The sequence below is a fragment of the Ochotona curzoniae genome, unplaced genomic scaffold (assembly GCF_017591425.1).
Source record: "Ochotona curzoniae isolate NIBS_2020 unplaced genomic scaffold, NIBS_Ocur_1.0 contig_4105, whole genome shotgun sequence".
Lineage (NCBI taxonomy): Eukaryota > Metazoa > Chordata > Mammalia > Lagomorpha > Ochotonidae > Ochotona > Ochotona curzoniae.
This window is the reverse complement of record NW_024466129.1, coordinates 6,803,508-7,091,865: the sequence shown is the minus strand read 5'-3', so window position 1 is coordinate 7,091,865 and position 288,358 is coordinate 6,803,508. Positions and strand designations below refer to the sequence as shown.

Below are 288,358 nucleotides of genomic sequence, written 5' to 3'. Positions count from 1 at the left end.
GCATGGGAACCAGGGCAGGGGCGGGCCGGTGGAGGTTATTGTGGGTCACCCCAGCTAGGCTGCAGCTGCCACTGGTTTGTGTGAAGAGCAAGGGTGTGTGGGCAGGACTGGGCTGTGCTGCAACACCCATTGGTTTGCATAGAAGACAGAGCTAGAGACAGTACTAACCCAGCAATTGTAACCACCAGCATGTGCATAAGCTGATTTGGAAGATGAACTGTGCCAGACCTTGTATTGGCAAACACACACAAGAACCAGGTCTGGGATCACCTCAGATGAGGTTTCTATGGGGATCCCCCTACCTGAATTGCTGGACTCAGAGCCCCAACCATGGAGAGAATTGCAGGTTGCATGGTCTGACCGTGGAGTCCATGTGTCAAAGCAGGGCCTCTTCAGTGGCTTAAATGGAGCAGTGGACAGCATATTCAGGTGCACATGGAGGATATGGATCTTCCTCCAGATAAACTCCCTTCCCCCCTTTGCACTCTAATCAACTATGTAAAAATCATCAAATTTTAAATAAAATTTAAAAATAAAAAACCATAATGATTCCTGCTTGTATTTGTGAACTCCTAGTTTCAAGAAGCAAATAATAGTAGGATGAGCTTTGGTGAAGCATGCAGGAAACCCCAGGATTAGCAAGATGGGTGAGATGGATGGTGCTATGAACAGCTTTGCTTTTACTTGCCAAAAGCACTCTATGAAAAGAAAGCCTGGAAAGCATTAATGAGCAGAAGGAGCCCAACAAATCCATACAAACAGAAGCAATTCCCCACCGCTTCAGCAGGAAGACTATCTGCCCGGGGGAGCGGGGGGACGTCCACCTCGGGTCTTCTGTGTGTGCACAGAGCCACCTGGGGCAGGCCCTTGGAGAATGTCAGCTGTACCTTACTGCACACACAGCCCTGTAGCGCACGCCACGCCTGGGGTCTTGGTGGGAATGTGCCAGGAGACTGTCTGTGAGTGACTGTGACTGCAAGGGGGTTGTCCCCACGCAGACTGAGCCTGCTCACCCAGGGGACTGTTGTTGCTTCCCAGGGTGTGAGGGTTCAGCTTTAACTAGTGAAATGGCTCTACCTTGTATTACTTTGCCTGATCCCCTTTCTATGTGCAAGAGGCATGTAAAATAAAAATGAAATAGACTGATGAATATAATCTTCAACCTGCCCCTCTGGGGGTCCCCTTTATGAGACTAAACCCTATAAAATCTCAGTCTGGGGAAGGAAAACCAACTGCACAGAGGCTGAGCTGTGCCCATGGAGAGGCTCAGGCAGGCTCCCATGGAAAATAAGGGCTTTCACCTTACTGTCCCATCATTTTTGTTGCATACTTCAGTAAGCATATGCATTCATGGGGCTGCCATGTTGATTCAACAGGCTAGTTCACCATCTGTGGCATCTGCATCTCATGTGAGTACAGATTCTAGTCCCTGCTGCCCTACTTCTGGTCCAGCTCCCTGTTTGAGGCCTGGGAAAGCAGCAGAGGATGGCCCAAGTCCTTGGGCTCCTGTACCCATCATGTAAGAGAGCCAGAAGAAGCCTCTGACTCCTGGCTTTGGATAAGCTCAGTTCTGGCTGTTGCAGCTGTTTGGAGAGTGAATCAGCAGATGGAAGCTCTCTCACCACCTCTCCTTTTCTCTGAAGATCCACCTTTCACATAAGAATGAGTAAAATTATATAAATAAGTAAAGAAATTATGTGTTCATTTAATTGACAGGCATCCAGAGGGAAACAGAGACAGTGAGCTTCCCCATTCCTGCAAGATCCCCAGGATGAGGGTCAGACCAGGCAGCCAAGCCGTCAACCCAGATTTCCCATGTAGATAGCAGAAACCCTGTCACTTGAGCCAGCACTTTCGCCTCTTGGAGTTGCGTTAGCACAAAGTGGGAGTCATGGAGTCAGATACCAAACTCAGGCACTCCAGTCTGGCACATGGATGTCTTACATACTAGGCCAACACTGGCTAGTGGGCTACCAGCATTGAGCTGTTTCTCAGCTAAGCCCCGTCTTTCCTTCCCTTAACTACATTTAACCGTTAGGTGAGGATGGCATAAACACTTCCTACCTTGTCTTCCTGTCTCCAGTCTGGCTCATTTCTGCTTCCCCTTAACATTTGCAATTAAATACACTCTCTTTAGTGGCTATTTCTGCTGGTTCCTGTTACAGCACCCTGAGGAACAAGCACTCCACAATTCAGTGACGTAGTGCAGTGGCCGTTTGTTTCTGGGGCTGGGGAATTCAGCCTGGACAGAGTGGGACCGATCATCCCCCGTTCTGTCATCTCCAGGACTGGCAGACTCGGGTGGCTGGGCACTGCGGGGGCGAGAGCTGGGATGGGTTGCCCGTCTTGTCCACTGGTCTGCAAGGTTGAATGAAGGGAGAGCTGCGCTCCAGCAGGGTGATTGAGGCAAATCGGGCTCCTTTCTGGCGGTTCAGTATTTTGAGTGCAATGTTTTCAGGAAAGGGGAGCAAGTTTTATGGCTTTTTATGACCCTGCCTCAGAAGTCACAAGGTTCGTTTCCAGGGTCAGAGCAATCATGAGCCTGCCTTGATTCCAGGGAACAAGACATAAATTCCATCTCTGAGTGTGAAATGTGTCACAGTGTTGCAGCTCTGCTTTAGGACCCTTCTCTCTTATCTACCTACCTATCTACATAGCAATCCATCAACTACCCTATCAGCTATCCATCTACCTACCTGTCTACTTACCTAACTATCAGCCTCATTTCTGTCTTTCTATCTGATACGTTTTTGTTTTTTATTTTAAAATTTTAACATTGATCACATAGTTGAAAGAGATCAATAACCTTAGAGTGCATGTGTTGGGACTGCATACCCCTGTGGGGCTCTGATTAGGGTGGAGAGGGTTGAGGTGCGGAGAAAGGTGGGTGAGAGATCAATGCTTTAGTTCCTTGTTTGATCATTCTCCTGTGTCTGCAAAGGCGGGAGAGGAGGTCACTCCTTGCTGTCAAACTGCATCAGCACCCAAGGATGAGAGACGGTTATCTGATGATGCCTTAGAGACCCCAATGTGGGGAAGACTCTTTCAATGGTGCTACTTGAATGGTTTTGATAATTTTGAAACATTGTCAGCTTCATTGCACCGCAGTTGAGAAATCTTCCTAAGGTCTGTTGGCTAAGTCCACCTTGGTGCCTCCACAGTCGCAAAGCTTGGCTAGGAGAGTGATCCGATCTATTCTACTTTCAATCAGCTCAGCTCTGACCATTGTGAACACTTGAGGAGTGAATCATTGGTCAGAAAGTCTTTCTCTCAGTCTCTCCTTCTCTCTGTAAATCTGACTTTCCAATAAGAACAAATAAAATCTTGAACAAAAAAGAAGAAAGAAAGAGACTTTGGAAATTCCAAGAGTGGAGCAAGATCTTTTAAAGCGTGATCCTGGTGCGCTCTTGCCAGCCTGCCCAACCCTCCCCACCAAGGGAACCTTCCGTCCACCTTAAACCAGGCCAGGAAGCTACATATGAGGCCCTTTGGCAAACCTGCCCTGTGTCCCCCGGGGTTCGAGGAAAGCAGAAGAAACCAAAAGGTAAAAGGGTGGCAGAATGAAAAAACGACTCTGGTGCAGAGCTACACTTCCGCTGATGACGAGGACCCGTTCGTGGGCCCTTTCCAGAGGGACACGGCCCAGGAGCAGCTGAGGGGCCTGGCTGAAGGGTTCTGGAGCCTGTGTCCCCAAAGGACCTCTGAGGTCACATCACCACACCATATGGCAACGACTTTAGTCACGTAAGCCTGGGCTGGGTATCCCTAGTCCTAGGCAAGGAAAGGACAGCCAATGGGTTAAAAGGAAGGAAAAAGTTGAGCCCACCCACTTCCTCCCAGAAATTTTAGGCTCTCAGGGCTGCAGCAAGCCGGGCCAGAGGGACAGGAGCCGCTTTACAAGGAACATATCACTGAGGCTGTCCAAGACTTTCTTTCTTTCTTTTTAAAGATTTATTTATTTTTATTGGAAAGTCAGATATACAGAGAGGAGGAGAGACAGAGAGGAAGATCTTCCGTCCGATGATTCACTCCCCAAGCAGCCACAATGGTCAGAGCTGAGCCAATCTGAAGCCAGGAGCCTCCTCTGGGTCTCCCACGCGGGTGCAGGGTCCCATCCCCAACTGCTTTCCCAGGCCACAAGCAGGGAGCTGGATGGGAAGTGGAGCTTCTGGGACTAGAACTGGTGCCCATATGGAATCCTGGGCATGCAAGGCAAGAACCCTAACCATTACACTATCACACCAGGCCCTGTACAAGATTTTCTTGTGACTGAACGAGACCAGAGAAGCTAAACATTCCTGCCTAGAATGGGTTTTCTAGAACAGCAGATAAAAGAATAATTTAGAAAAAAAAAAGTCCCTTCTTCCTAGAGTTGTAGTGTGTCTGCTACATTCAACAAATCTGTTAAAGCTTGCTGTGTTTTCTAGTTTTCCAAATTTTATTTGGAACACATAGCGTTTGTTAGTGTTCAAGTGCCTTCCTACCCACATCACATTAAAACGCTCCCATGCATTGTCCTCCTGGTCCACCTGAAAACGTGACTCTCCAGGTTCTTCTTGATCTAGCCCTCACCTGCCTCTCCAGCCTTCTATCCTAGCCTTCCCTACCATGCTCATCCTGCCGCCAGCATGAAGGTTCCAGCCTTGTGGTCTCCTGTGACCCTTTTCAGCCTAGCTTACTATTTTTTGACTTGGACTGCCCAATAGTCCTCGTCTGCTGGATTGGCTCTGACGTACCCTTCAACTCTGCAGGCAAGCCTCAGAGGACTACTCTGCAGGCCATCTTGGCCTGCCCTCAGCCCTGGCTCTCATGTAAACCAGCACATGAGGTAGCCTAGCCCAGAATGGCTGGCACTCCATCTGGCTCCTGTGCATACCTTTTGTGCTACAGCTTGGCCCAGCCTTGCCCGGTCTGCCCCCTGAGCTAGCCCACATGACTGCCAACAAGAGGAGGAGCAGCCTTTCCCAGCCTGGTCACATGCCTACCACCCAGTCTTGACTCTTGTGTTCACTAACGGAAACTGTAGCCCAGTAGCGGGGTTCCCCAAGTTCCCTCATCAGGCCCGGTTCCCTTGCATACCAGTTAGTGTCATGGCCCAGCCTAAAGTGGCCAATCCCCTGCCCTGACACTCACGGGCAGGTATGTGACTTAGCCCTGCCAGGCAGGCCCCCTAGCCCTAGCTTTCTCATGTGCACTACAGTAAGCAATGGTTGATGCCAAGTAGCCCTACTCAGTTCTCCCACGTAGATAGGTGAATTGGTCTGACCCAGACAGGTCCTCCAGTTTCCCTCCTCCATACCACCCAATTTCAGCCCCCTCATTTACCTGCAAGTGCAGTGGCCTGTTGGTAAATGTCCCCAGAAGTCATTCCTCACCTGTAATGTACTCTACTCGCTCAGTGGTCCTCAATCATACACATTCCCATATCCCCTTCTCCTGGACAATCCACAGCCCCATGCCCATGAACATGCACGTATTTCTGGACCTGATCTTCCATCGGGCAGTGTGCCAGCCTGGGGACCTCATGCACATGGGCACTGCCAACCAACATTATCTTTGGTCATCTGACTGTAGAGGTTCCATGGTGGTCAGCTCTTTGTCATGTTGGGAGCAACGGAGAGAGTACCGGGAAAGGCTTTGGAAGGAAGATGGCTCCCCCATTCAGCCAGGGTGCGTCTTCTGCCCAGCTGCAGGCCTGCCTGATGACTTCCCACTCTGATTTAAACTTGACATTGCTTTCCGAAGTGTTCCGGGCTTGGTGTGGGTTGTTTTTCTGGTCCTATTTGTTCTTGGCTAACATCCTGGAGGTGCCCGACTCCCCTCACTTTCTCCCACTGGAGAAGCTTTGATCACATCTGATATGGTAGATGGGGACACTTAGAAGCCCATGGAATCTCATGAATGAGAGCATGAGACCCAGAAGTCATGCATGTTGAGACAGTTGGCTCACACAGAGCTTTGGTAACTGAGCATTTTGCTTGCAAGTTAATGCCACTTACAGCACACTTGTTTTTTCCCGCTTCAATCTAATGAAACACACTGAAGCTCCTTTAGCTTGTTTTTGCAGCATGCTACTCTTTTTCTTAGAAAATAAGAGATCATTACCTGGCCCTGAACTAGCTGCTGCAGTTACAAACTGTAATGCTAATTTGATTTAGAGCTGTCTCTAGGCTCACTCCACTGTTAATATGAATAGGTAACCATGGAGTTCTCAGATTCTTACTTAGATTGGGAGAATAGCGAGATTTCACATTTGTGAAGTGCTTACGCATATTTTGGGTTCTGAAGATACACTGGGGTAAGTGTTCGATTCAGCAGTTAAGACAGCACCTGAGGGATCAGCGTTGTGGTACAGCAAGTTAAGCCACCACCTGCGGCACTGGCACCTCAAATGGGCTCCGGTTCATGCCCCTCTGCTCCACTTCTGATCCAACTCCTTGTTAATAGCTCTGGTAAAGAGGTGGCTCTTGGTGGCTAAAGTGCTTGGGGCCCTGTCACCAACATAAAGGACCTGGAGGAAGTCGCAGGCTCCTGAATTTGCTGTCTTCCTGTTTATTGTGTCCATTTGGGAACTGACCCAGCAGATGGACAACCTCTCTCTCTCTCGCTCCCCCCACCTGCCTCTCAAAAATAAATATATCTTTTATTTTAAAAGACACCTTTGGAGCACCCTTAGCCCATCTCCAAGTGCTTTGGCTGAAGTTTCAGCTCCAATTCTGATTCTAGCTTCATGCTGATGAACCCTGGGAGGCAACAGGTGATGGCTCAGTTAGCTTCCTGATAGTCGGTTGAGTTTCTGGTCCCTGGCTCATCCCTGGATGCTGCAGGTATTTTGAGAATGAACCAGCTCATGGGAGTTCTGTCTCTTTCTATGTCTTTCCATGTGTGTTTCTGTGCTTCTTTCTCCAAACTCTCACGCACTCTATTTCAAATAAATGAAGTAAGTAAAATACACTGTATCATCTCAGTTTTGCAAAAACTGTACGTTCAGCATTACCATCATTTGGATATTTGGTGGAGGAAGAATACAGGAACAAAGAGGCTGGATGCTTTGCCTGAGGTCACGGTGTGTACCAGGACGAGCTCCAGCACTCTGCTGCCACTGCAGCCTCTGTATCTCGGTTAGTACATTTACATTTGATAAGCTCATTAATAACAGACTTGAAAGTCTGCATGGTTGAGAGTTCAGAGCAAAATCAACAGTGACCAAATCTCCTGAACTACTGGTGTAAAGCCGTTCCGGGAGGCAGCTAGGCCTGTGTGAAACGTTTGCGAAAGTAAAAGCCGCATCAGGTCTGGTGCTGTGACATGACAGGTTAAGCCTACATAGGGGAACTGGTTCAAGCCCTGGCTGCTCCATTTCCCATCCAGCTCCCTGCTAACGTGCTTGGGAAAAGCAGTGACAGATGGTCCCAGTGCTTGGGGGAGATCCAGAGGGTAAGCAGGTACTCCTGGCTCCTGGCTTCAGCCAGGCCCATCCATGACCCTTGCAGCCTTTTGGGGAGTGAAGCAGCAGATGGAAGAGCTTTCTGCTTCTGCCTCTCCTTCTGTCTCCTCTCTCTCTTTCTCTCTCTCTCCTTCTTTCTCTCTCTCTGTATCTCTGCCTTTCAGATAAATACAATAAAACTTAAAAAAAAAAAAAAAGGTAAAAGCCACATCACTCACTCACGTGGCTTTTCTTGAAGCCTGCGAAGTTATTGGTCAGACCACCTGCCGACGAAGTTGAAGGTGTGCCCCGTATCTTTTGTAAGGAGTGAAACTCCTTTCCTTTCTGTGGCAGAGAAGGCATATTGCAAAGCGAATTTTGCTTCCTTAGACAACTTCTTGTAACCTGTCTCCTGGGATAAATTCACAGGACAAGCTGGGGAGAATTTACACAACGGGTAATTTGATGGCAATTCCTTTATTCTAGTTACGCATTCCTATTCTCATTTATTTAACGAAGCATTTTCCTCTGAGTCAGGACAGCAACCAGTATGGCATGCTAAATTCAGTTGGCAAGATTCAAGTCCCTGTCTGGCCAGTTAGTCACAATGACCTTGAACAAGTTACTTTAAATCCCCAAGCTTCAGTTTCCACTCTTCTAAACCAGAACACACACACACGCAAACACACACACACACACACAGAGGCTATGAAAATGTGTTGTTGCCATCTAGAATCTATGCCCACAATTTCTATTTGGGGAAGCCTCCAGCTCTACTCTCTCTCTGGCCTGGATTTGTACCTTCGTAAACGATTAAGCATTGCTTTGGGTCCAGAAATGCAGAATGTGACTCGGGACAGACTCTAAATCCACTGGCCAAGAGGCCAGTTCAGAGGTGAGCAGCCCCAGCCTAATTAACATGCATCCAAGCATTCAGGAGGCAGCCAGGCCATGCTGCTCTGACTTCCTGCTGAAAACGGAGCCCCTGGAAACCGTCCGCCTGGAGTAGCTCCAGCCACCTGCCCCACAGGGAACCCAAGAACAAAGCCAACGCACAAAGGAAGGTGGAGCTGAGCCAGGAGATGGGGAGAGACAAGGTCCTGATCGTACTGTCATGTTCCTGCCTTGTCTGAGCCAGCCCCGGGCCTGGACTGCCCAGCTTGATGGCTCAACGGATGCCTTTTGCATGGAGGCTGACTTGGTTCGGGTCCATCATTGAGATGCTGAAGAACAGTCTACCTAAATGTGAGAAGGAAGGAAAATGAGGGATCCAAGTGCTCAGCAAGATCCCATGGATGTAGCACATACTCAAAACCAGTAGCTTGATTGTGCTTCTTAAGCAGTTTCGTTCACAAAAAGAGGGAATTTCCATGCTTATTTTGAACGTTAAGAAAATATTCTAGGGTAAAGGGCAAGCCTTCTTGATAAGCTGCCCCTTATGAGGTAGAATATCAGGACTTTGCAAGGTTTTCCTGGCATTTCTCTCTGGCTTTCACTTGCAACCCTACTTAGATGTCAGAACCAGTTGTTGATTCCTTGGTTTCGGTCCTTTAAAGAGAAGCTTCTTATTTGCCTGAATCACCTGGGTGAGCGAGTTCATTCTTGCATTCCTGTGGACAGATTCTGATAGTGGCCTGTGCAGATAGGAGAGTCCACCAGGCCATTGGGTGTTCTCAGGACTGCAGAGGGACCCAGCCACCCCCAGAGGGCCCAGACAACTGAAAATCTAGCAAGCTCCCCATGCAGTTTTACTCTAAATGTTCTTGCTGGGCACATAACTTTTGAAAGGCCCATTTGCCTATAATGTCCCTACAAACCTTGGTTACACAAGCACAACAGATCACCCAGCCCTCCTCTGCTGTCTGCAGATGCTGCCCTTGGCTGTAAGAGGCCCAAGGAAACTGAGGGATCCCAAGACAGTAGCAGCCCAAACATGGTGGGCGACAGCCCAAGGTGAAGCCAAACAAAAGCTACAAGGACGAGAACATCGAAGTTTCGCTCTGATGTAGCCAGTGAGGTTGCCGCCTATGAGGCTGGCAATCCATCTAGGCTCTGGTTCATGTCCCAGAGGCTCCTTTTCCAATCCAGCTCCCAGCTCATGGCCTGGGAAAACAGTGAAGGATGGCCCAAGTGCTTGGCCACTTGGGAGACCCAGAAGAAGCTCCTGGATCTTGGTTCCTGGTTTCAGGAAGGTCCAACTCTGGCCCTTGTCACCATTGGGGTGATCAATAGAAGATCTCTGTCTCTCTGTCTCTGTCTCTCTCTTTCATCCTCCATCACTCTGCCTTCCAAATAATACAAATAAAAAAATCTTTAAAAAAAAAAAAAAAGAAGAAGACTTCTCTGATTAGGTACACGTGAGCAGTGCCTCGGTCATCTGTAACTCCCTGCTTGTAAGGAGAGAAAGACTGGGGAAACTGCCTGGATGCAGCACGGCTCTGTACTTTAAAACACTGGCAGAATAAAGCCACACTTGCCCTGGGGAAGGACCTGAGTCACATTTCAAAGAAATGAGGCGGAGCTTCTTGGAAACAGCATCTAAACATGTTCAGAGGCCCTGCTTAACTCTGCAGGTCTCAGCTTCTTTCTTCCTGCCACACCCTTTCATTCCCCAAGAGCTCTCCTTTTCTTCCTCCTTGGCCTACCTCCCACACCCCCACTGCCACTGCCAAAAGCTCACCACGCTGATTAGAGCAGTTCCCACCTCCAGGCCCTGCTCCGGGGCTGTTCAGACACTCCCTGCTTGCTTTCACTTGTAATCTTACCTGTGCGGCTGCAGAACGCGAAGCCCTTGCTTGGCTGCGATGGCCTGAAGCCACTGCCAGCTGGATCAGACACAGAGCTTCAGAGGAGGGGTAGGCCATGTGCTGAGCCTGGTGACCTATGGAGATGCACTATTTGCAAGAACAGAGGGCAAAGTGAACAGGGCATAAGCCCTTTGGACATGAGTGTCACTTAAGGCTAGCCTGAAATCATCTTGCCTTTGCTTTCCATGCTCTGGGCTAAATTGCATCCCAGCATTTTATCATTTTCTTTTTCATGGTCTCTCATCTTTTCCTCCTCTCTTTTACTGCTTGCATTTGAATAAATTTTCTGTAGACATTCTCCAACTAGTATTAATCCCAATACAAATTAGCATTTCTAAGTGCTCTTATCTCTATATAGCATGCATAAGATGATTTGACAGCAAGAAAATGTATGAGAGCACATGGAAATGAAAAACTATTTTTTTTATCATACATACACTAGGTAGAATGTTATGAGATTAAATATCCTATTGGGATATTTCACATTCCACATAATGTTTGTATTATAGAGCTTAAGTTCATAAGCAATCCGATTCTACTGTAGTATTTTTATATGTCAAGGAATATGTTTACTAGCTGTATGATGAAAGTAGTGATTTCAGTTGAAGTGTAAGCAGTGGCAATTATCTGACGGCTCAAAATAGCAACACACCTGAATGATTACAAGATCCATTCAACAAACATTTGTTGAGCAACTGCCATGGTCCTGGCATTGTGTGAACCAGAAAAGGTCAACATGAATGACCCTGCTTCGGATTTTATAGAATCGGTCACACTCCAGCCAAGTTCTCCGAGAAGAATGTGAGTTTACAAGATCAAGGGGAAAGAGACACTCCAGGCCAGGAGAATAACAAAGTTTGGCAGGATTGTCCCAGGCAATGGGTGTGGTTCCACATGGATGGAGTCAAGTGGCAGGTCAGAAAGGTGGGGGCGGGCAGGACCCAGCTCCTGCTAGCTTTACAGCCTGGGGCACACACTGCAGTGGCTGTTTCACCAGCCCTTTCTCCTTCTTACCAACTGAACTTTGATTTTGTTGCGGTGGCAGAGTGCCTAGCGCCAGAGTACTAATTATAATCAGCCTAGGTCGGTTGTCTTATCTGTTTTGTGTCACAAGAACAGAACACCAGAGACTAGGCCATGTGTAAACAAAAGAAATGAATTTCTGAGCCATCTGGAGGGTGAGAAGTCCAAGATCAAAGGCCGACACCTGTAAGGAGCTTCTTGCAGCATCATCCCATGTCCTACGGCTGAAGGTGTGAAAGGAGGAGAGAGCGTGCACGCTAACTCCTTCTTCTACCAGTAACCAATTCCCATGACAACGGTGCTATCCGTTCGTGAGGGCAGTGCCCCACAATCCAAATACCTCCTGTTAGGCACCACCACCCAACGTGATGGCAACGAGGAACAAGTTCCCAGCACGTGAATTTTGAGGAACAGATTCAAACCGTTAGCACCAATCATAGTGCTATTTGGGATTTGGATGCTGTCCTAGAGGAATGTGACATCTAGAGTTGTGACCATGGCAAGGAGATTGAGGACGAAAGTCCCACACCAAGGGTCTTTGACAACATCACAGAGCCAGCAAACCAGCTGTGTAACTGCCCACCCTGGGAATGTTATATCAGAAAACCATGCACGCCCTCATGGCTAAAGCCACTGTTGGCTGTGTCTGCAGTCAGATCGGCCATATTGATGTCACCCTATTGTGCCATCTGTATGTGTGGCTCTGCAGTGAAGGGCACTGAAAGCTATGGCAAAGGCTTAGATAGGACAGTAATTATCTTGTTTACACTCAGAAGTTATTAGGCTGCTGGTGGCCTTGTGGCACAGCAGGCTAAGCCACCACTGTAACAGTGCTGTTCCAAGTCCTGGATGCTCCACTTCAGATCGCATTCCCTCTTAACGCACTTGCGAAGACAGCAGAAGATTGCCTAAATGCCTAGACCCATGCCACCTACATGGGAAACCTGGATGGAGTTCCTGGCTTCTGACTTCTGGCATCAATCTGGGCATGACCCTGGCCCTGGCCCAGGATGCCTGTGCTTGGAGGTGAAGAGCCATCCCATATCTCCAGATTTATTTTCTTAAAAACAGTCTTTGTTTGCTTGACAAGCAGAGAGACAGAAGCAGAGAAAAAGCATGAAAAATAGATTCCTAGGGTCAGACGGGGTAGCCTAGTGGCTAAAGTCCTCGCCTTGCATTCACCACGATCCCATTTGGGAGCAGGTTCATATTCCTGCTGCTCCACTTCCCCTCTAGTGCTCTGCTTTGGCCTGGCAGAGCAGTAGAGGACAGTCCAAAGTCTTGGGACCCTGCACCCGTGTGGGAGACCTGGAAGAAGTTCCTGGCTCCTGGCTTTGAATCAGCTCAGCTCCAGCCATCGCAGCCAATTGGGGAGTGAATCAGCAGATGCAAGATCTTTCTCTCTGTCTTTCCTTCTCTCTGTACAATATGACTTTTCAATAAAAATAAATATATATTCTAACAAAAAAAAAAAGAAAGAAAAAGAGATTCTTCCCCATCTTCCTGTTCACTTCTGAAATGCTCACACACACGGCCTCCAGCCAGGGCCAAATCTGAAGTTAGGAACTCACACTAGGTCCCCAGATGGACAGCAGGGACCCACCTCCTGGAGCCGCCTCTCAGCATGTGCATTGGGTGAAGCTGGAATGCGAAGTGGAGCCAGGTCCAAGCCCAGGCACGCCTACACGGTCATGGGCTTCTTACCTGACGCCTGCACTTGTGGACCTTTCGTCCCAACTCCAGGAAGGCCTTTAGGCTTGGGGACGGAAGGACAGAAGGGTCATTCCTGCAAATAGAAGTTCCTCCTCTTTTGGAGCCTTGGGATTTGCCTGTGCTGAGCAGTGTGATGGACAGCTTTGAATTTTTCTGTCTTTCTGGTATTGACTGGCAACAGTTTTGGAAGTGGGCAAAGGACCTCATGATGCATGGCTGATGACTGTGTATAGGAATCAAAGGGAGAAAAACCTCATTCTCACACAGCTCCCAGAGTTACGTTTTATTCAGGGTGGCATACAAAGCCTTGTCCACATCCCTTGGTATTCACAAGTGGGCACAGGGGTCTAACACTCCCAGCAGTTTCTTTATTACTCAGGTTTGCCATCTTCTCAGTAGTGGCTGCTTTATCCACGAGGATAATAAACAATAGAACAGGTTTTCTCGCCCTGGGGGGAATGATGCAAACCAGGCATCCAGCCTGGAGACGGTTGCCAGGATACAGGCTGCTGGGTAGCAGAGGTCATAGACCACAGAAAGGGTTTCACAAATGACTAATTAGTTTTGTTTTCTTTGTCCTTACAGAATCATTTCCCTGGATTCACCAAGACTTACTGCAGTCCATTCCTCCATTGCTCCCATTCTTGCCACATTGTATATTAGTTTCACACATGATCTCATTGAATAGAGGGAGGTGTGGATGAATGCAAAGATCCAGACCTTTCTTTCTGGTCAGGCAACTCCCAACTCCACAGAGCCTTCTCAGCCTCAGGACCGCCCAGAGGACCAAGGGAAGCCTCTGGGGTAAAGACAGCACAACTCAGCGCCTCGCTCTACCCAGCCCAGGAGCTCCTGCCCTTTAGGAGATGTCGGGGAGTTCACAGCCATCAGTTCCTCCAAGGAGGAAGAAAAGCCAGAGCTGGGCCACAGTGGTGATGGGAAAACCAGTGTCATTCAGGAACCATTGCAATGGTGGAAAAGAGACCTCTGTGGAGGCCTGGGCTTTGCTCCAACCAGAAAGAAGACAAATGGGGTTTATGCCAAGGAGGAAGATGGGGAGAAGGGGGCAGGGAGTGAATCAAAAATTACTAAGATTCCTGCTGAAAGTAAACCAAGGTGATCAGAGGATGGAGGAATTCCATTAGATAACCAAGATAAACAGTGCAACAGAGGATGAGGAAACCATTCCTTCTCTAGGAACTGGCTCAGCTGACCTCTTAGGCCCGATATGCAAGGACTCTGAACTCCCAGGTAAAGTTCACTTGAAAAGAGGCTTGGAGGAGTCAGAACAGAGAGTGTTAATTCAAGGAAAAGGTCTTTGTCACATGAACATTTCTGTCTGTTTCATGAGGACCTGACCCAGGACACCAAGATAGATTCATTAGCCAAATCTTAATTTATTAGGTGCACATGTCTTCATTTTGGTGGGATTTTTTGGGGAAGATTTATTTGAAAGGCAGAGAAACAGAGAGAGGGAGAGAGAGAGATAGGTCTTCCATCCACTGATTCACTTTCCTAGATGGCTGCAACAATTTCAGAGCTGGGCCAGGATCTTGGAATCTCATCTGGGTCTCTCACGTGGGTGCCAGCCCCCAAGGACGTGAGCCATTCTCTGCTTCTTTCCCAAGGGCATGATCCTGGAGCTGTATTGAAGCAGAGCAGCTCAGACCCAAGCCAGTATCTCAGATGGAATGCTGGCATTGCCGGCAACGGACCAAAGCGCCACCCTTCAGTTGTTATTTTAAAAAGATACTTTAGGGGGCCCGGCGCGGTGGCGCAAGTGGTTAAAGGTCCTCGCCCTGCACGCCCGGGATCCCATATGGGCGCCGGTTCTAATCCCGGCAGCCCCGCTTCCCTTCCAGCTCCCTGCCTGTGGCCTGGGAAAGCGGTCGAGGACAGCCCAAAGCTTTGGGAACCTGCACCCGCGTGGGAGACCCGGAAGAGGCTCCTGGCTTCGGATCGGCATAGTATCGGCCCGTTGCGCTCACTTGGGGAGTGAATCATCGGACGGAAGATCTTCCTCTCTGTCTCTCCTCTCTGTATATCCGCCTTTCCAATGAAAAAATAATAAAAATAAATCTTTAAAAAAAAAAAGATACTTTACTTTAATTCTAAAAGTGAAGGAATTGTAATCTTAGGATAAATTTAAGAGGTTTTGAATTAAATAATTTAGTTCAGTAAGAAAACAAGATAGTCAAGGACCCCCTAGAAGGGCACAAAATGCACGGACCATTAAATAAACTTTTGATAAACTGGACTTCATCAATATTTAAAACTCTACTCTGAAAAATGTAAAAACCAAGCCATGAACTAGAAAAACCTTTTTTGTCCAAAATATTTCTGATACAGGACTTGCATCCATAATATGTAAAGTAAGACTATTCAAACGGGCGCCTGTGTAAACTCAAAATGGGTTAAAGATAACTTCATCAGAGACCTCATACAAAGATGTTCAACATCATTAGTTGCTAAGGAAATGAAACTTAAATAAAATTAAAACAGCAATGAAGTATTATTACACCTTTATTAGAATGATAAAATAATAAACAAGACCCAATAATAATAAATAATAATAAACAAGAATGTGAAGTAACTTGAGCTCTCACACATTGCTGATAAAAATACAAAATGAAACAGTAACACTGGAAAAGGCCTTTATTAAAAAAAGGTTTGCTTAGTTCGTAGAAAGGCAAGGGAGAGAACGAGGAGAGAGGGAGTGAGATCTTCCATCTTCTGGCTCAGTCCTGAAATGGCTACAACATCCCTCCACTATAAAGCCAGAACCCTGGAACCCTGTTTCTTGGAGTCTCCCATGTGAGTGGCAGGGACCCAAGAACTTGGACCATTATCTGCTGCTTTCCAAGGAGCATTAGCAGGACCTTGGATTGGGAGTGGAGCAGCTGGACACTAACAGACTTCTGGCACAGAATGTTGATGTCACAACAGTGCGCCTCGGTGCCAAACCAGTTGGACAATGATTTATAAATTTAACCATGCATTTGGGCCTGGCATGACAGCTCAGTGACTAAATTCTCACCTTGTCAAGTGCCAGGATCCTATGAGAGCACCAGTCCATGTTCCAACTGCTCTACTTCCCATCCAATTCCCTGTTTGTCACCTGGAAATGCAGTCGAGGACAGCACAAAGCCTTGGTACCCTGCACCCAGTTTGGAGACCCTAAAGAAGCTTGTGGCTCCTGGCTTCAGATTGGCTCAGTTCTGGCCATTGTAGGCATTTGGGGAGTGAACTAGCAAAAGATCTTCTCTCTTGTCTTACCTGTGCTGCTCTGCTACTTCAGATAAATAAAATAATCTTTTTAAAACATACGGTCCATTAAATTGTGACCTATTGGAAGATGTCACAAAGCTCCCCCCATTTTGTGGCATTCGCAGTCGCTCTTGAGTCTTCTCGGTGCTGAGCAGCCAGCTAGCTCCCATGACTGGATTTCTGGGTCTGAGACTAACTGCTCTAATTGTGAGTCCAGGTATTAATTACCCAAGATTCTTGAGTTTTGGAGAGAAAATTGATAACAAGCTTGATTGCTGAGGATAAAGGGGTGTATGGACTTACGTGCACTCCTGCACTGCTGTCTCACACACACAGTGTGTAGCACACTCAGTGGAAAGGCAGGTCCCTGGCCAACCACTCTTAGCGCTTCCACGGGCCTCATGTGGGTGTCTGGCAGGTACTCAGTAACTACTGAATGAATAAAAGAATTTCCAGCATTGCTTCCCCCACCTTTATTCTTTTCAGTACTTTAAGATGAAACCAAAAAGAATAACTCTTGTGCTTGGGACTGCTTACCCCCGCAATCACGTCCTCCTGCTGCATCAGCTGTTTCTGCCTCTCCAATCTGAGCGAACCTGTGTCAGTTTCAGGAGATGGATCGTGTCTAAAGTTCTGGCCTCAGCTCCAGCGGACATTGCGAGGGTATATAAAAGTGGCTTTGTTCTCCACCTGGATGAATTCACTTAGGCGAACGCAGTTTCGATTTCTTATTACCTTTTGGAAGGGCAGAGCATCAGAAGTTTAAAGGCATCATTATTGTACGAAAACTGCTGAATAAGAAATACCTGAGCGGTAACCAGCTCCCCGGAGCGGTAACCGCCTCCGTGCATCAGAGCTAAGGGAGTGGATTGTTTACTGTACCTGAAACCCGGCTCCAATACTAAGATTATATAAGCCGTGCCTTAGAAGGAACAATAATGACAGCTAACCTTGAACGGATCACCACCCTGCTGCTTGTCTGTCGTTTGTAACTGTATCTTCAGACAAGCTGGAATCTCTGACTCCAACATAAAAATTCTGCTAATGACTGAAGTGTCTTTGTTGCTGTGCTGATGTGTAGATTAGCCTGACATTAACGCAGTGTGGGTGGTTAGCAAACGTTCGAGGAAGGAGTGATAAACAAAGAAACACAGACTCCATTGGAAGGGATTAACACAAATGTTTTCCCAGGAGGAGACAAGGAAACAGTGTCCCCTAGACTGTTTTTCTCAAGTACGCTAGAACCGTGTTCAAAGACTCTGGGATTCGGAGAAAGAGAAGAAACGCACAGCACTATACGTGACCTTTGGAAGTTAACTAAAAGTGTGCATCCACTTCTCAATTCCAAACAGCCGTAAATGTTATCCATCGAACTAGAAACACACAGAAAGCAAGAACATGAGATTCTGCTTCCACTTATAATATTACTTAAAGCTGTTGTCTTGTACACATTTTGCAGTTCTCCTAAGCCTGCCTCTCCATTTCCAGAATGAATGTGCATTATAAAGACTTGGTAAGAATTAAATACTACATATAAATACATACAGGAGTGACTTTAGCATGTTGATTCCCTAAACCAATATTTATGTGCCAGGCAGTAGGGATGCAAAAAATTCAAAAGGCAAGCTCCCAGCTCTTGAAGAGCTTACAGTGGAGAGAGGAAAGCACACAGGCCTGAGATGATTATAGGTGATGAATTAAGGGATTAGGAGGGAGCACATTTGGCTCAAACCAGGGAGCCCAGGAAAACTGCCTTGGGGAAGAAATTTTTGAGATGGAACTTGAAGAAGCAGGAGAGATGGGAAAGGTCTATGCAGACCAAGTAGTTCAGAGCAGAATAACGCAGCTGACTGCTTAGGGGAACACAGCGTGTGCAGGATGGGTGGAACAAAGGTGAGGGAGGGGTGGTAACAGCGATGGGACAGCAGGTGCAGGGAGAGGTCAGACCATGGGTGCTAGGTGTAGGCTTAGAGAACATGAACTTTACCATTACAGGTACCAGAAAACCGCTGGTGCTTTAAGGGGAGACAGGCTCAATTTAGATCTCTGTTTGCAAAGAGTACACTGGGTACATAGGAGGAGAGAACTGAGGGTGTAACCTGAGAGCAGAAGGTGCAGTTTGAGGCCCTTCTAATAGTCCAGACCAGAAAAGCAAAACAAAACCAAAACATGAGAGTCAGAGCTAAAGCAGGGTCATGGAGAGGGGGGATGGGTCTGACAGACTAGCAGGGCAAGGCTGTGCAGGAAGTGCTGGAGCCCAGAAGGTCCCCGGCCCCACCGGAAGGTAACAGTGCTGTTTTTTGAGGGGGGATTTCAGGGGCAGGTGTGGAGGGAGGCAAGTGGGGCATGCAGAGGCAGCCCTCTCTACCTGGGGCAGGTCCTGCGATTCCACCTGTGCCATCTGTGCAGAGATGCGCAGGACGGCAGATCAGTGGGTGTGTGGAAACGGACTGGAAGAAAGAATGGGAAGAGCGAAGAGCAACTGCCACTGCTAGTACATACTGCCCTTTCTTCTCTGGTGTGAGAATTCCTCTCCCTGCTTCCATCAGCTTTAGGGGCAAGGGTAGCGTGGTGCAGGCTGGATACACTTGGCCACCCGGAATGAGAACTACATGTCCAGCTTCAAGTGCAACTGGGAAGGCTCTTCCGACTCACATGTGATCCAGACCCTGAAACACAAGGACCACATCCTGAGAGAAGTTCATCCTTACAACTCAGCCCCTGCCTGCACTTCTCTAACCGGGCCCTCTTCGAGCTGGTCTTCCTCCCATCTTCCTGCTTGACAGACAGACTGTTTCTGGGACCATTTACTCAGAATTTTACGAGGGAAAAAAAAAAAAACTCAGAACTTCGCTTTTGTGTTTTTAAACCTCTCATAGTTTAGTTTTTCTCTTACCGGCAGGAAAATCTAATCTTAGGGATTAGGGAGTCACTACCCATCTGTGAGTTGGAAAGAGGGCTGAAGGGACCTTGATCAGAGAGGAAGGACAGGGCATGGTGATGGAAGCTGGAGGACAGGCACCTGCTCATGCCTCCAGCAGTTCTGGAAGGTTCCTTTGCCATTTGCTTTGTGTGTGTGTGTTTGTTTTAGTTTTCCCCACCCTGCCTCTGGTGTGAGGCTGTTTATTTATCCCAGCTGTTAGACAAACCATCACCATTCTGTGATATGAGGTGAGGAAAGGAACATGACGGTAGTAATAGCTTTATTGAAATATAACCCACAGACCATAAAATCCACCCACTACACAACACAATTCTGCATTTTGTGGTATGGTCACGCAGTCATTCAGTCATTGCCACAGTCCAGTGCTAGGACTACAGTTCTCTACAGGAAGGAAAGGAATTTGATGTTCATACACAGTCACTTTCCATTCCGCAGCAATGATGTTTAACTGTGCTATTGTGGGTCTTTATTTTTTTAACTGATGAACATATATTTGAAAGACAGAGAAAGCTCCCATGCACACCTCATTGCCTCATTGCTCAGAATTCCTGCTGTTGCCTGCTGACCAGGCTGCAGTTGGGAGACAAGAGCCCAGGGAAGGTTCTCCCACATGGGTGGCAGGGACCCAGCAACCTGAGCCATTACTGCCGCCTCCTAGGGTGCAGAAAGGCACACATTAGCTGGCCAAGATGGCGCAGAGAATGGCAGGACCAAGTATCCCGGCCTTGCCTCCCATCTCTGTCACTCCCTTGACTAATGCTGCAGGCACGGGATGCGCAGTGATCGGTGCCAGGGTGAGAAAATGACCTTTTATTCTTTTGAAACTTTTATTTCAAAAGAATGTCACTCTTACCAAAACATTACAAGAATGTTACAAAGAACTTCCAAATGTCCTTCACATCAGTTGCTAACAATTTGAACCACATGTGTCTCATTCTCTCTGTGTATTTATACAGTATCTTTTTGAACAGTTTGAGAGGGTGTTGCAGACATAATGTTCCATTCTCTCTGAATACATTAATACGCATTTCCTGAAAGCAAGGACCTTCCCCTAGGTAACTGCGATGTAAACATGGATACAGTCTCGCCGTCCACATCACAACAACATTCCCACTTAACCCACAAACCTCTGCATGGCTCCAGAACCCGGCTCAGGAGTGTCTCTTGCTCCCTCTAATTTGGAGCAGTTCTGCAACCTCTCCTTGTTCGTCATGTCTTTGACATTTTGAAGCGTGCAGCCAGTTACTCTGTAGAATGGTCCTCAGCTGGGCTTGTCTGATGTTTCCTCATGATTAGGTTTAGGTCATGCATTTTTGGCAGGAATACCTCCGAGGAATGCTTTGTTCTCAGAATATCATATCGGGGGTACATGATGTCAGTTTAGCCCATTACTGGTGCTGCTAAATTTGGCCACTTAGTTAATCTGGTATCTGCCAAGTCTCTTAACAGTAATTAGTAAGCATTTTATACTTGCTAATAAGGAACTAATAAGTGTTTTCTTGGGAGAGACTGTGAGATAATGTAAATATCCAGTTTCTCAACAAATTTATATCCATTCATGGTTCTAGCCACAGAGGATAGATTCATTTTCATTATGGCGGGTGTGAAGGGTGCTTTGTAACCCTGTCACTCTTTCCCTTTAGTTGCTTGGCATCACGCCAAGAAGTAGAGTTTTCTCTTTTTCTTTGGACTCCGTGATGCTAACTTACAGACTTTTGGTTCTTTTTCTGTTTGTTTTTGTTTTTGTAACATTTATTTTATTCTCATTTGAAAGACAGAGTTACAGAGAGAAGAGTCAGAGAGAGAGAGATCTGCCATCTGCTGCTTCACTCCCCAAGTGGCCGCAGTGGCCAGGACTGAGCCAATCTGAAGCCAGGAGCAAGGCGCTTCCTTTGGATCTCCCAGGAAGGTGCAGGATCCCAAGGCTTTAGGCCGTCCTTCACCACTTTCTAGGCCATGAGCAGGGAGCTGGAGGGGAAGTAAAGCAGCTGGGACATGAACCAGCACCCACAGTGGATGCCAGCACTCGGAGGTGGAGGATTAGGCTGTTGAGCCCTGGAGCTGGCCTCTTCTGGCTCATTTTATTTTATAGTCTGTGCTCCAGGCCTGGGTGTGTCCTGTGGCTGCTGGGACAAATTCCAGTGCCATGGAAATATATTCCCCCACTATACTAGCTAGGAGGCCCAGGGTATGAAGTCAGCCTCACTGGGCTCAAAGTTAGGATTGAGTTGGACCAAAGTCTTGCTGGGAGTTTCAGCGGGAACCTATCTCGTGCTCATTCCAGCGAGGTTAACTGCTGGTGGCTGATTCACTCCACCCTCTGTCACTATGGACGCACTGCCCACTCCCCTTCTATCTGTAATCTCTCTTTGTTTTTTAAAATAAAAGATCAATTGATTTATTTGGAAGAAGAGTGACACAGAAAGAGGGAGAAAGGCAAAGAGAAGGAGATCCTGAGCTACAATTCAGTCCCCAGGTGGCTCAGGTTGCACCAGTCAGGACCGGGAACTCCACTGGGAGTCATCAGCCAGTTCCCCCGGGCATTGACAGGGAGCTGGCTGGGAAGCACAGGGTCTGGAATTCAACGCCAGGCACCCCAGTGGTGGGTGGGAATCCAAAGATGTGGCTTAGGCTGGTGACACCGCCAGGCTTCTCCCGTCCCTCTGTGTTTTATAAGAACGCTTGCAATGGCATTTAGAATCCTCCAGGTAACCCAAGATTGTCTTGTCATCTTGAAACCCTGCATTTAGTCACATCTGTAAAGACTTTTTAAGTGGGGTGCCATATGCAAGAATCAGGATGTGCATATTTGGGGCCAGCACCACGACCTCTGCCTACAAGTGCCAAGATCCCATATGAGTGCCAGTTCATGAAGCCAGCGGGAAGTGACTCGTGGGCTTGGACCTCTGCACCCAAATGGGAGATCTGGAAGAATCTTTCTCTCTGTCTCTCCCTCTCTCTGTGTATGTGCCTTTCCAGTTAAACAAACAAACAAATAAAGAGAAGCAAAAGAGGAGCAGCCAAGACTTGAAGCCGTACTCTCTCTAGTCTAGGATGCCAGTGTCTTGGGCTGTGACTTAACTACAAGGCTGGCCTGTTCTTTTAATGAAGATGCTAAGATGTGAATGATAGATTCGCTCATTACTACTTGAGCGTCTGCATTTCCAGATACTCTATGTCGATATAACTAGGAAATTAGATAAGCAGATATATGGATGATTCACATGCAATGTGTATGTATATGTGATACACACGGAAATTTATCTATTTACACTAAAAATCAGGCATCCGTGTTAATATCTTCAGTTCTAACCCATCTCCTTAGACTTCCTCCTTTCTATATTTATATCTCCAACATAGACCTTCCCAACAGTGAGAGACCTAGGTACTATTGTTCCCAACACGTGACTGATTACTCAATCCTTGCAATCAGTCTGCAGAGTGCATCAGCCACAGACACGCAGCTCCGGGGCTGCCAACTGCACTGACTCCAGGGCATGCACGGCACTGGGGAGCGGGAAGGGCAGGGCAGACAGGCCCTCTGAGGAAGAGCACTGCAGTAGGATTTGCCCGCAAAGCAGAACCCGCTGTGCTCAGAGCGCCCTAAGCTCTGATCTCCCCTGTGCTGGGCTCTGAGGGAACCTCACATCCCTGACACAGGAGGAGGATGCTTTGAATCCAGCCTGCTCCAGACTTCCCATCCTGAGGCCTTCAGAAACTCCCCTTGGCAGCATACCTATTCACATCTCAAGCTGCATTTCTTCATCTGGAAGGAAAAAATGTGAACTGCCAGACCTGTGCAATCTTCCATCATTTATAGATATAACATGTTTCAGCTGGATGAATACCTTGATACTTAAAACCCTAGAAGACTCCGGGGAGAGCCATTTTAATAATCCACTTGGACAGGAACGGATGGCTTTGCCCCCCTCACTAACCCACGTTCTGATGTTGTGCATGGGAGGAAGGGTGGAGTCCAGCAGCGCCATGGCAGTGATCTTAGACAAACACTGGATTTGTGTTTCTATTGTGCGATGTCATTGTCTAAGTCGAAGAGCAGTTTTCCCTGTGGGAAACAGACACTCAGCTGAGGGCAAATTGGGGTGGGGGAAGGCCTCAAGGGGCAGGAGGCAGAATGCACGGTGGCAAGCCCAGGGAAATGAGTTTGGAAAAACTGTTCCAGACCAAGCTCTCTTTGGGTTAAAAAGTTGTTCTTTATTGTGTGGTTTGGAAAAAAAACATTTTAAAAGGTGGGGGGTGGGGAGTCCTGTATTCGCTGTTGCAATCTGTGGGCTGCTTAAGCATTAATAACATTCCAGAAACGCAACAGACTTTGTTTTTGCTGCTACCACATATGCCAGGCATCTGGGGTGAGATTAGGAAAATGGAGACCTACAGTGGAGCGATTGTGGCAAGCTCTGGGGAGCTGGGGCTCTGTCTGGTTTTCCCGAGTCACTTACAAAGATCTGGAAATCAAAGGGGGGAAACTTCGAAAGGAAAACATTTCCAACCAGGATACATCTAAAATGGAACATACATCCCAGTGTCAGGGCTCAGGAGAAGCCACAATCCAGACGTGCAGTAATTAAGCCTTTGTGTAGGGCCCATCTACGCGGTAAGCTCACGAAGGGAATTCCTCAAACACACAGCGCTCACTTCCACGTTCAAAGGGCCCAATCCACTTCAAAGCGGCCACCCAGGGCGCCCACGCTCTGCAGCCAGGACAAAGCCGGTTGCCCAGAACATTCTGCGAACATCTTTTGGAGTTAACTTCAGTCACTTAATGAACTGCATGTAATTGGAGGCTCGCGACGACAGCAACTGTTCCATTCAGTCTAGAGTTGCCAGCTAGTTAATGTCCAGTTTTGTCCTCCTGGTTGATTTTAAGAAACTTGAGATTAAAAAAAAAAATCACTGTCAGATGTTTCAACACAATAGCAAAAGACACATCGTTACTGACAGCAAACAAAATTGAACATGTTAGCAAAGACTGGTCGGCCTGGGATGGGTACTTTGTTCTTTTCTCTCTTTCTTTCTTCTTCTCATTCTAGTAATAAGGAGGCTGAGGCCTCAGGAAGAGGTTACCCAAGTAGGTCAAGGTGACCAGAGCTGGAAAGTGACAGGACTTGATGGAGAGCCTAGCCACCTGCCTCAGAAGCTCACACATTCTTCTCTGTGCAACACTCAATGAGTACTCCACATTTTTCCACCCCTGAACACACCTTGGCCCGCCCAAACCGGAAGTGGCCAAGTTTCAAAGGCACACTTTTTTTTCCTTGGGCCATAAATTCTTTGGTCCTAGTGGGCTTCAATCATCTCATTGGTCACATCCCAGCGTTTATTTCGCATGGAAAAATATTTACAAGTGAAAACGCTAATGGAAAGTTCCCCGTGAGTGAGCACGGCGAATGTTCATATTAACATTTAGAACAATGATTTTTTCAGGAGCTGCAGGGGCGGGAGGCGGGCGGGGCCCGTGCTCCTGACTGGGGAAGGGGGGTTGGGGGGCAGGCGCTGGTTTGGAAACAAAGCCGGCTTTCTTCTCTGGCCTTCTGTGCTCCCTGATATTTCATTTATTTTTAATTTCATACAATACAAGGAGGACACGAGACGGTCTGAGGTTTTATCAAAGGGCACAGGGGCCTGGGACGTTGGGAAAATATTCCATGTATTTTTAGTATAATCCGTTTCCTTGGGATGCCTTGTTCCAAGAAAACACTGCCCGGTAGAGGTGCGGGGGCACAACAAAGGTCTCCTTCTGCGCCCTTTGTTGAATAATTCAATGCAAACCCTCCAGGTTGTGTCTTGGAAAAATCATTATCCTGCAGAGAGGAGAGGCGCGACGCGGGAGCAGCTGCCTGGGGCGGGCGCGGAGCGGAGGCTCAGCAGGTTAGCATGCGGGCTTGCCGGCCAGCCCTGAGCTCCCGGCCCCGCCTGCAGCCCCGCGTATCTACTCCGTCGATGTGGGGAAATGGAGGGGACTCTGAACAGATTTGTATCAACAGCCGGGGTTAAGAAGGAGCTCCTTCTTTGCACGGGCCTATTATTTGCTTCGGGAATTCCAGCGCGTGGCCTTGAGCTTCCAGCTTGACGTCCCTGAAATGCGGTGTTTGAAAAGGGCTGGCACTTGCTCTCACCTCGCTCCCGCTCCAGCACTCCCCTCCCTGCTAGGCTGTGCTTTCTCTTTCCGCCAGGATTTACCGCTAAGCCAGGCGCTGTGGGGTGCAGGGGGGACTCCGAGGACCGCGTCCGTTTTATTCATCGCTGATCACGCAGCATGCACGAGGGCGCCTCGAACATGTGTGGAAGACGGAATTGAGAGAGAAGTTTATTTTTGGTGCAGGAGATTTTTTGAAAGCCATGTTTCATTTTCTGCTAACATGCATTTTCCATGAGCTGTTGGAAACACCCGGGTCGCCTAGTGTTTGGCTCTGGTTAGATAGTCAGGGAATGAATAACCCAAAAGCTCTCGCTGTACCCCACTCCGGCTCTGGGTGGTCACTGCCCAAAGCTCCCCTCCAGCAGCAAGCAGTGGGAGAGCCCAGTTGCAGTGACAGATGGGCGCTGTGCCACTGCTGGGTCCTTCTTCCTACCATTTGGAGGACGATCCACTGCCAAGCCCTCCCTAGCTTGTCAGTGGGGAACTTGGCATTGAACATCATGCTTAAGTAGACCACCAATCTCTGCTCTGGAACCTTCTATCTGGCAAAATGGCTCAGCCTCAGCAGCCCTGAGGTGCAAGCCAGGGCGGGGTGGAGCCCTGGATAGCAGCCAGTGAGACTGTGTGGTGGCTGTGTGGCCTGCAGCCTCCTCAACCCCCTCCTCTCTCTGCCTTCTCCATAGGAGGGTGGGGCGGGGGGTCTTCCAGCCAAGCCAGAGGCCAGAAGCAGGCTGGGAGCAAAGGGCTGGGAGGCGGAGGGCTGCCAAAGCCCGGAGTGGCTGGCAGGCAGGAGACTGGGCTGGAGTCCAGAGGCCAGCACCCCCAGGGCCAGGCCCTGCTATGCCATGCTGACCTGGGATATGTGCCTGCCCTGGTCATGTTTTCTGAACTGCAAAACAGCCCATGCCACATGGATGAAGGAGAGAAATCAAACCAGCAGAACTGAGGCAGCTGGCATCAGAAGGAGGCCACAGGGCATGGTTCTCATGAAAGCATCAAGTTTCTTAGGGAGCCTTTGCAGCCAGCGGACCCTGAGGCCACCCCAGACTTAACTGGTCTGGAGAGGGCTCCACACGACAGCAGCCCCCCAGGGGGGTTAATGTGCAGCCTGGAGGTGAGAGCCACCGGCCTGGGGCCATCAAGTCGAGCAGAACACCAAGCAGGGGAAAGACCCACCTGGCTGCTGGTTGCACAGCCGCTCCAGGACTCCCAGCCCAGGCCCTGGGTGCTAGTGCCCTGGCTAGTTGCAGTAGGAGCAGTGCCAGGGAGCCGATCTCAGGAGCTCAGGTTCACGCAGTCCCTCCCTGCGAGCTCTGCTTTTGGTAACCAGATTGTGCCCCACCCCAGCCTCAGAGCGTCAGCAGGCTGACTGAATGAGGACACGAGTGCAGTGGGAGGCAGTATGTGTGTTGCAATTTTATTTTGGAATAAATAACCACTGATTTTTAACAACAACAACAACAACAAAAAGCCTCAAGTTCAGACTTCACAAGGCTTGTATCTTCAGTCCTACTTTACTTTTTTAAAGGTTTATTTTTATTTGATAGGCAGAGTGGGAGAAACACACAAACACACATACACATACTTCCATCTGTGATTTCACGCCCCAAATGGCCAAAAGCCAGGTTAAGGCCAGATTCCATCCTTGCCTCCCAGGTAAGAGCTCCAGCCATCTTCCACTGCCTTCCCAGGCCGGCAGCAGGGAGCTAGGTCAGAAGCCAGGACTGGAACTGAAGTTGTAAGTGGTGGCTAAAGCTGCCGCCTCAGCAGCAGCCTCCATAGCCCTATCTTAAGACCCAAGCATCGTGTTTAAGAACTTGGCCATTTTTGTAAATAAAAATAAAAGGACTAGCTTACTGCGCAGGCTGGCTACCAGTCTTCATTGTCCCGAGGCATCCGTGTTTGTCCCTGCTTTGCTTGATATGCTCTCTAAAGCATCTCCTGTGAATGACAAATGGCAGGATCATCTGTGCACGCGAGCCAGGCTGCAAAGGCTGGGTGTGCTCTGTAAAACGGGCAGTTCTGGGTTTCCACCGTGGAAGCCCGAGGCTGCAGACTGTGTGTTCCCTCCGAGCTGTTCTGACCTGATGTACTGCAGCCTGCTGACCGCTGTTGCCCTTCTCTGGCTGAGGGAGATGGGCCCAGAGCATCCAGGAGCTTATAGGAGGCTGGGCTGGCAAATCCTCACTCTGCCCCGCGCCCTGATAGGAGTAACAGGAGCTGCAAACCTTTCTTGTTATCCACCAGATTTGGAGATAGAAGGAGGCAGCGGTCAAGATGCTTGTGTATTTACTTACAACTCACGAGTTTGATGTGCCTACAGAGCACCACTCAGCTAGGAGAGAAAGAAAAGCTCTCCATTCCCTCCGCGGACCCAGAAAGAGAATCTTCAACCAGAGAAGAGAAGGCTCACCCCTGACCCGGCTCTGCCGTTGGCTCCGAGCTCTCATTCTGCATTCTTCTAGCGGTAGTGGCCTGACCACACATCATACCGTAAGCGGCTCCGGAAGCTCTGCCCTGGGCCATGGCTCATGGTCAGGTGTTTGTCCTGCCTGCCCACCTGTGTGCACACTCCTCCCTACGGGAGGATCCCCGATTCTCTGGCGCCTCCACTTCATGCCCAGCACCTGCTGGCAGCCTCGGGCTGGCTTCCTCGCTGTGCTCCTCTGGACTCTTTCCTGCTGCTCCTGTTCCTTTGCTGTAACCAGCTTCATGGAGACCCCCATGTGACCTCATTCTTAAAGGGAGCAAGATGTCTGAGATCCCCCTAACAGCAGACTACTTCTCTCTGATTTTTAAAATGTATTTATTTTTTATTAGGAAGTCAGATTTATAGAGAGAAAAGAGAGACAGAGAAAGATCTTCTGTCCACTGGTTTAGTTCCCAAGTGGCCACAGTGGGCCTGAAGCCAGGAGCTTCTTCCAGGTCTCCCACACAGGTGCAGGGTCCCAAAGCTTTGAGCCATCCTCTACTGCTTTCCCAGGCCACAAGCAGGGAGGAGGATGAGATGTGGAGTAGTCAGGAAACAAACCGGTGCCCCATATGGGATCCTGGTGCTTACAGGTGGAGGATTAGCTAGTTGAGCCATGATGCCAGCCCCTTTTCTCTGCCTTTTCTACCTCTCCCTAAAGCTGCTTGGGCTGCTTTCCTGGTCAGTGTGTGGCCTTAGAGCTCACTCCTGGAAAAAAAAAAATGAGCAACTCCCATGAGTCCTTGGTTTACTCCCCAAATGCTTCCAACAGCCAGGGCCAGGCCGGGCCAAAGCCAGGAGCCAAGAGCCAGAAACTCCACCGCATTCTCCCACATGAGCGGCACTAGCACAAGTATGTGGGCCATCTTCTGCTGCTTTCCCCAGCACCTTAGCAGGCAGCTGGATGGGAAGTGGAGCAGCAGCACTGGACAGGCATCCTGCTGTGCCACCACACCAGCCCCCTCCCCAAAAGCCTTAACATCTATGACTGTACCTACTGGCAGATCTTTGATGTGCTGGTCCTGCAGAGCTGGTGAGAACATAAACAGCTTCTTGTAGATTGGGATGGGCAGTGGCTGGGACAGTTCTCCCAGACGCACCTCAGCTAGTCTGAGCACCCATGCATTCCCCACAGCCCATGCAAAGGGCCCACCTTGAGCTGTCACACAGCCCAGGGCCCAGAGCTGCCTGCAGGCCTGGCCCGTGTTGGGCCTCCTGTTCCCCAAGTCCCCACTGAGTACTCTACCCATCTCCCACAATACCACCTGTTACCCTGGCTGGATTGTCGTGATGGGAGTGCCAGGTTCTCAGTGCCCACTCCATCCTCTGTGCACATGAAGATCCCCCTGGCTGGCCGCACTCCCTTCCCATCTGCAGCTGGGATCCCCATCAAGCACCTAGTCCACGCTGAGGCTTCGGTTTGGCCTATCCAAATAACCTTGAGACACATGCTTTCTGAGCTCTCGTTCCAACAGCCTGCTGAAAAAAAGAAAAACAGGACAGATGGGAAAGAGGGGGAGCTGAGCACTGCCTCAGAGCAGAACAAATATCCCAGATAACCTCATTGCTGATAACCTCTCCGTGTCCTTTCTTCTTATCACCCGTTCACTGAGGCTGGAACGTGCTGAGTCACGCCGCACCGTGCAACCGCAAACACAAAGTTTCTTCTTTACTCTCAGGTAACTTACAGTAAGCAAACTTGGAAAACATTGAAGCACTGTTCTTTAATATTCTTTAAAAAAAAAAAAACCTAATGATCAAATTAAGCAGATGCTTAAAACATAATTTAATAGATCAAAAACATGAGAGTATGGATTTTTTGAAAAAGAACTCAGCCTCTGTGTGAGCCAGACACCAAGCTGGCTTGTTAGAGAGGAACGTTACGGCATGCTGTATAGTAAGTGAAGGTTGCCAAGATGTTGGTAAGCCAAACGCTCTCGCTGTTACCTGAGTCAGTAAAGGCATAGGTTATACAAAGTCACTTCTGCAAGCTGACTGTGTGGGACTGTTCAGCAAAATCAGCTCAGTCGTCATTGGCATTGGCAAGCAGCATATCTTTATTTCCTTGGGATACTCCAAACCCCAGGCATCTCCAAATCTAACTGCCAGAGTTGCTTTTTTAATGGAGACATCAGCGTTACACGTGCTGTGTGCACCCTGGTCTCTTGGTCATGCTGGCTCTATGAGCTCCAGTCACACTAGAGTCTCTCCTGCCTGGCACAGGGCCTCCGGGGAGCTGGCCCTGGGTCAGCGCTGGCTTGGGCCTGTTCTGCACACTGGAGGGCTTCAAGGCCCGACCCACCTGACCTCCCCTTTGTCCCACAGGCTCACCCTCTCTTCTCATCTTTTATCTCTCTATCCAGCCTGGCTGCCCCAACATGGTTTGGCTCCTTTAGGTCAAGGGCAGACGAGGCGGCACTGTGGGTCCAGTTCTGTCATTTACTAGTTCTTGGCAATTTATACAATTTGTCCGGACTTCACTTTCTCAACTTAAGCAATGATAGTGTGTCTTCTGGTATGTAAGGGCTTCATGGATATTAGCCATTATTAATAGGATTTAGCTATTCTGAGATTATCATAGTCTCAGCCATACTTTAGGTCTCTGTTTGGCTGTGGTAGAATCCTTTTCATGGCAAACAAGCCATGCCATCTCCTTCCCGCCACCTTCCACAGCTTGTGGCCTGTGGCTCTGCGGTGAAGGCCAGGTGGGAGTTCCTTCTAGTAGCAGGAATAGCCAGTAGCATGTTCTTGTAATTTCTCTACATATAGAAGGAATCTATAGAAGTAAACCTTTTTTTTTTTTAAGATGTATTTATTTTTCTTGGAAAATCAGATTTACAGAGAGAGGGAGAGACAGAAAGATCTTCCATGTGCTGGTACACTCTCCAAGTGGCCGCAACAGAGCTGAGCCAATCTAAAGCCAGGAGCTTCTTTTGGGTCTCCCATGCAGGTGCAGGGTCCCAAGACTTTGAGCCATCTTGTACTGTTTTCCCAGGCCACAAGCAGGGAGCTGGATGGGAAGTGGAGCAGCTGGGACACGAACCAGCGACCCTATGGGACTCTAGTCTTATGAGGTGAGTATGTAGCCATTGAATCATCGTGCTGGGCCCTTCGAGGTAAATTTTAACACTATCACATAATTTTCCCAAGTGCCAAATTTTGTTTAAGAAGCCTATTTTATCAAAAGTGTCAGGTTTAAGATGACCGAATGTTGCTGCTTTGAAGGACATCATCTCGGATGGGCCTTGGGCCTGGCAGGTAAGATGCTAACTGCACTCCTGCCTCTGCTCTATTCTCCTAGCTTCCCACTCACATCTGGGCATGCAGTGGCTGTGACGGCTACCTGGGAATCCTGGATTGAGTTCCTGGCTCCCTGCTCTGGCCTGGCCCAGCCTCACCATCACAGGCATTAGGGAACAGAACCAGCTGGCTGGCTACTCTCTTGCTCTCCTTCCTTTCTCTATTTGAGGGAAATCGAGTTTAAAATTTAAAAAATGAATACATCTAATAAGTTTCCCAATTGGGTCCACTGAGATATTTTCAGCCAGCAATGCTTGCAATGGGTTGTTGGTTCCCTTTATGGAAGCTAAGTCTGTAAGCATACTACGATGCTGTTTTGCTCTGCGGTTCAGTGTTATTTAAACTGGGTTTGGGCCACCATGAAATTCCCTGTGGAGATTAGTACACTTTCATTTGCCTTCTTTATATAGAATGGAAACCTCTCCCAGCTATAGACAAGGACCTACCTTTCCTCTCCCCACCCCCTCCACCCCCAAACATGGCCCGGGTGAGTCTGTGAGCTCCTCACCTATTGTTTAAAAAGGAGATAGAGAGAGAGAGAGGATATGAATGGCAGCTCCTTAGGGGAAGTTTAGCCTACTGTGCCACAGCCATGACCCTGTCACCAGTTAAGTAAACATAAAATTAAAAAAAAAAAAAAAGAATAGAAGTCCCTCTGGTTGTCATTGTCATGCAAATTGTTAACATTGACAATCAAACATTCTTACATGCAATCCACATAAGTGAATTAAATGGGCATGTGGTAGTAACTCTAATGTGTGGTGTAGGAAATGAGCCAACATGCATTAAGGAAGGCTTGTAGGAAGTGTACCTTTTGCTTGCAGAATGGTAATGCTCTTCAGAACGGCCCCTCTCCCTCTTTCCCAAGGGGCTGTGGACCTCTGAATGGCCTTAGATGTGGAAACCACCTGAAGGAGTCAGCAAAATTCATTCTGGAAATATTAAAAACTAACTTACAGTAGTGTTCATCTAAAAGACTTTAAACAGAATTAAAAAAAAAAAAAAACCTAACATTATATGAAAATTTCCAGCAAGCTAAACAGTGGCCACGTAACTCAATGCTTTGGTACATAGGCACAATCACAGAGAAATAGAGAATAATAATAACACAGTTGAACAATCAAAAATGTAATTCCAGTCACACGCCTTTCAAACAAAATAGCAACCTTGCATAGAAAGTTTAAAGTATTCCTCCTCTACTACGTAAATCTTGAGCAAACACCTAGAGGTAAAGTATTGGCCTTCCTGATCTGTCTGGGTCTAGTCCTGCCAGCTGTCCTTGTCGTCCCCATGGCTCTCTGTGCCTCTCCCAGCTGCTATCCAAAGTCCACTGGGTGGCTGTCTTGAACACTTGATGTCCTGGTAAGTATTTGTGAGCTATTTGCAACAGCAAGTGTAAGTGTGGAACTGGCTGAGTTGAGTTGACTTCTCCTGAGGGGGAAGATGGCAGCCTGTTGAGACAGTAATAAAACAGCCAGCTAAATGATTTCCTGTTGGCCCCTGGCACTCAGGCTGGAAGCCCACTACAGCTGGAGGCTCCAAAAAGGCAGACAGGTGGGCTTGGCTCACATGTGTGAGCACCGGCTGCTTTTTGAAGCTTTCAATAACATTTTGAAAGAAGCTTCTGTTTTAGCTGGCTCACCTGAGAACCAGAAGGAAAAATAACTTCAGTAAAGAGATGGCCTTCCTGCTTCACCAAACAAGCGTGTTGCCCAGTTGCCAAAGCTGAGTCTTCTGGTCCAATCTGAAGTTAGTATGGGGGATGGTACGGTACCTGCCCTGTGGCTAAGACACGCTGCTGATCAGAGCACCTGCGTACAACCCTCAATCTGCTGCTCGGTCCAGCTTGCTGCTAACATGCACTCTGGAGGCAGCCCGTGATGGTTCACACAGCTAGGTCCCTGCCTGTCACATGAGAGACTGGCTCCTGGCTCCCAGTTTGGGCCTGGCTCAGCTTATCTCTGGCTGTTGCAGGTATTTCAGAAATGAACCAGAAGATGGAAGTTCTCTCTCTCTCTCTCTCTCCCAAATAGACACATAAATATTTTTAAATAGCTAAAAATAAAATAAAATTGAAGTCCGTGTGAATAAAGCTAAGGATTTTGGACGCAAAGGAGTCATAAAGTGAAGGTCTGGGAGGACCAGAACAATAGAAAAGCTGTGGTCCTCGTGCCATTCACTGCTAGGCATGCGCAGCAGTGCCCAGCCACTGCTCGCACGTGTCGAGCAGAGCCATGCCAGCGTCCGGAGTGATGGGAGCAGATCTCTCCGGGTGCACACAGTGAAGGGGTAGCGCAGAGCAATGCCAGCGTCCGGAGTGACGGGAGCAGATCTCTCCGGGTGCGCACAGTGAGGGGTGGAGGATTTGAAAACACTATCAAAAGTCTGCAAGTTTCATCTTTATCCTTTTGGAACCACCTGTTCTCGCCTTTGAAAGGCAGATTTGAAAGCAACGAGGAGAGTACAGCAGATGTGAAAATCAAAGAGAACTGAGATGAATTCTGTCATCCTGGGTGATATTTTGGTGACATTTGTGCTTAAAATGAAAAGATAATGAAACAATGAACTGTAAGATATAGCATCACTGCTAATAAGTGTAATTTTTAGTTCACACTAAATTAGTTCATATTGATTCTGAACTCTTTAAAATTTCTTTTTCTGTCTTGATTATTTATTACATCAAAACTGAAGAAGGAACCAACACAATCAAATGTCAGGTTTCTAGTTGCCTTAAGTGAGTCTTTTATAAGTATTTCAGATTCTGGCCATTGTGTTCATTAGTCAGACTGCAACCAAAGGACCAAAGTTCAGATAGCTGAGTAGACACACACACCAGTGAATAGCTATTTTGTCTTTTGTAGCACTACACTATTGATTTTGTTTTCCTGCTGGCATGATTGCATAGGTGAAGTTAAAAAAGGAGAGTGGTCACTGTCTGCATTTCTGTTCTGACCACTATCCTTTGTGTACTTCCACTAAATATTATCAACAACTGTATAGGCAAGGGGGATGCGTAGAATGATCTGCTCCGGGTATTACATACAGATGGGCATCAGAGAAGTTAATCACGTGGAAGCTCTGGGACAGGCACACAAGGCTTATCCTACTGTCTGCTCTACTTTCATGCACTGTTTTGTGAGATTTATTTATTTTACATGAAAGCCAACGATACAGAGAGAAAAACAAAGATTTTCTATCTGTTGGCTCATTCCCCAAGCTACTGCAATGGCTAAAGCAAAGCCAGTCCCAAGCTAGAAGCCAGGAGCTTTTTCCAAGTCTCCTATGTGCCTGCACAGGTCCAAAGCCTTGCACCATCATCCTCCACTGTTTTCCCAGGTCATTACATGGAGCTGGATCAGAAGTGGAGCAGGCAGGACTAGAACTGGTGCCCCAAAATGAGATGCTAGCTCGACAGGTAGAGGATTGGTTTGCTACACCACTGCGCCACCCTGACACACATTCTCCATAATGAAAATTTCTTTAAAAATTAGAGACCAAGTGCAAGCTGTAAAGTGGCAGTGTCCGGAGGACAGAGGGGCTGTACAGTCAGCCAGGAGTAAGGTGAAGCCATAGGGGCTGGACCTGAGCACATTACTGGACGTACGGCGTTTCATGTGGCCGCTTAAGTGTTGGTAGGTGATGGCGGCCACACACAGACACTCCAGGGCAAAATCATCATTGTTAGCATGAGTATTCAGAAGGTGGAAGTTGCTTTCAGATCTTTATTACTGTTTTCGTGCCAACTCCTGGAAAGCCCAGGGTGAAAGGATCCAGACTCGGTGGCACTTTGTTATTTTCCGTTGCAGAGTCTACCCAACAAGGTAACGCAGGTCAAGGGAAGGGCAGTAATTGAGCTCCTCTACCCCACACAGTGACGCAGGGAAAGCAGGAGCCACAGAACCCTCTGGAGCAGGAGTCATCACAGCTCAGGGAAGTAGAGTTCCAAGGGCCGGGGACCGCTGAGGTCAGAGTAAAGGTCAGTGCAGGTGACAGGGATGCACCTCCTCCAGGTGTGGCCGTGCCAGGGGAGGAGTTCCAAGATTCTATGTTTGCAGACTATTCGCTACATTCAATTTCCAAGATGTGTAAAAATTCAGTAGTTTCGGGTTTTTCTAAGTGGGTTTTCATTTAGTAGTACGCTTCCTTAGAAACTTTGTATTATTACTTTTTTTTTCTAAACTTTGTGGTAATCCTCCACTCCACCTCCAACAGAGCTGTTGGAGGCCAGCACCGTGGCGCCAAGGGTTAAACTACCATCTGCTATGCTGCCATCCCATATGGATGCTGGTTCAAGTCTCAGCTGCTCCACTTTCCATCCAGCTCCCATCTGTTGGTTCATTCCACAAATAGCCATAACAACCAGAATTGAGCTGAACTGAGTTGAGCTGAAGCCAAGATCAGAAGCCTTTTCTGGGACTCCCACGTAGGCGCAGGGTCCCAAGGTTTTGGACCATCCTCCACCTCTTTCTCAGGCCACAAACAGGTGGCTGGATGGGAAGTGGAGCAGCCAGAACTTGAACCAGCGCCCATTTGGGACACCTGTACCACAGACACTTAACCCACTGTCACAATGCCAGCTCCTCTGTCCACATCAAAAGCCCCCAGTGTGCCTCATCCCAGCCCAGGGACCCCAGCAGGCAGACGGCAGCAGTTCACTTACCGCCCCCTCTCGTGCAGATTGAACATTAGGGAATAGGGAGACTATGCTGGCGCACTGGTATAGTTAACTCAGAGTTGGCACGAACCGGGTCCAGGATGCCCGCCAGATATTGGCTGCTTTTTTTTTCCCAGCAGAGTAACACTTGCCGAGGTACGAGGCAACCTCTGCAGCTACCTATAGCTGGGACTGGGTCATTCTTTTACTGCCAGCTTAGGCTGATGGAGGAGGAGTGAGCAAAAAACCACACCCAAGCTGTGTGAATCCCTTAGTGTAGGGCAGCACGCGTGCTATTCTAAAAGCTCAGTCCACTGCTCCTTTATGGGGGATCCAGGCCTGACCCCGTGTCCTCCTGAGGGTCCTGCTCCCATCTTCCCATCCAGCCCTTCCTCTGCATCTCTTATTGTTTCTCTCTTTCCCATTTCTCCCAACCATGGGTTCTCTTATGTCGAATCAGAACTTCCGGAGCTAAGGGGCTTTACAGCTAACTGAATCCAACCCCCTCATTTCATAGATGAAGAAGCAGAAGGTCTGGGTGGTTGGGCAAAGTGCCCAAGGTATCTCAGCTAGGCCACTGCAGAACAGGGTCCAAAAATGGGGTTGTGCCTCTTCCGCGAGGACCCTTGCACTGAGCCACGCTGTTGTCATGGTTCTGAGGCCAGCTAAGTCAGAGCAATCAGAGGGACTCACAGCCTCAAACAATAGCTCTCTGCATGCAAAGACCTGGCTGGTAATCGAGGCCTCTGAAGCGCAACAGTGAAGGAGGTTAAAAGGCAGGCTTGGTAGGCTGCTGCCCTGAGCAGGCAGGGGGCAGGAGGAGTTGCGAGTGGGTGGACAGAGACCTGGGTGAGGCTCCGGCTCCACTGTGTCCCAGATGGATCATGTGGGCTGCGTGACATTGTTGTAAGCGCCCTGCGGATTTTACATCATCCACAGCTATAAATGGATTTGCAGGAGGGGAAAAAAAAGAAAGAATTACAGGTCTTTCACAACCCACAAAAATATGCTCCACCTAAAAAGAAGCCCGTAATTTGGCCGCATTCAGCTGGAGCCAACGAACTTGGAGCCAAGGTTGCCCTGCGCGGTCCTGAGAGGTGGCCTAGCATGAGCAGCAATGAAAAAGATGCAAAATTGCTCGCCGTGGGCTAGATTCTCTTCACAGGGAAAGCTCTTTCAGTCACACAGCACGCCCCTGGCATCAGTCACGTTAGGACTACTAGCTCCATTAAAATCACTTCCAAGCTATTATTTGTAATTTTATAGCTTCTCGCATTTGCAAATTGCCTAGCAATGAATGGAAACAGTTTCTTACAACCATTCTGAGTGGGAGGTTGAAGATTTTTTAACCCTTCTGTTACTAAAGAATACATACCAGCCAGGAAGAAATGACGGGATAGCCTATCATTTTGGCTATGGCCTGAGATCTGTGACTTGGCCCGCTTTCATGTGACAAATGTTCCAATTTGCCTGGGACTGAGGGAGTCCCTGGGATGTGGGACTTGAAGTGCCAAACCAGGACGCTCCAAGGCAAGCTGAGATGGCTGACCGTGCCACATCCTGTCCGCAATGCTAGTTCTTGGTCTCTCTTCAATGGAGACGACTCTATTTAGTTTTGATTATTTCAGAGAAAGAGAGAAAGGGGGATGGACAGATAGAGAGAGCGAGCCTGTCCTCTGGGTCACTTCTGCAATGCACTCAGTGGCTGGCGCTGGCTGGGCCTGGGCCAGAGCGAGGAGTCAGACCCTCAATCCACGGGGTGGCAAGAACCGTAACCGCCTGAGCAGTCCCCAGCTTTCCTGCCGTGGTCTGCAGTCCTAGGCAGCTGGCAGAAGCCCAAACCTGGACTCGAACCTGGGCTGTGATACAACGTGGGCATCCCAACTGGCTTCTTAACTGCCAAGCTAAATGCCCATCCCTGGCGCTATATTTTGATTCTGATTTGTCTTATTCTTGCTGTATTTCAGGAGACAGAGGCTAACGCTGAGTCTTGTTCATTTTTATTCTGTTTTTGTTGGTTGGTTGGTTGGTAGCCTTTTCACATAACAGTCTCCTAAAAATAATATCCACTAGTTGATTATTCTTTGTTTTTGTGTCAGAGAACTCAAACACCTACCCCGACCCCTGAAATGCCTTTAAAGCAAACGGGTAACCTAAAGCACAATGCAAGCAAGAGAGGGTGTTTATTATTATTATTATTTATTTTAGGTAATCCAACTCAGATACAATCCTCTGTCCCCTTAGCACACCTTATCTGGGCTAGTTGCCTTGGCAGAAGGGCATGGAAACATACAATTCAAAAGGGCACTGGGATAATATGAAGAAACAATTAAGCTCGGGCTAAGACGCTGCTGGAGTCAGAACCATTTCCAACTGGAATCACAGACTGTTTGTCACCAGCCAAGAGGATAAGGAAGGGCCAGGCATGCCAGGATTCTCGTTAATGGGATGGCATCTACGGATGGAGACTTTCATCGGCACTGCAAGGTCAAGGTCCAGGAGGGTCAAAGTGAGGTGGTGCAGCTGGCAGGCAATGTGAGGCCTTGGAAGACGGGCCGTGGGCAGGCAGGCTCCGGCCCACTGTGCAGGGAGCAATGACATTTGCACATTGATCTTCAGGATCCCATTGTTCACACATTCCATTGCCCGCTGGTGGGAGATAGTGACCTATTTAAGGTGCAGAGACGGAACCTCATAGACAGAGAAGCTGGATGGAGGGCAGGGCAGACACCCACCTCCAGGCCGACCTCACAGCACTTTCCGGAACGAAGCAGGCTGAGCCGGCACCATGGCACAGTGGGCGTCAAGAGTGCTGAAAATTTCTGGCAGCTTATCCAAAGTCTGGAGGGGAGAGTGGGCCCTTTTCTTCCTCACCTGCTCCCTGCCTCTGTCGTACAAGCATCCATTATTCTGGCAAGAGTCTGTGGGTATTTTTTTTTAAATGTATTTATTTTATGATACAATTCTATAGGCTCTGGGATTTCCCCTCCCCTTAGTTCCAGTTCCCCTTCCCCCACTGATTTCCCCCGTATTATTACAATAGTATAGTCCTTCAAAAACAGTCATAAGTTCATCATTCTGTTATTTAAGTGTATCCTGACATTGTAGGCATGAGCAATGAGAGATAATCCAGCAGCCTTTTGTCAGATGCATGGAACAGTTTCGTTGCAAGTCCTATGGGTCTTTTTGTGCTCTGCCTGACACACAGTCGATGTTACCGACACCGAGGACCTTTAGGTCCCCACCCAGAGCCAAGGCCACCAGCAGCGGTCTCCTGCTGTCTGGATGAGTTTCCCCTGTGGGACTCTACAGGAAACAAACTGTTCATGTCTCGCACAGAACACATCCAAAGGTGCATGTGACTCTCCGCCAACCTGGCCGCCCCCACTCTCAGCCGCATGTCCTCCAGGGTAACTCAGCTCTGACCTCATCTACCCAAGGGTAGCACTTGCTCTCAGGAGTGCAAGGCCACGTCCCATAGTGCTGGCTGCTGCTTGGGACGTCCATTGCAAGGGGTATGTCCCCAGGTCACCCACGATTGATGTCTAATGTGGCTGTAAAACATCTCCTCAGGCTTGGTCATTGGTGACAGCAGCTCACAGCACTCAAGAAAACAGCTGACTTACTGGTTTCAGGTTTTTTGTTTGGTTGGTCTTTAGTTTTTACAAAGGGTATATTAAAAACACAAAGGAGGCCTTTTGTGCCTGCTCAGCAGCCACCATCTTTTGCACCTGTACACCGGGGCTGGAAGACTCTTGGGGGCCTGGAGGGGCGTGGGCTTCCAGCAAACCTGGGAGATGGCACCAGCAGGGGGGCAGGTGTGAGGGGACCTGGGGGCTCACGTCCGGGCAGGCAGAGTCTGCTTGGGCATTTCTCCACGTGGTTGGTCGCGGGTGGGATGGAGGGAGGGGAGGGTTTGGGTACACTTCAAATGGGCCTGGGTTTGGGTACACAGAGGGGTAAATTCCAAGGCAAACACGCGTGCCAGGAGCTTGGGGCCCTAGAGGGCTGGCAGAGCTCTAGACCAGCACCCCACCCCACTGGAAGGGTGGGCTTTGGGAGGCTGGGCTGGGGAACCCATGTGCTCCAGGGACTGTGGATTGATCAGGGAAAGAGGTAATGGGGTGTGTGGGACAGCAGTAGAGGAGAAAGTATGTTGCGGGTGAGGAATTGACCTCTGAGGGATTTCCATCGACAAGGCCACTGTACTTGAAGGTAAGTGAGGGGGCTGAGACAGAGCAGTTTGGAGGGGGGGAACTGGAGGACCTTTATGGGTCAGACTGATGCACCAGCCCACGTGGGAGACCTGAGCTGAGCCAGTAAGCATGGAACACGACTGACCACCATGCACCAGTGCATACTAAAGCTATGGCTGAGGGCCTGCCTAGCAGGACTAGATCACAGTACCCGCCAGTGAGAGCTGGAACAGGGATGGGTAATGTTAGGATGGGCCATGACACTAACCAGCAAGTGAGAGAACCAGGTATGGGGGCAGATACTGTAGGGGATATATGGGCTCACCCCTGTGGAACTGTAATTTATACTGATTTGCTTAAGAGCTGGGGGTAGTGACAGGCTGAGCTAGACATGAAGATAGAACCCTCTGACATTCATGGGGACTAGGGTTAGGAATAGACCAGGCTGGTCCAGGTAGCAGCCATAGGTGCACCCATGAATAGGGTGTGGGGCAGGCCAGGCCGCAACATCTACCAGCTCAGACATAGGCCGAGAGAGAAGAGGTAGACCTTGCCAGATAAGAAGGGCCTTTCACTCATTGGCACACGTGAGATCTGGGTCTGGGAATCAACCTGGTGGGGGAACTTGGGGTACTTCCCTGGTGGGCCATAGCTCCCACTGGTGAGCATGTGATACAGGCCTGGGTGTTGGTCAGGACAGGCAAGGTAGCTCACACATCAGCAAATGTGTGGGTTGATTCTGGAGAGGGAGGACTGGGCAGAGCCAAGCCAAATCTTAGCACACTGTCATGTGCAGGATCCAGGTTGGAGTGTGGGTCATGCCTGGCTAGTCTGTTAAACCTATGGGTTTGCATGAGCCAGGGATGGGAGCAGACTGGACAGGGCTAGGCTGCAGCACCCACCAGTGACAGCTGGAACAAGGGGTGGGTCAGGACAGGCCAGGCTGCAGCATCCAATGGCAAAGGCCAAGATGGGGGATGAACTATGCTGAGCTGGTCAGAGTAAATACTGGGCTGTGCAAGATCAGTGGCTTGGAACAGGCCTGGTTGGAGAGCCAAGGGGACACAGAAACTGGTTTGTGGTTCCTACTGGTAAGCACAAGAGCCAGAATGGGGGTGCACTCTGGCCTGGACATGACTGCAGTGTCAATCGGCATGAGTGTGGACTGGGGCTGGGGTATGCCAGACTGGGCTAGGCTCCAGCACCTGCTGGTGCTTGTGAGAGCCAGGATGGGTGTAGGATAGGCTGGCTAGGTCTCAGCTCCTGCTGAGCCACATATGAGAGCTGGGTTCTGGCATGGACCAGGTGTGGCTGTGTTGTAATACCCAGAGTAAGAACTGGAATGGGTGTGGGCCAGCCAGGCAAAGACAGGAAAGGAAATAGATTGAATCTGGACCAAGGACTTACTGGTATGTGTAAGATTTGCTAAGAGGAGACCTGATATAGGAGTTTGGGGAACTCCTTTCTCATGATGCAGTTCCTGCAGGTGAGTGCAAAAACCAAGGCTGAGAGCAGCCCAGACAAGACCAGGTATGGCTCCGAGCAGCATACATGTGAATCAGGTCTGCAGACAGGCCAGGCTAGGCCAGTTTGTAACACCCACCAGCAAATGTGAGAACCATGACAGGGAGCAGGACAGGCTGGATTAGGCCACAACACCAGCCAGTTCACATTAGGGACAGGACTGGAGGCTGGCTGGTCTGGGCTAGTCTGCAGCACTCACCAGTTATAGCATGGAACTGGAACTAGGGGCAGGCCAGGCCACAGCATCCACTGGCAAATGCCAAGGTGAGGTGGGCTATGCCAGACTGGACTGCATCACCACCAGCACATGTGAAACCGGCGGGGAGGGGAGGGTGAGTGTGGTTTGAGAGCATGGCAGTGGAGGCGGCAGGGACTCCCCTGCTGGGCCACTGCTCCTGCACATGAGAGTGAGACCTGGGACCGAGGACAGACCAACTTGAGCAGAGTTACAACACCTGTTGGCTTGCATGTGAACTGGCTTAGGGGGAGAGTCAGGCTGGGCTAATCAACTGTATCCACTGGTAAATACATGAGTCAGAGTAGGAGCAGGCTGGTTGGGCTCTGCCACAGCATCAGCTTGCAAGTGCTGGGACTGGGGGCAAGTCCTGTCAAGCTAGACTGCTGAACCAACTGGAGAGTGCAAGATCTGGGAGTGGGATTGGGACCAGAAGGGAAACTGAGCACCTCCCTGATGGAGGTGCCATTGTGGCCATTTGGGTAATGAACCAGGGAATGGAAGATTTCTGCTTCCCCAGCACTCTTTGTAACTCTAATTTCAAATAAGTAAATCTTTTTAAATAATAATACAAAGAAACAGCCATGTGGACTACATCTGGAAGGGTCCCAGCCAGCGCACAGCCTGTGTCTTTGTAGGGTTTGGTCACCAAGCCCAGCCCTCGGCAGCCCCCACAGCAGCTTCCTCATGTCAAACAGGCTTGCCTGCTCATCAGCTCAACCTCTCCCGCCTCTCCCCTTCTTATTCCTGGAAAATGGGGGACTGAACGGGTAGGGTTGAGGCTGGATGTCGCAAGCATCTAATGGCAGGGGGTGGGGAGCAGAAAGCCAGAGCATGCATTTCCTATTAGTCACAGGAACATTCTGTCCATTGGTAGGCTGGCTTACCTTTGCCTCAGAGGTGCAGAAGCATAGGCTGGGGCCAGGCTTACACAGCCTCAGGAGGCCCCCCTCTCCTGGAGCCTGTGCGTGCAGGGAGCCCCACAGAGGGACACTGCTACTGACAGACAGGCTCTGCAGGCTGTGCAGTACTGGCTCTGCTGGCCCGACTGGCCTGCTGGGGACACTGACCTGCAGCAAAGGCAGGAAGGTGATGGTCACGGATCGGTCAGCTTAGGTCTACGCATTCCAATGGAATAAGGAGGAATAAGACCCACTTCAGCCCCAAAAGGGGAGCATATATGGAAATCAAAGAGGGAACTGCTGGGGTGGTATTATGGCACAGTGGATTAAGCCATTCACTGCCTGTGAAGCTGGATCTCACATCGGAGCACTGGACTCAGTCCTGGCTCCCCTGCTCTGACCCAGCTCCCTGCTGGTGCACCTGGGCAGGCAGAGGAAAACGACTCAAGCACTTGAGTCCCTGCACCCACACAGGAGACCTGGATGGAGCTCCAGGCTCCTGGCTTTGATTTTGCCCAGTCCCAGCTAATTGCAGACATCTGCAGAGTGAATCAGCAGATGCAAGCTCACTCTTTCTTTCCATGTGTGTCATTCTGCATTTCAAATAAACAACAACAACAGATTTTAAACAAAGGAGGACTGCCCTTTCTAAGCGAACTTCTATTCTTTCAAAACCCCTCTCACCACCTACATGAATCCAGTATTTTGCAAGAGGCTCACTTCTCACATCGAAGGGCAGACTGACAAAGGAATGAGGTATTCCCCCACCCTGTTTCACATAAAAGATTAACCTCGTTTTACTACAACCCACTTAGAACATTGCTCTATTGAACTGCATTTGGGAATACAACCCAGCTTTCCAGAGTCAAAAAATAACATAGCAGACTAAAATAGAAAGGAACCGGCATTGCTTTATGCTTCTTAAAAGCAGGTGATTAATGGAAAAGACGCCCGAGCAGCATAAAGAAGATGACATCATTCTCACTACACATTAAGGTGTCTTTCTCCCGAGGGTCAGGCACTGTCTCTATTTTATTAATTCCATAGTGTAAAGAGGCCCATATGGTACTCTGAGTCCCTCCCCCATCCCCTCTCTCCCTTCAATACATTTCAGAAACTCAAGGACCAAGGCCAAGGGGGCACCTAAGGAGTGTTCTTGGTTGCCATGGAAATGTTAAGCACCTGACATATTTTCTGTGTGGGAGTGGGACATAGAAATCTCTGATGCCTGAGCACCAAATGAAATACTATGGGGTCTCACGTAACTCCTAGACTTAATTTTTTTTAATTATTAATTATTTTAAAAGGCAGAAAGAGAGAGATATCTAATTTTCTGGTTTACTCCCCCAGTCAATATTAGCAACAGCCAGGGCCTGGCCAAGCCGATATCAGGAACCCAGAACTCAGTCTGGGTTTTCCATGCGGGTAGCTGGAACCCAAGCAGTTGAGACACTGCCCACTGTCTCTCGAGCAGCTGGACCAGCGGGTGTAGCTGGGCCTGGAGGCCAAGGCCTTTACCCCACACAGGCAGCCCAGCTGCTGCACGCAAGGCGGCTGCTCCCACGGTGTGAGAGCAGTGTGGCGCCTTCTCCATCCACTCCAGGCTCCTCATCAGATTCAAGGAAACAGCACGCAGTCATGTCATGAAGTCTGCTGTTTCAGCTTGCCTTGTTCCTCCCGGTGCAGAGCGCACCCTGGTTTCCAGCCACGAGGGAGGGGAGAAGTACGGGATCTTGATGTTCTCCACATTAGGGGGAATGAGATGCCACCACAGCCTGGGACTTAACTTTGTCTGCTTAGTGCTAAGAATGAAAAGGAGCCCAGGGGTGTGTGACAGGCGGGCAGGGGGAATCCAGGAGCAGTGGCGGCCTTCTCAGGCCTTCCACATCCCCTCACATTTGCTTTTTGTTTTGTTTTTTAATAACATTTATTTGAAAGTCAGAGTTACAGTGAGTGAGAGAGACAGAGAGAGATAAAACTCCCATTCACTGGTTCACTCCCCACATGGCCAAAACAGCGGGGCCAGGTTAAAACCACAAACCAGGAGCTTCACCTGAGTCTCCCGCTTGGGATCAGGGGCCCAAGCACATGAGCCATCTGCTGCTGCATTGCACAGGTGCATGAGCAGGGAGCTGGATGGGAAGTGGAGCAGCTGGAGGGGTCATCTTCTGCTGCATTCTGCAGGTGCATGAGCAGGGAGCTGGATGGGAAGTGGGGCAGTTGGAATGCCAGTATCACAGGTAGACTTTTACCCAGTGCTGCAACATTGCCACCCACACCCCCCCCCCCATTCTTGTTCTTAAAAACCACCAAGAAGAGTCTTGTTATCTCGCAGCACTTTCAGGGAACGGCTCATCCTACTTTCACTCCCTGCAGTTCATGCCTGGCCCAGGCCCAGGCCCAAGCTATTGGAAGGAGACTGGGAGGCTGGGAAGCTTCCCTTGGGCGAACAAGTGCCAAGATGGGTCTCAGCTAACGTAGCCTATGTGAAGGGCAGCGGGAGCAAGGTGTCAGTGCATGTCTAGGGACTCAAGACCCCCGCCCCCTTGGTTTTGGCGCAAGCCTTTGACCCTTCTCCTGTCTCAACAGCACCTCGAACCCCCTGTGGACCCATGCAGTTGGCAAGAAGCCCAAAGCCCTGGGGGTATTTCCCTCCCCCTCAACTTCTTCTGGTAATCTGGGTACTTTCCAATAACTTGTTCATGTCCTCCCCCTGCCTACTCCTGCCCATACCCATCTTGTGGTGATCTTGTGCCAGTCTTGTAATAAACAACTCCAGGATGCAGGTGAGTTACGTAAGTTATGGTGGGCTCCACAGTGCCACCTGGCAAAGTACGTGACAGTTGTACTGATTGGCTAGGCTCATTGATATTTATAGCCAGTAGCGATGTTGTTACTACCCTCAGGCTTCTTTCCCTGGACCTGCCATGTGTAAGTTTGTGCTTGATTGTTAACAGTCTCCAGTACTTCTCTATTGAGAATGCCATCACCGCACCACGCTCCACATTACCAGGCGGGTGGTCTACGGCCATGCCCCCAGCATTCCCCCAGTCCTCCTCACAGTGCCCGCCTACCTGCTGCTCTCCCCAGCCCGCAGGGACTGGAATTCAGCCTCAACGAACCTTTCCTCCATCAGCTCTGGTCCAGGTTTCAGGTGCCCACAGCACACCTCCTCACTCTAACCTGTTTCCTGCCTCAGCTCAGCGTAACCTCACAGTGTTGAGTTTCAGCTTTTGAAAACTTGGAGTTGGCAAGCGTTTCCTACACGGGGTTCAGTTCACTACAGTAAAAAATAACAATGCAAGCAACTGCCGGGGTCCCATGATGCACACACACTCATCATCAAGCTTCTGCCACGTTTTCAGAGTGTACCTCCTTTTCTGTATTTTCTTTGTTTTTTTATATACTGATTCTTGGCAGCAAATCCAAGAGAGAGTCATTCGCCTCTGAATGCCTCCAAACACCAGCTTTCTAAAAACATCACCGCAGTGCCATGATCCTACCTTGCAACATGAACAGCCCTGCGCTGGCATCACTGAATACCGGGTCTGTAATTACGTCTCCTCCATCGTCTCCAAAGAGTCCTTTCATAGTTGGCATATTTGAAATAGGATCCAAACAAGGTCCCCACATGACACTGGGTTCTATCATTTATGCGTCTAAAATGAGTTTCCCTGTCTCTGACTCGTTTCATAGTACTTTTTTAAAAAACAGTCCAAATAGCACATTGTGGCCATCTTGGATGAGCATGCGTGGAATAGGGTTTGCCTGTGGCTGTTGTTGGTTTGATTCTCCTTGAGCTGGAATGCAGTGAGATGTGGGCAGGAGGGACAGAAGGAAGTGTGAAGAACGGGAAGATAATGGGAAGATAATGGCATCGGATGCCCCTTGGATCACAGACAAAACTCCAGCTAGTGCCATTCAGGGCTCGACACATGCCACACATAATTCTCAGAGCTCTGTGTGGACTGGTCTTACTGCTGAAAGACAGTGGGGGTTGGAGGGTCGGCACCATAACATGGTGGGCAGGTCTCCACTTGTGGCCCCTGTTATCCCATGGACGCTGGTTCAAGTCCTGGCTGCTCTACTTCCAATTCAGCTTCCTGCTTGTGAAAGCAGGTGAAAATGACCCAAGTCCTTGGACCTTTGCGCTCATGTGGGAGATCCAAAGGAGAGTCCTGGTTCCTGGCTTCCAATCCATTCAACTCCAGCCATTGTGGCCATTTGGGGAAGGGAGCCAGAAGATAAAAGATTTCTCTGTCCTTCCTTCCCTCTCCCTGCCTTTCCAATTAAAGCAAAACAAAAACACTTCTAAAATATCAATAAACAAACAAATAAATAAATGCAAGCTAACCGGGCGGCTCTCAGGTTCTGGGGGAACAGAAGGAAGGTGTTGTCTGCCTAGGTTGGGGAGAGGGGCATTTGAACGGGCAGCAGGGCTTGTGTGCTTGTCAGCCAGCTGGCTGAAGGGTCTCCTTCCCTCCCATTCACGAGAGGGCTTGCCATCATGAGGTCCAGACAGACGTGCAGTGCCAGGAACCCTTTTCAACCTTCATCCTTCCAAGCCTCATGTCTTTCTCTCCCCCATCCCTTTCTGGGGCTGAAGCCACAAGTGCACAGCCCCCCAGATGCCACGTCCATGGTGGCGGCTCTGTGATTCATCACTGGTGGTGGCACTGGCGGCAGGAGGCTGCCTAGGCTTACGTAGCTGGGCCAGTCTTTCTTGGGATGCCTGTGAGTAACTGGGACTATTATTCATTGCCTAATTGTGGCTTATGATCCTTGAAACGGAATCACGAGGCATATTGCAAAGCTGGAAGGGCCACGTGTTGTTAAATACCGCCTTCTCCATGTCGGGCAGGAAGGTCTGCTCCAAGACCTGCGTGACCTTGAAAAGTCAGCGGTGGCCACTGCCCCAAAGTCACTGTTTACAGATCCCATGCCAAAACACCATGACACATGGCCCTAGCATAGAGAGACCTTCAGGCATAGGGGTACCAGGGGACCCTGACCACTGAGGATGCTGTGAAAAACATGGGGTCAAACCAAGCGGGGGCTGGACACTGGAATTTAGTTTGTGAAACCAAAGCTGAGTTGAGCCAGTCTAAGGTCTCATAGTTGATTAAATTAGAATCCCAGGGTATATGTGAGAACCAAGCTGGCAGAAGATCCCAAGAAGATAAGGTGTAAAACTAGACTGGCACCAATCAGCACAGACCAATGAGCAGTGTTCTTTCTTCTCCGGCCAGTGTTTTGATACAGTGGGTTAGGCAGCTGTTTGGGGTGCCATGTCCCATATCCGAGTGCCTGAGTCCAGACGGCTCTGCTCTAACATGGCTGGGAAGGAACAGAAGATAGCCCAAGAGCTTGGGCCCCTGCCACCTATGTGTGAGACCAGGAGGGAATTCCTGGTTCCTGGCTGCAGCCTGGCCCGGCCCTGCCTAGGATCATGGTGAATTAGTGAGTGGAACAGTTCTTTGTCTCCCTGTCTCCATCTGTCTCTATACCTCTGTCTTTCAAATAAACCCATAAAAACTTCTCTTCTGTCTAGCTTCAGGGGAAGACCCAAAGACTTGATGCCCTGGCAGACGGGATACTGTGGGAAAGCCTTGACCTGCGAGCCCCGTCTCTCTCCCGTAGTTCTGCCCTGGCGGGGCCTTGCCCCCTCATCTCTTGCTGGGGATATCCACACAGAACTGACTGCTGCTGCATGACAGGTGAGGGACCTGAGAGAAGAACAGCTTCTCTCAGAATATCCTTGGTCATCTTCACTAACCAAGGAGCAAGACAAGGAGTTTAGACAAAATATTTGAGTGTAAGCTAGCATCCCTTTTTGCTACTCTTATTACTCCATCCATTTCAATCTTTGAGAAGAAAGAAAAAACTATATGTTAGAGATTTACAAATGTCATCTTTCTTTCCACCGTCAGGACACAAATCTATCGAGAAAGCCACAATCACAATAAATAGAAATTTAAACCCAATGGGCTTGCACACCTAATGACCCCCTTCGGTGATGGCAATGTTTAATGATAGTTTATGGAAACCCCAGCAACCAGGTTCCAAACAGTCTCAGCTGGGAAATCCAGGTCCTTTTCTTCTGGAGATTCTCAATGATAGCTTTTCAGAGCACTGATAAAACAGTTAATTACAGTGAGGTGTTTGGCTCTTCTGTAACAAGCACTTTCTCCTAGTCTGTGATTGGAGCTTCCCGCCATGTGCCCCGGGGAGAGCTGGTTGATGCTACCACACCTTCACCCCCTGGGGGAAAACCTCTTTTAAAAGAAAAGAATAGGAATAATCATTTAAGTGAAACTCAGAGAGAAAGCAGAGAGAAAGAATCTTTTGTCTTCTGGTTCACAGCCCTAATGGCTGTACCAGCCAGGTGTAGGCCAGGTCCCAGCCAGGAACTCCATCCGGGACTCCCGGGTGGGTGGCGGAGGGTCAAGTACTTGACCAGCAGCTGCTGTTTCCCAAGTGTATTAACAGGGATCTGAATTGGAAGTCGAGCAGCCAGGACTTAGACCTGTGCTCAATGGGATGCTGTCGCCTGGGCAGCAGTTTAACCCACTGCACCACAACATTGGACCCAGGGAAGGCTCTTTAAATGACGGCATATGTAGAATTTCAGATTAAAATGCAAAATATAGCAGAAGAGACCACTCCATTGAGCCACTCCAGGCCTCCCTTCCCATTTCTCTCCCTCTAGCTCTCTTTACCCCAGCCTTGTTGGCCTTGAACAAACCTAACATACGTTTGGCACAAAACAACCAGAGCTTAACTCTAGCTCAGCAGCTCTTAAATCTATGGAACATCAGACTCTCTTGGCGGGGCCCCATCACAGTTACAAATGGGTCAACCAGTGCCCAGATGGAGCCGACGCTGTGCATAGAGGTAAGGACCACACTTCAAGAACCACCACTCAAGCTGTTCCTTCTGCCTCAAGCTCTCTCTCCACCATCGGCTTGGCTCTCTCCTTCCCCTCCAAGCCTCTGCCTAGATGTAGCCTTCTCAAGGAGGCGGGGCCTGCTGGCCCTATTTGATGCTGCCACCTGCTTCCTCACTATTACTCTCAGTTCCCTACACCGCACTACTAGTAATTTTTTTTTTCATACCACTTACCATCTTCCAACATTCTGTATGGTTCACTCCCCCACATGGCTGCAAAAGCCAGGGCTGAACCAGGACAAAGCCAGGAGCCTGGAACTTCATGCATAGCTTCCACATGTGTGGCAGGGGCACCCTGGGCTATCATCTGCTGTGGGCCCAATAGCAGGAAACTGGATTGCTGAGATATGGGACGTAGGCATTGCAAGTGCTGCTGGCCTCTGTACAACTTATCAAGTTGCTGTATTGGTTGGCAGTTCCACCCACCAGATTACATGTCCCACACCTTTTGAACTTGCTCGCTGAGGTCTCCAGGACCAAGAAAGGAGCATAATGTTCAAGGAATATTTGCAGCAGGAAGCAGTCAGAGCATCCCATTCCCGTAAGTTACCAGCGCAGGAATCCCAACCTTCAAAAGAAACACTCTTCTGCCTTTGTTTCTATTTTCATGCTATATCCTTTGTATGAGACACCTCACCTCTTATAATCCCATCAAAGGAAATCCATTCATCTCTTAATCAGAGAGTTCTCTTGTCACTTCTTACTACCTCAGAGACAGCTCAGTGGCTCCTAACTATTGGCACGTTTCCTGGGTAGCATTTTGGCCCTTGGTAATAAAGCCTGGGAGATTGAGCCGTGTTCCTAGTGAGAAGCCGAATGGTGGGATCTGAATCAATGCATCCCGGGGTGGCTGTGCCTCCCTTTCACAGTCCTAGAAAGCTGCTTCATAAAACAATAGCCGTTACATGCTATTCACATTTGCATGGCAAAGCACAGATTGCAAAGTCCTTTCACATTAAGTTCTTTTAACCTTCATAAGAACGCTTATGAACTCTCGGTAGGAAATGTAGCATTGTGTTCATGGTACAGCTGGGCAAAGTGAACTTGGGCTTAAGGAACGCAGCCACTTCATCAGGATTAAACGCTGAGTTCATGGAAGTTTCCGGGGCAAAAGTGGAACTCATGATATGTTCGTTCCCCCTCTCTAGAAGATCTTAGAAAAGCCACTTAAATGAATATTCATTGGGTTCTTACTATGTGCAAGATCCTAACAAATCTTAAACTCAATGTTGCTTAATTTTTTTTCTTAATCCTTAGACATTTATTTGAAAGAGTTCCAGAGATAGAGAGATAGAGAGAAAGGAAGAAGAGAGAGAAAGAAGAGTGGGAAGGTGCGAGTTCTTCCACTCTCTGGTTCACTCCCCAAATGGCTACAACAGCCAGAGCCGGACCAGGCTAAAGCCAGGAGCCACGAACATCTTCTATGTCTCCCACACAGGTGCAGAGTCCCAGGCATTTGGGTTATCTTCTGCTGCCTTCCTAGGCATATTAGCAGGGACTGGGTCAGAACCAGAGCTTATTGGACTTGAATCAACACCCAATATGTCTACACTGCAGATGGTGGCTTTACATGCTAAACCACAGCACTGGCCCCTCCTTCTAAATCTTAAGCCACAAAACTCAAAAAAGTTAGGTAACTTGAACAATTTCACATGACTAGCAAGTGATGGAGTCAGGATTTGAACTTAGCTTTCCAATCATGATTTTTCTCCTTCTATAGAGCTCAATGTGTCTTTGGTAACTAGGAACTCATCTTTGACTCAATGTGATGGGCTTTTCCATATTGGTCGACCTCTAATTTTTATGCTACCCTGTGCTAATTGCCTGGAATATACTAATACGAAGTCTCTTAGCTCAACTACACAGCAGTGACTCTTAACAGCTCCTGCTTCAGAGTTTCCTCTTTGGTTCTTACCTACAAGAAACCATCAAGCATTAGAGCTGAAAAGGGCATTGGGGGTCATCAGTTCTATTCTTTCATTGCACAAGTAAGAAAAAGAATAGGGCCCAGTGTGATGGCTTAATTGGTTAATCGTCCCCCATGCAAGCAGCAGGATCCCATATGGGTGCTGGTTCGCGTCCCAGCTGCTCCACTTCCCATCCAGCTTCCTGCCTGTGGCCTGGGAAAGCAGCGGAAGGTGACTCAAAGCCTCGGGATCCTGCACCCGCGTGGGAGATTTGCCGGAGGCTTAGCTCTGACTGTTGCACCATTTGGGAAGTGAACAGAGGAAAGAGCTCCATCTCATTTTCTCATTGTGTGTGTGTGTGTGTGTGTTAACTCTGCCTTTCAAATGAATAAAATAAATCTTTTGGAAGGAAGGAAGAAAGGAATAGAGGGAGGAAGGGAGGAAAGAAAAGAGGAAGGAAGGAAGGGAGGGGGGAAGAGAAGGCCCAGCAGTGGCTGTTGCTGCTGCAGCGCAGTGGATTCAGCTGGCACTTGGGGCTCCTGCATCCCGTGTCAGAGCGTCTGGGATCAAGCCCACCACGTCTAATCCAGCACTGTGCCTTTGTTCATTCCAGAAGGCAGCAGATGACAGCTCAAGGGCTCGGGTCCCTGTCGCCCGGGTGGAGTTCTCTGTTTCAGCCTGGGCCAGCCCAGGAAGTGAACCATCGCCCGGAATCTCTTCCTCACCCTCTCCTGTGTGTGTGTGTGTGGTGTTTCTCTCATTCGCTCTCTGTCTTTCAAACAAACAAAAGTAAACTTTTTAAACAAAGTTGAAAATGAACGCCCTCAGAGGGACAAGTGAAATGCAGATGTGCTTTGTTCTTCGTGAAGTGGCATCCCTGGTGTGGCTGCTGGGTGAGGTTGATGGGCACCCATTGAGGTCACGGCTGGGAGTTTTGCCCTGGCTAGGACAGTCTCCTATTGTCCTCATTAAATGACAGCAGGTGGCTTGGTGGTGTGTCACGGACAGAGTTCCTGCTGGGGGAGGCGATGGGTGGAGGCAGCACACCCCAGAGCAGCCCCCGGGGTAGCAGGATCAGCGGGTGAGATGGACAAAGGGAACACTGGCTGAGAGCCTGGCCAGCCTCCCGGCGGCCACAGGCTGGTGCACTGTTGCTGTGGATGGGATGGAAGATTCCACACACCTGTCTTTCACCTGCTGAATCCCACACATCTGTCTTCCTCACTGACCATCTCAAATAAGGAAGAACTGTCAAGACCGCTCAGCGTCTGCAGGAGTGGACAGGGCCCCGGAGGCCACGGTGCCAGGGTGGAGGATGTGTCCGTTCAGCACAGCACTGATCATGCTTGAGGCTCGCTTTTGGCCTGTGCCCTCAGAGTAAGCGTTGGCTCTGGGGACTGCGACTCATGCTGAACGGGCCACAAGTCTGAAGTATGGGGACCTGCCATTATTCCCACCGCTCCCACTGCTTTGAAAAAAGTCCTATACAGGCTTCTGGAAAATTACCTGGGTTTTTGGTTTTGGGTTTTTTTTTTTTCCTTTTTCAGATTTAAAAAAATTAGCTTTTCTTCTTTTCCTTCAAGATCTATTTATTTTTATTGGAAACTCAAGATTTACAGCTAGAAGGAGAGAAAGATCTTCTGTCCACTGATTCACTCAATCCTCAAGCGGCCACAGTGGCCAGAGCTGAGCCGAACCGAAGCCAGGAGCCAGGAGATTCTGGGTGTCCCATGCAGATGCAGGGTCTCAAGGCTTTGGGTAGACCACTACTGCTTTCCCAGGCCACAGGCGGGGAGCTGGATGGGAAGTGGGGCAGCGGGAATGGAAACTAGCACCTGAAGAACCTCAGCATCAAAATCCCAACCATTTGTTCATGGCTTATTGCTACTAAGAAACTGTGAGCTTACAGGCTAAACGGCCTATGTGACCTTTAGCAGCCAATGTGACCTTTAGCACTGATGGGTCCCAATTCTTTTGACTCTAGGCCCATCTAAGTCTGGTTATCTCACAGGTGGCTCCAAGTAATTAAGTGGGTGTTTCCCTAGTTGCTGGAGCCATGGGCTGTCCAGCCGAGATAGGTAGGGAATGTGTGCTATTTCCCCTCACCTTGCAGACTATTGTGAATTTCCCCTTTTCAAGCTATTATGGACTGCGCCTATAAAAACCCCATGAATGTTCTGTTCGGGGCCATACTCCTGGTAAGGGGTGTCGGTCAGCCAGCTGGCTGCTTTCAACCAAGAGCCCAGGCTCAGATGTGCTGAGCTCAAATAAACCTTCCTTGTGCACTTGGATTGAGTTCAAACTCCTAGTGACTGGGGATCTCAAAATCTGGGCACAACAGGACCCATTTGGGATCCCAGCACATGCAAGGCCTGGATTTAGCCACTAGACTATCACTCTGGGCCCTGACAAATATTTTGAAACATCCTCTGGTGGTCTCAAACCTTAAAGTTTATTTTGCTTGCTTGTTGTTTTTAAGATTTTTAAATTTTATTTTTATTGGAAAGTCAGATATATAGAGAGAACAAAAGAGAGGAAGATCTTCCATGCGATGATTCACTCCCCAAGTAGCCGTAACAGCTGGAAGTGAGCCAATCTGAAGCCAGGAGCCAGAAGTTTCTTCCGGGTCATCCATACAGGTGCAGGATCCCAGGGCTTTGGGCTGTCCTCCACTACTTTCCCAGGCCACAAGCAGGGAGCTGGATGGAAAGCTTGGCCAGCAGAGTTAGAAACAGTGGCCATATGGGATCTTGGCAAGTACTAAGTGAGGATTTTAGCCACTAGACTACCACGCTGGGCCCTAAACCTTAATGTTGATCATAATCTCCAGTAATGCTAAAAAAAGAGCCTACCCCCCATCTCCTGCTATCTTCCTTGCCCTGTGTAACCTTGACCATGTCAAGGAAATAGAGTCTGAAAGCCATGAAGCACAGCAAACGTTTGCTAAAGCAAAGTAACAAAAGAAAAGATTTCCTATTTCGAAATGGAAGCTTAACAAGGGCATGATGCTTTTTCAAAACAAATCCTTGAGAATCTCTCTCTCTCTCCTCTGTCCATCTCGCTTGCTCTCGCTCTTTCACACAGTACACAGTCAGTGTCCAATTGAGGGCGATATGAATGAATTCTGGGAGTACACGAAACAGACATCATTTCCACAACCTTGCTCTGTGGGTCCCTTCTCCCAGGCTGCCACCTCCCTCCCCACCCCAAGGAGCTCACACACACACACACACACACACACACACACACACAGCCTGTGCCATCGGCCATGCGCCTTGGCACAGTCCAAGGCCACCTGAGTGCCTGTTCTATGCGGACTCACTGGAGGATCGAGCCCTGCCAAGTAATGACTTTCCAGGAACCATATGACTCTGCTCCGTTTCTGTAATGCAGCCAGCGGGATGTGCCAACAAGCTATGTGCAAAGATGGCTGCTACTCGTGTATGCCACTGTATCAGAAAAAAATCCACCACCGGGCTGGTTGCCCGTTAATTAAATCGCCTAGCAAGGATGGAGAGGTGGGGAAAGGGTTGGGACAAGCTGTTTACTCCCATACAGAAATGAATATCTTACTAGACTTTCGGAACGGATTACGAGTCTTTCTTCCCTCGAATGGAAAGAAGCAAAGAAATGTGATTCTGTGATTTCCTTTTTCGATTGAACTATTTTTATCATATTTATTATTATTATGTCTACATGGAGATCTTAGTTCAGGATAATTAGGGGGTCAAAGAACTGGCCAAAACACCAGAGAACTTGCTGACTCAGAAACTTCTGAGACTCGAACATTGAGCTGATCTTCCTAAGCCAAGGTGTGTGTTCTTAAAAAGTGACCCAGGTGGGTCTTTGGCACAGTGGGTTAAGCTGCTACTTGAGGCGCCCACATCCCATACCAGACTGTCTGGGTTCCAGACCTGCTCCTCTTCCAGCCTGTCTTCCCATCAATCCACAAACACCAGAGGAGACAGCAAGCAACGGCTCCAACACTTGGGTCCCTGCCACCCAAAGGGGAGACCTGGAGTGCCAGGCTCCCGCCTTGGGCCTGGCTGTCTCAGCTGCTGCAGACATTTGGAGAATGAATCAGTGGTTGAAACAGTCTCTCTTTTCCTCTCTCTTGCTCTGCCTTTCAAATAAATAATTTTTTTTAAAGATTTATTTATTATTTTTTTATTGGAAAGGCGGATATACAGAGAGGAGAGACAGAGAGGAAGATCTTCCGTCCGATGATTCACTCCCCAAGTGAGCGCAACGGGCCGATACTATGCCGATCTGAAGCCAGGAGCCTCTTCCGGGTCTCCCACGTGGGTGCAGGGTCCCAAAGCTTTGGGCCGTCCTCGACTGCCTTCCCAGGCCACAGGCAGGGAGCTGGAAGGGAAGCGGGGCTGCCGGGATTAGAACCGGCGCCCATATGGGATCCCGGGCGTGCAAGGCGAGGACCTTTAACCACTTGCGCCACCGCGCCGGGCCCTCAAATAAATAATTTTTTGAGTGATCATCTTCTCTGCTTTTCCTACCTTCTGGGGGATATGATCGCAACGCTTTTCCGTATGTTGAGGGCGTGGCCTTCCTTTTGTTTTTCAGAAACTGTTGAGATTGGTAACGGCCATTCTCTTCCCAGAGGGACCAGAAACCAGGTCAACAACCTAAGACACCTGGCTGGAGAAGGCGGGCGGGAAGGCGGCGATGGGACGGGAAGGAGGCACTATACTGCCCCCAAGCGGCAGCTCGGGCATGGCGCCTGGCAGGGGGCAGACTGGCAGCGAGAGGAAACAATCCGAGAAGAGGTCAGGCTCGGTCTCTCCTAAGCATTAAATACCATTTCAAAACCCAGAAAATAATAACATATTTCATGCAAATTATGCTCCAACTCACTGGCTCCTCTTTTAAGGCCTGCCATTTTATATTCAATTCGCTGCTCCAGTGAACACAATGAAGTGTGTGAAAGCCATTAGGAAATCTCAAAGAAAACAAAGCTTGGGCCGCTGCAGTTAGCAGGAACTCTCCCTTAAAAGCTCCCAAGCTATCATTTGTGCCTTCGGAAAGCCATTAGGACTCCCTCCTTTGCAAATGCGTTGTCATTTTTTTTTAGCGCCTAAGTGAAATGTGAGTGTTTTCTTGAAGTGACCCTTGCCCTGGAGAACAAACGCCTCCCGCGTCCCTGGGTGCTGTTGGCAGTGGCTTCCGAGACGCTGGGGTGCAGCCTGGACCGGGACCCATAAAGGGGCAGATCTGGGGGTGGGAGAGCTGCGGTCGGGAGCGAGGATGGATTCTGGGTATTGAGGAATGCAGCCGGGCAGGGAGGGCTGGGGACAGCTGGGCAGCCGGGAGCTTGCCAGCTGGGTGATAAAAAAATGTTCTGAGGACCTGAGCACATCACCTCTTCTGTGGCTCCCTGAGAAATGGGACTGGGGCAGACACTTGAGGAGGCCCACACAGTGACCGACCTCCAAGCCCTGGGGCAAGCTGGGGCTCGGTCACTGGCCCCACCTCTGGCTTCGGGGATGTGGCAAGGCAGTGATGGCCTCCGAGGCCCCTGCAATGCGTGTCCAATGCCACAAGCTTCTTTTTGACTAGGGTAGTAAAAAAATCCCCTTCTTGACCCGACAAACCTGAATCTACTAAGATCCTAGATAGAATGTGTCCTCTACCGTTCTCCTTATAAAAGTGAAAGTAGCAGGTGCAGAGGGTCTTCAGAAAGTTCGTGGAAAATACATACACACACTATTAAAGAGCTATGCACAAATTTTTAAACATTTTGCCCCAAACTAAACTTAGCATACGATTTGATTTTCCATAAACTTTCTGAAATCCTACATATGTAGCTGTGAAGTGGGGCCAGCACTGCAGCATAGCAGGTTGAGCTGGCATTGTGTTGGGATCCAGCGCCTCCCGGTGAGTGTGGGGAAAGCAGTGGAGGATGGCCTAAGGACTTGGGACCCTGCCCCTCCTGTGGGAGACCTCATGAAGCTTCGACTGCGGGCTCTGGCCTTGCCCAGCCCCTGCTGCTGTGGCCATGGACCAGCTCTCACTCGCTCCGTAAGTTCTGTCCCTCTGTAACTCTGCCTTGCAAGCAGAGAAATAAATCTGTAAAAAAAAAAAAAAAAAAAAAGTGTGTGGGAAAAGAGAAGGTTATAAAAAAGGAAAGAGAATAAAAGAAAAGAAAGAAAGAGAGAGATAGAGAAAATAAAGAAAGAGAGAGAGAGAAAGAGGAAAAAAGAAAAAAGGGTGTGGTTAGTGGTGCAATGGCTCAACTGGCTAATCTTTTGCCACAAGCACCAGGATCCCATATAGGTGCAGGTTTGTGTCCTGGCTGCTCCACTTCCCACCCAGCTCTCTGTTTGTGGTCTGGGAAAGCAGTAGAGGATGGAACAAGGTCTTGGGACCCTGCACCTGCATGGGAGACCTGGAGAAGGCTCTTGGCTCCTGGCTTCGGATTGGCTCAGCTCCGACTGTTGTGGTTGTTTGGGGAGAAAGCCAAAGGATGTAATATTTTTCTGTCTCTCCTTCTTTCTGTAAATCTGCCTTTTGAATAAAAATAAATAAGTCCTAGGGGGAAAAAAAAAAGGAAGAAAAGGTTGTGGAAGGGAGCCAGAGTGCCAGCTCAGATGCCGTCCCCACCATCTGTTGGCGAGGTGACCGCTCCCTGTCTCTCTGAGTCTTTGTCTGAAAACTGAGAATGAGCAATCATTTCTAATCCAGGAAGTTGTTGTGAAGATTAGATGCAAAGACACGCGTCTACATTCCTTAGCACACGACCTAGTACAGAGCATTGCATGGCAGCTCCTGTGATAATGCTTTGCTTGATATGAGACATGATATTGTGATGTTCGGCTAGACTGAGGACAGCTAGGATATCAAACACATCCCTAGCATAAGGATTTAAATTAAAAATTCTTCACAGCATTTGAGCTCTTGTTTAAAAAACAGATGTTTTTATTTGTGATCACAACGTGATTATGTGGTTATTTCTAATTCACAAAAGTGATATGTGAACACACTATAAAATTTAAATATTTAGGGGAAAAAATTGCCATTGCTAATTATCTGACACATAACAATCCTTAAATGTACCTATACATGCATATATTTAAATAAGACTGAGTTCAGACTGTGAAGTTTTGTATCCAGCTTTTTTTTTTCACTAAATAATACGGCGTGAACATGACAATATTTATTCTTTGAAAATGTGACATTTAATTTCTGCATCCATCTTATTGACGAATATGCAATCATTTAGTCAGTGCAATATCATTGAACATTTTGATTGTTTCCAGTTTTGACCTGTTAGAAATCACGGCACTTACTTCTAACACATACAAATCCTGGGAGGGAAAGACGGGAACCTTTTAAGGCTTCTGCTTGCTGCTGCCGGATTTCGCACACAGAAGTGGCGTCCACACACATCCCTCTTGTGGCACTAAGAAATGCCTGCTTCCTTGATTAGTGTAAAGATGGGTGCCTATTCGATACATGAAAATGAGATCTTACTCAACATTTTGAGTTTCTTGAGTTTCCAGTGAATTTCAAGTGTTGGTCACTCGGATTTCTTCTGGGGGACTTCACTGGTCATGTTTTCTTTGCCCATTTTTACTGAGATGTTCCGTTTCATTTTAAACTAGAAAAAGCCCTTCTCTTAGAACAGTACATCTCTGTGTTACATATAGTTTGTAAAGTTCAAAAGGACAGTTAAGCCTCCCTTTCCCAATTCTCACATTAATTAAAATTAAGTGAAGAAGCAAACTATGAAACTGTACTTAGGTGTAGAAATATACCAATTTTATTTTAACAAAATCATAATAAACATGAAGAAAGCTCCTATGAGGAATCTTATGGAAAAGCTGATAATTTTCTTTTATGTCTATTTTTTTTTTCCATTTCTCCAGCTTTCTATACTGAACACATTTAAATGCAATCCTTGAGGCTGCTGCTGTGACACTGTGAGCTGAACGGCTACTTGCAATGCTGGCATCCCCTATCAGGGTGCCAGTCATTTCTGATCCAGCTTCTTGCTGATGCCCCTGGGAAGCAACGGATGATGACCGAGGCGCTCGGGTGCCTCTCCTCCCAAGAGACCCAGATTTGGAGTGCCTAGCTCACGGTCTGCTCCTGACCCAGACTTGGCTGTCGCTGCAGCACATGTTTGACCATTCAGAGTCCCCAAGTTCAAGGCCTAGCCCTGTTCCCACTTCCAGCTTTCTGCTGAAGTGGCTCCAGAAGTTGGGGCCCCAATAGCCACGTGAAATACTTAGACAGGGTTCCAGCTACTGGTCAAGACCAGTCTTAGTCCTGACTATTTTTTTTTCCAATTTGTTTTTAAGCATTAGTTTATTTTTATTGGAAAGTCAGATTTACAGAGAGGAGGAACAAAGAAAAAGATCTTTCTTCTGTTGAGTCACTCCCCAAATGGACACAACAGGCAGAGCTGAGCTGCTCTAAAGTCAAGAGCCAGGAGCTTTCTCCAGGTCTCCCATATGGGTGCAGCATCCCAAGATTTTGGGCCATCCTTGACTGCTTTCCCAGGTCACAAGCAGGGAGCTGGATTGGAAGTGGCGCAGCCAGGACATGAATTTATTTATTTTCATTTGAAAAGCAGATCACATTTATGGAGAGGAGAGACACACAGAGAGATCTTTCATCTGCCGATTCATTCCCTGAATGGCAGCAACAACTAGAGCTGAGCCAATTCAAAGCCAGGAGTTTCTTCCAGATCTCCCACATGGGTACAAGCTCCCAAGGCCTTGACCTATCCCTCGCTGCTTTCCCAGGCCCCAGGAGGGAAGTGGAGCAGCCAGGACATGAGCCAGAACCCATATTGGATCCCAGCGAATGAAAGGTGAGGATTTAACCATTGACCCATCGCACGATGGGCTTGGTACTGCCTGTTTGAGGCATGAACCAGCAGATGCAGACTCTCTCTGCCTCCCAAGCAATAATATTTAATCAGAGAACTAATATCTTTATGTGACCATAAAGTTTTATTATAAGAAACTTCTTTGGAGCCTTGGTTAGCTGACCCAGGAGAGGGAAAATTTAGTTGAAGAAGCTTGTGTGAAAGCAACACACATGGGCCCCAGCGTGGTAGCTTAGCGGCTAAAGTCCTCACCTTGCATGCACCAGGATCCCATATGGGTGCTGGTTCTAATCCCAATGACCCCACTTCCCATCCAGCTCCCTTCTTGTGGCCTGGGAAAGCAGTCAAGGATGGCCCAAAGCCTTGGGACCCTGCACCTGTGTGGGAGACCCCAAAGAGGCTCCTGGCTCCTGGCTTTGGATCAGCACAGCTCTGGCTGTTGCGGCACTTGAGGAGTGAATCAACAGAGATATTCTTTTCTGTCTCTCCTCGTCTCTGTATATCTGACTTTCCAATAAAAATAAAATTTAAAAAGAAGAAGAAAGAAGAAGCCAGGGTCCAGTGTGATAGCCCAGTGACTAAATCCTCTTCTTGTACCTTCTGGAATCCCATATAAACACCAGTTCATGTCCCAGCTGTTCTACTTGCCATCCAGCTCCCTGTCTGTAGCCTGGGAAAGCAGTCAAGGATGGTCAAAGTCTTGGGATACTGCACCTGCGTGGGAGACCCTGAAGAGGCTCCCAGCTCCTGGCTTTGGATCAGTTCAGCTCCAGCCATTGTGGCCACTTGAGGAGTGAACCAGTTCACAGATCTTTCTCTCTGTATCTCCTTTTTTCTGTATATCTGTTTTTCCAATTAAAAAAAAATCTTTCAAGTGAATCTTCAAAAAAAAAAAAAAAAGAAGAAAGAAAGAAAGAAGCAACCAGCGGGGCTCAGGAAGCAATCAGCATCATCAACCTAGACATTTTAATGAAACGTCACCAATGAACTCTCTCCTCCCCCTGGAGCTCATCCCGGGCTTGTGTATGAGATTTAAATCTGCAACCACCAGCATGATGCAAGAATCTGACTTCATCTTACCCATACACTATGATTAGGGAGGGGGAAAAAAAAACTCACTAAGTAAAAACCTCCATCTCTGTTCATAGAAAAGTTCATCTCACTGCTGTGACGCTGATGGTCAGCGGTCAGGACCATGGACTTTCAGGCAGCTGAGAGACCCCAGTAGCTAGAAAAGAGAGGCTCCCTTGGATGGAGAACAGGGCTAGGTGGCAACATGCTGCCTTCCAAGTTCCTCATGCCACATGGCATTTCCTTCCCAACCAAGGGAGTTTCCAGAATGACTTCGCTTGTTCGGAGTGCAGTCAGTGGGATCCCAAACTGGGAGAGGAGGCTCAGAGAGCTACTGCAGGGAGTGGTCAACGCCAGATTCACTGAGCTTCCTGAAAATGGGCAAAGGCAGCTGCCAAGAAAAATTAAAAAGAAGGAGCTGGCATTGTGGTACAGCGGGTAAAGTCACTGCCAGGAAAGCCAGCATCCCATATGGGAACCAGTTTGGGTCCCAGCTGCTCCACTTCAGATCCAGCTCCCTGCTAAAGGCCTGGGAGAAGGAGAGAAAGATGGGGTCTGAGAGCTTGCAGCCGCTGCAACCCTTGTGGGACCCTCGGATGAAGCTCTGGCACCTGGCTTTAGGCTATCCCAACCCCGCCCATTAGAGAGTGAACTAGCAGGTGGATAATCTTTCTCTCTTTTGATCTGTCTTTTGTTCTCTCTGTAACTCTGACTTTCAAATAAATCCTTTTTAAAAATTTGAAAGGTAGCCAGAGAAATAGTATTTCCTTTAGCAGAATTATGGTCATAGCTACCCACGTATGAGGATCAAATATTTGAATGATTTTTCTTCAGATAGAGAGGGCTAGAAATCTACCTTTTGAGGATAAGCTGTATTGGAAGCAACAAGCTATTGAGTGCTTAGCGTGCACCTGCTTTTGGCAGCTAAGACAGGCACTGGGAGACTGGAGTATCAGCTTTGCCTTGCAGGGCTCTCCCTTTCCTGATGAACAGACCACAGCCTGCTTAGGAAAGTGCAACACGGTGTTCTCGCTGATCAGCCAGCCAGACAGAGCAGAGCGGCAGGGAGGAGGGGCCGGGCACAGAGGGCACAGGGCTCCCTCTGTGCTGTGAGCCAAGCTCAAGTCTGTACACTTCCTCGGTGGATGGAGACTGGCCAAAGTGCACCATTCACCTGCGGGGGCCTGGGCTCAGGGACTGTGGTTCTGGAGCTTTCCAGTGTAATTTTCCAAAGACTTCTCTCAGCCCCTCACCTCCTCTTCCCATCCCACCCTCCGTAGAAGGGTGAGCACCAGCTGAGCACCTGCTGTTTTGTTACCTTGCCCGAGAAGTTGTGCTGTATTGTCAGATAAATCACCAGGTTCCCCTGGCATCCTACGGGTACAGCAGCAAGGCCCTTTATCTCTGGCCAAAAGACACTTGGAAAAAGCTCACACCATCCTCTCCCAGGTAATCTGTCTTTTAAACCACTTTCTTTCTAGGAGAGAATTCCAGCTGACAGTGAAGAGAGGAATGGTTCATTTGGAAGACAGAAATAGTATAACAATTTGTGAGGGTATTAATTAATGAGTCTCTAATGGCTGAATTTAAATCACATAAAATGCTAGGTTTTACTTTGCTTTTTGAAAAGAACTTTGCACATATCTCATTTTCCCCCCAATCATCACGGGTATGGTTTTTAATTTAATGCTGTAGAGGAGTAGCTTTTGAATATGATTGCTCACTTGGCCTTTATGCTCTAAGGCCCAGGGGCTGTTGCCCTCTCATCTTCCATGTGAAGGTGCCCAGGGAGGAGAGGCGACTTGCCCAAGATCACCGAGTTCCCTGCAGCTCAGGTCTGCTCTCTGCCAGTCCTGAGCATGTTCACAACTGCTTAATGTAAAAATGGAAAACAGCGTTATCAGCCTGGGCACTGTTTCGTGGCTAGGTTATACTTGGCTTAGCTTCGCACCTGGGCACCCTTTGAAATGTGATTCAGAGCTAGGAAAAAAGCTATTTTAATACACCCAAGTGTGGCTTAGTTGAATTTTTCCTAGTCTGTGTGTATGAGTAAGAGAACATAGCGTCTCAAGTAGTTGCTCCTTCAGTACCCTGACAATGTTTGTTTGGCTCAATCCGTAAGGAAGAATTCATTTCCTCTAGAAAAAACACTGGAAATCACATACTAACCATTGAGGCAAGGTAGTGTGATTCACAATATTTTTCAGGTATGGTAATTAAAGGAGAACTGCCATCATGGTTTGATTTGAAGCAGCTCGAAAGAAAATATTCCAAGGAAATGCACAATAGCAACTACTAAGAGAAAGAGACAAGAGAACAGTAAAACCTTCCACCAAATGTGCCAGAAAAACCAACAAAGCTGCTTGCTCCTGCAGGGGAGGTGGGACTACCTGCCGCTCCCCTGGGAATGTAGCACTCCAGGGCAGGCAACCTCATCACCAACAGGGCCCTAATCCTTAGGAAGCCTGCCTTCTTCACACACAAACTAAAGAAACCCGCTCGTGTGAAACCCTGAGCCATTTGGGAAGCAATATCGCCCAGATTTGTTCCTTCGTAGAGATGTTCCCTGGCTCCAAATCGCTCAAAGTATTTTAACACAGTGGAAAACTTTGTGATCAATTATGACAAAGTCAAAATCACTGCTGACGCTGTTCTTAGTAATGGAGGTAAGACCTGACTAGGTTATTTTTAGGCTTCTCAAAGAACATCTTCCTGAATCACAGCATTCAGTAGATGGAATTTCCTACAGCAAAGGAAAGAATTTGGTCAGGGTTCAAGCTCACCTTGGATTTAGGGATCTTCACCTTCTCAAGGTCATTGAGCACTGACACCACAGGTATGCTTTCCAAATTAAGAATGTGGCTCTCTGCCTTTAGTTTTGAACCTAAAAAAGAAAGAAAGAACAAAATAATAACCTGTTATGTACCCACTATTATGTGGCAGCTGTAAAGCAAAGAAAGCCAAGTGAATGACTCACTGTCCTTTGAACACGTCATCCACATTCCAGCCCCCGCACCTTAGCCTGGCATTCTCCACACTGCATTGCACCCGGCGTGCCCTTCCCCTCTCCTGGCCTCCCGAGGGAAGCTGGCCACATACACTCCTCTTGTTGGCTGAAAAACAGACATAGCTGCCTTTCCCAGGTCAGTGCTCGCTCCCCCTTTCCAACTCCAGGCGCCTTCCCTGTGTGTCCCGCACATTCATAACAGGGCATGGAAAACGTGAGGTTGGTGTCCCATGACCCCAAGAAGTGGGGCCAAGGTGAAGCTACACCCAATACTCTCCTCTACTTGTGCTAAGCTCCATTTCTTTAGTACTGTGGCTCAGGATTCTGTTCTTTGGCGAACATAAACACATATTCACAACTCTGGAATGGAGCGTTATCATTTATACCCATTCTTGCAATGCAGGCCGTAAGTTCCAACAGTGCAAGCGTTTCTTCTCTCCTTCCACCCTCCCTCTCTTCTTTCTTCTTCCTCCTTCTTTCCAATGTCTCTCTTTCTCAGGAGCCTCATGCCAAACATTTTTTTTTGTTGTTGTTGTTAATAACATTGTATGCCAAACACTTAAAAGTGAAGGAATGTGCTGATTAGATCATGACTGGTGATGCCCACGGATCGGCCAGGGAGGCAGGTTGGCTGTTTCTCCCTGTCACCCAGGTGAGGGTCTCTCGGCCTGTTGGCTGGTGCTGTTACTGCGCCCAGGAGTGAGGGCATAGCAGGCAACCACAGTGTCTGCTTTAATCACACCCTTGAAAGTCAGCTCCTTCCGTGGCTGTGAGCCCACCCAGGGAAGGGGAGCTCCTTCAGAAAACTGAGAATTCAGTGGGGTTGATGAGTTCATGGTCTAACGGAGGACCAAGATCAACTCCAAGCAGAAAACAGAGCTGTACGTTGACTTGCTGGCTAGCTGATCCAGCACCCACCAAGGAGTTAATCCCCAATCTGCCCACCCCACACCCCTCTGGAGAAAACATTTGAGAAATTCAGTATGGAGTCAAATGTCCCATTGTCGCCTTTCCAATGGGGCTGGAGCCACCTGCCTGAGGAGGGGAGTGGGGCACATGGATCCTGGCTGCCAGCGTGATCAGAGGCTCTCATAAGAGCTGACAAAGCAGGACGCAGGGGAGTGCTGGAAGCAGGGGCAGTGGAAAGCCATCCAGGGGAGTCAGTGAGGAGACAGCAGCCAGGCGGCAGGAGACCTGAGAGGGTAGGACTTATCTCGGGGAGGGAAAGCCGAGAGCTCTTGGAAAAAGGATTCAATTGCAGGAGAGGAACTGTCGGAGGCATTTTCTCCTTGATCCTACAGAAAGCTTTGCTGAGTGAAGGGCTAAGTGACAGTGAGGAATTCTGATGACCTAAGGCGTATTGGCAGACTGGCTACACGGGGAGACAGCAAGCACAGCAGGGAGGAGCCTGGGCTTGGACAAAGAGCTGGCTTCCAATCTCAGCTGAGTGTCCCTGGCCAAGTTCCTCCATGTCTGCCACACAGCACTGCAGAGGTGGCCGAGAAGGGGCTGTCCCCAGCACTCAGTAAGCAAGACACCCACCAGACACAGAAGTCTGGTTGATTTCTTGATCTGCTTTTAAGTGGTTCTGGCTTTGGGCTACCCTGGGGGTGCCAAGGAGGGACCCTGACAGAGAAAAGGTCCTTGTGGAGGGACGGGACTGGCAGTGCACTTCTAGGAAGAGCTGTGTGTGACACTGTACTTGAAATTGTTTCCTGCCGCAGGCTGTAATGGCCCTGTCCGTTCTCATTAGGCACAACATCTTCATAGAGGTCGGTGACGTGCGACTGCTTCGTGTTAGCGGTGCCGAGCAGCTTGCAGCAGCTTGGAGCAGCTTGGAGCAGACAGGTGGCATCTGTGCTGGGGCCAGGAAGTGGGGAGGAAGAGCAGCCTTGGAGTTGAGGCAATGGATGCCTTAAAGCCAGCAAGCACGTGTCCACAGGGAATTGCAAAAGCAGGAGGCCTCAGAAGGGACACGCAGGCTGCATCTACAGGGCGGGGAATGGCCCGTGAATGATATTATAAATGTCCTGGTGGCCTTTGGTAGAAAAAAAAAATTCTCCATTTTCCCAGTAGACTCACAGCTGGGAGAAACTGAGAGACACTGAAGTATTGATCTAATCAGGTCAGAGCTGAGAATTGACAAGTCAGCTTTCTTGGGCCCTTTGCCCAGTGGTAGTTTATCAGACTTACTGATTACATTTGGTGACTCACCTAGAGTGGCTCTAGCACATTCTAATTGGTGTTTCCATCCGTTAGGTTTACCAAACCAGCCTCCCTGTGTCAGCTATGACCTTTCACACTCATCCTTCTCCTCTGGGTGACAGGTAACCTTTCCCCAGGCCACCGATCACAAGTCCGCGCAGGCAGCACAGGAAAACCACCACTGCCATGCTTTGCTCAAGATGGGAAGGGATTTCTGGGATGGCTGCAATGACTCTCCTCAGGTGGCTGTTACCGCATCTGCCAATGCCATCATTCCCCAGATCCCCTGGAGGATGCTTGAGGCCTGTGGCTGCTGCGCTCACCATGGATGGGCGCCCCAGGCAGCACCCCCAGCACACAGGCTCCTCCTGCCCAGGACCTCACAGCAAGCAGCAGCAGAGCATCTAACTCAGACAGGTATCCCCCAACTGTGCCTAAGATGTCTTCGACAAGGACAAGAGCTCAGCTGCTGTTCTTCCGTTAACCCCATTCGGCTTCTGCAGTGGCTTGGACATGCCACAGGCACCAACCTAAGTGTCAGAGGCCTCCCACGTGCTCTCCTTGTTGTCCTGGGATTTCACATCAATGACCTTTATTTCCAACCCACACCCACACCCTTGTCATTGGATCTGATTGCTGTGGCCTCGTTAGACTGAGTACTAATTTCCTTCAACTTTAAACAATCAGGACTGCACTAAAACTTTGAGAACTCCAAGCAATGGGAAATATGGCAATGATGCATTTTAGATGGTATTAGAGATTTCAAAGAGTTCATGGAAGACAAAACCAAAAGTTGTTTGTTTGAATGCACAAATTTGAAATCGACACCTAGTGTGTCTGTAATATACATTTTCTATGTACATTTTGAAGAGCTCTTACGTAGCTTGAGTTCAGAATTTTTTGTGGTACAGCAGGTTAAACCGCCCACTGTAATGCTGCCATCCCATATGAGTGCTGATTTAAGTTCTATCTGCAGAGGACACCTGGTATCATGGCAGAAGATGGAGGACAGAACAAATTCATCATCTACCCCAGCCAAGTGTTGGTAGTAAGTCTCCTGGGCAAACGGAGACTCTAAGGTGGACTATGTCAACCAGTGGATCCTGGAGAGATTTCATCATGCTTGGAGTGGCAAGATGAGCAGTAATTCAGAACTGTTGAACTACCAAAATCACTTGAGCAAGACCCTCGAAGCATGCCCCTCACAGGGGAGCCTGGAGTGGTGCCAGGTAGCTGCCCTTCATCCTGGGGTGCAGAGGCATTTATAGGGGCTGGGTGGGGCTTCTCTCCTTATCTTTGTCCTTCACTGGATACAGAAAGGAAAAAAAGAGAATGTGGAAAAGGTGATCTTACCCATCTTCCCGTAGCCCTTGACCCTAATCACACTAATCAACTATGTAAAAATCACCAAAAATAAAAATAAAAAACAATTCTTGGAAAAAAGTTCCATCTGTTCTATGTCCAATCCACCTACTTGTTAATGTGCCTGGGAAATGCATGAAAGAAAGCCCAAGAATTTGGCACCTGCCACCTGCAGGGGAGTCCTGGATGGAGTTTTAGGCTCCAGGCTTTTGCCCGACCCAGCCTTGACTGCTGTGGTCCTTTGGGATGAGAACCAGCAGATGGAAGATTCTCTCCCTCTTTCTCTCCCTCAGCAAATCTACATTTCAACTAAGTGAGTAAATCTTCCTTAAAAATCAAACTTTTTTTTTTTGCAGCCAAAATAAACTTACTTTTGAATTCTATTTTCCATAAACGTTTTGAACTCCACCCATACAAACTCCAACAAACCAAATGATGACCACCTAAACACTTTATCCTTTTTCGCCAAAACAATCAAATGCTCCTCCTGCCCACGTATTTTGGCAGCCTGCATTTCTGGTGCCGAAGCCTGTCCTTAGTCTGCAGGGTGATGAGGACCCCTGTTCCTCCCCACCCCACGCTCCACTGAGCTGCAGGACCTTCCAGGACGAGCCTGCTGCGCCTGCCTTGTCCACCTTCCAGGACGAGCCTGCTGCGCCTGCCTTGTCCAGCCCTCCTTGTGGAATCGGGGTGGAGGTCTGCGCGGCATTCCTTGCTGCTAGCTCCTTTCCCCACCCCCTGCCACTACTGCTTTGCCTTCCCATCCCCCCGTAGTGTGTCTCTGTTTTGTCTCTTCTCATTGAATTGATGGCTACTGATTGCTAAAACGCCAGGATGAGGGCTGCACTAGAGTTACTACTGCCCGTCAGTCACTGCCTCCTCCAGCAAGGCACAACCCTCCTGGGGGTACTAAGGACCACCAGGGCAATTTAAGCAACAGGCTGAGACAATTGTTCTGGATGTGAGCAAAGATACACAGGTCACTGGGCCATCCATCCATCATTTCTCACTGCAAATGTTTGGATGCCAGTCGAAATAGCTATGTATAATTTATTACCTAATTGACTAGCCCAAAGGACATGAGAGAAATAACGGAAAAGCCCAGAGGACCTTCCTCTCTGTCTTCCCCTTCTCAATTTTTCTCTCTTTTCATCAAAGTGCATAAACCATGAGCTTCCTTGTTATTCGTATCCCCTGATCATTATCTAACGACCCCTTTCTTTGGCACGCAACCCTCCCTGAACTCCTTCCCAGATCCACCTTTTAATCAAATGGAACGTTAGGGCCATTTGTGACCGTATTTGGAATGATCAGTTATTCCCATGGCAAGCAGTTCAGTCTTGGGAGTCGGGCAAGTTCGTGGAGGAAGGCTGCCAGCAAGGTGGGTGCTTCCCCGGGCACTGCAGCCCTTCCCGCTGCCTTCCAGCTGCCTGTCCAGGTAGCTCTGCATCCTTGCCTTTGTCTCCCAGTTCCTTACAGGTCTCCATGGCTCAGATGCCTTTAATTTCCTCTTTTCATTTACTCACTCACGCTATCTCCTCTCAATTGATGGTCATCCTTTATAGCAATCTCCTCTGAATGTCCTGCTTGTTCATTGCTGTCCATCCTACAGTAGACACAAGTATTATGAGATGCAGGCAGAACGGATCAGCCTGACACACTGGAGAGGATTTAGAGATTTTACACAAGAAGAGGTATTTCTGCTGTATCGTCATAGGGAGGTTCTTGCTTGGATGGACAAAGGATGTGTACCAGGAGGACACAGGCAGGAGATGTGAAGCGGAGCACACAGGCAGGGTGAGGGAATTCATTGCCTCCAGCAGCTTTTACAAAGCACGCAAGCCGCATGCCTTAAGTAACAGAAACATCTTTTTATGCTTCAGGAGGCTGGAAGTTCAAAGCCATGCTCTGTCTGTAGCCTGCAGGAGGGACTCCCTCTTTGCCCGTCCTGGCTACTGTGAAGTCTGTAGCCTTCCTCGGCTTGGAGTGCCATCACTTCAACCTTGGCCTGCATTGGCACCCATGCTCTCTGCTATCTCCCTTTACATGGTTGTCTTCCCACACGAACACTGGTCATACTGGATTTGGGGCCCACCTCACTCCAGGCTGACCTGACAGCAGGTAGTGATGTCAACACCGATCCTATTTCCATATCAGCTCACGTTCCGAAGTCCTGACCATCAGGGTGTCAACAAATACTTCTCTGCAGGGGGAAATGCTGACACAATTTAACCTGTCACCAGGAGCACGCCCTTTCTGAGCACAGCCAGGCCTTCAGCTTGGCTAGGAGGTTGGATATGACGAGAGAATGGTGGAGAGGAATACAGGCTAGCTACTGAAATAACTGAAGAACAAAACGATGGGTGAAGGTCTCTGTATCTCTCATTCCAGTCTAGTAACTTACAGAGAACCATGCAAGGAAGCCACTCATTTCTTCATCATTCATTCACTTACTGATTCAGAAATATTTATTGCATACCATGTGCCAAAAAAACAGCCCAAGAAATTCAGCGGCAATCAAGCCAGGAATGTCCTCACCCTCCTGCTGTAAGGATCCATGCTGTGGTAGTATTAGTCTTCAGTCATGACCTTTTCCATCAACATCCACAATGTTCAGAAGGAACTGCAAGGTCAGTATTAAACACCAACGGGTGAGAAACTGCAAAGCGGGAAAGAAGTGAGCACAGCCCTAGGTAGGTGGCAATCCTGTGCTAAGCTCTTCCGATGTCAAGGCCAGGGCCCTTTATGGGATCAGACGGCTAACTCTTCCAGATGAATAGCACAAGCTCCACATTCCCATAAGGAAAACAGTAAGCCCTCAAGTGACCCCGCCGGAAGGTGACGGCAGAGCATGTGGCCCCATATTCAGCCAGTAGCTGAAGTTCAAGAGGCACAGAGGACAATACTCACCCACTTCTCCCACTCATTGGGAATAACGGGGCTGCACCTGGGCCAGCAAACAGAGCTGGCAGCAAGCTTTCAACTATACTTTTGCCATCGACAAATTGCAAAATGCCTCATGTCTCCAGGGAAAAGTGGATTCTCTTGATACGTGATTCCATCCAATCACAGTCCCTGAAGTTAATACTTTCTATAAACTACATTTAGTCTCTGAATTGGATCATACTTGTAGAAATTGTGTTCTAGCCCTACAAAATACCACACAGAATTTCCTTTCCAAGAACTAATGTGCATCAAGCAGCTCTTACTTCTTATAATTTTACCAGTGAGTCTGTCCTGGCAGGGAATTTTCCATTAAAACATACATGATTTCACAAAAAAGCAAGGAAGAAGGAAGGAGAAGAGAATGAATAATTACGGTAACATCCTGAGGGATATGCACACGTCATCCGGCAGCCCTCTCGTCCCAGGGACCTTTGGTCTTAGGGATTCGGTATGAGGACACACGTGCTGTGCAAGAGCAACCCCTGGCACTCCCGACACGCTCTAAGTGGCAGGGCACAACTGGTTACACTCCTTCACTCCTGGCTTTCAGATTGTGCACGCAGGGATCAAGACTGGCCTGCCACAGGGGACCCCGAGTGACTTTGAGGAGTAGGGCAACAGAAAATCAAAGATGTGCAGGCTAAGCCATTGACATTTCTTCTGAAAACCATATAGTGCATTCTGTGCTCATCTCAGCAGTGAATTCTTCATCCTGACTCCCTACTAACCAACTAACCAACACCTGAAGTTATTTATTGAGGTATTTATGTGAAAGGCAGAGTTATAGAGAGAGGGAAAGAAACAGAGAGAGAGAGAGAGAGAGAAAAAGAAAGAAAGAAAGAAAGAAAGAAAGAAAGAAAGAAAGAAAGAAAGAAAGAAAGAAAGAAAGAAAGGAAGGAAGGAAGGAAGGAAGGAAGGAAGGAAGGAAGGAAGGAAGGAAGGAAGGAAGGAAGGAAGAAGGAAGGAAGGAAGGAAGGAAGGAAGGAAGGAAGGAAGGAAGGAAGGAAGGAAGGAAGGAAGGGAGGGAAGGAGGGAAGGAGGGATATATCATCAGTCTTTCATGCCCTAGCCTGAGCCAGGCCAAAACCAAGAACTTGAGATTCCATGTCAGCCTTCCACATGAGAGACAGGGGCCCAAACACTCCAGCTGTCCTCCACTGCACTCCCAGGAATATTAGCAAGGAACTGGATCAGAAGTGGGGCAGCTGTGACTCCACACGGGATGCTGGCGTTACAGTTGGTGACTTAATTCAATGTGTCATCATGCCGTCCAACACTCTTCAATGTTAAAGGCTCAGAGTTCTCAATGGACGGTGCTCCCTAGAAGATTCTCCTGGGTGTGCACCTGCCAGAATGTGTGTGTCATGGAAGTCAAGGTTAAAAGATTTCAATAAGAAATTACTAGAGTATATTTTAAATTTTATTATTTTGCTTAAAGATTTATTTCTTTTTATTGGGAAAGCATATTTACAGGGAGAAGGAAATACAGAGAGAAAGATCTTGTTTGCTGGTTCACTCCCCAAGTGGCAGCAATAGCCAGAGCTGAGCCGACCAGAAGCCAGGAGCCAGGAGCTTCTTCTGGATCTCCCATCGGAGTACAGGGTCCCAAGGCTCCTCTACTGCTCTCCCAGGTCACAAGCTACTCCCAGTGGAGCAGCTGGGATACAAACTGGCACCCATATAGGATTCTGGGGCATTTAAGGCAAGGATTTAGCCACTGAGCCATCTTACTATCCCAAATTTTATTATTTTTTGAAAATGTATTGAAAGCCAGAGCAAGAGAGAGATCATCTATATGCTGATTTGCTCCTCAAATCATTGCAGCAGCCAGCTCTAGGCCAGGCTCCATCCAGGAGCCAAGAATTATGTCCTGGTCTCCTATATGAGTTGTAGTAGTCCACATAATTTGGTCATATTTCATTGCCTTTCCAAGTTCGTCAACCGGGAGCTGGGTCAGAGTAGAGAAGCTTAAAGTGGCACGGCAACGCGGGATATTCACATTGCAAGTGGCAGCTTAACCCATTTCACCACAAGGCTGCTAACGTACATTTTTTGTTCTAGCTCCTTAGTTCTAATACTTGTCATAGAGAGCTATGAAACATATCAATATGATAAAGAAATATAGAATTTTGTTTTAGCCAACGTTCAGCAATGAGGTCCCAAATGTGTCTACACAGAGCAAATGGATAAAAGAAACAGGAGGAAGGAAGGGAGTGGAGTTGTTCAGCCTAGTGGCTAAAATCTCAGTACGACAGGAGGCGTCACGGGGAGTGGTCTAACTCCATGCACCAAAATGCCACCCCTGAACCCCACTGTTCAAAGCAGCAGAGCCTGACAACTTAATGGGCGCAGACTAACTCAAATACTCTTCCGACATAAGCTACAGTGCACTCTTTCATAAAATGACTAAAATACGAAAACTATTTCACTACTTAAAAGTTTAAAAAGGACACACGACATAGGACAAAATATCACCATTACATATAATTTTGTCTTCTGGGTATTTATATGTTTTAGCGTGTTGGCTGAAAAGCAATGGAGAGGGCATGTTCAGGGCGACTTTGGGGCACCGTTATCCTCCATTGCAGTGCCTAATTCGAGTCCCCACTTTTCTAATTCTCCCTCCTACTAATCCACAATTTGGAAAAGGGCAGGCAATGGCTCAGGCACATTGGTCCCTGCCGACCACATAAGAGACCAGCCTCCTGGAGCTAGTTTCATCCAGTTCCATGAAGTCACTTGGGGAGTTAATCAGTTCTTAGAAGATATTTCTGTTTCGTTTTGTTTTTTCCTCTCTGCCCTTCAAATAAAATTGATCGTTAAAAGGAAACAAAGAGGGCCTGGTGCAGTGGCCTAGCTGCTAAAGTCCTCACCTTGAACGCACCAGAATCTCATATGGGTGCTGGTTCTGATCCCAGCAGCCCCACTTCCCATCCAGCTCCCTGCTTGTGGCCTGGGAAAGCAATTGAGGACGGCCTAAAGCCTTGGGACCCTGCACCTGTGTGGGAGACCTGGAAGAAGCTCCTGACTCCTGGTCCTGGCTCCTGGCTTCTGGCTGGTCCAGCTCCGGCCATTGGAGCCATTTAGGGAGTGAACCAGCAGATGGAAGATTTTTCTGTCTCTCCTTCTTTCTGTAAACTTGCCTTTCCAATTAAAAAAAAAAATACATCTTTATTATAAGTAAGTTCTGAGTATTCACTTTCCCTACAAAGTGATCTGGTTTTTCTCGTTTGACCAAGGCCCTGTGAACTTGAGCTATAGATTCTATATGCTAACTTTCTCTTATAGCTGTATGTATAATCCATGAATCTAGTCTTACATAATTTGTGTGTGTGTACTTAAAATTTTTTTTTTTTGAAAAATAGGAACTTTCAATAGAGAGGGTTATACAGTAAGCGGTGAATGCTCCGTGATAATGGCACTGTGGTTTTCAGTAGAATTGCTTATTTTCAGAAGATACACAATGAAGTACATGTTCAGGATGGAAAGATTTTGATATCTGCAGCCTAACTGCAAACGGCTCAATCAAAAGTGTAGCTCGGAACAGGTGTTCAGCATACACTTGCGACACAAGCATTGTGTGTCGGAGCACCTGAGTTCCCATGCCAGCTCCCACAGCAGGCACCCTGATGGGTGGCAGGGGACCGCCCCAGAGCTGGGACCCTGCCACACAGGTGAGAGACCATGGCTTCAGCTTGGTCCAGCTCTGCCTGTTGCAGGGTGAACCAACACATGGGAGGTCTCTCTCTCTCCTCTCTCTCTCTCCTCTCTCTCTCTCTCTCTCTTTCCTCTGCCCCTCAAATATATACAATAGATTAGGGAAAAAATACTCTTAAGAAAAGATTAACTAACAGAGTGAAAATGGCAAGAGGTTACTAATTTTTTAATCCAAGAAGTAGATACTTGAGTGATTATTCACTTTGATATATATTCAAAACTGTTTATAGTACACATTTGATTTTCTTTTTTAAAGGAAGTTAATAGGCCCAGTGTGATAGCACAGCGGCTAAAGTCCTCGCTTTGAACTTGCCAGGATCCCATATGGATGCTGGTTCTAATCCCGGCTGCCCTGCTTCCCATCCAGCTCCCCGCCTGTGGCCTGGGAAAGCAGTCGAGGACATCCTAAAGCCTTGAGACCCTGCACCCACGTGGGAGATCCAGAAGAATCTCCTGGCTCCTGGCTTCAGACCGGCTCATCACCGGCCGTTGTGGCTACATGCGGAGTGAAATCATCAGATGGAGGATCTTCCTGTCTGTCTGTCCTCTCTGTATATCTGCCTTTCCAATAGAAATAAATAAATCTTTTAAAAGGAAGTTACTTTTAAACGCACATACACACATACACACACACAAACCAGAAGCAGGAACATGAATATTCAGGCCAATCAAAACAGCCCATGTTTTGTGCGTGTGTGTTTATGAGTGTGAGCATATCTCTGCTTTGTGTTATTTCAGGGACGTGTCCGATGCACTCAGATCGATGCTACCGTGTTCTCGACTCCCTGGGAGGCAAGAGGCGGGCAGGCTTAAGACCACAGCCAAGTTCACAGCCTGAAGGCATTCATGATGAGTTGACATTCGACTTTATAATCCAATTCCAGCCAGAAAAATAAATGGATAATCTAATTTTTGATCTAAGTATATTTTTGAGAAAAATTACTACACGTGCAATGACTTGAATGCTATTTCCTTGTTTGAGGGTAATCTAAATGAAACTGTCGACATTTGCTTGTACCTTCCTGATCGGATTTGCGTGATGACAGAAACCATTTCCTGGCTTTTGATTACTAATGTCTGATCAACTCTTCCAAGGATCTGAAATGCCACAACAATCTTCCAAGGCATGAATTCTTCCAGAATAATGTTCGGCTGCAGATATTAACCTCTACAAAGGAGGACTGTCTGGATAGGTGCAAATGTAAAGAAACCATAGCCTATGAAAACTCCAATTTTGGTACATTTTCATTTGCTAAATCTTTTCAACTTTAACAAGCATCTGTCAAGATATACATGCGAAACACTCTATCTTTTATTGTGTTCTTCAGAATGTCAATTTTAAATTTAAATTACCCCAAAATATTTTGGAGGCGAGGGTAAGACACAGGATCTTGAAAATGACAGAAATGTTAATTTATGAATAAGAAAATCCAATCCAACCCAGAGCAAAAACAACACAATCCGAAGGGACTGATGACGCAGATTCGGAGCTAAATTTATCTCAGTCCACACTGGGTGACCTCTCTTTCTTCTTGTGACATTCGTAAGTGGAGTTGTCAGGATATATTTTTTTAAATTATGCACATTTTGACCAAGCCTGCTGTCCTCTTCACTCTCAATTCTAGGATTCTAAGTCTAAAGAAGTAACAAAATTAGGATTCGGCTGCTGTTTAGGATAAAGATATAATTACACAGTTGCTCATTCACTATGCCCGCCAGGGTCCAAAGGACAAAGATAACCCAACCTTCACCTCCACGGAGCGCAAACCTAGCTCTCTGTCGCCATCACCTGGCGCACATGCATACTGCAGCCTCACAGCATCCCTAACCGATCGCTCCCTGTGATCAAGTTAAGGGTGAAGGTGAGTTACTAAGCACAGAAGGGGTCCTTTGTGGAAAATAATGGGACTCAGCTTAGGACCCAAATCACCTCTAAAAATATCCTACTACTTGATTTCAGTGTGTGCCACAAGGTCAAACATTTAATTCTGTTTTATTTTTTAGTATTTTCATAAGTATTACTCCTGTTTCTCCAATGAAAATTGAGGTTCCTTCATGGCAAGGAGCGTAACAGACTCTGCACTTTTCACTGTGTTCCATGCATTATATCACCTGGCAGATTAGGCTGGAAGGCTGGCAATGTGACACACCCACATCCTAATAAACAAGCGATGGTTCAAATCCCAGCTGATCCTCCCTGACCCAGGTCCCTGCTACTATGCCTGGGAAAGCAGCTGAAGATGACCAAGTGCTTGGACCCCTGCACCCGCACGGGTAAGTACAGACGGAGCTCTAGGCTCCAGGATTTGACCTGGTCCGACTTTGGCTGTTGCAACCATCCCGAGACTGAAAATGCAGACACAAGAACTTTCTATCTGCCCCTTTCTCTCAGGAACTCCAGAAATAAACACATCCAGTTTAAGAAGAGAGATTAACTTGTCATTTAGTATCTTGCTTCATTTTTAGCAAGCCAAAACAACAATATAAAAAAAAATTGAAAGTGTTTCGTACTGATGAATAAACAATATTAAGCACCATTAATATACTGGCTATCGTTATTAACAATAATAAATAAAAGTGCTACACATGTGGACAGAGGTCAGCTAGCACTAGGAGCTTAACCGAGTTCACTAATTTTTCTGACTTGTTCTACAGTATCAAGTTCAGGGGAGCCTTTTCAGGACTGGTGTCTAAAAGTGCGCTAGGTTTCTCCGGCCGTGGGCAGCTGTCTGGGTTGCCTTGCACCTAGACAAATGTCACACTGCTGAGAGAAAAGTAGCCACTGGCTTGTAGGCATGGCATTCTGGACCTGGTTAATGCCAACTCTGTGTTAACTATACAAGTGTGCCAGCACAGATCCCTATTCTAGTTTTTTTTTTTTTTAATTAATATACAGAGGGAACTCTGCATCCTGCCAAGCATCACAGTGTGACAGAAGGTGGGGGACAGGGACACCAGATCAGGACACACCATCCTGGCCCCCACGCATGCAGCATGCCACTTCTGGGCAGGGAGGCAGCAGACTGCTCTGGGAAGGAGGGGTCTGGGGTTATGTTGGAATGGGGACTCATGAGGCCATGTTTGACAAATAGGGAGTGACTTTGGGAGCTTCCATGGACCAGGCAACTGCATTTGCAGATAGGGAATGGAGCTGAGACGAGATGGCTTAGAGGGAGGGAATCTGTAGGACATGTCTGGGTCAGGCTAAGGCACCAACCCACCTGAGCTAGGCTAAGTAACATCACCTGCCATCTGCCAGAACATACAACGGCATGCTTGGCTGGGGTAGGCTGCAGTATTTGCTTGCAAGTATTGGAGCCAGGGGTGGACCATGTCAGGCTGGGCTACAGCACCCACAATCCTACAAGGGAACTGGATCTGAGGGCAGATGGTGTGGAGGACTTGTGGGCTCGCTTCTGTGGACTGCTGTGGACTCCCCAGTTTGCACAAGAGTTGGGGTGATGACAGGCCAAGTCAGCTGGACCATGGAGCTCTTGACACTCATGGAAGCTAGGGCTAGGAGAAGGCTGGACTGGGCTGGGCTGCAGCATCTGCTGGCATATGGGAAGGCAGGGATTGAAGGCAGACTATACCAGGGAGGGCTGTGGCACTTGCCAACACGTGGGAGATCTGAAGCTGGGAGCAGGACTGGGCCTGTTGGAGGAACTTGGGGAACTCCCCTGCTAGGCCGCAGCTCCTGCTGGTGAATGTGAGAACTGGGTTTGGGGGTAGGCTAGGCTAAGCTGCGCCACCAGTCAGTATATGTGTGGGCTGGGTCTGAGGGAGGGCCAGGCTGAGCCAGTTCACAGCACGTGCTGGCATGTGTGTGAGTAAGGACGGGAACAGGCCAGGCTGGTTTGGGCCACACAACCTGTCATTTCACATGAGGGCTGAGTCTAGGGCAGACCAGGCTGGGCTAGGTTGAGGCACCCACAAGCATGAGCTGGGACTAGAGTCAGGCTTGGCTGAACCAGGCACCTGCTGGTGAATACCAAGACTGGGGGTAGGTCATGTCAGACTGGGCTTTAGTATCTGTCAGTAGGCACAAGACCCAGGTCTGGGTCTGGTAGGGGAACTCTAGGGACTTTTCTACTAGGCAGCTACTTCTGCTAGTGAATGTGAGAGCTGGGACTGAGGGTGGATCTGTCTAGGCATGACTATGTAGCACTCATGAGCCAGCTTGTGGGCTAGATCTGGAGGCGAGATAAACTACACAACAGCCAGAATATGTGTGGGCCAGCCAAGCTAGGCCGCAGCAGCCTCTGGCATATGCTGGGACTGGATACGGGTCATGTCAAGCTGGACTGTACCACCTTCTGGTAAGCGCAAGATCCAAGGCTTGGAGCGGCCTTGGTAGGGCAATTGTGGGCACTCCCTTCCTAGGCTGCAGCTTCCACTGTGGAGCATGAGAGCCAGGGATGGGGGTGAGCTGGGTTGGACAAGGTGGCAGCACCCATCAGCATACATGTGGGCCGGGTCTGGGGACTGACAGACTGAGCTAAGCTGCAGCAGATGCTGGCAAGCACAAAATCCAGGGTTGGAGTGGGCCTGGTGGAAGTTACTGGGGGGTCACCCCAGCTAGGCCACACCACCCACTGCTGCATGTGAGATCTGAGCCTGTTGCAGGCTGGGCTGGGCTAGGACACAGCCCCTGTAGATTTATGTGAGAGATGGGGCTAGGAATGGAACTGACCAGGCAGCTGTATCCACTGGTATGTGCATTGGCTGGTGCAGGTGATGGACTGAACCTAAACCTGAACTAGCTAGTGTACACAAGAGTCAAGCATGAGGTCAAGCCAGATGAGGTTACTTGGGAGGACTAATCAACTAGATCAACTAGATCACTGGTCTCAAACCCCAGCCACAGGGAATATCACAGAATATGTGGTCTGACCTTGAAGTGCATGGACTAGTGCTGGCCTCCTCAGGAGCTGATTGTGTGGTGGACAGCATACCCAGATGCATACAGAGAACATGTCAGCCAGTTCATTAGGCCAGCAGGGGATGTCAACTGCCTTGTCAGAGGATGGAAAGTAGAACAGGTTGGACAAGTCTCCAAGCTTTGCCTCTTTGAGCCTGTGAATGCATTAGAATGGACTTGGTCAGCCAACAGACCTTGGAAAGATTTTCTCAATCCTGGTACAATGAAGCTGGTATTGTGTCAGAGCTATCAAAACCACTCAAAGTCACATCCCTGGAACATTCTTCCCCACATCGGGGTCTCTGTCTAAGGCAACCATCAAATGACCATCTCTGTCCCCAGAGCTGATGTAGTTTGGCAACAAGGAGAAATGCCCCTAAGCCTTCCCCACAGAGGATACAGGAGAAAAAAAAAAAAGAACCAAAACATTTATCCTGGCCATCACGCTCCATGCCTTGAGCCTCCACACCTTAATCGGATGCCCACATAACTGTACATCCTTCTCAGATATAAACAATATTAAACATAAAAGTTTTAAAATCTAAAATAAAAAGTATATTAGGCTTTCATGATTTGTTCTTTCAATCGTATTCATGTAATGTTAAGTAACACTACACAAAATTCTACAGTGAAGTAAGCCTCGGTACCCAAAAAGCCATCCGCTAGAAGGCTATCCCGTTTGTGTTGGATTCGGTTGTCCATTAATGTCAAGCAACGTCTGCTCCTGTGGCCCCAGAACTGACTTCTTTCTCCTTATTTTTCAATAGGAAGTGTCTAAGTATTCCCGAGAACTCATGGATGTGCTGCTTTCCATCCTCCCCCACTTCACACACAAAGTTTTATTTCATTATGCAGACTTCATAGACTCCAAAGTAAGGACCCGAGTTTTTCTAGGCGATTCCTTTTCATTTTGTTGGCATGTAATACGATTCTGCTATTTTATTTGCAGATGATCAGCTGAGCTTCAGAATTATGCCAGTTAGATAACAGCATCTGATACCTCTTCCTACTTATCTGTCTATATGTTAAGAGTCCTGCTAATGTGCTTAAAGGGTTGGATTAGAGGCCGTGGATTCCCTAGATTATGTCCCAAGTAAACATTGCCAATTTGGTTTAACCGTGCAAAAAAATCAGCCGCTGATCTAAAATAACTCTATTCTTTTAAATATCTGCAAAAAGAGTGCAGTCTTTCTCAGCCAGGCATTTCCTGTTAGAAGGAGGTTAACATATGTTCCGATTCTTCGATTAATGCTGGGTGAGACAGGAAGACCAAGTTAACTCACTACATTTCTGCTGTTTGTTTACTCAGTCTTCATTCAACGGAAACAAGCAACACTGCTTGCTGCTCTTGCTCTTTCTGTCTGGTGTATCCTTCCTGGCATCATTTCCTATCTGTCGTGTCTTTAAGAACGCTGACTACTCAATACCAAACGAGTTCTGTGGCAACTCCGGAAAGTACAGTCATAATAAAAAAGGACACAAATGTCTCCCCTCGTGGAACTCTTACCTGGTTAGGTATGAATAAACTATATTGAATGGGAAATGACTATCCATGCTAAAGACGTGGAATAATGAATGTGGCGGAGGTAGGATCGTAATTTTTAGTGAAGGTTGTCAAAGGAGTTTGGACTTGTGTGATATTTGAGAAAAATCTGTACAAGATGAAGACAAAACATGCAGGTTTCTGCTCAGACCTTTCTAGAAAGAGGGCGTAGCAAGAGCACATGACTGCAAAGAGATTATGTTTTATGCTCAGTTTGCAGAAGAGATGGACGAAGGCCCGCATAACAGAACTAGAGCAAGACGAGGTAAGCTTTTGTCTTGTCTTGCTCTCCTCACAAGTTGCCACTGTGCCTGCCGTTGATTACGGCATCACTGATGAATCAGTTAATGGTTTGGGTGGTAATGTAAAACATGTTGTCAATATTAAAAAAGAAGAAAAAAAAATCCTGAATTGCCCTAAAACCAGCCTAATAATTTTAGTGGTAATTAAGAAATTTCGTCTGGTAGCCCCGATTTTGATGTGCCATTGAACCAGAAATGACTTTTGCTCACTTAGATTTTTAGATGAGTTTGGGATGTCAGGTTGGAAGCATATCACAACGCTCATATTTTTTTCTTTTCTTTTTTCATTTTCATGTTAAAGCATGTAGGAGGAATTGGTGCTTTTATAAATGCTGGAAAATGCCAGCAAACGTCATGGGGTAAAACTCAGCTCTCTCAGCAAGCTTAACTGCCCTACTCAGACTCAGAGAAATTGCCATTTCAGAACTTATGTTTTGCTTCCCAACTTGTTTCTAAAAATGCCATTTGTAGAATTATACTTTAAAGTGCACTGCTTGGCCCATCATCTTATCAGAACTTACTGCGCCTGTAAGAACGGCTCTCAGATGGCAGGCGGTGGGCCTATTAAACACACGTGGCATGCTCACAAGCCAAACTGATCAAATCTGAGCCACGGTTGCACCCGCTCCTGCATCTGACCCACGTTAGACCCTGTGTTAGCATTTCCTGCAGTTGCTTTTTGAGTTGTCATGGGACTCATTTGAATCTGTAGCCTTTCCACGTTAAGTTTTAATTCTAGCAGGAGATTTCTATGTATTTCTGGCTGATTTTTTATGATTTCTTGGCTGATTTTTCTTGAAATTCAGGAAAACATGTATGTTTCCCCCAACATAAATGGAAACACTAATTGTAAAAGATCTACCCCCACCATGACACCACATCCTGAAAGCTTCTGGGTTTTATTTGGATCTTCAAGAATTAAGATGTTCTCATGTATTAGTGTCTCTAGGACATGCAGCTTACCAGGTTGGAATGATTATTTGTTGCAGTGAGCAGGAACACACACCATGGGGACCAATGGACCTTCTTGGCAAAACGGTATTAAGAGGGCTGGTGTGGCACACAAGCATCCCACAAGGGTGATGATTCGTGTCCCAGCTGCTCTATTTCCTATCCAGCAACCTGTTAAGTGGCCTGGGGAAAGCAGCAGAAAATGGCTGACATGTTTGGGCTCCTGCCACTCACGTGGGAGATGTGGGTGAAGATGTTGGCTCCTGGTTTGGCCCAGTCCAGGGCTGCCTATTGTGGCCATCTGTGGAATGAACCAACAGAGGAAAGATCTCTCTTCCCATCTCACCTCTTTCTGTAACCCAACTTCAAAATAAGTAAAAAATCCTGGGCAACCTGTTGGCTCAATTGGTTGATCTTCTCTCTGAAAGTACCAGCGTCCCATTCGAGTGCCAGTTCATGTCTCAGCTGTTCCACAACCAGCCAGCTCCCTGCCTGTTGCCCAGGAAAGCAGTAGAGGATGGCCCAAAGCGTTGGGACCTTGCACCTGTGTGGGAGATCCCGAAGATGTTCCTGACTCCTGGCTTTGGGTCAGCTGAGCTCTAGCTGTTGCTGCCATGTGGGGAGTGAGTAAGTGAATGGAATATCTTTGTGTGTCTCCTTCACCATAAGTCTGTCTTTCCAATTAAAACAAACCAAAAAGAGAGAGAGAGAAGAAAAGAAAGGCCAAACTGTTATGTGAGGGGCTCTGGTTGGTGTTACGGTATGTATAACAGTTTGATCGTCTCCATGTGCCCATGCGGGGGTGGGGAGGCTTTGCCCTATTGTCTTGTTCACGGGTAATGGATTAAGGGCAGAAACTTGATCTGATTATACCCCTTAGGAAATGGGCCCTGTGGAACATCATGAGATCAATTCTTAGGAAAGGGCTGATCACGCAGGCAGACTGCGCTTCCACCATTCTGTGCCTAACTCAGTGAGGCTCCCTGCTCATGGACAGCATTTTAATTAAAGTAACAAAACTCTAACTTTTCTCTCTCTTTTAAAAGATTTACTTTCCAGAGTTACAGAAAGAATCTTCTGTCTGCCAGTTCACTCCCCGATTGGCCACAGTAGCCAGGGCTAAGGAGTCTAGAGCTTCTTGCAGGCAGCCAAGTAATTGGGCCATCTTCGGCTGCTTTCATGGCACATTATCAGGAGCTGGATCTGAAGTGGAGCAGCTGAACCACAAAACAGTGCTCCCATGGGATGCCAGAGCTGCAAGGAGAGGCTTATTCTGCTATATCATAACACTAGGCAGACTAATTTCATTGGTATTTGAGGAAGGGTCTAAAGAACAGGGTATTTGCTCCTGTTTGGGTGTTAGAAAGTGGAGTCAATTCTGTGATCTCAGTGAACAAGAAGAGAGGAGACTGAGAAAAAAAGCTGTAATTTGAAAGGATTAGTGGATATCTGTTTAAAAAAATTGTTGGTACTTTTATGTTTATTATTTTCTTTTTTTACTTCCATTATTACTATTATTATCATTCTATGATACAGTTCCATAGGCCCTGGGATTCCTTACCCCCTCCTCAAATCCCCTCCCCCCACCCACTGAGTTCTCTTATATTATTATTACAGTATAGTTCTTCATAAACTGTCACGTGTCCATCATTGCAGGCATGGACAATGGCAGAGAGTCCAGCATCCTAATGTCAAGATACAGTAAACAGTTTCATTGGGAAGCCATCTTTGTCTAGAAGTAGAGATGCATACTGCATTGTATCCTCATATCTGAATATAATAGTCTCCATTATACAGTTACTATACTTCCCCTTAAATAAAAAGCTACAATACAAAAATAACAACAGGAAGAAAAATAGAAATTTACAATGCAATGAAGTGAAATAACATACTATTGGATATGACAGGTCTCTATTACACCATTACTATACATCTCCTCAGATGAAAAGCCACAAAACAAAATGAACAAGAAGAAAAAATAAATCAAAAACACCATAAAGTTAAATAATATGCTTCTGAATGGCTAATGTGTCACTGATGAAATGAAAAAGAAAAGTCAAGAATCTTCTTGGGGAAAATGAGGCTACTGTATAATCTATGAGTCACTGAAGCATTTAACGAGGAAGAAAGTGTCTTAGAGAGATAAAACTAAAAAGAAATCAAAATCCATGAGCTATACTTTCCATTGATCTTTGTTGGTAAGATATGTCTTCTGTAGGCAACAAATAGATGAGTTTTGTTTTTTAATCCAGTCTACTAACCTATGACATTTGATGAGTTTAATCCATTTACATTCAGGATTAATATGAGTGGGTGTAATTAGGTCCTGTCATTTTAACAATGGATTATTCACTGATTCAGTCTTCTGATGTTATTTTACTGGGATGTTCTTCACATATGCCTTTGTTTTGGTGGATGCTATTCTCTGTCAAGAGGTCATCTTTAAGTATCATTTGTAGGGCAGGTTTGAAAGAGCTATACTCTTTTAAATTTTCTTTACTGTGGAAGAATTTTATTTCATTTTCAAAGACAAAAGAAAGCTTTGCTAGGTATGTTATCCTAGGCCAACAATATTTTGCTTTTAGAATCTGGAATATGTTGCTCCATTCTCTCTGGCCTGTAGAGTTTCCTGTGAGAGATATCCTGTGAATTTAACTGGCATTCTTTCATATGTCAATTGACTTTTTTCACGTGCACATTTAAGGATCTTTTCCTTATGTTCAATTGAGGAGAGCTTGATTATCATGTATCGCTTTTGATCAAGCCTGTTGGGAGTTCTGTATACCTCCTGGATGTTGTTTTCCACTTCTTTCTCTCGGTTAGGGAAATTTTCATTAACTACAAGTTGTAAACCCAGCTTCTCTTTTTGCACCTTCTGGGACTCCCACAACTCTTATATTTGACCTTTTAATAGTGTCTTTCAGTTCTTGAAGACTTTTTTAGCTTGTCCCAGCTCTGCTTCCAGCTTTTTGTTTGTTCCCCCTGGTGACGGGAAATATCTTCCAATTCTGAGATTCTTTCTTCTGCTTCATTCATTCTATTTTGGAAATTCTCCATTGTACTTTTACTTTGCTCCACTGTATTCTTGATTTGTAACAGATCAGCTTTCATTTCATTCATTTCCAGTATGACATATTCCTTGAATTTCTTGAACACCTGCTTTACGTGCTTCTCATTGTTGATAAGAAGTTTTATAATAAGTATTTTGAATTCTGTTTTCCCCATTTTCTCGATGTCTTTCTCAGTTAACTCTGAAGTTGGCAAAGTTTTTGCTCTTTTGCAGGGGAGTCTTTAGTAATATTCATTGTGCCTCTGTCTCTTTTGCTCTTGGTCATTGTACTTCTGATTATCATTCTTCTCCTTGGAGCAGGTTTCTAAGCTGTGTCACCCATAGGTCTACAATTCGATTTTTTTTAGAGTAATTTTTTTTTTTTTTTACAATCTTTACATAGTTAATTTGGGTAAAAAGGTTTAAGGGCTACAGGAAAGTGGGTAAGATTATTATTTCCATATTGTTTCCTTCATGTATCTGAGGTAAAGGGGGATATTGAGGGAAAGGCCCCACCTGATTTCCCACCCACCCCAAGTCCCGCATGTGGGGCATGCTCCGAGATACTCGCTCAAGTGGTTTCGATAGTTCACCAGTTATGAATCACTGCCAGTCTCGCCTCTCCAAACACGATGAGGTCATTGAAGAATCCACTGATTGGCACTGTCCATCATAGCATCTCTATTTGCCTGGTATTTTGCTGCCAACCTGTAGCTGAGGTGGTTGATTAACTTGTTCCATCTTCTGTCCCTTCATGGTTAGGGTTCTGAGTCCGGCAGTTCGACTGGGGAGATCCCCAAAGAAACTTCGTCTGAGGTGTTCCCAGACCAGATTCTTGTATGCACAAGCAAGTACAAGGCCTGGCACAGTCCATCACCCCGATCAGCTGATGGTTGTGATCGCTGGGTTGATTCTGTTTTCAGCCCCGACTTCCACTGGAATCAATGGATGTTGCAGTCCAGCCTGGTGCTGCCCAGCACATTCTCGGCCCTCGCATAACCAAGTGGGAGCTGCAGCCTAGTTGGAGTGACCCACAATAACCCCCACCAGGACCGCCCCCTACCCTGTTTGCCAGTATGTGTAGACTAGTCCAGTCTGTCCCACATCACCTTTGGCTCTCATACATGTCAATGGTAATTGAAGCCTAGTTCAGCCTAACCAGCTCAACTTTTCAGCCCACACAGATGTTGTTGGGTGCCTCTCTGTCTAGCCACCCCAGCCCCTGTCCTAGTTTTTGTGTCCTCCAGTGGGAGTGGTAACCCAAGAGGGAAGAGCCCACTATTTCCCTCCCAAGCCACTCCTACTGCTGGATAATGCACTCTCCCAGTGGTTCTGGCATTTGACTTGACAGAATTAGCCCCCAGTGCCAGCTGATGCTGCAGCTAAGCCAAAACAACCCTCACCCACTCTAATTTTGTTTGCACCAGTAGGAACAATCGGCCCAGCCTGACTTTTCCCTGATCTAGTCCACATGAGGCACACAGGTGCTGTAGCCCTGCTTAGTCTGGTCTGCACTCAGCCCAGCTCACGCTCTCCAGTGGGAGTAGCTGTCCAGCAAGGGAACACTCCTTTAATGCCCCTGCTGGCTCTGCCCCCTCCCTTCCTGGTTCTCATGCGTGCTGGTTGGGCACTGCGGTCATATCCAGCACAGGTAACCTCACCTTGACATTCCGTATTGTGCACTGGTTTTTGTCGTGACTGAACCTGGCTCAACCCATACTCTGTTCCAGTGCTCAGATTCGCTAGTGGATGGCATGGACTGATTCAGCTTGGTCTGCCCCCGACCCATGCCAAATGTATGCCAGTGGGAAACTTCCCATGGCCTATTCTGGGCTGTTTCCTTTTATGCTTCTTGCGCTTACCTGCCGGGTCTGTGTCCTGCCAGAGGAGTTGCCCAGCCTCCTCCATCAGAACCTCTCCCAATGCCAGATTTCGTGTATACCAGGGGGTCCATGAGCCAGCCCTACTCAGTTCACCTCCTGTCCTAGCAGGAACAGTGGCTTTTCCTGACTGGCCTTCAACCCAATCTGGTTCTTACTGTTGGATGTTTCAGCCCAGCCACAGTTCATCCATACACACATACAGCTCACATACGGCTCAGAAGGGGCTGGGACCTAGCCTAGTCCATCCCACAGCTACCCAGTCCTCCAGACCACCAGACGGTGTTGGAGTCTGGCCTGGCCTGGTGCATCCAGTCCCAGTCCATACTTGTGCCAAGGGAGACTACAACCATATCCTGATCAGAACGCAGCCCCCATTCCAGCCCATGAGCTCCTTGGTGGGAACCTCAACCCAGTTAGGGTGTCCCCTTAACTCCCCAACCGGGCCTGCTCCCAGCCATAGATCACATGCATGCTAGTGGTTGCTCTGACTCCATTGGCTAAGCCCCCCACCTGTCCTGACCCCTGTCTTAGATACTGTGGCTTAGCATCCCTGTCTCACGCAGACCAGTAGGTGCAAGAGCCTAGCTTGGCATGACCTGTGCTCCATCCTGGTTTCTAATTATATTTGTGGACTAAGGTTTGCTCAGTCCTGCCCGGCACATCCCGTTCCATTACCAATTCACACATTAGCCAGCCATTGGAGCTCCCTTGCCCAGCTTGTCCGACCCCCAGGTCTGGACCACATGTTCACCAGTGGGAGCAATGAACTGCTGGGTGAGTTTGCCAAGTTCCTCCACTTGATCCACTCTCCGACCCAGTTCTCATACATGCCATTGGTTTTTAGGTTAGCGCCCAGCAAAGTCTGACCTTCCATTTGGCCTTGTATGAGCTGGTGAACATTGCAGCCTGGCCCACCCCACACCCTATTCAGGATGCACATTCGGGTGCTGCTGCTTTGACCAGTCCAGACTGTTGTCAGTTCCTTTACCTGTGACTGATGGCAGGCTCCTTGGTCACACCTAGCTTAGTTCATCAACACCCCAACTCTTGAGCTAACCAGTGGAGCTAGAATTTTCACAGGGTTTGGCCCACACATCCCCCACAGAATCTACCCCCGGATATAGTTCTCGAATGATAGTTACTGTCATGGCTCTGCCTAATGTGACCCATCTCCTGATCCATCATCATGTCAGGTAATAGGATATGATCTTGCAAGACATACCCCAACTCTTAGGATTTGAATGGACTGGTGTTTGGTGGTCAGCATTGTTCAGTGATAAGTTCTTCAAAGGAAAACTTACTCTGTCATTGGGAATCTTTAGGATTGATTCACCTTCCAGAAGCACAGTGGGTTCAAGGTGGAGCTACCTAAGCAGTGATTCAAAGAACCAAAACTCCAGAGCTTGTGGCCTGGCGGCCAGCAGGTGGAGGCTGCCGTCAAATGGCGCGCTGGCCACCTGTGGACAGCTCACCACCTGCACGAGATGGCTGGAGTCAGGGATCCGAGCATGGAGACACCCTGGCCTGGCACCCCCCAGCAGCCAGCAGCGAGGGTGCTTATTAAATTTCTTGAGAATGAAGTTAATATATGGTGCCTTTTCCTCCCTCCCTCAATGATGTTAGGACATGGTAAACACGCAGGAAATGTTAACTACTCCAATAACGTATATGCAGGGTTTCCTACATGCTTTGAGAACAGAATTTGGCTTCAGTATTTCACGTGAGAGGGCGCAAGCTGAGCTCAGGTTGTGGAAGATGATTTCGTAGGGGTGGAAAGCAAGACCCAGAGAGGATTCATTTGGTCCACCCATCACACAGTACGGTTCTTAAAGTCCCTCTCCCAGTTTTCTCACTTGGTATTCAAAAATGGCGCCTCCCGTTCCAGTCAGGGGGCGGCTCCTGGGGCAGGCGGGAGCCGGCGGAACTTTCCTCCAGGGCTCCTGTTTCCTGCGACTCTGCTCAGAGCGCTGCACCCCTGGGTAGACGGCCCCATCTCCCGCACCCACGCCGGCCTCGCCCCGGCGGGACGGGTTCTGGAGCGTGTGGCCACTCACCTTCCTGAAATCACGAACGCACAAGGCCGGCGACGGAGGCTCCTGCACCCAAACACCTCGCCCGCACCCGCGCCGCCCACGCTTCCCCTAGTCGCCCTCGCTTCCCCTGCCGGCCCCGCCCCGTCGCAGGCCCCGCCCCGTCGCGGGCCCCGCCCCGTCGCAGGCCCCGCCCCGTCCCGCTCCACCGCAGGCCCTGCCCCGCCGCAGGCCCCGCCCCGTCGCAGGCCCCGCCCCACCGCAGGCCCCGCCCCGTCGGAGCGACGCCGGGCGCTCGGCTGCGCGCGCCGCCTGTGGCCTCCATCCTCCCCGCCGCCCCACCTCAGGCACCCCGAGCCGTTGGAGGGAGCCGGGGCCAGCCGGAGAGCTCCCCCCGCCGCCCGCCAGCCAAAGGGGGTGCGTGAGGAGGCCGGCGGAGATCCTGCCTTGCACGCCCCGGGGAGCTGCAAGTGGGAAGGCGGCAGAGTTAGGGCGAGGGGCGCCGAGCGATCGGGCTAGGGTCCGGCTGGAGCCAGAGCGCAGGACTCGGACCTCTGCTGCCCAGCTGGGGCCGGCACAGCCAGGGCCAGACCGCGCGAGGGAAGACATGGCCTCCCCGTTCCTGCCCTCCGGAGCCACCACGGGCGACAGCGGGGGAGAGCTGAGCTCCGGGGACGACTCCTGCGGGGCCGAGTCCCCCCACAGCCCCGAGAGCGAGGCGTCCCGCAACCTGGCGGAGCTCTTCGAGAAGGCGGCGGCGCATCTCCAAAACCTGGTGCAGGTGGCCAGCCGGGAGCAGCTCTTGTACCTGTACGCTAGGTACAAGCAGGTAAGCGAGCAGAGGCGGGGATGGAGGTGGGAGAGCCGGGGGGCCTCCAGACACCAAGTTGTGATCGCTGGGGTTGTCACCTTGTGGGGATGGAAAAGATGGGTCCGCGATCGTGGCTGCTTCGCCCTGTTCTTTTTTTTACTCGGTGACTTTGTGCTTCATTAACGTCTCTGAATTACTGCAAAGTGAAGATGATGAAAATAAAACTGATCAGTCATTCACTCTTGCCGGAGGACCATAGCGAAATAGAAATACTAATGTTTATACAAGTTTTGAGATCCCGGAGAATAATGTACTAAATAAGCTGATCCAATACAAAATAAAGTGTTGCTGTTTCTATTAGTATGATTTGATTAAATCCTAAATATCTCCAACTCACATATTTTGGCTGAAAGAGTTTGTTACATAATCATAAAAATTTTAGAGCTAGTAAAGACGGATGAGATGATCTCTTTTTCCCAAAAAGGCAACCTATGCGCAAAGAAGGTAGGCACATTGCCACAGGTCTGACAGGCCATCCGTCAGAGCTGGGCATACCTTCCGGTGCCAAGGCTGGGAACCTCACCTGGACAGAGCGGAGTTGTGGGAGTTACTGCTACAAGACCTGTGTGTCCTTGAGTCATGGGGTCGGTACTGCAGGGAACACAGTTCCTTCATCAGAACCTCCAAAATAATTGTTCCATATAAGCAGATGCAGAAATTGCCCTGGGAGATTAGCCGACACGTGTTCCTGGGAGCCTTGAGGAGTCTTAGATTGCCACAGGTGAAACCCTGCTGACGAGATAGGTGCTAATGTTGTGCCGGATTTTGATATCCCCAGCAAATCATCAAGTCTGAAGTCGGTGCTAAGGCATAAAGGTGGTTTATTCAGGTTAGTCTAGGACTCCCAGCCCCCTCCCCCGGCCCAGCAGGGCTGGAGGGGGACGGGCAGCCGCAGCCAAGGTTGCTGCAAGGATCAGCAGGGAGGGCAAAAGAGGAGAGAGCCCCAAGGTTGAACAGCACAGGGTTCTTACACATTTTAGGATATTAATTATACAGTCGTGATTTAGCAGGCTTCTATTGGAGGGTAAGCAACTTTCAAAAAGTACAAATTGATGAGCTGTCGGGCCACCAGGGACCATCTTGACCATCTTGTCAAACACCAGGGACCTCCTTCCTTAGGTCTGCTAGGTGTGGTGGCACGTAGACTATCAGCCCCCAGCCAAGCAATTAAGGCAGAATCACAAAAGCAGAAAACATGTAGGTTCTTCAAACTAACATGAACGAAACGGAACCCAGAATCCCTAAAGCGGTTCAGGAAGTGGAGGCGGGGAGGAGGCAGCCACCTGATTTTAAGCCGTCAGTTTGATTTTTAGCGAACTTCCAGTGTGGAAGAGCTTTGGGAGGGAGTGGGAAGGCCATGGACAAGTGGACAGGTGCCGGGTTCCGGACAGCGTTTTAGACAGTCTTCTAACGGAAGGACGAGGCCTTCCACGGGAGGTTGTGTCGTAGAGTAGAAAAGATGACAAGTGTCCTAAGAGAAACACAGGGTAGGGGCTTCCGAGTTCCTAGGGGCGCTCACTTCTGGCAGTGGGAATTTGAGACTGGATAGCGAATTCTGCACTTTTGTCAATTTTGCTTATGCATATTCACAATTAAAATGATGATTTAACTACAAATATTACTTGAGGATTAAAAGTAAGTACTAACCAGAGAAAGAGGAGATTATTGTGGCATGGGTAGAATTAATGTTATTGTTAAAAGCCCCTGAGACTTTTGTCGTGGCTTTAGACATTTCAATTTGTATTGATGAGTTTCAGAGTATGACATTTTCAAAAATGGTGCTTTTTTTTTTTTCCTGGAATTTGAGATAAAATTCTAATAATGTATAATAATCAGTGTTAAAAAAAAACCTTATGAATCCCGATATGCTGAACTTTGACACTTGCTCATTTCATGGCTTAAAAATCTTGTTACAAATGATAATAAAGATTGTATAAGTGATATCTGTAATTTGTCTCCTGTGCATTTAGTCTGATTTAGGACTGCAGTTACTTGTTACTCATTTTTATGCATACTAGTGTTAGATAACACTTATGTGTTTAACTAGAGCAGCTTGTATTTAATGGTCAATCTGAATGTTTGCTTTTGCAGTGAATATTAATGTTTTGTTAATTTTGTGTAAATGACAGTATTTTAAACTATTTCTAACCTGTTATTAAATATACTCAATACACTTGGAATAGTTTCGCAGACATTTCTTTGGGAAGTAAGTTCTTGATTTTTTTTCTCCTTCATTTAGGTCAAAGTTGGAAATTGCAATACTCCTAAACCAGGCTTCTTTGATTTTGAAGGAAAACAAAAATGGTAAGAGATTCTCAGAATCTTTAAGGAGGTTTTTGGAGATGACTTAGATGTGTATTTTCTGATTGCTTTTTAAAAAGAGTTATTTACTTACTGGAAAGGCAGAGTGTCCGCGATAGAGACGGCAGGGCAGAGGGAGAGACCCTCATGTGTAGTTTGCTTGCTAAAAGCCTGCGAAGCCGGGGCTTAGCCAGGCAGAGGCAGGAGAGGGCAGGGCGCCAAGTACTTGGGTCGGCTTCACCATCCTCCCAGCATTTGTAGGAAGCTCATTCGGAAGCGGAGGGAGCTGAAATGAAAAAACATCAGTGGCTTAACACGCTGTGCAGCGAAGTCCGGCATGAGCTAGGTTTTTAGGAATTAGAAAGTACTGAGCAGATTAAAGAATTATTTCTATGTTAATCTCTCTGCAGAAGATTGCTATCAACAGGCAGTTGGGAGAGGGGATTAAAGTAATCTGATTTTGGTTGTCTTCAAAGGAGGCTTGCACCTTGATGTTGGTATATAAACAGTTCATACAGACACCCATTCCTTCCCTTGGGTGTGTTAAGAGGTATAACCCTGAAAGCTGTGGCTTGAGGGTCTCCTCTCCTGCCACGTGCTTGGTCACCACCTTCCCCTTGGGATAAAGCAGGCAGGTAGTAAGGGAGGGACGCAGGATAAACCCCAGGTTCTGTTTTCTTCCCCTGTCTTTGTCTCATAGCACTCTCCTGTTGTTTGTGCCCGTCGCAAAGCACTTAGGAAGTGTTCCTGCTAAACTAACCTCTTGGAAAGAAAGCGAGCAAAACCCAAAACCAGGTCCAAAGTCCACCCCTCCGAATTCATAGGAAAAATTGTACTCTCCCAATTTTTAAGAAGTTATTCCGAAGTCCTCACTTATAATTTGTAAGACCTTATTTCCTCTTACCTCATCTGAATGAAAGAAATCGCATACACTAAGGAACCTTAATTATAAAAGAGAAGGAATGTCAGACCTGGAATTGAAAGAAATATGTATGGGCAGGTATTTGGTGCAGCAAAGATGTGCTTGGGATGTCTACATTTTGTACTGAAGTGGTGACCCAGTACCTGCAGGGAGGCCCAGGCTAAGGTTGCTGGCTTCCGCCCGGCCCAGCCCTGGCTAGTTTGAACATTTGAGGATTGAATCAGTGGATGGATGATTTCTCTTTCTGTCTCTCTACTTTTATAAAAACAAAATAGGGAGCAACGCACCTCATATGGGAAGGGAGAAAAGGAGAAACCAACAGATACCCTACCAAGTCAGTCTTTCTGGTGATGGGACAGACTGGCATAATATGGCCTCAGTGTCATTCATTTAGATAATGTTTATTTGGAAATCAGAGTTAAAGGGAGAGAGAATGCTTTTATCTACTGATTCACTTTTCACATGACTGCAAAGGACAGGGCTGTGTCTGCTGGAGCCAGGAGCCAACAGCTGTTTGCAGGTCTTCCGTGTGGGTGCAGGGGCCCAAATACTTGGACCCTTCCCTGCTGCTTTTTCCTAAGCCATTAGCAGGGAGCTGGGACAGAAACAAAGCAACAGATTCACAAACTGGCACCAATATGGAATGCCAGTGCCCTGCCACACATTCTGTACAATGCCAGACACATTCTGTATTGATTGTACTGAAATACTTACTATTCTAACCATGATTAAATGGTTTTGGTGGGAATATATGTAGGTGAGGAAACAGAGAAATCCAAATTCATGGATATTTGTAAAGCAATTGATTTGGACTAAAAAAGTCAACATGGAAGGCAGAAGGCCAGAGACGCACGACAGTCAGCGCTGTGCATGAATCTCGTTTAGCTCCTGGTCTGGAAGAAAGTCACAAAAGGGATATTGGGATGATAGGACAATTCTGAATATCTAGCCCGTATGTTATAGTGTGGGTGGTAAGTCTGAGCTTTCAGTAGCCCGTGTGTGTAGGGGTAGGGTGTAAGGATTTACACAAGCAACACAAGAGATTCCCTAGGAATCCATTTACAAGACCTCAGAAATACATTATATGCATTACAGGAGGAGAAATTTAGTGGAAAAAACTGTGTTGTTAAGTTCTCTTTTACAGTGGGTCAGGGAAATAGAGAAACCCTGGTTGGAAATAGGATTGCAAGGAAGACCAAAGGGGCCAGTCCTTGCGTCCTGGCAGTCCTGGTAGCCTGGCAGTTCTGGGCTCAGGATGGCCCCACGATGCTTGGTGTCTTTCTATCTGTCCTGTAATTTCTGTTCATGACATTCCTCACTAAGGCCTCCTGATGGATATAGTTCTTATCCAAGAGATAACAGCCAGAGGGGAGGTGGATTTCTGAAGTTGGAAGGTCTTCCAAGGACAGTTGTTTTTTATGTGATGATTCATTTCTATACTACCCAATTGCCCCAAATGTAGTGAACTTATAACTTTGGAACTATCTTTATTAGTAGACTGTACCTTCTGTCAGCAAGGGTGAAAATGGGGTTTTGAGGAATGATAAGGTTTACAATCTTATTGATAAAGTCTTCCAAAACTCAGCTAGCGGTACATTTGGGTTATTAACGTCTCACAGGGGAAGGTGATGTGGAAGAGAACTCTTGGGAAGGCCCTTGGGTAGGGTAGGAGAGTCTGTGCTGGTGCAGACCGAAGGTCAGTGCAAAAAGAGAGCCTTCTCCGCTCTGCATTGCGTGTCGTCACAACATCCCAGACCTTGAAATGTGTATGCATTTTTTAATAATAAAAAATATTTCGTTGGTATTATTTGCAGTTAATGACAGGTCGTTTTGGATATTCTGTACTGTAGGGAAGCATGGAAAGCACTTGGTGATTCAAGCCCCAGTCAAGCCATGCAGGAATATATTGCTGTAGTTAAAAAATTAGATCCAGGTTGGAATCCTCAGGTAAGATCTGATCATTGTTAATAACACTTCCCCCAAACCTACCATCTTTCTCTCAAATATGTGTTGAAAAGACAACCAAGGCTTAAGTAACAGGCTCCAAGTTGTAGTGTCTCAAAAGATGATGAAGTTATTTCAATAGCTAAGAACACTATTGTTTAAATAGTAACATAAAAGTGTACTATATTATCAATATTTTTAATTGCTTTCAGTATTTTCAGTTTTTAAGAATTGAGTTATTTCTGGAATTGTGAAGAGTTTGTTTTGAGATCATTGTAATCTTGGGAAGAAAAAGGTTTTGCGTTTTTTATAAGTACCTTCAATGCAAGTACAAGCTGTTGCTATGCAGGGGTAAAAGGTAAATAAGGCATGATTTCTGCTACTATAAACATGACTTGTGATTGAGAGGGTAAAACGTATCAAAATACGGTGTAACTGTTCACAATAGTGATGTGGCTGCAAGGAGTTACAGTGTAACACTGTGACAGTAGTGATGCAGGTGCAGGGAGTTACGATGTAACACTGACAGTAGTGATGCAGGTATAGGGAGTTACGGTGTAACACTGTGACAGTAGTGATGCGGGATCAGGGAGTTACGGTGTAAAACTGACAGTGGTGATGCAGGTGTAGGGAGTTACGGTGTACTGTGACAGTAGTGATGAGGGGGTAGGGAGTTACGGTGTAACACTGTGGCAGTAGTGATGCAGGTGTAGGAGTTACAGTGTAACACTGACAGTAGTGATGCAGGTGTAGGAGTTACGGTGTAACACTGTGGCAGTAGTGATGCAGGTGTAGGGAGTTACGGTGTAACACTGTGGCAGTAGTGATGCAGGTGTAGGGAGTTACGGTGTAACACTGACAGTAGTGATGCAGGTGTAGGAGTTATGGTGTAACACTGTGGCAGTAGTGATGCAGGTATAGGGAGTTACGGTGTAACACTGACAGTAGTGATGCAGGTGTAGGGAGTTACGGTGTAACACTGGCAGTAGTGATGCAGATGTAGGGAGTTACGGTGTAACACTGTGACAGTAGTGATGCAGGTGTAGGGAGTTACGGTGTAACACTGTGGCAGTAGTGATGCAGGTGTAGGAGTTACGGTGTAACACTGTGGCAGTAGTGATGCAGGTGTAGGGAGTTACGGTGTAACACTGTGGCAGTAGTGATGCAGGTGTAGGGAGTTACGGTGTAACACTGTGACAGTAGTGATGCAGGTGTAGGAGTTACGGTGTAACACTGGCAGTAGTGATGCAGGTGTAGGGAGTTACGGTGTACTCTGACAGTAGTGATGAGGGGGTAGGGAGTTACGGTGTAACACTGTGGCAGTAGTGATGCAGGTGTAGGAGTTACAGTGTAACACTGACAGCAGTGATGCAGGTGTAGGAGTTACGGTGTAACACTGTGGCAGTAGTGATGCAGGTGTAGGGAGTTACGGTGTAACACTGTGGCAGTAGTGATGCAGGTGTAGGAGTTACGGTGTAACACTGGCAGTAGTGATGCATGGTGTCTAGGGGAGAAGTTTTTGGGATTTGGGAGTGTTGGGTCTTGCTCATTTAAATATAACCTGTTCTATTAAACTTTTTGGGAAACATCTAAGAAGAACTAACAAAGGGGGTGCTATTTTATTTAAAAATCTTCTTTAAAATATGCCTAGCCGGTGTGTCAATGCAATAGAGCCTCCATGACACTATGTTGAAAATGCAAATCAGATTTTTTCCATCAAAGTGTTAGGCCATTTTCATTTATTACTTTCATCTGAGATGCTGGTTGATAAAATATATTCAGTATAAAGTCTTGATGAATTGAGGATTTCTTGACTGAATACCTCAGTGTCAAACTTCAGCACTAAATATATTCTCAGTTAATGACTAATTTACTGCCCCATGTTATATGTTTTGTTAAATTCACTAAACTTCATATATATATATATATTTTTTTTTTATATGCTCTCATTTGTTTTACCAACGTCCTGGCTTTAACATTGTGTGAGCCTTACACATTTGACTCTAAAATGGCAAAATAAAAAATAATTAATTAATTAATTAAAATAAATAAATAAAATGGCAAAATAATGGTAGGTGTAGAAGGCCAGATTTCACTTATAATGTATGTGGTACAGCAGGTCAACATTTTGAAGTAAAATATTTTTTACACAATAGCTCTCTTTTTTCAAACCAAGTTTTAAAATCAGAACTTTTCTCACAGGAAAAGTATACTTCCGGGCTCACCTTTCATGCCAGTTTAAGCTGTAAATTATTCATTCATATTTGGCTGTTTCTAAGGCTTTGCCTATGAAGATATTCGGGTTTATAAATTCTGATAAATGATGTGTGATTTCTTGTGTTAAATAATATCCTAATTAACTCTGATTTCCACAAATGCTTGTAGTTTCCATGTGGTTAGGTGCTTCTTCTTTATGGCAGTTCAAACCATCCATTTTAGACATATCTAAATCTCACCTGTTGCACACACACTGGGGTAAAGAACTAAAGGCACTTTGAATTTTTAATGAGTTATTTAAAAATAATGCATTGTTTAATACATAAATATTATACATTCTGAAACAGTTTTAGAAGGCGGGCTTTAATGTTTCACTTCATTTTGATGTTTAAGGTACTCTGAGTCCATCCACTTGGACTTGCAGCTTTGTTTTTGCTTTGCCTTTGAACTGGCAAAGGGCAACTCATGCTCCACTCCTTAAAGAGCTGTAAAGCATTCTGTTTATCAGCTTTCAAGTTGAAGATAACTTTCTTTTGATAATTGTTTCTAAAAACGTGGAATATTCTGAACCATACCCATTCGAACTATGTTCACTAATGTGTGTTGTCTTTTAAAATATTCACAAAAACCTTAGTTAGAAATTAATATTGTTTGCGTTTTTAAATGTGGAATTTCAAGCACTGAGAGGTTTAGTAGCTTGTGTAAAATTATCTAATATTGGAAAGTATATAGTGTAAACTTACAGATGTGTATGAATATTAGAAGTTCAAAGAAAACGAGTTACTATTTTTGTCATAATTACGTGGTACGTTAGAGTATAAAATGAGGAATACCACCTTTTAATTCTGTTTTCTGTTCTGTTTTGTCTTATCCCAAGAATGTATTGTCTCATGAGAATTGCCTAACTCATTTTCTGAGTATATTTCAAGAAGTTCGTAGATGTGTGAAAAAAAGCAAGCATGAATTTCCAATTTTTTTTTGCACCAGAAAAACTCATCTATTAACTCAATTTTCTATAAGATTTTTACTTTACAGACGTAATCAAAGCAGTTGTTCTATTTATTTCCTATTTTGCATAGGAAGGTAAATTTTTATCTTACTAGGATTTTTCACAAGATTCAAGAATAAGAGTGAATATTTGGTGTAGTGGGTTAGGTCATTACTTGCGTGCCTGGGGTGGGGTCCTGGACCTGCTGCTCTCCTACTCTGATCACCCCAGGAGGCGGCAGGTCGACTCAGACGGGAGTCCCTGAGGCCCATGTGGTAGACCTGGGTTGGGTTCCTGGCACTCAGTTCTAGCCTGGCCATGTCCCAGCAGCCGTGAACATTGGGATATCTTTGTCTCTCCCTCCTTTCCATCCTTCTAGCTTGCAACTAAAAGCAAAAAAAAAGTTTCAAGAGCTTTACAGAAAATTTCATATAGCCTTTATCCATATTTACCAATTGTTATGTTTTACTTTATTACTCTGCACACATGTACAATTTTTTTTCTGAGCCTGTTTGAGGTAACTTGTGTATATCGTATCCCTTTTCCATAAAATTCATTAGTGTTTTATTTCCTAGAATAAGAACTTTCTATTGTATAACTGTACTATGTTATCAAAATCAGGAATTTTAACACATTTCATATGTTAAATCCGTAGCTCATATATCAAATTTATTATTTGTCTTAATAATGTCCTTCTTAGTTATTTCCTAAAATCCTGATCCATGATCATACATTAAATTTTGTTGGAATGTTTTTAGTTTCACAGTCTTTTTTTCTTTGATATTTTTGAAGCAGGCCAGTTATTTTGAGGAATGTACCTCATTAAATTTGTTGTCTCTTTGATTCAAATTATACATTTTTTATTTGGAATACCGCAGAATTGCGTATTTGTTAATGCCTTGTCGCAGAAAGTGTGTTACCCCAGTGTTGATGTTGAGGTGATGGCTACCAGATAGCTCCTCTGTGGGGTTCCCACTTCGTCCTTGTGATTAAGGGGTAATTTGTGGGGAGACACTCTGTGACTCTGTAAATGCCCTGTTGTCCAGCTTCATCGGTTCTTGTATGTTTATCATTCAGCATTCCGCTCCAAGAATGGGCTATTTGATTTATTTGCCCATTGTGAAGACTTCTGAAAGAGAGTTCTACCCTAGCTGCAAGGTAATCAATGAGCTTTGTGTTGATTCTAGATGTGCAGAAGGCACAGGCTCCTGAGTCAGAACCGAAGGACTTTATGATTGGTGGTGTAGCCGGCTGTGTGCACTCTTATGCGGTTTGCATCAGCTTGCCCACGGTCTCATGGGGATGGCACACTGGGCTTGGATTCCTGCATGGAGTGAGTTGGGTTGTAGGGATGGAAGAGCTGAGCTATCTTACAGCATATGGAGGCAGGCCTGCTGTTCAGCGGAGGTTAGAGAGATGTTCCCTTATTCATGAAGAGCATTTGCTGTGTACACACAATTCTAAGAAATAGCCCAAGTAAAGAGTGAAATCATTAACATTATTTACTTGGCTACTGAGGGTGCCCAGCATAGTACCTGTGTCCTTTGGCTGAGTCCCATCATTCTTTAAGCAGTTGCTTATGTTCTGGCATAAGATGTTCCAAGCACTATTAGTTTCTTTAGGTTCCTAGCGCTTTGTGGCTTAAGCAAACAGAAGTTATTCTCTTACACCTCTGGAGGCTGGAAGTCTGAAAACAGTTGTTAGAGAACCATGCCCCCTTTGAAGCTCGTAGGAAAGCTGCCTTGCTTTTCCAGTGTTGGCTCTTCCCAGGTTGTGGGAACCTGCCTCTAGTCTAGCTCCACGTGTCTCCTTTCCTGTGGCTCTGTATCTCCTTCTTTCTTTTTTGAAGACACCAGTCCTTGGATTTTAGAGCCTACCCCACTCTGCTATGACCTCCTCTTAGTTCATCGCGGCTGAGGTCTTACTCACAGGTGTCTGAGGTTAGGACATGGATGTGTCTTTTTTGTAGGGTCACAATTCAGGACAACTTACAGGCCCATGGGTGCTTTCCTTTCCCCAGCCCTGGAGTCAGCCTTTTCCCTTGGGTTCCTTTCAGGGGAGAATAGTATTTAGGAACCAAGGACTGATGCCGGGTGTGCTCATTGCTGTAGGGAGTCATTGCTTGCAGGCTCTCAGCAGACACCAGGTGTACATATATAAGTGTGGATAGTAGACACTGCCTAAGTAACATATTTGCCATGTGTACATACACATATTTATATAGCTTTCACACATCTATCCTATATCAACATGTTTATCTCACATATTAAAACTCATAGTGTAGCAGGAGGTGATTTTATGCTGTGAAGCGAAAGCAGTGGAGAACTTCATCCAGAAGGGAAGTTACAGTCTTAAATAGGATGCACAAGGTAGACTCATTGCAAAGGTTACATTCATTAGGGATTCGAAGGAAGTGAAAGAATGAACCATTTAAGGGGGAAGACATTCTATGTCATGTAGAGCAGAAATGGGGAACTCGCAGCCTACAAGCCATTGAAGGTCCAGGAACCATTTGGTCTGCCTCTGCCAGGCAACCATAGGCAGGCCTGAACATTCAGCACACTATAGCAGGTTAATTTTTAAGTTGATGATTTTGGATGGTCAGTCAATGATGTCAAAAATATTCAGATGCCTCTGCAGAAGAATGGTTCCCCACATCTGCCGTGGAGCAAACAGCTAGTGCAGGGCTCTCCAGGGCAGGGTCCTGCCTGATGTGCTCTCGAAACTGCAGGGAAAACTGAATTATACATGGGGATGGGGCAGAAAAATGAAGTGTAGGATTAGGTGTTTATTTTCTAGGGATCATAGCTTTTACTCTGAATAAGAAAGGAAGTATTTTTTTAGAAAGATTTATTTATTTTTATTGCAAAGTCAGAGGTAGAAAGAAAGAAAGAAAGAAAGAAAGAAAGAAAGAAAGAAAGAAAGAAAGAAAGAAAGAAAGAAAGGAAGAAATAAAGGAAGAAAGAAAAAGGAAGAAAAAGAAAGAAGAGGAGAGACAGAGAGAAATATCTTCAGTGCAATGATTCACTGCCCAAGTGACCACAAAGGTCAGAGCTGCGCTGATCCAAAGCCAGGAGCCAGGAGCTTCCTCCGTGTATCCCACACGGGTACAGGGTCCCAAGGCTTTGGGCCCATCCTCGACTGCTTTCCCGGGCCACAAACAGGGAGCTGGATGGGAAGCGGGGCTGCTGAAATTAGAACCGGTGCCCAAATGGGATCCCAGCGCGTTCAAGGTGAGGACTTTAGCTTCTAGGCTATCGTACTGGGCCCAGGAAATGTTTTCTGACTTGAAACTTCTAACAAGGTAAAAGTCTTGAGTGACAGAGGAAGAGTGAGAGTGTGCTTCTATCAGCTGGTAAACTCCTCCAGTGTCTGCAGCAATCAAGACTAGGCCAAGGCAAAGCCAGGAGCCCAGAGCTCCGTCTTGGTCTCCCCACCTCCCCCCTCCACAGGGGTGACAGGCACCATCGCCCACTGCTTTCCAGAGTATATTAGCAGGGAACTGGATTGGGAGCCAAGAAGAGACTCCATGCACAGCGTCCCTAAATTTTTTTTAAGATTTATTTTATTTTTATTGGAAAAGCAGATTTACAGAGAGAAGCAGATGCAGAGAGAAAGATCTTCCATCCACTGGTTCACTCCCCAGGTGGCCACTGTGGCTGATCCAAAGCCAGGAGCCAGGACTCTCTTCAGGGTCTCCCACATGGGTACGGGATCCCAAGGCTTTGGGCCATCCTCGGCTGCTTTCCCAGGGTACAGGCAGGGAGCTGGATGGGAAGTGGCCAGGACATGAACCAGCAGCCATGTGGGATCCCGGCGCATTCAAGACAAGGATTTAGCCACTGAGCAGCCACGCCAGGCCTTACTAAATTTTTTAAAAATAACTTTTCTCTATGTGGCATTTGATTACTTTACATAAGGCTTATCCTGAACAGTTTCTACAATTTCATTTTGATCACTGCCTCCATCCCTGCTTAAACCTGTAAAATCTCTTGCGACCAGCAGAGGGAGCAAAAGCTCCTGCTAGATAAAATAAGATTTTATTCTCAGGTAATTTTTAGGACTTTCTGTGCATGTCAGCAGTTTTTTTTTTTTAACATTTAAAAATTTTGTTTTATTTATTTTACATGAAAATTAGAGTTAAGGCAAAAGAGGAGATTCATAGAGAGATCTTCCATCCACTGATTCACTCACCAAATGGTAAGTGAGTGATCCAAAGCCAGGAGAAAGGAGCTTCTTTCTGGTCTCAAGCAGGGCTACAGAGTGCCAAGGCTTTGGACCATCCTCTGCTGCTTTCCCAGGCCATAAGCAGAGAGCTGGGCCGGAAGTGGATCAGCCAGGACTCAAATCAGTGTCCATGTAGGATGCCAGCGCAATAGGCAAGGTTAACTTGCTGGGCTACCACACTGCCCCCAGCAATTTTTTTTTAATTTATTTCTTTTTATTGAAAATCAGATTTACAGAGAGAAGAAGAAACAGAAAGATCTTCTGTCTGCTGATTCACCCCCCTCAAGTGGCCTCAACGAACAGAGCTGAGCTGAGCCCATCAAAGTCAGGAGCCAGGAGCTTCCTTTGTGTCTCCCACATGAGTGCAGAATCCCAAGGCTTTGGTCATCCTCCACTGATTTCCCAGGCCACAAACAGGGAATTGGATTTGTTTATTTGAAAGGCATAGGCATGTGTGTGTGTGTGTGTGTGTGTGTGTGTGTGTCTGTCTGTCTGTCTGTCTGTCTGTCTGTTTATGGAGAGGGAAAGACATCTGTTCACACCCCCAATGGCTTCAATAGCCAAGGCTGGCCCAGGCAGGCTGAAGCCAAGAGCCAGGAGCTCCATCTTGGTCACCCACATGGGTGGCATGGGTGGCATGGGTGGCAGGGCCCCACGTACACACCATCTTCTGCTGCCTTCTGGTGTGTTAATGGTCTGGCACAGCACCAGTCGCTCAGCACTGTTACGGCTTGATTCTCGTTGACCATCTTTTCCTTTATGCTTTATTCTCATTGGGTAGTCCAGGTTTCCTTGCGACCCTATTAGTACCTTTGTTCTTTTCAGTGGTCTGCTGACTCTTTGATGATCCATTGGATACTTGTGCATTGTCCATGAAAGTGGATGTGGGGCGGAGGGGAGCACTGACACTGGTCCTGTTTGTTTCAGTGGCTGCATCGTTGGTTATGTCCAGTAGTCCTCTCACCTTTTGCAAGGCTTTTAGTTATTCATTCATGCTGTGTGTATCATGGTCTGCCTACTTTGGTCTATAAAAAGTCGTGGAAAGAATAGGTAAGTTTGAGCATGTAGCATTCATATATTTACCCACAATGATAGATATACCTTTTAGAATTTATACTTAAGACATTGTCAGATTCATTTGCTTTTGCCAAAAATTTACTTTCGTTTTTTTTTTCCCTTGTCATTCACATTTGATTTTTGTTGATTGTCAGGTGTTAGTATTAAATTGAATTTTTTGTTCTGATTGCCTTATGGTAGAGAATCATTCTTTAAATTGTGTTTTCTCATGATGGAAACTGTCACCGTGAAAGGAATCTCATGAGTTGTGCGTCTAGCCCAGAGGACCGCCTGGGATTCAGCCTTGTATTCTGAGCACGCCACCTCACGATTTACCAGAGACAGCACCTAGTAGGAAGTCTTAGGTCATCCTGAATTCTTCCTCATTCTAGTTTCCAGGATGAGTAACACACCCCCTCTGCATGTTTCCCTTAGGATGTATTTCTGCCCCCCTCTTGGCTTTTCCACTTCCTCAAGTTTTGGGGCATGATCTATGCTCAAGATTGTATATAAGGGCCAGCATGCTAACTCAGCTGGCTAATCTACCCTGCAGAGCCAGCATACCACGTGAGTGCTGGTTCTAATCCCGGCAGCCCCACTTCTCATCCACCTCCCTGCCTGTAGCCTGAGAAAGCAGTGGAGGATGGAGAAAGCAGTGTGGGAGACTTGGAAGAAGCTCCTGGCTCCTGGCTTTGGATCATCTCAGCTCTGGCTGTTGCAGCCGTTTGGGAAGTGAGCTAGTGGATGGAAAATCTTTGTGTCTCCTCTCTAAAAATCTGCCTTTCTAATAAAAAAAAAATTTTAAAGGCTGTATTTAATTCCACACACTTATAGGACATGTAGATGTGCAGGGTTTTATTTTAATAATTCCACTTAAAATCTGAAAATAAATAGCCAAATTAGCACTTAGATACCTACAATGTTGCTTAAGAGCTTAAAATATCCACATGAGGAAAGTGTGTGTTTTGCATTAATATGTAAATGGTAAAGGTCATGTTTAGAATGATAGGAATATTACCGAGTGTGATGTCAGTAAGACTTTCGCTATGCCTCAGGATTTCTTCTGTATTGAAGATTCTCAGAGCTGTGTTTCTATCTGCTGTTTTGGAGCTGTAAATCACAGCCTGTGTTTACTCTGAGCTTAAAGACCTGATCATGTTGGTGTCCTTAGAATTGTTAAGATAAGAGTCATGAAAAAAGAGTTTTTCAAAGAGTCCAATGACTTCATGGGCCAGGTCGTTAACATGAGTGAAGTGGAAGTCGGTAATTATGTGGGAGGGTCACGGGTCGTGCTTCATAGAGAAGTGCATTCCTTATCAGAGGAGGGCAAGTGGACCTTAGCTCCGAGCAGTTACTGCTCCAAGTGCCTGCAGGCTAGATGTGATAGTAATCTCGGGTTTTCCCGTGAGATCTGGTGAGTTTTAGGTTTTGTGCTAAGTGTATGGTTGGCTGTGCCGGGTCCCGCTGCCGCCACCTGCAAAGCTCTACCTGTCTCACTTCCTGTGCTGATGCCCACCGAGAAACACGGCTGCTTTAGTGTCATAGGGACACTTCAAACTCAGCATGTTCAAAGGAGACACTTCCATCTCCTTGCTTCACCTTGCGTTGTTTTCTTCTTTGTCCCTTATTTGATGGTCCTTGCCACGCCGAGTTTACTTGCGGGAGAAAGCTAGCAGTAGTTCCAGAAGCTTTCCTTCCTGTTTCATGCTGGCTCATTTAATTATTTAACAGATGTCGCTGATTTTACCTTCTGCACATTCTACATCTGCTCATTTCTTTCCCTCCATCCCTGCTCTTTCTTAGTGCATCACTGTCTCTTATCTGAACTGTTGGAACTTTCTCCTAGATGTTCCTGTTGTGAGTCTGGTCCCTGTAAAGGCCCTTCACACTGCACCTACAGTAGCTTATGGAAATGTGCACGTGACCAGAATTCGTATGGCATGCCAAGTCCTCTGTGGTCTGTTTTGCATCCATACTTGGTCTCATCCCTTCCCTCTCCTCATCTTTTGTTTCAGATTCCTCTACTGTCACACTGCTTGGACTTGCTTCCTTTCAGCATTGTTTCGTCATTGTGGCTGCGTGTCAGGATCTCTGTGTTGGTAGCTTGGAAACTGCAGGTGCTTCAGACAGGCCTTTGGCCTAGCGGTTGAGACGCAGCTTGGGACGGGAGTGGGCTGCATTGATGCCCTTAGCGTTGTGTTAACATGCGCCTTGGAGGCAGCGTGTGATGGCTCCAGTATGTGGGTTCCTGCCACCCACAGGAGGACTCACATTGAGTTCCTGGACTTCAGCTTCAGCCCTTGCTGTCCTGGGCATTTGGGGAGTGAATCAGCACATGAAAGATTTTCTCTCTCTCTCAGTCAGTCTTTGTTTCTGTGCCAATTCTGTGTGTTCCAAATCCTAAATAAATAAAAATACAGACACACTTAACTTCAGTCTTACCATGTACTGCAGCAAAGCCCTGGCATCTGGTTTTTTGTTGATTTTTATGGGCTTAAAGATTACTTCGAAGCACTCGCTAGAGCTGTCGGTAACCACTGTGAAACCACACCTCACAGTCTTCTGGTCTTGATTCAGTTGTTTGCTCTGGAAAACACTGCTTACCTACTAGGTTAATTTATACTCATCTTGTAATATTCAGCTCAGGATATTTTTGTTTTTTTTCCTCTCTCTTTTCTGTTCAAGATACTCAACCCACCAGCTACTGCTATTACTTTGTTTTAAATATATTTTTAAAAATCTTTATTTATTTGAGAGACAGCATGAAAGAGACTTAGAAAGAGTGAGGGATTTTCCATCCATTTGGTTTATTCTCCGAATGACCTGCAAATGAGGGAGACTGGCACAGGCCAAAACCAGGATCTTGGGACTCCATCCATAGCTCCCTTATGGTTGGCAGGGGCCCAAACAGGCCAGCTTTTGTCGCTTTCCCAGGTACACGAGTAAGGAGCTGGATGGGAAATGGAGCAGCCGGGATTCCAGCTGGCACTCCCCGTTGGGCTGCTGGCATTGCAGAAGCCATCTCGGGGTGTTTTCAACCACAGAATCTTGTCTTCACCCCTTGACTGTACTGAAGTAGGAAAACTTCCTGTTCCCTGTAGTCAGTGCTTTGTATTGAACCATTTTGAATGGAAATGACCTTTCCCCTTTGTACTGAAGACATTTCTGGAATTAGAATTACTGTACCTCGTTCTTGTGAGTAATCCCTCTACCAGCATAACGCTGGAAACATGGAAGATTGTCAGAAGATGTTGAACTGAGTTGAACTTAGCCGACTGTTGTGTTGTGTGGTGCAGGGGGAAGTTGAGGAAACGTTTGAGTGCGGATAGCCAGAAATAGTTTGGCCAAATTGCCTTCTTAACTTGGTTTGCTAGACTTCTGCTTGGTTTTGCTTTATGTGGTTTCCCTAGTTATAGGAGAGCGTCTATGGAAGTCACAGGAAGAATCTGAATGCACTGAATCTGAATTGGGTTTTTCCTTTTTTAAACTTGGATTCTGCGCCTATTTTCTAGCACATTTCCTCTGAAGCAGTTTGAGTTAGAGGAATTGTGTTAAACACTGTAACCTTTATGCAGGAACGTGAAATGCTATATTTAACTGAAAATAAAGTGTTAGGTGTACCTGACCAGAAGAGGACTTTCAATGAAATTGAAGGATATTTTTAAGTAACTTGTTCTCTAGTGTAAGCCTATTTTGGGGAGGGGATTAGGACAGAGGTTTTTAAAGCTTTATTTAAGAAAAGAATTCTGTTTCAGGAACAAAATAACTCCAAGTTTCTTGGAGATTATATAATTGACATGTCTTCTATTCAGTGGACTGTAGAGGGCAGTGTTTCATCACTTAAAGTCACTAATTTTCTAGGAAATAAACTTATGTTTGTTTTTGTTTCCTAAATAATTATAAGGCTAGAAACTGCAAGCTTAAAATTTATACTAAACATTTTAATGATCAGTTGATGTAATTTCAAAAAATAATATCTTACTGTCTTTACATCTGAAAATGTTATAGCCTGATATGGGTATGTGTAACATTTTGAAGCTCTGTCAGTCTCAGGTGGTCCTTTAGCAGGCCAGTGTGGTAGGCATTGTGGTGCTCCTCTTACGGATGAGGGAAACAGGAGCCCAGAGATGAGAAAAGTTATCCACGAGCTGGGGTGACCAGCCAGTAGCTGGAAAGTGTAAAGGCAAGACTTCAGGGCTGGACTTGCCTGCCTTTGATACCTGTAATATTTTCCTTGTAGCACATTGCTGAAGACATTTTAGAATATGCTTTCAGATAATAGCTCCTTAACTATTGTCAGATGCTTGACCCTGTTTTTGGAATTTGGTATTCTTTTCTAAGACTACCTATCTTGTTAAACGCAACTGCTTTATTCTGTACACTTGCTGTTTTAGAATGGTTACAGGAGCAGTATACGCCGGGTCTGTTTCAGGATGGTTTTACAGCTTTGTATTCTGCCTTCACAACGTAATGTTATCTCTTGAATTGCTCAATACACTAAACATAAGCAAATACCAGTGGACTCATTAGTGAGTTAGAAATTGTAAAAAAAAAAAATGTTTATTTTTTAAGACCAAAGTGGTATGTTTTCTGTAAGGATTTGTAGTCTTTGGGGCAGTGGGGGGAGATGCTAATATGGACATGAGTTAGTTTTTCACAAAAGGAAAAGCCAAGCTGTAATTCGATCAGCCGAATCCAGTACTGTTTTGGTGGTGATAGTGTTTATGTGTGCGTTAATTTCTTGTTATCGAGCCAGAGTGCCTGAGACATTTACAGGTTTGGAGGCTCAGAGTCCACGTGGTACGAGGCGTGCTCGGGTGAGGGCCCCGTGGCAGCCGGTGGGGTGTATGCCGGAGTGATTAGTCTCCATCCGGAGCAGAGACTGACTGGGCCAAACTCACGCTGCCCTAACAGTCATCCTGGGGGAACTGTCTTCATCCGGAGCAGAGACTGACTGGGCCAAACTCACGCTGCCCTAACAGTCATCCTGGGGGAACTGTCTTCTGAAGGGTGTGCTCCCAGGAACTAAAGAACCTTCTGCCACGCCTCACCTCTTCAAGAGTCCACTGTCTCCAGGAGTGCCACCCTGGGGACAAGGCCGTTACTGTATAGACTTTGGGGATGTTAAATATCCAAACCACACACTTGCGTGTGTGTGTGTGTGTGTGTGTGTATTTAATCTCCTTCATACTGTTGTTTCCATGTAGCATTTAATGTCAATAACCATTACAAAAAAGGATTTGGTGTTATTATAAGAATTTAGGCATATTAAAACCCTTAGGTTAGTAACATTGTATCACAAATAGCCTTGCCTCTATCTGTGAGGGTTTCTTTTTATTTGAAAGACAGGGTTACAGAGAGAAAGAGCTTCCATGCACTGATTCATTCCCTATATGGCTGCAGTGGCTGCAGCTGAGCCATTCTGAACCCAGGAGCCAGGAACTCCTGGGTCTCCCATGTGGGTGCAGGGGCCCAGCAGAGTCATCAGAGGGAAGCGGGTGACCCTGGGGGGATGTGAGAGGAGGGAGCGATGGCTGTACTGGCTAATCCTCCACCTCCAAGTGCCAGTTTATGTCCCAGCCCCTCAGCTTCCCACCCACATCCCTGCTTATAACCTGGGAAAGTAATAGCGGATGACCCAAAGCCTTGGGACCCTGCACCCCATATGTAAGAACCCAGAAGAGGCTCCTGGCTCCTGGCTTCAGATGGGCTTGGATCTGGCTGTGCAGCCAACTGGGGAGTGAACCAGCAGATGGAAGATCTTTCTGTCTGTCTCTCCTTTTGTGTAAATCTGCCTTTCCAATGAAAATAAATAATTCTTTAAAAAAAAGGAAGAAGACGTAGAACAGCTGGGACATGAACCGGCGCCCGTGTGGAATTCTGGCGCCATAGGTGGAAACTAACCTGAACTGGCCTTTATTGCTTGAATTTTTTTTTAAATGCTTAAACAATTCAGTGTATCTTGCTTTTTGTTATTGATGTTGCTAATACCTAACACTGGAGATATTAAAGTTTTGTTACAACCCTAGCTGAATAAATTTTGAGCTTGGTTTCCCTTCTTGGAGCTCTGTTCTCTGCCAAATTTTGTTCATGTGCAGAAGTCTGATGTATTGAGAGACTGGTTGTTTAAAATGTCTAATATTTGTACAACAACAAGTTATTTTAATCACTGCCTTATTTTTGTACTCTTTCAGTATATTTTTATGACCTAAAAATCATTTACTTTGTATGTGTTTTATTCTGTTAACTGAATCTGTGTTCTTTTGTATTACTCCAGTACTCTGCTAGATTTCTGCACTTTCAGATACTCTGTAGTTGTTGATTTCATGTCTGTTTGTATTGTGAAATTGAAGGTGGCTGTTAATTTGTCCTTTGAGATTCAGTTCAGCTAATGTTTATTGAACCTCTTCACAGGCCACACTACTTAGCATAAACTAATCCTACTGAAGGTGCGTAGTAATGATTAATTGTGTATCATCTTTTGAAATTTTTAAGGAATTAATGTACTTTGGAATGTGTTTTCCCCCAACAAGCTCAAAATATCGGATTACTCAGCTTTTCGCTCCCTCTTGTAGCATTTCTGTTGGTCAGTGTAAAAATCACAAAATCATCCAGTTACTGTCATTGACCTACAAATCTGAAAAATTGAATGAGCAGATCTTAGGATTTTTGGTTTTTTTAGTTATCGATGAGTACACACACACACACATCTCATACCTTTTGGATTTGTAATGTCGTTCATAGAATTTGGATCGGGGAAGTGTTTCTTTAGCTCGGAACTGCGTGCCTTTGCCTGTCAGCCGGAGTCTTCAGGAACGCCCGAGAGGATGTTCCAGCTGAGTCTGCCGTCAGCCTTGACGTTGTCTTCTGATACTGAATCATTCTTGTCTGTCAGTGATATATGCATCCTATTTTATAGTCCAGCTTTTTACCACATGTCTCCTAGCCAGATAAATCAATTCTCTGCATAATGCAGTTATAGAAGAGTTAAAATATAACAGTACTTTGGGGCCAGCATTGTGGCATAATGGGTAAAGTGGCTGGCATCCCATATGGGCACCTTTTGAGTCCAGCTGCTCCACTTCTGACCCACCTGCCTGTTTATATGCCTAGGAAAGCAGCGGAAGATCGCTCAAGTGCTTGACCCTTGCATACACACATAGGAGACCTGAGAGAAGCTCCTGGCTTTTAGATTCAGACTAGCCCAGCACTGGTTGTTGTGGCCATTTTGGGGTGAACCAGTTGACAGAAGAGCAATTCTATAACTCTCCCTCTCTCTTGGTCTCTCTAACTCTCTAAAACTTAAAAAAATAAATAAAGGTACTTGGGGCCATCATGAGGCTCAGCTGACCAATCCTCAGCCTGCAGTGCTAGATTCCATGTGGATCCTGGTTCATGTCCTGGCTGCTCCGTTTCCCATCCAGCTCCCTGCTTGTGGCCTGAGAAAGCAGTAGACGGCGGCCCAAAGCCTTGGGACCCTGCACCTGTGTGGGAGAGCCGGAGGAAGTTCCTGGCTCCTGGCTTAGAATCACCTCAGCTCTGAAAGTTGCAGCCACTTGGCGGGGTGAACCAACAGATGGAAGATCTTTCTCTCTCTCTCTCCTTCTCTTTTTAAATCTCCTTTTCTAGTACAAATAAGTTAAACTTAGAGGAGAGAGAGGAGAGAATGGTAGCAATGGCCTGGCAGGGCCAGGATGAAGCCAGGAGTCATGAATTAGAGAGACAAGGAGAGACAGAGATCTTCTACTTCTGGTTCACTCCCCAGAGCTGGTGTGGTCTGAAGCAAGGAGCCAGGGGCCTTTTTGGGACTCCCACATGGGTGTAGGGGTCCAAACATTTGGGCCATCTTCTACTTTGCCAAACTCATTAACACGGAATTGAATGGGAAGTGAAGCAATCAGGTCTCGAACTGTCACTCATCTAGGCTGCTGGTGTTTCAGTTGGTAGCCACAATGCTAGCCCCAAGAACAATACATTTTTAAGTCACAAATTTCTATGTCATTTATATTCACTGGTTACTGCAAAACACTGTGAAAGTCTGGACAACTAAATGTATTTTTATTCAAATAGTACTTTTTAAAATATTTAGTATAATTTTACTCATCGGCACACATTGGCTTTTGGCTTTAAATCTCATTTTGATCATGTACCTTAAAAATCTATTCGATTTCTTTTTCTATGTTTTTTAGAATAATTTCTTGTGAGCACAGGCAAAATGACCTCTTAGTGCCTACGATGTTGGTTTACCACGTGCCATACATGTAAAAGCAGTACAGCTGTTAAAGGTTCTTCACACTGGGGTTCCACGTGTGCTGGGAGTAGAGTCCCCGCAGGCTTGTGCGCCTCTGGGGGTCTGAAAGGTAATATGCCCCCTAGGTTCGCTGAGTGCCCTCTTACAGGTAGCCCGCACCTCATGCCAAGCAGAGGCCTGTACTTAGGACTCACATGCTTGCTTGTTCAGTCTGGGATCAAAGGTGATCGACTTTCCCCCTGCACCTCCATAATTTATGAGAAAACCAAATGGAAAAGACTAGACCAAGTGGTTTTCGTACATGGTCATATTCTTACCATCAGTGTCAAGAACAAAGATTGAATCTATTTGGAATAGACAACTAGCTAACCAACTGGAATTTTATATAACTTCTTTTCATTGTTTAGTGTATGAGGTTTTTTTTTTTTTTTTTTTTCGTTTTAATTTGTAGATGTTGGATGTCTTGGATTTTATGGTCTTTGACAAATTTATGATCATGTACGTTATTTATGACATGGTATCTCAGCTTAAGCAATTGATTGAAATACAACGTAGGGAAATTTAGTATGCATTTTTTAAAACGTTTGATTTGGGAAAATGAACTAATATAATGTGAGCTGTTTTGGAGCAAGGTAAAAAGCGATGTGGTTTAGTCTCTTTATATTTCTAATGATTTTTATTGTTGGAATCTTATGATATTTGACATGATTTGCTTTTTGAGATTTGTAGGTATTGTCATATTTTAAAGTTGTGAAGCAGCATTGTGATTCATTGAAATTATGCATGTGAAAGATGTAAATTGTAGAGTGAAATGCAAATACAACTTTATTAGTATGTCAAATATCCTTAAGAGAGGCAAGAATCTTGTTATTCTGCCAGAATTAAGTGGGGAGCAAGCAGTGTTGTATTGCAGAGGACACTGATGAGAGCTGAGTTGATGTGTGGGGAGGACTGTTGAATAAGTGGCCAGGCTGAAATTGTAGAGAAATTACTAAGAAGGAAAAATGAATACATTTTCCTTGTGGCTGTACTATAGGGAACCTGGATTCATATAGGACTGATTTGGTTTGTTCTAATTCACATTCCTTTAATTCAATTAAGAAGTAGTTTTTCTCCATTAATGCTGAATCTGTCAGCAGTGTGTGTGTGTGTGTGTGTGTGTGTGTGTGTGTGTGTGTGTGTGTGTTCAGCTTTCTTAATCAAGTTAAAAATCAATGCATTTACTTTTTTTGAAAATCTTGTCAAGAGACTTAGCTAGAAAGCACGGTGTCAGAAGAATATGTTGCTTTCGCGGGGCTCGTGGTTAGGCTGCACCCCATGTCGGAGCGCCTCCAGGTTCGGGTTGGCTTCCACTCTCCATTGGGGTTTCTTGCCAGTGTTCACCCCGGGAGGCAGTTCATGTGCTTGGGTTTCTACCATCATGTGGGATGTGTGGATTGAAATCCTTGCTCCCATCTTTGGGCTGGCCCAGCCCTAGCTCTCTTCTTCTTTCTCTCTGCCTTTTGAATTAAGTGAAAATTGTTTTCAAAGAGTACTCTGTTGTTTTTGTGGGGTTGGTTTGGCCTAGCGGTTAGACTGCTGGTTGGAAAGCCCATGTGGTAGTGCCTGATTGGGGTATGAGTCCTGCCTCTACTCTAAGCTAGCTTTCTGCCACTGTTCTGCCTGAGAGGGAGCCCCGATGGCTTGAGTAGTTGGGGCCCTGCCGCCCTCGTGGGAGGCATGGATTGATTTTGCACCCAGCACAGCCTGCTGTTTTGGGCATTTGAGGGGTGGGCCAGTGAGTAGGGACTCTGCCTGTCTATATTACTTCTTTTCACATGAATTTCTTAAGAAACTTTAAAAAAAGCATACTGCATCTTTTCTGGCTCACCTTAAAGCATTCTATTCTGGCAGCAGCGCAATTTTATTTACATAATAATACATGGGAAGCAAGATGAGCGGTTATTTGACACTGCTTCTATTTTGAGGCCAAATATAGTGCTAGTTTTACAGCTTTACAGTCAAGGTTGTCATGTTTGTTAGACTTTTAATTTTTAGAATATAGCATAGATGAAAAAGGAGAGTGGAATGATGTGTTTAAATTTTAGGTACACTGTAGTAATCAGACCTGAAAAGCAAGCGGGGTGATTCTTAAAAAGAACACAGGAGTAGGAAGATCACAGATTGGGCACTGCATTTCTCAGTGCCTATCCTGTTTAAGGAACAAGGCTCTACATTGTTAGGGAAAGATGTTGGCAGTCAGAACCCTAGAATGCTAAAAAAAAAAAAAAAAGACAGGGTTTGAGTTGCCAACTGGCAGTACGGTTTAGTTGGCTAACAGACAAAGTTGATGACAGGCAGGTGTCATTGTTTCCACCCAGAAGTCAAGAGCATGTGGTTCCTGAATGGAAATGCACGTTTTCCTGATATGCCGGTGTCTCTGACCCTGCATGTGTGACCTGGGAACTGGAGGTGAAACATCTGTCATGCTGTGCTGTTACATCTGTGAGCAGAACAGCCGTCCGAGCTTTAATGGGACTGTGTTGAGGTTAGCTGATGATCTTAGATGTTCATTTACAGATAACCTGAAGTGATTTTAGGAAGTAGAACAGACTTGAGGATAACAGAATCTTACAGTTGACTTGCAATGCAATGGTGAGGAAATGTACCAGAAATTCATATGAACAAACCCTCCCAGAAGCAACAGCAGATGCGGTTAAACAGGGAAGGATGTTCAACCTCACTAACAAGCAAGAAATGTGACATAAAACAGTGTTTACTACTTCTGTTCTGACTCATTGAATTGGAAAGCTTGTGGACACCACTATATACTTTTAGTAGAGTGTAAATTCTTGCAGGTCTTCTAGAGTGTGGTTTCTTCTCCTTAAGCCACCGCCCCCTCATCTGCTCTGATGTGGATGGAGCTTCAGCCAGACGGGACCATTTGCCCAACCAGACTCATGGAAGTGCTGACTGCTTCAAGTGGCTGGGGTGGTTGAGACTCTGACCCCAGTGACTGAAGAGATTAAATGGAAAACTTGGACCATGGAGGAGGAAGAGGTAGTTAACAATTGGCCTAGAGTTGTTTTTCTTCCTTTCTGCGGTCCATGGTCTGACTGGACAAACATCCTTTGCTGTTCCTCCTCTTGTGCTCGCCTCCCTCTGCCTCTCATTCTTCATGTCCTGAAGTTTTGCTTTCTAAATATTCCTTAGCTTTGCCTCAGATTCTGTTCTATAGCGAATCCAGAGTGAGAAGCTAGCAATCTTCCTTTTAAGACTATTCTGTAACAATCTCTGCAGGTGCTGGGAGATACCAGCTTATGGCAGCTGCGTTACTGAAAACTCAGGAACATCTGAATGATCCCCTGGGGAGATGGTTAATGATGCATCCTATAATTCAGCAGTAAAAGTATGAACGGTCATTCATGATACAGTGTGTGAGCTCAACAGAGTCAGCCAGCGTGTTACAGTGTCATCGCGCCGTAGGACAGCAAACCTCTAAACGGATCAGGCCAGTTTGTGTGTGAACATAGGCACAGTATTGAAAGAAAAAATGTGGAGCTGGGAGGAAAGTAAAGAGAAGGACTTTTACTTTTTACTTTATATGCTGTGAACTTAATTTAGGCAGTATTTTGTGTTGGGAAGTTTACTTGTTTGTGTTTTTCTCCTCTGACCAGTTAGGCTGCAAGAATCACCTTTCCACTTACATTTTCACTTATTTATCTGTGTCCTTAGGATGAATTCCTAGCAATCAATGAACAGATTTTATAGTTTCAGTTATTGATGGTCTGGACTCATCAAGCAGTGCATTACTTGTCTGGGAAGAAATACAGTCTCATGTTTTGTATTTATCACTCGTGACTTTCGTTAATGATCGATAATTATTGAACACCCACTATGAACATTGTACCATATTGCTAAATCAGAACTTTCCTCAGGGTAAATCTGTGACTGCAAACTGAACCAATTTGTTTCATAGTAAAGGAAGGAAACAATATTTGAGACAGTTGCCCGATAAAATTTGGAAGAAAATCATGAAATTTAACTTTAAATTTAAGCGAGGAGGTTTGTACTTTTCCTTTAAACTGTATTTGCCTTCGTTCATTGTGTCCTTTCTCTGAGCTATACTTTAAGCTCTAAGCATTGAGAAAAACATATTTGGGTAACTACTGTACTCCTAGTTAGTGGCAGTTACTGTAAGTTGAATTATTTAGTAAATGGGAAATAATACATATAACAAAACTAAATATGTAATCTGTTTCTTGGGCTTTTTATAGAACCATAACGACTAGGTTTTTGGATATCATCTGTTCCTGAAAAGATGATTTTAAAACTACATTGCAAAAGCCAACACTTCTAGTTTCATCAAACTACCATTTCGTAACATTAGATTATTTCATAAAGTGAGATAGTGAATCCTCATTCTATTTCCCATATTATGTGTCCTAATTGTAAACTCAGGGTCAGACCTATACTGGGAAACAGCGGTTCAATAAATCAGTATTACAAATGACATGCCCCAAAGGAGTATTTATAGGTTACTTTAGCCAACTTATTAATGAATAGCTTAAGACCATGAGTAATTAGATAGGATTGGAAGTAAAGAATACCTATAAAGCAGACGACATGATTCTTCATTTTCTTTGAGGGTCGTTAACTCTTTTATGCCGATTGTTGTTCTCGGTTATCATTGGTAGTTGCTGTGTGGATGTTATAACTTTTGTCTTCTCAGTAGTAAAAGCTGAATAATCTTGATATAACAATAGGTATTATAATCAAACTGCCAAGACATCCTCAAATAGCAAGTACTTAGAAATATGCTCATAAATGATATCAGGAAGTCCCCCCACACCCCTCCCTTGTCAGCTGAATTCCTAACCACAAGCAATGTATGAACCTAGTGGAATTTTCTGGAGAGTGTTTTCTTTCTGTTTAAAGATTGATCTTCTTCTTATTATTAGATTTTATTTATCTATCTATCTAAAAGATAGGAATGGCAGAGAAAGAGGGAGAGAGGTCTTATCTGTGAATTCACTTCCCACAGGCTTGCAGTAGCTGGGCTGTACTGGGCTGGGCCAGACTGAATTCAAGAGCCAGGAACTCCGTCCAAGCCACCCACCTGTGTGGCAGGAGCCAGGTACTTGGGCTATCTCGCACTGCCTCCTGGGGTGCACACTGGCAGAAAGCTGCAGAAAGCTGGACTGGATGAGAGTGGAGGACTCGGTCACAGGTTCTCCTCTGTGGGACATAGATGACCCAAGTGTGTGGTTTAACAACTACCACATCACAGTTCCTGCCCTAGGAATTCCCTCTTAAATATGTCGTCTTGACCTTGCAATTTAATATTGTTGGCTTGTTGTTTAAAATTGATTTAATTGGAATAAAATTAAACATTGATCTCAAAATATCTTAAACAGACCCATGTAGTTAAGAAAACTTTTAAAAGGTTTTCTTGAAACCCTGTTTTTTTTTTTTTTTTTTAAGATTTAAGTATGTTGTATAAAAGCAACTAGATGTTTAACAATCTTTTTGCTATACAAGCATCTGTAACTTAATTCAGATTAGGAGAAAAAGTGAATTAAGTAGCAAACTGACCCTAAGCTTTCCTTTTCTCTCTGGAAATCAAAAAACTTAACATTGCACTCTTTGCCAGATAGAGTAGCGGACTACTTTTGCTTGTTGTTACAGTTACATTAAAATAACTGAGAGTGCCTGTTTGTGAGCACCTGTTCGTGGGGGGGAACTTGTTAGCATGCCTTTATGCTGAGAGTACTCACAAAGGACCCGTGTTCTCATTGGCTTTTTGTCAGCACAGTATCCAGGAGCTGTTGGCACACTGTGAATCTGGCTGCCTTGATTTGAGTTTGGTGCTAGGAGCAATCTTTAAACTAGTATTAAATTTTCAACACTGGTAAAACGTTTTTAGTGGTAGGGTAGACTTTTATGAAATAATACATTTTGTATTTGTATATACCTCTGTGTGTTTGCATTTTGTGTACAAATTCTCTTCTCAGACCCACATGCTCTGCCTTCAAGTATACTCATGACGACTTCCAGACTGGTTTAGTTGTTGCGTTGTTCCAGTGTGGTACAGTACGTGGGAGAGGGAGCCAATGGTATTTGGTTAGTCTACCATCTTCTAATGTTTGTAGGAAAAAGCTTCTTGTTACTTTCGTCTTTCTGAAGTTTCTAACTTTCCAAGGCCCTTTAGTCAACATAATTTTGAATACTGTGTAAGCTTTTGTTGCAGCGTGATGTTTAAAATGGATTTGTACTCTTCCTATAGATCAACATTTAGTATAATCATTGTGTGTGTTTTTCTGATATTCTTATAGTAATCGGAAATTGGAAATATTTTCAGAATTTCATGTTAGTTGCCCTGGTTCATAGTCTGTCAGCCTGTCATCCAAAGAATGCTCAGTGCGCGTGCTGTGCTGTACCCAGTGCGTTCACAGTCTTCATGGGCCTTTTAGGGTGAAGTGCACAATGACGTCTCTTCTAACTGACCCTCAACAGAAGCAGAGCAATTACTGCGCACATGAATGGTTTTGGAGTAGCCAACCTTGCGTGCGTTGCCATTGTCAAGTACAGTTACTGAGTCTTGTGTTTCTCTCCCTAGAGGCAGTTATGCCCCTGCCTTGATAAGGAGTTAGAAAATGATGTGAGGCGTCCAAACACTATTCGAAAGTTTTGTTTATAAACTTGTTTACCTCTAGAATTTGAAACTAAAATTACATTGGCTTTTTTTTTTAAAAAAAAAAATAAGACTGACCTGAGTGAGTCTGGTAGTAATAAGAGGATAACAAAAATGACTGAAGGTCACTGATTATATTTCTGAAGACTTAATTATGAATATATTTCCTTTATGGTTTGTGCCATATTAGCCTTAGTTCAGGAAATTTAATTTTAAACTCCTATTACTTATTGTTTAAGTGCATAGGCAGTCAAGTGCACATAACCTTCTGGCCAGTGATGGACCACCTATATGCCTGTGGGCCTCGATGATTATGATGGAGCCAAACGTTTGTGCTGCCTACTGACACAGCCATCCTAATGTCATTACACAGCATATTACTCAAATATGTGTGGTGACACTGGTGCACTGTGCTGTCAGTCATATAAAAGTACAGTGTAAGTAGGTACACACAGTACAAAATACTTGAGAATACATAACCCTTACTGGTTTATGTTTACTGTATTTATTATGCTTTTATTATAGAGTGTAGCTCTTGTAAGCGTACTACAAAATAGCATGCCATGTTAACCAGCCTTATACGTCTTTACTTTATGATGTTTCTTGATTAGGTGATTGACTTACACCACTTAGATTGGTATAGTGTTCACACAATGGTTTAATTAGTTAATGAGGTTTTCTGAGAGAATGCCCCCTTCATTAAGCAACACGCGGTTATTTATTTAAATTCTGCTGTAGCCCAGAACTAATTCAGTTGTTTAGTTGTAGTGATAGAGTAAGATCATAGTGGAGCAATTGTCGACATGGGATTCCCTCTAACAGTCAGGCCTCCTTTACTCCAGTGAATTGCTTATACAATCAAATTCTTTCAGCCAACAAGCCTACCCTTTCAAATACCTAATTCTATTTTAATTTTTACATGAATGTTCTTTTTAATGGGACAGGTTTCTTTAAATAGTTTACTGAACACAAAGAATACAAAATATTTGATGATAAATGACTCTTACCGGTTTTTGTATTTACTGTATTTTTTCACTTTCTTCATCTTATGTTTACTAATGTTGTAGTAAAAAATGGGATGAATTTGTAGGTGATGAAAGTGTAGATTATATCCCTCCACCTGCTATCTCTATACTTTGTACTTTGTTGGCTCTTTTTAAAATTGGACATCACTGGTATAACTTTACCTAACTCAGGGTTTTAGCATATTCAAATGTCATAGTCATCACCAGACTCCTTTTTAGAACATACTCTTCACTTCAGAAGTAAACTCCTTGGCTTTTATTTTTATTTGAAAGGCAGGTTTACAGAGAGAAGAGAGAGAGAGAAGGTTTTCCATCCACTGATTCACTACCCAAATGGCTACAACGGCCAAAGCTGAGCTGGTCCAAAACCAGGAGCCAGGAGCTTCTCCCGAGTCTCTCATTTGGGAGCAGGTTCTCAAGAACTTGGGCTGTCCTCTGCTGCTTTCCCAGGCCATAAGCTGAGAGGTGGATTGGAAGTGGAGCAGCCAGGGCTTGTGCCCTGTGGGATGCTGGGGCGGAGGATTAACCTGCCAGCCTGTTGGCTATCAGTTTCAATCTCCCTATTTCTCCCACCCCTAAGTAAGCAGTAAAATACTTACTTGCTTTAGATTTGCCTATTCTGAGCATTTCAAATATAATCATATAATATGTGGTCTAGTGTGACTGACTTCTTTCATAAATACATTTTCAGAATTCTTCCATGTATTTTTCTTTTTATGACTTGAGAGTAATATTTCATTGTATGGATACATCACAATTAGTTCATTCATTTACCTGTTATTGGACATTTGAAATTGTTTTCACCTTTTGGCTATTTTGGATAATGTTTCTTTGAATGTTTAAGTTTTTACATGGACATATGTCTACATTTCTCATGGGTTTATGTCTAAGAGCTGAGTTTCCAGGTTAAATGGTAAATGTGTGAAATTTTCAGATTGCTTTCCAAAACAGCTACAACATTTTACAGTCCTGTCAACCATGAGTCAGGGCTTGGATTTCTCAACATTCTGGCCAGTTCATGTTATTTTCTGTTGTTTTTGTTAGATCCATCCTAGTGGGTCTGCAGTAGTATCTTACTCTGGGTTACATTTTCATTTCCGTTAGGACTAATAGCCAGGGCCCTGTGCAGTGGCTCAGTGGCTGGATGCTTGTAAGTGGATCCCGTATGGTTGCTGATTTGTGTCTCAGCTGTTCTGCTTCCCATCCAGCTCCCTGCTTATGACTTAGGAAAGTAGTGGAGGATGGCCCAAAGCCTTGGTAATTATATCCACGTGGGAGACCCGGAAGAAGCTCCTGGCTCCTGACTTTGATCAACTCAGCTCCGGCTGTTGAGGCCATTTGAGGAGTGAACCAGCGGAGAGAGAATCTTCCTCTTCTCTCTGTAGAGAGAAATTTATTAATTTCTAAAAAGTTAAAAAGATGGTTCTGTCACATTTTTTAAAAGACTAATAGCCATTTGTATTTTTAAAAATTATATTTTGTATTATAAAGCTATACTTTTATTGTTATAATGAACTTTTCTGATTATCTAGTGTAATTTTTTGTCTCCAGATTATTTCAACTTTTGACTTCTATTCAGAGACTCTGTAAAGATAAGAAATTTACTATTGTGAAGAAGTTGGCACAATTTTTGAACACCAATGGTTGTTGGAAGCTGCTTGTTGTGTTAGGCCAGAATCTACTTCACTGTGTTGTTGCTGTGGTCATTGCTGTTCCTAATTTGTTATTTTGTATTTTTTAAGCTTGTATATAGTGATTTCCTAGTCTTCATCTACAGAAAAGTTATTCAGATATTTTAAGACAGTTTCAAGTATCTTCTTATTTAGGCCAGATAGCCCTCATTTCTAAAATCGATTGCATCCCCATTACCATCCAATCTAGCCACCGTCCCAGTCAATCTTGTGAATGAGCCGGTTTGTGCTTCTCAACAGCTCCTTTACAGTGTGGTCTTTGGAACTGAAGGCCATTTGAGACTTATTATGATCACTGCATAATAAAAATGTTCTCCCATTTGAACAGAATTCAGTACGTTATGTCTATCCTTTTGCTTTGCTCAGCATCTTACCTCAACGTTATACGTGTTTTTGGATTCTGAATGCATCCTCTACTCTGTGGACTGTTTTTCCCATTGACTCTGTCGTTAGGAAATTTGATTCGCGTACTTTATTTTTCAGTACAAGTATACTGTTGACTTGGTGGGCCAGCATTGTAACTAGTGATTAAAGCCACTACCTGCAGTGCTGGCATCTCATGAGCACTGGTTCGAATCCCCAGCTGTTCACCTGCTAACTGCTTGGGAAAAGCAGCAGATGTCCCAGGTGTTTAGGCCCTTGCCATCCATGTTGGAGACCTGCGTGAAGCCCCTGGCGCCTGGCTCTGGCCTGGCTTAGTCTAGCCATCGTGGATATCTGGAGGGTGAATCAGCAGGCCGAGGTTATCTGTCTCTCTGTCTCTCCTCTCTTTGTGAAAGTCTGTCTTTCAAATATATCTTTAAGAAATATTTTCAAAGGTGTTACATAAAGCAGGATGAGAAATTGATTTGGCCATTAGAAACTTGAGTGAATAATAATATTGATGCATTTATACATACCTCTTGATGAATTACAAATTTATTTACTGGACACTTGCTGTGTGCTGTGCTAAGTGTGTTTGATGTATTATATTTAATTCTCACAATGACTCAGTAAGGCAGATACTATTTTTAAAAATATGTCCTTGTTTTTAATTAACACATAGTAACTACATATTTTTGAGTATAGTGGATACTGTTATCCACATTTACTGGATAAGAAAGCTGAAGATTGTGAATTTAATCATTTAGCTGAGGTTTTGCAGTTTATAAGTAGCAGAGTAAAATTTAAACAGTCTCATCTCAAAATTCATACATAACTAAAATTTGGTCTCGATTGGAAATCTACCTTATTTGAAGTTACTTTTGCTATTCATTTATTCATACTTTCAACAAGCATTTACTAGCCTTGTATGTCCCAGGCACTATTGTAAGTTCCTCAGATACTCTGAGCAAATTTAGGCAAAATTCCTTGCCTTTGTGGAATTTAAAGGCTACCACAAAGACAATTGTCCCTGGGAGTATAGAAAGAAAAGCAAATTAAAGAAAGGAAAAGAAAGAAAAGGATATAAATACAAGTGGTCAGGCTGGGCTGCACTGAGAGGGACCACATTTGAATAGACATTCACTTGGCAGGGACATGAGCTGCTCAGGTAAGTGAAAGATTCCTGACCATTTCTGCCTAGGGTTATTCTGCAGGATTCATGGGGCCTGAAATAGTTCCTTAAAGTGCTTTTTAGTTGTTATGCAAGATCTGAAATATACTGTCTAAGGGGGTGCTTCATTATTTATCTACACATGCTTGCATTCTGTTGTCTTCAGATAAACTTTTGGCTGAGAACAAGGAAATCCTTAGACTGAGTCCTTCCTTTCCATCCCTGAACTTTATGTTGGATGGAACAAGACCGCATTTCCACATTTCCTCCTTTTTTCAAGTGACAAGCCATGGAATCCATTAAAAGTTAAGAATATTTCTGGCTGCTTCTCTTTAGTAAGTTTTTCTTGACTGCTTTAGAATTCATGCGAATATATAAAACCCTGGGCTTTCACTGTAAGAAGTTACAGAAAAGGTGAAAGTTAAAGTAAATATAAGGAACTATGATAAAACATGGCAATGAATAAGAACAAATATGTAGTGGAGGGGAATTAAAGCCACAAACGGATTCTCTGAAGAGACTAGTAAACTTCTGGTGGAACTGATACAGGAAGGGGAAGAAAAGATGAGCTGCAGGGCAGGTGTTTGAGGTCACTGAAGGTCCTCGCATGCCTGGCATCCCTAGGTCTGCTCCTGACTCCGGCTTCCTGCCAGTGCAGACCTGGGAGGCACCACGTTATGGCTCAAGTGAGTGGGGTGCTGCTGTCCATGTGGGAGATGTGGATTGAGTACCTGGCTTGGGGACCGTTGTGTGCATTTGGGAAGTAAGCCAAGAAGGGAGCATTCTTGGTCTTTCTCTTGATAGTCTCCCAAAAATAAAAATAAAATAAAATATAAAGATGTGCCAATTCAAAAAGAAAAAAAAATGGCCAAAGCCATATATCAGTTTTTTTTTAAGATTTATTGATTTATTTGAAAGGCAGAGCTATGGAAAGGAGAGATAAAGATCTTCCATCCACTGGTTCACTTCCCAGATGGTTGCAGCTACTGAAATTGGTCCAGGCTAAAGGCAAGAGCCAGAAACCCCACCTGAGTCTTCCATGCAGATAGTAGTGCCCCAGCACTTGGACCATCTTTAGGCTGGTTTCCCTTTAAGCAGGCACATTAGCAGGGAGCTGGATGAGAAGGGGAACTGCCAGGTTTAGTGCTGGTGTTCATGTGGGATGCTGGCATCTATGCTGGCATCCCAGATGATGGCTTAACTTGCAGCACCTCAGTGCTGCACTTCCTCACACCCCTCCTTTTGACCACAGAGCTTAAAGAATCAAAAAACTAGTAACTAGATTTTGATAACTTAGTTAAGTGAGTTGATTTTGTTTTTCAAAATATTTCTTTCAAAGTCAGTTTTCCAACACTTTGCTAAAGCTGAGGAATAAACAAGGAAAAGACTCAGTATCCTGGCTGTTGGGTCATCTGGAGAGTGAGCCATCAGATAGAAAATTCTCTCTGTTTGACTCTGACTTTGAAATAAGCCAACCAGTCATCAAGGGAAAAACATTTATTCCAGGGTCCAAGGTAACACTTTACAAAAAGAACAGAAAAGGAGGATAGTGGTCCAAAAATCTCTCCTGACCTACCTTCCTATCTTAATCTTTTTTTTTTTTTTTTTTAAAGATTTATTTTTATTATTTTTTCATTGGAAAGGCGGATATACAGAGAGGAGAGACAGAGAGGAAGATCTTCCGTCCGATGATTCACTCCCCAAGTGAGTGCAACGGGCTGATACTATGCCGATCCGAAGCCAGGAGCCTCTTCCGGGTCTCCCACGCGGGTGCAGGGTCCCAAAGCTTTGGGCCGTCCTCGACTGCTTTCCCAGGCCACAGGCAGGGAGCTGGAAGGGAAGCGGGGCTGCCGGGATTAGAACCGGCGCCCATATGGGATCCCGGGCGTGCAAGGCGAGGACCTTTAACCACTTGCGCCACCGCGCCAGGCCCTATCTTAATCTTTAGGAACATAATTTGAGGTAAAGATGAGCAACAGGATGATTATGGTTGTTGGGCAAAATTGCTATGTAAAGGTTATAGTGCTTTCTTAAAATATCCATAAGCTGAACTGATAGAAGTAATAAACGTCTTAATATTTTTACAGGCCGTAGTAAAATTAACCTGAGTTTTCCAAAAGAAAAATGTTTCAGCAGATGACTAGGGCCACCAAAGTGCTATCGGGACCTTTCGTTACAGTCCTTCCGGCTTGGATGGTTTTGTTGTCCTGATGAAGCTAGTGAAGAATCTGTTCCCCCTTGTTTTAATTTACATTTTAAAAATTGTTGGGAATGGTGAACGTTCCCTCGGGTACTGGTATAACGTGTCTCTGTGAGTAGAATGTGGCTCCTGAGTAACTCCAGGTGCCCCCGCATCACCTGCCCCGGCCTGCTTAAATTTCCAGTCGTAGTTTTTTCCTTATGCATCAAATTTTTGGACTTATTATTTGTGATGCAAACCATTTCTTTTACTTAACACTTCCTTCTTTCCCTGTTTATCTTTGTTACATCACAGAAATTATAGTTTAAGTATCTGAATCTGTTGATCTTTTCTGATTTCCTTTGTTATTTACAATCAAGAAGTTATTTCTGAATAAGCATGGCTACAACAGCTGGAGCTAAACTGATATGAAGCCAGGAGCCAGGAGCTTCTTCTTTGTCTCTCATGCAGGTGCAGGGTCCCAAGGCTTTGGGCTGTCTTCGACTGCTTTCCCAAGGCCATAGCAGGGAGCTGGATGAGAAGCACGGCCACTGGGATTAGAACCAGCGCCCATATGGGATCCTGGTGTGCACAAGACAAGGACGTTAGCTGCTAGGCTACTTTATCGGGCCCATGTATAATCATTTAAATGCACTACTGAGTTCACTTTGTTAGTATTTAGTTGATTTTTGCATCAATATTCATCAGAAATATTGGTCTCTAATTTTCTCATAGTACCTTTTTTCTTGTTTTGATGTCAGTGTAATTTTACTTTCAAGTTGTTTTTGAAAATTTGAAGACTATTGTTATTAATTCTTCTAGAAGTGTTCAGCTGGATTTTATTCCAGCTTAGCCAGCTGGCCCTGGGTTTTTCTTTGTTGGGAGGCATTTCATTATTGATTCAGTCTCTTCATGGGTTATAAATGTGTACAGATCTTCTAATGTCTTAGTAAGGTGTGTGTTTCTAGGAATTTGGCATGTAATTGTTCATAGTCTCTTAGCATCCCTTGCATTTCTGTGACATCAGTTACAATATTTGTTCTTTCATTTCAGAGTTTAGTTGCTTGATTCTTCTCTGTTTTTTAAAAATCTAGAACAGCTTATTTGTTACTAACACTGTTTATGAGCATATAGTTTGTTTCTGCACTCATACATTGAAGGACATACTGCATTTCAGCCTTTCTAATAGATGTGGAGTGGTTTCTCATTATCCTAGCTTGTATTTCCCGATAACTTCGTGTTGAGCATTATTTTATTGCTTGTTTGCCATTTGTATATCTTCATTGATAAGTTGTCTATTCTGATTTTTTTCTTATCTTTTATTGGGTGATGTGTTGTTACTGAGTTTTAAGGCTTCTTTGAATATTTTAGATACTAGCCGTTTATGAGATATGTATTTTGCCGTTTTCCCCCTTAGTCTATGGCTTTTCATCTCGTTGTCTGAACTACATTGTAATGTAGAAGCTTTTGATTTTAGGGAAGACCAGCTGGTCCATTTTTTCCTTTCTAGATCATGCCCCTGGTGGTGCATCTAAGCCCAGAGTTTCCTACTGTGTTACCGTGTGGGGGTGCATTCTCTTTTAAGACACCGTGCTTGACATCTGATACCTGGTTGTATCGCCAACGTTTCTGTTAACGAAAGGCATTATCTATTTCAGAAATTCTTTGCAGCGTTTCTTCTCTCACGATGGTTCTCAGAGAATGTGTATCTGGCATTTCTCTATTTCCAGTCTATAGTAATGTGATTGATTTATTCTGCCTTTTAATTAAGTCAATAAGATTTTATAACTCTATTTTAAATTGATAACTGAATTGATTGCCTCAAAATTTTTTTCACTGCTTCTTAAATGATGCTTCACTGTTTCTGGTGATGTTAGAAGCTGCTATAGGATATGTCACATCTAGGGTTTTTCCCTTAACTCAGTGGTCTACAAACCGAAGCAAACAATTAGACACACACACATACAAAAGTAAACCAAACTCCTTCTTTAAAGTATAGGGGGACTGCCTGTATGTTTTAAAGTAAAACTAGTGGGATTTTTTTTTGCAATCATTAAAGTAATTAATTTTATTCTAAAATAAACTTCAGAGTCAGAGTTTGGGCATTTGCAGTTTGTCCTAGCCCCAAAACTCAGTGTTCCCAAAGATGCGGCCTTTGTCAGAGTCACCGGTCCTGGTAGACGCTAACATCCGAGCTCATACGTCCATGCGGTGTGTTTTAGAAGAACTTCATGGTTGAATTATCTTATGTTTTCTGAAAACACAGAGCAGGACCTTTGATACTCTTGATTTACAAAAAAAAAAAAAAAAAAGCATTTCCATAGCAGTTGACTCCTTTTTTTTTGCTTTGAGATCTAAAGCTCCTTTCCTGCTTCTCTGTATCTCCTAACCCCCTGCACCTGCTGTGTCCACTCCTTTCTTCTTTCCTCCTAAAAGCGTTTGTTTCCTTTTATGGTTTAATTGGTTTTTATTTCACTTGGGAACTTTGATTATAAAGCTAGATGTAATTTTCCAGGTCATGTTTATTCACTGTGTCTTCTTTTTGTCTTTTCATTTGACTGGCCACGTAGCGCACCATTTGTCAGTCAGCTAGGGGAATTGCTGTTGGGGTGGGAAAACTGAGTGTGAATGCCAGCAGGTTGGCAGTGGGTGCCCATTCTGCCTCTGTGGAGCCTTGAGAGCCCTGGTGGCTCCCTGTTACTGCTTTGGATGTGTTACTAGTGCTTGAAGAAGTAACTGAAGATAGATTCTTACCATCTCTTAGGAAAGTTCCGTTTCGAAACTTGGTTTAAGCGTAAACTACTTTAACCCATCTATTTTTTTTTCCCTACCTTTGTTTTCTCCAACAGATAACAGAAAAGAAAGGAAAAGAAGCAAATACCGGGTTTGGTGGACCAGTGGTTAGTTCTCTATATCACGAAGAAACCATCAGGTAATGATCTTTGGATATTTGAAAATAAGAGCATATTTATGTGCATATGTGTGTTTGCATGTGTGTGTGTATGTTTTAAACTTGAATTAAACTTGTGAAGCATTCTTTATTACAGGGGATTGTGACAAGTAATAAGTGGTGGGAAAAATTTTTCAGAAGAACAGATAATTTTTTTCTAAAGATTTATGTATTTTAATTGAAAAGGCAGATTTACAGAGAGAAGGAGATGAAGAGAGAAAGATCTTCCGTCTGCTGGTTCACTCTTCCGGTGGCTGCAACGGCCAGAGCTAAGCCGATCCAAAGCCAGGAGCTTGGTTTGGGTCTCTCACATGGGTGCAGGGTCATCCTCTACTGTTTTCCCAGGCCACAAGCAGAGAGCGGAAGAGAAGTGGAGCAGCCAGGATGTGAACCATGCCCATATGGGATCCCAGCACGTGCAAGGCAACAACTTTAGTCACTAGGCTACTGTGCCGGGTCCTTGGGGGAACATATAATCTTTAAAATCAATTGTGTATGATCTAGTGCCAAGTAATATGCCTAATTAATAATGATTAATCTCCTATTGTCAAACATAGATGATAAGTATCTGAATCAGTACCTTTCGCCCATCTAAGTAGTTGGCAAAGCAAGGTTTTCTCTCTCAATGTACAGCTATGTTTATTTTGGTTAATGTTCTTCAAAATAGCATAATTTAATTGTATTATTTACTTGGAAGAAGAGAAGGCAGGGGAAGCCTAAGAGAGGCAGAGATAGGACAGATTGCGCATCCAGTGGTCCACACCCCAGATGAGCACAATAGCAGGTACAGACCAGGCTGGAGCCAAGAACCAAGAAGACTGTCACAGTTTTCCAGATGGGTAGCAGGACCCCAGATCCTGGGACCATCTTGTGCCTTCCCAGGCAGATTAGCAGAAATAGGGATTGCAGAAGGAGCAGCAGGTACTTGAAGAACTGCAAGTTAACTCGTTTTGGAATATTAAAATGGTATAGCTACTATATAAAATAGGATAAAGTTTACTCAGGAAATTAAAAGTAAAATTGCCACACAGTTTAGCAATTCCACTTCTGAATCTGTATCCAAAAAAATTGAAAAAGAATCTCAAAGGTATATTTACACAGCATGTTCATAGCAGCACTATTTCTCTTTTTTTTAAATATAATTTTTATTTTGAATTTTGAATTATAGTACAATTTCGTATAAGCTGGGATTCCCCCCAAAACTCCCATCCCCCCAACAGATTTTTCCTATTTTACTACTATAATGTAGTCCTTCATAAGGAATCATAATTCTGTCAGTCTCTTATTTAAGTGTACCCCGACGCTGGACAGTCCAGCATCCCATTGTCTACACAAGTCCAACAGTTTCATTGGGAATCTATCTCTCATCTGGATGCAGGGATGCATATTCCATTGTACCTCCACGTCTGTATATGATACACCCCAGTACTCCATCACTATACATTACCATAAGTAAGAAGCCATGAAACAAGGTCAACAACTGGTATGAGTTAGAACAGCCACAACAACAACATCAATAACAAATTACAGCACCATGAAAAAATGCACCCCTAAGAAACCAACACATGAGTGACAAAAAGGAAACACAGAAGTCTCTTGGGAAAAATGATGCCACCATGGCCCCAGTGTGATAGCATAGTGGTTAAAGTCCTCGCTTTGAATGCTCTGGGATCCCATATGGGCACTGGTTCTAATCCTGGCAGCTCCACTTCCCATCCAGCTCCCTGCTTGTGGCCTGGGAAAGCAGTCGAGGACAGCCCAAAGCTTTGGGACCCTGCACCCGTGTGGGATACCCGGAAGAGGCTCCTGGCTTTGGATTGGCTCTGCTCCAGTCATTGCGGCCGGTTGGGGAGTGAACCATCAGATGGAAGATCTTCTCTGTCTCTCCTCCTCTCTGTATATCTGCCTTTCCAATAAAAGTAAATAAATAAATCTTTTTTAAAAAATGATGCCACTGTATAATCCATGAGCCAGCAATAAATTTGACAAGAGAAAAGAAATTATTTGAGATAAATAAAGCTGAAATAAAAAACATCAAAACACATGGGATATAGCCAAACAAATAAGCAAAAAACAGAATGGATCGGATTATTGAAGTTACACTTTCCATGCTGGTTTCCTTATATAAGAGAAAACATATGGTATTTGTTTTTTTGTGATTGACTCATTTCACTGAGCATAATGGTCTCTAGTTGGGACTACTTGGTTGTAGTATAGTATAGTTTCATTTTTCTTAATAGCTAAGCAATATTCCATGGAGTAGATGTACCACAGTTTCTTTAACCATTCTTCTTTGAATGCACATCTGGATTGTTTTCATGTCTGCTATTGTAAATTGTGCTGCTGCAAATATAGGATTACAGATCTCCTTCTCACAAGCAGATTTCATTTCTATTGGGTTTATTCCTAGGAGCAGGATAGCTGGGTAACAGGGCAGGTTTATTTGCAATTCTCCAAGCACTCTCTGTACTGATTTCCACAGTAGTTGTACCGGCCTACACTCCCACCAGCAGTGAAGGAGGGTGCCTTTCTCCCCACATCCACGCCAGCAGATGTTAGTCGAGTTCTGCATGTAGGCATGTAGGTGGTATCTCAACGTGGTTTTCATTTGTCTCTCTCTGATGACTAGGGAGCCTGAGCATCTTTTCATATGTCTGTTAGCCATTTGAATCTGTTCTTTTGAAAAACATCTGTTCATTTTCTTTGCCCATTTTGTTACAGGGTGTTTAGGGGAGGGGAGTTTCCTATCCTTGGGTTTCTGAAGCTCTTTGTAAATCCTGGATATTAGTCTTCTATCACTTGTGTAGTGTGCAAAGATTTTCTCCCATTCTGTTGGTTGTTTCTTCAATTTGCTAATTGTTTCCTTTGCTGTACAGTAGCTTTTTAATTTGATGTAGTCCCATTTGTTCATTTTGGATTTGATTGCCTTTGCTTTAGGCGTCTTTTCTAAGAAGTCTTTCTGTGTTCCTATATCTTGGAGTGTGCTTCCTATGTTTTCCTTCAATAGTTTGATGGATTCTGGGTGTAGATTTAGATCCTTGTTCCATTTAGAGCTAATTTTCGTATAATGTGACAGGTGCGGGTCTTGCTTCTTAATTCTGCATGCTGCTATCTTGTTGTCCCAACAGCATTTGTTGAATACACCAGGATTTTTCCCTGGGCTGTTTTCTGTTTTCTTGTCAAAGATTAGTTGACTATTCATGTGTGGGCTCCCTTCTGGTGTTTCTATTCTGTTCCATTGATCTTCTCTGTTTCTGTACCAGTACCAGACTGTTTTGATAACTAGTGCTCTGTAGTATGTCCTGAGGTCTGGAATTGTGATTCCTCTAGCTTGATTTCTATTTTTCGGGATAGCTTTAGCTATTTGTGTTCTTTTGTGATTCCAAATGAACTTTTGTATCATCTTTTCTATTTCTGAAAAGAATGTTGGGATTTTGGTTGGGATTGCGTTGAATCTGTATATTACTTTTGGTAATATGGACATTTTGATGATGTTGATCCTGCCAATCCAGGAACATTGTAAGTTTCTCCATTTTTCAAGGTCTTCTTCTATTTCCTTTTTTATAGTTTTATAGTTTTCATCATAGAGGTCTTCCACATATTTAGTTAGCTTAATTCCTAGGTATTTAAGATGCTCTGCTCTATTTTAAAGGGGACTGTACTTAACAATTTCTTTCTCACCCATGGAGTTATTTGTGTATACTAATGGCATCGACATGTGTTCATTAATTTTGTATCCTGCTATCCTGCTAAAGTCTCTTATGAGTTCCAATAGTCTCTTGACTGAATCTTTTGGTTTTCCTATGTAGAGAATCATTTCGTCTGCAAGTAGTGATAATTTCATTTCCTCTTTTCCAATTTGGATTCCTTTAATTCTTCTTTCTTGCCTAATAGCTCTGGCAAGGACTTCCAATACCATATTGAAGAGTAATGGTAACAGTGGACATCCCTGCCTAGTTCCAGATTTTAATGGGAAGGCTTCTAATCTTTCCCCATTTAGTATGATGCTGGCAATTGTTTTTTCATAAATTGCTTTGATTGTTTTGTAGAATGTTCCTTCTATGCTTTGATTGTTTTGTAGAATGTTGCTTAGGGTTTTCAGCATGAAGTGGTGTTAGATTTTATCAAATGCCTTCTCTGCATCTATTGAGAGGATCATATGGTTTTGTTTTTCAATTTGTTGATCATATGTATCACATTTATTGATTTGCAGATGTTGAACCATCCCTGCATGCCTGGGATGAATCCCACCTGGCCTGGGTGAATGATCTGCCCAATGTGTTGTTGGATCCTGTTGGCTAGTAATTTATTAAGGATCTTTGCATCTATGTTCATCAAGGATATCGGGCTGTAGTTCTCTTTTTCTGTTGTTTCTCTATCTGGCTTTAGTGTTAAGGTGTATTAACTTCATAGAAAGAGCTTGGAAGGATTGCCTCTCTTTCTGTTTTTTAGAAAAGCTTGTGTAGGATTGGGGTAAGTTCCTCTTGAAATGTTTGGTAGAATTCAGCAGTGAAGACATCTGGTCCAGGAGTTTTTTTGGTTTGGAGGGCTTTAATTACTAATTCATTCCCCATGCATGTTTTTGGTCTGTTAGGTTGTTAATTGCTTCTTGATTCAATTGTGGTGGATTGTATGTGTCCAAAAATCTGTCCGCCTCTTCTAGGTCTTCTTATCTGTTCACATATAGTTGCTTGTAATAGTTCCTGATGATTCGTTGTATTTCTGAGGTATCTGTTGTTATACCTCTTTTCTCGTCTCTGATGCTATTGATGTGTATTTTCTCCCTCCTATTTTTGATTAGTCGAGCTGGTGGGGATTCTATTTTGTTGATTTTCTTAAAGAACCAGCTTTTTGATTCATTGATCTTATGTACATTGATCTTATTTCTCTTGTCTCTTTGGTTTATTTCATACTCTCTTATTTTGATGATTTCTTTTTTCCTACTAATCTTGCAATTGCTTTGCTTTTGTTTTTCTAGTTCCTTCAACTATAAGGTTAGCTGACTTACTTGATGCCTTTCTAATTTCTTAACATAAGCATTGATTGAGATGAACTTTCCTCTTAACACTGCCTTGATTGTGTCCCATACGTTTTGATATGTTGTGTTGATGCCTTCATTTATTTCAAGCACTTTTTAAATTTCCCCTTTGATTTCCTCTCTAATCCATTGCTGATTTAGTAACATATTATTCAGTCTCCATGTGTTTGCAAGTGCTGTTGGGTGTTTTGACTTCTTGGTCTCTAACTTCACTCCATGATGTTCTGAGAATATGCATGGTATAATTTCAATTTTTTTTTAATTTGCTGAGGATGAGAGGTTCAACAGATATCAATTAGTCCATATGCTCTAGAGTTTGGGTGAGTTCTGTTGTTTCTTTGCTGAGTTACTGTTTCTTTGATCTGTCCATTGATGTTAAATGGGTATTAAGGTCACCCTCTATGATTGTATTGGAGTCTATTTCTCCCTTTAAGTCCATTAGTGTTGGTTTCGCGTAGCTTATGCCTTGGCATTTGGCACATATATATTTATTATGGTGATCTCTTCTTGCTGAATGGATCCCTGGATCATTATATAGTGTTCCTCATCTCTTAATGTTTTTCACATCAATGTCTATATCATCTGATATAGGAATGACTACCCTGCATGTTTTTCCTTGCCATTAGCTTGGAGTATCTTTTTCCATTTTTTCACTTTCAGTTTTTTCTGATCTTTGTTAGTGAGATGTGTCTCTTGTAAGCAGCAGATAGATGTTTTTTATTTTTTAATCCAGTTCTCTAACTATGGTGTTTGATGAATTTAAACAATTGACATTCAATGTTAATATGGATAGGTGGCAGTTTGGTTCTGTCATCTTAGTAATGTGTTGTTCTTTGGTTAAGTCTTCTGTTGGCCTTTTAGTGGGATGTTCTCCACATTTGCCTTTGGTTTTGGTAGCTGCTGTTCCTTTCCTCTTTCACTAGAACATCTTTGAGCATTAGCTGTAGGGCAGGTTTGGAGGACACAAATTCTTGGAGTTTTTCTTTATTGTTAAAGAATTTTATTTCATTTTCAAAGACAAAGGAGAGCTTTGCAGGATGTTAATCTGGGCTGAAAAATTTTCCCTTTTAGAGTCTGGAATATGTCACTCCATTCTCTCCTGCCTGCAGTGTTTCTTCTGTGAGTTTGATTGGGGTTCCTCTATAAGTCACTTGATTTTTGTCACATGCACATTTAAGGATTTTTTCCTTATGTTCAACTGAGGAGAGCTTGATTATCATGTGTTGTGGTGAAGGTCACTTTTTGTCAACCCTTTTGGGAGCCCTGTGCCCATCTTGGATGTTGTTTCCCAATTCTTTCTCTAGATTAAGAAAGTTTTTGTGTATTATTTCATGGAATACACCTTTAATCTCAGTTGCTCTTTCTGCGCCTTCTAGAACTCCCATAATTCTTATGTTGAGTCTTTTTATCGTGTCTTTTAATTCCTGGATACTTTTTAGCTTGGCCTACCTCTGCTTCCAGCTTTTTGTTTGTTTCCCCCTGGTGACAGGAACTATCTTCCAATTCTGATATTCTTTCTTCTGTTTCATTTATTCTGTTTTTTAGACTCTCCACTGTACTTTTAATTTGCTCCACTGCACTCTTTTTTTCTATATTCACAAACTCCAATATAAACATTTATTCATAAACAATCTTGATCCATATTACTTTTGAAAATAATGTCACTACTAAAAAAAGTTTGCTTTAAAACCTTTTCAGATTTTCTTGTTTAATGCTGTCACCTTTCAGACTGAATCAAATTATCAAGACATAATTTGTTACCTCCATGCCATTTAAATTTTAAGTAACATTTTCAAGGGAAATACCTTGGAATTTTCTTCTCTAGTGGAGACTAAACAGATTTTAAATGATTTAAGTTTTAAATCATAAAGCTTTGCATTAGTGATATGGATAGTGATATTTTTTAGAATTTTTTTAAAATAATCTTACTTAGTTGATTTGGGTACAAAGGGTCAAGGGTTACAGGATGAAAGTGGGTAATACCATTCCACTGCATTCGTAACTTCTGAAATGTCAGCTTTCATTTGATTCATTTCCTGTGTAACAAATTCTTTAAATTCTTTGAACTCTTGTATTATTTGTTTCTCATTGTTGGTCAGAAGAATTATAATAAGTTTTCTGAGTTCTGTGTCCCCCATTTTTTCAATATCTTCCTCAGTTAACTCTGAGGGTGATAGAGGCTTTTGTTCCTTTACCAGAGAGTCTTCGGTAATGTTCATTGTGCCTCTGTCTCTTCTTTTAACTTTTGACATTACAATCATGTTTGGTGTATTTTTCTCTTTAGTGCAGTTTTCTAAGATGTATTACCTATAGGTCTCCAAGTCAATTTTTATGTTCAATGAGTGTCCTGGGTTAGGAAGACACCAATGTCCCAGATAACTAGTATATCAATGGCACTGATCTTGTCTAAACACACAAGATGGTGCCCAATGGAGGACTGCTGGAGAGCTGGGACTGTTGTCTTTCTGACCCAGGACCACACAGATCCTGCAGGACGTGAAGCTGGCCTCCCCGTGAAATCATCCCGATGTGACTAGCTGGAAACATGCCCACTCCTGCGTTTGATCCCTGTGCTGTTAGCTCCGACCTGCCACCAGGCTGCCCCGTGGAGTCCACAGCTCCCTTTCCATTCATTGCTGAGCCAAAGTATTCAGTAGAATTGGCCAGTCCCAGCCTGCTTTCACCTCCTGAGCTCCCTGTGTAAACCCAAGCTCCCACCTGGCTGCCACAAAGGCAGATCTGTGGCCACCTCTGGATCCCTGGTTGTCACTGGAGTCCGGATCACAGCTCACTAGTGGCTGGTGGGTTTTCTGTTCCCTGTTACACCACTCTGCCATCGTTGCCTCTTTCCTGTGTCCAGGGGTTCTCCAGGTACCTCCCCGATGACTTCCTGACCCCTATCTGTTTCTGTGATCTGCTCTCTGTTCTTACCCTAATGATTCTCTGTCATCTCAAACATGTCTGCACCCTTTGCCAGAACCCGTACACATTTTAAGGAAGCTTATTTCAGAAAACGTTTTCAGAATTTAGCTCTTTCCTCAACCTTTACATAATCAAAAAGAGCTTGGGGTGGGATTGGGGGGTCCTAAATTTGCATATTCTGTCCTTAAGAGTTTTTAAAAAAATAGCATCTTAGAACCTTGACCCTATTCCTCAAAGTATATTACATATTCAAATCAGATCAGATCATGAAAACTCGAGTCATTTTTCTAGATAGTCACATTTCTTATTTTTCCTTTTTTTTTTTTGCTTAAATGCATTTTATTTTTAGACAAACTGCGTGATAATGGTTTTTCCTTAAAATCTGCCTCCACAACAAGTAAATCACAATCAGTGTATGAAGAACCCAAGATAGCATCAGTCCTGTCTCTTGCAAGTCCTGGTATGGTGTGAATGACAAGCAGCAGGCAGCTGTGTGAGCAGGGATAGGTCCAAAGTCATTGCCGACTTTGTTACTTAGGAAAAAAATGATTGCTAAGTATTTTCCATTTCAACATTCCTTTGTCTCATTTTTTTATTAATGCTTTTGTTATGACATTTATCACTCTGGGTTATAATTTTTAAACAGTTCATCTGTTACACTAAACTTTTTGTATTTGAGGGTAAAGATGACGTATTACATGTATGTTCTTAGCACCTGAGGAAGTTCCTGGCACCTGATGGTTGTCTAGTGAAGGTGTCCTGAACTTGGCAGACAACGTGCCATTTCCCTCAGGGATCTGAGTGTCCTGGCAGTTGCTTAAGAGTCATCTAGTGGTCCTGCCTTCAAACTGTCTCCTAGATACCTGAACAGTATTCTTAATTCAGATACTGAACTTAACATGTTTTTTTAAATCATTGGTAAGAAACACAAAACAACAATTATACAGGGATATTTTAATCTGATGTCCAGTTACTTTTCCCCATGGAATAATCTGTTCCTGCCCCAAAAGGGTTTTGGTGCAGCTGCTTTAAGTCTTCCCTGGGGGGGTGGGTCAGGCCATAGCGTCCGCTCCTAACTCAGGGATAAATCGTCCTGGCTGTCACATTTGGCACATTAAAGTCCTACTCTTCACTCATTTCTAATTAAATGTTTTCATGTGGATTTCACGTGCTAGAGCACAGCTTTTGAATGTCTCCAAAGTCATACACGCCGTGTACATTCGCAGGTCAACTCTTGCATCTAGGACCTCCTTCCTGAAGTGTCTTGGCTATAAGCCCTTAAACCTGTGCAAGAAGGCATTGCGTTCAGATCAGAGTACACATGAAAGTGTTGTTTGTTTTCTTAAAATAATGCTTGAAAGGATCGATGACAAGTAGACATTTGGGCACTGTTCGCTACTCGCTGCTTCATTGATTGCAAAACAGGCTTCTCACGTTCACATCCCTGATGGGTCTTACCATGTGCAATATCTTAGTTCATCGATGACACCGTTTTCCTTAATGACATTTAAGTAATGGTGTTCTTAAAACCAGTGGTGTTCTAAGTAGGTTCGAAATACAGAGTGCCCAATGGAAGAATGAAGGACTGGACTGTTTCCTGGATATTAGGGTACAGTCCTTACACTCACAGGGCTGTTATTCTCTCATCTGCAGATGCCTTCAGACAGTTCCAAGAATGACCACTTAGTTTTTGCCTTTCCTGTTATGTATTTATAATATTTGTTTGTTTGCCACATACCTGTGTTCAGACTGGAACGTGCAGTATACTTAGTTCTGGGACCAGAAAATCCTTAAAGCACTCCAACTGAAAATCTCACTTCTGAGGCAGGCATGGGGCCTAGTGCTTACGGCACGGGTTGGGAGGCCCACGTCACTAGCTGGGGCACCTACGTCCCGAATGCGAGTAGCTGAATACCTTTATGGGAGACTTGATTGCAGTCCCAGCTGCCAGCTCTTACTGGCACCATTACAGACACCTGGGGCCTCAGCCAGTGGCTAGGAGCTCTCTAACTCTGCATCTGAAGTAAATAAATAAGTGATTTTAAAAAGTCATGTGTTGGGCCTGGCGTGGTAGCCTAGTAACTAAAGTCCTTGCTGTGCACACGCTGGGATCCCCTATGGGTGCTGGTTTGTATCCCCGTGACTCTGTTTCCCATCCAGCTCCCTGCTTGTGGCCTGAGAAAGCAGTAGAGGATGGCTCAAAGCCTTGGGACCCTGCACCTGTGTGGGAGACCTGGAACAAGTTCCTGGCTCCTGGCTTCAGATGCTCAGCTCCGCCCCACTCATTGTAGCCATTTAGGAAGCAAACCAGAGGATGAAAGAGTTTGCTCTGTCTCTCTTCTCTGTATATCTGATTTTCAATAAAACTAAATCTGTAACAAAAAAGATTTCAAGACCAATTCATGTGTTATTCATATTAATAAATGTCCGTTCAAAGAAAATAACTTTTCATATTTTTCTCACATTCTTTCAAGCAAGAATTGTCAAAGGAAATAAAATACTTTTATGATAAGATACAGCAGATAATTACTTATACTAGGAAAGTTATTTAACATGATTTCTGGAGATACCAATTACCAGAAATACATCTTCACCTTTTGAAACCAGCTTAACACCAAACAGAGTACTGGAAAATTCTATGCTTTATGTCTTTAGGAAAAAATGTAGTCCAGACCTGATCAATCCCTGAAAAATCAGTGGCCACATGTGAAAAATCTAGACTCCCTTTGCTAAAAGGCTTTATGGAGTTGAGTTCTCTCACCCATTAAGGTAAGTCTAAAATCAATGAAACAATTAATCCAAAAGAAGCATCAGCAGGGTATTGATGAATGAAAGTCTAGAGTCCCTAATTTTACCAGTGAAGCACATTTTTTAAACCACGAAGTGGAAAAAAGACTTAATTTCAAACTTTATATAGATATTCACTCTATAAATATAGGAACAGTTGTCAAATTCCGTTTCATTAATTAGAAATTACAGTGACTCCTGAAACGTTTTAGGAGCCAGTTTAGCACAGTTGTTAAAGACAGAGTTACCGACCATGTCACCTTGAGGAAATACTCTATCAATGTTAATTTCTTTACCTGTAAAGCAGGAATAGAATATTAATAACATATACATTTAATAATGTCATTCTGAATAGGAAATGAAATAACTATTTTCACTCGTATAGAATAAGTGATCGATTAGTATTAGCTATCATTATTTTAAGTTAGCATGTGCTGTAAGCACAAATGGAGTGTGGTGGAATCATTTCTCATACCCTTACATTAAGAGTGTCAGTCCGTCTAGCCAGTATTATTTAGACCTTCAAGTAAATAAAAAACTGAAATGGTTGGAGCTAAGTGATCAGAGTGAAGGGAACGCAGGCATTAGAGGAGGTGTGGCAGGCCTTGTTCACGTTATACCCAGAGCCGTGTGGATCTGTGCACACATACACACACCAAACGGTAAGCAAGTCCAAGTGCCAAGCGTTCTGTAAGGGAAGAGAGAACAAAGCAGGGGAGAAAAAGAAGAGAGGATGGTGATTTTGCTGCCAATTGGCTCCTTGTTCAGAAAGGGTTGTTGATGTGCAAACAGGTGGATGTGCTTCTCTGCTTGGTTGGCATCGGGACCCTGAACACACGCGAGCTAGATGAAGCACATTAGGAAAGGGTGAAGATGAGAGCCAGGAGACTCTTACAACAGTTACTGTTTATGTCAAGACCTGCTTGTCCCAGAGGACCCATTTTCACATAATCTATAATTATCTCTTCGCTTTAATCGCCTTGTCATTCCTGGGGCTCTCCTGGGCACTGCAAGAGGAAAAGCTCATTAAGTAAACCTTTTCTCCTCTCTCCAGCCACCCATGGCTTTTAATTGCTTGGTGTGTTATTATCTAGGAGTGCAACTGGGATCATTTTCATAAGAAAGAGAGGTAGAGGGGAGGAAGGGAGCCCTGAGTCCCTGAGGTATGCACCACAGACAAACCTTTGCTTTCTCAATTATTTATGCCAGCTGAGGTTTTACAGGCTGAATAAATCCATAACTCAAGTTCATTCGGAGCAGTCTGATTCTCCAGGGGGAGTTGCCCACTTGCCCATACACACTGTGCACTCCTCAAGGAATAACCAGAATGTAACAAGACATATGTCATCCAATTTATCCCCATCACCAAAGTGGTAACACAGTGTTGATCATAAGCCACCCAGTGAAACAGGGAAGGATGATACGCCATCATACAGACAGGACAGACGGAGGAAGCCTTTGGTGCTAAAGAGAGGGGTGCCATCAAGTCAGCGTGTCTCGGAACGACTTCAGCCACTTAAAAGCATAAAAGTCCGATATTCAATTTTTATAATACTCTAGGCATCAAAACACTCTTAAAGCTTTGGAGCCTTTAACTATTTCAAAGTAGAAGACTGTTAAACTACTATATGGAACTTTAGACCATCTGATTTTGTAAAAATCACTTAGAATAAAGGCGCATAAGCTATAACTTTTTGTCTTCCAACCACACTTCAGGTGTTTTCAGTACCACTTCCATTCGGGTTCATGTTTCTGCCCATTTTCTGCCACTTTCATTCGGGTTCATATTTTTATCCAGAATACGAAATTACAGCTTAAGACAATCACTGTCATCCTGATTTTTCTGCTTATATTGTTCCATTTGATAATCAGGACTAGAGCACAGCAGCCGATGGAAAGATATTTTTTAAGAGATTTTCAAAGTCCATTTCTGTTTAAAAACTAAGACTTCGTGATGGTGAGAGCATCTCTTTGAGACTCTGCAGGCTTTTGTGTTTGACCACAAGCAGTGACCTTTGGCATTTTCTGCCAAAACACTTCATCTGTCTCACAGAACAACTAATCAATTCCAGAGCCCATCAATCATTTCAGTTGTATACTAGTCTGGTCTTGCTTAGAGAAGGTCCAGATGGCTGCTTGTGTACGTGGAATTAATAAAATTCTGATAGATTACAAGCATCAAACCACAAAATATAGCTGGGGAGGCCAAGTGTTATTGCAGGATGAGCTAGGTCCTGCACACTCTTTGTTTATGGTATTCTTAATCCTTGCCGTTGTTTCTCAGTTCCAGTTCAAGCATTCTGAAGTCTGCAGAAGCATTTTCTGACACGTAGCAATACGTGTTGTCGTGCAGAACAACCGACTCTTTGTAAAGCTGTACACTTACAAAGTTCTTTTTCTACGCATCTGCAGTCTAAATGACTTGAAACTAGAGGCACCAGCCGTGAGGTTTGAGCTGCCTGGTTCTGTGGTTCTGACACAGCTGGGATAGTAGGGGCTTGCTTCCTTGTTGTCTTATTTCCTTTTGCAATGTACACAGTGACTTCCACCTGTAATATCACTCTTTGCTCAGCGGGGACTCCTGTCAGGGAGTTCTGGCCGAGGCGTAGGTGACGTACACCTCTGTGTGTGTCGGATACTGTTGTAGGTTTCCCGTGTGTATCCGCGTTTTGCAGCGAAGGAACTTGGCCAAGCTCACACTGTTAATGTGTGGTGTGACCGGCCTTGTATACCGGCAGTCTTCCTCTGTAATTCTTTGTATTTAGATTCACACTGTTATATTACAGAACAGTTACCTAGTTTCAGAATGAGAAAATGTCTGATGCTCGTGGTCTTTGGCAGAGGATATGTAAAATTAGTTTTAAAGTTGCTGCTGACAATACCATCATTAATTAAGTAAAAAAAATAAAGGTGGGGCTGGGTGTTTCAGGGGATCCATTCTGTGAGAAAATAGTAATTTTTAACCCAGGTGGTTTCCTCCCCTCCCCCCAGCTCCATATTACTGGGATATAATAAATTTTCACAAAAGGAAAAAAATTCCTACAAAGACTTGTAGTGTTTTTGCTTTGTTTTGTTATTTTATTAAAAAAAAAAAAAAGACAAAACAATCTGTCTCGAAGGCCTGTTTTGAGTGCCACAGTGTTTTTGTTTGGTTTGGTTTTTCGCATTTGTAAAACTTAAGAAAGATCAGGGGAATAACTAATTGCATTTATTTGATTAGGTGTAGGTTTCATGCTGTGGCAGCTTTCCTGGCTAACGTGTTGCAGATGCCGAGTGAAGAGCCCATCCTAGTGTTAATAGAAAAGTGCTTGAGCCAAGGGCCCCAGGACCAGTTCTGAGTTACTGTTCCAAATAACCTGCCTAGATTTCTCTGTTCTGATTAAAAAAAAAACCCTAGGCTTTCCTTTGTGTCCACACGTGCCCAGCCTGTGCATGTCTCAGATCCTTTAGCAATTCTTTTTTTCTTTTTTAAGGCTTATTTATTTTTATTGGAAAGACAGAGTTACAGAGAGAAGGCAAGACAGAAAGAAAGATCTTCCATCCACTGGTTCATTCCCCAAGTGGCTACAACAGCTGGAGCTGAGGCAATCTGAAGCCAGGAGCTTCTTCCAGGCCTCCCCCACAGGTGCAGGGTCCCAAGGCTTTGGACCCCCTTGACTGCTGTCCCAGGCCACAAGCAGGGAGCTGGATGGGAAGTGGGGCTGCCAGGACATGGATCTGTGCCCGAATGGTATCCTGGCACTTGGGGGTAGAGGAATAGCGAATTGAGCTAACATGCCACCCCTGCAATTCTTTTCTTTATTCCCAAATGAAAATTCTTGAAACTAGAATTCATCCTTGCTGACACTCAGGAGTTCATCCCTGACTGAAGGTAAAATTATGGTTAACATCACTTTAAGAGCAACTTTCTCACAAAAATAAAATACCAGATTCTATTCTTACCAGAGTAAAGGGTGAAAGGGCAAGAATTGTGGCACAGTGAATTAAGTTAGAGTTTGCGATGCTTCCATCCATACCCAAGCATTTGGCATCAGCTCTGACCTCCGCTTCCTATCCAGCGTCCTGCTAATGTGTCTGGGAGCCAGCAGATGGTGACCCAAGGACTTGAGTCACGGCCGACCAGCTTGAGTTCCTTGCTGCAAAGGTTGGCCTGACTCAACCCAGACTGTTATCAGCATTTGAGGAGAAAACCAGTGGATGACAGATCTCTATTTGCTTATCTGCCTTTCAGATAGGTAGTTTTATTTTTGTTTTATTTTTGTTTTAATTGTATTCATTTTACTTGAAAGGCAGAGTTGAGGAGATGGAGATCTTCCATTCATTGAATCACTCCCCAAATGGCTGCAACTGCCGAGGCTAGGCCAGGCTAAAGCCAGGATCTTCACTGGGGTCTCAATGTTAGCACTGCACCAGTGGCTTAACGCACTGTGTCACATGCCTACCCCTCACTCTGTTTTGTCTGAAAGATTTGTTTATTTTTTGCTTGACATTAGAGTAGCTAAGAGAAGAGACAGATCTTCCATCTGCTGTCCACTCCTCAAATGGGCTCAACAGCCAGAGCTGGACTGATTCAAAGCTGGGAGCCAGAAGCTTCTTCTGGGTTTCCCAAGGCTTTGGACCATCCTGCGCTGCTTTGCCAGGCCGTTAACAGCGTAGGATTCGAAGTGGAACAGCTGGGTATTGAACCAGTGCCCATTTGAGATGCTGATGCTGCAGGTGGGATTAGCCTATACACCACTACACCTGTTCCAGATCTGATAAAATTGCTTTAAAAAGTTCATGACCACCTGAATGGTTAGAAGTTTTACATTATTCTTTTTTGTTTTACTTCTGATTTGTTTTATTTTAGAATAATATGTCTCTCCATAGTCTCATGCATAATTCTCTGCAACACAAATATTTATCGGTGCCAATGGCTGTTTGGGGAGTGAACCAGAAGATGAAAGATCCCTCTCTGTCTTTCTTTCTTTCTGTAACCTTGCCTTTAAATGAAATAAATCCTTTCAAAATAAGTCTTTTAAAAAATATGTATGTACTTGAAAGCTTATAAAATTTATATTCTTTATTAAAGTTATCTTTACAAATTCTATTTCTAGTAGCTGATCAAAGCAGCATACAGTGTAATTTTTGTTAAATAATTACTAAACATAAGTCAAATGCTTATTGGAAACATGTCACTTAAGATAGATGGGGCTTTTAAGGCTAGTTTAACAGATGAATATGATTTTGACTAGAGTAAGAGTTTACTGTGAAGTCTTTGTTCGTGTATTTATTCCGCCTGCCTGCTACCCTCAGTCACGGGAGGCTCCTCACCACCAGCTTGTCACCACACTGGTGACCGGATGGAAGGGAGCCAGATTTAAGTATCAACTCTGTTTCCATGAGGATGTGTTCTTATGTTTTCTTCTATTTTAAAAGAGTTTCTAGGGGTGGACATTGTGGCACGATGGCTGAATCTGCCATAAGTAAGAACAGCATCCTAAGTGGCCACCAGTTTGAGTCCTGGCTGCTCCACTTCTCCTCTAGCTTCCTGGGAAAGCAGCAGAGGATGACCCAAGTCCTTGGGCCTCTGCACCATGCCGGGGATCCAGATGAAACTCTTGGCTTTGGCCTGGCCCAGGCTTGGCTATTGTAGATTTTTGGGGAGTGAAGCAGTGATTAGACATCTGTCCCTCTCTCTCTCTCCTTCTCTCTCTGTAACTCTGCCTTTCAAAACAGCTTCTCAAAAATGTTTTTAAGAAAGTGTTTTTACCTTTGAGTACATAAATTTGTTTTCTATCAAATTCAGAAAATTGTGTAATAATCCAAAGAGACACTTGTGCTAGGAATAACATGGAGCATCCTTAAGGACATCGTGAATGTAACTCATACTCATCCTTACAGACTGCGGTGGGATCGGTTGTGGACTTTGAACAGAGAGAGGGAGATAAGGAACTAAGAATCATAGGAGAGAAAGTGAAGAGATGTGGAACAGCGCTAGCATTTATTAAGGCTTTGCTACTTCTCCTACTGAGTAGATTCACTGCTACCTGTTATTTAACTTAAGGTCAGTGTGGATGTAAGGGAAATGTTGCCTTTAGAAAACTGCATTGTGCTCTTATACCGAAATGCTGAGAGTTTAATTTGTACTTACTGGTGAACAAAGATGTGAGTTGTACACCAGACATTTCTCCATTATGGCCACTAGATGGTGACATTGTATAAAGACAGCTTGGTTGCTGGCTGCTGAAATGGTTGAAAATTTGGTAGGGGGACTAAATACTTACGCATAGCAAACTAAAGCTTAATTCACTCAGCTTTATCATATTTGCAGTGCTTTTACTAAGCTTACTTTTTGTTAACTGAATTGTGTACTCTACTCTGAAATAGTTAACATCTCCCTGTCTGACATAGTGTTGATATTTAGATAAACTACATTTGATAAATAGATGAATAGATAAATGCACCCTACTCTCCAAGAAATTGACATACCAACACAAAAACAATTAATGGAGATAATGCAACCAAACAGCATTAAAATTCCATTAAGAAAAATGAAAATGTAAGTGTGTCTATACAGCGTTTATGCTTTTCTTGCTAATGAGGTGAGCATGCCGGTGCCCTTGACAGTTGGGTTCAGCAGTAGGGAGCACTCCGAAGAGCCTCTCGACAACACGGAACCTGTACGTTCCGGAGCACGAGGGGCTTCCCACTCCTCACTGCCCATCCCTGTTGCTGTAAAATTCACAACCATTGGCAAATAGCGAGTTTTCCCGTGTGACTTAGTTACATAATTCTTTCTCTCACAGTTGAGCTAGCTGCCTCTCTGCAGGTGCCTCTTGAAGCAGAACTGACTGAAGGCGATGGGTTTCTGTTGAACTGAGTACACTCGCTCACATAATCAGAGTCAGGAGCTTCTTCCATGTCTCCCACACGGGTGTAGGGTCCCAAGGTCTTGGGTATCTCGACTGCTTTCCCAGGCCACAGGCAGGGAGCTGGATGGGAAGTGGCGGCCCCCAGAATATGAACCGGCATATGCAATGCAAGAGCTTTAGCCACTAGGCTACTGCACTGTGCCCAGAGAGATAATTCTATATGTGACTTTAGAGCATTTGTAGACCTCATGTTGAGAAATGTGCAGCATGCGCTTCTCAACTGTGTACTCGTAGTCAGTTGATCTGAGTGAGTTCTAGCTCTTACTCCGCCTTGATAAGTGTGCCATCAGACAGGTGCTTGTGGTGTCTCTCCTGGCCTGTTTCTTCAGATGTGAAGTGTAAATGTTGGGTTAAATGCTAATGAACTAGTCAGAGTTGTGTACTGAGCATAATGTGGGTATGTAGTATTCTTCCCAGCTTTTGTTCCCTGTGTTTGATTTCTGTCCTAATAATTTCTGAGATTTTTCAGATTTATTTATTTTTATTGCAAAGGCAAATTGACAGAAAGACGGAGAGACAGAAAGAAAGCTCTTCCATCAACTGGTTCACTCCCCAAGTGGCCACAACAGCCAGAACTGAGCTGATCCAAAGTCAGGAGCTTTTTCTGGGTCTCCCACATGGGTGCAGGGTCCCAAGACCTTGGGTCATCTACTGCTTTCCCAGACCACAAGCAGGGAGTTGGATGGGAAATGGATCAGCCAAGATATGAACAGGTGCCCATATAGAATCCCAGTACCTGGAGGTGGAGGATTAGCCCATCAAGCCATCACTCCAGGCCCTGTATCTACTTTTTCTGTAATTATGACTTGTTTTAAGAAAGTTACTTTATGTATACTTACTTTTTAAACCTGAGTGACAGTAGCATCATTTATTACCATATAAGGCAAGTAGTGAGCTATTTCTTGGAATTTTTGCTTATTTGTTTGTTTGGTAATTTATTTGGAAGAGACATAAGTTGCATCCACTGTACACTGTGCCAGATACCCAGAGCAGCCAGGACTGGGCCAGACCGAAGCCAGGAGCCAGAGATCGTATGGGTCTGCCGCACGGGTGACATGAGCCCACAACTCAAGTATGATCAGGAAGCAGGAATGAGGCACTTCAGTGTGAGACTTGGGCATCCCAGTCCAGACTGTCACTGCTGTGCCAAACGCCCGCTCCTGGTTTTTTGATAAATTCTCTACAATATAGTAAACAAAGTTTTCAAAACTGCCATCTTACTGCAGTGGCGTAATTGGAAATTCTTAATTAGAACAAGTATGTGCCTGTCAGTGCACTAAAGTGAAAGAAGAGATATTGAGAAACTGTGTAACTTGCAAAATCGATGTAGTGTTTCCCCTATAATTGTCGTTGCTAGGAACTGCAGTCTTCTGGAGGTTGGATGTTATGTCTATTGGAAATTCTTTATTCTTCATGTAGAAAATGATTCATAGGCACAGAGTCATTCACTGTGTGTGTCAGCAATAAACTAGTGTTGTCAGTATGTAACTCTTACGTATTATCCAGTTTTTTTACAAAAAGCTTTCTTTCCCTCTCTGATTAGGGAAGAAGACAAAAACATATTTGATTACTGCAGGGAAAACAACATTGACCATATAACCAAAGCCATCAAATCGAAAAACGTGGATGTGAACATGAAAGATGAAGAGGTACGGAGATCCTGGCCTACTCGGTGTTCTTGTTTCATTCTTCTTCCCCCGTGCCTTTTCCTGCGTGGCAGGTCTGTGTTCTACAAGAACACACCAGACTAGCTGCGTGAGATGGTGCTGCTCAGTTAAGGTATTTGCTGTGTCCATAACATAGCCCTGTGCAGGTGGCAGAAGATACTGTCTGAAACGTGCAGCAAGTAATTCCACGTGTTGATGTTAAAGGGAGAGACTGTCTAAACCAGGAGGCGGTTCAAAACCTCATTTGTAAGTATCTTTAGTGCCTTCTGTCAGAATGCCTTACAAGTATATGCTCTTTCTTTTCTCAATAAATATACGTCTATGAAGCAATAGAAGATTTTTGGTGTGTTCAGTAAATCCACTGCTGACCCATAGTTTAAAGGCATTCATTTGTAAGTTATTTCGTAAAATATATTGCTTCTTCATTTATTTGTTATGTGAATAAAACAATTCACACATTAAGTGTAAACTCTTCATGAATTATATTTGTTGGTAAAGGGAAAAATTTATTAAGTCACTGTCATTTTTCTCCTTGGTGATGCTGTGAGAATTTCTGGAATGGCTTGGAGGTGGTCATTGTTAAGGGACATGCAGTGATCGTAGGTAATGTGCTGAGCCGGCAGTTAGAGCTGCCTGTGGGCATTAGACCTTACTGTTACCTCACTTATTTAAAAGGATTGATTTATTTCACTTGAAAGTCAAAATTACAGAGAGAGAGAGAGAGACGGAGAAATCTTCATCTGCTGGTTTAATCTCCAAATAGTTCCAACAGCTAGAGCTGATCTGGTCTGAAGCCAGGAGCCAGGAGCTTCTTCCAGGTCTCCCACACAGGTGCAGGGCCAGGCCATCCTCTGCTGCTTTCCCAGGCCATTAACAGTGAGCTGGATCAGAAGTGGTGGAGCTGGGGCACAAACTGGAGCCCATGTAGGATGCCAGCACCACAGGTGGAAGGTTAGTCTGTATGTCACACTACACCAGCCCCTATTGTCTTACTTTTAGGCCACATCTTTCCTGTACTTGTTACCAATGGCATCTGGAATTGAAAATGTAAAACTGTGATGCTTCTATAAAGGAAAGGCAGTAGTAATGTTTGTTCTGCACTAAGTAATGAAACAAACAGAGCAAAGAAAGATGGGGACGAAGCCAAATTGTAAAAAAAAAATATATATATATATATATATATATATATATGGGAGAGTCTAACTCCAGTTAGTTTTATTTATTTATTTATTTATTTATTTATTTATTTATTGCCTTTTAAAATCAGAATGCATTTTTAAATATTTATTTACTTGAAGAGTTATAGAGCAAGAGAGGGAGAGATAGGAATTATTATTATTATTATTTGAAAGGCAGATTTTGCAGAAAGAGCAAAGGAGAGATAAAAGATCTTCCATCCACTAGCTCCTTCCCCAGATGGCTGCAGTGGCTGGAGATTCTCTGGTCAGGAAGCAGGAGCCAGTAGCTTCTTCTGCTCTTCCACATGGGTTCTGGGCCTGAGGACTTGGCCATCCTCTGCTTTCCCAGGCACGTGTAAGCACAGAGCTGGATCGGAAGTGGAGCAGCCAGGACTCCAGTGCTCGTGTGAGCTGCCGGTGCCATGGGCTGCAGCTTTACTTACTGTGCCGCAGAATACATTGCTTCCTTTGATATTATTGTTACTTTTTGTTTTTCTAATTGTAAATCAGAGTTTCCATAAAACTGATATATGGAAATAGTTTTCTTTTTCTTTCTTGCTTTCTCAGCTGGCGTTTATTTTCTGCTAACTGTATGCCTGCAGTGTAAGTTTTGTCTCTTTGCCTTTGGGAGGTATCTCTTTTGGGCCATCTTCTCCTCCGGTGTAAGTTGGTTGCCTCTCTCGGGGAGGCTGGCTCTGTGCAGCAGAGGGAGCTCGTGGACGGCGGAACCTGAGCCTGTGCTCGGGAATTCCACTGGTGCATCCCGAGTGCTTTGTTTACCTGCGTGTCTTCGGGGACCTGAAGTCAGCCTTGCTCTGCATTTTGAAGCATGTGCAAGAGAACCAGCACCATTTCAGGACCGCTGGCCCTGTGTCCAGCCGCACCGTTTGGCCTGCACACACCCACCGGCTGTATGCTTGTAACAGCACACATCGCTAGTTTAGTGTGACGCACTTCAGACACTGCTGGCTTTCAGATACGCATATCTTGATGCTCTCGGAGGTTTCAGGTGCTCTTGATGTAATCATGACGATTTGAGCCTCTCAGCCTGCATGACTTTGTGAGGTGAAATAGTGAGCCATTTTCACCTAAAGAGATGATGGATCTTACGACAAGAACAAAGACCCTCCCGCTCCACATCCTTCTCATGTTTGATTCCGGCTCCCTGTGGCTAGCACTTTCAGTTCTCTGTTGTTTCTCTCGCAGTTTACAAGCGTGATTGTACATAACACACTTTGGTTTCTTGATTTCTCATCTTTGACAGTGATTTCCTTCTATTTTGTATTAGGATTTAGCTTTTTTACTTGGCTTCCCCTCTTCCTCTGACCCTGCTAATATTGTTATATCACAGCTTCTAATTTCAACTTTCTGATTGCATCTTTACTTAATATTTGTTTTGACTACATGCATTTTGCTTAATAAGCAAACCTGCTGCTGCATCAACAACCCCCCAAATTTCAGTGCTGCTCCACAACTAATGGCTGTTGTTCATGCCACTGTGTCATCGGAGGGATAACAATATCGCACTTAGATATTCTGGTACACTCTGGCTTGCTTGCCCGGTGCTGGTCTTTGTGATGTTTCCAGAGAGCTTGGGATGAGCAGAGAGGCTCCATGGAGTCCTGCTAGCCGTGTTTGGGCTCGGCTTATCTTGCTTATACCTGTGTTCCTGTTCTGAGATGCAACCTTGGTGAGCCAAAGACAGACAGACACACACGCCGTCCTTTTTGCTTGGATGTGGCATTTGTCACATTTTCTCTTGCTGAGGCGAAGGCCAAATCATTGTGTAGGAAATTATACCCTGACGAGAGGCAAGCAAAGCGAAGATGGAAGGGGAATGAGTAAATATGTGGTTATGAAAAATACCTTCTGCACTGCATGACACACACAATATTATGCTCTTCGGTTTTTCATTTTCTTTTTTTTTTTTAAGATTTTGAAAAATTTTTATTTGAAATGCAGATTTATCCAGAGAGGAGGAGAGAGAGGAAGGGAAAATCTTTGACCTTCTGTTTCACTCTCTAGATGGGCCAGTTTCAACTAGGAACCTGGCACTTCTTCCAGGTCTCCCAGAAGGGTGCAGCGATCCTAGCACCTGGGCCGTCTTTATTGTGTTCTCAGGCCCATTTGCAGAGCAGCCAGAACCAGGGCCCACATGGGACACTGGCACTGCAGGTAGAGGCCTAACCTGCTGTACCTTGGCTCCAACCTCTGCTTTTCCATTTCCTTAGTCTTTGTTCAGTTATTCGTTGTATGACTCTTCTCAGTTCTCAGTGTAGTTAAACACATGAGGTAATTAATCCCATGTTTTTCTTAGCGTATCCCTTCTGGAAGACTCTTCATCATCCACTCTCATGTGGATTGCTTGGGTCTAGCCCCGATGCACAGATGTTGCCCTGAGATTTCTCTCTGTACCACCTAGAAAGGAGCTGCCCCTCTCACCTGGCTTCAGCATCTTCTGGGTTCCATGTCTTCAGCCATTCACTCTACTCATCTGCTAAGCTTCCCTGTTTTGTTTTGTTTGTTTTTGCAAGTGAAAGTATAATAACTCTTCACTCAAAGCAAAGCAGTAGGAAAACACTGCTCCAAGGAGGAACAGGGACGTGCAAAGCCTGACGAGGTAATGGCTTTAGGGGAAACGGCTGGGGCTTTGTAAAATTTTTTCTAATATATTGACATGTTTTTTTCTGACTTGAATCATTTTATTTTAATTTTTATTTTGATGATCTTTACATAATTGATTAGGGGTCATAGGGTCAAGAGCTGCAGGAAAGTGGGTAAGACCATTGTTTCCACATTCTCTTCTTTTCCTTCCTGTATCTGGGGAAGGGGAGAGACAAAGGGAGAAGCCACACCCATCCAACCATTCCAGGTCCCCAATGTGGGGCATGCTTTGAGGGCACTGCTCAGGTGGTTTCGATAGTTCAACAGTTCTGAATTACTGTCAGTCTCACCATTCCAACCACGGTGAAATCTCTTCAGAATCCACTGGCTGGCATAGTCCACCTTAGCGTCTCCACTTGTCCAGATTTTCACTGCCAACACTTGACTGAGGTAGTTGATCAGTTTGTTCTGTCCTTTCTTGTGGTACCAGGTGTCCTCTGCAGGCTCCAAAGTACTACCATATCCTCCATGTGCACCTGCATATGCTGTCCACTGCTCCATCTGAGCCACTGAGGAGGCTCAGCTTTGACATATGCACTCCACTGTCAGACCATGGAATCTGCAATTCTCTTCATGATTTGGGTTCTGAGTCCAGCAATTCCATTGGAGGGATTCCCATAGAAATTTTATCTGAAGTGATCCCAGACCTGATTGCTGGATGTGCTTTTCAGTATAGGAGCCAGCATAGTCCATCGCCCCAATCAGCATATGCTGATTGTTGCAATTGCTGGGTGAGAACTGCCTCCAATCCTGTCTTCTACACAAACCAGTGGGTGTTGGAGCCCATCCCAATCCTGCCCACTACACACTTGGTCATTTAAACCATTGGGAGCTGCAGCCTAGTTGAGGCGACTCCCAATAACCCTCACCAGGCCCACCCCCTGCCCTGGTTCCTGTGCTTGCCACTATGTACAGCAGACTGGTCCAGTCTGTCCCATATCCCATTCATCTCTCATACATGTCAATGGGCATTGAAGCATAGTTCATCCTAACCAGCCCCACTATACAGCTGACACACATGCTGGTGGGTGCTGTTCTGTCTAGCTCCTGTCCTGCCCCAGTCTTGGTTCTCATGCTTACTAGATGGAGTGGCAACCCATAAGGGAGGTGTCCACTGTTTCCCTACCGGACCCTCTCCCACTCCCGGATCATGCACTCTGCAGGTGATTCTGCAGCTTGGCTTGGCAAGCTTCCCTGTTTTGACATAGTATCTCTAATAACTTTCTCCCCTACACTATGATTTCCCTCTCTCAATGGGGCATTTCCCACTACCAGTCCTGGAAAGGGGAAATGCTTTGATATCTTTTTCTCACGTGCTCATTTGACTTCATAGGTAGAAATGATGCAGAGCTGCACCGTGTGACTTCAGCGCTTAGTCCTGTCACTTCCCCAGTGCAGGTCTTCGAGCAGCTTACTGCATGTCTCACTTTCCTGGTGTATAAAGTGGAAAAATAATAATACTTCCTTCAGAATGGTTCTGAGGACCAGACAGAATGCTGTCTATAAAACACGTGAATAGTACCTGACAGCACACATAGTAAACACCCAGTACATTTGAGCTGCTTTGATTATTCTTGGTAATGTAAATGAGCAGTGATATAATCTAAAGAAAAAAATGCAAGAATAAAAGCCACTTCACGAGGGGACTGTACTCTCAGTGGAGAGTATTATGTTTGTACAATGTCATCTCTTAATATTTCTACGTTTCAAATAACAAATGAAACTTTGTATAATGTTTGCAATAATTGAGAGTCTTTCAGCTTACTACTGTATTTAAGGTGGATATTGCCCTCATTTTACCAGCAAGATGCTGGCATTCAGAGGCATTTACATACAGCTGCTTGGTAGAATCGGGTCTGGCAAAGTATTATTTTCAGCACCAGACCTGAGAGGGATAAACAGCTGTCAGTAGCCTTGCTTGTGTTACACTGTGATTCATAGCATATTTTTTATGTAGTTCTGAAAGTCGTGTCCACATGTGAACTCCACCAAGGTCATTAGTGGACAGCCTTGATAAGCATTGGAAGATGTGCCTAGAACAGAGATAGCACATCCTTGTGCGTGACAGTGAAAGGAAAGCTCGCAGAGTGCATTGCAGCTATAACATGGTTCCGTGGATGTAGTGCTTTTCCCCAGCTCTCCAGTTTGTTACCCATGCAGCCAACTTTACCCCAAGCCCGCCAGAACAGTGTTTCCTTGAACAGATGAAGGGCTTACACATTCATAGACTGAGACGGCAGGAATTCAGTTGGGTTCTCTCATTACTCCAAGCAGATTTCTGCCTTCTCAGCCATGACAACTCAGGCTGGGCTTTGAATACTGATGGCAAGCCCTTTTATTATTAATCAGGGAATTGTATGAATTAATTTAAGAACATAAGGGAAATGGAAGCTGAAAATCAGAATCAAAACTTAACATCCTAAGATAGAAAAATGGTATGGCTTCCTGATATTTAAAGCTCGAGCAAAGAAAGCCTTATGATAGGACTTGACAATGGACTAAAAGTATATAACCACAAAATTAAGTTTCTACCTAAATACTTTCAACCCTTCATCAGTAAAAAGACATTTTCTTTTTATAATGATGTAACAATTATAGTTTTGAACGTATATCCAATTCTTTGTGTTTATCTAATTTTTGAGTTTGAGATACTTTTCCTGCTACTTACCAGAGATTTTTTTAGGATAATATGTTTTTGTTTGAAATGTTCATAGCAACTTCAATCCAGTTTTACTCTTGTCTTTACATGACTGAAAATTAAAATTTATCGGACTTGATTTCTCTAAGTACATAAGGAAATAAAACTGCAGTGATAAAGCTACATTTGCATTCTTACACATTAAAATAAATAATACATTATTAATCTATTATAAATTTGTAATTTAGAAACTATTATATTACATGAAATGAATAAATATATGTAATACTTTTTAAATAAAATATTTGCACTTTATAATGAAATTAAAATGCCAAAGTGTAGTTCCTCTGGAGTTCACCTAAATTGTAATTGCTAATAATATAAAGCGTTTATTTCTACATTCTGAAAATCACATGATTTTCTTTTAATGTAGCAGTTCTGCACATATTTCACATAATAAAAGTGTTGCAATTATGCTTTCTATTCTAGAAATTATTTACATATTAGATATTTCAGTGTCCATATCTGTATAGATATAGTGTTTACCTGTATCGACATGTTTAAATCACAAAATTTATTATATAGTTGTTACATTTTTCATAATTGCAAAATCAGAATCAAATTTAACATTGACAATTTAGATATTGTAGAAAATACTAAAAAGTGAGGATATTAAAGTCTTTTTTTAAGCAATTCAGTTTTATTTTTGAGCTATATTAGTACAATTTTTCACACATTAAAAATTTATAACTCTTCCAAGAATATCTCTTATTTAAGAGGGAGATTTTATATACATATATGATATATATAAAATATATTTAATATATAATTAATTATATATTTATGTAAACTTTTAAAACGTGTTTATAGTATGAGCAGACTATTTCTTACCAAATGTAAGGCACAGATTTTGGTTATGCAATTCTTATCGTAAATATTATTTTTCAGATCACTGCTTTGTATACTTGACACTAAATTCAACCTTACAGATAGTATTTAGTTCGTATTTTAAATATTTATAATTTTGTTTTATAACAAATATAGTAATATGTTACTTTGACAAAATAGATTGTTATTCCCAAGCAACCTTCACCAGCCCCCTGAATGCATTCATACCCAATTCAGCAGTTTTCCAAGACTTTTCATCTAATGTCAGTCCCAGCTTCCTTCGGCTGAGCTTCCTAGTTATTTCCTGTCCGTCCTTCTGAGGGCATCATCGTTACCATCTGCTAATTCTTTTAAATAACTGGGAGAGGTCACCTTTCTCTTGACTCCCTATTTCTTCTCCTTCATGCTTTGTCTGAAACGTGTGGTTCATGTCAGTTTACAGTTTGCATGGTTTTTTGCCTGGAGAAATGCAGTAAACTGATGAAAATGACAGCACTAAGTTAACAAAGATGAACATACTTTTATTTTAAGATTTGAGAAAAGATGAGAAAAATGCATCCTCCTAAGTGGCCTACATGACAGTGCAAATGTTTTTTGGGTTTTGTAGAAAAGTACAATACAAACCACAGGCAACACTACGTAAATAAAAATCAAGCCTTGGCCACACTTTGCATTGTAAATTGTGATTTAATACAAAACCAGAAGATAGTAAAAGTAGAATCGTTTTAATACGTTTTCAAATTTATTTTTCTAATTTTTATTGTGATAATGTATGTACAACATAAAATGTACCATTTTAAATATTTTTTGAGTAAATGTTCATCCTGGGCAGCTGTCATCAGCATGCATCTCCAGACCATTTTTGTCTTCCCCAAAAGAACCTGTATTCTTTAAACACAAACTCTCCTGTTTTCCTCCTGGCCAGCATTGGTTTATTTCCTGTCTTTATGAATGCAACTGTACTTCATCGAATGAATTCATGCAGTATTTGTCCTTTTTGACTAGCTTATTTTGCTTAATATCATCATGATATGTTAGCATTTTCTTCCTTGTTTATTTTCCATTGTCTTCATTTACCACGTTTTGTTTATTTATCTGTTGATGCGTCTGTGGTTTGTCTTAATTTTTTAGCTATTGTGAATAATGGTGCTAAGAACATGGATATGCAAATTTTTTAATTCCCCCCTCTTATTTATTTAAGTTTTATATTTATTTTTTGAAAGACAAAGTTAGCAAGAGCGAGAGAAGAGTGGGTGACATCTTTCATTGCTGTGAGTCTCCAGATGGCTGTGATGGCCAGTGCCGGGGCAGGCCAAAGCCAGGAGTTTCTTACAAGTCTCTCACGTGGGTGTCAAGGGACCCAGACACTTGGGCCGTCATCCACTGCTTTCCTGGGCCCCGAGCAGGGAGCTGGATCGCAAGCAGAGCAACAGACATGAACTGGCACCAACATGGGATGCTGCTGTTATACTTGGGTCTCCCACATCCTGCATCAGGGTGCCTGCATTTGACTCTTAGATCCACTCTGAGCTTCATCTTCCTCTTGATGCACAACCTGGAAGGCAGCAAGTGAGGACTCAAGTCGTGGAGTCCCTGCTCATGGGGGAGATGGAGTCCTGAGCGTCCAGCTGTGGACTGGCCCGTCCCACCTGATGTATGTGGGGACAACATGTTCTTGCCCATTTCTCTCTGTCTCAAATAAATAGAACTGGGAGAGTGAGGAAAGTCCTGTCCCTTCCTACCAGCCCTTTCTCTTAATCCCAGAAAGGAAACTAGTGTTAGAATATTCTGCTTTTTTTAAAGAATATTTTATAAATAGAATCATACACATATACACTTATGAAAAGCTTTTTTCCTTCAGCATAATGTCTTTGAAATTCATCCATATTGTTAGAGATCCATACTTCTTGCCTTTATATTGCTGAATAATGTTCCATTATGTGCATATACCCTGGTGTATTTATCTATTGTCTAACGATGAATACCTGGGCCATTTGCCTGACTGTTTTATGTTATTATTGCTGTTATTGCCTGTTTTATACGGAGTGAAATAATGCTTCCCTGTTTATTCATATGGCCTTAGATTAATAACGTTGTGGCTTAGTAAATGCTTATGATGGGTTATTTTATAAATAGTGCTTTAAATTACCTGAGTTTCAACTACCTGACAGTTTAACAACATCATTTCTCCTTAGCCTAGATCTTAACCAGTGGAAGAGAGAAGTTGCTGACTTTAAATTGTGTCACAGATACTGAGAAGGGTGTGTGTGTGTGTGTGTGTGTGTGTGTGTGTGTGCATACGTGTGTAATGCTGGAGAATGAATCCACCAGGAGCCATTTGACTTCTGTGCTAGAACTACCTTGGTATCTTAGAACATCTGTATGTATTTGTTTCTTTCTAAGTATTCTGAACTATTCATTTCACTATGTAGAGGGAGAAGGAAGTAGAAATTGTGTCATTCCTGGCAGTTGCAGGTTGAGGAGTTCTCAGAGTGGACAGCTGATGTCAGCAGTAGCAGCGCAGGGGAGAAAGTAGGTGCAGCTTAGACAAGACAGCCACTCCAGGTGCTTGCTGGCTGAAGTCAACCCCTGCCACGTGGTGAACTGAAGCCCAAGGTTTCTGCAGAGAGATATGGCAGTATTTCATTGTTTTTGACAGAATGGCGAGTGATGGCTCTCAGAAATTCACTGCACTGACTTTGATGTGTTTTCATGTGTGGTATCAATACTCTTTGTTCTCAAAATACCGCAGAAACTCAATACCAAACTCACTTAATAGTAGAATGTCTTTTCATTTCATTTTGTAATACCCAGGAGAAAAATCTCATTAAAAATAATTCTCTGTGGTTTAAGGACAAACAATTAAAGATATGAAAGAAGCATGTAAAATATTAAGACCCACTCTGTATCTTCTAGAAGGTATGAAAGTAATACCACTTAATAGGTTAGTTGCTACCCTGCACTTTGAAAGCACTTTAGAATCATTAGTCTGTCTGAGGTAGGACAATATTAGCACCCTTAGTTAATAGATGAGACCTCATTCCTCACCCCTAGCTGCCCCATCCCCCACTATGCCCCTCAAGTACAGTAAATGACTACTGGAATTCAGAATTTATCCCAAACTGTCCAAACAGTGTTTTCAGTCTTCTGGTATCCTAACATAGATTCCTTTTTCTAATAGTCTCACCGTGTCCATCCCAGACTGGCAAATATTTCAAGGATATTTTTCCAATAGTTATATAAGTAAAAAATATATGTAACTTAAAAATCTGCAAGAGATCATATCATTTATAGTAAAAGATAAATCAATTATATATAGAAATAGGTGAAGTATCTTCACATGTTTGGATGAAGTCTTGAAGCAGTCTTTCCTTCTGGAGGAAAGGTTGTGGAATTGATTACGTAAAATAACTTAGTAATTGCATTGTATTGGTTTTCTATTAGAAAGACAGACAGAAAGCAGACCACACGTGTAGTTCCTGGTTTTGTCACTATTAGGTATGGGATCATCTCTGCAAATTATGATTTTGTGGTTGCTTGGACAACAGTATACATTAAAACTTGCTTTTAGGGCGTTTGTGATTTGAAGGCGTGAAGGCTGCCATTTTCAGACACCCTGTTGTGTTGGTCTTTGTTTATTTCAACATAGAGCATCTTGAAGGTAGAAATTCTAAAACCTGATTGGTTGTGACTGTGTTTACTTACAAGTATATTTAATGCTACTCTTGTCTTTGAGCTTTTTAATTTTATGTAAAATATTAATCATGAGGTGTTTTTAATGTAGATAGATGTCTTTAGCACTTTCACAGAAAGTCATTGTCAGAGAATTCATTCTAATTCAAGGTTAATTAGTGTACCATTAAAATAATGTGTTACAAAAATTAATTACATTGCAGGTCAAAAATCCTGGTAAAATGCAAAGTGTGAATGTCTGAGAGCACACCGTTCTAGCTAAAGCATTACTGCGTGGGTGCCCCCTTCTGGAAAAAACGCTCAACATGAACGTCACCCCAGAGGGCCAGTCAAAGGTGTTTCCCCGAAAGTAAAATCTTGGCACCACATGCAGAAAATCTAAAATATAACTCCCATTAACAGCAAAGTGTGCTGCTTGTCTGCTTCTCATTAAAACAGCAGAGGATTTATATTTTGGAATTCGTTGATGTGACCGTATCGGGTCAAACCTAAGTAGAAATAAGGAATCAGGTTTAGATTTAGAAGTTATCTGTACGTGTTGGTAAGAAGTATTAGATATGTTAGTATATTTTATTATTTAACTATTAGATGATTCTCATAGATGCCACGTGTCAGTGTATCACACATCATCTTAACTAAACTCTTAATTTTTTAAATCTTTTAAAAAATTTATTATTATTATTATAATTTTATGATACAGTTAAAGAGGCTCCTGGGATTTCCCTTATCCCATCCCCAATCCCCCCCCCACCTAGTTCCTCTATATCATTATTAAAGCATAGTTCTTTATACAGTCATTGCAGGCATGGACAGTAGCAGAAAGTCCAGAATCCTATTGTCAGGATATAGTAAACATTTAGTTTTATTGTAAGTCCATCTTTGTCTGGAAGTAGAAATGCATACTATATTGTATCCTCACATCTGGATGTTAGTCTCCATTTTATAGCTACTGTACATCCCATTAAATGAAAAGTCATAATACAAAATCAACAATAGAAAGAAAAATAGAAATTTACAATGCCATGAAGTTAAATAACATGCTACTAGATATTACAGTCCCCATTACATAGTTAATATACATCCACTTAAATGAGAAGCCACAAAACAAAATTAACATCAGGAAGAAAAAAGTTAACATTGAATTTCAGAATATTTTAAACATTAGTCCTTGTTCAGATAGTCTTAATATATCTGATCAGTCAGATAGAGACTTTGTTTTTTGGAAAATCATAGATACAGAAAGGAGGAAAGACAGAGAGGGCAAATTTTCCTTCCGCTGAATCACTCCCCAAGCAGCTGCAATGGCTGAGCTGACCCAAAACCAGGAGCCAGGAGCTTCTTCCAGGTCTCCAACATGGGTGCAGGGTCTCAAGGCTTTGAGTTGTCCTTGACTGCTTTTCCAGGCCACAAGCGGGGAGATAGATTGGAAACCTGGCTGCCAAGATTAGAACCATCATCCATGTGGGATCCTGGCGCATACAAGGCAAGGACTTTAGCCACTAGACTACTGCGCCAGTCCAGATGAAGAACTTTTTAAAAAGTTAGTGACCTTGTAACAGCAGGTCAGTAAAATAGAGGTACAGGAGTCTTAACTTAGGACATGCTGTAGTATACAACAATACTTAAAAATAAAACTGGACTTCTGTTTGTTTAAATGTTTATGTATTTGAAAGAGTTACAGAGAAAAGAGAGAAAGATCTTCCATGCACTGGTTCACTCCCCATTTGGTTGTAGTGTCCAGGGCTGGGCCAGGCTGAAACCAAAAGCCTGTAACTAACCAGGTCCCCCACGTGGCTAGCAGAAGACCAAACACGTGGGCCCTCTTCTGCTCTCCCATGGGCAATAGACTTGGACCAGAAGTGGAACAGCCAGCACTCCTATGCCAATGTTACAGACCATGGCTTAATTTAGTGTGGTACAATGTCAGCCTCAAAACTGGGCTTTTAAAGTCAGCTCCATTTTTTAGACATGTTTAGTGGGCTTGGAACAACAGATATTAATTTTGCCACTATGACCAATTGTGGGTGATTTTCCTACATTTTCGATTCTTTTGTTTCCCTTACTTTTTAGGAGTTTGTATAAAGCTATTGGATAACATATTTACTAGTAGATAAAAGCCAATGAAAGCAAAAGAAAGTAGCAATTTGTAAATTAAAAGCTCTGTTTTCTTTGTTTCAGTAATAAATCCTGGTTTCGTCAGTTGAACTGATAGGTTGAAAGTGACTTGTAGATCAGTTTACAAAGCTTTTATTGAAAGCTGCCTTTACTGTAAAGCCATTCTTGTCCCAGCTTCTATCTGTGTAAGTCTGTTCTACAATGACGGAAGCAGGGATTTCAAAATAATGTGCCAAAACATTTTATTCTTCATGAATAACATTTTTACCACCCTCAAAAGTAGTGTTAAGCCATACATCACCAATTTCTTAAGAAATTCCTTAACTCCTAGGGTTTTGTTTATTCTGTAGATCCGGTGGGCTTCTTTTTATCTTTTTTAAAGATTTTATTTATTTGAAAATCAGGGTTAGAGAGACAGAACTCTTCCTTCTGCCCTTTTATTCCCTAGATGGCCAGGATGGCCAAAGCTAAGCTAGGCTGAAATCTGGAGCCGGAAGCTTCCTGCACTTCCCCCACCTGGGTGGTAGGGCCCCAGACACCTGGGCCATCTTCCACTGGTTTTCCCACACATTAGCAGGGAGCTGGATCAGAAGTGGAGAACCAGAACCTGGACATGAACTAGCCATCATTTGGGATGCCACTGTCACGGGAGACAGCTGTACCAGCTGTACCACAATGCTGACCCAAGTAGAGTTGTTTCATTGGTAAGCCAGTTTTCTGACAGTGCAAAATAGGAATAGCACATTGATGGCAACTGTCTGTTAGATAAGGACTGAAGCTCGTATTGTTCAATCATTCATCTGCTCTGTTGATGTCGACTTTTACAATTGGCTTTCACAGTCCGCTGAGGAGAGCACACTAACAATGTCCACTTGGGTTTTTTCAGATGTTTCAGAATGTAAATTTGGCAACATTAAGGAGAAATTGCCACACTGGTTAACTATTCAGCTTTTGTGGCCTGTAATTGTAGTATAGCAGGTGGAGCTGCCTGCGATGGCAGCATCCCATGTGAGCATTGACTCAAGTCCTGGCTGTTTCCCTTCTGATCCAGCTTCCTTCCAAAGACCGGAGGAAAGCAGCAGCAGGTAACCCGGCCACATGGGAGACTTCTCCCAGAGCTTCTCCCATTCCTGACCAGTCGCAGGTGGTTGCAGCCACCTGGGGGAGTGGAGCAGCACACGGAGAACCCGTCTCTCCCTCTCTCTCTCAAATAAATAAAATCTTTTTTACAAATATGCATTTTGAGGACTAAATTTAAGGAAGTTTAACCCTAACATATTTAGATTATAATTTCTATGATTCGTCACTTCCCGGCCTTTTGGCTAAGATCAAACCTGGTATGGTTTCTGTGACTTTAGTGCTTGCTTTTTATCATATTTTGTTCACCAAATAATGTGCACAGAACAGTTTAAGATAACATTATTTTATATTTATTAACTACAAGACTTTCTTGCAGTTTCTTTCATTCAACAAATATTATTGTTATTGTTACCAGTCTGTGTGTAAGGAAATGAAGGAAGCTGGAAGAAGTCGTTGGGCTGCTGTATAATGCATGCAGAAATACAACCCAAGGTTTCAAATTGATTGTCCATTGTTTTCTCATAGTAAATTTAAGTGAATCATTCTTAGAATGATTAACCTACAATTTTACGTATTTCTTTGTTTCTTAAAGCCTGTCTTTGACATGGCCCTACAACTGAGCTAACAGCCGCCTTCGTCTGTCTTTCCAGGGGAGAGCTCTGCTCCATTGGGCGTGCGACCGAGGACACAAGGAGCTAGTCACAGTGTTCCTGCAGTATAAGGCTGACATTAACTGTCAGGTAGGAGTGGAAAGGGAAATGGAGCTAACGAAGCTCAACAGTAACCGTTTCAGAGTGGACACTTGAATGGTATCAGTGTATTTCACAGTGTTGCATGACTGTTGTATTGTGCTGTGACGTTGTCATCATTCCAGAAGGAAGCACATGAGCAGCCACTTCCTGTCTCGCCAGCCCCAGGCTTTGGCAAACCCTGGTGCACTTCCTGTCTCCGCAGCCCCAGGCTTTGGCAAACCCTGGTGTACTTTCTGTTTTTATGAATTTGCCTATTCTGTTTATTTCATATAAAAAATAATCATAAAATGTGTCATCTTTTGTGTCTGGTGGTTTTGCTTATTGTACTATGTTCCAGATATATCCCTGAAACAGTAAGTTCTTTTTTTTCTTCTTATGACCTAGAATTGTATGTCTAGTTCTCATTTTATTTGTTAGTTGATGGATGATTGTGCTATTTCTTCCTTTTTGGCAGTTGTAAATAATGCTTTGAGCAATGTATATATGTGGTTTTTTTGTTTGAACACCTCTTTTCGTTTGTGCTGGTTGTATACATAGGAGTGGAATTGCCAGGTTGAATGGAATTCAACATTTAACTATGAGGCACCTCTGGTCTGTTTGCCTCAGGAGCCACATGTGGCTTTCTCCCATCTTCACCAGTACTAGTTATTTTCTGTTTTTAAAAAAATTGCAGTCCCGGTGTGGTAGCCTAGCACACACCAGGATCCCATGTGAGTGCTGGTTCTAATCCCGGTGGCCCCTCTTCCTGTCCAGCTCCATGCTTGCAGCCTGGGAAGGCAATCGAGGACAGCACAAGACCTCGGGACCCTGCACCCACGTGGGAGACCTAGAAGTTCCTGGCTCCTGGCTTCGGATTGGCGCAGCTCCAGCTGTTGCGGCTGCTTGTTGAGTGTATCAATGGATGGAAGATCTTCCTCTCTGTCTCTCCTCCTCTCTGTATATCTGACTTTGCAATAAAAATAAATAAATCTTTTTTTTATTTTTTAAATTTATTTTTATTATAAAGTCAGATATACAGAGAGGAGAGACAGAGAGGAAGATCTTCCGTCCAATGATTCACTCCCCAAGTGACCACAACGGTCAACGCTGCGCCGATCCAAACCAGGAGCCAGGAACCTCTTCTAGGTCTCCCACACAGGTGCAGGGTCCCAAGGCTTTGGGGCGTCCTCGACTGCTTTCCCAGGCCACAAGCAGGGAGCTGGATGGGAAGTGGAGCTGGCGGGACATGAACTGGCACCTATATGGGATCCTGGCGTGTTCAAGGCGAGGACTTTCGCCACTAGGCCACCTCACAGGGCCTGTGTGTATATCTGACTTTTCAATAAAAATAAAATAAATCTTTAAAAAAAATTGCTACTGTAGGAGATGTTTGTACTTTACATATACTTGTTGACCATTTGTTTCTCTTTTTTGGAGAAATTTCTGTTTAGTTCTTTTACTTGTTCTTAAAGTGAGTTGTTTATTTTGTTATTGTATTTCAGAGAGTTTTAAAAACATATTCTGAATAGTAAATCTTTATTAATTGTGTGGTTTGTTGATGTTTTCTCCCTATGTGTTTCCTCATCACCTCCTTAACGGTATCTTTTGATGCACAAATTTTTATCTTTGGTGAAATCCTCGTGTCAGTTTTTTCCTTATGGTGTTATATCTTACAAGCCATCGCCAAATCCAAGGTCATTAAGGTATATACCTTATGCTTTGTTTTTTATTTACTAAGATGAAATAAACGTAACAAAATTGACCATCCTAACCATTGTATAATTCAGTGTCATTTAATACATTCACATGCAAAGGTCAGTATCTCTATTTCTAGTACTTGTGTAACACAAACTCCCCATTTTTCCTTCTAACTACCAATTTTGTTTTCCCTGTAAGTGAGCTGTCTCAAGGTGTCTTCTGTCAGTGGAGTGGTACACTGTCTCTCTTCAGTTGGCTTACTTCACTTACCATCTTCCAAATGCATTCACGTTGGAGTACGCATCAGAATATTCCTCGTTAAAGCTGAGTAACACACTGTTGTCTGTGTTTACTGTATCTTATTGTAGTAGTTAGCACTTGTTTTCTTCCACCCTTTGGCTATTATGAATAATTTCAGTGTCAGCACAGATGTCCAAATGTCTGTATCAGCCCATGCTTTCACTTCTTCTAGTATATACACAAAGTGAAATTGCTGAATTATGTGGTGATTGATTCCATGTCTAATTGTTTAAGAAAGTGCTGTACGCTTTCCCATAACAGCTATACCTTTCTCTAGTTCTACAGTACTATATGAACCAATTACTCAACATTCTTGCCAACTCCTGTTCTTTTCCAGTGATTGATTTGAGTGCCTTTTATTTGGTGTTCTTGTCTCATTTCTCTGACAAGGCCTTCCGGCACTATGTTGAATAGAAGTGCATATCCCTGGAGTGGACATTAGCCTAGTGGTGAAGATTCCCGCATCAGAATGCATGGTTCAGTTCCCAATTCCAGCTCCTGTTTCCAGCTTCTTGCTTCTGTAGACCCTGGGAGGAATGGTAACAGCCTGAGTGGTAGGGTTCCTGTCCCTGTGTAGGAGACCTGGCTCCAGTTCCAGCCCAAACTCAGCTTATATGAGCATTTGAGTAGTGAACTAGCAGATGGGATTCCAAATTGCTTTGCTTTCATCTCATCCTCCACACACCCACCCCATCTGAAACTACCTATTCAGAGTCATTCTTTAACTTTTTTTACTTATTTCTTTTTCTGTGTGAATTTTGAGATCATCTTTCCGATTTTTGTTTTCCCTGGTCACTACCACCACTACCAAATTCAAATTGTTGAAACATTTGTGTCTTCTAATTGCCTTAAATTGTTTGGGGATATTTTAGAGAGTTGAATGACCAAACTGGAATTGACTGAGATTTTTTTTTTTTTAAGATTTATTTATTTATTTTATTGGGAAGTCAGACATAGAAAGAGAAAATACAGAGAGGAAGATCTTCCGTGTATTGATTCACTCTCCAAGCAGCCGCATGGCCAGAGCTGTGTCAATCCAAAGCCATGAGCCTGAAGCTTAGGGCTGTCCTTGAATGCTTTCCTAGGCCACAAGCAGAGGGCTGCATGGAAAGCGGGACAGCTGGGAATAGAACCAGCACGCATCTGGGATCCTGGCAAGGCAAGGACTTCAGCTGCTGGGCTACTATGCTGGGCCCTGCCTGAAGTTTTTGCTTTATGGTTTTTTTGTGCTTTGTTTATTCAAATAACATAAGAAATAACAAAAACTGCTTTATATAGCTTTGTGGAACACTTTTTACTAAACACTGGTTTCCATATGAAGGAAAAATTCCAGTTTTCAGGATCAATTTTTTGGACTGTGTGCCTGACAAGTCGTTTCCTTGCCCTCTTCAGAATCACATGACCATTTCATGTTGCCCAGCGTTGGCTTTTCATTTATGCTGTTGCACGCAGTTTATACTGTTGCTGTGCTTTGTGTGTAGTTTGGGCGTGTCCCACCTGGCTCATGTGTGTGAAATCTAATCGCAGATGTGGGGCTTTAGGAGAATGCAAATTGAATCTGTGATGATTAGACGTGTGGCTTGGGCAGTGAGTAACATTAGGTCAGATCGTCACGGGGAGCCCTTAGGATGGCCCACCAGCAGCTCCATAAGAAGAGTAGGGTAAGAAAGTTACACGTGCGTAATCCGTGCTTGCCATACAGAGGGCGATGCCAACCCAAGACTGCTGAAGAAGGCCCTCACCAGATGTGGGCCCTTCCACCCCCAGCACTGCGAGTTACAGAGGCCTCTCTCCTTTCTAAAGTTACCCAGCCTCCGGTATACTGTGATGGTCGTGGGAAACATTAATACAACGGTTAAACTTCAGTGATGGGGATGCTTTTGGCTTCGTCAGTTTGAGATGCTGGGATGCTTCCACGTGAGAAGGCCCTGGAGATCAGCTCTCAGCTTCCCCTTTGGATTGCTTTGGTTTTGTTACTGAAAAGTCTTTTCAAATATGGACAATGAAAATTAAAAAAAAAAATGGAAGAAAAACCTCAGTCCTTTCATGATTCAATCCATCTTAAACAACATTATTATTGACTGTCCTATTGGTTGCCAAAAAGGAAAATCAATTTTATTAGAAGTATTTCCTTGGCCAAGGACCTGGGTTGTAACCCGGCACAGACTGGCTGATGTTATCAACTATCTGAAGACTAATTTTTACCATTAGCCTGAAATGAAGCAGTAATTAGAGATACGTCAAAGTCCACTCTGTGTTTTCCTGTCATTTTTACCCTTTAGATATCTCATACATTCTTTTATTGCATCGCAGTTTCTGAGTGTCCTGTGACTGATGGATTGGAAGTTGTAATTTTATTTTATTTGTAGATTTGTAGATTTCATTTTCTATCTGTCAGGATTAAGAGCATAACTTTGTCTCCTCCCTTACTTGATACTGATTTTTAGTTCAACTCTCGCAGTTAGGTTTTACCACATTGTTCTGACACACAGCCCTCTTGCCTTGTTGAGTCTGATTTTTCAAGTCCCGAGCAAAGGTTCAAACTGTCCCCAAAAGCAGGTGTTGGGATGCTGAAGATGTATGATAAACTTTCTCAGATTCATTGTACCTGAACATTAAGGAAGAAATCGGTAGAGGAGGGAGCAGGAGGGGGCGTCTGCGGTGTCTGCACTGTGCAGTGAGTCCCACAGTTCAGAAGGAAGACGTGTTAGAACACCCAAGTGCCTGATCACTCAAGCCGTGGTCCTTGTCTCCCAGGGTCCTGCGTAAAGATACTCGGGAGCCAGAGCCCAGACTGACCCTACACACTCTGATATGAGGTGCAGGCTAGAAGTCTGTTCCTAATATGTTATTTTATATTGGGCTTATTATTTATTATGTTCAATATTTGTGAAATCCATTCATGTTATGTTAATCAGTTATTCCTTTATGTTGCTGTGTAACCTTCTGTTGAGGGCATATAGTGTAGTTTCTATATTCCCTAATGGATGTTTAGATTTCTTTCCTTCAATATTTGATTATTATAAATAAAAGCAACTATAAATCTCTTTGGATGATAACATACAAATTTGTTTCCGTTTCGCTTGAGCATATAGCTAGAAATGGAATTACTGGATCATGTAGTAGCACTATGCTTAGCCTAAAAGCAATGAAAGTTTGGTGGAACGCCTGGGTCCCTACCACCCATGTGAGAGACTTGAGTTGAGTTCCACATTCCTGGTTTCAACCTGGCCTGACCCCAGCCATTGCATCCACTTTTATGGGCAATGAACCAGCTGATAGAAGATGAATCTCTCTCTCTCTTTCTCTCTTCCTCTTCTTTCTCTCTCTCTGTGTTTTTCCGCCTTTGTCCCTGTAACTCTTTTAAATAAATAAATAAGTAAATCTTTAAGGGAAAAAATGGTTGCCCCATTTTACATTCCCAAGAGCAATGTCTGGGAGTTCTAATTCCTCCACATCCTTACTAACACTTGGTAAAATCTGTCTTTTTATTATAGCAGTCTTAATGCAGTCAAGTAAGAAGTCACTGCAGTTTTTCAGTAATATTTTCAGCTGACACATAGAATTAGACGTACTTATGGGGTGCCATGGGATGTTTGACACATAATGGTGTTCACCAGAGGCTGGAGAACATAGTGGGCAGAGAGGAGGAAAGGTTGTCTAATGGACACAAAATTATAGTTAAAAGGGACCACAAAGTTCTGGTGTCTTATTATACAGTGGGGTAACTATTGATAACAATAGTGTAGTTATAAAAAAGATCTCACTGTAGCTTTGGTTTCTGTTTCCTTGATGGTTAATGATACTGAACATCTTTTCATGTACTTACTGGCCAGTCCTAAATTTGTACTTAAAGTCTGTGCCTGTTATTAAAATTGGGCTCTTTGTTGAATTGCAAGGGCTGTTCATATCTTCTGAACGCAGATCCCTTCTCAGCTGTCTGATTTGCAAATGTTTCCTTCCATTCAGCAGATTGTCTTTTCGCTTTCTTGACAGTGTCCTTTGAAACAAACGTTTTAAATTTTAATGGGGTCTGAGTTATTTTTAAATTTCATTTCTGCTTTTAGTGTCATAAGAAACCATTGTCTTATCAAAGAGCATAGTGGTTAACCTTTTTTATGATGTCATCTCTTGTTTTTAACTTTTTGATTAATTGTAAATTAATCCTTTGCGTAGAATATGAGGTAGAAGGCTTGACTTTATTCTTTTACATGTGGATGTGCAGATATTTACCACTGCCTATTAAACTGCTTTAACATCCATATCAAAAATTGACTGTAAATGTAAACTTTTATTTTTAAATTCTCAATTTTCCATTGATTGACAGCTCTATCATGTTTCAAAATTAAAACCTGTAATTCTTTTTTTTTATTATTTCTAAGTTGTTTTGACTATTCTGGGCCCCTTTGATTTTCTTATGAATTTTAGCATCAGTTTACCAATCTTTGCAAAATAAGGTAGCCAAGATTTGATAAGGATTGGAGGTGTGTCATCTTCCAATATTAAATCCAGAACATAGATGTCTTCCCACTTACTTAGGTCTTCATTTCTTTAAATATTATTTCTAGTGTTTAGCTCTTTACTTTTATATTTATTGCTAAATATTTTTTTAAAGATTTATTTTTTTTTTTATTGGAAAGGCAGATTTACAAAGAGGAGGAGAGACAGAAGAGGATCTTCCATCCATCTGATGGTTCACTCCCCAAGGGGCTGCAACAGCCAGAGCTGCACCATTCCGAAGCTAGGAGCTAGGAGCTTTTTCCAGGTCTCCCACGCAGGTGCACAGTCGCAAGGCTTTGGGCCCATCCTTGACTGCTTTCCCTGGCCACAGGCAGGGAGCTGGATGGGAAGTAGGGAGACTGGGATTAGAACTGGCGCCCATATGGGATCCCGGTGTGTGTAAGGCAAGGACCTTAGCTGTTAGACTACCATGCAGGGAGGGCCTGCTATTGCTAAATATGTTGATCTTTTTGATAAAATTATAAATGGAATTGTTTTCCTTATTTTTATTGTTCATTGTTAGTGTATAAACATATAGTTGTGTTTTCTGTATTGATCTTGTATTCTTCATTCTTTTTGAATGCTTTTATTAGTTTAATAATTCTTAATAAATTTTTTAACTTTTGTGTTTCTTTCCAATCCAGATCCCCCCTACTGCTATAAAAAAAATTATTTATTTATTTATTTGAAAGGCAGAGTTACAAAAGAGAGGGGAATGGGAAGGAAAGAAGAAAGAAAAATATCTTCCGTCCGCTGGTTCACTCCCCAGGTGGCTGCAAAGGCCAGAGCTGGAGAGCCTCCCGCATCTTCCAAGTGGGCAGAGGGGCCCAGGCATGCCAGTGGGGCCACTGGAGGTAGCTTTACCTGCTATGCCACAGCACTGTCCTCGCCGCCTTTTTAATTTTCTTGCTTATTCATGGACTGAAACCTCCTTTATGGTGTGTCTAGTGCTCACTGACCAGCAGCAAGGGATTTGATACACAGAGCCGGTCATCACACACACAGACTGTTGACTGATGGTCAGTAACCCACGTGGGATAAGGGGGGAGGGTTTGATGATTTTACATATCAGCAGCAAGAGTTCCCACAGTCTGCCTACAGATCCCATCAGTTGCTCCCACAGCCCTGCCTGGGGATTCCTCAGTTGTCTTCCTACAGTTTAGACAAGACATCCTTGTCTTAGAAAGAATTTAGTCTTTCACAATTAAATTGATTTTGAGATTGATTCCTAGCCTTCTTTCTGAGAATAAATTTTACTTAAGAGATTGAGCTTGATAATTTTTAAGTAGAATTTTTTGCATCCGTATCTATAATGAATATTCACTTGTAAAACTGTTATTTTCTCATATTCTGATCAGAATTTTTTTAAAAAAGATTTATTTTTATTGGAAAGTCAGATATACAGAGAGGAGGAGAGACAGTGAGAAAGATCTTCCATCCGATGATTCACTCCCCAAGTGAGTGCAATGGCCGGTACTGCGCCGATCCAAAGCCGGGAACCAGGAACCTCCTCCGGGTCTCCCACATGGGTGCAGGGTCCCAAAGCATTGGGCCGTCCTCAACTGCTTTCCCAGGCCACAAGCAGGGAGCTGGATGGGAAGTGGAGCTGCCGGGATTAGAACCGGCGCCCATATGGGATCCTGGCCGTTGAAGGCGAGGACTTTAGCCGCTAGGCCACGCCGCCAGGCCCTCTGACCAGAATTTGCTGTCAAAGTTGCTAGCTTCTCAAAACTGGAAGTAATCCCTTGACTCTGAAAGAGTGCATGTAAGATTAGTATTGAGTGTTCTTTATTGCTTAGGTATGGGATTGTCATTCCTAGGTGAGATTCATATTTTCCTTTTTTTCCTATTAAATATGGGGGGGGGAATCCCTGGGTATAATACAGGTAAATATGAAAAGATTGAAAGGCTTCAGGAAGAGGGAGGTGTCACTGGAGACCACAAGAACTGAGGAATGGTATTGTGATGGTTTGTCTTTTCTTTGTTTCTTACGTAACCTAGACTGGTTTAGAGCTGTGTAAATGTAGACTGAGTTAAAGTTCTGGAAAAGCCCACAACTAGAAATGCCAGCAGGCATAGACACCATGGTTCTGGTCTGTCTGGTCAAACTACAGAGAAGGAGAGTCTCAAGAGCTTCTCAGTAGTATCCAAGCTAGACACCTCAGTGGGAAATTGTGCCACTTGCTAGTAGTGTTCAGCAGGCAGGAGAGATTCATTAGAAATGGATTCTGTAGGTGGTTGTAAAGTCCCAGGAAGACACCGAAATGACATGCATTATATCAGCCAGAATCAACATGTGGAGTGCTCCTCGGAGTGTTCGCCTTTGGGTGTAGCATGGAAAACAGATGAAAATCGTTGTCATTGGAACTACAGCTTATAAAATGTTGACTGCACAAGAAGCCCAAGTAAGGAAACTGCTAAAAATAGGTCATTTAAATAGGAGCCAGATTTTCATAACATACTCAAAACTGAAGGTTGCTCAGCATACTGAGAACCAGCACAATCACAGTTTGAACAGAAAAAGGTAGTCAGCTATCCTGAGTCGTGAGATGGCTCAGATGTTGAACAACTTTAGAATAGTCCTCATTAACATGTTTAGGTGATGATTGCAAGCATTCTTGAATCAAATAGGAAATCTCAGTGAAAGTATAGATTTTTAAAAACCGAATGGAAATTACAAAATATACAGTATACAATGGCTGAAGCACAAGCTCCCTGAATGGCCTGACGCTAGGTGGGGATGACAAAGTAAATACTTGGCAAATTTGAAGACAGAGCAGTAGAAATGATCTAATTTGAATACTAGAGAAAAAGTAACTAGCAAAGATGTTAACAAAACCTCCAAGACTGCAGGACAAGTTTTCTTTTGATCAGAGCCCCAGCAGGAGAAGGAAGTGTGGAGCTGAAGACATTCCATATTTGGGCAAAGGCATAAACCTGCAGATTCAAGGAAATCCTAAACAGATAAGCCTGAAAAGAAAATCCATGCCAAGATACCAAAAAAGTACTAACTTCAGAACAACGAAGAGAGGGAAAAAATACATATCCTTAAGGAAGTAAGTAGTCGTGGAAGCCCAGAGGAAGTGACATCACATTTTTTTTTAATGCTAAAACTGTCAACTGCTCATTCTGTATGCAATAAAAAATATTGTTCAGGAATAAAGGTGAAATAAAAACATTCTCAGGTGAAGAAAAACTGATAAGAGAGTTTCTTTACAGTAGATCTACTTAAAAAGAATGGCTAAAGAAACTTCTTCACATAAGAAGAAAATTAACAAGAGACTTGAAACAGAAAGAAAAGGCAAATGTAGTTAGCAGAAATAGGGGTAAATATAGAGTTCTTTCTCTCTTGACTTTTAAGAATTATGTTTGTTGCATGAAAAATTACAGTGTTGAATGTGGTCCTCATTGTTGTCAAGAAATGTTTGAGACAGTTCCATTATGATACATGAAGAGTATAATGTTGCAGGAGATCACGCCAGACAAGTCTAGGGTGTGTTTATGAACCAAGTTTGGTGATAACAGGGCCCACTAGAAATTAGCAAATGACAAGTCCACGTGGCAGTCCAGTCTGCGTTGAAAACCCCAAGAATAGTCATTACCCTAAAGCCCATCCATTAAACTGAAGACCTATGTCCCAGCTTCCCCAGCAATATCAGTTATCCTAAGAGACATGCAACGAATAACCTGGACACAATCACAAAGCTGCAGACACTCACCTTTCCCTGGCTTCTCTACCCACATTCCATTACTGGAACTCTTGGAAGCACACGCATTAGAAATATAAAGCATCTTAGCATTGCTATCTTTACTGTCTCGCTCAAGCAGTGAAGAGAGGGTAAGGAATACAGACACACACAGGGGCCATGCTCAGAGGCGCTTGGTCCTTAGAGTCTGTCTGTGGGAAGGCAGAGAGCAAGCAGGTACTGGGGAGCTGAAGCACATGACCAAGAGAGTGAGCCTGTCCCTCTCGTGGGCATTTTCTGGGGCCTGTGCAGGGAGTGGTTATACAATAGTTCAATACCGCCCCCTCTGGTTTCAGGTGATGGTAGATGAACTAGCTGGTCACTGGTGGGCAGAAGGAACCATATAGGCGGTGGAGGAGTGGCTTCCAAGCTTGTGACCCTGAACTAACCACCTACCCCACAACAACAACAAAAAAAAAGTTCTTACTTTTGAAGACAAAGATGAACAAACTAAGAAAAACAACTTTTCATAAACTCATCCTCACAAAGCAGGTTCAAATCAGACTTGGATAAGAACTGTAGTTTTGAGTAATCAAATAAGCAGTTTAAATAACTCATTAATGTATCAAGTAATAACTCATTAATGTATTAAGTGTAAAAGTAGTGTGTGAGAATAACGGATGAAGCAAACAGAAACTTCAAGAATCAGGAGGAAATGCTAGAAATAAACGCTAAGAGAAAAGACTAGATCCTCTGGCAGATGTTACGTAGACCGAACGTCTAAGGAGACAGTCGGCGAACTTGAGGCTGTGTCACTCGAGACTGGCGAAACTGAAATGCAAGAAGAAAAAAAAAATAGGAAAGAAAGAGCAAAATAAACAAGAATTTGTAATACTTTCAAAAGATACGAGTGTAACTGGACTGTCAGAAGAAGAGAAATAGCAGAGGTGTTTGAGTGGCTGATAATGTTTCAGAATTAGTGACAGACCCCAAATCACGAATCCAAATTGCTCAGAGAATACCAACGAGAATAAATGCGATATAGGGGGGAGACAATGCAGGGTCCTAAAGGATAGTAAGGGGTCTGCATCTGCCAGTGATTGACTATCAGTACCTGTGGGTGGTAATAAACTACACACGTACAGCAGTAGCTAGATTGATCAGTGAAAAAACCAGACAAAGACATGCGATAACAAATATCATAAATTAGTACTTAGTTGAATTCATAGTGAAGCTGTCTGACTTGGAAGGCTGTAAGTTACAAATTTAATTTCTTTAATGGATTCAACACTGTTTTCTCTGTTTGCTGTTTTTAATAAGATGGGATAGTCAAGAAACATGTGTTTAGATCTATAAATTCCTCTTTATGAATGACTTGAAATATATTTAGCAAATTTTGGTATGTTTTTATTTATTAATGAAAGCTTTTTAAAATTTGCACTGTGATCTCTTTGCCCCATGGCAATTCAGATATTTGTTAACTGCTAAATGTTTGAGGTTCTCTTTTTCTAATTTGCTTCTGGTATGGTAACAGAACATCATACTATTTTCATTCTTTGCAATGGTTAATACTTGATTTTTTTTTTTGGCCTATTGTATTTCGTATTTTGAGGAATAGTGCATGTTCTCTTGAGAAAACTTTTGCATTCGTTTTGATACAGTTTCTATAAAATCTTTTATGTGATGTTGGTTGGGCCTAGGATGCCATGACTTGCCTCACCTCAGCGTCTGCAATCTTTTTGCGCAGCCTGACCTAGTCAAGTCTGCCCCCATTCCAGCTACTGTTGGTGGATGCTGCAGCCTATCCCAGCCCAGCCTGATTGCTGTTCTGGTCCTAATGTGAACTGGCTGGTGTTACGGCCTGATCTGGCTCCTCTTGCCCCCTGCCTTGGTTCTCAGATCTGCCAGTGGGTGTCATGTGCTGGTCCCAACTGGTCTGTCCCCAGACCTGACCCACATGTATGCCGGCAGGTACTGTAACCTGACATTGTCTGGGCTGCTCTTTGCCTTGCCTCTTGGAAGAGCTTGGGAAACTCCAGACACAGCTTTCACGTAGTCTAGCGTGAGTCAAGAGCTAGTCTGGCCTGTTTTACACCCAGCCTGGCTCTCACGAGTACCATTGGGGGGCTGGAGCCTAGCCCAACGTGTCACTGCAGTCCCAGTGCACACCTGTGCTCGTGCAGTCTGCAGACACCCATCCATGCCTGCTGCCCTCAATCCTACTCTTGTTCTCACCAGTGGGAGTCCCAACCTGGAATGTGTTGTTACAGCAAAAAAAAAACTGTGTTGTTTAGAAGAAGAATCTGCATGTCCCTCAGTCTGCAGGTGTATCATTGGCCTTCTTGACATTATTCGCTCCTTTAAACAAATTTTACAGCCTTGGTGGGGAAATAGGGAAGTCAAAAAAAGTGAGATTGTATTCTCACAGTAACCTTTCTGGAGATACATGACTCCAATTTGTTTCATTACTGATGTTCATTTTGATAATTTTGTCTTTTTCAAGATTTATTTTACTTAAAAGAATTAGAGAGAGAGGCATCTTGCATCTACTGCTTCACTCCCCAAATGGCCACAAAGGCAGGAACTGAGCTGATTAGAAGCCAGGACCCAGGAACCTCTTCTGGGTCACCCCCACTGATGCTGGAGCTCAAGGCCTTGGGCTGTCCTCTTACTGTTCTTCCAGGACAGAGTTGCATGGAAAGTGACAGGGCATACAGGATGCTAATGCCGGGGTGCTGCTGCACTGGACCCCATTTTGGTCATTCTGTTAAGGTGGTCTCTAGAAGGATTATTGACAGAAAAATTCCTTCTTTCCTTTTGTAAGTCGTTGGTGTGTTATACAGAGACACTTGGAGATTGTGCAAATATACTGTCCTCATCAAATTTCATGTTTTTATTTACGTCAGCTTGGATTCATTATTCTAATTCATTGTTATCATCATTCAGTTTTATGGTTAGGTTCTCTCATATTTGTCCAGAGAGACCTGCTTTGATTTTGTATGTGTCTGATCTCTTCTCATCATCCTTGGAGCGCTTTCCTACCTCTGGCATGACAAGTTCCCGGCTCATTTTCAAATTTTCCCTTTTCTTACTCTGGAAATATCATTTTCCATAGAGAACTCTGGTTTGATTTTGTAGAGGATGATATTCAGAAGTCAGGAGCTGGGCACTGAGTGTGTTCGCTGCCACAAGGCGGTGACTCTTCAGGCCCTGCCTGCACCCGTGGACATTCGTGTGTATGCTCACTGCTCTGTGTGGGTGCTGTAGTCGCAGACCTCCCTCCCATGGCCGGGCTGACTAATTTGGTCAATCCCTCTGTGTGTAGCCAATCTGTTGCCACTTGTACCTCACCGGCATGTGCACGTTCATTGTAGGCTGCTCTGCCCGTTTGCTCGGATCCCTCGTTCAAGACTGGTAATATCCTATAGGGGCGATGAGCTCGGCGTCATCTTCCCTAGGAGTGGCTGCATTCCATTATCCTGTCACAGAGAGGCCAGGAGTCAGAGCGTGCAGTCCAGCCAGGTGTTCAGCTTAGCTGGACGCAGTTGCACAGCTGACCAACCCCAGTGCAGCAAGAGCCGCCAGGGAGCATTTGCTTGGGACCCTGTGGGTCTCTGACTCCCTGCCTTGACAGACTTGGAGAAGATTCCATCAGGGATTGGCTGTGTTGACCTCTGAGCTTTGTGTTCCAGCTTCTGACCTCATGTTTGGGCAAGTCTGCTGAGACTGAGATGTGTGGTTCAAGGCAGGTCCTTTCCTCAAGTAAGAAATAATGTATATCCAGAAGACTGTGCTTTTGAGAAACTGCCTTCCGCACAGCCCGGTTCAGAAAATAAAGCGTTTGGCAGAACAGCCGCTTTGTGTTAAGAGCTTCAGAGGTTTTAAATTTGCCGAACCAACCCCATGCAACCTTTTCTGATTTCATTTGTTTAAGTAGCAGCATTGCACTTAAGCCAAACTCAATCTTCAGCCTGGTTTGGCTTGATCAGATGCCCCCGGGTAAGAGTGTAACAAGAGAAAGCTGCTCTCTTCTGAACAGCTCTCTGGGTTCGTTCACTTAATCCTCTTCATAATACAGTTTTTTCAATTGATTCGATGCATTGAAACAGTTGTTATAATGGGAAAATTGCTTTGTAGCGTCTTCCACCCTTGCTGGAATCGGTCATCAGCCACCCAGTGTTTGTGTTGCTTTTTCCCTTACTACACTGACCTTTCTATGCCATTCAGTATTTTTAAGAAATATATTTTTAAAGATCTATTTTATTTTTTTATTGCAAAGTCATTTATACTGAGCGGAGGAGAGACAGAGAAGATCTTCCATCCACCGATTCAATCCCCAAACAGCCACAATGGCCAGAGCTAAGCCAATCCAAAGCCAGGAGCCCAGAGTCTCTTCTGGGTTTCCCATGCCGGTGCAGGGTCCCCAGATCTCAACTGCTTTCCCAAGCCACAAGCAGAGAGTTGGATGGGAAGTGGAGCTGCCAGGGTTAGAACCAGCAGACATATGGGATCCTGGCTTGTGCAAGGTGAGGACTTTAGTTGCTAGGCTATCACACCGGGCCCTGTTTTGTGTTTTATGTCTTATCCAACCAAGGAGATTTTCTTTTTTTAAGTTTGTTTATTTTTATTCAAAAGGCAGATCAGATTTAAGTAGAGAATGAGAGACAAAGATCCTCCATCTGCTGGTTCGCTCCGCAGATGGCCATAGCACCCGTATGTAAAGGGACTTTGTGATTCTTTGCCAGAGCCATTTGCAGTGCCGCCGGGAGGACCCCAGGAGCAGCTGATGTGCAAATGGACAAGAAGCTCCCTAGTTGGGCCCAGGCATCCACTGTACGACTGAGGTGTCCAACTACTAGGCTCAGTGCCCGACTTGGTCTCGTTTTCTTTCTTTCTCTCTCTCTCTCTCTAAGATTTATGTGTTTATTTGAGAGGAAGAGGCAAAAACTGATCATTTGTCCCCTGGTTCACTCTCCAAATGGCCACAATGACTGGGATAAACACTCCATCAGAGTCTCACACGTGGGTGGTTGGGGCCCAAGTAATCGGGCTGTGTTGTTCTGCTTACCCAGGCCTTTAGCAGGAAGCTGGACTGGAAGTGGATCAGCCAGGACTGGCACCAGCAGCCATGCAGAGTGCTGGTGTTGCACACAGAGTAGCCCACTGCACCACAGTGCTGACCACTAAGCGTTTCTGTGTATTACGGATGTTAGCCCAGCCTGTCCCATGTTTGAAGATACTTTTACATCCGTCTTTTGGATTGTCTATGGCATCTTTCATCTTGCCCCCAACTTTTTCACCTAGTCCAATTTGTCAGTGTTTTTGTTATCTGCATGTTAACTTTTAGTCCAAAGCCTTTTCTGATACCAAAGATTAATCCATGTTTTCCTCTAGTACGTGGTTAGTTTCATATTTTTGCATTTAGATCCCTGAGTCTATGGTTCAAGAGGCAGATACAGTTTTATCTTTTTCCAAATGCCTATGGCCAAGGCAGGCCTCCAGTGACCTGACACACGGCCTTGCCACGTTCCACAGCTCTGTACACATTTGGATCTCATACTCAACCTGGTGGTCTGTTAACTTCTGGTGTTTAAGTTCATTATTTTAATTAAAAAGCTTTATAATAGGTATCAATGCCTGGAACAGCTATTTCTCCTTCATAGGGCTTTTTTGTTTTCCTGAATACTTTTGCATTTTAAAGGTATAAATATGCTAGCATGATAGCCTACTGGCTATAGTACTTGCCTTGCACACGCCTGGATCCCATGTGGACGCTGGTTCTAATCCCGGCGCCCTGTTTCCCATCCTGATCCCGCTTGTAGCCTGGGAAGACAATGGAGGATGTCTAAAGACTTGGAACTCTGCACCTGCGTGGGAGACCTGGAAGGGAGTTCCTGGCTCCTGACTTCAGATCAGCTCAGCTCTGGCCTTCGAGGCTGTTTGGGGAGTGAATTGGTGGATGGAAAATCTTCCTATCTGGCTCTCCTCTTCTCTGTATATCTGACTTTCCAATAAAAGTAAAATAAATCTTAAAAAAAATAAAGGTAGAAATAGTAGTATCAAGTTGTATACTTCCATAATATAGCTTTTTGATTTTCTAAATTTATGTTTTAAATGCACAGTGACACGGAGAGAGAGACACGAAGAGATATATTCTATCTGCTGGTTCACTCCCTGAGTGACCACAGTAGCTGGATCTAGTCTAGGCCAAAACCACAAATCCAGAATTCCTTCTGGCCTCCCACATGGTTGGCGGGGTTTGAAGCACTTGGGCCATCATCTTCTGGTTTCCCAGTTGCATTATCAGGGAAATGGATTGGAAGCAGAACAGCCAGGACTCAAACCTGTACTGCAGTGCGGGATGCTGCCCTCACAAGCAGCAGCTTAACCGACTGCACCACAACAGCTGCCTGCTTTTTGGTTTACTTATTGGCGTTACATAAAGTTTATAAATTAGGGAAAGCTAACACTTTTTTATAATACTGAGTCATTCTGTCCAAGAATATGTGATGCTTTCCCATTTGATCAAACTTACTTCAGTGTCTTTCACAACTGTGTAAACATTTCCTTCATACAGATATTGCACATTTAGGTTTTAGTTTAAAGTTTGTTTTGTTTGGGGCTGGCACGTGGCATGCAGGTGAAGCTACTACATCCCATTGGGTGTGGGTTCAATTGTGGCAGCACCACTTCTAATATAGCCACCTCCTAATGTGCCTGGGAAAGCAGCAAAAGAGAGCCCGTTCTCTGGGACCCCTGTGCCCACATGGGAGACCTGGAGGAAACTCCATCTCCCAACTTCAGACTGGCTCAGCCTCAGCCATCGAGGCCATCTGGGGAATGAGCCAGCAGAAAAAATATCTGCCTTTCAGATGAATAAAATAAATTTTAAAAAATTATTTGTTAATTTGAAAGGCAGAATGATAGAGAAATAAGAGAGAGAGAGATCTGGCACACTCCACAAATGACCACAATATGCAGATCTGGGCCAGGCCAGCACCAGAGCCAGGAACTCCATCCAGGTCTCCCACAGGGTAGCAGTGACCTGTGTACCTGGGCCACTCTGCTGCATTCCCACGCCCGGGACCAGGGAATTGGCGCCCAAGGGAGCAGCTGGAGCCCACCGGCGCTCAGATGGGAGTTGCAGGAGTGTCCCATGGCATCAGAACGCCAGCCTCCACACACCCTCTTAAATCTAGTCTTGAATATTAGTCTTCTTTGTTAAATATACAGTGTATACTATTCTTAAGGCATTTAAACTATTGAGATTTTTATGTCTTTGATTTCTGTACTGTAGTTCTGCTATGGAGTTGGTGCTGTATTATACTAACTTATTATCTGTACTGCAGATTTTTCATCTGTCAGGAAAGGATGTAATTCTGTTTCGTTTCCCTGCTTTCCCTCATGCATTGTCCTTGTGACTCTGATTAAGGAGGCATTTGAAAGGACTGGGTCAATGCGTTCAGTCACCTGTATTATTTGTCAGAAGACTGCTTTAATTCTGTTGAGGAATATGCAAGTTAATCACAGTCAGATGTGAAAACAGACACGCTGCCAAAAGCACAATGCATTTTGTCATTTGATCTTCTTTCCTGCCGAATGCATTGTTGTGAAAAGGCTGTCAGCTTTCAAATTCTTTTCTTGGGTCCTTGTTTTTCTCTTGCATTGTCAAGCATCCGGTCCTCATATCAGTCTTACTCGCTTCTCTGATTACTAATGTGTTTTAGGTCCTGAGGAAGAAATGTTTACTCATGCTTAAACCTAGTACCTTTCCATGGGAAATATGGAAGTGTTCTTTTGAATAAAGTTGTAGGTCCTCTGCAGAAACCAAAGTGAATGTGTACAGAAAAGTGGGGTGGGGAGGAGGAAGGACAGAGATCGCGTCCAGTAGCTACTGCGTGATTGTCTTCTCATTGCAGCAATAATTTTTCATGCTTGCCAGTTTCTTCTCCACAAGATTATTTGATAAGGACACTCATTTTTAACACTTGATGAAACTCATGTTACAGCGGATCTTTTGTGCTGCTAAGAGTGTGCCTTTCAGATATACACATAGTTCCTGCAGGCATAGGCTCAGTTTTTAACTCAGTTTTGCAGTGCTGTTTATATTGGAATCATTAAGACATACTGGTTAAATGTTTTTATTCTGTAAAGCCAATCAAAAACTTGGGAATTTCTGTAATCAAAAGGTAAAAAGGGTCATGTATGTGATTTTAGGATTCTTTTTATGCCTTTTAAAAGTTATAAAACTTCATTGTTAATACCGAAAACTACGCTTCAGACGGTGAGCAGTGTCGATTTTTTACACTTGCAAAAAATTCCTTTTTTTTAATTTAAAGGAGTTGATTCAATTTTAGAATAGTAAATATACAAGAAAACTTATACAAGTTCATAGAAAAAGGATAATAAATGATAAAGCTAATTTTTCCATGCACTTTTGGAAGCTCTCTTTGGCTAATAAGTAATTTAGGCCCAGTGGAATATGAATTAAAAGTAACTATATTTACACACAGTTTTTCTTTGTAAAATTTGATATTGCCTTCTAAGTGACCATCTGGTTTTCATGCCTTAGTCAGTTGAAAGGAAAGTACATTTAGCTGAACACTGATCGTCTTTTTCCTAGATGATGATGTTTCCCCCCTTGCTATTATCATACTCTAAAATGTAAATGACTGTTTTGACAGGTTACTCTGTAATGAGACGTTAGCAGGAAAAGTGTCAAAATGGAAAGTACTTTGATTTCTAAAAACATCTTTAGAAAGATGAAATAAAGGGGAATTTCAGTGAATTAAAAAGATACAAAAGTAAATGAGGTAATCAAAGTCATAGAAATTGATATTGGCAGGTTCTGAGTGATGTGCCTAGATGAGCAATCTTTCAAAATACTTCTTGTACATTGCTGCTATTCCTTTATTTATTATTAAAATAACATGATCCATGAGGAGCTTGGGGTGACTCTGGGCCTAGCTAATTCTAATTAATCCAGTCAGGGAGAGCAGTAGGGTAAGTGGAGCAGTCTATCGGATTGAAATTCATAACTTAATTGAGGTCAAAGTCCCGGTCTGGGAGAACAAAAGTCTTTTGCTAGGACCAGGCAGATCAATAGCAATAAATATCTGGCTTGGATACAAGTAGCTTATAGTGACAGATTATCTGACACTGGCCAGAGGTCTTGTTTCTGTTAAGGGCAGAGTCTAGAGCATGCCATGGTTCTTGCTGGTGTTCGATCCACACTCATGACACTTGGAAAGGAGTAGCACTCTCCAGAACTCCAGCAAGTCTTGCGGACGCCTGTGTATGCAACTCCAAGTGCAGCTGCTCTGTGGATGCTCTTCTTTCTCTTGGATGACTGAGACATGCGTGTGACATTGCCAGAAAGCTGACAAGGATTTGCAGAGTTGATAATAGAACTGACCTTCCTACTAATAATTCAAAAAGAGCATAGAGAATTGCTTTGAGAGGGAAACATAATGAACTAGTGTTGTCTTCATTTATATTCAGCCTAAAAGTTCAGAGATTCATGTTATATTAACTTGAAGGAGTTAGCATTGACTCATTTACATGTGACAATGATACTGTGATGTTCTAGGAATATACTCCGATTGGTTTTTGGTACATTTGATACCTGTAGGAACAAGATGTCATAATACCTATAATTGCTTTAATTTGTCTTAGTAAAACTTAATGAATATGGCAAATGTTAATAACTGTTGCAGTTGAGTAGCAACTCTCTACTTTCCTTGCTGTATAAATATGAACTAATAAAAAATAACAAAGGAGCCAGACATTATAAACCATTGGGCCATCTTACTAGTAGAGATTTCCCTCAATGCTAGTTTTGTTTGTTTTTGTAGTTCCTGTGGAATTCTCAAAATCTTGGCTCTTCTTTTTATGCATTATATTGTTTATTTACCATCACCACAACGGCCACCATAATTACTGAATTAGAGCAACACTTGTCACTCCTAGCATCATTTAATAACATTATTGCCACTCAACTGAACTATCTGATCATGGTGACCTTGTAAATCATGAAGTATTTCATAGTGTAGCTTCCATTCCCCATTACCTAATTCTGGATGGATCCATGCTATCATATATTGTTGTGATAACCTCTTAAATGTGACTTACTTTTGTCCTTTGTAATTATGACAACTTCATCATCCGTAAAATGACAACTTCCATATCTGGATCAGTCTGTGACAAGTTACCTCTAATGCTTTTCTTATGTATGAATTCTCAACCTTGCTGATGGACTCCTAACGGCACCCACTGTGACCAGATTTTTTTAATCCAGTATGCCTCATTTTGTTGAAATTGGTTAACTCATTGTGTCCATCCCAGAACTTCTCAAACCTAGACCACCAGACCCCAACTCCAGAAATTATAACTGAGTAGGCAGATTAAGGAAATGGGAGTGTTGACAAAAGGAGTGACTCAAAATGATAAAACCTCCACATTTAATTCTAGGGCAGTAGGTTTACAATTCTAAACACATATTCTACCTGCCAGACCTTCAGTAATATCCGTCTTAGGTGGGAATTAGGATAAAGACAGATTAAACTAGGGAGTCTTGCAATGAATCAATAAAATCTGTTTGGAATTCCCATATGTAGTTGCATTTTTTAAAGGAGTGGTATGAATCTGGATAAAATATTATTGAAGGAGCACTTGATGTCTCCCAAAATATTTCTCAGTATAGGTCTACATGTTTGATCTTTTTTCTTTTTTTTTTTTTTCTACTTACAATAGTCTTATGAAATGGAATTTTCCCCTACAGTTTTCCAGCATTAGAGCTCTTCCATAGTCAGGATTTAAATCCATGTTTTCTAATGCAAATGATCTGTAGTAAATTTCACTTTATGAAAATGAAGTGAAAAAATACAAATTTTTTTAAGTTTTTTTTAAGATTTTTTTTTCCTTTTCTTTGAAAGTCAGACTTACAGAGAGAGACAGAGAGAAAGCTCTTGCATCCACTGATTCACTCCCCAAGTGGCTGCAACGGCAGGAGCTGAGCCATTCTGAAGCCAGAAGCCCAGAGCCTCTTCCGGGTCTCCCATGTGGGTGCAGGGTCCCAAGACCTTGGCCATCCTCAATTGCTCTCCCTGTCCACAAGCAGGGAGCTGGAGGGGAAGTGGGGCCCCCAGAATTAGAACCAGTGTCCATATGGAATCCTAGCCACTAGGCCATTCCGCTGGGCTCTTTTCCTAAAGTTTCTGTCCTTTATTCATGTCAGGATTCATATATTGTTCACTTAAACATCAAAAAAATAAAACAGCAACTCCTTCCTGATAAAAGTGGAGCTTCTAATATGTTATTTGAAAACATGCTTTAATCAAAAACTACTAAAAACAGGGTAGAAAGGTTCCTAACCAAGAGAATTATTAAAAAAAAAAAAAAAAAAAAAGAACCATATTGGGTGTTGTGGTGCAGTGGTTGAACCACCACTTGGGATGCCCAAGTTCCAAATCAGAGTGCTAGTTCAAGTCCCAGCTACTCTTCTCTGATCCAGCTCCCTGCTAATGTATTTGATTTTGTTTTTGTTGTATATGCTTCTGGATTTTTACCCAGGAGTCTTTGCCTATGCCAGTACCTTGCAGAGTTTCCTCAACATTTTCCTCTAATAATTTGATGACATCAGGTGGTAGATTTAGATCTTTGATCCAGTATGAGTTGATTTTTTGTGTAAGGTAGGGATCCTTGTTTTGCAGATCAATTGTCCAGCACCCTTTGTTGAAGAGACTGCCTTTTTCCAGGGGGATGGTGATTTTTAGCTCGTTTGTCAAAAATCAGTTGGTTGTAAATATGTGAATTAATTTCTGGGGCTTCTAGTCTGTTTCACTGGTCCACATGTCTACTCTTGTGACAATCCCAAGCTGTTTTGATTGTAACTGTCCTGTCGTATGTCTGGAAATCTGGCTTTGGCTTTGTTGTTATTGTTGTTTAGGGGTGCTGTAGCTGTTGGGAGTCTCTTGTGTTCTGTGTATATATTTATAAGTGATATCCCAGCAATTCTGTAAAACTGACATTGTTTCGTTAATTGTATTTCTTTCATTGTTCAACTTGTTCTGTCTCTCCAATTAGATTATAAGTTCTTTACCTACAGGGCTTATGCTTCCTGTTTCTTTAATAGTGCTAGTAATCCCGTGAATTATATGTGACGTTTAATATATAAGTAAGTTTTCTGAAATATTGACAATGGGGTAGCCATTTCCCCAACCTGAAACACATACACACATGGACAGAAGTACAAAATCCTTTCCCGGGCTCGGCGCGGTGGCGCAAGTGGTTAAAGGTCCTCGCCTTGCACGCCCGGGATCCCATATGGGCGCCGGTTCTAATCCCGGCAGCCCCGCTTCCCATCCAGCTCCCTGCCTGTGGCCTGGGAAAGCAGTTGAGGACGGCCCAAAGCCCAAAGCTTTGGGACCCTGCACCCGCGTGGGAGACCCGGAAGAGGCTCCTGGCTTCGGATTGGCATAGTATCGGCCGTTGCGCTCACTTGGGGAGTGAATCATCGGAAGGAAGATCTTCCTCTCTGTCTCTCCTCTCTGTATATCCGCCTTTCCAATGAAAAAATAATAAAAATAAATCTTTAAAAAAAAAAAAATCCTTTCCCTCCGTCTTCATGTAGAAAGCTGACCTGTTCCTTGTCTTTCCCTCCAGCTAGTCTTTCAGCCGCCCGCCTGGAGCCTGCAGTGTATGCTAGTGACATCATAGGGAGCTTATCAATGCTGGTTACGGTTATCTTCTCCATTTTTAAGGTTTTGAGCTCCTTGAGGGTAGGGACTTCAGTATTTCTGCTTTTAACTTTTGACATGTTACCTATAATATTACTTGATATATAAGCAGTAAGTAATGTTTTAGAATAAAAGTAATATGTGTCCTGAAAATTATTTATGTTTATAAGATTGTAGAAAAAAAAAAAGGTTAAGAATAGTTGATCTTAAGGTCGTTTGAATTCTTCAAGACTTTCTAAACACATCTGATTCATAGTCTTACTTGAATGTGACCTAAACAAATGTGCTGTAAGACATATTTCAGACAGACATTCTTGGTGTGGATGCTAAGGACTTTGATCTAAAGATAAATTAAATATACTCTTAACTGAAGTTTAGGCATTATGGAAATCACAACACTGCTTTTGAAGTGACTTATTGTTGACAAGTATCTTAGCATAGGACTATGTTTCATGAAGCCATCTTTTTCTATTCATTTTTTAGAAGTAGAATTTCTTATTTTAACATTTTCAAAACTGAATTAGTCAACGAATAGAAATCTGAACCTGTCATAAGATGTGTTAATTTATGATGTGTAGAAGGAAGAGTTGAGGTAGAATAATCATGCCTCTCTCTTTATTTGTCCTTTCCCAAAATGTAAAATGTGTGTCCTTCATACTTTGTAAATCGCGGTTTTGGGGATTGCAGTAGACTTCCGAAGAGACCAGTTCAGATGGCCCAGCTCCCTTCCAGGATCCACAGGGGCCAGATTTCCCTGCTGGTCTTATGTGGCCCTAGGCCTACAGCATAGCCAGGGGACAAGGAAATGAAAGGTGCAGGGTTGTCCTGAGCTGGTGAGATGAGGTGTCGCTCTTCATTGCCAGGGCCGTGTTATTGTGGAACAGGTCTGGGAGCAGGCCCGCTCACGTGTTGTTGCAGCCCGCACAAATGTCAGGTTAGGCTTAACCTACCAGACTGGTAGTGCCAAAGTATCCCATAAATCCCACAGAGGGATTTTCTTCCTCACTTCAGCTTTTGTCTGTTTCCATATTAAGCTTCTAAGTAAGTTTAAAACAAAACAAACAACCTCTCCATCATGGATTACAGACTTTTTCAGGGTTATAATTAGGAAGGTAGAGACTAAATCATGTCCTCACTGAGGAGGGAAGACTTCAGTAAGGTTTAATGTCGCAGAGGCATTTGGCTAACAGAAATTCATGCTCTTTCTGCAGAGAAATCTTTACCCTTGTCAGAGCCTAGGAAGGTTGTCTTGATTGTCGAGAAAAGCAAAACTTCAGTGCAAGAAAATATAAAGGTTGTATACAAAGATGGTCAGCCAGTATTTTAAAATCAAACTTTTAAAATCACTTTTCCTATCTGACAAACCATTTTGGTTAGTATATTAGCTTACTTTATCCTTATAGGAGTCATCTGCCGCTCGGTCTCATAGTGAAGAAACTGGAAGACACTCGGGTAATTTGAATTGCGTACAAACACAAAGATCTAGGAAGTGGGATCACCAGCGTGTACTCCCCACCGTTTGGATTGCAGGCTCCGTGCTTTCTCTCTCACATCTTGTTGTCGTCACACTCGAAGTCCTGCTCCAGTGTGTTTAGAATTCACTGCCGTCTGAAGCACTTCATGAGACCGTAGTAGCAACAAGTTCTTTATGTTCTTCATATTTTTTCAGCCATAATTAAATTCATCACATGAGCTTAATTTTATTCATCAGACTTACTCTTAAAATGTGTTGGCCAATTTTATATTGACTAGTCACTTCTTTTGCTAAGTTTATAATAGAGGATGAGCAACTGGCTCACAGTACTGTTAAGAATCAAGTTCAAATTACTTTAAGTTCCGAAAACACCCAGTGTCATCTTATTTTTACATCTAACTGAATTATATGACACTGTCAAAGTGTTATGACCTGGTATAGTAAATTGCTCATTCTTAATGGTCCCCTGGCTACATCCTCTCTTGCTGTTGCTATAAACCAGAAATTGTTGACATCTAACAAAATTGTAAGCTTGAAAACAGAAGAATTGGCTGTTCCCTGGGCCATCTGCCTTCTTTACCATAAAGGTATCCAAACATCATAACTACCTAAACCTGAATTATAACATGTTGTTACCTTTAAATTTGAGTATATGGTCAAAACTGTATTAATTCTGAAATATGATAACTTTTACAAAGTCAGATAAATCAACCTCAGAAAATGGACCAGTTATCTACCTTGAAAGAACTAACTTGTTTGTTAAAGTAGTGGCTCATTGACAGTTTCTAAGATGACTTATTGGTATGTCTGCGTAGTACAAAATATATTTGGTCATACTTAGTGCTGCTAAGTTTAAATGCCCTTCTAAAAGTCACTTTATTAGGATGACTTAAAGATGTAGGGATTACTCAAAGTAACAAGTATTCTCAAGGTGTACTAAACTTGTCCTTACTCACTGTTCTAGAAATGGAAAAGTTTGCTTTTTTTGATGATAATAGTGTTATACCCATGGAGTGGTTAATAATACCTGAAAGATGAGGTTGAAATAATTAAGAAAATATAAATGTTCAAAACAGATGATTTTTTTCCATGAAGTCAGTGCTCTCAGACACTTATGAGCCATGTTAATGTACACATGTCTAGAAATGGGTGATACACAAATACCATCAGCAAGTCTGATGGTTGTGGAGGACCACAGGTGAACAGTGCAACTGTGGTGTGACCTTAACCTTACAAAAATCAAATGCATGCCGCTGCTACAGGACCCAGAATGCAATCTATCAAAGCCAGAGCAAAATACTCTTACATATACAGCTGTCATTAGGAAGTAACTAACATATAGCATAAAGCTTACTTTTTTTTTTTTACATTTCAGGAAAAAAAATGTTAAGTTGGAGGAACTTAGAGAAGATTTTTACAATTCAGTAGTTTGAGACTGGCATTTTGAAGAAAGTCTTGAGGTCAGAAGTGATCATGGATCTCATGCAGCCTTAAAGATCTGTGTTTACCTAATACCTATAATGACAGCACGCAGTTTATTTGTAAATTAACTGCTAATTAATTTCACATGGAAGAACCAGTATTTCAGGTTTGCTGTGAAAAAAAAAAAACCTAAAAATATGACTAAACTGCATATGTTTCTCAATAAGTAGCTACTGCGCTGTGTGATTAGACTCTGATCGTAGTGTGGGGCCAGTTTGTGGCCCAGCAGTTAAAGCCACCACCTGTGATGCCAGCATCTCATGTGGCTGCCAGTTCATGTTCTAGCTGCTCCCCTTGTCATACAGCTCCCTGCTGATGGCCTAGAAAAAGCAGTGAAAGATGAGCCAAATGCTTGGGCCCCTGCCAGCCACATAGGAGGCCAGAGGAACCTCCTGGCTCCTGGCTATTGCCTGATCCAGCCCTGGCCACCACAACTATTTGGGGAGTGTACCACGGAATAGAAAATGTCTCTTCTCTTTCTCTCCCGCTTCCTCTCCCTGCTTTCCCTTTTCCCTCCCCATCCCTCTTAACCTCTTCCTCTCTCTGCCCCCTTCACTCTCTCCCTATCTCTCTGTAACTTTTTTCAAATAAAGAATATTGCTTAAAAGCCCATGATGCCTTTTTAAATATGTGATAGTGGGCCTGGCGTGGTAGCCTAGCACTAAAGCCCTCACCTTGCATGCACTGGGATCCCATATGAGCGCCAGTTCTCATTCCAGCAGCTCCACTTCCCATCCAACTCCCTGCTTGTGGCCTGGGAAAGCAGTCAAGGATGGCCCATAATCTTGGGATCCTGCAACCACGTGGGAGACCCAGAAGGGGCTCCTGGCTCCTGGCTTCGGATCGGTACAGCTCCAGCCATTGTGGTCACTTGGGGAGTGAATCATTAGATGGAAGAGCTTTCTCTCTCCTCCTCCTCCTCTCTGTATATCTGACTTTCAAATCTTTAAAAAATAAATAAGTATTTGATACCAAAACTATGCATTAAGTAAGGTGTCTTCTGATTTGTACAGAATAGAGTGGAACTAGAGTGATTTAATGAGATGTGACACCAAAGGCAAGGTGTCTAGCCTCACAGTTCATGTTATTTGAAAGAGGAATCTTATAACCTGTGCTAGGCAAAGCACTGTGCACGTGGAGCTGTTATACCCTTAGTCTGATTTCAGCCAGACCGGTGATAGGATTGCAATGTAGATTTGTTACCCAGTATTTCTTGTAGGTAGTATTGGTTTTTTAAGTATCTGTCATCTCTTTTTAAGAATGTAAAAGAAAGATTTAAACACATTGTGTTCTTGCTGGTATAAGGGCATTTGTCAGTGTGTGTGTGTGCATACTTTTTAATTTTTTCAGGACTTTGAGACTTAATCCCATGAGCTCACTTTCAATATCAGTAAAAGGTAAGAGCTGTCTGTGTGGTTCAATTTGCCATTGCCAGGTTTCTCCTTCCTGTAGAGCTTCCTAATGGAATTCAGAGTTCTCTCGAAGGGTGACCATTAGGAAACCTGCTTGGGCTGCGGTGGGAGGAGGCGGGGCAGCGCGGTTCAAGGACACGTGTGGAGTTTAATGTGCACGAGCATGCTCCCTGCGCTGCTCTTGTTTGCTCTGATTGGCAAGGTTAACGCAGAGGCCGCCGCTCTGGAAAGTGATTTGATTAGACCTGCCACTTTATTCCTCCCACTGCCTCTGGCTTCTAGCACCCAACCACCACCGACCTTCTTGGTCTCTGCTTTCCCCGTTACCTTGCTCTTTCTTCTTTTCTCCTGTCTTTATATCTACTTTTGATGTTTTGAGAAACAAAACAAGGAATTAAGCAGTGAAGTCACTTAAAAACTTTGACGTGAAAGTTTTCTATACTTAAAAAACTTTCATCTTGATTTTGACTTACCTCATGACATAAGAAAGTCTTGAATTATCTTGATTTAACTCTTTCGGTTAGTTTGATAAGTATAATCCCATTGTCTTCTATTAAGATTTGACTTACACGTAGCAATTTTTAAAAAGTACTCCTTTAATTACAAGATGTTCAACAAGGTGCAAAAGTGAAAGGGAGCAGTAAGTGAACTCCCTTGCAGCCATCATCCAGTTTGTGGCCAAACTTGTTCAGTTTGAACTTCATCCTCAGTGGTAAAGCAGTGAACAGCAGAGAAGGAAGACATGCGTGTGGGATTCTGGTAAGCGTGTTGATGGGTGCGTGCACCTGCTGAAGCTCCCGTGGCTCCCTGGCCTCTGTTCAGCTGCTTTCACCTCGGATCGGTCATGTGTTAGTTGTTTTGATTTTGGCTTTTTTTTTTTTATTCCACCTTAGTTTCGCCTAGTTGAAAGGCAGAGAAACAGTGATTTCCCATGTGCTGACACACTCTCCAGGGGTTTGCCGGGCTCAGACTGGAAGCCATGAACTCAGTCCATCTGTCTCACACAGGCGGCAAGGACCTGAGGGAACCAGTATCCGTGACCTCTCAGGGCATGCACTGGCAGGAACCTAGAACCCAAAGTTGAGTCAGGCCCCAAACTCAGGAACTCCAACAAGAGACAGCTTCCCGAGCAGCATTTGAACAACCGCTCCAAACATCCACCCCTTTGAAAACTGACAGCAGTCTTGCCAAGGTTGCAGGTTTGAAGACTTGGACTATTTGACTATTTCAACTTTTCCAACCCTGCACTCAGAATCTCATCAAAAGCTTCTGAATTGTCATTGCTAACTAAGAAGAAAAAACTAACTACCCCCACCCTGCATATAATGGTTAATAATGAAACACATGATATTGTTAGGAACTTACAGGCAGTAAAAGCAGATTCTATAGGTACACACCACAGAAATGAAAACTCTAGAATCAAAATCCTTTCTTTTTCCTCAGTAACATATACTTACTGCAAGTGTAGGAATAACTGATTGTACATAAGAAAGGATAATCTTTTTAAATAGTTGTTTCATCTTTTATTGCAAAGTCAGATATACAGAGAGAAGGAGAGACAAGAAGAAGATCTTCTATCTGATGTTTCACTCCCCAAGCGGCCGCAATGGCCAGAGCTGAGTTAATCTGAAGTTAGGAGCCAGGAACTTCTTTTCAGGTCTCTGATGCAGGTGCAGGGTCCCAAGGCTTTGGGCCATCCTGGACTGCTTTCCCAGGCCACACGCAGGGAGCTGAATAGGAAGCAGGGCTGCTGGGATGAGAACCGATGCCCATATGGGATCCTAGCATGTGCAAGGTGAGGACTTTAGCACTAGGCTGCCACACAGGACCCAATAATCTTCCTTTTTGCTAGCCTGATTCAGCACCCCTTTTTGTCAGTTAGCACTTCACTCATCCTTTGGAATAACTGACCACAGAGGAGGTCCAAAGCCTAGGTGGTGAAGTAGTGGTAGCAACCCGAAGGGTTCCCAACTATCTCATCGTTGCCTCTGCACCATCTCGCCCTGCAGTGATGTGATTTTGAGGTCCTTTTCAAAAGCAGGCAAGAAAAACAACATCCTTGGTATAACTGAATCACTACTTCATTTCAAAATAACGAATATATTGTCTTTTGTCTTTGCCCTGATTTCTTCCCACTGCCACCACCTTTCTTTGGTGTAAGGAGCTGGAGAATAGATATGACCATGTCTAAAACTATGATCAGAAGACTTAAAGTGATGATTCAGTTTTCACAAGGGGAACTTGGTTTTTTTCTTTTTTTTTTAACATCCTCCAATGTATTATTCTGTAACACTTTGTTTTTTGGTTGAAAGTGCTTTGAGAGTTAGGTGGAGGGGCAGGAGTAAGAATCAATGACGCCCAGCAGATCCCAAATGTGTGGTGGTTGTATGTGTTCAACAGATACACCCAAACAAGTGTATGATCACACGGAGTGAGGATGGGCCACCTCTTAGCGAATGTATGTCAACTGTATAACGTATTAATTGATATTGATAAAATATTTAAAAAGTTATAAAATGTGGGCTGTCATCCCATCAGAGATAATCCTTTTCGGCATGGCTTGGAAGCACAGGCCGTCTGGTTTTTGCTGTGCAATGATCTTTTTCTGTTTCATGGCTGTTGAAGGTTTACTCTTGTGCTCTCTTGAGGTTAGCCTTGTTCAAAATCATATCGCTTAAGAAACTGTTCAAGAGCCCAGCGCGGTAGCCTAATGGCTAAAGTCCTCACCTTGCACTTGTTGGGATCCTGTATGGCACCAGTTCGTGTCCCAGCTGCTCCACTTCCCATCCAGCTCTCTCCTGGTGGCCTGGGAAAGCAGTCAAGAATGACCCAAAGCTTTGGGACCCTGCGCCAGCATGGGGGATCCAGAAGAAGCGCCTGGCTGTTGGCTTCAGATAAGCTCGGCTCCAATCATTGTGGCCACTTAGAGACTGATCCAGCTTTCTCTCTGTATCTCCTCTCTGTAAATCCGCATTTCCAATAAAATAAATAAAAATCTTTAGAAAGAAATAAACTGTTCAGTAAGTTCAACATAGAAATATTACTTTTATATTTTTAAAGGTTTATATTTTATTGCAAAGTGAGATATGCAGAAAGGAGGAGAGACAAAGAGAAAGATCTTCTGACTGATGATTCACTCCCCAAGCAGCCATAACAGCTGAAGCTGAGCCGATCCAAAGCCAGGAATCTGGAGCCTCTTCCAGATCTCCCACATGGTTGCAGGATCCCAAGGTTATGGGCCATCCTAGACTGCTTTCCCTGGCCACAAGCAGGGAGTTGGATAGGAAACGGGGCCACTGGGATTAGAACCGACACCCATATGGGATCCCAGCACATGCAAGGTGAATACTTTAGTCATTAGGCTACCACACTAGGCTCAGAAGTATTACTTTTAAAAAGGCTAACCAAGGCCCATTGCAATGGCTCAACTGGCTAGTCCTTCCTCTTCAAGCGCTGGGATCCCAAATGAGCAACAGTTCACATCCTGGCTTCCCCACTTCCCATTCAGCTCTCCCTGCTTATGGCCTGGGAAAGCAAGTGGGGGTGGGGGGGTGGGCATCCCAAGAGCTTGGGACCCTGCACCTGCGTGGAAGACCTAGAAGAAATTCCTGAATCCTGGCCTCAGATTGGCTCAGTTCCAGCCGTTGTAGCCACTTTGAGTGAGCCAGCAGATGGAAGATCTTTCTCTGTGTATTTCCTTCTCTGTAAATCTGCCTTTCCAATAAAAAAAAATATATCTTTTGTATAGAAAAATGCTAGCCATTGCTTCCAATGCATTTCAAAACATTTTTTTTAAAAAAAAATCTCTGTAGAAATTGTCCCAGATGTCGTACAGACTGCACAGTGGTTCATGGACTGGCTCTTGCACTGAGATGGAGCCCGCCGCTGTTAGAGGTGGTGCCCTGACCTGCTCTGCCTACAGAAAAGCCTAAGCATGTCTGAGCACCTGCTTAGGAAAAAAAAGTTGCTTGTAACAAAAACTGTCCCCACCTACAATTTATTAAACCTTGACATACTGCATTACTTAAGAGTTCTCAGGGAAAATTAAAACCCTTTTGACTAGGTTTTGCAATGCGGGGAAATTTTTAGTGACATTTAAAAGCGTTCTCTTGTGTTCCTCTAATGGGATAAATAAAAAAGGCTTGTTTTAGCCCAGCAAATGGGGGGACAATCCAATTTCCTTGATTCCATCAAGGCACTCTTAAAGCATTAGCCCGTGCAGTAAAAAAAATTCAACTGACCCCCTTTGCCTGATGGCTCTGAAAAGTGTCCTGATGTGGAGGTATTTGCCCAACACAGCACACTTGGTTATTGCTCTTCCAACACATCCGTTGATGGAAAGTCTTATGTGAAGCTCCAATAAATGTCACTTTATGTTAAAGAACTATAAAAATAGTGTACCCGCCTATAATGGACCCCGTGGTGGAGAGCCCTTCACTTGAATATGAAAAAAAATCCTGTCAAGAAGGTTTAAATTTTTAAATTAAGAATATGATAAAATTTTAGTAAACTTCCTGTCACCATTAATTATCTCATTGGGGTTGATACTTCTTTCTGTTTGCCCAAAAGATGGTGCTCTCTGACTGAGACTATACAAGCATAGGGACTGTGGTCCCCGAATGTTAGCTGTACACAGGTAATGCAGGGTTTGTTAAGACAGATGGCTTGACCTACCCTCAGAACTTGACTCAGTAAATTAAGGCCACGCCTGAGATTTTCCAATCTTAACAAGTTCCCAGACGAAACATGTTGCTGGCCTGGGCCGACACTTGGAGGACCGGAGGATGTGTGAATAGAGATACGTAGTTCTGCATCCATGGTCAAAGTTATAATCAGGTCATTCGGTCTGAAAGTCATTAACAACGAGAGCGCCCTGATGAGTGGAGAACGTGCGTTGGCTACCATACAGCCTCAACTAGACAGGCGTTTATTTGACATCTGACTTCTTCCTTGGCAGTTTTAAAACTCATCCTGAAAAGAACAACTAACGTAAAGATAGAATTCCATTTCAAAGAATGTCAAGGAGAGAAAAGATGGGTCCCTCTGTTTTATTGAAAAGAGTAGAAACTGAACTGATTTTCTGTGACCAGTTGCGTAAAACTAGAATGAAGTTCATGCTTATGATTTCCTGAAATTTAGGAAAAAAAATTCTTTTTGGCAACAGTTTCTTAATCATAAAAACCCAAAATACCTTCTTAATCCTCTTTAAAACATTGAAAAGTTTTAAATTCTTTAAAAATTGTTCATTTTCTGTAGGAAATACAGAAATCATAGTACGCAAAGGAATACATTTTCTAACTGTATCTTTGGTATTTGCTTCAAAATACTTAGAATAGTTATAATAGGCTATTTCTACTGTAGCCTTCAAGCTTTCATTTTACCTTTCCTTAAAATTCACTTGTGACATAAATGATAGACAAAAACATCACTATTATTTCACAAAAAAATTCTAGCAGAGAGATTTGTTAACTTACCCAAAGTCATAACAAGAGAAAAAAGAGGCTTAGGAATTTTGAATAGAGCCTTCTGAAAGAAGATGACATGGCAAGCAATCTCTTTTTGTTCAGGAGGAAGAATACAGATGGTATGGCAGGAAGTACATGTGTGTCTGTTGAAGCAGTGTCTAAATTTTTTGTAGTGGTTCAGGATATTTTGTTTCTCATTTCTTTTTGTCCATCAGCCCAAGTCAGTTCTCTCCCTTTCATTAAATGTGGACATCTTGTCTACCACTTTATGGTTGTGTATTGGCACAGCTGACAGCGTGCCATCCTCAAGACTTACTTTTTAAGTCATAGAAATACTTGGTAACAGAGATAGAGAGGGACCAAAAGAAATCTCACTGAAAGAGTGCTATTTATTATAAATATTTTCATGTACTCCTTGGTACTCTCGGCTTTATGAATAGTTGAATTTGTGGCTAGCTTTGAAACAAATAAATGCTGTCACTTTGGAGTTATCTTTGGTGCTTCCTTTGACAGCAACGGCCCTATCTGCATTTGCCTAAAACCCGGTTTGAAAATAATTGCAGGTGACTTTAAAATGGCTGTGTGTTCAATGAATGGGATCAGGTAATCAGCGCTTTACTGAGCCCTTCGGCATTTCCCTGGAGTCCTCTGAGTCCTGATCTTGGGATTCCCTCCAGCACCAGCTTTCTTGCCCGCTGCTTTTTCCCCAGCTAAGGATTGGTGCATCAAGTCCAATGATAATCTTCCATCTTGACATAGGCCTTAGTGCTTGTGCAGTGGGTGCTGACGCTGGAGCCCAGAGCAGCCTGCCCGGAGGAGGTCAGTGCAGAAGTGGGAGCAGTTAATCTCTGCCGCTCTGATATCCGACAGCTGGTCTGACGTGGGCCTGGTGCCAGCAGTGTCTTTACAGGCTTTGTGGCAGAGATTATTTAAAGGAGATTAATCCCCCTAAACCCCTTATATTTTAATTATTTCTGTATGTATTTATAAAACCTGCAGTCTGCTAGTTGCAGGACACAACTGTCCAAGCCTTGTGGTTAACCTGGTTTCCACAATCTGACAAGTATTTGTTACCACAAAAGATGTGCCATGAAGGTGATTTTCCTTACTATTTAAGGACTTTTGGTTTCTGTAAGACACTAGTAACATTACTATTGTTTAAAGAATAACCAGAGTTAACATGACTTATTTTAGAATATCTGCAAAATACTGTTTGTGTCTACATGACTGGAGGTCTGAAGTTGTGGATGTGTCAGATAGGAAAAACCCAGGGAATTATTGTTAAGTAGTATGCAACTTAGGACATTGTTTTTTTAATATGGGTTAGTGGGCATACCAGCCTTTCCAATATTGTCAGGTGGCTTTATGCCTGATCATGGCATGCAAAAAAAAAATTATTTCTGCCTGCAAATGTGTATTATTAGGGCTATAGAATTTTCCTCTGGTTAAGAAGAGTTTACCCAGTATGAAGGAACTAAGAATCATATAGGTTTATGTTTCTTAGAATTCTTCAACTCTCTGGCCACCATTCAAGTGCTGCCAACTTTTAAATGTGAAGTGCAGCGTTTGCTTTTTCATGTCCTCAGTCTCCCTTTCTTTCAGCTCCCCAAGAACAGGAAGCCTTTAGGATCACCCCAAGCTCCTAGGGAACATCTGGTGGAACTAGGTTGATTCAGAATGTGATGTTTGTATCTCCTAAAGACATGCCTTTGAGTCTGTAGCATGAAATCATTTACTGTTAGTTAGCAAAGCTGTCCTCCTACCTGGAATTCTTCCTGCCTCACTGAGTGAGCATTGGCAGCAGATCTGGATAGACGCTTTGGTTAACTAAAGCCTTACTGCCTAAATTCAGGAGTGTTAGGCTTATGCTTTCTTCATCTGTTCCATGTGTATAGACAGCATGCATTTAAGTCTTAATTCTACTGCTTGGCTTGTTGTGTCACTTTAGACAAGTCATTTGACCTTGCTAAACTTGAGTTTCCTTATTTTTGAAATAGAGCTTCCACTACCCTACCCTACCTACCTACTTCAGGATATTAGTTTCAAATGCATTGTTATATACGAAAGTGTTCCTTAAAGCAGTATACAAATGTAAATATTTATTTTCTTATTTCTACTATGGGAGTGTAAGTAGTAGTATTGTTCAAGGCTTTTGCATGCCATCTGTATTTTGTGAACAGTTGTTTTAGTTGATCTTATCTCTTTCTGAACTAAATTTTTTCTTCCTTTAATTGCTAGTTTTTAAAAATGTCTTTTATTTGGTGGCTGTTACAAAAGCATAATCATAAGGAATTGGATTATACTTTAATATGATATCTAATATTAGCAATCTCCAATTACTATATAATATTATTTTTGGACTGATCTAAACTTCCTGTACATTCAGTATTCTAAAAATTATAATATGCCAGATTCTGTTCAAGTTAGGGAAATTTATAGTTAAAAATTCTTATCCAGGGCTGTATGCGGTAGCCTAGCAGCTAAAGCCCTCACCTTGCACATGCCAGGATCCCAGATGGGTGCTGGTTCTAATCCCAGAGGCCCTGCTTCCCATCCAGCTCCCTTCCTGTGGTCTGGGAAAGCAGTCAAGGATGGCCGAAGGCCTTGGGATCTTACATACATGTAGGAGACTCAGAAGAGGCTCCTGGCTCCTGGCTTCAGATCAGCTCCTCTCCAGCCATTTAGGCATTTGGAGAATGAATCGAATCCGCAGACAGAAGATCTTTCTCTGTCTTCCTTCTCTCTGTTTATCTTACTTTCCAATAAAAATAAATAAATCTTTTAAAAAAATTTCTGTCCGGATCCAGGTATTATGACACCAGTAATTAAACTGCTGCGTGGGAGCCAGTTCTAGTTCCAGCTGCTCCACTTCCCATCCAGATGCCTGCTAACATACCTGGGAAAGCTGTAGATAGCTCCAGTAGCCCGGTCCCCACCACCTGTACGGGAGACCCAAACGGATTCCTGGCTCTTGACTCTGGCCTGCCCCATCCCCAGCCAGTATGGCCATTTGGAAAGTAAACCAGTAGGTGGAAAAGCCTCTCTCTCTCTCTCTCTTTCTCTCTCTCTCTCTCTAACTCTGCCCTTCAAGCAAGTAAATATAGAAAAATTCTTGCAGACTTGAAGACAGTTGAAATATATTTCAAAGTTTGAAGTAGAAGAGTGTTATAGCTAGGACAGTGCCTACCAAGGGCCAGGAGAGCAGATGATTCCTTAGGCAGACTCTCATACAAGTTAGTAGATTAGAAAGTCAGAACCTGGACAGAGGCCATTACAATGGAGAAAGAATCAAAGGTCCAGTACAGAATCACCCAAGTCGCCCAACCTCACTTGAGAAAAAGCAGTTTAAGAACTAGAGAACACTTAGAGTTGAATACGTCTTCAAAGTTAGAGGCAAAAAAGAAAAAAACACAGGCTTTTGGAGGGGAGGAGACATGGCTAATTTTGAGGGGCTATTATGAGATCCTTAAAGAAAAAGAAAACTCAGTACAGAACCTCCATGCCTGAAAAGATGTTTCCCCAGAGCGATGACGGGCTCTAAGAGCAAACTGAACCTTAACGCCTCAGAATACTTAAAAACAAAAGTCCATGTATGTATGAAGAAGTCCATGAAATGTCAGTATTGTGTAAGATCGCCAGCTGTGGACTTTGAGACCTGATTTATTATCTGACCAGCATTTGCAAATCGTGTGGCCATGGGCACATTTCTTAACTCTGCTAAGCTTCACATTCTTCATTTGTGAAAGGAGAAAATTTAATACCTACTTCATGAAATGATTGCCTAAATTAAATTTTTAGACACCTGTGAATTGCCTAAGACAGTAGACAGCATTAGCCACTAGCACCATTGTTTTTACTCACACCTAACGAAAGCTCATCTATTTTTGTCTCACTGGCAGGTAGTAGACAGTGTTCAAAAAGCTGTGCAAAATGAAGTACATATTAAAGCTGCGTGAAATACTCATCTTTGCTACTTACAGAAAATGTTGCATGTGTCTATTAAAGAGCTCTAATTTATAAATGGCTTGGGTGATCTTATTCATAATTGTAAAAACTGTCAGAAAAAGACCTTCCTACGTGGTTTGTACCTGCAGTCTTCACACAGAAGTTCCTCTGCGACAGAAGGGCTGGGCATGGGCAGAGGACTAAACCAGAGCTGGCACAGACTGCATTCCCCTGGTAAAATCAGTTATGTCAGAAATATAGCTCAAAATAGTTTCCTATTGTCGAATATACATGTTTTATTATGTTTTTTACATGGGCCCCAAAGAAAGCAGCTTACTTCACATTTCTTTAGGAAACCCAGTAAAGTATTTGGGCAGGAGGACCTTGGAGACAGTCAAAATTGAACTAAAAGGTTTTCCATATATTTTAACATTGTTTAGAAAGTATCCTGTAGTACGAGGAAGCTTTGGATGATGAGGAAAACCACATTTGAGATGAGTTGTAGGCCAGTCATTCTTAATCACCATGCTCTGGAATTGTAGCTTCGGGTGAGCAGAGGGTTAAACCTCTGCGCTGTAGAAGCAGATTGTGTTTTCCTTTTGTGATCTGGGCTGACAAGACATCAGTATTCTATTCATCTGTTGGGAATTAGGCTGTTAATCCAATCAATGACTCTTGAGTGAGCTGTGGCCTACCTCCCCCACTGGGGAACAATCGGATCAAACTGCAGATTGTTTAAGAGCACAGTGCTGTCCTCGTGTCAGGTGGAATTCTCAAACGTTCCCTGGTGAATTGGGGATAGGGGAAGCTGTCTTGGTCCATTTATCCTGCTCCTTAAATAACCAGGTATCTGCCTCATCCATACGGAAGCGGTTGGCAGTAATGACAACAGGAATGCTATAGAAATCCATTAACTTTAACTCAAAAAACGTGGGTGAAAGGAAGGACTGTTTTCCAACACCCCACAAAGCAACTTATATAAAAGCCTTTTCACTTTATTCACATTATTTTTTTCACTCCTTAAACCTTAACTCATTTTCCTTGCTAGACTGTGTGGGTGTATAACATTTTTTAACCACCACGAGCCTTTTTGTACATCTGCCCCACCCTGCATATATTTTCATAAGTCAGCAGGGTACAAATAAATTTTTAATATAGATTATGGAAACACTAATTAAATAAGATTTTAATTTAAAATACCTTTCTCTGAGGAATGCTAATTAAATAAAATTTTAATTTTAAGATATCTGAGACTGAGCATACATGATTTTGACATCTTTTGCAGCCTAGCAAAATTTGATTTCTAATTACTGGCTTAATAGTCCATTAAGTACATTTGGAAATTATTATTGAACTGTTTAGATAGATGTTCAGAATTACAGTTATCATCTATGAATGATGCCCCTAGCTTTTCCTGTTAACCAATGCTGTGACGTGAGCTATCCACACAGTAAGATAGTCACTAGAGTGGAGACATGCTCAAAGAAGGTATTTGCTATGCAAATCTTGCGAAGAGAGCCTGAAAAACAATTTCATTATTTTCTATTTATATCACAGAAGAGCATCCCCCAAAGAATTTCCTAAATCTGTCAAATTGATCCTTTCACCATACATTTAGTGTCCGCTCGGTTATGTTCTCAGGCCTCTTGTGGACATTTGAATGACCACAGTGGGCAAAGTCCAACCTTTCGGGAGCATACATCTAGGGAGAAACATATCAAAAGTAAATAAATATTGGATAAGTACTAAGAAAGAAAGAAATTGATATGTTCAAACAGTGACCAAGTAAGACTATGCCAAGCGGAGATCATTAAGATGAGACTGTAAGCAAGGACAAACTATACATTCTGTTGTGCAGTGAGTTAAACAGCTGTGAAAACCTTCAGCCTTCGGAAGGCTGGTTCTGTGGGGCTGAATAGGGTTGAGGCTATGTATAAAGGATCTTAAATAGCATGAAAGATTGCTGCTTTCTGGCAAGTATAAATGATTTTTCCCTTGCACAACTCAGCAGCTTTTCCACCCATGCCTGTGCTTGCACTTTGGCTTTGCCTGTAATGTTCACTTCTTTATTTTGTCACGCCTCCATTCACAGCTTTTCAAACACCAGCCACTCTTCATGGCCTCCTCTCAGTTGGAAGCAGTGTTTTAATATATATTCTTAGCAAAGATAATGAGTCAAAATCTAATAAGACTTCTAAGACAAACATGTGCTCATGATGTAAATAGCAATGAAAGAAAGCCAGAAATACAGGTTTGGGAGCACTCTGCTGCTGACTCTATTTCTGTAACAAGTGAGTGACCTTAAACACCAACAACAGAGCAGTAAGTGTGGTCTTTGGTACCTCAGTGCTGGGGATGCTCCTTCAATGACAGTGTGCCTGGGGGACGTCCCTGCTCTGCTCTTCCTTCTCATTTCCCACTAGTAGATACTCCGAGAGGCGGGCAATGATGCCACCCACCTGGGAGACATGGATGAAGTTCCTGACCGAGGCGTTAGCATGGCCCAGCCCTGGCTGTCGCAGGCATTTGGGGAGTGAACCAAAGGAAGATACTAGCATCTGCTGATCCTTCTTTCCTTATTTCCTTGGAGGGTAAAATTGTATTTTATTGACTTAGCTGGCAGGGTCACTGAGAGAGAAGTTTTCCACCTGCGGGTTCACTTTCCAGGGCTGAGGCAGTTCAAAGCCAGGAGTAGTCTTCTCCAGCTCTCCCACATAGGTGCAGGAGCGCAAGCACTTGGGCCAACCTCTGCTACGTTCCCAGGCACAAGAGCAGGGAGCTGGGTCGGAAATGGAGCAGCCAGGACTTGAAACAGTGCCCATATAGTGCCACAGGCTGCAGTTTCTCTTGCTACACCACAGTGCCGGCCCCACCTTCCTTCCTTCCTAGACTTTTTTTTTTTGTTAAACAGTTGACAAGTCAGCTTCTGGTGAAAGATTGATCAGGAGGTGTGACAACCCTGTGTAATGCATGCACTTTGGGTCCTCATTTCTCCAAATCAACACAAATCATTTTAAAGCACAAACAATTTTGGCATTGTGGCTATGTAAGTAACCCCCCCCATTTTTAGAGTAGTAATACTTATTCATACTACAATGATTTTACTATAAAATAGTCTTTCCCCCCTCCATACTCCCTCAGTATCCACTATTAACCCTAAAATACTATTTCTGTATGGAATGCAAAACTACTGCTTAGAAATTGCACAAGCCTGGATGGGGCGAGGTAGTGGAGGGTGTCTCTTCTTTTTCAGTAATCCTAAGCCCATTCGTACAGTAGGCATTTGATCATTCCCAGTAGCTTGGTTGTGATCTAGTCCCAGCAGGTGATGGTAACAAATGAGACTAAACCCTCACCACTAGAGTTTCACCTCAGCCTGGAATGGTAGGCAAGCATAATAAAAACACGTAAATAATCTGATCACCACAACCTTGAAAGCAATTTGTTTTCTGACTCGGACTTGACAAGAGGTGATACTTTGGCCAGTTGTACGTAAAGGTTTAACCCTACCGGCCACTCCTGACACTCTCTCCCCTGACTGTAATAGTGTCGGCTACTTTCTAAACACAGTCTGACTTGACTCACCAGCCTACACTTGTGGCCTCTTTAGAGAACCCCCACTAATGCCTGTGGTCTCAGTTATCCCACTGCCCTTAAAGTTTGTCACATCTTTGTCTGTGGTTCAGACCTGTTGCCTGTATCCTGGATCTATAGTGCTAATACCGGAGATATTCACATAGCTTTTCAGGTCACAAAGACGTAAATTTAAATTGAAATTGTGCAATTAATTATGTGATGTAGGCAGATTACATGACCTCTCTGAGTCTTATTTCCACTTTGTAGAATTATAGTTTTTTATGCCTACTTTAAATGGTATCCTGTGATAGGTGTTCTGTCACTATGGCAGGAGACCTCTTTCTCATTCTTTCTTAAATAAGTATTGCTTCACACACACACACAAATTGCTTCTATGAAAATCAGTTATATACACAGGTGACACATTTTTAATTCCATTTTCCATGAATTTTTTGAAGTACCCATGAATGTGTCAGTACCGGTCATACTTGGCACACATGAAATGTACAAAAACTGTGTTACATGTCAGTTTCTTCCATTGATTATGATTGTATGAGCAAAAAACCTACACTCAAAAATATGGCGATTTACTGAGCAGAGCAGAAAACTAAAGCCGTTTTACAAAGACCTTACTGCTAGTAAAGGCATAGAAAATAAGACAGAAGACCACAGGAGCTTGATACTTTAATTTTATATTTACTTTTTAAATTTTTTAGATTTTTTAAATTTTTACTTAGAAGGGAAGTTTACAGAGATGAGAGAGAAACAGAGAGAGATCTCCCATCTGCTGGTTCGCTCCCCACATGACCACAGTGGCCAGAGCTGAGTTGAACCTAAGCCAGGAGCCAGGAGCCTCCTCTGGGTCTCCCACATGGATTCAGGCCACAAAAAGGGAACTAATTCAGTAGTGGGATAGCCAGGACATAACCAGGCCCCTTAGGTTTTATTTTTAATTTCAAGAAGACTCTCACATTCATTGGTTCACTCCCTGAACTACCCACAACAGCCGAGGTTGGACTGTGCTGCAGCCAGAAGCCCAGAACTCAGCTCAGTTCTCTCATGTGGGTGGCAGGAACCCACATACTTTGTCCATCATATTCTGCTTCCCAGGGATACACTAACAGGAAGCTGGACTGGAAGCAGCATGGGTGGGACTTAGACTGGGCGTTCCCATATGGGCTGTGAGCAGCTGCTATGCTGAATATCTGCCTGAATTTGTAGTTTCTGTTAATCTATTAGATATTTTTGTGGTAAAATATATGTACCATAAAATTTATCGTTTTAACCATGGTTAAATAAACAGTTCAGTGATTAAGAATATATTCACAGGCTGGCACAGGGATAGAGGGCAGCAGGTAGCAGACTAATCCTCCACCTGCAGTGCCAGTATTCCATACAGCTGTCATTTCTAACCCCAGATGCTCCACTTACCATCCAGCTCCCTGCTCATGGCCTGGGAGAGCAGTGGAGGATGACCCAAATCCTTGGGCCCCCGTCACCCATGTGGGAGACCCAGAAGAAGTTCCTGGCTCCCAGCTTCAGTCTGACTCAGGTCTGACCATTGCAGGTCATTTGGGGAGTGAACCAGTGGATGGAAGATGTCTTTCTATATACCCCAACCCCCCCCCCCCCCCCGCTCTCTTAACTCTTTCAAGGAAAAACTAAATCTTTTCAAAAAGACAAAAACAGTACATTCACATTGCTTTGCACCCGCCACCACCACTCATCTCTGGAACGCTGTGCCCATCACGCAGTGTAACTGCCCAGCATCCCTTCCGTTCACCCCTGAGGCCACGCCTCCTGGCAGCCGCCATGTTGCTTTCTGTTTGTGAGTCTATGTACTTGATAAAACAGGGTTATACTGCTTTTGTCCTCTTGTGCCTGGTTTATTTCACTTTGCCTAATGTCATGAAGGATCATGCATTGTGTGACATGTCATTTCTTTTTTAAGGCTGCGTAATATTTTATCGTATGTACGTTGTAATTATTTATTCAGGTTTTATTCAAGTTGTTTCCATTCTTTGGGTGTTGTGAATAATGCTCATATGAACATGAATATACAAATATTTAAGTCACAGCTTTCAGTTTTTTTATTGTATATATCCAGAATTACTGGGTCTGAATGGAAATCCTTTATTTAATTTTGAGAAATGACCATAGAATTTCCATAGAAGCTGTGCCATTTCACATTCCCACCTGCAGTGCCTGACAATCATACCTTCCCTACAGCCTTCCTGGTTACTTTTTTGTTTTTTAATGTTTTTGTAACAGCCATTTTAAAGGAATGAAGTGATATCTCATTATATTTGAAAAAATTAACGTCTGACAAGTAAGTAACAGAACACTCAGATTAAAGGGATGCCTAAGAAATAATTAAGCCATAGGATGACAAAGATAACCATATTGAGAATTAAGCCTATACATTTTCATTTTTATTTGTTTACCATGGTTAAGAGGATAATTACTAGAACTCTTTAACACAGAGATTAATTAACATAGGATTAAAATCAGCAATGCAAAAGGAAAACCAGCAAGTCTGACTATTAAATTCAACCCAAATATTTGTATTAAATATTCCCTGACCTAAATGTGAGAGACACTGAGGGGCGCCAAAGAGGTAACAACCCTGGCCCCTGCCTTTACATGGCTTACTTCTAATTGAGACAGTAAGAGCTCCTTAGATAGGAACTATTTAAGGCAGACTTTAATCAAATACCATAATGAAGGGTCCTCAGAATGTGCCTTAGGAAAAGGAAAGGAGGGACAAAGGGAGAAATAATAGGGGTCACAGTAGTCAAAAGATACTCTGCTAAGACTGAACTGTGGAGGCCAGCATGTGGCATAGCAGGTTAACCACTGATGGTTATGCCTGCCTCCCATAAGGGCTGGAGTTTACGGCCCAGCTACTCCGTTCTGATCCAGTTCCCTGTTAATATGCCTGGAGAAGCAGTGGATGATCCTAGTGCTTGGATCTCTGCACCCACCCATGTGGGAAACCCAGAAGATGCTCCTGACTGCTGTCTTCTGCCTGGCCCAGCCATGGCCATCTCATCTATTTGGGGAATGACTAGTGGGTAGAAGAGAGAAATAGAAATAGAAAAAGCTGAACTGTGTCCTTCCCTGACTTATAAAGGCCAGGTGATGATCTGAGGAATGCTGAGGTGGGTAGAGTTGGGGAATGGAGCAGAGAAACTCAGGCCAGCCATGGAGGCTGTAAATACCAGATAAGGAGGAGAGAGTGTGTGGGTGTGTGCGCACGCGCATTTAAAATGAGATCAGTAATGAATTAATCTAGTGAGTGTACTAGTTACTAAGGAAAACGCAAAAGGAAGGAATAGCCATGGAAATGTCATCACATTGTGATAGGAATTAATAAGGGGTTTACACTTAGGTAATAACAACAAAAAATATGGGTTCATTTCCCAGACACTTGAGCTAAGGTCTTTCAACAGATTGCATTGGAATGCTAGGAGGAAATATTTGAATTATTTGTTACTAAAGAAGATCAGAACTGTCGCCGGCCAGCAGCGACACTAACGACGAGGCACACTCCTCAGGGTCTAGGAAAAGCCGGAACCACAACCGGACCCCTCACTGCCCAAAGCGGCTGCCTTTATCCCCGTTGGTCTTAGCTTTTCTCCCTGCTTCTCCAGCCCTCTCTCCACTACTTTTCTTCCCATTCCTCTCCTCATAAGTCTATATTGCTTTTGTACCCCTCTCTGCCGCTTTTCCTGTTCTTGTCCCCGTACTTTTCTCTCCGTAGGTCTTACTGCTTTTGTACTGCTTTTATACTGTTCTCCACCAGTCACTTCTCCCCATGGGTCCACTTGGTGCTACCTGATAGGCCAGTAGCAATGACTTATTCACAGTGAGGGCATTAACCTATCCCTGTGACTTCCTGTTTACCTGCTGGCGAGACCAACCTCGCCTCCTGGCCCTGGGCCAGCCGCCATCCTGCTATGGCCTTTCCTGTTCCGGGGGCGGCTTCAACGCCCCACCCCCCACACAGAACATTTAGTTGCATGTGTATTATATGGCCAGGTTGATTCTATGAAAATTATGAAATTGGACATCGAAAATGAGAATGTATTCTTTAAAAATTCAGAATTTCAGAAATAACCTAGGTATAAAATAGCATCATCAACCTTTGTTATTCTTTTGTACATTTATTCGTGCAACAAATGTTTACTGTCTATAATATACCAAACACTAAATTTTCACGGTGTATATAAAAATACTTGTTTATATAGAGAGTATTTAAAGATAGGAAGGTCTACCAGAGTATGTCTTTGAAGTGTGCTAGATCAAACCGTCTGTGAATGCTTGCGTTGTCTTTATAATGTCCCTGCTATCGCTTTCTCAGCCTTTTGGCTAGGACCAAGTGTGCCTGCTAATCACTCACCATCTAACTGGAGAACTTTGTAGGACAGGCTGTTCAAGGAGTGTTAAGGTCACGTTTTTACGTCTGAGAGGATCTTTTTGTCAGCTAATTCAATATCAGATTCTGTGTAGTGTTTCTCCACTCTGGATAGCACCACAATATGTAGCCATAAGTAGCAAACTTAATTCCTCTCTTTTCAGATATTTTCTTTTTTTGTTCCTGCCATAGTGATTTTTTTTAAAGATTTCTTTATTTTTATTACAAAGTCAGATATGCAGAGAGGAGGAGAGACAGAGAGGAAGATCTTCTGTCCGGTGATTCATTCCCCAAGTGGCTGCAACGGCCGGTGCTGCACCGATCCAAAGCCAGAAACCAGGAACCTCTTCCAGGTCTTCCACACGGGTGCAGGGTTCCAAAGCATTGGGCCGTCCTCGACTGCTTTCCCAGGCCACAAGCAGGGAGCTGGATGGGAAGCAGGGCCTCTAGGATTAGAACTGGCACCTATATGGGATTCCGGTACGTGCAAGGTGAGGACTTTAGCCACTAGACCACACCACTGGGCCCTGTCGTAGTGATTTTAAATTCTCTTACCATCCAGCTAATGCCTGTTGTATTAGTTTTCACTCAGTACATTAGTTTACTGCTAATGCAGTAGTAAGCTGACCCACATAAAAATAGCATTGCATCATTTTTTTACTGCTGCCTAACAAAATACAAACGTAGCAGCTTAAAACATACACATTGGTTTCTTCCCTGCCTCCCTCAGTGAGGAAGTAAGGACTGGCTTTGCAAGGCTAGCTTTACATCAGGAGCTTGTAGTTCTCTGTCAGTTTCATTCTGATTGCTTACAGAGTTGAGTGGCTTGTCACAGAAGCATGGTCCAGTTACTTAGAGACTGCCAGGGGCAGGTCATGCAGAGGCCTTGCTTCTGTGAGCCTGTTCTCATAAAATTCGTCTTCTTAAGTTCAACTGTTCTAGACTGCTATTTGATGTCTGTTCCCTCAACCAGTAGACTTAGCATCTCTCAACTTTGGTTGAGTTTTTGAAAATTTCCAAATTCCAGATTTCTAGCACCTGCAGTTTATTTTCAGGGAGCTGTCTCAGGTCATACTTAGCTACATTGTGAAACAATGTTAACTTGAGGATTTAAGTTTTCCTGTCACCCCATTACAAAGGCAGTACCTGCTCATAATAGAAATCTTGCAATATGAGGGGAAAGCAAATGTTTACCTATAATTTTTTACATTGCAATAGATCTTTAAAACATGTTTCCACATAAAATATTTTAGCTTTTGTTTTTGGCTTGCTATGCATGGTTGAAAGACAGTTTTGATTCCTGCATTTTATGTTAATATCATAATGATTTTCTAAGTTGTAAATACTGTGTCCATCATTTAAATTTGAGGAATGACTAGTCAACTTTCCCTGTGAACTTGGAGACTTAGATTGTTTCTAATTTCTTATGAATGTACTTTTTTAGCTTTTTTTTTTCTTTTTAGTATTTTGTTTATTTAAAGGACAGAGTAACTGAGAGGGAGAGACAAAGAGAGAACTTCTATCCAATGATCCACTTCCCAAAGGCCACAACAGCTATGGCCAGGCCAGGGCACAGCCATGACCCTGTCCGAGTCCCCCGTGTTGCCAGAGCAGCTGAAGTACGGGGCCATCCTCTGCTGTTCCCTGGGGTACTTTGAGGCGAGCTTGATCAAAGGAGAGCAGCCAGGACTCAAACTAGCTGGAATGCTCATATCACTGATGGTAGAGAAACTCACGAAACCAAGCCACCAGACCCTATGTGGCTTTTCAAGAAATGTATTTCTTAGAATTATAGAAATACTAAACCAAAGGAAATGAAAATTACTATCGGAGTTATGCTAATTGATGCTTCTGTCAACAGTGAGTGAAAGTGCCTTTATGCAACACCTTTATAAATGATGGGGAAGCACCTTCACGTGGCACCCTTATAAACAGGAACGCTTCCTCATGTAGCACCCTTATAAACGTGAACGCGCCCTGACCCTGACGTAGCACCCTTATAAACGGGAACACGCCTTCACTCAGCACCCTTACAAATGATGGGAACGCGCCTTCACTCAGCACCCTTATAAACAGGAACGCTTCCTCATGTAGCACCCTTATAAACGTGAACGTGCCCTGACCCTGACGTAGCACCCTTATAAACGGGGATGTGCCTTCGCGTGGCTGTTTTATTGACTCATCAGATTGAAATTTTTTCATGCAAAAGATGAATATAAAAATATGAGTGAATAGAATTAATTCACAAGTTTCTCCACTCTACTTCTGATTGCTCATCAGACGAAGAGTTTGCAATAGACAGAGGTATATTGAGTTAATACCCTGCAGTTGTCCAACACTATCCATGAGGTTCCAGAGCCTCTGTGTAAATTGGATTTAGCTCGAGTCCCTTATGTAGAGATAGGTTGTCCATCTAACCTACACACAGCATCTCTAGATTACTTACAATACTAAATACAATGTCAATAGCATGCTGTATTGTTCAGGAAATACTATTTAAATAATAGTCTGTCCATATTCAGTACAGACACAGAGTTTTTCTTCCTGAATATTTTCAGTTTGGTTTGTTAAGTTCACAGGTGAAGAATTCACTGATATTGAAGATACACTGTGCAGAAAGCAAAACACCCTTCAAAAGCGAAAGCAATGTGGGCATTGTGGCATAGTGCGCTAAGCCACTGCTTAGGGCCCCCGCATCCCGTAAGTGAGTGGGTTTGAATCCTGGCTCTGCTCCTGACTGCCGAGCGGTGGGGGGAGCACATGATGACCGCAGTGCTTGAGTCCCTCCCCTTTGCAGGAAGCCTGCATTGAGTTCCTGGCTCCTGTCTCCGTGTGTCGGCAGGCACCTGCACAGTGAAACCTGTGAGTGGGAAGTAATTCTCTCCCTCCCTTACGCTTTCCCCACTGTGTCTTACAAATAAATAAAAGATAAACATTTTTAAATATCTGTGTTACATTAAAGACTGCTCTTTTCTCATATGTATCCAGCATTGACTGTTAGACCATTTTAATAGATTAATAAATATAGAAAGACTGCTAGTCACATTTTCATTGCTATAGCAAAATAGCTGAGGCAAGCTAACTTTATGAAGAAAATAGATCTGTTTCTCTCACACTTTTGCAAGTTGAAGAGTGTGGTGCTGGCAGAGTCCCAAGGCAGCAAATGGCGTCACGTGGCAGAAGACAGGGAGCCCACATGTGTATCTTTGCCTCTGCGTATTTAACCACCTATTGAATTCCAGTGTCAGAAGGACCTGGGCACTTTAGACTCATTAGCTTGAAAATTAGAAAAATAGTATCTGTACAGTAGGATTATTGTGGCTATTAAATGTAAGGGTGTTTATGAGACATCTAGCATGTAACAGGTATTGAAGCAATGTTCCATTTCCCTTCCTTACTCTAGGAAAGTCTCAACTGTCCAACATCCTACTGAAGATGCAATGTTAATTGATGTTGGTTTCACAAGGCTCACAGTTATATTCTGCTTCATTTTTTTAAATAAAATGCTTTTTCTAAAATATATGCAGTACTTCATTGCTCCCTAAAAGCCTTTTACCACACCGTGGGTGTTTACAGAGGGGTGAGTAAGGCCAAAGCTTCCCTCTCTCTCGTGAGATTGCGAAAATCTCCTGGTTGGCATGCAGCCCAGTCCCTCCAGGGCCACTCTTCTCTGCAGCTTGCCACCCCTGTCGCTGTTCCTGGGTTCTGCTAGCTGCCACAACTGGCGGCCCATTCTTGCTTCTTATTACCAGGAGGCTTTGCCGGCCTCCCTACGATTTCTGCTCTTTGCTCCTTGCTTGTCTTCACTTTTCACTTTCCGTGGCTCCTCTGCCTCCCCTGTATCTCAGATTTCACAAGCAAAGACAAGCTTTTCATTACTTTCTCAAACTAGCTAGAAAAATTCTCCTGTACAGTAAACCAGCTAGTTCCTTCTCAGTTTTTTCCTATGCTAGGTGCTTGATAATGCCAAAAATCAAGAAAACATACCACATGTTCTTTATCTTCAAGCATTCACATTATTTTTGTGCAGTCTCCCTATATGCGCAATTTTGCCCAAGACACAAGGAATGTAGGAGCTAGGAGTGTTTAAAGTTCACAGATGGGCACATCCAAAGGGAGGATCTTGGCCCACTGTTAAAGCGGGTGGGAACAGATCACTTGGGGAGCAGTGAGTGTATTTTTTCTTTTCTGTTTTGAGGTGCTACTAGGGGTCTCAAATTCCTTTATTGTGTTTTTCACTTATGTTGGGTTTTTCTTGTTTGGCAGATATATGTAGAAGTTGCATGATTTTAAGCACAGTAGAATTTCTCTACATTTTCACCTTATTTATTTTGATCTGTATATTTTTATTTTACCCTAATGTACAATTCTTCATAAAGGTTTCAGACACATGACTGATTTTAATTTATTGGAATAGTTTTGGCTGCTGTTTATAACAACTCCATATTTATTAAATTTGAATGTTTTCTTTAAACTAAAACAGAAAGGAAGCACATAAATAACCATGACAAACAACCCTCTTCTGGGTTGATCATTTGAAATGAAACAACCAAAAAATTTAATCAATTTAAATCTAGAAAAATTAGCTGATATAACTTGTAAACCAGATGAGTAAGCGCTTTCACTTACTCATTCTTGACATTCAATTCCATTTATTCTTTGTAATATATTTTAAAATAGAATGTTTGTAAAGCCTAAGGTTTTTAGTTCCTACATCCCATTTTGAAATCGCAAGAAACAAGTGTTTGAAATTCACTAATGCTTCTTATACAAATTCTGTTTTACCCCACAAAGAGGAATAACAAAGCTAAACATTTTACAAATACAAAAGAATGTATTATTAAAGCATCAGTTATAATACTGTGCATATTTTATAATATAGTGTTTAATTTGAAGTAGTTATTAATAATGCTTTATGTGAGTGGTAGCCATTCCAAATAGATAAGCTCCTTGAATATTTCTTCAGTGCTTCTTGCTTGCAAGGCGTTGGAAAGCTAAGAAGACTTACAAACTTAAATAATTGTCTCCTCTATTTTACAAATCAAGAAGCTTAGACATGTAAATAATGCAGAGTTGAAGAAAATTGTTGATGTCTTTTTCAAAGCCTTCCTCAAGTATGCTTAAAAGAGAAAGGGTTTGTACAGCTAGAGGCTAGCCTGATGAGGCTAGCCTGATTGGTCTCGCCTGCCCTTCTCTGTCTTACTTGTCAGTGAGTTCTGAGATTGGAGTTTTGGTTCTTTATGTTCGTGTCTGTGTTGTAATTGATTTCAGTGTGGATATGCCATAAGTTGAAAAATCAAAAATCAGCATTTCACGTTAAACACTAAGACCACTTCAACTGAAACATCTAAACACCAAAGCTTCGACTTAAGCATGGTGATCTGGAGAAGGCAAAAAGAAATGGATTTGGGAGGTGGGTGGATGAGGCTATCATGCTTGTAACACAGAGAACATATGTAAGTAACTGTGACCTTAATCGTGACCTTGATCAGTGCTTGCTAGGATTGTCTGATAAACCATTGAATAATATGCTTGTAAATATATCAGTGGTATTCAAAGTCAGAACGCAACTGAATTTTTTAATGACTTTTTTCAAATATAAAGCAAAAAACGAAGTCATCTATAATCTTACCCTTGAGATAACTTCTGTTGTCATTCTGATGCTTTCCTTATCTTTTTTCTTATGGGTAGAGACACATTTTAAGAACAAAAATGAATTCAGACTCCACATAGTTTCTGAACTACTTTATTTGCTATCTCTCATATTCATGGATATTCTTTTTAACCTGATTTCTAATGGCTACCTAGTAATCTGTACACTGTGGCTGTTCCACTGTTACTTTTGTGTTGTTTCTGTTTTACAGTAAGTAGGCTAGATTGAAAAATGAAAGCAAAGATGTGCCTCCTGTTTGCCCATACCTCTATCCACACAGCTAAACATGGCTGAGGAAAACTACATTACCACACTCACTTCATGTCAAAAACCCCTGGTCTCAGAGGCCAACACTGTGGCTTAGTGGCTTATCCTCCGCTTACAAGTGCTGACGTCCCATATGGGCACCAGTTCATGTCCCAGCTGCTCCGCTTCCAATCCGGCAGCCTGCTTACAACCTGGGAAAGCAGCAGAGAACGACCCAAACCCTTGGGACCCTGCACCTGCTTAGAAGGCCTGGAAGAGGCTCCTGACTCCTCACTTGAGATCAATTCAGCTCCAACCCTTGTAGCCATTTAGGAAGTGAACTCTCTGTCTTTCCTTCTCTCTGTAAATATGCCTTTCCAGTAAAAAATAGATAAATTAAAAAAAAAAAAAAGAAAAAAAAAAAACCAAGTCTCTGATAGGGACCTCAGTGCTACCCACAAGTTACAGAAAATTTCTCCATGATTCTCTGTCAAGTGATTCTTTCATACTTTCTTTCCTTCTTTGCAATTCAGACACCTCTTTCCTAACCCATGGTTTCTGCTGTTGACTTCTCTGCTGTTTAAGGAAACAGAACTTCCTCAGTTCTTGCCTGCCTTTGTGCCCATACCTACCTACATCTGTGCTGTAACAGTGCACCTTCCTCCTTCTTGGCTGAGGCCAGGCCCTTTGCGTATGAACTGCTGTTCATCCCACTCAAGGCTCTTACTCCGCGTGTCGTCTTTTCTTCATTACCAACTTTTTCTTTCTTCTGCATGGACCGTGTAGAACTTACCTCATCACCCTCACAGCTCAACCATCTGACCGCTGCCCTGTTTACAAGAAAAGCCCACGTCAAAGTTGCTTATATTCTGTTTCCTCCTTTCCCATCATGCCTCGAATCCCTTGAAATCAGGTGTTCATCTCTACCATTCCATCTGTTCTTCTTGGGAAGACCGGTTATCTCCTGTTTGTTAAAACGCAGTGGCTGCTGCTAGTCTTTGCAATGTTGAATTACTGCAGGATCCCCAGAACCTGGGTCTGCTCACCCCACTGCACAGCAAGCCAAGCATTGATATTTGGGCGGTAGGAAGAAAGCAGCCGATATTTGTTGTAAGACGCACAACAAGGAACCAGCTAGCTAATTCCTGGGCTCCCTTGAGGTTTGAGGGTCAAGGCTCCAATAGATTGAAGTTGGGATTGAGAGATTGGTGTTCAGCTCCTGCCCAGGTATCTGGTTGGTCCACAGTGATTTTAGCTTTTCTTTGGTCAGCAACATGATGTTTGTAGGGAATTTTGATGATGGCAAAATGGGCTTTAGGCATTTCTTACTCAAAAGAACTCAAGACTCCTGGACAAACCATCAGTACAAGACTTAACATCCCACCCAGAGACCTGCATGGGTCTGCAATCCCCTCACCTATGTAATCAACAAAACAAATAATTTTTGTTATATACATATTTATTTGTTTTTTAAACTAGGAACAGATATTTATTCTCTTTTAACTATTTTTTTTTATTATTGTATGATACAATTCCATAGTCTCTGGGATTCCCCCTCCCCAACTCTTCCTTTTCCACTGATTTCCCATATATTGTTACAATAGTATAGTCCTTCACAAACAGTCATAGTCCATCATTCTGCTGTTTCAGAATATCCTGACATTGTAGGTACAATGGCAGAGAGTTCAGGATCACGTTGTCAAGATATATTTAACAGGGCCTGGTGTAGTAGCCTAGAAGCTAAAGTGCACTCCTTATTCGCACCACGATCCCATATGGCCACTGGTTTAATTCCAGCAGCTCCACTTCCTATCCAGCTCCCTGCTTGTGGCCTAGGAAGAACAGTTGAGGACAGCCCAAAATCTTGGATTCCTGCACCCGCATGGGAGACCCGGAAGAGGCTTCAGGCTCCTGGCTTCGAATCGGCACAACTCTGGCCGTTGTGGCCACTTGGAGAGTGAATCATTGAACGGAAGGTCTTCCTCTCTGCCTCTCCTCCTCTCTGAATAACTGACTTTCAAATTAAATAAATAAATAAAATTGAAACTGAAAAAACCGCAAATTGCAACAAGAAAGAACCATTTTTAAGACGATGAGCAAAGCAAATTTTAAAATATATATATACATATATATTAACGATAGGGGAGATTTTAAGTTCCTTTTTGCTGTTACTAGTATTTTCCACGATGCAGTTTTGTAGGTATGATGACTCCCCTACCCCATTTCCCCTCCACCCCACCTCCTGAATCGTTACAGCCAGCACTCGAGATGGTCATTTGATGTCAACTTAGGGACCCCACTATGGGGGGAATGTTCTGAGGATGCTACTTAAGTGGTCTTGATAGTTCTGAGATGTTGTCGGCTTCATTGCACCAGGGTGGAGGAAATCTTTCCCAAGTTATTGTCTGACCAGGTCCAGCTCGGTGCACCCACAGACCTAAACATTTGCTGAAAATCCTGGCTGGGAAAGTTGTCCAACCTGTTCCGCTTTCCATTGACAAGATGCTTCACATCCTCAGTTGGGTCAGATGAGCTGGCTGTCATATCTTTCGTGTGTTCCTGGGTGTGTTCTCTATTGAACAGGTGACAGCATCTGAGGAGGCACAGTCCCAACACATGCACTCAGAGGTCAAGACCGCATGTCCTGTGAATTCTCCCTGAAGCCAGGGTTTGAGTCCAGCGGTCCAGGGGTGTCCCCCAAGAAGCTTTGCCAGGAGTGCTCTCAGGCTTGACTCTTGTGTGCAGCAGCTAGTGCAAGATCAGGTTTGATCTATCACCTTCACCAGCCAACTCACACACCATCGGATGCAGCTGCCTTGTTAGGTCTGCTCCCAGCCCCATCTCCCATATGAACCAGTGGGTGCTACAGCCTAGCCTGCCCAGACTATCAAATGCCCAGCGCTCTCATACATGCCAGTGGGTACTGAGCCTTGTCGGGATGAGCCTCATGAACCCTCACCAGACCTACCCTTAGCCTGACTTTCACATGTGCCAGCACGTACTACAGCCTAGCCCAGCCCTGCCCAAACCCCCTCCAGCTCTTGTGCATATTCATACGTGCCATGGCTTAGCTCAGCCCAACCTACCGCTACACCCAACACACACAAATGCCAATGGCTGATGAATCCCTGCCCAACCTGGCTCATCCCCAGTCCCAGCTTTCACCAGCAGGTGCTGCAACCAAGCCCAGCCTTGCCCACACCACATCCTGGCTCTCACATGTGCCATCAGGTGCTATGGACTGGCCCAACCCCACCTGCTCCAGCCCTGCCTCTCTTGCATTCACCAGCGGGAGCTGTGGCCTAGCAAGAGAAATTCCCAAAGTTCCCCAATAAGCCCATTTCCACCCCCGGATCTTGGAGGCAGGGGCTGCAATCCAGCCTGACATGGCTCACTCCCTGGTCCGGCACTTGCAGCAGCGTGCTGTGGCCTAGCCCAACCAGCCCACTCCCATTCCAGCTCCCATTCCAGTGAGTGCTACAGCCTATCCCACCCAGTACAGGAGATTAATGACCTCATGGATCTTATGATCATCCCATGATCCCTTTGGGGCCTGCTTACCCCTCCCTTCAGTGAACTAATTGTGGTAAAAGATTGATTTGCAACTCTAAAAGCAAGACAAGAAAAGTTTGGTTCCTTTTCTTAAAAAAGGAGCCTAGGGAGATGAGTCCTATGGGTACCTAGTATCTACATCAAAGGCACTGTACAGGAGCTCAGTTTCAGCAGCATGCCACAGTTTATTATCTCTTCCTTTTTTAATTGATGTAATTGAAAGGAAGAGTTAGAGAATCTTGAATCTGCTTGTTCACTCCCTAAATGGCCAATCCAAAGCCCCAGGAGCCAAGACCTTCTTCTGGGTTCCCTACATAAGTGGCAGGGACTGAAACACTTAGGCCGTCTACCACTGCTTTCCCAGGTGTGCAGTAGCAGGGAGTGGGATCAGAAGCGCAGCAGCGAGGACTCCAACCAGCACCCGTATGGAATGCCACAGGTGGAGGCATTACTCACTATACCATGGTGCCAGCCTCTAATTATTCTTTCTTAAAATATTGTTCTTAACCACTGTTGTACAAGGATTAAACTGCCACCTACGATGGCAGATTCCTGGCTTTGGAATACCCAGCCCCAACCATTACGGCCATTTGAGGAGTGAACCAACAGATGGAAGATCTCTTTCTCTGTCTCTCCATGTCTGTAACTCTCTTTCAAGTAAATTATCTTTAAAAGCAACAACAGGACCCAGCTTGGTAGCCGAGCGGCTAAAGTCCTCACCTTGCACGCACCGGGATCCCATATGGGCACTGGTTCTCATCCCGGCAGCCCCACTTCCCATCCAGCTCCCCACTTGTGGCCTGGGAAAGCAGTTGAGGACAGGCCCAAAGCCTTGGGACCCTGTACCTGTGTCGGAGGCCTGGAAGAGCTCTTGGCTTTGGCTTTGGATCAGCTCAACTCTGACCATTGTGGTCACTAGGGGAGTGAATCATACAATGGAAGATCTTCCTCCTTGTCTCTCCTCCTCTCTGTGTATCTGACTTTGCAATAAAATTAAATAATTTTTTTAAAAAAATAACCACAGTATTCCCTAGTGATTTCAAACAGTCTCTAGGCTTTAAATATATACTCATAAATCTCAGGTATCTATCTCCAGCCCATAGTGCTCCTCTCAAATTCAGAGCCACATATCTAACTGCCTGTTTAACATCTCCCTAATATATTAGGTAGGGCATCCCCAACTTAACAAGCTCCTGATGTTACAAAAACTGCTTCTCCCCAAGTCTTTTCCATGCGAATTAATGGCAATTGTGTCCCTGTTGATCAAGCCAGATTCTTGGCGGAATCCATAACTATTCTTTTTCTTGCATTCACTTCTGTACCAACAAATCATGTTGCTTTTGCCTCCTGCTAACACTAAAGCCCAGATCATCTTTGTTGGTGTTGGAGTTATTGAAATAGCTTCCTATCTAGTGCTATTGCTTACCTTGTTCTGTTTTCAGTGTAGCAGCCAGAGTAATCCTCTTCATCCGTAAATGAAGTCAGGCTCCTGCCCTGCACAGCTCCCTGCAGTGGCTTCCCACGGAATTAGAATAAAAGCCAAAATCTTCACAGTGGCTTACCGGGGCCTGTACCACTTGGTCTTCTACAAGCCCTGTGCCATCTGGCCCTCTGTTGCCCCCTCACTTCATCTCTTGCTGATCTAACTTGCTTTCGCTGCCCCGAACACGCAGTGGCCTCCTTTCAGTTCCATCTCTCGCCCAAGATATTCACACAACTTCTTCCCTTTCCACCTTCTAGTTTTTCAGCCCCAGTTACTCTCAGGAAGGCCAGCCCTAACTACCTTCTTTGTGTTACCTTCCTGCCCGCTCCCTAGTGTTTCCTGTCCTTTCCTGCTCTCTTCCTGTCACTTCACATCACCTAACCTACTGTGTGTTTTGTTTCCTTTCTTTGATGTGTTCTCTCCTCCTCTGGTTAGGACAGGTTTTTGTCTTTTTTTAATGTACCTTAGAATTTAGTCTAGTGTGTGGTAGACACTGAGTAAATAATTGTTGAATGAATAACTTTTGTTAAATGAATGTTCCTATAGACAAAGAATTGTGTGGATCCATGACTGACTGTTCAATTGATTGACTGGTAAAAATTTTTTAGTATATAAGGTCCCTGAAGTCAGAATTATTTCATGATAATTCCAAAACCTTTATTTGCCCATTTCACATTTATGCTCTCATGAGTGTAGCATTTTCCAGTGACCACATTGCATATGGTATTACAGTAGATGGACCACAGAACTAGGTGTATAGAGCCAGCTGTTTTTAGCTAGCCAGACACTGAAGGAATTGCAAAAATATAAAATAACACATTCTAGTTTTTTTTTTTCATTTTTAAAATTGTGTCACAGTAATATATGATGGATTTTTTTAAATTTCTCAGCTTTAATCTTCAACATGGTAAATATTAATAGATTTTTAACCCTATAAGCAAGAGCTCGTTGAGGTCCTTGATCATTTTGAAGAGTTCATATAAGAGTCCTAACACCAAAAAGTTGTCAGCTGCTCTCCTAGGCCATACCTAAGGAGTACTGGACTTTATTCTAAATACTAGAGAAAGTCATTTAAAGATTTCTAAGCAGGATAGTAGCACGCTATGATTTAACTTTAGAAAAAGTTGTTGTAACTACTGTCTGAAGAATATGTTGTAGTGGGATGGGAGGTAGGGGAGGAAGAGAAAAATTAGTCCAGGTAGGAAATGTTGGAGATGTGTACTGATGCGGTGTAGTCATTTCCAACATGCCACAAATTATTTAAACCAGCAGCATTTCACTGGTGGCTGAGCCACTATCCTTTCTAAACCTGTAGAGGAGAATCCTTCCTTGCTTCTCGCTCCTGGTGCTTGCTGGCAGTCCTTGGCAGTCCTTGGCTTGTAGACCATCACTCCAGTCTGGGAGGCACACATCAGCCCATAACTGCTAGTAACAGAGAAGATCAAGGGCATTTCAAAAGGCTTATGTAAGAAGGGTATTAAAAGATAAATTTACTTTGGCATAAAGAAAAAAAGTGAAGGGTTAAGACATGGAGGAGATTAAATAACAGGCACCAAGACAGGTAACTGTCATGGAGTGTGGTGTTCTTTAATGTGGTGGGGTAACTGCCTCACAGCCAACGGAATGGGAAGAATAACTCCTTGATGAGGTTGCATGAAGCTCTGTATACCCGTTGAGATATCGCCCTGCACCGCATGAAAATACACAAGTATTTAATCTAGGATTTTTTTTTAAGTTACCAGAGATTGTGAATGTCTCCAACACAAAGAAATAACAAATGTCTGAGATGATGGATGTGCCACTTACCCCAGTCTGATCAGCACACAGCGTGAATGTACACATCGTTGAAATGTCATACTGTACTCCATAAACATATACAATTACACTGCCAAAGAAGAATATGCTAAAAGCAAATTTTTTGAATATGCCATTTTAAAAGAGGTACATTTTCTATGAACTTGTTGAAGATACAACTGTGAATTTGAAAAAAAAAATAGTACTAAAATAATCTTTTAATTCTGTTTTCCACGGACTACTTGATTTGACCTGATATTTTAGATGTAGGACCAGTTGGAATTGCATATGGATTAGATACAGTAAGTGAGGGAAAGATTAATCAAAGGTGGAGCACCTATTCCTGACTTTAAGCTGGATAAATAATGGAGTAAAATACCAAACCACCTACTAAGATGAAGACTCGGAGAGAACCATTTTTCTTTGGGGATAAATTCCCAGAAGTGGAATTATAGGCCCCCATTACCTTAAGCATCTTCAAGTATGTATTCTTTTAATATGCTTTAGCATTGGCCATACTACCTTAGTATTATTCTGTCAAGTTCCCTTGACTTAAACAGCCAAATATAGTAAAATATATTGTATCCCAGGCCTCTTAGGTATAGTTAGGCAAAAGAAGCAAGGAGCATGTGCCATGGAAGAGATTTATTCATACTGACACAGACAGTTGGCAACGTCTTCTGCTATCCCAAAAATATTTCAAATTAAGCTTCTGAATGGAAATTCTGGCTATGTATGATTTTTTTTAAACATTTATTTATTTTTATTGGAAAGATTTTACAGAGAGAAAGAGACATGGATTTTCTGTATGTTGGTTCACTCCCTAAGTGGCTGCAACAGCCAGAACTGAGCCAACTCAAAGCCGGAAGCCAGGAGCATCTTCTGGGTCTCCCATGCAGATATAGGGTCTCAAGCTGTTGAGCTATTCACCACTGCTTTCCCAGGCTACAAACAGAGAGCTGGATGAGAAGTGGAGCAGCTGGACCATACGCCAGTGCTCATAAGAGATCCTGGTGCTTGCAGGGGGAGGATTAGCCAGTTGACCAGGACCATGGCTGTGTATGTTTAATTCTGTATTAGGAAATTGACTAGGGTCCAGCGCAGTGGTGAAGTGTCTGAATCCTCAGCTTCCAAGCTCCAGAATTCCATGGGTGCAGGTTTGTGTTCCGGCTGCTCCACTTCCCATCCAGCTCCCTGCTTGTGGCCTGGGAAAGCAGCAGAGGATGACCCAAAGCCTTGGGACTCTACACCCACATGGGAGACCTGGAAGAATCTCCTGGCTTCTGGCTTCAGATTGGCTCAGCTTCGGACGTTGTAGCCATCTGTGGAGTGTACCAATGGATGGAAAGTCTTTCTCTGTAAATCTGATCTGCGTTTCCAATAAGAACAAATAAAATTTTTAAAAAGAAGAAGAGAATTGACTATACTTTCGCTTGCTGCATGGACATCTGATCTTAAGTAAAACCGTCCAAGTTCCCTGATAAATTGATACAGTTAGGATACCAATGTTATTGATAAGTAACATTGTTCAAGATAAATATGATATTCTCACTGATAAATTGATGGGGACATTGTTCATTGCATTGGTCTGAGTGTCTTGTAATTACCATATCCTTTGTGTGTCCCTTGAAGCTGTGTTACAAGATACAATGACTGCTGGGAAGCAGCAGGACATCTGAGCCAAAGATGCGCCACATCCACTGGCATGGTTTTCTTACCCCAGAGCTATTGCTTCTGGGAGAGAGCTCCTGGGCGGCTGCATCCATTTTCACGTGAATTACTGCAGGGGCTCTCGTATGACAGTGTTCTAAATAGTGTCTAGTGTCTGTCTGAAGCTCCTCTGAATAAATTGATGATCAGTGTGCCCGCCCAGTGGCAGACTTGTGAGTCTCCAATGATTAGACAAAGCTAAGAAAACCACCTTCTGGACACAGCACATGTATTAGCCATTCTTTAGTTTCAACTGCTCATTTACACTCGATTTTTTATCCGGGCCCTCACCAGCAATTTTAGTAGCATGTTACAGTCAGTGCAGCCATTTCTGCTACAATTTGCAAAGTATACTTAATTTTTCAGAATATTTTTATAGGTACAAATGTGCTTAGTTGCCTTAAAAAATGACTGATCGAGCCATGCATGGTAGCTTAGCAGTTAAAGTCCTCGCCTTGCACACACAGGAATCCCATATGGTCACTGGTTCTAATCCTGGCGGCCCCGCTTACCATCCAGCTCCCTACTTGTGGTCTGGGAAAGCAGTCGAGGATGGTCCAAAGCCTTAGGACCTTGCACCTGCGTGGGAGACCCGGAAGAACCTCCTGGCTCCTGGTTTTGGATCAGCACAGTAAATTCCATATGAACTAAAACTTCCATGACCTAAAAAAGAATTTTAATTTGAAAGTACTGATTGAGATTATGACCTAAAGCCACCATGGAAATGAAACACACAGATCTGAGGCAAAGCTTCCCTCCAGCCATGCTGAGGGACCACCACCAGGCCATTGCTCTGAAACTGTTTCCTAATTCTAGGCTTGGCTTAAGGGTCTCGCCTGTCCAGTTTCCAGCCTTCAGTGGATGACAGAGGGACACCATAAAGGCACACCGACAATGACAAGGGATAATTGAGAAGACTAAGACTGAGGAGCAGCTCTCAAAGAGAGACTTAAGTCAACCTTGGCCAGAAACAAAAGTAATGTGGGGCCATTTAGTGGAAAGCCAGATTGCCTCGTGTTCCCAGTGCCCTGGAAAGGCATCATTTATGTTAGAGGATTACAGTGAGTGCAATGACATGGTGTCAGATTTTCAGGAGTATCATCTAATTGGGATGCTAGCTTCAACTCATCACGGGAAGATTAAATCGTCTTCTGTGTCCTCTACATGGAGTGATAAACCGAAGTAGGAAGGGTGCTTCAGGAAGAATTACAGCAAAAAAAATTTATAGGGGTGGTGTTTTAATGTTCAAATGTGTAAAGGTTAACACTCTAATTTGTTGGAAAGTCAGCTGGCTTAAGCTGTCTGGTTCTCTAATTACCTGTTGTAGTAACCGTATCCGTAGTTTTCAAAAAACAAAAACAAAAAGCCAAGAACCTAAAGCGAGAAGCTTGAAGTTATATAGCTAGCAAAATGCTTAGAGAAAGAATCATCAAATGCATTTTCAAACTTTGGAATTGCCAGATTAGCTCAATCCTCTTGTGTACGGTCACAGATCTCACAAGGAGGCAGTGTGTTCCAAGCCTAGAAATAATATTAAAAATTACCTCAAACTATGTTACTAGCTCAAATTTTTTATCACTATTTCTAATTCCACTAATTTGCTTGAGTGCCTCCTCTGTCATATATTCATTTGAAACACTACTTCTAAAGTAAAATTCTTATGTTTTTAAGTATCAAATTAGTGGATAAGGAGAAAGTTCTAATTAGTCATATCGTAGGCAAATCCAGTCCTGTATGAGGGTCTGTTATTCGTCTTGGCCTGGCTCCTGCAGGTTGCTCCTTTGTCTCTTGAGCTAATCATGGTGGAGGCAGCAGGCCAAGGATGACTGAACCAGAGCTTCGGAGTTGTTACGGTTACAAAAAGGAAATGGAGGACCACTTGAGAATTCCCACTCCCGGACTACAGCCTCAAAGCTGGTTATCACCATGACCATACAATACATATAAACCTTGAGTTGGAAATGGAGCTCTTGGTTCAGCTCAATAAAGTGCATTTAGCAACAGAAAAAAGGAAAATTAAAAACTTAGCTACAGAGCTTACGCATAGGAAACAGCAGTGTTATCAGTGGCTTAGTGTGAAAGAGATTCTCTATGAATTCATTCTGAGCCAAGCATTTAATATTTTCATTCATCAGTGCCTCACTTGGTATTAGTAGAATAGAAAGAAATTATATTGGGTAGAGTACCTAATCTAGAAATAGATGAAAACTGAGTCTTAAAACAGTTATTAATACGATATTTTCAATTCCACAGATTTTTTTTTCACTGATAAAATTTCACTCCCAATGAACCTGAAAATAAACCCACAAGAGGACTAGCGCTGTGGTATAGTGGAAAGAGGCACCTGTAACACAAGCATCCCATAAGGATGCTGGGAAAAGCAATAGAACTAGGCCCAGATGTTTGGGCCCCTGCCAGCAATGCGGGAGCCCCTCATCAAGCCTGGGTTCTGATTTCACTCTGGCCCAGCACTCAGATGTTGGAACCATCTGAAAAGTGAACCAGCAGATGGAAGATATCTCTCTCTCTCTCTCCCCCTCCCTCCCCATTGCCACCCCTCTCTCTAACTCTGAGCACCTCTCTCTCCCTCTCACACTCTCTCTCTCTCTCTCTCTCAGTTCCAAATAAACAAATGAAAAGGAACCCACAGTACAGAAGGCACACGGGATGCAGTGTTCAGTAACTGCAACCAGTACAATAAACGGCCCAGTTAGCAGCACACCTTCCCTCTCCCTGGAAATACAGTAACTACAGAATAAACCTGTCTGAAATACTCAGGTGTTTGAAAGAGGAATTTTACAAAAGAGCAAGACACATCTCTAAAGGATTGAATGATAGCCTTCAGTGTACAACTGTGGAAATCCAATTCTTTTTTATTTTGTGTGTTTGACAACCTGGGAGAGCTCCCACTAGCTGGTTCACTCAGGACTGGCTGAGCAGGTCTCTCACGTGAGTGGCAGCATTCAGTTGTATGAGCCACCGTCACATCCTCATAGTGTCTCATTGGCTGGAGTCAGGAGCCGGAGCCAGGGGTCAGACCCAGGTACTGCGCTGGGGGATGCAGTGTCCGCCAGATAGGTGTTACTACAGAGACCTAGCAGTCACAGGATGGATGGAGAGAGAATGGGGAGGGGTAAGAAAGACTGGGACGCAAAATGCCTTGCATTCTACCGGGCAGGACTTGGTTTGCAAGCAGCAAAAAGAGGACGCGTTTCCGGGACAGTACCTCGTTGTTATCTTGCCTAACCAAGAAAGGCAGGTGCATAGCTAAAACAGAACACATACTTTCAGTCTCTCGTCGGCAAGGTTTTGTTTATGATTGCCTCATTGTGTCATGCCACAGCCTGGTTTCCTTCAGTCTCTTGGAGTTTGGGGCTCAAACCCCCTACCTTTCATTTTTTTTTTTTTAGTATGAGAAAGTGCACATAACAAGCTTCACCATATTAGCTACCTTGAAATGTACCATTCCGTGACCGTAAATCCGTCCAACATTGTTGCCTCACCATCATTGTCCAGGCTTCCCTGAGCCTGGTCCCTGGTGGTCAGTATTCTACGTTGTGTCTGTGAATTTGCCTACTAAAGGGATCTTGTCTAGGTACGCAATATTTGTTGTATTGTGTCTGGATTTTTTCATGTGCTTTGTTTTGAACAGAGAGGAAAGGACCTTCCCTAAACACTAGCTTCTATCCTCCGGCTCTACTTTGCAAAATCCTCAGCCTGGTTGGTTTTGGTGCAGCAGTTAAGATGCTGCCTGGGATGGCCACTCCTCGTGTTGTACCTACGCTCAAGTCCCGACTCTGCTTCTGACCCCAGCTTCCTGCTAACTGCACCTTGGGAAGCAACAGGTGGTAGGGCATGGGGTCAGATTCCTGCATCTCCCCTGGGAGACCTGCAGAGAATTGGGGCTTCTGCTTTCAGCCTAGCCCAACCTCACTATGATAGGCATTTGTGAGCTGGGAAATAGAATAATTTTCTCCCTTTCTCTCTCTCTCTTTTTCTCTCTCTCTCTCTCTCTCCTTCCCTTTCCCTCTCAAATACAATGAAGTTTTTTAACATTAAAAAAGCAACCATGAAAAAGAAAATGTGGGGTCCCCAGGAATATTGACTGCTATCATATCACCCTGCCCCAGTTCCTCATCAGAAGAGTTCAACGTGTGTTCCTGACTGCCAGAGACATAGTACTGGCCACACATATTAGGAATTGAGTATCAGGTTACAAGTACCCAGTTCTCATCTGCCTGTTACCTAAAATGGAATCAGTTGCTCCCAATTTAAGAGGTAGCATGAAAAATAACTCAGAGATCTGTTCTAGTTAGTGTGAGTATACCAAGTTAGTCGATCTTGGTTTTAAATTTTTTTTTTAAAGTAACGAAGGGCCCAGCATGGTAGCCTAGTAACTGAAGTCTTTATCTTGCATGTACCGGGATCCCGTGTGGGTGCAGGTTCGTGTGTTCCATATGCTCCGTTTCCCACCCGGCTCCCTGCCTGTGGCCTGGGAAAGCAGTCGAGGAAGGCCCAGAGCCTTGGGACCCTGCACCCATGTGGGAGACCCTGAAGGACTGACAGCTCCAGCTGTTGCGGCCACTTGGGAAGTTAACCAGCAGACAGGAGATCTGTCTGTCTCTCCTCCTTTCTGTAAATCTGCCTTTCCAGTAAAAATAAATCAATCTTTTAAAAAATAATAACTGAGAAGTTGAAATGCCCAACTAATCTCTAGGAGCTTTTGGATTTAACTTCTGAAATGTATGTTCTGAAGTCACAGCTCCTTATGTTATCTGCTTAGGAAACCTAACTTTATTAGCCCAGAATTTGTGAGCCTATAAACACGTTAAAAAGCCACTAACTTGTCCTTGTTTTATCCTGCTGCGTATACTGCTATCTGATCTTACTCACCAACGGTTACTGTGATGAAAATCACAATCTCTCATTATCTTCCTTTGATTTTGAGAGATATTCTGTATATTTAATGTACTACAAATACTTGTTTAGGGCCTAGCAGTGTGGCCTAGAGGCTGAAGTCCTCGCCTTGAACATGCCGGGATCCCATATGGATGCCGGTTCTCATCCCAGCAGCTCCACTTCCCATCCAGCTCCCTGCTTGTGGCCTGGGAAAGCAGTCAAGGACGGCCCAAAGCCTTGGGACCCTGCACCCATGTGGGAGATCTGGAGGAAGTTCCTGGTTCCTGACTCCGGATCAGCACAGCACTGGCCATTGCGCTCACTTGGGGAGCGAATCATCGGACGGAAGATCTTCCTCTCCGTCTCTCCTTTTCTCTATATATCTGACTTTGTAATAAAAAAATAAATAATGTGTATTCTGGAAAAAAAAAAAAACTTGTTTCATCACTGTAACACTGTAAACAGTACTTTATTTTCTATAGTAAAGTACTTCTGTTTCTTTGACAAGTTCCCAAACTGTTTTCTTAAATCTGATTATAAGTGTTTTTGAAGATTTATTTCTTTATTTGTAAGGCAAAGTGATAGAGAGAGAGATATCTTCCATCTGTTAGTTTATTCCCCAAATGACTGCAACAGCCAGGGCTAGGCCAGGCTAGAGCCAGGAGCCAAGAATAACATCCAGGTTCTCCCCCACGGTTGGCAGGGCCCCAAGTATTTGAGCCATCCTCTGCTGCCATCCCTGGCACATTGGCAGGGAGCCGAATTGGATCTGGACTAAACAACTTTTAATGTTCCAATATGGGATGCCAGTGTCCCCAGCAGTGGCTTCAGCCTGCCCTAAGCCTGAGGCTCTAAAGCATTTTTGATTTCAGATAGTTGCGTTTCAAATAGATACACTTTTTTCTTTTTAATGCTACTCTTACTACAAATTATAGACACCTCAGGTTTGGAAACAAACTTAGAAACATTCTACTACCGAAAAAAAAATGAATGATGCAATGTCAGTTTTTCTGCCAGTAATTGAGAAACCAAACTGCCACATTTTAAGGGGTTGCCTTTGATATATTGCCTGCATATGTCTGCTCTGTCACTCTGCTGCGGCTGTAGTGTCCTGCCCAAGTTACAGCTCTCTTCTGTTGTCAAGGTGGAAAGCTTGCTCACCAGCTACTGATAATGTCCAAGAACTGACAGCTGACTTCCCTGGGTCGGTGAGACCCATGCAACTTCGCTGTTGGCAGATGAACTGGTTATAACTCGCATGTTTTTATGCTTCTGCAGCTACTCAGACTTCTAAAATGCATGGTTTGTTTCTCTTACAGGACAATGAAGGTCAGACGGCTCTACATTATGGTAAGATGTTTCTAAATTAATCATCTGACTTGAATATTTTGTCTGTTTATTCATCTAAACTTTGTGCAACTTTCACAGGGATCAGAAAATAGTGGCACATAGAAGTGAAATAACCTTTCGCTCATCCAAAAAACTAGATCAATAACTGATAAAACTGGAGTTATCTTAACATTCTGATTGGCACACTCACAGCAAATTAAACATTTCTTAAGTCGCAGAAATGGAGGTTCCTCCAACCCCCTGTGGGAATTTGCTATTTCATTCTTGGTACCCTCAGTGACCACTATGATATTAATTATGGTCACTACGGAATCTAATATGTCCTCTAGAAGAAATTCTGTCTTGCTGTACAATAGTTTGCCTTCACTCATAGTTTTGCTTCCTGTGATTTGAATTACTCGTAGTCAACTACAGTCTGAAAATATTAAATGGAAAATGTCAGAGGAAAAAATTTCATAAACTTTAATTCTCATGATATTCTGAGAGCATGATGAAATTTCACAGTACCCTGCTCTGTCTGGGTCAGGAATCACCGCTTGTCCAGTGTGCCCATCCTGCACGTGCTGTGCTGCCCGCCTGCAGGTCACTTAGGAACTTCTTGGTCATTGCATCAGTATCCCTGGTCTGGTGGTACCACATCATGATACCTTCATCATTCTCCTCACCTCCTCTCAGCACATACACATTGTAGAATGTTACACAATACAGGAAGATATTTTGATAGAAAGACCGCGTTCATTATAACTGCAATGATGGAGAAACAGAGGAAACGAAAGGATGTGATGCATATAGAGAATAAAAGGCAAAATGACAGATGTAAATCCAGCTGTGTTGGTAATAACATAAAGTGAGACTGAGTTAAACAGTCAAAAGGCATATTGTTACTGTCCCACTCTATTCTGTCTATGGAAAATACCTTTTAGATTCAAAGATAGTTTGAAAATAAAGGATTGAGGTAGGCATTGAGACCCAGCAGGTCAAGCTACCCGCTTGGAACACCCACATTCATATCCTACTGCTGGTTCACACTGACAACGACACACTTCTGATCCAGTTCCTTACCAGTGCACCTGGGGTGCTGCAAATGAAGGCTGAAGAATCAAATTCCTGCCGCCCACGTGGAGACCTGGGTGGAATTCCACGCTCCTGCTCTCACTCGGGCCCAGCCCTGATTGTTGTAGCCATCTGGGTAGTGAACTAGAACTCAACCTCTATCTTCCAATTATATACATACAGAAATCTTTAAAATACAGTAAATAACAAAGCTATGGGGAAAAGACAGCAGGCACATAACAGCCATAAGAAAGGTGATGTTTACCAATAAAGATAAAATATATTTTAAAAGAAAAAATATTACTGGAGATTAAGAGGAATATTTTGTAATGACAAATTGCATCAGTCTGTCAAGAAAATGTAACAGTTATGAACACAAATACATGTAATAACAGCATCATAACAGATGAAGCAAAAACTGACAAAAATTAAGGACGAAATTGGCAATTCAAAAACACTTGGAAATTTCAAGATCTCTTTTTCAATAATGGGTGTAACAACTAAGCAATATAAACAGGGAAATCGAACACTTGTACAATAACCAACCAACCACAACTGACAGACTTGTTCAGAATCTCCATCCAACAATAACAGAATATATATTTTTCTTAAATACAAATGGAACATTCTTCAGGATAGACTATTTGCTAGACCACAAAACAAACCTCAGGACATCTAAAAGCACAGAGGTAATGGAAGGTGTGTTTCACTCTGGTTGCCTGACAGTGACGTGTACACACAGCAGCATTGGGAGTGTGGAGGAAGGAGACTCACACACCTGCTGAGAGAGTGTGGCCGTTACAACCGCTGATATAACCCGACTGCTTTCTCAGGCCACAAGCAGGGAGCTGGATGGGAAGTAGAGCTGCCACCCATATGGGATCCTGGCATGTTCAGGGTGAGGACTTCAGCCACTAGGCCACGCCTGCGAGCCCTGAATGTGCTTTTGAAAATCTGCATGAATCACTTTGTCATCCTTAGTGAACCATTAGGGATGAATGTCCTTATGGATTTAGGAGTGTGTCCATCTAAACTTGAGGTATATAAAGTAAATTCACAGATAACAATAAGATAGGAATTTCTTTAAAAAGACCTTACTTAGCTAGTTTCAAAATAAGCGATATTACCAGTATGTACCATCATGGAAAACCTCCAAGATACATTGTTGAGTGAAGAGATGAGGGTTGAGCAGTGCATGACGTGTGCAACCATGAAACCTATCTTCATGTGTCTGCCAGTGAGCGCATGTGACATATCTGGAAGGATGCATGACAGCCTAAGCATGTCTGTTGCCAAGGAAAGCCATAGGAATGGGCTTAAAACCTTTGCCTTGCAAACCCTTTATAACTTCTACATTCGAATCATATGTGTATACTAGCTGTCCAAAGATTAAACCATTTAAAATCTAAATATCATAAAACTTATTAGTATTTTAAATATTGTTTAGTTTACTAGATCATTCATTGAACAACTATTTATTAAGTACCTACTCTTTGCTGGGTAAAAAGACAGCAGGTAATCTTTTTTTGGAAGAAGAAATGTCCCCAGACTCCTTCACTTCTCACCCAGTACAGAAAGGCCCAGTTGCAACAGTGATCAGTGGGGAGCTAACAGTGTGTCCTAGAAAATGCCAGGCTTGGGTTTCAGTGACATCACAAGCTAACACAAGGCCTCTTGAGCCAGAAATAGGCCTTGGTGCTAGCCCCAACACACAAAGAACTTTTAAACCTAAATGAGTAAATTGTGGTGCTACTGTGATTTTTGATATTTTTATTTATTTTATTTGGAGATCAGAAAGAGAGGAATTTTGCACCTGCTGGTTCATTCCCCAGATGTCTGCAACACCCAGGTCTGGTGCGACTGAAGCTAGGAGCCCAGAACGCGGTTGGCAGGGCTCCAGGTGCTTAGGCCATCATCTGCTGCATACAGTCAGACAGGTTTGCAGGAAGCCAGAGCAGGATTAGAGAAGTCAGAACTCCAAGCAGGCTGGGTCAGTGGCTACTGAAAACACCTGGCCCTACTGTCTATAAATAATCTCCTTTAATCTTTGCAGCAGATGCCTGAGATTGGCTGTGCTTTCCTCCTTTGCAGAGAGAGAACCGAAGTCTAGAGAAATGTCTCAGGTAGTGGGGCAGCCTGGAGGCAGCAGAACCGGGGCGCATATACAGATCGTCTCTTTGCACATCCAACCCTCTGCTCATAATTTCTTAAGTAATTACAGTCCTGGGTCTTTTCAAGGCATGCATTTCTTTGTGGATCATAACATTATTTGGAAACAACGTAAATGAAAATCCTTTGTTACTGCTCTCCTTAGTGGATCAAAGCTAATGTCAATACTGTACTTGAGAATTAACCTACATCAGTCTCTACGTAGGAGCTCTTATTTTTTTATTTCTGTTCACTGAGAGCTTAAACATAAATAAAAATCGTGCTTGACTCAGGAATATGACCCGAAATGGCTGTAGGAAAACAGTGTACATTATACATTATATCTCACATTATATTAATCTTGGGGGAAGAACAAAACAAATATATGTGTTAAAATAATTGAAAAATAAAACAAAGCAATTGACCATAATATGGACATTAGATATATATAAACCAAAATATGTGAAAGACAAAGTGAGACAAAGATCTGTCATCCTGTGGTTCACACCCCAAATGCTCACACAGTCAGGGCCGAACTGGGCCAGGCTGGAATGAGGAGCCAGGAGCTCAGGGCTGCACTTATTCGAGGCATTCCCTTTTGCAGGCAGTGTAACAGGAAATGTAGGCATGCCAGGCAGTGTCCTAACTGCTCCTCCAGGTGCTTGTCCGAAAGCACTATTGTGAATTTAATCACTTTTGGAGTGACTTGTTTCAAATTTGGATTTTGTTTAAGCTAGATCACTGGACTTTTTGCCAAAGTTGGAGATGGCCGAGCAGTTTCACGTGTAGATAGTAACAGGAATCATTTATTAAACGCCTGTTCTGTGCCAGGGAATATGAAGGACATATTTCGTCTTTTTAGTCACTTAGTAGTATTTAACCCTTTTTATTTAGTAGACACTCAGTGGCTATTTTCTCTTACTTAATTTGATTTTAGGACCCAAGCCTATTTTTGCAAGTTTCATAAACCTTTAAGTATGGTTAAATCCAGCCACATCGGGGATGTGTTTGCGGGCTTAGCTATTATTTTTTATGAATTACGGTTGGGCTTGACAGCTGTCCTTGTGTTGACAGCTCTTCTGATTATAGCAGTTGTCAAACTCCATCCTTAAGCAGGTTGTAAATCCTGGCTTCCGATTAAAACTGGGTCGGAGCCAATCACAGGTTAACTAAAGGCCAGTATTCTACTACTGTATGTCCCTGCTGGTTCATCCCAAGCAGCCTTTGTGCTATAGCATATTAAAACCATTATCCGCGAGTTTCACCTGAGTGTTTCTGACTCTTTAGACGTTGGTCCTTCTGTAATTTGGTGATTAACCACAGTCCTTGAGGTCCTTATTGGTATAAGTGTTGTCTTCCTTATAAATGGCCTGCAAGCCTTCCCCTCCACTTCCTCCACTGGGAATATTAATATCATTGCCTCTGTCTCCCAGGGGAAATCAAGGCTCTCCTCGTCCGTGTGGTCATGTGATTGCTGAGTGGGTAGGCTTTGTATCCTCACGAGCCCTCGGCCTTCCACGTAAAGCGCCATCTGTTCCATTCCAGCCACACTGTTACGGAGCAGTGGGAGGAGGCGTTAGAGTGAAAATAAATAAAATAAAAAAAGAAAGAAATTCATCATCAAAACCCTGAGGATTAATGGAGTCAGAAGGCTCAGTGCTCTGAATGAAAATTCATCTTCACCTGTGCCAGTGTCGGGGCTGCCTCCATGGCACTTGACAAATAGAGGTTCCCAGGGTGCCATAAATTCAACCACTGTTCTAATCCCCATGGACTTGCTCAGGCTTTTCCAACCAAGATGGCCTAGACCTGATTTTGTGATTTCCAGCACAATGCAGGTGCCTATATAGCCCCAAATAATTTGGTAAAATATGGCACCCTTTGCTGCTCGTCCCATGCTCGGCTTCCCTTCTTTGTGGTGAGGGGTGGGCAGCTTTCACGCAGCTGTCACCTGCTCCGCTGATGGTGTCGAAGGCAGAGAGATCAGGGAACTCATGAATTCCGAGCCAGATTCTCAGCACTGTAACTGAGAATACGAAAAAGCAAAGACTTAAGGAGCTCACCATCCAACTGGTGTAAGATGTATTTTTTTCAATAGCTATAAGGATACTTCAGAAAGTTCATGGAAAATTAAAGGAAATTATACATTTATCTTGATATCTATGAATTAGGAATCTTCCAAAAATTCTTGAAAATACACATTTAAAAAACAGCTGGATTTAAACTTTTTCTCCATCACAATAAACTTTAATTCCGTTTTCTGGGGCTTTTTTTGAAGGGCCTTCATATTGCTCGGGCACCTGCCTGCAGTAGCGGCTCTGTCATGAGGCAGAGTTGATGCCTACTCAGCAGTGAGTCTCCAAGTTGAGTGTCTGGCTCCTGTCAGAGTTCAGTTCACTTCTGTGTTTAAAAGAAACTCTGGGGCCCGGCACGGTGGCGCAAGTGGTTAAAGGTCCTTGCCTTGCACGCCCGGGATCCCATATGGGCGCCGGTTCTAATCCCGGCAGCCCCGCTTCCCTTCCAGCTCCCTGCCTGTGGCCTGGGAAAGCAGTCAAGGACGGCCCAAAGCTTTGGGAACCTGCACCCGTGTGGGAGACCCGGAAGAGGCTCCTGGCTTCGGATCGGCATAGTATCGGCCCATTGTGCTCACTTGGGGAGTGAATCATCGGACGGAAGATCTTCCTCTCTGTCTCTCCTCTCTGTATATCTGCCTTTCCAATAAAAAAATAATAAAAATAAATCTTTAAAAAAAAAAAAGAAACTCTGTCCTAGTCCCAGAGCAATAGCTCAGAGGCTAAACCTTCACCTTGCACACCCATGATCCCGGATGGACACCAGTTCGTGTCCCTGCTGCTCCACTTCCCAGCTAACTCTCTGCTTATGGCCTGGAAAAGCAACAGAGGACGGCCCAGAGCCTTGGGACCCTGTATCCACATGGAAGACCTAGAGGAAGCCTCTGGCTTTGGATCAGCTCAGCTCTGGCCATCATGGCCATCTGGGGAGTGAACCAGCAGATGAAAGATCTTCCTCTCTGTCTCTCCTTCTCTCTGTATATCTGCCTTTCCAATAAAAATAAATAAATTTTTATTTTAAAAAAGGAACTCTGTCCCTTATTTATATATATACTCTTATACATTATATAAATATATATTTATATATAATGTTATATGTTTTATGTATTATAATACTATATCATGTATTTATATGTTAAGTAGCTATTATTTATAATATGGATGTTATATAATATATTGTGTTATGTATATTATATATTATATTCTATATAATAGGTATAATAGTATATTAATATGTCTTATATAATCCTATAAAATATATGAAGATACATGAAAGTATATATATATACTCTTATATATAAGATATGTAATTTACACACATATGTAAAGAACAGACTTCATGCAGTTCAGTATACACTTTTTTTTTTTAAGATTTATTTATTTTTAATTGCAAAGTCAGATATACAGAGAGGAAGATCTTGTGTCCAATGATTCACTCCTCAAGTGAGCGCAACGGCTGAAGCTGTACCGATTCAAACTCAGGAGTCAGGAACTTCCTCCAGGTCTCCATTGAGGGTGCAGGGTCCCAAAGCTTTGGGCCGTCCTCGACTGCTTTCCCAGGCCACAAGCAGGGAGCTGGATGGGAAGCGGAGCACCCGGGATTAGAACCAGTGCCCATATGGGATCCTGGTGCATTCAAGGCGAGGACTTTAGCCTCTAGGCCACTGCACTGGGCCCGTGTATAGACTTTTAAGAACATACAATACTCAAGCCCTCAGCTGTTGTGTTCTCTGTTTTTCATTCTCCTCTGAGTCTGTCTTTACGTAACTCCCAAACATTTGTTCATAAAACTTCTTTTTCTATGGATCCTACATTTCTTCCTCAGAAGTACTGTTTCGCAGCTCTTAAATATCCAAGCTGAAGTCTCACTTCAGAGTTCAACTTAAACTTCTAAACAGTTAGGAAATTGCCAAAGACTCCAGGGAGGCTGTTTTTGGTTGTGGTCCTCTAGGCGTGGAACTTCAGTTTTTGCTCTCTCTTTCTGGGTTGGTTTCCATGATTGCTTTCTGTTTCACTGCTGGAGAGATCACTTCACCACGGGGCGTACGTGGTCTCGGTGTCCCTTCGGGTCTCCACCCTAGCACACCTCTCTTTAGTCCGGACTTTCAGGCCTGAGTGCTGAGATCAATTTGAATCCAGTGTGGTCTGGTAGATCCGAATCATCGTTATTCCTGTAATGCAGATCTAAATACTAGGAAGTTTCTGGCTCCGATACACTGAAAGCTCTGATCTTAAAACACAACAAAGAGTTTGTCACAGGAAGTCAAAGCTCAAAATGTGTCTGTCGTGTAACTAGCTATGCGCAGACTACCCTCTCGGCCGCTGTGTACTAGCCAGCGTGTCTCCACCTTTGCTCTGTTCGGAGACTGTCTTCCTTCAAGCCTCATTTGGTGTCAGTGAGTCATGATAAAGCTTCAGACATCTAAAGTGTTGATTGCAATTCTTTTGGAAGGAAGCTTACCTTCCGAAAGAGGTGTTATAATCCTAAATACCTACTGCCGATTCCTGGGCCGCGGGCAGAGGTGGCCTGGCTTTCCCCTTCCTCGGGGGCTGTATGGCGGTGGGATCCCACGCTGCCAGCAGCTGCCCGGACCGGATGGGCAATCCTGGCTTCCCTGGACCGTTTCTCTTTCATCAGATGTTAACGTTTCTACTCCTGCTGGATCGTAGGGATGCTTAGACCAGTGAGAGCAGAGCTGGCATCCAGGGACCTCCGCCACGCCCGGGGTTGCACCCTTGTTCTGGTTCACTGCACACCACCTCCAGCCCGGGGTTATGGATGACGCTCGGGCGCCTCGGCCTTCAGCATACATAATGTCAAGGATGCCAGAGCCCTCCCGTGTTCATCATTCATCACAGCCAGGTCTGCCCCGTCAGCTCTGTGCCCACTCCACGGCAGATAGCCAGGAAGCCAGGGAAACACACACACACCATTTGGGAGGGGGGGAGGCAGGGCAACAGAGACATCTTCCGTCCACTGTTTTGCTCCCCAAGTACTTGCAACAGCATGGTCAGGCCAGGCCCAGGACTCCTTCCGAATCTCCCACCTGAGAGGCAGGACTCGCTCCACAGCACCTGCCCCCAGAAACTGCTCTGCTTTTACTTGAGTACCAGCAGGAAGCAAAAGAAGAAATGCCACTACAAAATCATTTTAAGCCCAGCTGGGACCGGTGCAGTAGCCTAGCAGCTGAAGTCCTCTCCTTGAACGGGCTGGGTCCCATAGGGGCACCGGTTCTAATCCCAGCAGCCCCGCTTTCAAGTCCCTGCTTGTGGCATGGGAAAGCAAAGGAAATGAAGCAATTTTTCTGCAATAGTTTCCTTATTTATTTATTTTCACTTTATTTGAAAGGCAATTAAGGAAATAGACAGATGGAAAGAGATCTGGTTCATTTCCCACATGCCCACGACAGCCAGGACTGAGCCTGGTCCAGGTCCGACACCTGCAGGCCCATGTGGTCTCCCATGTGGGTGTCAGCTACCATGTGCTCCCTCCCAGGTGCTTGCGTCTTCAGTGGCAGACTGTTCAAACAGGAAGCTGTTGCCATGAAAGAGGAAATAGCAAAAAGGCAAATTAAGTCAGATTGATAGAGAGGAGAGACAGAGAAAAATCTTCCGTCCGCTGATTCACTCCCCAAGTGACTGCAACAGCTAGAGCTGAACTAATCCGAAGCCAGGAGCCAGGAGCTTCTTGCAGCTCTCCCACGCGGGCACAGGGTACCAAGGCCTTGGGCCGTCTTGCACTGCTCTCCCAGGCACAGGCCCGATAGATACATGCAGCTCTTTAGGAAGTCATATCACACAGAACAGGGATAGAGGTGACAATGTATGTGGCCTGCGTGGTTTGTTTCTCAGATTTGAGTCTTAGCTCCTTGCTTGTGTCAGCATGGGTCGTTTCTAGCACCATCCACTCATCAGATACCACACCGAGATTACTCCCCCCTCCAGGGCTTTCAGCTCAGTCCCCCCAGAAACTCTTGTTCTTCCAGTCTCTTACTTGACTGTCTTTTTATTTGGATTTTGGAGCTGGAGAGATCTTTCATTCACTGATTTATTCCCCAGATGCCACAGCAGCCGACACTGGCCGAAGTCAGGAGCCTAGAACTCTCTCCGGGTCTAGCACGTGGGTAGCGGAGGGCCCAGGCGCTGGGGCCGTCTTCACTGCTTTCCCAGGCGCGTCAGCAAGGAGCTGAATGGCAAGTGGAGCAGCCAGTGCTCAAAGGAGCGCTCCTTTGGGGTGGCAGCTGAGCTCAGGCACCACGACTCCTGCCCAGTGTTCCTTGGAAATAGCGAGACACGCGTGTGTGGGCTCCCAGACTGTAAATAGGACGCCACGTTGGATTCTCCCCGTTCCCTCGCCGACAGCGCTGCCCTGCTGCCTCTCTGCCTGAGCTTCAGTGGCTCTTACTCAGACCCTTCTTTGTATTCCTGCTGACGTGGGCTATTTTCAAGCCTCCCAAGGGACTACCGAGGTCTCCTAATTAGCTCACCAGCCACCAGGTTTTTGGCTCTTATACAATTACCGTCCTGGGCCCGGTGCGATGGCGCAGTGCTTAAAGCATGGCATGGGAAAGGCTTTGTGGTGGCACCACAGATTGAGCTGCTGCTCATGATGGTGACATCACAGACAGGAGTGCCAGTCGGAGACCAGCCTGCTTGGCTTGCAATCAACTTCCTGCTAAAGGACCTAGGACTCAACAGACAATTGCCAGGAATTGGGTTCCTGGTCCCCACTGGAAGAGCAAAGTGAAATTGCCTGCTCCTGGCTTCAGCCTGCCCCAGGCCTAGCTGTTACAGCCATTTGGAGCAATACCAGTGGATGGAAGAAAACTTGGGTCTCTAATTCTGCCTTTCAAATAAATCTTTTTTTTTTTTAAGATTTATTTTATTTTTATTGGAAAGGCGGATATGCAGAGAGGAGAGACAGAGAGGAAGATCTTCCATCTGATGATTCACTCCCCAAGTGAGTGCAACGGCCAATGCTATGCCGATCTGAAGCCAGGAGCTTCTTCCGGGTCTCCCACGCAGGTGCAGGGTCCCAAAGCTCTGGGCCGTCCTCCACTGCTTTCCCGGGCCACAGGCAGGGAGCTGGATGGGAAGCAGGGGCTGCGGGGATTAGAACCGGCGCCCATATGGGATCCCGGGCGTGCAAGGCGAGGACCTTAAGCACTGCGCCACCGCGCCGGGCCCTCAAATAAATCTTCAAAATACAACAGAAGGTTGATGCCATGATGTAGTAAGTTATGCCTCCGTCTGTGGTGCTGGTTTGAATACTGGCTGCTCCGCTGTGATCCAGCTCCCTGTTTGTGGCCTGGAAAGGCAGCAGAGGACAGCCTAAGCCTCATGTGAGAGACCTGGACGAAGCTTCAGTCTCCTGAGTTTGCATCAACCCCGCTGTGGTCATTGGCAGCCAGTGGACAGAGGATTTCTCTCCCTCACCCATCTCTCTCCACCTCTGCCTTTAAAATAAAAATAAATAACTCTTTAATAAAACAGGACCTCACCAGTATTATCTTGGAAGCCCCTTGTTTGCAGCTCTGTAGTCATGTGGCTTCCTGTTTCCTCTTAGAGATGAACCACGTTCAATTTTATATTAATGATTTCCTTTATGCTTTCACTGCGTACTTGGAGGTCTAAACAATAATGTTTAATTTTGTCTAGTTTTGAATCTTGATGGAAAGGAATCATACCCTATATATTATATTTCAACCCCATCTTGTTGAATACCTGCACAGTTTCTGTGGAGCCTAGAACGGAAAATCTAGTTCTGAGTTGGAACGCACGCACGTGTGTGTAGGTTTAATCTGCACTGCTGATTGCCCAGTGAAGGCTCTTAGCAGCTGAAGGGGTTCCCTTGCCCTGGGCCTCCACAGCATTTGACATCCTCAGGCTTTAATTTGCATCAATGCATTTGACTATGAAGTGGTTATCCTGGCTTTAACTTTCATTTCCCTGATTACTGACGTTCATGTTCATTGCTGTCGCTGCTGCATCTTACATGAATTGCCTGCTCGCCTCTCGCTCACTGGTCTCGGTACTGAGTGAGTATTAGATCTAATTTCCTCACTGATCAAGGATGCCAGCTTTGTCGTAAATCAGACTTTCATATATATGCAAAAGAGCAGGTGACTGTGCTAGCCCTGTGCTTCCTTTGTGCATCCTGAGGCAACACCATCCCATCTTTATGATACATATTTATTTACTCATTTGAAAGGCAGAGTTGCAGAGAGAGATCTTACATCTGCTGGCTCACTCCCCAAATGACCAGAGCTGCGAGGGCAGGAGCCAGGAACTCCTTCCCAGTCTCACATGAGTGACAGGGACCCAGGCACTTGGGCCCATCCTATGCTGCTTTCTCAGGCACATTAGCAGAGAACTGGATCAGAAATGAAGCTGCCGGAACACAAACCAGCACCCATTTGGGATGCTGGGGTGATAAAGCAGCAGTCTCCCCCACTAGGCCACAGTATCAGCCCCTGTGACAGTAAATGTCGCTCTTTTCCCTTCTTCCTGTGCTTTGGATTTGTCAAGAACACTTATTGGTGCTTTTTGTTACTTTTTAAAGATTATTAGGGCAGGTATACATAGCAAATAACACTCACATTAAGCCGTTGCATCCCCATGTTTAATACCCGGGTTCAATAACCAATCCAGGCACCTGCTTGCTGCCAGTGCAAGCCCTGGGAGCCAGCGGTAAGGCCCTGATGGCTGGGCTGCCGCTCGTGTGGGAGATCTGCGTTGGTCTCCTTGCTTCAGCCCAGCCCACCTCTGCCATTTCTAACATTTCAGGAGTAAACAGCTGAATGAAAGTGTTCCCTGTGTGTGTGTGTGTGTGTGTGTGTGTGTGTGTGTGTGTGTGTGTGCCTTTCAAATAAATGATGTTTAAAAATTTTAAAATGGGCCCAGAGCAATAGCCTAGTGGCTAAATCCTCACCTTGTATCTGCTGGGATCCCGTATAGGTGCCCGTTCATGTCTTACTGCTCCATTCCCATCCAGCTCCCTGCCTGTGGCCTGGGAAAGCAGTCGAGGACAGCCCAAAGCCTTGGGACCCTGCACCTGCATGGGAGACCTGGAAGAGGCTCCTGGCTCCTGGCTTTGGATCAGCTCAGCTCCGGCCATTGTGGTCACTTGCAGAGTAAACCAGTATATGGAAGATCTTTATTTCTGTCTCTCCTTCTCTCACTAAATCTGCCTTTCAATAAAAATATAAATAAATCTGTAAAAATAAATAAATACGAATTTTTTAAATTCCTTTGATTGGTACTCTAATTACTAAGCTAGCCGTATTTCATGTATATATTTTAAAGTTTAGTTTACTCTGACTTCAGACACAGAATTAAATATTTTGACATATTTCTGACCTTATGACATAGCTCACATACCTATCATGACTCTAAAATACAAATCAAAGCAAAATACATTCTTTGAAACTGTTTTTTTAAATGTTCCTTTTTTCCCATCCTAAAAGAGGAGTCAGGAAGTCTCAACATTAAAAAAAAAAAAAAAAAAAAATGTGTGTTTCTAGGCAGCCAACACAGGTGCGTTTGATCTGGCTCAGACTTGAAGATGGGCTGTGCGGCTGCGCAGTTCTGAGCCGGAGGCTGCTCGTGGGCCCGCGGGCCTCACTGCTGCGCATGCGCCCTGCCTGCCCCCTGGTGAACTTGTCCTGTCTGACCCTTTCAGCCGCTGCCTGCGAGTTTCTGGATATCGTGGAGTTGCTGCTCCAGTCCGGCGCTGACCCCACTCTCCGCGACCAGGACGGCTGCCTGCCGGAAGAGGTGACGGGCTGCAAGGCGGTGTCTTCAGTGTTGCAGAGGCACACGGCCGGCAAGGCCTAACCAGCCCGCTGGGAAGCCGCCGTGTGTCCTGGCAGAGTGTTCCAGGGATGAATGAAAGCTGCGAGAATGCAGCTTCCTTCCCACTCATGTGTGATGTGCGTTGGCTAATAAAATCAGTTGTGACGAACTGGGATTTTGAAGGCTCAGCAGTTCATCCCGCGTGCATGTATTCTGAGGGGCGCAGTGCTGGTGATGAGCGCTTGTGCTGTGCATAATGTAATCCAATTCTGCTGAGCATGCTCCGAAATTCATCACTGCTCGGCGGGGCGGGGAAGCAGGAGACAGATCGCAGTTCACAATATTAAACATGGCTGCCTTTGTGAAATCCCCCAGGAGCGAGAGGTGGCCCGGAGCACTGCTGCTGACAGTTAGGGAAAGTGGCACAAAGTCCCCATGTGCTCATGGGCAGGCGAGCTGGCAGCTCCTCTGCCCAGGGAGCCACAGTGTCTATCTTTGGTAGACTGGTAGACAGAATTGGGAAAATAGAAAAGAAGGGTGTTCAAGGAGAGAAAGGGCAGGATTTCGTCACATTAATGGGTGTAGAGATCTAAGTGACCGATCCACTAAAAAGAAAGCCTTGGGCTTCTTAAAATACTAGTGTGTGACCTCACTCTAGGCCTGAAACAGACCCTGCAGGATTCATTGTTGGTTGGGTCAGAATTCCTTAGAGCAATCTTCTCATAACAGAAACTAAATCTCCCCTAAACCCTGAGAAAATTAGCTGAGGTGTGCCCATCATGCATTGCGGGAATGTCGAATATCTCGGCCTAAACTGCTCAGTCTCTCTGCGTCTGGTTTGTTGTTGAAGTTATTTCTACACACCAGAGAACTTTTGTTGTGTTTTGGAAATACAAGAATGCCACCATATTCAGATAGATGGTATGCTGCTGTCGAAACTGGCACCCTTGTTTTCCCTTCCAAGCATCAAAAACTTCATGGAGAATTCCATCACATTTCTTATATGTAAGACAGGGCCCTGAGCTGATGACCTAACCAATAAAGACACTGCTTCTAGCGCCTGCTGGCAACAAACGCCTTGACCCTGCCCTGCTGCCCAGGGCATCTGCATTGAAGTGGCACAGTGTTCAAAACCCTCACCCTGGAAGGACACCCCCGCAAACTCAGTGAGCTCAGACTCCTTAAAGGGCAGTGAGAAAGAGACATGTCTCCTCATGGGCCAAGTGGCCCAACTGGGTCATAGGGAGCTATTTCCCGTCCTTTGCCAGCTTCCGTGAGCTCCATGACCGGACCAGGATGGCACTGCCAAAGCCCTGGAGGAAGCCATTGCTGCATGGGTGCCACCCATCATTCGATGTTCTCTCGGAACATAACAGTAGAAACATGGATAGTATGTCCAAGAAAAACAAAAAACCACGTATGGCAGAATCAAACTTCCGCTGAATGAAAGCACCGATTGGTTCTATAGAATTATATGCAAATGCAGTGCACTGCCTACCTGAAGAAAAGCAGTTTGACTTGCTTCAGAACATTTCTGTTCTTTGCTTTGTTGGATCTGCTGCAGCTTTTGGAGATGGACTCAAAATCTGGTTAATGTGACGTACTAGTATAAAAATTCAGTAATTTGAAGGAAACGAAAATAAGCTATGTGTTCTCCGACATCCCTGGATGAAACTCTCCTCTTGACACACAAGGTTACAAGGTTTTGGAAAATTCAGGTACTGGTGACAAAGAATAGAGATTTTGGAAATTGGTTCTATAATGCACTTGGTAGTTATTTTGAGCGATAGCTTTGAATGTAAAATGTAAACCTTTATTACAGAGTTAATGGGGCCAGGGTAGTGGCTTAGCAAGCTAACCCCCCACTTAAAGTGCCAGCATCCATTATGGGTACCTATTCATGTCCCGGCGTTCACTTTGCTTGCTGGCCACTCATCTAAGAAGTGCTGATGACACAGCAGTCTTGATGCACATTGACGAAAACAGGAACAACAGGAGTCAGGACAAAGGGAAAAGCCCAAGGGTCGCAGCCGCCCTCTCCAGGGCCCATGCTGGACTCTCCATGCCTGGAGGGTGCCAGATCGCAGGCAGACACTGCGCCTCATCCTCAAAACAGTACCATGCCTGGGAGTTTGAGATGTGCCCAGATCTCCTGAAAAGACCCCTCCACAGCCTCGGGGGGCTGTGCATTCAGAGCCCCTTTTATTGCTCCCTGCCATTGGTTCAGTACAATGGCTCAATTAGCTAATCCTTCCCCTGCAAGTTCCAGGACCCCATATGGACACCACCTTATTTCCCAGCTGCTCCATTTCCCACCCAGCTCCCTGCTTGTGGCCTGGGAAAGCAGTCGAGGACGGCCCAAAGCCTTGGGATCCCTGTGCCTGCATGGAAGACCCAAATGAAGCTTCTGGCTCCTGGCTTCAGATCAGCTCAGCTCCTGCCATTGCAGCCATTTGGGAATGAATCAATGACTAGAAGATCTGTCTGTCTCTGTAAATCTGCCTTTCCAATATGAATAAATAAATCATTTTTAAAAAGAATGAGAAATCTTACTAATCTGGTTTTCATAGGGGTTTTTTAATTTATTTTTACTGGAGAGGCAGGTAAACAGAGAGAAAGATCTTCCATCTACTTGTTCACTTCCCACATTGCTGCCATGGCTGGAGCTGAGCTGATTCTGAGCCAGCTGCCTCCTCTGGGTCTCCCACGCAGGTGCAGGCCTCCCAAGGCTTTGGGCCATCCTCAAATGTTTTCCCAGGCCACAGGCAGGGAGCTAGCTAGGAAGTGGAGCAGCTGGGATACGAACCAGCGTCCATATGGGATCCCGGCGCATGCAAGACGAGGTTTAGTCACTAAGCTACTGCACTGGGCTCAGTTGTCATAGTTTTAACTGCTTCTCCCAGATGATGTGTGTGGGGCGTCATCACGCCTTTCTAGAAGAAAGGGCTGAGATTCCGATGATATAAATGCACTGTGGCTTCGTTGTTAATCACTGCAGTGGGAGATCGCTAGAGGCCTTGGCCGAGAAGTTGGACTCCAGACTGTTTCACCTGTGGCTCTGCTGCCTGGCGGAAGGCGGCCTGTATGTTGCTTGTGTGTGCTGTTGAGCTGGTGGTCATGTCTCTAACTTGTGATGGTCACACTTCTAACTTCTCAGAAGGTGCTCGAGGCGTAATTTCATCTCTCAACCTGCCAAAGGACCCTTGTACTGAGCAGATAGTGCACGTGTTAGGAAAGCCACTTGCTGCCCAACCACACAGTAAGAGAGCCAGACTAGCACCAAGTTTTAAAATGGTTTTTCCCTTCAGCCTGTGGCCATTTCTTGAGAGTTGACTGCTTCCTCTTCCTACGTCCTTGTACATCACGGATACACAAATTAACTATGGAACATCTCAAGTTGTGGCATGAGATACCTTGAAAAGTCTCAGAGGAGCCAGGGCATCATTGGTAAAGCAGGGTAGCAGGTTAAACAGGCTAAGCCTCTGCCTGTGACACTAGTACCCCATAGGCACCCGTTGGAGACCTGGTTACTCTTCCAGGCGAGCTCCCTGCTAATGGCCTAAGAAGGCAGCAAAAGATGGACCAAGTGCTTTAACCTCTGCAGCCACAAGGAAGACTTGGAGGAAGCTCCTGGTGCCTGGCTTCAACCTGGCCCAGCCCTGGCCATTGTGCTCACCTGGGAGTGAACCAAATGGATGGAAGCTCTCTCTGTGTCTGTTCCTCTCTGTGTAAATCTGCCTTTTACATGAATAAGAAATAATTTTAAAATTTTTTTAAAGTCTCAGAAGAAGTCATGAGTTATCCATCAGGAACTAAATTTAAATCTGTTACAGCTGTGTTTGTAACGCCGGTGGGAGAAGCCAGCCAACTGGCCTCGTAGTTATTTCTTCAGCTTGTCAGATAGAAGGGTAATGACCAATGTGGTCTATGTGGGACTGTGTCTATTGCATCTTTTTTTTTTTTTAATGTTTCTGCAACTTAGAGCTAAACGGTTGCTATAATGCAATGACCCTTTCTACTAAAAGGGTACTTCTTGGCTTGGTTTGGCTGCTTGGCTGTGTATCCAGCACAGCATCTTGGAGAGTCACAGGTCGGATGTGTGATTGGCAAAGCTGGGTGGCAGAAGAAGCAGGTGCAGCTGACAGGTGGGACACTTCCAATGCTCGCTTGTTGAAGTTGCAGGTGAAAGCTCCTACTAACCTTCCAATCTCTGAAAAATGACCTCCCTAAATTCATCACAGAGTACGTATGTAACCCGCTCATGAACTTCCAATCCCTCCGCTGAAGGTGATTTTCACAGTAATAAGCACTGTATTTGGTCAATTCTGAACTGCATTGAGAAAGATCTTCCATCCTCTGGTTCACTCCCCAAGTGGCCGTGACAGTTGGAGCCGAGCCAATCCCAGGCTAGGAGGCAGGAGCTTCTTCCAGGTCTCACACACAGGTCCCAGGGTTTGGGCCATCCTCAGCTGCACAAAGCTGGATGGGAAGTGGAGCAGCTGAGACACAAACCAGCACCCCATGGGATCCCCGCACATTCAAAGCGAGGATTTAGCCACTGAACCATCATGCCAGGCCCAACCCTCTGATATTTATTTGAAATTAAGATATCAAGATTATTTTGTTTATGTGCTACAGATATTTAAAAAAAAAAAAAAAGCCCACTGCCAATGCAACTACACGCACCTCTGCTTGAAAAAGACCTTGAAATTGGGCTATGTTACAGGGCCCAGCATAATGGCCTAGTGGCTAAAACCTTCACCTTGTTGGTCTGTATCCCAGCTGCTCCACTTGCCATCCAGCTCCCCGCTTGTGGCCTGGGAAAGCAGTAGAGGATGACCCAAAACCTTGGGACTCTGCACCCATGTGGGAGACCCGGAAAAGGCTCCTGGCTTCAGATCAGCTCAGCAGCCACTTGGAGAGTGAACCAGCAGATGGAAGATCTTTCTCTCTGTCTCTCCTTCTCTCTATAAATCTCTTTCCATTAAAAATGAATAAATCTTTATATATATACATATTAGGGTTTTACACACGAGCATCTTAATTGAATCTCTGAATGATAATAAAAGTAGAAATAGTTGACATTTTTCAAGATTTACTGGTTTATTTGAAAGGCAGCCATATAAGAAGTCAACCAGCAGATGGAAGAGCTCGCTTTCTTCCCCCGCCCCCCGCTCTCTCTCTCTCTCTTTGTCCCTGTCCCTGTGCCTTCCAGGGAGCTAGACTGGAAGTAGAGCAGCCGGCCATACCTCTGCCATCTACAAGGAGCCAACATTGCAAGTGGCAGCTTTACACACCGTGCCATAACCCTGGTCCCATGCCTCTTGGTGACCTTTAGAAACACCCGTTGAGCTTCTTCACTGGCCCTTAGTGCAGTGTTACGTCATCATGTGATGTGATCGTTACCTTGAACATTCTCAATGATTTCAGTAACCGGTTACAGATGCGGGGTCCAAGTGTGGTGACTGATTGAAAGGGGTAAAGTTCCCTTGGTGTACGTGTCAGCTAACCTGTGTTGTGCACCAAGTATGGTCAGTTTTCCCCAATATGAGTTCATGGAAAAGATTGAACGGGAAAAGCTATTTAACCCAGTTTTTACCCACTGATCTGTGAGATATTGTTGTCACGCTCCTCTCAGAAAAGCAGAACCTCACGGCCTGACCCTGCCGGGACCCACACAAGCCGTTAGAAGTTGATGTTTCTTCCTTAACACTTTCACTGTTCTATGTGAATTCTTCAAGATGTTCCCTGCTTTTTCCTGGCACAGTCATGGAGTAAAGGTGTCATTTGAAGCTCTCTCTTCCTCCTGTGTGTGTGGGGGGGGGGGAGGGAAGGGGGCATGTTGGAGCCCACTGCAGTAGACACTCCTCCAATAACGGCAGAGCATGTTCAACCTCTGCCTGCAGTGTCAGCATCCCATATGGGCACCAGTTCTAGTTCCAGCTGTTCTACTTCTGATCCAGCTCCCTTCTAATGGCCTGGAAAAGCAAAAGAGGATGGCTCAAGTCCTTGGGCCTCTGCACCTGTGTTGGAGACCCAGAAGACGTTCCTGGCTTCAGGCTGACCCAGAACCAGCCGTCTTAGGGAACACACCAGCAGGTGGAGGATCCCTGTCTCACAAACCCTGCCTTTCAAATAAAAAGGAATCTGAAAGAGAGAGAGAGAGAGAAGGAAGGAAGGTAGATGAAGAGCTGCCCCCACAAGGGACACTTATTTGCCTCTGGAAGAATGCTATGCACTGTCTGTATGTTTTGTAAGAGGAAAATGATGGTGTGAAAGGGAAGTGATTGAGTGCAGTGTAGACGGTGGGACCCTGGCGGCAGGGAGGCGTGAAGAGGTGGCTTCTGTCAGGCTGCCCCCAGCACAGCTACACTGCAGTGGGATTGATGTTTCCAGGCACTCAGCCGTCATGGTTTCCATTTATATATATGGAAGGGAAGTTCAGCTGATGGAATAAAAAGCTCTTTGAAAGCATGTGTACACACACACACACACACACAGGCTGGAAGTGCCTCTGCTGGGGCCTAGGGTTGCACACACACACACACACACACACACACACACACACTGCCTGGGTAGTGCCTCTGCTGGGGCCCTCTTACGGAGCACATTTGTGGGCCCAAAGCTTAGTCCTGGCTCTGTTTACAGCACTTTAGCCCTGTTGGTGATTGGACCCCTTCCAGAAAAAGAAGAGAAAGACGTATATTATTGTTTATAATCTGCTTTATTCTGCCCAGCCTTGACTAAACAGACTTGTGGATTGCTGTTTAAATCCCTCGGTGCCTTTAACCACTGATACAGAAAGTGGTTAATGCGCATTCTAAACGAAGCTTGGCATCCACTCCAGGAAATCACTTTAATTGAGAAGCATTAAATGTTAAAATGATTTAGAAAAAAAAAAATGAAAATGCTAGCACACGTAATGAGTGTAAAAGACCTGGCCCGGCAGTCGTGTTTGCTGGTGACTGTATTCTGCAGCCCTAGTGGCCCTGGCCCGCAAGCTCTGCCCTCGGCAGGCATCTGGTGACTGGCCACTCCTCGGGTCCCCCTCGGCAGGCGCTGCCCGTCAGCCAGGCAGTGAGCAGCGGCCTTCGCAGACTGCACTTGAGAGGCAGGGCTGTCAAGTTTATGGATGTTTGTTTTTCTGCACTAACAAACGAGTCCCAGGTGACTAAACTGTGAGTTTTAACCCCAAAGTCCTTGCCCGGGCTCTCCACTGCTGAGCAGGAGCCATCTGTTGAAACCTATTTACCATTTTAATGGCCTTTTAGGAAAGAAAAAAAAAAAAAATGCCGATTACTAACTCCAAGCGTGTGCCAACGCCACTTTTTTGGGTCTATATTTTATATCTTTCAGAAAGCAATTCTGATCCTTTCCCAAATCCCCTCACCCCTCCCAAGCCACGGGAGACTGTGCCCAGGGTTGGCAAGCAACAGAAAGATCTGTCTTGAATAAATAAAGTAGCAAGGCCCCTCAGTGACAGCTCTGCAACTTCGGGAGCTCCGGTCAGGGCAGCGGCTGCTGCACCAGCCAGCCAGCCAGCCGGCCGGAGGGCAGGTCAGCCCTGAGGGCAGCCTGTTCCAACCCCCCGCACCCAGGACCACCCTGGACCACCTGGACCACCTGCACTTGCACCTGCAGTGCCTCCAGCACAGCCACCAGGTGAGAACAGGCAATGTGCTCCCAGAGCCTGGCTCAATGTGAGCAGCAGTTTGTGTGTAATATCCCCAACTCACACTGACATATCTGAGGGTCCCCGAAAGGAAAGGGTTCTCCAAAGGGATACCCTGAAATCATGTGAGTGCAGATTGACTTAAAAAGACACGCTTCTCTTTAAAGAGACAGTCTATAGAACCCCATGCAGAGCCTCACCCACCACCATGAGCTGGCTCAGCAGGGAGCTGGCGTTCATGGCCAGTGCCTGTCCAGTTTGTGCCCCCTCTGTCCTGCAGTGGTCACGGAGTGGAACCCTGGGCCCATGGAGACGGGCGACTGAGACACACGTGGTGCAGGCGTTGATGCCACACCTCCCTTAGTTCTCCTGAGCAGCTGTCCTTCAAGTCCTCCTCCGTTCTTGAAGCAGCGCCTTCGGGGAGGTCACGGTCAGGGATGGTAGAGACCCAAGATAGACAGGCTGGGGATGAGGGCCTTTGGGGCACAGAGGGCATGGTGGCCGAAGTCCCCAGGCCATCGCTCCTAAGCACTCAGAAGTACCCGAGACCATGCAGGCCTGCTGAGGTCTTGGCCACACCTTCAGGTGGGCGGCACCAGCATTGCCCACCCATTTCCTGATTAAGAGGTCACCAATGGGGAACATGTAGGTTCCCACCCAAGAAGGAGGGGTCAGGAAAGACCCTTCCTCAAACCTTTGGTCTCCCTTCCCTGTCGAGAGGCACCCCACCTCCTGCCTGTCTCTCCGGAGGTGCTTCCCCCTTCCCTCTCCTTCCCTGCTCACCTGGTCCCTTCGCAAATAACCTTTTCCGTCTGCAACAGATTCCCGGCTTTTTATTTCTATAATCAACTGAGGAAAGACTCCATCAGGCTTTTCTGGTAAGATACCTAGATTTCACAGCAGCAGCAGGAACCGTGGAAGCCATGTTGTCTAGTTTCCTAATGTCACCTGCAGCTCTGGGCCGGGCCACGGCACAGGCAGTCCGAGCCTGCACCTGCAGCTCTGGCATCCCATGTGCTCTCCGCTTTGAGTCTTGGCTGTTCCACTTCTAATCCAGCTCCCTGCTAATGACCTTGGAAAACTCCCTGCTAATGACTTGGGAGGGGCCCAGTCCTTGAGTTCCTGCACCCACATGGGAGCCTGGGAAGAAAGTTCCTGGCTCCTGGCTCCAGCCTGGCTCTGTCCCAACCATCGCAGCCGTTTGAGGATTGAACCACCAGATGGAAGAGCTCTCTCTTTGCTACTTTTGTCTCTGTGACTCTGCCATTTAAACAAAAATAAATCCATAAACATTTAAAATAAGTCGTGTGGTCTGATTGCACCTGCTTACCCCCCACTCCTAGGTGCAGGGGGCACCACCGCTGGAAACACCTCACGGAAAGCCCGGGGGCCCCACTCCCAGCGAGCACCTGCTCCAGGCTGATGAAAGGATCCTGGGTCAGCTCGGCTTCCAGTTCCGCTGACATCAGTCAAGAGCAAACTTTCCCCAAACCAACGAAAAGCAGAACACGCAGGCTTCTAAAGAATGTCCATATTTATTTTACAGCTTGACCGTACACATTTCATGCCAACACAGGAGGCACATACAAACAAATGCTTCTCTTTTCCAAAGTCACATGGCAATAAATAAAGGGGGTGGGGTGGGGTCTTTTTTTTTTTCCTTTCCCTACCCTCAGGAAACAAGACTTGATTTCTTTTCAACTGTACAAAATTTACAGTGCGAGGGATGAGGGCAGCAGTTCCGAGCTAAGGAGACCCAGGGAGCCTTTTGGGCTGAGTGCGAGCTAAGAGCAGCTTGCTGGCACTCCGCAGCCCTGAGCCTGCTTGCTCAGCTCAACACAGTGCTGGGGTTCTTGTCTGCAGGTGTGTGGTGGGGGGTATCCTTGCTCTGTCCATCTGTGCCCTGCCTCCCTAAGCAAAGGGACGCTTGGCCCACTCCCCCCCCCCCAGCCTGCCGCTGCCTCCTCACCAGAGCTGGCAGCATCAAACTGTGCTTTTAACGTGGTCCTACCAAGCAGGTTGTGGATGGAATGACTGCTGAGCCCTCTCTCTCTCTCTTTCTCTCTCTCCCCCTCCCCTCTCTCTCTTTCCTCTCAGGCTTGCGGTCACTGTGCCAGAAGCAGCTGGAGCAGTTGCCACACAGCCAGCTGACCAAGCCGAGAGAGAGAGAGAGAAGGCAAGAGAGTGAGCCAGTGATGTGCTTTTTTCTTTAGCTTTCAGCATGCCCAGAGCCCTTCAGCGGCAGGCAATAAAACAAAACTCATTTCCGCTTAATTGAATTTTTCTTCGTCTCATGGTGTCCAAGTTTTAAAGTGCAATGTTTAAAAAATGAGCCTCCTCGGGCCTTGCACACCTGCCGGTGGAGGGAGGTGTGGCTGCTGCTGCCAGGGTTCCAGGCAGGTCGTCCGTGGCTCAGCAGAAGCCTCAGGCCTCCTCCCGCCAGGAGGCAGGTGGTTCACATTAACCAACTTGAGCTTCAAGGGGCGTGTCTTTTGGTCTACATGTGTCTCCAGACTTCTCCACAAAGTGAACTTAATAATGAAGATTTAACAGCCCCCAGTGATCTTATTAGACATGATGTTTTGCAGTGGTTTCAAACCAAAGAAAAACAAACAAACAAAAAAACCTGTGGGTGTTTGGCCCAGCAGTTGGTTTGCTTGGGATGCCCACAGCCCACAGCAGAGGCCTGGCCACTCCGCTTCTCTCCCAGCTTCCTGTTACTGTGCACCCAGGACATAGTAGATGATGGCTCCAGTACTTTGGTCTCTGCCCCTCCCCACCCCGAGAGAGTCCCGGGCTCCTAGCTTGGGCCTTGTCCCAGCACTGGGTGCGGTAGGCATCAGGGGAAGTGTACCAGCAAGCAGAAGTTCTCTGTCACTCTTTCAAATAAAATGAAAATAAATAAATAAATAAATAAACCTTCAGGATATAGCCAGGTGCTTTTGTTGATGTCTGAATGTGTTCTGTTTCCCTGATGTCTCACAGGTAATTTACAGGAATAATGTTACCAACGCAGTAGTCACTGCCCACTGTGTACTATCAGACCAGACAAGAAAGAGAAGCCAGAGACTGAAGGGAACTGCCTGGGGTTGCCCAGCAAGTCCCCGAAGGGCCAAAAGCCACACTGTGGCCGCCAGGTGAGTCAGCACCGGTCGCTCAACCACGAAGGGGCCCTTCCTCCCTGCCTCTGTCACTCCTTGCCAAGTACTAACATCTCCTTGGCCATTCAGCTTCCACCAAACACCACTGGAGACCTGCAGTGGGAGTCATTTGCTCCTGGCATCCATCAACCGGATGTGGCAGGGAAGGTCGCCAGGCAGCTGTTCCCTTAGGAGCCAGCGACAGGTCCAGATAGACTACAAACACCTCCGGAAGGCGGCGATTCCTTTTTTCTGAGTTTGTCCATGACATCATGGGCAAGGGAGAGGGTGGGTGTCATGTGGCCCTCTGACCGCAGCAGACGGGGTGCCTCTAAGCCAGTGTGGGACCCGCTCCTTTCCTGCTCCAAGCTATAGCGGGCCTCCCACCCCCCTCCCCCAGCAGTGCTGGCAACCGTGGCATTGGTCCACGCACGAAGCTAAACCAGCTTACAGGGAAACCTGCTTGAAGCCTGGGCCCTCTTGCAGCTTTGTTTCTACATGGGCACCAGCATTTACTGCCTTCTCAGGAGGTACCTTGGAGGACAGGAAGCCCTCCCGGCTTACTGGCGTATGCCCTCTTGGGCACTTTTCCCAGCCAGCCACGCTGCCTGCTGAGCTCTGTAGGAGACTTGGTGTGGCTGAGGAAGATGTCCTGGGTCCCGGGATTGCACCGAGCATATTACTGACACGGAAATCAACTGACCCCCCTGAAACCGATGTTACACAGTGCCACCAGGGCAGGGATTCTCTGCCTATACTAGAAGCAGGAGATGTTAAGACAGACAGCCAAGCTGAGGCTGGGCCCTCCCGCCCTTCCCTGCCAGCATGGCCCTTTTCCTATGTGCTCTGGGCAGCCTACTAGAAAGCTGAGCTCCAAAAAGACGCTGCACTTGCTTTCCTGTTTCTCATAACCTTGCACTTGTACCTCCGTTCCTCTCCACCCCACACTACATTCACATGGGGGATTCCACAACAGTACAGAATCAGACAGGCTTGGCACACCGAGAGCAGGAACGGGGCACCTTGAGGAATGAATCTACATTCGCAGACACCCCAGGTAAAAAATCCCAACCATCGTAGCATACCAGAAGCTAAACCGATCGGACGGAAGGCAGCCTGATGGCTGATGAGGAATTTACAGACTTGGTGTTCTACAGCAACTGAATCCGGTTTAGTCCTAGTGGCAAGGGGGTCACTTCCGCCTTTAACCTGCCAGCCCCGTGCCTGATGCCCTGCAGGCCCAAAGACCGGCTGCCCACTCCCAGGAGGAAGGGCCTTTGGCCCTATCACAGCAGGACACTGCCTCCTCTCCCTCTTTTGTCTCCCTCTGCCTACATCTTGCTTAAGAGCCGGGGAGCAGCAAACCAGTTTTCCAAGGGGGTGAGAAGACCTGCAGCTGCTTCCATGCCAGTCTGCCCACAGCCAGCAGTGGGTGCAGCGGTGAGGAGCTGGGCTGCCATGCCTATAAAGCCTCCTGCAGAAGTGCTGCCTGTCACGGGGTGGCTGCGCCCCAGCTGCAGGCATGGCGACATGCTACTGCAAACCCACAAGCAGAGAGTCCCCAGGCACCACTTCTTGGAAAGCCCTGGCTTCCCATGCCCAGGACTGGCATGCAGGGCATGGCCACATCCAGCCAGCTAGTCACCAGGACAGATGCAGCCCAGGGACCACGTGGGACCTCTACCAAGGGACAATTCTAAGGCTGCTTCCCCAGGGACTCCTCCCAACTGAGTGGGCCAAATCAGCACAGCCCATTTCTGGAAGCAACCAAGACGTCCTTCCATGGGGTCAGTGAGAACAGCGAGGCAGAGGGCCTCCACTGGCAAACTCGTCTAACACGCGAGGCAGATTCTCCCCTTCTCATTTCACTGGCAAGCACGGGACCCCCGAGCCCCGCCTCCGGCCACACGGGGCCAGCTGGGAGGCCACATGGAGGGAGACCTGTTGGCATTCACAGCTGAACAAACGGAAAGGCACGGTGGGCACCCAAGGAGCCGGTCAGGCAGCCTGCGGACGGGGCGCCAGGCACTCGGCTCCAGCCTCGGGTCACCTGCAATGAAAACCACCTCTTGCCATCAGGGATTCAGGGACACGCAGGGGGTTTCTTAAACAGCCCCAAAGGGCAAGTATCCTCTGGATAGTATTTCCAGGGGAGAAAAAAGTTGTATTTTTCATGGGTGGGGAAAGAATGAAAAAGGGGCATTTTTTTTTTTTCCTTTTTAACTGTCACATTGAATAGTAGTCATCAATGTTTTCACTTGATCTTTAACAACTGAGTTTTGTTTTTGGTGTTTTGTTTGCTTTTAATTCTGGAAGAATCCCTGTTTCTAATGAGTGCACTGGTTTGGGAGGCATTGAGACACACCAGTTGGAGCACAGGTCGCCGAGGCCTGGGTGGCCCTTCACAATCCCCTCACGCCACCCGAGCACTGAGCAGCCAAAGCCGGTGGAAGCGGGGCGGGAGGGGCCAGCTGCCAAGCCAGCATCCCGAGAGCGTGCGGTCTAGCCGGCCCGGGGCTGGGTTCTCAGACGGCGGTGCTTGCACCCAGCGCTGCCCCCTCACCCCACCCCCCCCCACACACACACACATACAAACACACACTCGGAGAAAGCAAGACCCTAGCAGGCTCTTCTGGGACTCGGCGGAGCGCTTCCATTGAAAATAATGGAACTTGCCACTGGCGCACGTCTGATCCCGAAAAGGCAAGTCATTCTCGTTCGATCCTTGAAGACGTTTCTCTCTCGAGCCCCCCAGCCAGGGAGGATGGGGAGGAGAGATTAGAAAGGAGGATGGTCCATTTCATCTAGCCAAGAGGCTGGGCTGGTGGGAAAGTCAGGGTAGCCTACACTGCTTCCAGTGGAGATATCAGAGGTGGGTCCCCCAGCCATGGCTCTCAGCGCGTGGTTGACGCCCTGCCCCGCGTGTGCCAGGATGCCCAGATTACTGTCCACTGCGTAATCCAGCCCGTGGAGCAAAGGAGCGTGGGCGGGCAGGGACGATATGGAGGACGGAGACTGGGGGATCCCGTAGGGGCTCCCGTCCCCCATGTCCTGATAGGACTGTCCCGTCCCGTCCATGGAGAAGTTCCCAGTCATTAACTGTCCGCCTGTAACGTCCCCCACGTTGCCATAAATCCTATTGGTGTGGCCAAGTTCTGAGAGAATTTGATCCTCTGTGGACAAAAGAATGCAGATTTATTGTCAACTGTCGGGACCCAGAGGTCCCCCTGCTCTTCAACAACCTAGGAATACACAGGATCGGGACAGGGCACAAGCAGGTGGGGGTGATAAGGGCATCCCGCACCCACGGTAAGCCACGTGTGCAGAGGCCTTCTGGTCTACCTGGAACAGCAGCTCCCTATCAAAGCTGGGGCTTCCCGCTCTAATCAGGAAGCTCTCTACCTGGGAACCAAAGGATCCACCTGGTGAAAGCCAACAAGCTGTGTCTTCGCTTTAAGGCGAGAAAAATGGAACGTTTGACACCTGATGGAGTCGCCTCGTCAACAGAGGCGAGCAGCTCTGGGCCTAAGAAACAAGTTGATGGGACCTGCTCCGGGAGACCTGCTTGCAGCCCAACGGGAGCATGTGCCCTGAACACGCGCGTCCTGTCCTCTTGGGCTGCGGTAGCCCCGTGTGGACTCCTCTTTTCCACACAAGCCTGTGCTTCCCGCACCGTTCCCGGCAAGGCCCCCTCAGTCCGGGCTTCAGCAATCCATCCTCTCCTGGAGCCTGGCTGGGTCCCACCCCCCACACCCCTCAAGGAAAGAGGCAAGGGTGGACTCACGCCCTTAAAGGGATTGGGCAGTGGGGGCCCTGCTCCACCGCCATGCCGCCACGCCTCAGCCATTGCCTGCACCTGCCCCGGGCAAGCTACCCTGAGCGAGCCTAAGGTCGGCTCTGGCCGCTGGCCACCCACAATTCTGAGAGGCGGCCAGGCAGGGAGGAGGTGGTGGCTCCCCATTTACAGAGAAGGGAGACAAGCTCAAGGGAATCCATCCCACAGAGCCAAGGATCCAGAGACAGGGCCACCCTCCTCCCTTGCTCTCACCCAGGACCCTGCGAGGGCAAATGCTGAGCTTAATCCGAGGCCCCGCCCCCGTGGCAAGTAGGTGTTTACCATCTGATGCACAAAAGCTGGACAGAGTGCATGCTGCAAAGCTGGTATGAGTGCGGGAGGGGGCGGGGGAGAGGTGCAATGACAGGGGATTCCCAAGCACAGCCAGCTCCCTGGCTCCCATGCACCCTGGCTGCTGATCTCCCCGGGGGTTAGGGGCCTGTGTGTGGAGGGTCATTCTAGGGACCCTCAGCGGACCAGGCCAATGTCCTTACAGAGCGGAGCGTGCAGGAGAGACTGGGACCCGGGCCAAGACACATCCCCTGACCCACTGTTAGGGGGCAGGGGCCACTGGGTGCCAGGGAGGCCCAGCGCCCACAGCTCAGTGGCCAGACACTCATGCGTCCAGCTTGCAGGGGCTGCCAACCCCTGCACCCGCCCTCTGCCGCTTCAGTCCTGTGTTTGGGAGGCAGTGGCCCCAGGGACCCAGGAGTCACTGTTCCCCCGGGGACTTGCCAAGGGTCTCGGCCTGCTGCCTCCAGCCCTGCTCACCTCGGAAACTCAGCTCACTGTCACTAACCCCACAGTCCTCCGCCGAGCTCTCCTTTTCTTGCTTGCTGCCTGCCCGGCTCCTTTTGACGCTCTTGTAGAACTGCCCCCAGCGGTGCCGTCCCGCGTCCTTCTTGAGTCGCTTCTCCTTGGCACGGCGGTTCTGAAACCAGACCTGGAGAGAGAGAGAGAGAGAGAGATGGGTGCGGGGTGTGTCTGAGAGGCCAGGGCCAGCCAGCTCCTGCCCCTGGGCCACTCACCTGCACGACCCTCATGTCCAGGCCAGTCTCGGAGGACAGCTGCTCACGCACGTGCCGGGCAGGCTTTGGGGAGTTCTTGTAGGCGTTCTTGAGCGTCTCCAGCTGCTTGGCCGTGATGGTGGTGCGTGGCCGCTTAGCCCCAGTCTCGGAGTCGTCTGCGGGAGGGCACGTCTTACCGGGGCAGTGGGTGTGAACGGGTCCCCTCCCGCAGGCACAGGAAGAGGAGGAGGTCCCGCCTCCTCCCTGCCTGGCCGCCTCTCAGAGTTGTGGGTGGTCAGTGGCCACAGCCGACCTTGGGCTTGATCAGGGTGGATTGCTGAAGCCCTCTTCCCAGCCAGGATAAACCAGCAGGCCTGGGGCCATCCTGCACTTGGCCCCTATGGGAGCCGTTGCCAGGGCCACTGTCCCACAGCCCTGGGCTCACAGCCCAGCACACCCTGCAGGTGTCTAAGCAGTGCCTGCAGCACCCAAAAGCTTCTGGAAACCAGTGCAGCTACAGGAAGGTGAGGTGCTCCCTGGGTGGCCCGTGCTGTCTGTTGTGTTGGGTCAGGCACCGAGAGGGCACCATGCATGTCTCCTCTTGAACACTTGGGCTCACTTCCCCACAACACCCTCGAGCAACAGAGTCAGGTCAGGCACCAGGCCTCTTGTGAGCCCTAATATCTCAGCTGCCATTATGGTACTGGCATCCCATGTGGTCACCGGTTCATATCCTGGCTGCTCCACTTCCTATCCAGCTCCCTTTTTATGGCCTGGGAAAGCAAAGGAGGACAGCCCAAAGGCTTGAGATCCTGCACCCGCATGGGAAACCCAGAAGAAGCTCCTGGCTTCGGATTGGTTCAGTTCCAGCTGTTCTGGCCATTTGGAGAGTGAGCCAGCTGATGGAAGATTTTTCTCTCGGTATCTATAAATCTGTCTTTCCAATTAAAATAAGTAAATCTTTTTTTAAAAAAAATCATGTCTAAGAGAGTCTTCAAAAAGTTTACGGGAATGTACATTGTGAAAAGCAACTTGTATAAGTTTCAAAAATTTCTGCACCAAGATAAACACCAGGATTTCTAGAAAGGCTTGCGTAGGTTTCCCTGTATGGCAGATGAAATAATGAAACCACCACAAATATGTTCATTCCTAACTACTCAATACCAAGAGAGGGGAGTTAGCAGCGCTTGCTACCAGGGCTGGCCACTGGTGTGGGACCCCGCGCCCAGTAGGCAGCTGGCGGCACCATACAGACTGCTCCCACGCATGGGACTCTGTTCTTGTGATGGCGGGGACTATTATGCAGTGATTTTAACGTTCACTGTTATTATAATTTAAAATCTTTTTTATATCCTGTAACAATGTCATCCAAGTGTTCATTAAGAAGTGGTGGCCGAGTTCATACTGGGAAAAAAAATGTACCCAGAAATAAACAGCCTTGGTTATAGAAGTTAAATGTGATAAAAAAGAAAAAATGAAAAAAACCCTCTGAGGAAAGCCCAACACGCCCAGGCTTGCCCTGGCTGTTAATTTAGCAGAGAGCATTCTGCCAGGTATTAGAGCTAATGCTAAGAAAAGAAAGATAGCACTGGTTATGGGTTCATGTGCTTCCAGAATAACACCCCCCACCGCCACCCCTGCCAACTTCTCCCTTTAATTCCTGCGGGAAAATAAGTCTAAAAATGTGTTAGTTTTGAATTCTGCAGGGTCTCCTGGAACTTGTCCTTAGCATCAGATGCAGCCTCATTCTACTGATAATACAGATATCCGGGGAGACGGAGGAAATGAGCAGAACCGTTCCCACTCAGGTGCAAGTGGCTGCCATTGGAGCAACTCAAGGGAGGGGACTGCCAGCCACAAGGAGGAGGCCGCACAGTGGGAAAGCGCCCACATACATCCCCGGCAGACAAGGCCGTGGTCCTGCGTGGAGGGCCCTCTCGCTGCCCAGGCAGGGGTTGTCTTCAGCTACCAGCAAGGCTCGGGAACCTGGGGGATACACCACAACTTCCCGGAAACCCATGACTGCTTTCCTTCACCTGCTGTGACACTCCTCTCCCACACCGTCCCCTTCTTACCTGACACCTCACAGGCTTCCCCTTTCAACCCACAGGAGACAGCCCTGTATGGCAGGCCCAGTTAGTCCTATGAACAGCTGAGCAGCCCAGCGGCCAGGGGACCTCCAAGTTCATGGAGATGCAGACCAGGCCTCAGACTCCAAAGGTGGTGTCTTTCCATTGTCCCGCACTGCTCTGCCACGGTGCAGATAAGAAGTGACCCTGTAGGGCTCACTCCTGCCACCCCAGCTGATCATAGCAAGCCAGGCTCTTCACCCTTCTCTCCTGCACTGTCCACAGCACCCGGAGGGGCCAGGCCAAGACCATTCTGGGTACAAATGAGCTCTCTGACAAGGAGGACGAAGCCAGCTACCCAGGTCTGTGGTGGGGGCACTGGAGTTCATGGGACCCACACCCTGTTCCGTGGGACTGTGTGAGCAGCCCTTCTCATGGAGCATGCAAGCGACCAGAGTTCATGAGCTCAGCCTTGGCACAGGTGCGCAGGGGCCAGGGCTTCCACAGGAAGGTCACCAAAGATCTCTGTGTACCTGCAAGGCCAGAGTCGTGGGGAGGAGGGGGAGGAGGTCCCAGAGGCTACCCTGGCCCCAGGCCTCAGCACCCACGGCCAGGGGTGTTCAGAAGGAAGTTGCCGCAGAGCCCGGGTGGGGTGGGGGGAGGCCTGCAGGATGGGCTGCTTACCGTTCTGCTTGGCCGTCTCGTAGTCTTCCTTGCACACCAGCCGCCCATCCTCCAGGAGGTAGAACTCGTCACCCGTGGCCAGCTGCCGGCTGCAGATGATGCAGGCGAAGCAATGCAGGTGGTACACGAAGTCCTGCGCCTTGCGGACCACCTGGGTCGGGGGGATGCCCTGCTGGCACGCCGTGCATTTCGTGCCGAAGCGCCTGGCAGGGCAGCACAAGAGGGTGAGGGTGAGGAGTGGGCGTCAGTCTCTTCCCTCATCCCTCACTCCCCGGCATAGCCTCCCATCCCAACCCCAGCTGCCAGGGTAGGACACGGGGAGCAGCCAGGCCCTCTCTGCCTCCTGTGTAGGGCTGGGGTGCACAGGTCCCATGTCAGCTACCTCCCCCTGCTGCAGAATCACTCTGCCTCATCACGCGCTGCCACAGGAGGAGGCACATGGGGCTCTCCTGCCACCTGCCTCTTTGTACCTTTCGCTGCACTGCACGTACACAGAGGTGCTCCATGCAGGCCTGAGAATTGCTGAAATGGGGTGGGCCCCCCAGGCTGCCCCTCCACGCCCTGCTCCTGCCCCCAGGACAGCAGCGTGCAGAGCTGTGCGGGAACCCGCTAGACCTCTCCCCAAGGCCACAGCATTCCAGGAGGCTCCAAGGCAAGAGCCAGTGTCACTATGGCTGGGACGGAAGGAGACACAGGAAAGGAATGGCCCCGGGAAGCCTGGAAGCCCACTGCGGCCAGACACACGGAGCACTCCCCCCTGCCCACTTCCCCAGCACTGGTGAGCAACCTGGGAGTGGCGGGGCCTGGATGTGGCACTTGCTACAGGCGGGAGGCAGCATGGGGGGTGGGCAGGGAGGCAGGGGCAGAGTTTAAAACAGCAATCAACCTAATTATTCATGACATTTCACACAGCAGAACTTTATCTTCTTCAGGATGAAAGACTTCGCCTAATGGATCTGGGGAAGGTTTGATTTTAATGGTCCTTTTAACTAATGCTTATAGGCAGCCCGATTTCCCCTGAAAGGACAGTACATATTTCATCCACATTAATACCAAATAAATTAATTATGGTCACAGCTATCATGATGAATCCCAGATTAATGCCGAATGATGGGTCTCTGTATGCGGTAATGACACCTGCCGAGAGGGCAGGAGGGGCCTGGTGCCCGCGGGCATGGGACCAGCGATGGCTTCAGAAGGTCCTGCCAGGGGCTGTAGTCCCAGAGAGAAGGGGTGTGCGTCTGCACCCACATGTGGAGCCCCCAAAGATCCAGGAGCATAGCCCAGGGGCCTCCTTTTCAGAGGCGAGTGCTGGGGCGCTGGGCTATGAGGGGCTGACTGTCTCTGGGGAAGATGGGAGGGGTTCCTGAGGAGCTGTGAAATCTCCTCCCCAAAGCTGTTCAAAACGCTGCATTGGGGGGTGGGCACTCTGCTGCAGGGGTCAAGCCACAGCTGACAGCTCCCGTCTCCCCTCTGCAGTGCCTGGGTTCAAGTCCCAGTTCCACTTCCAACTCCAGCTTCCTGCTAAGGTGCACGTGGGGATGCAGGAGGAGGTAGCTCAGTTACTGGGGTCTCTGCCACCCCTCTGGGAGACCCCGACTGGCTTCCTGATTGCTGGCTTTGGCCTGGCACAGCCACGGCTGTTGCAGATTTGGGGGAATTTACCAAAAGATGAGAGATTCTCTCTCTCTCTCTCTCTCTCTCTCTCTCTCTCTCTCTCTCCTTGCCTTAGTATTTGTTGAATGAAGAAATGAGTGGGTAAAGCAGCACGCTTTGGGAAGCTGTGGGGGGATGGTAAGTCTGAGAGTGGGATACAAATGGCACGATCAGCTCTGGGGGTCTGGGCCATCCAGGACACAGGGGGAACCAGCTCTCCCTACAACTGTGGTCTTACCCATCATCTGTATCAAAGGAGAAGGGAGCAGGCAGGTGTACCATCCATCAAGTGGGTGCAACCAAGACCAAGGCTGGCTGCCTCTGGGTTCCTGGGAACGTGTTCCTATCCTGTTTCAGAATTGTGTGCTTTTCCGATCCAGTCCTGGCTAATGCACCAGGCAAATGTTAGAAAGACACGAGGCACTCAGGCACTGAAGTGGCCCAGCCGTGTAGACACCTGCGGCCTGGAGGCTCAGCACGGCTTCACATCCAGTTCCAGCTTCCTGCTCATCAGTACAAACCCTGGGAGGCGGCAGGTGGTAACGCCAGGGATCCCTGCTGCCCACCTGGGAGACCTGCGATGAGTCGCCAGCCCCCAGCCTAGTGTTGGTTGCTGAAGGCCTTGGGGCAGTGAGAGAGCAGCTGGGAGCTTGCTTTGCCTCTGAACGAAACTGTGACCTCCCCAGGCCCACGGACAGCCCTCCCAGCCCAGGAGACCACCCAGGTACAGAAGCTGGCTTCTAGTCCTCTATGCAACGTGGTGGAGCAGAACTGAGTTCTGAGAGGAGATTTTTCCCAGACACAGTGAGATCCTAGCTCGGTGACCGGAACACACGGGTGGTAGACCCCGCCCCGCCCCCCGGCCCCTCCCAGAAGGAGGCCGCATCTTCCTCCACTAAAAGCAGACACGGGCTTTCAGAAACCAGGAGCCCAGTAAACACTAGCACAGCAGAGACATGAAAGATAACGGGGTATAAATTTAATCTGCAGGCCGACAGTGATTCATGTACGCGAGTGGCAAGTGCACAAGAAAAATGAAAAATAAATGGACTTTCCCACCAGCGTGTCTTAGCAATTGAAGCAATTTTCCTGATTGTGGGATTTATACCCATGGAAAGTGGAAGTCGCTCCTCGTTACCTTTCTGCCCTCAAGCATGGGCAGCAGGACCCTGGCCAAGCCTCCCCCCCCCACCACACACCCCAGAGCCCCCCCCACACACACCTTGCCTGGCCCTATGGCCACGCTTGCTGCACCTGCAGTCAGAGCCAAGGGCCAGCTTGTGACCTTGAGGATGTAAGGAACACACCCTCTAGTTTCCAATCTGAGGCCAGCCCAGGGAAGAAAGCATGGCCCCAAGGAGATGCCACCCATGGTTACAGCCCTGTGATCCCAAGTGTGGCCGGCCTGGGGGCCTGGCTGCTCCCAGGGTACCACGACCCAGCCTAGGAAGGAGCTCTGAACCCCTACCTGGTGCAGGGCCAGTCTACTTGGGGATGGCATGAGGGCAAGCCGCACACTCCAGATCAGTGCTGCTGGTCAGCCCCGCCTGGACCCTGCCTCCCCCTGGGAAAGGCAACTGGAGTGGAGCCAAAGCACCTGCCAGGAGCACCTGCCTGTGGTCCCTTCCCACCACCGGGAGTTCTGCCCCTGCTGGGCGCGTAGTAGTTAGCAACAAAAACTCAGTGAATGAAGCAGCAAAGAAACGGGCAAACTGTTACTCAAAGCGTGAGCCGGAGTGATCAGAGATGAAGTGGCACTCCCATTCTCCCACGCCCTCCTCCAAAGCCTTTCTCAGAAGCCAGCCCTCTGTTTAACTGCAGGCAGAATTTGCCCTCCCACATGGCTGTCACTGTCACTCTCACACCTCCGTGCCTGCTGGGTGACCAGCTGGAACAGAGGACACAGTGGCTCCTGACGGCAGCGACAGCAGAAAGCAGGATTTGAACTTCATGCTTCTGGCGCAGCACAGTTGACCTACTGTGCACATCATGGGCAGAAAGAGCCAGTCCGGGAGCTCCTACTCTGAACTTAAACTTGAAAGGAGAGGACCCCTGAGTCCCTGAGCAGGGGGGCTCAGCCCTTGACTGCTGGCCTTGCCAAGGGAGACCCCACCCACAGGTGTGTTCCTGCGACAGTCCTGCCAGGCCAAGCTCCCAGGGCCGGCCCAGGTGTGAGGGTCCGCACGACTGATGTGTCTGGATGTTGTAGAAAGCTGGCAACAGGCAGGCCTTGTAAAGCCATAATCCTACACCACAGGTGTCTGGCACCCTTCTGGACGTACTTTCTGTCCATGATCAGATGCAGGGAAGCTTCCACAGTACTCATGAAAATATCTCCCACCCACACACAAGCACCTAATATGTGTCCACTGTGTCCCACCAGTGTGCCTGAGTGGTCACCTTCGGGACCTCAGCCACAGCCCTGGGCCTAGCAGGCCTCGGCAGCCCAGGCTCCTGGCTCATCACCTCCTGCACAGCTCCCAGCTTCCACCTGCCTCCACCGTCACCGCCATGATCTAACTGGACCTGTGTCACCAGCACCTGCCATGCAAGAGTGAACTCACACCGTCCTGTTGTGTACACACCCATGCCTGCCACCAGGACCTGCTCGCTCCATCCCAGACCTGGCCTCCGCCCCAGCGCCTGGCCTGGCTGGCTCCATGTGCCCATCAACGCCCTGCAGCACCTGCCTTCCTGGCTTCCTTAGGAGAAACCACAGAGCATCATCCCTCTTGCCTCGCCGGGTCCTCCCAGCTCCAGCCCTTCCATCATTGGTCTCCTTCTCTGCAGACCTTCCCCTGCACAGCACATTATTTCTGCAACTTCAACAGCCCCACGTTCCCCACCCATGCGTGATGGCTCCTCACTGCAGAGCACAGCCCCTCCGAGCAGATCCTGGAGGTCTGCACCCACCTGCGCCCTGGCTCCCACCTCCTGCTGCAGCTGCCACAGGCTCTCTTCTGCTGCACGCAGACAGGGCCCCCTCCCTCCCTCCCCTTCAGGCCCAGCAGGCCAGCCCCTCCACGACCCTCCTGGATCCACAGCTCAGGATCCCAGGCCCAGGGAGGTGCTTTGGCGCCTCACATGGGGCACTCCTGAGTCCACCTGCAGCCGTACACCCTTCTGCCCCAGTCCAAACCAAAGCTGCACTCAGCCAGGGCACCCATGAGCAGAGTGTGACCAAGTTCACAGGCAGTCCCCACTGCCCCTGACCTTCCAGTTGCTCAAGTTCCCCTGGCCATGGGGTCCTACTTCCCTAGGCAGCTCCTGCTGGGACTATGGGCAGCTCTCTCCTCCCTGGCCCAGAGCCCAGCTCCAGCTGCTCAGGCCAAGACCTTGCTTTCCACCCCAGATCCCATCAATGTGAGAGCCACATGGCAAGAGCCAGACTATGCCTCCCATCCCCACAGCTTCTGAGGGAGCTCCCAGCTCCAGCCTGCCCCAGACCCACCATCTCTCCCCTGCACTTAGCAGCCACACCCCTTGCCCAGCCTGCTCCAAGTCTCGCAGTGGCTCCATCCCACTCAGGGTCTAAGACAATGACCGGTCTCCCAAGCCCTGGGCCTTTCAGCCTCTTGCCAGGTTTCTAAGCCTCCACACAGCCATGCTCACTGCACCCCCAGCACACCATCCCCCAATCACTCCCTCTCTCCCTCAATAGCATGACTCGCTTCTGCTTTCCTATTTCCCCCGTCCTCCTCCCCAGCACTTTGGACAGTCTTCAACCACCTCCCTCACTGCCACCAGAGCATGCCCTCAACGGGGGTGCAGCCACCTCCCCCTCTCCAGAGAGGCCCCCACCGCCACCCCATAGCAGGGTTCTATCTGCCCTGTGTGCTGCTGAAGCCAGCACCTCCAACGCTGCTCGGCCCAGGACATGCACTCCGGGTGCACTGCCGAGGGGCCCACTCCCGTGCTCAGCACCCACACACACCCCGCAGGTGTAGCTGAGGAAGCCAAAGCCGTGTTGCCACAAACCGTGCAGGTGCTGGCTCTCCCGTACAGGTGCTGGCTCTCAGGGGCGCCTCACTGCAAGGCAGTCGGCAGGGAGCAGCCCAAGCCCAGGCTGACCACCCCTGGCTGGGAGCTGCCACGGACAGGCAGCGCCGTCCGACGCACACAAAATATTGCCCAACCTGGTGTTCTGCTTTAATTGCTTGGCGCAGATTTACAGCAGGCCGTATATCAGCCCGGGGCTGACACCTCCCCACATGTGTTTCTTTTATCCATCACCACACTTGACAGGTGCGTGGCTGGTATTTACTGTTACTGTATGTACCAATATTTCCAACACACATCACCGCCCACTCCGAGGCCACGGCCGTGTCACGGGCACACACAGCTTCTGCCGAGAACAGCTGCCCTTCTCTTGCACCCAGGCTGGGGGTCTCACCCAGAGAAGGCCATGATGTTGGAGTGGACAAGGGCCTTGAAGGGCAGGCACACGAGTACGCCATCACGCGGACACTTCCCTGGCCCTCAGCAATCTGTGACTTCCTCGTTGTTTTTAAACAGATGATGGTTTTATTTTTTACAGCACAGCCAACATGGTGGCAGGGATGCAACCGGCAAAGCACCAGGGCCAGTGATTTTGGCCAAGCCCTTTGTTTAACAGAGGAAGGAACATGGGGCCCAGGGAGGGGCAGTGACTGGCCCCAAGTCACACAGTTAGGTCAGTGGCAGAAAATAAGGCAAGACACAATTCTCCCTTCCCTGTGGCCTCAAGTCCTCCCCTTCCCTGACCAGGCAAGATTTGCTTCCCAGGAGGTAGTGGAATTGCTAGGGCTACCTCTTGCACCCTATGGTTTTCAAATGAGCATCCCACACATGCAGTGTGAAGGGCACTCACATAGGCATCATGCCTCTTGTACCACAGACTGCCCTTGCATTCGGATTACTGGTCCTTATTTACAGATAGAGGCAGGCGGAGGAGGGGCACGCCAACAGGCCACACCCATCTCAACACCCAGGCCCATCAGCTTCCACCAAGGAGCAGGTGCAGCTGTTCCCAAACTGTCCCATGCAGGAGGCTCACCAGGGCAGCTGAGTCAGGGGCACCACAGCCACCCTGGCCTGCTCCTGGGCCCCAGCACCCCCAACCCCATGGCAGGTGTCCAAGCAGCAGCCCCCACCCTGAAGGGCTCCGCACTGTATTTCTTCCAAGAAAGGACAGCCAAGCACCCAGGAAACAACCAACCAGCAACATGACTGAACACCACAGAGGCCAGGGTCCCCAAAGACATTGCCACAACCACAGAGTACCGCCTACTGACAGTGCTTTCTCCCAGCGTGTGCACACCAACACTGCCCTCTGCTGCCGGTCAAAAGCAATGCCACATCTGCGGGATCAAGGCTCTGAATGGCTTGCCGCCCCCCACCCACACCCCTTGCCCTGGACCTCCCTACACCTCCTCCTCCAACGGGGGCCTTCGCATTGCCAAAGTTACACACACCACAACCCAGACAGCCCTGCAGTGTGCCAAACAGTGGCCCTGCCCCTTGTCGTGGGCATAAAGATAAAAATACGGAGTCGGGAAACAGCCTCACCTGAGTGCTCCAGTCAAGCTCTGGGCCCCAGTAAGTCCGTCATTCTCTTTTCTCTCTCTCTTCCTTCCTTCCTTCTTTCTCTCTCTCTTAGTCTCTCTCTCTTCTTTTTTTATCCAAGCAGCACAGAAAAACAATTCTCCTTCCCTCTGACCAGGTTAGTCCAATTGCATAGTTGAGATCATTTGGGGGTTTGAATTTAAGTAGGCGGTACTTCAAAGAATCCATGGGAAATAGAATTAGAAGAAAAACTTGTTTCGGTGGGAAAAAAACGAGGCACTGGCACTGTGGCACAGTGAACAAAGCTGTCGCTCGTGATACTGGCACACCACATGGGTGCCAGCTCATGTCCTGGCTGCTCTGCTTCTAATCCAGTTCCCTGCTAATGCCCTGGGAAAAGCAACCGAGAATGGCCCAAGTGCTTGGGCCCCTGCCGCCTTCAGTGGAGGCTCAGATGAAGCTCCTGGCTCCTGGCCATGTGGAGAGTGAATTAGCAGATGGACCGTCCATTTCCGACCATTCCCTACCCCCTGTAACTCTTGCAAATAAATAGTTTTAGAAAAATTGAATTCCATGGGAAGTCTTCAGAAAGTTCATGGTAATGTATACTATGAAAATATTAAACACAGATCTCCAACAGCACCAAGATAAACTTTCAATGCAGTCTTTCCACACCCCTTTGCAATTCCTTTGTACTCTCTGCTGTCCCTCCCCCCCAGTTGCCCCAGGTGTGAGCAGGGAGGACTGGGGATTTAGGGGCTGAGCCTCCCATCCCTCATCTGGCTCTCTCTGCTTGCAGCACCCCTACCCTATCCAGGAGGCGCGCGATGACATCAATGACTGGTAACGGAAGGTGGGCTTCCCCCAAGCCCCACGTGTGCAGTGGGGCCTGAGGCCCAGGGCTGGGAAGGCAGAGCCGCAATGATCCCACACTGATCCCACACAACCACTCCTTCACTGTCTGCACTGCAGCTGTGGCTTCCTGCACCGAACAGCCCTGACCTTGGAAACTGGGTGGGACTGGAAGCACGCATCCTCCCTGAGAACCTGAGGCACTCACCGCCCATCTCCAACTGACAGCTCCCTCTGCACCCAGCATCCCATCCTGGAGTGAACGGCCTGGATTCAGCACCACACCTGTGGCCAGCTCCCCTGCTCAACAAAGGGTTGGGAACTGACAGAGGCCAGTCCTGGGGAATGACGGAGGTGCCCTGACTGGGCCGCGCATAACCCAGGCAGCAAGATGCAGAAGCTGGTGGCCAGCGCTCATAGATGCATTCTGTAATTTACTCCTTGTTCCATCAAACTCAGCAATAACCTAGGGACAAGGCTCAGGGCCAGATGCTTATGCAGGAGACAGAGCAATGACGAACACACAGGCCTGTTCCTCAAGCCAGCAAGGAGCGCAAACAGGTGCAGGAGAAATGAGCAAAGCAGCGCGTGCTGAGTCACTCGAAGAGAGACGGCAGAGGGAGGTGGGGGTGGGCAACGCCTCCCTGGGGGCTCCAAGTCCTGCTGAGCTGAACTCTGGGCAGCTGTGGCGGGATGTGGAGGAGGTGCAACCCTTGGTGGGGAAGGCAGGGAGGGCAGCCAGTGTCCCCGGAGGGTGAGCTAACCAGGGCCAGTGTGCAGAGCACACCAGCACATGGGGACATTCTGGGAGTGGGCGGGGCACAGAACAGGCAGATCTGGGGGGCACTAATGTTTCTGGAACATTCTGCAGGTGGAGAGGCCCTGTGAAACATCAATCCATGAGACAGAATGGTTTGCTTAACAGGAAGGTGAATGGGCTGCAGAGAGAAGAAGCAGGCAGTGGGGAGGGCAGCACCGAGCAGGCCCCAGGAAGGACCCTCCTGCAGGGCATGGTACAGGAAGCCCTGGCCTGGGTGGGGAGCTGGACTCCCTATCCTTGGACCATGGCTTCCACCCCACTCCTGCTTTGGACCTCTCCTGGGCTCAGGGAGACCCCAATGCTGCCCCTGACTCCTACCTCCCTTCTCTCTCCCAAGCCCAGAGCCTGTCAGTCAGGGCCCACAAACCAGACAGGGCCCTCAAAACAACACTGAGGGACTCAAGGGGGGCTCTCTGTCAATGAAACCTTGGCCCACTTGGGCTTGGCCCTCACCCCATGGGCTGCCCTAACCTGCTGAGTGGACTGGCCAGTAACCCTGTGGGCCCCGAGGCCTGACCTGCCCTGTCCATGCCCCTGGAGCTCAGTGTTGCAGCTGACCAAAGGGACAAGGACAGAAGAAGTTGCCCTCAAGCCAAAGGCCACCCAAGGGATGGCCTTGCCAAGGGATGCATGTGGAAGGACAGACAGCCGAAAATCAGAAAGAGATGAGAAGACGGCGGAGAACACTGAAGGACGAGCAGGAGGAAGGGGGCAGCACACCAAAGCCCCAAGAGCCAAGTCCACCACCCATGTGCACATTGGGGCTTGCTGAGTGTGCTGTGCTAGCCCCAGGACACATGGACACATACACACAAGGAAGGGGCTGTACTTGACCAAAGTGCAACCTTGGCAAGGAGCAGGTGAACAAGCTGAGGGGTAACCGGGACCGCTCATGAGTCTTCAGCTCAAACCACACTGTACTGAATGCACAGACCCCTCATAGGCGCATGGGAGCCTTCTCTGCAGTGCGCATCTGAGCTCACCTTGCTCTCCTTCCTCCCCTGGCTCCCTCAGCCACGCCCCCACCTCTTAGGTCCTGACCAGCTTTGTACAACTTCCCAGCAGGCCTGTGGGTACCCCCCAACACGGGCTCAGCATCACTGACCAACGACCTGGACAACAGAGCCTGGCAGAGGGGTCTCAGACCAGCTGCTGTGCAAGATCGACCCCAGGTCATCCCTGCCAGACAGTTCCAGCTGCGCCATGCTGACGGAGCCAACCCCAAGCTCGGCCAGCACTCAGCACGGACGCTCACAGCCTGGTGAGACAGGAAATGCATGGTAGCCACAGTTCAGGGAAATGACATAGCCTTCCCAAAAGCACACAGGAAATAAGCTGGTTCAAACCCAGGCAAAGTCTTTGTATTATTATTTACTATTATTTTTGTGAAAGGCAGAGAGAAGCGAGAGAGAGAGGATGAGATTGCCCATCCACAGGCTCACTCCCCAGCTGGCTGCAATGGCTGGGACCGGGCCAGGCTAAAACCAGAAACCTGAACATGCTCTGAGCCTTCCCTGTGGCTAGCAGGGACCCAAGTCACTGGGCTTTCTTCTATGGCCTACCCGGTGCAGTAGCAGCGAGCTGGACCCAGCGACTCTGGGTCCACAGGCAATTGCTTACCCACTGTGCCAAATGCCAGCTCTTTTGGCAAGGTGTGACCCATCATAAGAAACTGCCTCGCCATCAAAAGTCACGACACTTGACCGTGTCTGGCTTGGTCTCGCCAGCCTCTGCAGCCTGTAAAGCAGCCAGCAAGATGCCTCCGGGTATGAGGCAGGGACCAAGCAGCCCCTGCAGAAGAACAGGCCCTGGGGGCAGCAGGAAGAGGACTGCTTAGGCCATCCAGGCTCCATGTTGGAGGGCCTGGGCTTGAGTCCCTGCTCGGCTCCCTGCTAATGTGCATCGTCAGTGGCATGAGGTGGGGGGAGGGGAGTGGGGTTCGAGGAGTTGTGTGACTCTGATGTTGGGTTCCCAGCTCCCAGCTTTGGCTGATGCAGCTGTTTGGGAAGTGAATCAGTAGAAGGGAGATCTGTGTGTGTGCATGCATGCGTGTGTGTGTGTGCACACACGCATGCCTTTCAAATAAATAAATGTAAGAACGCACCTGCTCTGAGAGTCTGCAGGAGGTTGCAGCCAAGAATCAAGGGGCCAATTCACCCTGCTTTTAGACCTGTCAGCTTTTGTCGGCCACACAGGGGAGGTCTGACCTATGACCTCCTGGACCCCCACCCTCACAGCACGCACAGCTAAGACGAGGCCAAGATGGGACCAGTGTCAGAAGCAGGGCGTTGGAGCGGAGCGCCTCTCCCCACCGGACCCCAGCTCCTTCCCCAGCCTCCCCAGCCCGCCTCCCAACATGGAAGCAGCAGAACCGAGCCAGGCCCCAGCCGCCACTCACTTGAAGAAGTCCTCCTTGCAGTAGACACTCCCGGCCCTGGAGAAGCACCTGTCGGCCAGCTGCATCTGGCAGTCTGCGCACTTGAGGCAGGAGCTGTGCCAGTGTCTGTCCAGGACCTTGAGGATGAACTTGTCCAAGATATGCTGGTTGCAGCCAGCACACTGGGGGATCTCTGTGGGAAGAGGAGAGAGAAGCAGCATGAGCCTTCAGTCCAGCCCTGCTCCCAGTGCCCAGGCACTGTGTGGATGCTTTTCCGGTCTGCTCATGGTGGGAATGGGTGTAACCCATATAGCTGTGCAAGTTGTACACTGTGTCAATGCAGGCAGGGACTTAAATTCAACCCCTACTTTGCTGGCCAGGCTGTATCTTCTGGCTAGGGATGATCCAGAAGGGCTCACCTGACTCTAAGGACACCATACAAGGCCACCCTCCACCCATGCCAGCTGCAGTGCCCCAAGGCATCCATCACTCTTTCCACCATGTGTCCACTAGTGATGGAGAAGCAAAAACCTAAGACTTCAGAAGAAGGCCTGCCCGGGCTTGGAGCAAGAGCCCCTCTGGCCAGTAGCACAAATAATATAAGGGTAGAGGGGTACCCCTGAGAGGCTCAAGGAAGGCATCCCGCTGTGAACGGACACACCAGGCAGAGTCCACAGCCCCTGCTGCCTGCACTGTGAGGAAAGTGCTCAACTTGTCCAGACTCTCTTGCAGCTCAGCTTCCCAGCAGGTGCCTGGAGGAGGGAAATGAATTCAATGTGGACACTGCAAAGGCTCCCCTGGTGCTGCTGGGGGCCAGGGCAGAAGTTGTGGCATCCTAAGGGCTGGACTCAGTCCTGGAGCTCCCCTCCCCTGCCCCTGCCACCCAATGCTGGCCCCACTGAAAGCTGAAAGCCATGATTTCCACTTCGACAGTATAAGTATATGCTGTTGTCACATCCAAGCCTCAACCACTGCCCTACCCAGTTATGCCCTCAATGACGTCTGTTGAGACTCTGCTGCTGGGCCACTCTACCCAGGGGCCACCCCAAGTCACTCAGGGGAGTTAATGACATTTTGAGTCTCTGCATGTTTCACAACCTAGCAAAAGAGCCATGTATCCATGCTCAGAAGAACAAACAGTGCTGGCCCCTCCCGCCATTTGCTCTCTTCCTTCCCCACCCGGGGGAAGGTAACAGACCAACAAACATTGAGGAGAAGACAGAAGCGCAGGGTGTGGCTGCAGGGCATGTCTTCCCAACACGGCCATCATGAGGCTGGCAGCCCCGGGCCTCGCACCCTTGACAGTCTCCACGCTGTCTCCACACGGCCACTCCCATGCCAAGGCAATTCCTTCAGAGGCAGGAGCAGTTTAAAAAAAAAAAAATTAAAAAGAAGATTCACTTATTTACTTGAAAGTCAGAATGATAAACAGAGGGAGACAGAAAGATCTTACATCTATTGGTTCACTCCCCCATCTGCCTTCAACGGCCAGCGCTGGACCAGTCAGAAGCCAGGAGCCAGGAGCTCCTTCTGGTCTCCCACATGGGTGTTGCTTGCCCAGGTGCATTAGCAGGAAGCTGGATGGGAAGTGGAGCAGCCAGGATTCGAACTGGTGCCCACGTGGGTTACTGGCGTTGCAGGCAGCCACTTCACCTGCTGCTTCATGGTGCTGATCCTCTCACCTTTGCAGCCTCAAAGCATGGGGAGAGAATTTGAACACATGCAAAGTGACAGAGAGCAAAAGCGTTCTCAAGAATGAAGACACCATCACCTGCTGGACCATTTGGTAAGTGCCGTTACTGTCCCCGCCCGCGTGGGTGTGCCCAGGCTTACGCACACTCCAAGCCCAAGTGGGCAGCTTGCAGCACGCAACTGGAAGTCAGGCCCAGGGTTCTCCGGCCACTGCCTCGCCTTTGGGCGCCTCTCCCTCCCGTGCCCCAGGGTTTACAGCGCCACACAGGCTGCCAGCAACCACACTGAGGTGTCAGTTCCTGGAGAGTTGCAGAGAGCAACAACATGAGACCCTCCAGCTACTGGTTCACTCCCCAGATGGCCACAATGGACAGGGCTGAGCTAAGCCCAAGCTAGAGGCCAGGAGCTGCCTCCAAGTCTCCCACAAGGATCCAGGGCCCCAGCGCCTGGGCCATCTTGTGTTGCATTCCCAGGCACATTAACAGAGAGCTGGATCAGAAATAGAAAAGCTGGGACTCGAACTGGCACCCATATGGAATGTGGCTATCACCGGAAGTGGCTTTGTCCCCGATACCACAGCACTGGGCCCAGAATTTTAGTCCAAAGGTTTTCTGGGGCCAGTGTTGTGGCATATGGAGTTAAGCAGGGCTGGCACTCCATGCGAGCACTGGCTTGAGCCCTGGCTGCTCCTCTTCTGATCCACTAATCTTAGGGAAATGGCACTCATGTGGGAGACCCAGAGGAAGCTCCTGGCTCCTGGCTTTGGTCTGAGCCAGTCCAACAACTGTGACCATTTGGAGAATGAGCCAGCTGTTAGAAGATCTCTGTGCAATTCTGCCTTTCATAAAAAATAAATCTTAAAAAGAATAAAAATTTCTCCTTGAGAAAGAAACTGTTCTCACAAACACTTATTAAAGAGCTCTGAAAGAGGACAGCAAAGTGCCAAGCACACGATGGGCACGGAGCCAGAGTGGGCAAGGGAAAAGAGGGTAAGGCCACGGGCTCAACAGCCAAACTTCACCTCCACCTGGAACCATCCTCCACCACCTCAGCCCCGCTTCAAGGGCGAGAGCGTGGCTGCTGCCGCTGTAAACGCACTGGAGGCCCGACTGCCTCTTCAAGCCTCCAGGGTCAGCAGCCAGCCCAGGGGTGCACGGCTGCTGCAGGGGGTGGGAGGTGCACCTGCTGCTCCCCGCCCCCAAGCGCTCCCAGCAGCCGCCGGGGACCCCTGGCTAGGCTCTGCGAGAGAAGAGGGCCAGGAGTGGCAGGTGCAGAGCCAGGGCGGAGGTGGAGACCGCACAGGGCACAGGACGAAGGGTGCGGCAAGAGGCCAGGCCTGCGGGAGAGCGCGCAGAAGGCGGCCTCGGATGCCTCTCTGCAGGCCGGTCATGAGGGAGGCTGGCACCCCAGGGCAGACAGGGCAGCTTTCTGCCCGCGAGGAGCCTTTGAGCCTTCCTCCTTGCAGACTGCTGTATTTCTCCACCCAGCAGCACAACCAGCGCAGTTCAGACCCACGATGTGCACCCATAAAATTTATTTCCAGCGAGGTAACTACCGAGAGTCTTCACATGATGAGTATTCAAGGGAGAATACATTAGGACTAATGTATGCAGGGGGCGGCGGGGACCTGGCTGGCTGGCACCCCTGCGCTGCAGCCGGCCTCGCACAGGCCTCACTCATTGCCAGCACCAGGAGCCTCCGACTGGGGACTTTGGTGCTGAACGCGGGCTTGGTAAAAAATGTTAGGGACATGTTGATGGCAGCTTCCAAGATACACAGCAAAAATCCTCCCCCACTGCAATACACTGGAAACTTAAATGCTTTTCAAAGAGCATTTAGAAATGGCTTTCATCTGGGGGGCTACATGGTACCTCAACAGGCTAATCCTGCACGTTCAAGTGCCAGGATCCCATACGGACGCTGGTTCGTGTCCCAGCAGCTCCACTTCCCATCTAGCTCCCTGCTTGTGGCCTGGGAAAGCAGCAGAGGATGGCCCAAAGCCTTGAGACCCTGCAGCCATGTGGGAGACCTGGAGGAAGCTCCTGGCTCCTGGCTTCAGATCAGCTCAGTTCCAGGTACCGCGGTGTTTGGGAAGTGAACCAGCAGATGGAAGATCTGTCTTTCCTTCTCTCTGTATACTTCCCCCCCCTCCGCCACCCAACAATAAATTTTTTTTTTAGACAAGAGAAATGAAGGAAGGAAATAAGGAAATCAGTCAGTCTTAAGTGAAAGAACCACAGCACAGCAGTAACAGAAAGCGGGCGCCACCAGCCTGCTGGGGACCATCTCAGGGCCCCGCTGCTCGTTTCCCACTGCACGATGACACGGTCTGTGTCACGGACTGATGCCACGCTACAGCGAGGCAGCTGAGCCTTAGAAGGTGGAGTCGTGCCCCTGGGGCTCATGGGGGGACTTGAACCTGCTGCCTGTGTTGCTGGAGATCGTCCTAAAGGAGCCCACCGGAGAGCTCGAGGGCGCCCCCCGTGGCTGCACCCTGGCCTTGCAGAAGCAAGTGCAGACTTGGGCTCTGAGTTCACAAAAATTGTCATCATGAAAAAGATTTTTAAAAGGAAAAAAAAAATGCATGGATTTCTTTTTGGGGGGTGGAGAGGGCTCCAAAATAAACTGCTCTTTGAATGCAACTGTCTCGTGACTTTGGAAATACTTTTTTCCAGGGACAAAGAAGTGTGTGAGGAGCCAGCCTCTGTTGGGCAGATGGAAATGCTGGAGGCGTGTAACACAGATGGGCCGGGCCCAACGCGCAGGTGTTTCATCCCAGGGCCCCGTTGGCCGTCCCTACAGCCCGGGTGCAAGGGGCTGTCAAGGTCAGGGTCCCCCCAGGAGGCAATGGAAACAAATGAGCTGAGCCAAGAGGTAGGCATGAAGATGAGTGAAAATGTAACCTTCTCATTTGTACATTTTGCAAACAGCAACAACAGAAACCTTTATTTACTTTTTTAAAAAAAAGATTTGTTTGTTTACCTATGGGAAAGTCAGATTTACAGAGAGAAGGAGAGACAGAGAAAAATATCTTCCATCCATTGCTTCACTCCCCAAATGGCCGCAATGGCCAGAACTGAGCCAGTCTGAAGCCAGGAGCCAGGAGCTTCTTTCAAGTCTCCCAGTGGGTACACGGCCACAAGCAGGGAGATGGGTTGGAAGTGGAACAGCCAGAACATGAACCTACACCCATATGGGATCCTGGCACGTACAAGGCAAGGACATCAGCCACTGGGCTACTATGCACTCAGCCCTTTTATTTACTTATTTACCTACAAGAAATGATGACCGGGCCTAGTGCGATGGCTCAGTGGCTAAACCCTCATCTTGCATGCCTGGGATTCCGCATGGGCACTGATTCATGTCCTGGCTGCTCTGCTTCCCATCCAGCTTCCTGGCTGTGGCCTGGGAAAGGAGGATGGCCCAAAATCGTGCGATTCAAAGAAGCTCCTGGTTCCTGGCTTCAGATCGGACCAGCTCTGGCCAGTGCAGCCACTTGGAGAATGAACCAGTGGGTAGATCCCTTCTCTGTGTCTCCTTCTCTCCATAAACCTGACCTGCCTTTCCTAAATAAATAAATGGAATGATGACTATTCTCATTCACAACTTCGAAAGCAGAAGCTACACAGGTGCCCTGTCAGGAATAAAGCTGTAACCAGCACCTTCTAAGCCCAGAAGCAGCTCAAGGCCCTTCACACACTGCCTGGGTGTCATGAAGTTCTATCAGGAAACCTGCAAGAACGCCAGTCCACCTCCCCCAGAGCCGCTGACCACAGGCTGTGATGGCCACATCCAGGCCCAGGAAGAGGTTTCCATCTGATTCCGTAGAAGCGCTCTCCGTGGTGCTCTGCAGAGGGACACCCCGGCAGGAGGAGACAGCCACGGAGGGGAGAAGCCCGGGAGCACGCAGGCCAAGCCACCCTGCCAGCAGGCACAGACCCGAGCCCTCACTCGCCCACACACACGGACGCGAGCAGTGTGCAACTGCATGTGCACACAGCACCCCTGCCAGCCACACACACGCAGTCCTGCAACACACACACACGAGCCTGCACATGGAGAGTGGCACAAACAACCCCCAGGAAGCAAAGGTCCAACCTGAAGGCCAGCACCACGGCCCAAGCGGGTTAATCTGCCACTTGCAACACTAGCACCCCGACTGGCATGTTACTCCAGTCCAGGCCACTCTGCTTCGGACACAGCTTCCTGCTAATGTGCCTGGGAAAGCAGCAGAAGATGGCCCAGGTGCTTGGCCCTGCCACCTGTGCAGGACAGCAAGATAAAGCTCCTGGCTTCAACTGGCCCGGCTCTGGCTGCTGCGACCATTTGAGTAGGAAACCAGAGGATGAATGAGCTAGCTAGCTCTGTCTCTCTCTCTCTCTCAGCCTCTGTTATTCTACCTTTCAAATAAATACGACAAATCATTTTTAAAGATGTTTTTATTATTGGAAAGGCAGATTGACAGAAAAGATCTTCCACCTATTGGTTCAATCCCCAAAGGGCTGCAACAGCCAGAGCTGAGTCGAACCAGCCAGGAGCTTCTTCCGGGTCTCCCACATGGGTGCAGGGTCCCAATGCTTAGGGCCATCTTCTTCTGCTCTTTCAGGCTACAAGCCTGGGCAACCATGCTAGGCCCTAAATAAATAAATCCTTAAAAACAAAGATCCAGGGCCCAGCACAGTAGCCTAGCAGCTAAAGTCTTCCGCTTGCACGTGCCAGGATCCCATATGGGTGCCACTTCCAATGCAGGTAGCTCCACTTCCCATCCAGCTCCCTGCTTGTGGCCTGGGAAAGCAGTCCAGGACGGCCCAAAGCCTTGGGACCCTGCACCCATGCAGGACACCAGGAAGAAGCTCCTGGCTCCTGGCTCCTGGCTTCAGATTGGTTCAGTTCCGGCCATTGTGACCGCTTGGAGAGTGAATCATTGGACGCAAGATCTTTCTGTCTCTCCTCCTCTCTGTATATCTGCCTTTTCAATAAAAATAAATTTAAAAAACACTAAGATCCAACCTGAGATACAGACACATCACAGTCACAGGGACAGACATGTGTTACCCACTCGCATCCACCTGAAGACACTTGTACCTGGCCGGCTGCTCTGTGGCTGCCTGGGGAGGCCCAGCTGAGTGAGCGAGCTGTGAGCACTGGGGCAGGGAGACAAGCGACAGGGACAGCTGGGGGGAAGCAGGAACAGTCTTCAAAATATCTTGGGGAAGAAGCTCAAAATAGTAAGTTTGAAAGTTTTCAGTTCTTTGTACAGTTTAGGCTGGCAAAGCATGAGGTCTGCAGGAGGGTTTGTGATAAATGGCACATCTGAATGTGACCTGAGTTCAAATCCCAATTCTGTCCTCCGTGTGTGTGATCTGGGACTAATTTCTACTCGCTTTGAGCCTCGATTTGCTTGTCTATAAAATGGGGGTGCTAACACCAGTCACTCGAGCTTGTTGTGCAATGAACACATCAGCTCACGTTGGCATCCACTATCCATGCCCGCAGTCCTTCTCCACTGTGCCCTGCAGCCCATGGAATGTATATACTTAGCGTGTGTCAGTGTCTTGTCCGTCATTACTTGCCTCCCTGCAGACACTCCCCCACCACGTGCCCATGTGGCTCACAGTGGCATGGAGGGCCAGGCATCTTGGAATAAAGACAGCTGGTGGATTCCTGCACAGACCAAGGGGGGCAGCTGCCACACCTCCAGCACCTCCCTACAAGTGGTGTGAAGGTTGAGCCAGCCAACTGTTGGAGCTCACTTCCCTGTCGCTGTAACACATCCAGGGGAGGCAGCAGACTGGGCTCAAAGGAACATTCCAGGCCTCTAGCATCCTTCGTGGGGGCACGCAAACGCCCAATCCCAAGGTGATGCCTTTGGATCAGACAGACCTGTGGACCTAGGCAGGTAAGTCAGGATCCGCTCCTTCCCATCACAGGAGCGTCCACAGCCCAGCCTGGTGGACAGGCCTCACAGCACCTGAGGCTCTGTGCTAGGCTCTCCCTGTGCTTCTTCAAGAGTAGCCCAAAAGCAAGTGTGTCCCTTTTCAAAGCCCCAAGTCCTCCCTTGGGGAAGCTTCGGGAGGCTGGGAGGTGGAGGTGATTGTGGGTAGCACACCACGATATTCACACCCCTCCCGGGAGGGCTGACACAAGTCAGGTTCATTTCTGTTCCTCATGCATGTTGTTCCCTTTCCAAGAAAACTGCTCTCAAGGAAACACAGGCCAGCATAACCATGTCGCAGTCTGTGTTGGCTTGATCGATTTTAATTCTCTGAAAAACGATGCTTTCTATCTCTTTGGGCACAAAGATCAACAGGGTGTGTGTGGGAGTGAGTGGGGAGGGAGGATGCTCGGAAAAAGCCTAAAGCTAGAAGCAACAGGTGTGACAATGACTTCTAAGATGACCGCGCACCTGGCTGGGGAACCGCATCAGCAGCGCAGCTATTTCCACTGGACTCGCAATGCTGAGCCGTGATTTCACTGCTTTCAGCACCAAGGGGCTTCACGCTGGTGGCACTGGTGTTCGCACACCCACGCTCTCAGATGAGATGAGAAGTTTGTAAAATCTGGAATTTGCTGTGTCACCCTCGAGTCCTGCGAGGAGGCACTGCTTCTCAGCGCCCTGTGGGAAGGACAGACCTTCTCTTGTGGCTCCATAATTTGGCCTGCCAGCCTAGCATTTTAGAACAATTCTCCTTGCTCGGTTCAAGCGAAGGAACCAGGCACCATGGCAAGTGTTCATGTTGGCTGACCCTACACAACACTCCTTTTGGGCTGGCTGTCCACTTAGGGCACCAAGACAGCCCTGGCACAGGTACACAGGTGTATCTGCGAAACAGGAGCCCAGAGTCAGGGGTTCTGAGTACTTGAAGAAGTGCTGAAGCCCTTTGAACTTGGCCAAGGACTCTCAAATCTACCTGTTCATATACGCTTCCCAAGACACCTACAACTCTGAAGAGTGCAGGAATCAGGAGCTTCCTGCAGGGGACACTGTTGGGGGCTGAATTGGGGTTCGCTTCTTCTTTGGGGGGCACAAATTCAGCCACTTCCACCAACGCTCACCAAAGCCACCTCCATCTGGGATTGTCACCCCAAATCCTCTGCCCAAGACTTCTTCCCAGGGAGGTTTTGTTTGTTTGTTTGTTTGAGTTCCGTTGGAAATAACATATGCCTGCTTATGTTTCCAAAACTGATTGCTTGTTGAAACGTTTTTACTGCCGACTAACTTGAAAGAGAAGTTAAACGGGGCTTTAACAAAACATACAAACGGCTGACACCGTGTGCAAACATTTCTGTTGGAATTTTCCATTCCTTTCCCACACCTACTGAGCAGAAAATCATGGGCGAGTTGCAGGTGCTGCAGGTCTCCTCTAAATAAGAATGTGGAAAGCTGGCTTACCCAGCCAGTTGTGGGGTGGAATGCTGTCAGTGGGGCGCTGGATGCTTTCTCTGCGGAATGACTAAGTCCAAAGGGTATAGAGACAAAAGACTTCAGGACACATCCAGCTGTGGCACCTGCCTTAACTCACACCTGAATTTGCATATTCCCATGCCTATAGTCACAGAGGAATGCTGAAAATGAAGTCCCATGTACAGGGCAGATATTACCAAAATAAAGTTTTCCAATTTGAAGGTGCTATTGTCAATGCTAACAATAATAAAAAAATTACTTTCTGGTCCCAACTTTCCTTCTCAATCACCTGATAATTGTGATCATTGCAATCAGAGGAACTCGGGCAGCTACACGGCCACACAGGGACAAAAACCCGAGACACAGGATGTGACTTTCCAACACAAACTGTGTTGGTTTGTGGCTGGAGCGACCACTCCTCTCCCACCTCTTGATTTCACATTAAAAACAATGCATTGAGCAATTGAGTTTCTTTTTAGAAATATTTTTCTGTTATTCTAAACCAACATATGTTAAAGAGACCAAGACATAACTTCTCCAAATTCCTCATAATGGGTTTCCATGACCTGGTTAGATTAGCCTCACAAACAACACAGCTGAATCGCACAAAGTCCAATATTAATTCTTTAAATGCTAAATAGCAAAGACATACTCTGTACTATGAGGTTTTGCGATGGAAAGCCGGAAAGCAGAGCCAGTGACAAAACTCGGAGGAAATTTCTCATTAAAAAAATCATCCTTTTATAGATAAATCACAATTTCTATAATAATTGCATCCATATTTGCACATTAAAAAATACACCAGCCTCTAAGTGTCTTCTCACCTAATTTCTTTTTCTCCAGTTTGTCTTGACAAATGAATAATAATGGGGGGGGGTGTGCAAAAAGTCAGGACAATCTTGTCCTATCAGAGATGACCGCATCTGAGCATGTCCTATCCCTCCACCTGCCACCTGGGCTGCCCCCCACAGCAGCTTTCACTGGTTTTGCTTGGTGGCCTGGGTCCCTTTGAAAAATCTCCTCCCCCGCCCCCCACTTGAATAATGTAAGAACAATACCCGCTTCAACAAAGGAGCAAATTCAGAAGTATTCTGAAGCTCATCCCGGCGCGATCATCTTGAAGGCGCTCATTCGGATAATGTTTGAATGGAAGGCGTCGGGCAGCCAAAGAAACGCGAAATAAGAAAAAGCATTTGCAGGGGCAGGATCACCTTCCCCATGGCAGACTGGCACACAATTAGTACCCTTCAGTAGGACACCAAATAGCTCAGTAATGCAAATGAAATAGAAAATTGCAATAAACAAATCCATGCTGGTGTACAGAGAGGCCGTAGACACATCACCATTTCCACCCCATTCTCACGTTCCATCTCCAATCCTGCGGTTCTCTGGTGTCTCATTCCGTGGCCGCGTCCCACATGTTTGGCAACCTCGCCCTCGTAAGAAGAAACTTTCAATTAATTTGGCTCCAAGTTTTGTGTCTATGAAGCTATTCGCAGAACCAATCCCTTAACCCTCTCACATTATAATGAGAGCAAATTGTCCTTTAAAGGCATCTGGGGGCGAGGTCCCCCAGCAAAGCTCGGGCAGCCGCTGCCAGGCAGACAGAAGGCAGGGGGTGGGGAGCTGGGAGGAATCCCACAGAAGCAGGCGGGGACGTCGCGCACCCCAGTCTAGTTTGTCCGCAGTCACCAGGCGGGTTCACCCACAGCGTGTTGTCCAAGGGCGAATTCATCTCAAGTCTGCCAATGAAACCCACCTGGGCGCCTGCTACCAGCAGCAGTTCCTCCAAGCTACTGGTCGGTGTTGGGGTTCCATTTTGATCACTGTCCCTAATAAACTGGGGACCCTACCAGGTGACACTGCACAAGAGTGTCTATTTTCAGCTGATTCCTTCCTCCCACCCACAGCACTAAAAGCCCAGATCCTGTGTGGCTTCTGACCTCACCCCAGCCTGTGCTTCAAGGGCTTCCTGGAAGAGGCAGCTGGAGGAATCCTGCCACTTTGCAGCCTGGGGGAAGCGGCCAGGAGGCGAAACCCTGGTGTTGCCAATTCCCCGGGAGATACCAGGGGAAGGAGGAAAGGGAGGAAGTGAGAAACAGGCGCTGCCCCTCCCCGGGGGAGGCTGGAATTTGACTAGGAGTAGTAGACCCTGTTTGCTCACGCAAACTTGTGCCAATGGGCATCGTTAGCACTCACTGCAGGAAAGGAGAAGATTGTTCCAGAAGTGCATTTAACTACCGCGGCTAGCTCTAGGCAAACCCCAGCAGCGTCCACGCAGCCGCCCCGCGAGCGCCTCCAGACTCAGCCTTCCCCATCCGCAACTAAAGCGGCTCCACGCCGGCGCGCACCCGGGGCGCTGGTCCTTCATCTGTCCCCTGCCACGTTAGTGAGACACCGCGGCGCGCACGGTTATCACACCATTCCAGCCCGAAGAAGCCTCCTCGCCAACACCCTAGGAAGGACAGACGGACGCCTACTTCTCGGAGGCATTTTCCACCCCGGCGCGCCAGCCACTGCGCCCTCCACCCCGAGCTAGTCTGGGGCGCCGCGGCGCGTTTCGGGGGGCGGCTGTGCTAATGCAGGGGACTAAGCCGTCACTAATTGAGCGACGCAGTGAAAGGACACCAAATCCCCAGGCCAAGAGGGAAATTAGTACAGTGCAAATATTTTAGGGCTTGAGGCCGTCCACACCTGGCCAGCGAGGTCAGCAGGTCGCTCTTTAGAACCACGGAAGGTCCCCAGCGACCCGAGTTGCTATCTATTCAGTGGAAAGAAATTGCTTTGTCTGCCTCCTGAACAGCCCCCCCCGTCCAGCCCCCCGCCTCGCCTGGAGGGGCGCTGGATTTTTTAAAAAAAACTGGATCCCCGTATTTTTACAGTCCTTTCGGAGGCCTCCGAGACGAGACGTCTTGAGGGCCGCCCGGCCCTAATCCCCGGCCGCTCGGGCGGCATTCTTGCCTGCCCCTCCCTTTGTTTCTGACCGGTCGAGAGGAAGGTCAGGCTAGCCGTTCTCCTCACCTTTCTTTAATTTCCTGACGCTCCTGGTTTTATCCCACCTGGCTTTTCCACTTAAGGTTTTTCTTCTTCATTAGTTCCCTTCAGGTCCTTTAAAAAACACACCGGCCCTGTTTTATTTAAAAAAAAAAAAATCCCACTCTAGCTAAATCCAGGACTTGAGTGACACGGGGAGAAGCACGCGCAGGTGTCTGGCCAGTTCGGCCTCCTGTGCGCAGCGCGCAGACCCCGGCCCTCGTCGTCTCGCCTCGTCCAGCGGCGATCCAAGTCACCAACTGCCTCTTCCCACGGGGAAATTTCAGTGCGTTATCGGTCGCCCAGGTGCAGCCCTCTCCCCCCAGAGCCTGCGGAGTTTGCTGGGTTCGTGGGGGTCTCCCACCCCTTCTCCCCGGGCTGGAGAGCTGAACTGAGCTGCTGAGCTAGGCTCGAACGCGCAAGCCGGTCCGACGACGGGAGGAGAAGCAGCTCCCCGAAGACAGCGCCGCTTTCCAAGGGCCTAAAGTCCTGTAAAAGCTCGTGCGGTCCGCCCCGGGGTTTAGCTCAGCATGAACGCTCTGTTAGCCGGCCTGAGGGGGGCTGGAATGAGGTTTCCGTCCGGCCTCCTCTGGATGGGCGTGCTGTTGGCACTTGCACCTGCTGCGCCCCTTCTCCGAGAGCAGGGCAGGCCACCCGACGCCAGGTCGGACGACCTGGAGCTGTTCTGCGCTGGAAAACAAGCCCAGGCTGGGAATGGGCGGAAAGCGCTAAGGAGACAGAAAAGGCCGTGGCGCAGAACATCCGCTTGCGGAGCGCGACGGACGCGGATCCTGTCCCGCTCTTGTCCCCTTCCAGGCCGCGCCCTCGCCCCTAGCTGCAGCACGCGAGCTGCGCTCAAAGCCAAGCGGCTGCAAAGGTTGGCCCGGTCGGCATCTGTCTACACCAGCGAGGACACCCGCCCCCTCCCCCCAAAAAAAGGTGTGCGGCGAAGCTTGCAGAAGAATTCATCTTCTGTTCTCTGGCCACCCTGGCCGCAGTGTGGCCGCGGGGCGGCGGAGCCCTGTCCCGGGCGCGGCGGGGTCCTGTAGGTCGCGCTCCCACGTGTGAGGACGCCACTCCCGGCGGCTCCCGGCGGCTCCCGGCGGCTCCCGGCGGCTCCCGGCGGCTCCCGGCGTCCGCGATCCCGAAGAGCCGACAAGCGAGGCATCACACTGGGACCGGATCTCGCGTCCTCTTTATCTCAACTGTCCCGGGACGTTGTGAACCACTCCATGCAGACCTACGCCTCTGCAGCTGCCTGATCCAGGTTAATTCGGCTCCCCGCGCGCACTGGGACCGCGGATTCACCGGCTTCCCTCTGCCACCCAGGCTCCCCAAGGGCGGAGGCGGAGCCCTTTTGCGCCTGGAGAGCCCTGGGTCACCAAGAGTCCCTAGCGAGACGCCGCCGCGGTTGCCCCGGCTTCCCCAAATTCCTTTATGCAATAGTACACAGCCTTGGTCAGGGGGCTGAGGCGGGATCCCAACCCTCGGGGAATCCGAGTCGCCAACCCGCCAGGCGCGAGCAGCCGACGGGAAGAGCCCACCTGACCGTTACTAGCCGACTCTTGCTGGCACACTTTCGTGACGCAGGGACCTAAATGTGCGGTGCCCGGAGGCAGCCGTCGAAATTTCTATATTGGGTTCTGAAAGACTCTCTCTGTCCGAATGCACAGATATGGGCAAGTGCGCGCGCACGCACCTGTGTCAGTACGAAACCAGGCTGGCAGGAATGGGGCGCACAGCTGCGGGAAGGGAGTCCGTGCCGTCCCCTGGGAAAATAGCCTCCGGGGACGATGGCCAAGGGTTTGGGTTCTGGGTGCGCTTGCGCTGGGAGATCTGGAGCCCCAGGAAGAAGAACTAGGAGAAACGGTCATCCCAGGAAGTACTCCGCCCCACACCCCCACCGAATAGAAAATAATACTCCCACCCAGCTTCGCAGCGCTCTGGGACCCACACCAGGTGGGAAACAGACCACGGCTCCGGGCTGTTTCCACATTCCCACCCCAGCCAGCCCTCCAGGGAAGACAACCAAGACTGCGGGTCAGCTGAGAGCAAAGCTCGGTTCAGCATCCCAGCTGTGGGGTCTCCGCAGGTCCCCGAGTCTGCGGGAGCGGCCAAGAAGGGCCGGCAGGTCCCACAGGCGCGCAGGGGACTCCGGAGTCCGGGGACCCGAGTTTCGGAGGCGGCGTGGGAGGCGCTGTCTGGGGTCCGGGGAGCCTCGAGTGAGGTGGCAGGGGCAGCAGGACTGTGACCCAGGTGAGAGGTGGCCGCGCCTCCCTCACATTTTGTGCCAAGCAGTCAAGATCTCAGAGTATTTGGCGAGGTTCCTTTCTGAACCCATCCAATTGAGCTCCCCAAAAAACACCTAACCGTTTCCCAGGTGCCCTAGGGCACACAGGCCGCTCCCGCCGTCCAAAGCAAGCAGCAGGCGTCCTGGACCAGAGCCGAGGGGCCGGTCGAGCTGTAAAACAGGGGGCTCCAGAGATCGCCCCCAGCGCCCTCCAGTCTGCCTGGCTCGACGCCGACATCCCAATAGGACGGCCACGCCGGAGCTTGTGGGAGCCTGGCGCGGGCAGGATGGGGCGTCCGGAGACTTGGCTGCCAGGACCGCACCGGGGCCACCTGACCTCTACGCGGTGTAGCTCGCAGAGGCAACCGCGCAAGCTAGGGGTCGGCCCGGAGCCGGCGGGAGCAGAGTCGGAAGGAAAGGGGCAAAGGCGTGAGTCCAAGGGAGATAAATCACAAGACCTAGCAACATTGTGAAAGGGAACGCTCAGCCTACGCCCGCAGCCAGCAAAAGAATAGCTCCCTGCCGCGCAAACTGGGCAAAAATTTTAAAACGCCCCCGAAGCTGAGAGCGCTAGAGGCTCTGAAGTTAAAACACCCCTCTCCTTTCGCCACCATCCCACCCCCAGCTCCACACCTGGGCTCAGGATGAAGATGCGGCATCCCTCTGCCACAAGCGGTGGATGTCCTTAATTACCCCCAGTTCCTTCCTCTTCCCAGGAGTCCTTAGACCTCTGGGCCCACGTCCCAGGAGGGAGAATGGTTGCGTCTCGGTAGGGAACCGCGCTGCCTGTTCATGCATGCCCTGGTCTGGCACCAGAAGCTAACTGTCAATGAATATGGGTGACCATCACGCATGCATCCCAAAGGGGAAAAATCCGGATCCTAAAATGTCCCTGTAACCGGGACCCTGTGTCTCTGTCCAAAGAACCTGACAAGACAAAAGGCAGGGGATGACATCTTCCTGTTGGGTTCTGCAGCGCCTTGCTAGGCCACCTGGGGGGAGACCTCTTTTTTCTATGTAAGTTTTCCCCAGTTTCAACCAAGACTCAGAGCCCCCCACCACCCGTGACTCCGAAGGCGACTTCTGGGTATTCTAGGGAAGCGGGTTCCTGACTTCCAACAATCAACCCTGCCTAGGCTCCAGAGACTCTGAAGTGAGCCAATCAGCGTGGGGCAAACAAGAAAGCTCCCTAGAGCAAAGCCCAGTGTCCTTCCTTGGGGTCCCGACAGCCGGGCCACCTGTGGGCCCAGCCACCAGAGCACAGACGCGTACAGCACACGACGCCTGAGCCGCGGTCTCCCCAAGCCACAGTACAGTTTGGCGCCTGTTTTCCAGTCGATACAGACAGTCACAGAGAATAAATGCAGGAGCTGGTCAAAAGACATCTGAATAGGACGAGGCTCTCTCCTCTAGTCCCTTCTCCAAAACTTCCCGGGAACGTCCAGGGAGCGCGCTCCCCAGCCTGTCCTTTCAGACAAGGCCAGGACAGGAATTCTGTCATGGAGAGCCGGGGCGCAGGAGGGCGCGCTCGTGCGTCTCAGTTCCTAGGCGGGTGGCCATCCCTACATGAACCGGCTCTTGCTTAAACCCCAAGGGTGTACTGCCCCACCAAAGAAGTTACAGGAAGTACAGACAGACCCTGGGCAAGCGCGGCGAGAGAACCCTTCATTTTTCCGCGGTGCGGGAGAGCGCCGTGCAGAACACGCGAGCCACGCGGCAGGATGCTCACGGCGCGCGTCCGGCGCGCGCGCGCCACACTCTGGGACCTGTACCGGCCCCGGCAGGGATTCTCCCCTCGGCGAGTCTCCATTCAAGAATGAAAGAGGGACAGAGATTCCCACCAGGAAAAATCTCTGCCCGCACAAACCCAGAAATCAGGAGACACGCGAGCCCTGAGCTCCGGGCGTTTGGCGCATCCCGAGCGCCGCACCGGGACGCGGGAGGGCGGGCTGGCGAGGCGCTCACACAATCCCGTCTCTCCCCGCCAAAGGCGAGTCCGGGCGAGCGCCGGTCTTCGCCTGCGCCCAGTCCACAACTTCGGCGCCGCGCTTCTCTGAATTCCAGCTCGCGCCGCTGGAACGTGGCTAGCAGATTCCCGCACACGGAGCAGTTTCCCCGGAGGCCAGCGCCACGGGCAGCAACGGGTGCGCACGCCCGGCGCTCTGGCCCGCGGGGACAGAGTGTTTGTAGACCTGGTTCCCGCGCCGCCCGCCAGACCCGGGGGTGGGGCGGTAGAGGGGGACGCGTAGGACTGGCTATTCAACTTTCCGCCAGCTGGAGTGAAGTTGCACCAGCGGTCCTGTGAGCCCTGACCGTGGCCAGGGGGGAAGACAATCCAGTGAAGACACCCTGCGCCCTGACGCCTGGCCTGCAACTCATCACCTCCTTTAAGTCCCCAAACAGCGCACTCCCCCTGCGTTCCCGAAAAAGCAGGGGCCGGGAGGTGCGGTGCTCCCGACCCTTCGGCCCGCCTCAGCGTGATCCAGGTGGCGTTCGCGTTCGACCCCAGGAGCCAAGGCCCCTGCCCTGTGACCGTCCCCGCGCGCCCCGGGCCGCCCACCCCTCGCGGCGCCTGGCCCTCCCCGCGGAGGGATGCTGTTCGCGGTCTGGTTACCGCGTCCAGCCGGCACGGAAAGGGGTGTCTTACGTTGCATCGGCACACCGAGCATCTCCGGGAGCCCCTTGACGGCCGCCTCGGCGGGGACAGCCGCGCTCTGCATCATCTCGGAGCCAGAGCTAGCCAGGCGCAGTCCACGGAGATCTGACGCTCTCTCTCTCCGGCTGGATTCAGAAATCGGAAAAATAATAAAAAGCCCGAGCAGGCCGCTGAAGTCACGGTGGCAGTCGGGCCCTCGCCGGCCTCTTCCCGGGAGGGCTCCACAGGCTGGCCGGCCCCTCCCCCCGCCCGGGCTCAGTCTGGTTCAAATCCCTTTGATCTCTCTCTCCGGGGCTGGTGCACATCCCGGGTAGAGGAGACGCTGTTGCTGCGGCTCTGGCTTTTCTCCCCTCCTCCTCCTCCTCCTCCTCCCCCGCCCGCACCCCCTCCCCCTCCACCCTTCGCGTGCCGGCCGCCCCGGAGGCCGCGGTCACCCAGGCATTTTGATTCATTCACACTGCAGGAGCGGCCGTGACGTCGCTTTCCGCAGGGAGGCCCGCCCTGCAGCCAATCTCCCCTCCACCCGACTTCCCCGCCCTCCGCAACCCGGGGGACAGGCAGCCGACCCCGGCCGGCCGGAGTGGGGGCCGGGGAGCCCCAAGTGAGCCGGCCGGGTGGGAGGGCGGGGCCCGCGGAGCGAGGCGGAGCGTTGCTGCACCCTCCCACCCCCGGCCCGCCTGCGGGCTCGCGCCCCGGCCATAAATACTGCGGCCCGGGAGGCC

The 288,358-nt window shown here is 46.0% G+C and overlaps 2 protein-coding genes across 2 annotated transcripts; one reads left to right on the top strand and one right to left on the bottom strand.

The window, feature by feature from the left end:
- The first annotated feature begins 89,628 nt into the window (after window positions 1–89,628).
- On the top strand, window positions 89,629–241,074 carry ACBD6 (acyl-CoA binding domain containing 6). Its single transcript, XM_040984347.1, has 8 exons — window positions 89,629–90,143; window positions 92,425–92,489; window positions 95,259–95,355; window positions 128,043–128,125; window positions 147,348–147,453; window positions 162,378–162,467; window positions 227,807–227,837; window positions 240,792–241,074. The coding sequence occupies exons 1-8, from the start codon at window positions 89,922–89,924 to the stop codon at window positions 240,944–240,946; spliced, it is 849 nt and encodes a 282-aa protein (XP_040840281.1). The 5' UTR covers window positions 89,629–89,921; the 3' UTR covers window positions 240,947–241,074.
- A 13,247-nt stretch (window positions 241,075–254,321) lies between these two features.
- LHX4 (LIM homeobox 4) lies at window positions 254,322–287,928 on the bottom strand. The gene is made up of 6 exons (XM_040984234.1): window positions 287,628–287,928; window positions 270,582–270,753; window positions 259,312–259,514; window positions 256,580–256,734; window positions 256,323–256,494; window positions 254,322–254,889 (listed from the first exon to the last, which is right to left on the bottom strand). Exons 1-6 carry the CDS (start codon window positions 287,701–287,703, stop codon window positions 254,495–254,497), a joined length of 1,173 nt encoding a protein of 390 aa, XP_040840168.1. The 5' UTR covers window positions 287,704–287,928; the 3' UTR covers window positions 254,322–254,494.
- Window positions 287,929–288,358: the final 430 nt, after the last annotated feature.

Coding starts and splice junctions, on each gene's coding strand:
- LHX4 (XM_040984234.1), bottom strand. CDS start 287,703: ATGATGCAGAGCGCGGCTGTCCCCGCCGAGGCGGCCGTCAAGGGGCTC. Junction 270,754..287,627: donor GCTCGGTGTGCCGATGCAAC/GTAAGACACCCC, acceptor CTCTTCCCACAG/AGATCCCCCAGTGTGCTGGC. Junction 256,495..256,579: donor TGGACATGAGGGTCGTGCAG/GTGAGTGGCCCA, acceptor CTCTCTCTCCAG/GTCTGGTTTCAGAACCGCCG.
- ACBD6 (XM_040984347.1), top strand. CDS start 89,922: ATGGCCTCCCCGTTCCTGCCCTCCGGAGCCACCACGGGCGACAGCGGG. Junction 162,468..227,806: donor AGGCTGACATTAACTGTCAG/GTAGGAGTGGAA, acceptor TTTCTCTTACAG/GACAATGAAGGTCAGACGGC. Junction 227,838..240,791: donor TCAGACGGCTCTACATTATG/GTAAGATGTTTC, acceptor TGACCCTTTCAG/CCGCTGCCTGCGAGTTTCTG.